This window comes from Meriones unguiculatus, chromosome 4, assembly GCF_030254825.1.
Source record: "Meriones unguiculatus strain TT.TT164.6M chromosome 4, Bangor_MerUng_6.1, whole genome shotgun sequence".
Taxonomy (NCBI): domain Eukaryota; kingdom Metazoa; phylum Chordata; class Mammalia; order Rodentia; family Muridae; genus Meriones; species Meriones unguiculatus.
In genome coordinates, this window is record NC_083352.1 from 63,327,070 (window position 1) to 63,596,017 (window position 268,948).

Consider the following 268,948-nt stretch of genomic DNA (forward strand, 5'->3'; position numbering starts at 1 on the left):
TCTCTGAACCAGCATGGCGGCTGGCCACGTGTAACTGAACTCAGCTGGAAGTCCTAAACAAATATGGCAGCAAACCTACAGCTTCACGTGCTCTCTATCCCTGAACCATCATGGCAGCTAGCCATGTGTTAGCACAGGCTGTGACTGACAATACCAAAAAAATCCATTAGGTGCTGTTGATGATACAGCAAACACTGTGGAGCATCCATAATCCCCCACAACCAAAAGTTTTAACATAGTGATCAAATAAGTTTTAGAACCAACTGCATAACAGAACAGTACAGAACACTTTTAAACTGTATGAAGTATTTTAGCCATACCAAACCTATCAGCCAGAATTTTTTCCCCTTAAAAGAGCATAAAAAAAAAACGTTTTGCAATGAAGAATCACCAGCCTTTTAAATGAATTATAACATATTTAAATACATTTTTTAAATTATATTAACTCTCTGGCTTTATATAATACATCCACTAACCTTTTGAAACATCCTATATACCTTCAGGTTCCTAGCTGTCTTTTTCTGGCTTAACCGACATTTTTGCTTTAGACAAGCTTTTTTTTTTTTTTAATATCTCTTGCTCACTCTTTTTTTTTCAGACAACAGGAAAACTCTCATTAATTTTTTTTTTCCCCAAGGGTTGGGAAACTGTTTTAAGTTCGTTGTTAGACTGCCCAAGAGTTATTGCTTAAAAAATCTGATAAACTGTAGATGTTTTATCCTCTTAAACATCTAAACAATTTTTAAAACTCGTCCCTGCAATATCAAAGCAAAGTATCTTTTTTAGGAGTGAATTTACAAAGCATAACCTTAATTTTAAAAGTCGAAACCAGATTTTAAGACCAAAATTTATCAGTGAAAACAACCCAATCTTCAGAACCAAATATCAACTTAGAATAAGATTTTCTTCTTATCCTAAAAGGAAATAAAATCATTTTGACTCAGAGATTTTGCAACCTTTGTTCTTTTCCTGAGCCACACCATGTGGCAATTTACATTATTGTTATTTAAACATATGCATTTATAGACCCTACAAACACATAGTCACATATACATGTTTTAAACAAGAATTTGAATTTAACCTTAAAACATACCCAATTATTTTTTTATCATATCAACCATTTAAGACCAGTTGAAAACAATCGTATAATGGCCATATATTTAAACAGACAGACTCAGCTGTAATTCTAAACATTACAGCAAGTACAGTTTTTTTTTAATTACTGTTTGATCTGTAAGTTGCAAGCCCCCTAGGTGGGAGGAGGGAAGAGAGGAGCAAGAGGGCGTGGTGAGCTCTTGCTGCTCACTTCCCTGCTAAGCTGGCATGAAGGCAAGGGGGAGGAGTTTTTCCTCACTCTCAGCAGCCAGAGCAGCTCCTATCATGGAGCAGCTACGGTGCCAATCCCCGCCTAGCCATGTCTAAGGACTTCCACCCAGCAAGCCCATGAGCCTTGCCTACTCCCTTGGCTCCCTTGTGAGCTCTACTGTAGCTTACCTCCCCCGCAGGTCCTGAACCTGCTTCCTGGCTGGGCCTCTCTCCTCCCCAGTGCTCTTTGGCTGTCCATCGCAACAAGGGGATGGCACATCAAGCCCATGCCCTGCTGGGTGTGCATTGTTATTCCACAGACACTCAAGTGCCTGCCCAAGCTCCAGCCCCAACTCCACACGTCTCCCCAGCCACCCGAAAGCATTCCCTCCTTGGCTTCCTCGGGAGGGAGAGCACACTGCTTGGTGTCCTGCCATGCAGCCATGTGCACTCCCGGGCCGAGAACTAGTTCTAATTTTAACTATCCTCTGTCCGAATTTTTATCAGTCCAAGTCTACAAAGAAACAGACACAGAAAAATACATACATACATGAGAAACACAGGATTTAAATTGCTGGGGGAGCAGAATCTCTCTGCTCCTCCCTGTTCACAGAAAGGGGCAAGCTGAGTGTCCTACAGGATGTCCCATGGACTTGGCATTAATGACATGTCTGTCTGCCTTAATGAAACCGTTCCAGGCAAGAGGCCTCAAACCACTCAGGGGACTCGAACCCCTTCTACAGATGCTCTCAAGCTAGACCATCTCCTTGTCAAAAGAATCAGAGAGGCAACAACAACAGAAACACAAAGAATCAGGCAAGTAATCAAACAAGGACACCCTTGTGAGTGGTACCACAGTGCTCTGATAGAACGGCTGCCTGGTGGCGGTCGTTCTCTACGAAAATCAGACGGGAGGAGGACCGTCTCAGATCCAACCTCCCAAACGGAAAGTGGGCATCCCCAGTTCCCAGTCAAGCCATATTCTGACACCGTCTGTCAATCGCAATGACTGATCAGATGACCAAAAAGGTCCAGATAGGCGCCTAAACTGAAACAGATTGGTACCACAGAAATCTAATTGAGAGGCTGCCTCATGGCAGCCATCTCTGACAAGAAACAGATTGGTAAGACAGAAACAGACTAACCTGTTCCGAGCTCGACCTCCGAGTTCAGTCTGATGAGGGTTGGGGAAGGGGCACGCCCTTTCCCGGCCAACGCACCAAAAATGTAAGACCTGGGGTCTCACAACAGCTCAGGAGTTCAATCACGCCCTTCCCAGAAACTCCCCCAGACCAAGACTCGTTGCAAAAGCAAGAGGTTTATTAACCATTGTACAACGGGGTCACCCTTGCTGGTCAGCAAAGAGTGGCACCGGGAGACAAAGGCCTTTAGGTTTTTAAAAGAAAAATTGCGGAAGATTTGAAGTTTTAGTTTTGGCAATTTAGGATTGGATGAGGAAGCTATAAAGTAAGATAATTGGTTAGTCTTAGGTGCTCAAGCTTGGCCAGTCCTGCCAAGTGTGGATGCAGCTGCACTTTAAGGTGGGGATGGTTAGCTCATCCTTGAAGATTAGGGCTGTGGGCTCTTGGCCGGAGGTCAAAAGCTAATCAGAAGAAGTCTAGGTTTGTTGCTAAGAAACGCTATCTCAAGGACAAGGGTCTGGTCCTTCTTTTGCTGAGTGAAGGTCATTGCTTGCTTGCCCTTTTTTTATATCTGTTCTCACAGATAGGGTCACATTCCTTCACTCTTTGGAAAGGTACTAAGAGGCTTTAGCTTAACCTGGACCTAAAACTCAAAACTATAGGCTTTAGAAGACATATAGGTTACAAAGTTAGTCTAATCCTTTCAAAAGCCTGCCAGCGCAGAGAGCGCTGACCTTCCTCCTCAGCCGACCGCCATTGACGCCATTGGCGTAGAGGTGCTCCCTACCCCGCAAGCCTCAAAGGCCCCGCAAGCCTCAAAGGCTCCGCAAGCCTCTGCGCCCTGGGCGTCTCTGTCTGTCCTCCTGACTTCCTCTCACTCGCTATGTGTTTTTGCCGTTTACTCCCTGTCAAGGTTGCTCTTGACCTATGGTTGATTTTATTTATTTCAAGCAGAAAGCTCTTGGATTAAAAGTGTGTGTGCTAGGGCTGAGCCACACCACAACTAGGAACAGGTTTTTCTAGCAAACAACACAATCTTGGGGTTCACAATGTGATCAAATACCCCGCAATATTTCCCCTTTTGTGTAAATAAAAAGGAAAGGTTTTAACTCAGACACAGTAAGGCTGTTCACGACAATGAAGCTGTTTCTGCCAAGCTTTCTGCAGGGCCCAGCTTGGTTGTATTTGGCAGTCCATAGGATTAAATATTTTTGAGTTCAGAGTTCTGTAAAATGTTCATGTCGGTCCCCTGTGAACTCAGCAAAGTCCTGAGCAGTTTGTAGTCCGAAGCTGATCTTTGGGCGGTGTTTGTCAGTTTAGTGGCGATCCTGGCTAGATAGACCACAGGCAACCCAAGGGTGTCCATTGTTTGCAGAAGCTGGTGGCAGAGGAGGCCTGGGGAGCTTTGCTTACTGGTTAGTGGTACGGCAGTCAGGTGGAACACCCAAACGCGTTAAATGCCGTATTCAGCAGATCTCTGAAAGGTTTGAGGTACACAAATGTTGTTGCTAGTTACCTGCTTCAGCCTCAAACCTGACAACATGGACAAGAAGCTAGCTGAAGGTATTTCCAGAATTAGTCAGTGCTCTGTGTGACTGCTATATGAAGACAGAAAGCTTTTTTTTCATTTTTTAAAAAGATTTATTGTTATGTATACAGTGTTCTGCCTGCATGCCAGAGGGGGCACCAAATCTCATCATAGATGGTTGTGAGCCCCAACATGGTTGCCGGGAATTGAACCCAGGCCCTCTGGAAGAAGCAGTCAATGCTCTTAACCTCGGAGCCATCTCTTCAGCCCCAGAAAGTTTATATGGATGCAATAATCTTATAGCTTTTGAGATGTTCATATACTAAAAGAGTTTTAAGGAGTTAATGAAAACCAAAAGATGATGAGATTAGAGGTAACGGAATAGACCCTTATTCTTGTTTTTCTCTGTCCCATAGTTCATGGCTCTCCTGAAATGAGACAGAGGTTTTGGTTTTCCCTGTAGCAAGCATGTGTGGACTTAGAGCAGGAAGGAGCCAGGCTGCAGCCCCGCAGCCCACGGGACGTTTTTAATGAACTGGGACCTCATAAAGATCATTTACAATTTAGGCCTGTAGAGGGCAGCAGAGACAAGCCTGAGGTGCGCCCTGCCATTTGGCCAATTTGGGACATTTTCTCCTGATCCGTCTTTTTGCTTCAGGTATTTCACTTGTCCAGTGGTCTCTGGATTCCCTAGTTAAATGATTTTACTTGCGGCTGGAGAGATGGCTCAGAGGTTAAGAGCCCTGTCTGCTCTTCCAAAGGACTCGGGTTCAATTCCCAGCACCCACATGGCAGCTCACAACTGTCTGTAATTCCAGTTCCAGGAGACCTGACATCTTCACACTAAATGCACATAAAATAAAAAATAAATTATAAAAGGACAAAAAAGTAATTTAAAAAGTTTTTTTTAATGCTTTTTTTCTCCTGGAAAAATGAGAGCAGCACCACGCCCCAACCCTACCTGGGGGTCCTTTTCTGGCAGGTTGTAGCTTTCCTAGGGAAAAATGTTTTGGGGCAACAGAAAAAGTATTATCTTTCAATTTAAATTAAAAAAATTCTTTTGAAAAATTGAAACTAAATATACCTTTGTATGTGTGGCTAAATACACTATCTTCCCCTCTCTATGTAATATATATATAATATATTTTTAGAAATATATATTATATACATATAATATATTTTTTAGAGATAAATTCAAGGTTTCCGTGTATTTATTTTTAGATCACAGAAGACGTCATTATGAATTTCAGCCTACCTTTTGCAAGCAGCTTTTATATGTAAGTATCTGTCATTTTTGTTCGCCTGCTCCTGCCTCCCAAGCGTTGAGCTTAACGGCGTGAACGGCGCCCTGGCCCTAGATTCCTTATGGATAGTTATTCTCATAGAGTTGTTCGGCTTTAATTTGATTCTTCACTTTCCCTTACTTTCAGCATGAGGGGTAAACTTCCAGGGTTTTCCAGTGTGTACTGTAATGGATGTTTTGGTGTCTCTGTAAACTCAGTTATGTTATGTAAATATGTTTTGTTTTAATCCCCAGTGTGGGATTTTGGTTGGACTTCAGTTTGTCCACAGCTGATAACGGTCTCATTTGGGGCGTGGCCTTTGCCAGATGGCAGGGTGCGGTCCGGAGAGGGGCGTGGTCAGGGGCGTGGCCTTTGCCCGCTGGTCCCCTGCGGTCCGGAGAGGGGCGCGGTCTCGAGCTCTGAGGCCCTGAGAGAGGTGTCGGTGTGGCCTCTGAGAGACGGGTGAGACAGGCGGTGTGGAGGTCTGGGGCAGACAGATGGAGAGAAACGCTCCAGGGCGCAGCGGCCTGGAGGAGACTGCTGGCTGCGTTGCTGTCCATGGAGATTGGTATATCCCCCCAAAGCCATTTACCCTACCAGCCTCCTCTCCGCACTAACCTTCTCTGTCCTGCCTAGGGTTGGGGTGTTGGTGGAAGGGAGGGAGGCGTAAATACCCCACAATAAAGGAGAGTTTTAAACACGAAAGCTACAGCGCAGTCCAGCATTCCTGTTGATTTATTCTGAATTTATTCTGGCAAATTTTCATACTCTAGTCTTAATTAAACATGATGCCAATTTGTCCACTATTTCATTATTTTCAGACGTTTTGTCTGTTTTGCCTGTTTGTGCTATATAAAATGTAATGTCTGTGCTAAGTTTTTGCTTTTCTAATTCATGCGTCCCATAACCAGATATCTTTGTCATTTATCTGCCAATTAATGGTTTTGCATTTTGACGACCATATAGTTATACCATGAATTGCATGCACCATGAATTGGAGAAGATAGAGATTTTCCTTTTGCTTTCCTAGTTTCCTGTTTCTTACAGCCAATAGTGCTGCTCTGATTCTGGTTCCTTCCTCAGGGTTGACCATCTATAGGCTGCCATTTTCCATTAGTTTTGGTTCCATCTGTGGTTGATGAATCATTAGTAATGTGTGCATTAGCCAAATGTTGTGACTATTCTGTTGGTCCCCGCAGTTCAATAGGTGCCCCCTTTTCAGGAGGAGCGAGCAGCCTAGGAATGAGGATTACAGGCAGCTGAGCTGTTTCTTCCGGAGGGAAGACACAGGCCCCTTTCCTCGGCACCCTGGTCCCTGAGGGATTCAGATGGGTAGCAGTTCCTCTGTAATACCGATCTTTAAGTAGCTAAGCCTGCAAAGGACACTGCCCCTGAACAGATCTGTCCATCACTGTAAGGGGCACCCTTTTGACCATAGGAAAGCGTTTGCAGTAGAAGCTAACAGGCAAATGTTTGTGGACTACTTTTTGCTTTATGATGAGTCCCCATTGCCAACTCACCAATAAATATGATACCCATATTATGGGTACCATTGGGTTTAGTGTTGGTCAGGGTTGCATGCATGGAGATGAAATGAGAAGGCTTTCTAGTGACCCTGGAGAGGGTTTTGTTGTTGTTTTTGTTTTTTTTTTTAGAGTAACATGTGCTTTTAATTGATTTCTGGTAAAAACTACACAGAGAGGAAGATCAATTATTAATTCTGGCCTTAATTTATCAGAGGCATACTATCAATAATAGAAAAAATTAATTTTCATAGGTCATGTGTGCGTCTGGCAACCAAATCTGGTCTTTTATGTTCCATATTTTTTTCTTTAGCTTTTCTACTTTTCCACATAGCTTTTGTGGTATTTTCCTTGGATGTCCCTTTCAGCTTATTTCATGAATCCCACTCGGCCTTGCCTTTGAGGTCCACTAGCCCAGGCTCTGGATTTATATCACTCATGGTGGCTTCTCTGAAGTGACAATTGATGAACAGCATTTCTTCCTTGCTTGGCTGAGTCCTGAGGCACTTCACCTCCTCAGTAGCTTTGTCAAATTCAGCCTGAGACACACTGGCCAGGTGACCTGGATCTCAAAAGCACAGGAGGAGGCTCAGAGCTGGCAGCAGTGAGGGCTGCAGTGGAAAGTTTTGTCTTTAAAAACTCAGTTATGTTACGCAAACATGTTTCTGTTTTGATCCCAGGTGCGGGGTATGGTACTGATTCAGCTTGTCCACAGCAGCAAACTGTGTGCCTCCTGCAGGCTCTGAGAGGGGTGCTTTGCAGCTGAGACAAGCAGAGGAAACTCTGTCTCAAAAATCCAAAAAGCAAACAAACAAAAAAAGAAGGTTCTATAAAATTGTAGTCCTTGACGAAAATAAAATTATTTTATGGTGATAATTGAAACAAAATTATAAAAGGTCTAAGTGTCCTTTGTCATTAAATTTTCCATTTTTTAACAAAGAACATATTTTCCTTTTTATTTTCCCCCAAACTCTTTCCTTTTTTGAAGACTTTACCTTTCATGCACATTTACAAAGTATCTTTACAGCGTGCCTGGGCACCCTTTCCGCCTTTCCGGCCTTCCACGCTGCTTTCAGACGGCTGCTCAAGTGCTTGCTGGGGCTGGCCTTGGGGTTCTTGTTTTTTGTTTTTTTTTTTTAATTCTTTATTAATTACACTTTATTCACTTTGTATTCCTCCTGTGGTTCCATCCCTCCTCCCATCCCAATCCTCCACCCTCTGCATGCATGCCCCTCCCCAAGTCCACTGATAGGGGAGGACTTCTTTTCCTTCCTTCTGATCTTAGTCAATTAGGTCTCATCAGGAGTGGCTGCAGTGTCTTCTTCTGTGGCCTGCTAATGCTGCTCCCCCCTCAGAGGGAGGTAATTAAAGATCAGGCCAATCAGTTCATGTCAAAGGCAGAACTGCCATGGGCTACTTAAAGAGGCTGTACCCTGAAGCCCTGGTTCCCCAAGCTCTCACCAAGTTGCTGACTTCAGCTACTCTGCTTTGTCTCAGCTGCAGGAAGCTCCTCCCTTTCGGCTGCCAGGGCTTTCCGGAGTCTGGAACTCTTGGCCTAATGCCTGAATCCATTGTCCTAATCTTGGATTTTCGTGCCCTCATGTTGGACACGGATTAAAACAGGACTTTCTTTGGACCACCAGCTCCCACAATGACACACAGACTTTTTATTAATTATGGAAGTTTAACCTTAGCTTCAGCTTGTCCCCAGCTTGCTCTTATCTTTCTTTTTTAAGATTTATTTATTTTATTATGTATACAATGTTCTGCCTGCATGTACACCTGAACGTCAGAAGAGGGCACCAGATTTCATTAAAGATGGTTGTGAGCCACCATGTGGTTGCTGGGAATTGAACTCAGGACCTCTAGGAAGAGTAAGCAGTGCTCTTGACCTCTGAGCCATCTCTCCAGCCCCCAACTTGCTCTTATCTTAAATTAACCCCTTTATATTAATCTATTTTCTGTCATATGGCTTGTTACCTCTCAGTCTTAGTCTTGGCACTTGTTTCTTCCTGTGTCCAGCAGACTCAGATTCCTTCTCAGAGTTCCTTTCTCTCCCGGAAGTTGTGCCTCTCTTTCCTGCCTTTGCTATAGGCTGTCGGCTCTTTATTAAACCTCAGAAAGTGTTGGAGGAAGTGTTTACAAATTATGCTGCCATAAGAGCAATACAAAGTCCGTCCCGGACTCAGCTCTCTGCTGTACAGAAATCAGCATCTGAATAATACAGATACAGTCCTTACATACTGCACAGAAGACGACCCCAGCATGCTCTGAGGCTATGTGGTTATTTGTAGGAACCCCAAAGGTCTTTGGGAAGTTTGTGGTGTCTGGGTGTGGTGAGCACAGCTCAGACCTCTGTTTGTGGCAGCATCCAGACACTTGTAGACTGGTCCTTGCCACTGCACCCAACAGTCCGAGGTTGGCTCCTGAGACCACAGGGAGGAGGGAGCCTTAATGTCAAAACCAAATCATGAGAGGCCAGAGAATGAAAAACTAGGTTTTGGGGTGCTGAGCTAAAAAGTTTAAAACCCGTCAGGCCAGTTGACCTTGCTGCTTCTGGGCAGATGCAGCCAGCTGCAGGGAAGGGCTGACCTTGCTGCTCATGAGAGGTTCTGCTGCCAGGAAACCGGTCTTGATGGCCCCCACCTCATAGCTTTGCTCCTGAAAATGGCACAGACTGAGCTCCTCACCCCAAAGCTCATAAACCCAAGGCTGGCCACCCCCCAACCCCCGCCACACAAGAGAGAGAACAAAGAAAGCTAGAACCGTTCATGGTCCTGGCATTTTCCCACAGCAAATCATTTTTGAAATGTAGCATCCCCTTTTCTGTTTTAACCACTAGAAGCTTGCCAGGCTGGAATCCCCTGCTTTGGGCACACTGGGAGGGGACTGGGCCCTATAAACCACCCACAATCCGGAACTCGGGGCTCTCAGCTGGATGCCAATGCCTTGGTGTCTGTGAGAGTCCCAGCTCAAGCTGTGAATAAAGATCCTCAAGTGTTTTTCTACAGACTCGACTCCTGGTGGTCTTTTTGGGGTCTTGCAAATTGGGCATAATAATCAGAGCTGCGGAAGCCTGGGGTGGGGGCCACTGCTCAAGGCACTGTGTCTGTCACCCAGTGTCAGGAGTCTTGGTTCATCCACAGAGCATCTTGGGCTGCTGTTTCTGGACCTGAACTCTGAGGCTCAGAATTCCGCTGTGCCCCAAACTCTCTCAGTTATGGAGCCTGAGCGTTCTCTCCAGCCCCAAGGGGGTCCTCTGCATGGACCGTGTCCCTGGGGGGTCAGGAAAGAGTCCTCATGAACTGGGTGTCCGACCCCACACAGCCCCACCACTTTTTCTTCCAGGTCAGGTTCTTTTCACAGGCAAACTCCGCCTCACGCCTCGAGTTTTGCCCGGTTTACAGCTGTGCCCTCTGAGAGGCCCACGCTGCTCCCAGCCCACACTGGCAGTTCCTCCTTCAGCTTCCTCCTCTGGCCACAGGGCCTTGGCTGTCTGCCTGCCAGCTGTTTACCGGTGATGTCTCCTCCCCTAGCAGGCTCCTCCAGCCCCTCTCCAGCAGCCTGCTACCCAACTTCCACTGAGCCTCTGGGGGACATTAGAAGCTTGGAAAATTGAGAACAGGTTTTGAGAATCCTTAGCAAACTCCTAACTGTGTGTTGAAACCCCAACCTTAATGCCTCCTCCTCTAGGATGCCTGTGGGATCCTCCCTCTTTCTGTCCTGTCTCCTTGGGGGTGGGGTGGGAACCTCCTGGTCAATGTCCAGCTCAGCCATTTCCCAGGACCACATGTCCCAAGTGCCTGCCCAGAGCTGAGGCATTTGGAGTGACTGCTCGTTGAGTGAACAGTCATGGAGCCCGGTCAAGGTCAGGAAGCTGTGTTGGGGAAGCTGCGGGCAGGCAAGGAGCTCGGGGTGAGGTCACTGGCTTCCAGCAAGAGAGAAGTGGGACAGGGTGGCCCCTCCTCCTCTCGTGAGAGCCCGAGGCCCACAGAGGACTGGACTCTGCTCTCCCCTCCATTCCTGCACCCCTGCCTCTTCCCCTAGGAGCTGGCTGCACATGTGGAGAACTCCAGGTTGGTGGCTTCAGAGGCTTGCTACACTGCAAAGGCCAGGAGGTGACAGCGGGAGGTGAGGCCCAGGGCAGCACACACACACAAACAGGCTGCTGCCTCCAGCCAACAGAGTAGGAGGGTCGCAGGAAAGGTTGCCAGGACTGGGCTGGGCCGTTTCCAGGACAACCATCACCTGCATATGGCTGTGCCTTGGCAAGCGGAAGTGCTGTGCTGCGGTGGGGGAGGCCTGGGAAAGTGTGGGTACCCCCTGGGAAGGTTTGGGATTTACCCATTTCACAGGCCAGAAGTTGGAGGCTTGGAGACCAGGAACACACAGGGAGAGGTGGCCAGCCGGGGGCCGTGAGCTTCCCTGTCAGAAGACTGGGAGCCGGTTGAAGGCGTTTTATTGGGTCTCACTTTGTAGACCAGTTTGGCCTTGAACTCACAGAGATCCACCTGCCTCTACCTGGCAAGTGCTGGCATTAAAGGTGTGTGCTGCCACATGTAGCCTGGCTTGAATTAGTAATGCATTTCTTTTTTTTAAATCTACAGTGTTCAACCCACGTGTCTCCACAGATTGCTAAGATGGGGGCCATGGGGGCAAGGTTGCTGAGGTCATGTTTCCCGCTGCTGCTGGCCCTGCTCCACAAGTCAGGGAGTCAGGATCTAACCTGCATGGTGTCCCCAAGCAATGTGGACTGGACCCAGACATTCAACGACACTTGCCTCAATTTCAGTGGCCTTGGCCTGTCCCTGCTAAGGAGCCAGCCCCTGAGAGCCAGCCAAGTGCAAGTCCTGGACCTGTCTAGGAACGGGCTGCAGACACTCCCGGGGGGCTTCTTTGCCAGCCTGGAGAAACTGAAAACCCTGATCGTCACCCACAACTGGCTGACCAGCGTGGACCAGTCGCTGGCCCTGCGCTGTGACCTGGAGCTCAGGGCAGACTGCAGCTGTGGGCTGGGGTCCTGGCATGACCTTCGCCAGAACAACTGCTCAGGGCAGCAGCAGCTGCTGTGTCTCCACCAGGACACTGGTGCTCCTGGGAACCTCTCCACCTTCCTTCAAGTCAACTGTCCCCCTAGCCTGGCCCCAGGGACCATCGCCGCCCTTGTTGTGGCAGGGACTATCTTTCTGGCCCTGGCTGTCTGTGGATCTGTGCTGGTCTGGAGAGTTCGGCGACACCGGAGAGCCAGTGGCCAGGGCCTCGGCAAAGCCCAGAATGCACAGGATGCCCCAGGACCAGTGACAGGCTTCCTGCCAAGGTACAGCAGCCGGCGACCTGGCCCCAAGGCCACGGACAGGCCACCAGCCACGTCCACGCTGGTCTATGAGAATGTCTTCATTGGCCAGCCAGAGGAGGACTGCTCCTGGTCGGCACCCAGGTGAGTGACCCCAGGCCTCTGTCCAGAGAGGGCAATTACTCGAATGGCCCTGTCACTGCAGCCCTCAGATGTCAGAGTCAGGGGGATTACTAGGAGTGTGAAGTCAGCGTGAGAATTCCAGCTGGGTCTTGTGTAGGCTGTGCTTAGTGAGGATTGCAGGCCTCGCCTCCCGTCCAGGGGTTGGGAGCTGTTAACCCTTCCTAGCTGTGGAGGAGGCAGGGCGGGGAAGTGGGGCTGAGAAGGGTCAGCAGTCCTGACTCAGGGCTGTCTGAGTCTCCATGCTCCGGGGACGTCGTAATCAGCGTGTCCCTGCAACTCAAGGGGTGCTCAGCCAGTTAAGACCGGATAAAGGCTGGCCCCCGTCTCCCAGCCCTGTAGGGTGGAGGCAGGTTTGAGGCCAGCAGCAGGGACCACTCGAGACTGTCTCAACAAACCGAGTGGGGTGGAGCCTCGGAGGCTGTGGGTTGCTGCGTGCAGGCCGTAAGAGGAAGGAAGACGGAAGGAAGAGGGAAGGGAGTGCTGGAAGCTGAGCCTGGGGATTTGGGTAAATCACTTGCCGAAAACGAGGGGTATGCAAATGAGATGTAAATGTTGAAAAGCAGAAGGGGCTGAGGAGGGGGGATGGGGAAGGCACTGCCGGGCTGAACCCTCTGCCAGGGCAGGGGAGGTGGTGTCACCCTGCCCAGCTGCTTCAGAGCACCCAGTTCCTCCCACTCATGCGGGGTGAACAGAACCCATCACACTGTTTTTTGCCCTCACAGGCGAATGATAATAATGAGAAACTGTTAAAAAGTGAACTCGGGTGGGCTGTGTCAGGGCTGGAGTGTTCACCTAGACCTGCCTGTCCCCCCTTGCACCATTCCAGACCAGACTGGGGAGAGGTGAGGCAGATGGAGGGGGCGGGCAGGACTAGCCTGGGCTACCTGAGACCCTGTCTCAAAACAAAAACAAGCAGGCTTGGTGACTCACACCTTTCATCCCAGCGTTGGGGAAGCGGAGGCGGGAACATGTCTGTGACACCCAGGCCAGCCCGGGATACACAGTGAGGCCCTGTCTCAGGAGGAAAGGAGACAGAGAGACAGAGAGACACACAGACAGATCGAAAACAGACAAACCCTACCGCTGTCTCAGCGCTGCATCTTCCTCCGCAGGAGCAGCCCTGCTGGGGACAGCGACTGCTACATGAATTACAGGGGTGCCGACCTGGACCCTCAGCCCCTCTACTGCAACCTGGAGTCCCTGGGGTAGGCCCCTCCATACCACGAGGAGTGTGGGTTCTGAGACGCTGAGCCTGGCCTGTGGAGACAGACACGGGACTCCAAGACTGTTCCCTGCGACTGCACGCTGCCAGCAAGGATCCAGAGAGGATCCCCAAAGGGGAAGGAGAGTCAGAAACTGAAACTTCCCTCAGTGTGCATACACGTGGTGCTCAATAAATGCCCTGGGACACGTGGGGCCGCTGGCTCTGAGTGTAGAACTGACCAAAGAGTCCAATCTCCTCCTGGATTCTCGAACTGTTCTGCTCTTGATGGGTAGGTGGAGGGGGTGGGCAGAAAGAGTTCAGGGCTAGCCTGGGCTACCTGAGACCCTGACTCAAAACAAAAGAAGGGGCCTGCCTGCCCCTCACATACCAGCCACTGAGACTCCCTGGGGGCCTCCCTGCTGTCCTCAGCCCCAGGGACCCCATCCTCTTCCTTCCCTCTGCCCTTCCCACTTTCCCCTTCCCTCTCCCTGTCCCCCAAGGATCCTGGATCCTGGGACTGAGGACCCAGCCTGTGTGGCTTTCCCTGCGTCTCCTCATGTCCCTTTTTCTTTCCCTCTGTCCTTCCCACCTGGGGTCACTGCTCACCAGACAGAGGTGCAAACAAATTAAAAACAACACAAGGGGACCAGAGACCACTTAGGGTCCTCAGGGCTGCCGTGCCGCTCCTGGTTGTCAACTAACTGACAGGGAGAGTGGAGGCGCCGGAGCGGTGAGCGGCTTCTGTCGTGCAGTGGGGGCATCTACCCCCAGACAGGGTTTCTGTGTGTAGCCTGGCTGCCCTGGCCTCAGAGTCTTCACTCAGACATGCCTTCGCCCCCTCCACCATCCAGACCAGACTGGGGGGTGGTGAGGAGGTGGAGGGTGAGATGGGTGGGTGCAGGGCAGGCAGAAAGAGTTCAGGGCTAGCCTGGGCTACCTGAGACCCTGACTCAAAACAGAAAGAAAGGGCCATGGTGGCTCGTGCCTTTAATCCCAGCACTGGGGAGGCAGAGGCAGGTGTGTGCCACCCACCCAGCCTGGAAGTTCCACCTCTAATCCGGGCCTTTGAGAGTGGAAGACACAGGCCTTTGATCCAGTTCCTAAGGCAGGAAGACAGGCCATTGATCTGAGCCTCACCTTCTTCTAGAAACCTCTGTATGGACGTGGAAGACAGAAGCTTTTGCTCTTTGCCTGTTTGCTCTCCCCTTGCTACCAAGTCCATTCTTTAGAGCTTACTTCTTCAAGACTCCACCATAGACTGAAGACACCTAGCCTTGCAGCCTAAGGTAACTACTGGATTCTTGGCCTTTCCATTCATAGCTAGACACTGTGGAGTTACCTGGACTGCGGCCTGTAGGTCATTCCAGTACCCCCCCATACCTTCTACAGAGTCCAGGATTCCCGAGCACTCCTCGGAGCTCACTGAATTCACCAAGTTATGACACCTCAAGCTGAACCCCAGCCTGCTCACAAGCACCCCTCACTCTGGACGTGAGGGTGGTTAGAGGAGAAATGAGAGCGAAGTCCGTCTTCAGGGGAAACCGAGGCTAGCACAGAGGCCATGCGGGCAGGGTGCAGACTGGCCTGCTCACACCCCCACAGGTGGCCAGTCCCTCCCACACCCCAGTCGAGAACCCCCCCAGGACAGCCTGATGGGTGTGTCCTCTGTTCCTCTTCCCAGGATCCCCGATTGCATGAGCTTAGGCAGGCTTCCTGGAGCCTCATTTTCAAGCCCTTAGCCTCAGTACCGCTGCAAGGTCAGTATTCTGACGCCGCTGGTCAAGACCGTTACAAGTAGCCAGTGACAGTCTGGGCTGCCGAGTCCTCTCTTCTGCCTCAGCCTGATTCCCTCTGGCTTGACCTTACACACCCACCCTCAGGTGGCTTCTTTGCCAGAAGCCACCTAAATCACCTCTCCCTGTCCTTTCAACTGAGAATGGCAGGGGAGGGAACACTTCCGCACAGCTCAGGGTGGACACAGGAGCGAGGGGTCTGGATTCAGTAATTCTGACACATACGTGTTTCTCCTAGAAGATAAAATGTGGGCAAAACTTCCACACAACTTATTATTTATTCTTTGCTCTTTCCATATGAAAGACCAGAGGCAGCATGCATATTTGTGAAAGTAATTGCTGGAGCCAGGAAGGGTGGCTTCCTGGCTCATCCTTGTCAGTGTCAGACTGATTTTGTGAAGTCATGAACTTGATGACCTTGGGCTGCATAATTTTGAAAAGGTGACATTCCCATAGGAGGGCCATAAGACAGGTGGAGTCAGACCCTGTGACAAATGACAGAGATAGTTACAGGAATGTCTTAAATCTTTAAAAGTTTTTTTTTTTTAATTACATTGTATTTGTGTAATTACCTTGTATTTGAGAGAGAGGGAGCTGTCGGAAGTCATTTCCATCATGAGATCATCTGAAGCCCCAAGAATTGAACTCAGGTCATCAGGTTTGGTTGCACCCTACTTTACCCTCTGAGCCCTCTCCAGAGCCTGAGAGGTCACAACTCTTCTCATCCATCCCTTCACCCACCCCTCCCTTCAGCTGCTACCTTGGGGAAACTGAGGCCAGGGAAGTGGGTATGGTGCCAAGGCCACCGAGACACCCCATAGAAACCAGGCTCATGTTTATTAGCAGAGTTTTAAATAAATACACAATCCATCCACCCAGCCCGACCCAATAAATTAATAATATTAATAAATACAAATATAAATAGCATCCTGGAAGGGGAGTGTAGGTGACGGCGGGCGGCGCTCATGCGCAGTGGCAGCTCCGGGCCACCAGGTCCTCGTAGGTCTGCAGTGACACGCCGCTGTCCGTCCTATGCATGAGGACCACCGGGGTGTAGCTGGAGGGGACGCAGCACGGGGCGGGCACCCGGTCGGGCTGCAGGCCGTGCAGGCGCGCTTTGATCTGCGCGTGCGTGCTGGCCGAGCGGTAGAGGTGGGGGCACTCGCCCACGCACATGCTCAGTTGCAGCTGGCGCGGGGACAGCACCCAGTCGCTCCAGCCCAGGTCCTCGAGTGTTGCCTGCACAGTCTGCAGGTGACAGCAGCGCCCGGGACCCAGCGGGCACGAGTCTCTCGGGCGCGCATGCGCGCTGCGGCGCCCCCTGCCGGCGGCCGCCCGGAAGTGCAGTTCCAGCCGCGCGTCTCCAGAGGGCAGCACGGCCGAGTCGGGAGGCGGCGCTAGGCGCAGGCGCAGCGCGCGGCCACGGGGTCCCCGGAGGCTGAGCGCGCGCTGCAGGGGCCCGGTGACGTCCCAGGGCCGGGACGACGGCGTCAGCAGGAGCAGGGCTCGGTGCACGCGGTAGGCTTCGGGGAGGCCGTGGGTCAGCGACGTCCGGTTGACGCGGAGCAGCAAGTGACCGTGGGACCCCAGTCGCACTGCAGAAGGAACCAGAAAGCCGGTCGGTGGCTCGCGCCGGTGCAGGTGTGCCCGTGTGCACAGGTGTCACACATAAGCAGCCTAAGTCTCTACAGAACCCTGTCTGCCCTGACACTCCCTATGTAGGCCAGGCTGGCCTTGAACTTAGATCCACCTGCCTCTGCCTTCCGAGCGCTGGGATAGAGGCGTGCGCCACCACTCTTGGTTTAACTGTCCTCCCAGAACTTGGGGAACGGAGGCAGGAGGATTGCCCTGAGTTTGAAATCAGCCTGGGCTGCAAAGTTCCTAACTAAAAAAAAAAAGAAAAAGGAAGGAAGGAAGAAAGGAAGAAAGAAAGAAAGAAAAGAAAAGAAAGGGAAAAAAAAGGTTGGGCACAGGTCTCACTACGTAGCCCCAGCTGGCCTTGAACTCATGGCAGTCCTCCTGCCTCTGGAGTAGTTGTGGTGGCAGAGGACGGCAGGTGCCTGGAGTGCTCGGCTCCCGCGGGCGGCGGGGGCGTGGCCCGATCTTCCTGGCTCCTCCCCAGCCGGGGGGCGGAGTCCTAGCGCCCACGCGCCAGCAGGGGACTGTCACCGGCTTCTGGGAACAGTCTTGACCAGCGATTGCGTCAGAATATTGATCCTGCAGCTTCTTTCCCTCTGGCCCTCGCCCCTGCCTCTCCCTCCAGGACCCCTCCCCGCCCCAGCCCGCCCCCCACTCCGTGCGCCTTCAGGAGCGACCCTGCCCTCCCTGGACGTCATCTGTCCCTCTCGGGCTGAGGACGGCTGCCCCTTCCCACTGTGGCTGAGCCCGCTGCACGAGGGGCTGCTGGCCGCCCCAGAGATGTGGCTTCCTACTGCAGGAGAAACTGAGGCCCGGAGGTTGGGCGAGCCTCGCGGACGTAACTGGTTAGGGGGGAGGTCGGGTCCCCGGGTGCCGCTCACCTTCTGGAGTGAGTACCCGGACCGCCTTGTCGGGGATGGATTCTGAGTTCGAGTCCTCCCGGCTCTGGTTGGCGTGCAGCAGCCTCAGCAGGTCCTGGAAGCGACCTCGGAGCTCGTGGACGTGCAGTTCAGGCTCCGGAAGGGGGCGTCGCGGCTCGGTCACTGCCAGGGCGCCCCCCGGTGACGAGCATGACAGCAGCAGCAGCAGCAGCAGGAACAGCAGGAACCTCAGCTGCGAGCCTTCCGGGAGCCGGGCCTGGGGCTCGGGCAGAGCCATGGCGCCGGGTCCCCCTGTGGCCGTGGCTGTGGCCGAGCCCTCTGCCGCCGCCTTTATACCCACCGGACTCTGTCCGCCCCGCCCCCGGGCGCCTGCCAGCTCGGGTGACCAGGCTAATCCGGGCGGGAACCCCAGGCCCCGGAGGCAGGGAGACGGCACCTCACCACCCCGGAGGGAAGCCGCCCCGTCCGGTGACCCGAGTGAGGCTGACCGCCCCACAGAGCACGTGATGGAGTCCAGGCTGAAGTTCAAGTGCCCTCTTCCTTCCCCGTGGGACCGGGCTCCCCTCACCCTCTTTCCCTCCCGTCTCTCCTCAGCCCATCAAAGGTAGAGATTAAACAAAGAGCCAAGAAAAAACTAGAAGAGGCAAGTTTGGGCAAGTCCCATGCACTCCGTGTCCCAGGGTAGACCTGGTGGCCTTGACCGAGTGCGCTGCAAAGGCAGGGGCAAGCCGGGGCACACTGCACCGCGGGGCCCCGTGGGACTCCTACTGACCCTTCAAAGCCTCGTGCCCCTGCCCGGGAGCCTTCGCCAGCCTGGCCTCCCCCCCGACGACGAGGTGCTCACACACTCTTCTTACGACGACAAACCCGAGGCGCGCCCGGCAGCCTGCGGCCTGAGCCTGGAGCGGCGTCCGTGTAAGGGCCGGGGCCGCGGGCCTCCTCTGGAGGGGTCGCCCAGGCGCCCCCTACACGCGCACGGGCTGCGGGAGGCCTCTGGGGGGCTGCAGACGGGGCTGGACGGGAGGCGCAAGCCAGGACTGACCCCCCCAGACCCCGAGCCTGAGGTCCCCGACCCCGCGGGGAGGGCCCGGCCTGTGGCCACCGTGGGGCCCAGGGCTCCGGGGCTATTTTCATCTGTTTTCCCTGAGGTGTCGGGGTCCGGGCCTGGGCGGGCTGCCGGCGTCTGCCCCCGTCTGTGAATCGGGGCTGTGCTCTCCACCTCCCCGAGACGCCGAGGGTCTGAAGAGAGCCGTCCCCGCGGCCTGAGGGTCCCCGGCGCGGATGGCCGCGTGGATGTGGGCGTGCCGTGGGAGGCCGCGCGGGGACCGCGCCTCGCCTTCCCCTCCCGCCGCCGGGCGGCCCGGCGCCCCCTGGCGGCCGCAGCAGGACATCCGCCGAGCAGCCGCCCGTCCACGCGGCGCCGGGCGGTGGTCCAGGCGGAGGCAGACCCTGGGGACAGTCCCTCGCTGCCCCACCCAACCCCGCAGGCCTAGGCCGCAGCCTCAGGAAGCCCAGGTTGCCCCTTGGGCTCACACAGCCCCTCAAAAAGGTGTCCTCAAGGCTTGGTGCTTAGGGTCTGGGTTCTCCAGGCCGCCACGCTGCTGTGTGCGCCAGCCACGCCTCGGGCTTCGTCCCCCGGGGCCACCACGGCTGTGTGACCTGAGTACACAGTAGGCGCTCAGTGGATTCACCTGTGCCCTTTGATGCCATTCGAACGCACAGCTGTTAGTAGATAGACACCCAGGCCCAGAGACTCAGGCCCCTGTCAGGGTGTCCTTGGCGGGAGTTAGTCCCCTTGTATCCGGGGTCTCAGGAGAGTTCCTTCTGTCCCATCACCCTCTTATTCTGTAACCCCACGCCCACAACCTCCTGCCTCAGTCTCCGGAGTGCCAAGATGGCAGGAGTGAGCCACCAAGCTCTTTTCCTTGCTGTATAGTATTCCACCCTCCCTGCAGAGTGGCATCCTGGCCCAGGAATGGGTATCTGTCTCTTTAAGGCCAGGATCAGCCAGCCATTTACTTTATTCACGGAAGGACCTCCGTGGGGTCCAAGTCTCCGTGGGGTCCCCCGTTCTCCGACAAGCATCATCACCCCCTAAGCAGAGATTTCTGCTTCAGGAAACCCTGGAATGTGGCATCGTGCCAACTTGGCTTTCCTTCACCCAGATCCTCCGCTGATGACCTCATAATCGGTCCCGGGACCGGGCAAAGGAGTGGGTGGCCTGGTGTGGCAGCCGGCCAGCCATGACCTCAGCGGCCTGGACCCTGACTTCCTCTCCAGGAGCAGCATTCCTGGGTCGGAGGCCAGAGGCGAGCTGCACGGCAGGGCCAGCCCCGCCCCGTCAACCCTGGGCAACGTGAGTCCTCTGGCCCTCCTGATGCCCGCAGATCAATTTGAAATGTCATGGGAGGCCACAGAGGACAGGGTGACCTGGGTCGTTGTGATGATGACCCCGGGGGTCAGAGTGGTCCTGGGCCCTCTCTCTCTGCCGGGAGCGGAGTAGATGAAGCTTCGGTGTCGCCGCAAGCCCGTTATTAAATTCTCAGCAGCGTTCAGGCACTCAGAACTCACAAGTTTGGGCAAACTTCATGTCTGCACCCTCTTCCTGTGTAACCTTACGGTCCTGAGCCGTGCCGCTCTGCTGCGTGTATTCACTGAGATTGCTTCATTGTTCTGAAGCGTGGGGGACAGAAATGCACTTTTATGCCATTCAGACATCTCCCCTGTCGGGTTCTAGAACGTTCTATCCCGAAGAAAGCACAGACACTCACATCATCTGCCCCCACCTGCCTGCCAGGCTCCTCCAAAGCTGTGCGCTGGTCCTTGGGGCTCTCCTGCCTGCTCTGGGCAGGCCCTCAGAGCCACAGCTCAGTGGTTCCTGTTGCGTTGCGTTGGGAGCGTCAAGGGGGAAACTGCTGTGTCATGGGGTGACGAGGGACCCTCTCCTGCCGCTACTGTGAAAGCACTCAGGCATGGAGAAGTGAACGGCACCAGGAAAACAGCCCCTGGGAAATGAGGCAGGAGGGCCTGGGCTCAGCCAGCGTCACAGAGCTACTTCAAGGCTACTTTTTAGGTAACTGAGGACACCCTGGCTCAAAATTTATTGAGGGCTGGGGCTCTCCTGGTCCAGGGCCTAAGCTCCAATAGAAGGGTGCTGGTAGCTCAGTTGGTAGAGTGCTTAGGTCTTGGTAGATGTTAGGTCTCAGGCTCCTAGAATCTGCCTAGATGGGCTTCTGGCCGGTAGATAAAAGCCAGCATTCCTCCGGGGACGTGTGAAAAGGGTCTTCTGTCCCCAGGAAGAGTCCACCTGAGCTCTGTGCAGACAGCCCTGGCCGTGCGCAGCAGAGTTTCGCTTCCTCTCCGCTCTGGGCGCTTCCGGACGCCACTGGGGATCTCCCCCCCCCCCGTTACCCACAATTCTTCCCTTAACAATGGAGCTGCCGTTCGGCAGGGCTTGGAGCTCAGCTGGTAGAGTTCTGTGAAGCAGGCGCAAGGCTATGGGTGTCATCCCCTAGAAGGCGAGGCAGGGGAGGAATCCACGGGGAGCCTTGGGCGTTAGTAAGTTGGAAGCCAGCCTGCCCTACACGGAATGGTGTCTCAAAGAGAGAGAGAGACCGAGGCCAGAAAGTAGCCGTGAGGGTGCCTGGGGGCCCATCCCAGGTTGTTAATTTTATTTGTGTGCATACAGGGGTTCCTGCGCGCGCGCGTCTGTGCGCCATGTGGGTGAAGGTACTTAGGCAGGACGGAGGCAACGGCTCCGCGGAGCTGGGACACCTGTGGGCACTGGGATTGGAACCCGGATCCTCTTGAGAGCAGCAGTTCCGGCAGAACAGCTCTGTTAAATGACAGGGGGAAGGTGTCACCAAGCCCGAGCCAATCCCAGCCGGCCTGTATGCTAATACAGCCCATGCCTCCACCAATCAAAGCACAGCTCTCACTCACCTGCTCTCCGGCACTGTCGCTCCTCCCCATATGGCCCTGAGGGGTCGGCAGGGCGTGGCAGGCGGCCTGATGAAAAGGGCGAGGGCACAGGACAGAGTGGTGGTGATGGTGAGGGACAGGCGGGCCAGAGTCCAGTTCCCAGCCCCTCAGGCGTTCTGTGGGCCTCGCGCATGCACTTGGTGCACAGACAGCAAAACACTCATGCACACAAAGCGACCCTGTCCAGCGTTAAAGAGATGGAGAGAGATGAAGACGCAGGAAACTCCTTCTTCCCTGGGAGTGCATTGGTGCTCAGGACACTGAGGCAGGAGCATGGCCAAGAGTTAAATGCTCCGCAGGCTGGCAGGCCTGGGAGGCACCGGCACGTAATACTCTTGTTTGGTTTTCTATTTATAGCTTCTGGCGTTCGGGGTGAATCTCTGTGGAAACATTAACTCATTGGGCAAAAGGAGCAGAGACGTGGTGACCAAACCGGACTCTGCAGCCTGGAAGCCTGTCTGTGAGCGCGGACACCAGTGGGTCTGTGCACATGGGCGCTAGTGGACATCGCAGCCTTGAAAACACACAAAGGCCAGAGGGCTCTTGGGGATACGCATGCGCACCTGGGCTCAGCCCCAGCCTGTATGGTGGAAGGAGAGAAGCGACCAGCGTCCTCTGACCTTAACATGAACGTCACACCATGTTTACCCCCAAATAAATATATAGATAAACTTTGTAAGTTGTAGGCCAGCTCAGTTGGCAGAGTGCTTGTACCTCAGCTGGCAGAGAGCTTATAGCTCAGCTAATGAAGAGCTTATAGCTCAGCTGATGAAGAGCTTGCAGCTCAGCTGATGAAGGGCTTGTAGCTCAGCTGATGAAGGGCTTGTAGCTCAGCTGATGAAGGGCTTGTAGCTCAGCTGATGAAGGGCTTGCATAAACTGGGTTAGTGGTACGTTCCTGTCACCCATCCCTGAAGAGCAGAGGTAGGATCACGGGTTCGTCCTCAGCAGACAGGCTAAAGCCTGGAGCAGCAGTGCAACTGTTGAGAGCATGCACTGCTCCTGCAGAGGACGCAAGTTCGATTCCCAACCCCAAGTTCAGCAGCTCACACCCCTGGTAACTCTGATGATTTGGGCATCTGGGGACACCTGCACTCATGTCTCATCTGCAGAAATCTACACAGACACACAACCAAATTCACTTAATAAAAATAAATAAGTAACAGCAAGCCCATCCACGCTCAGCAACGGCCCTTCTGTGGACAGTGCACTGGGGAATGGAGGAAGAAAATAAACGGTTCTCCTTGAAAGAATCAGATTAACTTTGGAACCTATATTTCTTTAATTGCCTTATAACTTATATTTTCAAGTTTTAGGCCCATGTTAATTAAAGCCTCTTGGTGCTTCTTCAGAGAGCCGAGGAATGTAAAAGTTCCTGACATTAGCCATCTGTGAGGGCAGAGATAAGGAAGAGAACAAGCAGAGATCTCTACTAAATGGAGAGAAAATCACTGGCAGGTGCCTGTGAGATGAGCTTTGTTTGGAAACTGGGTCAACTGGCCCCCATCCTTCTCCTGACCTTTGATCCAAAGCCTGTAACCCCCACTCCTCAGAACAGACACGGGATGAGTTAATCTCTCTCCCACCTTTAACTGTGGCTATATCTCATATGGCAGGAAATTCCAAACTGACTTGAAGATCAGATATTTACGACAGGACTGACCAGACCTAAGGGTGCCCAGAACCAACCAATTATTTTAAAAGTTAAATACCTCACCCAATCATGAATTGCCCAGAAGGCAACTCCTAGAATTCCCCGCGCCCTGTCTTTTAAAAACCTAAGGTCTTTGTCTCCTGGGGCCACTCCTTATGTGCCACTCCCCGTGTCACATGCGCTTTACGAAGTTTCGGTGTGGTCGCGCCTTGTCGTCATTGTGTGCTTTACTGTGCACCCAGAAGTGAGTTCACTATCACCAGGAAAGCTTTCACCAAACTGTGCTTAAACATACCTAAGCTCTCGGGATCAGACTCTCAAAGTTTGAGCCAGCACTGGCCACTGAGTCATGTAGAACCAGGCTGCCCCCAGCAAATAGTTACTGTGCTGGCTGTGTGGCTGCAGACTCTAAGTCAGCAAGGTGAAAGTGCCCACACACACCCAGAACGCTCCATCCGGTGCAGAGGAACACCTGCACTTCCCCAGGGCACACAGAACATTCTCCAGGGCCGAAGAGGCCATAAAACAAGTCCTGATAAATTTAAAAATAGCTAAACAGTTGGAAACCTGTCCCCCAGTTTCAACAGAATGAAGCTAGCGGCAGAGCGCTGGCATGCACCCAGCACCTGGACTGTTCGGGGGATGGAGGGGAGGCAGAAGGGGTGGATTCAAGGTCACCCTCAGCTACACATGGAGTGTGAAGGCAGCCTGGGCTATCGCCCAGAGACCCTGTCTCAAGAAAACGGGAGAGAGCAACGTTTCACAGCCCTGTACATCACAGGGGACACTGAGCACCTGTACATCACAGGGGACACTTTCACAGCCCTGTACATCACAGGGGACACTGAGCAATGGCGCTAAAGAAGCACAGGGTAGACTGGAAAGGACTTAGCCATGGATGAAAACAAACCCCGTCCAGCTGCAGCAGCACAATCCCTCACCCTTTGCAGAAGCAGAGGTAGGAGGATCTCTGTGAGTTGGAGGCCAGCCTGGCCTACAGAGGAAGTTCCAGGACTGCCAGGGCTACACAGAGAAACCCTGTTTAGAAAAACCAAACATCCAAACAACAACAAAAAGAAAAACCAGCAGCAACACACATGTAAGCCACCAAACACAGGTGTCACAGGTGTCACAGGGCAGAGCTGTGCCCTGTGTCAAGGAGACCTCAGGGCAGACATCAGGAAAGAGGTGGAGTCTGGGGCCTGACCTCCTGTCAGGTCGGAGACGCAGCAGAATAACCACACAGGCAGCATGAGGGAAACCCAAACGTTTTTCTTCTTTTCTTTATAAATGCTTCCAGAGAAGGAGAGAAGCCTGGCATGCCAGGCTCAGAAGGCTGAGGCAGGAGGACCAGGGCTTTAAGGCTATCCTCTTCTATGTAGTGATGGGGGCCAGCCTGAGCTACATCAGACCCTGTCTCAAAAGCAAAGAACAAAAAGCTGGATCAGTACTGAAGAGAAGGAGAACTTACAACACAGATTACAATTATAACCAGAATCACACGGATGCTGAGCTGGTACTACTGAGTCTGCAAGTAAGAAAGTGGAAAACACTAAGCTCATGAGGAGAAAATCAGGATGCCGCTGACACAGCCCTGGAAACACCCTTGTTACCTAATGGGACTCAAGGAAAAGGAAAAGGTTTCCCAAGAAACCTCTAACAAATAAAGAGCTGGGATCACAAATAAGATTCTAAAATGCCAGGCATAGCCTAGTGGCCACACCTCCAAATCCAGTACGGGGAGGCAGACACAGGAAGATCTCTGTAAGTTGGACATCAGCTTGATTTACATACAGAGTTTCAAGCCTTCCAGGGCCACACTGTGAGACCTTGTCTCAAAATAAGCAAAACTGTAACATCTCAAGATCTGTCTGCCAGGCTAGCCAGGGCCACATAGAGACACCTTGTCTCCAAAACAGTGAAACAGCAGAGCTTGGTGGTGCAGGCCTGTGGTCCCAGCACTCAGGAGGCAGAGGCAGGCCAGCCTGGTCTACAAACAGTCCAGGACAGCCAAAGCTACACAAAGAAACCCTGTCTAGAAAAACAAAAACAAGCAAAAAGACTGTAAAAATTGGTAAAGTGCCTGTGGATCAGTAGAGTGCTTATAGCTCCATGGTAAAGCGCTTGCCTAGCACTCCTGAGGCACTGCGTTCAAACCCCAGCACTGCGTGACTGAGTGCGGAACACCCACGGCTATCCACCAAGCGGAAGGGCTACCTGAACTAAACGAGAACCTGTTTCACAAAACAAAAATGTGGAATGTCAGAAAGTGTATTCACAGGAGCTGGAGAGATGGCTCATGACAGCTTCTGCCCTCAGGGGACCCAGCACCTGCTGATGGCCTCTGCGGGCACCTGTACTCACACAAACACAGAATTATAAACAGAATGAGTCTATCTCTAAAATCTCGAGATAAAGAATAAAGAAAGAACCGGAATTACTAATCAAGAATCTCTCCGGAAGAAAATAATCCCAAACAAGAGTTGTTTACTGTATTTTCGGAAGAATGTCCATTCTTCTTTTGAAATCTTTCCAGAAGGAGAAGTAGTGAATTCCAATGAAGTCACCATCGCCATTCTTTATTTCCTTTTATTTGAGACAGTGTTTCAGCATGTAGCCCAATCAGGTCCTCCTGCCTCAGCCTCCCAAGTGATCACAGGTGTGAGCAACTGATTGTTCTTATTCTCAAACTGGAAAAGATGCAGGGTGGCATGGAGCCATAACCATAGAAATGCAAAGCAGCTGCCCAGCTGCCTTCAGCACCTTCATCAGTCCCTATGACCTGGTATCGGTGGCCCTAGGAATCCAGGAGTGAGTCATCACTGAAAAACCAGTCACGATAATGCAGCCAGGAATAACTCAAAGAAGGGAAGCCAGGTCATCACCTTAACTGATGCAGAGAGGCAGGTCATAAAATCCAAAACTGTTTCCTGTTTAAAAAATACATTCATTTATAAGTGAGAATATACCCTGTGTGTCTTTCTGCTTCTGGGTCACCTCACTCAGGATGATCTTTTCTAGTTCCATCCATTTGCCTACAAATTTCATGATTTCCTTGTTTTTAATTGCTGAGTAGTATTCCATTGTGTAAACGTACCACAATTTCTGTATCCATTCCTCAGTTGTCTGGGTTGTTTCCAGATTCTGGCTATTACAAATAAAGCTGCTATGAACATAGTTGAGCAAATGCCTAGGAGACATATAGTCCTAAAGAAGCTAAACAACAAGGAGGAAGGTGCTTAATACTCATTCAGAAAGGCAAAGGGGATATACATCAGAAGTGGGAAAAGACAAGGAACCAACCACAGAGGGCCTCTGAAAGACTGGACTCAACAGGGTATTGAAGCAGATGCTGAGACTCATAGGCAAACTTTGGGCAGAGTGCAGGGAGACTGATGAAAGTAGGGGGAGATAGAAAGACCTGGAGGACAAGAGCTTCACAAGGAGAGCAACAGAGCCAAAAAAAATATTGGGCCTATGGGGGGCCTGCAGAGACCAGTATTCCAACCAAGGATCATGCAAGGATCCAACCAAGGATCCTAGAACTCCTGCACAGATGTAGCCCATGGCAGCTCAGTCTCCAAGTGGGTTCTCTAGTAAGGGGAACAGGGGCTTTCTCTGACATGAACTCAGTGGCCTGCTCTTTGATGGGAACTGGAGGAGCAGCCTTGCCAGGCCACAGAGGAAGATGATGCAGCCAGTCCTGATGAGACCTGATAGGCTAGGCTCATAGAAGGGGAAGAGGACCTCCTCTATCAGTGAACTAGGGGAGGGGCATAGGAGAAGAAGAGTGAGAGAGGAGACGAGGGAGGGGACCATAGCCGGCATACAAATAGAATAAATTGTAATAAATAAATAAATAAATAAATAAATAAATAAATATTTTTAAAAATACATTCATTTGTGAACAGAAAAAACCCTGTCCATAGCAGAAAGTGAGAGACCAAAGAATTAAAAATTAGTTTTTTGGTTTATTAAATTAAAGTTTAAAGCACAAGCCTGAACAAAGGCTAGACAGGTGGAGACATGTCCAGCCACCTGCAGGGAGGAACCAGCCTTACTGCATTCTTTTCCTGCTCACTGGAGATACAGTTGCTAGGAAACCGGCCCAGACTGCCCCCTCCCCCAGGACGGCCAAACAAGGGAAGCCAGACCATTAATGGTTTGGGGGCCTTCCTATAGCAAATCAATTCACTTGTCAGGCAGGAATTCCCCTGCTTTGGGCATGCTAGGAGGGACCAGAATCTTGAAATCAACCACCTAACCTGAGCACATGTCTCTTTGCTCTCAACAGCTTGACAGTGAGGGCATAGCCCAAGCTATAGCTTGTAATAAATCTGATGTGCCCGAATTGTGATACCCCAAAAGACCACCACCAGGAGTCAAGTCCATTGCAAACCAGATGAGGATCTTTTTATTACAAATTACGAGCTGCAGCTTGGGCTCACACCCCCCACCAACAAAAGGGGTGAGAGCTGAGAGCCCCATGCTCAAGTTAGTTGGGTGATTTAAAGATTCTGCTCCATCCCCGCGTGCCCAAAGCAGGGGCGATTACTGCCTGGCAAGCATCTATTGGTCAAAATGCTGCATTTTGAATTGATTGGCTATAGGAAGGTCCCCAGACCATTAATGATCTGGTGTCCCTCCCTAGGGACAGTTTCCTAGCAACTGTATCTCTAGTGAGTGGGGAAAGAATGCAGTAAAGCGAGTTCTTCCCCTCAGGGCATTGCTGGACAAGTCTCCACCGAGTTAGTTCTGGCCTTAAACATTAAAATAATAGCCACCGTTTTTTAATCTTTTGGTCTCTCAGATCCTCGTGTGTTTTGCAACTGACTGGATTCCTGCTGGTCTTTTGGAGTCTCACGAATTGGGCACAACAAAAGTACATTTATGTCACCTGGTGACGACCGGTTCTAATCTGCCAGCACCACGCAAATAAGGGAAATTGGATTGGGACTGGGACCATAGCTCACCTATCAGAGAACTTGTAGCTCAGTTGTTAGAGAGCCTGTAGAGGAGCACTAGAGCACTTAGGGCTCTGTCACTACAGGGCTCAGTAGTTAGAGCACGGGTCTGCATTAAGCCCTGGCTTCCACCTGCCGCACTGCAGAACCAGTCCCTGGCCACACCTGAAAGGTGGGAAGAGGAGGGTCAGGAGTTCAAGGTCATCCTCAGCAACAGAGCAAGTTTGTGGCCAGCACCCAGCATCGGACGGAATCGGATGCTGAGAGTCCCAGCCAAGCATTAGGTGGAACTCGGGGAGCCTTGTGGAAAAGTCGGGGGAAGGATAGAAGGACCTGAAGGAGACAAGAATACTGCAAGAAAACCAACAGAGTCAACTGAACTCGACCCATTGGGGCTTACAGAGATGGAAGCACCAACCAAAGAGCATGGACTTGACCTAGACCCTCTACACATGTATCACCGATGGGCCTTGATCTTCGTGTAGGTCCTCTAGTGAGTTGAGCGGGTGCTGTCGATGACGTAGACCCTGTTGCCTGCTTTGCCTGGCCATAGTCGAGGAGAATCACAGTCCTGATGGGGTGGGTTTCCCCCTTTCTGTGGACAAGGGCAGGGGGAATAGAGTGAAGAGGGTGGGAAGGAGGGACTGGGAGGAGAGGAGGGAGAGGGGCTACGATTGGGATGTAAAGTAAATATGTAAATTTTTTAAAAAATTTAAAAGATTTATTTGTATATTATGTAAACAATGCTCTGCCTGCATGTGTGCCAGCACACCAGAAGAGGGCACCAGATCTCACTATATGTGTAGTTGCTGGGAATTGAACTCAGGACCTTTGGAAGAACAGCCAGTGCTCTTAACCTCTGAGATATCTCCAGCCCTAAAAATAAAATTAGAAAAAGAAAGAAAAATAAACAGAAACAAACAACTAAACTGGGAAGGACTGGCCCAGTCTCCATCCATAGACTGTAGAAAACCCTGAAGACTCAACAGAAAACACGTATGGGTGCCATTCTTTTTTGGGGGGGGGCGGTGGTTCAAGACAGGGTTTCTCTGTGTTGTGTAGTCCCGGATGTCCTGGACTCACTTTGTAGACCAGGCTGGCTTCAAGCTCATAGAGATGTGCCCGCCTCGGCCTTCCTGAGTGCTGGTTACAAGCGTGCACCACCATGCCCAGCTCTGGTATTCTTTGATAATTTCTCTATTTTCATTTTATGTGCTTTGGTATTTTGCCTGCATGTACGTCTGTGTCGAATCTTAGAGTTACAGACAGTTGTAGCTGCCAAGTGGGTGCTGGGAATTGAATATGGATCCTCTGGAAAGCAGCCAGTGCTGTCAACCACTAAGCCATCTCTCCAGCCCCCCATCTTTGGAAGTTTTAAGTGACTATGATTCTGGTCACTATTTTCTTAGTCCCAGGAAATTCACTGTTTATCTGCGAAGACTTGTGTTCTGGAATCTTCCTGAGTATTCCTGCTGCTTTCCGTGGCTCCGTGGGCTTATTCCTGTGGGTGGGACTGAGTTCTCCAGCAGGGAGGGGGCTCAGGCTTACCCATTCGTCTCCTTCCCCCACCCAAGGGGGGTGTGACTCAGCAGGAACTTGGGAAAGTATCAGCTGAGCCCCTGCCCAGGAGGCCATGAGGGAGGCCTGTCAGCCGACCGCCACAGATCCCTGAGTGCCTCCTGCCAGAGCCCTCAGCAGAGCTATGCCCAACCCTGCCCAGAACCTGGTTCCCACACCCATCCCTGCACTGTCCGCACAAGCCTGATGTGCCCGCTAAATGTCAGACAGCCACTCAGCGGGAGGTGTGTGTTCAGCAGTTACCGGAGGACACCGAGGCCCACAGAAGGCAGACCCTTCACCTTCATCTTAACCAGCCGGGGCTCTCTGCTTTCGGTGCCCTCATGGTAAAGTAAGACTCTGCCAACCGGTGCTACAGGGTGGAGGCAGGAGAATCAGAAACTCAAGACCACCCTTAACCATATAGTGAATTCTAGGCTAGTCTGGGGGACGTGAGCCTTGTCGTAAACAGAAATAAGTAATCAGAAGATGGAGAGCTGGCTCCTCAGGCAGAGGATCCAGGGTCAGTTCCCAGCACCCCTGTGTGAAATGACAGGGCTCAGCTTAGCACCCCTGAGACCAGTCCTCAGCACAAAGGATGGACAGAGGGCAGCGATGAGAGACAAAGACAGGAGAAAGAGGGGGGAGAAGGGGAGGGAACAGGGGAGAGGGGCAAAGGACGGCCTCTGGATAGAGGAGACAGACCTGGCACACGGGGAAATGGCAATTTATAAAAGTTTATAAAAGTGGAAGGGGGAAGCCCATGTTAGGATGAGATGCTTAACTGGGCATGTGAACTAGGTGAGCCAAAAGGACTTTTGATTGCTGATGTCAGCCTCAGGGGGAGGAAGTGGTCAAATGAGAGATTAAACCTAAGCTTTAGGAATGTATTACAACCATTAAATAACTTGGCAGAGGGCAAGGGGGAGAAGGGCAAGGCCAGCCTTGCTCCCAGGATTTAACCGAATGGGAAAAAGAGCAGAGAGGCTCAGAGCACCTGAAGGCCTTCTTGAGTGGGCAAGATCACAGTGCCGGGCAGGCAGCCTTCCTCCAGCTATCCTCTGAGGTGGACAGATGCTGGGACAGCGAGTTCAGCTCCTGCCCTGGCTGCCCCAGGCCTCAGCCTTCTCCTTCTTGCAGATCCCTGGGGAGATTCTAATGTCTTGGGGTCCCTTGTTTAATATTCCGATAGGCAAGGGAGGGGCATGGGCGTCCTTTAGAACATCTGTATTTCTGTCCAGGTGTTATACTTTCCAGCGAAGTTCTTGGCCCGTGTCCACTGATTCCACAGCTGGGAATGTCACCAGACCCCCTGTAAACCCACCACCGGAACCGTCACACCTGGTGACCCCACCGAGTGGTCACTGAGTGTTAGTTTATGACTTCCTGTGACGATAAAAGTTTGCAGCGCGTGACAGTCAGGGTGACAGGAATCCGTGTTCCAGGCCAGGGTCACACGCCCTGGCTCGGCAAGCACCATTCCATCGCTTCCTTCTTGTCAAGGCCAGCTGTCATCTGACCAGAGAAACTGCAGGCAGGGTGGGCGCAGGGCAGGACCACGGGAGATGGGCAGCTGAGGCCTGGCTTCCACCCTGGAACCCCCAGACCCTTGGAACAAGGCCCCTGATGAGCCTGTGTGAGGCCAGGGTCCATCCCAGTCTATTCTTAAAGGAAATTACATTGGTTGCTTCACTCCTTTGATCCCAGACCTTGGAAAGCTGAGGCCGGAGAATGACCAGCCAGTTGTTGGAAGCCAGCACCAGCCACGCCTGTTTGAGCCTGGAATGAGTCCCCAGTAGGTGACATGGGACACACATGACAGGTTTCAACAACTTTATTGGCTTCTGGGTAAGAAGTGAGGGGTCTCCTCCCAGAGAGCAGGCTGGCAGATCTTTTCTTCCCGGGGTCCCAGACACCGGGTGGCGGCGCTCGGCAGGAACTCTGGGGTCAAAGACAAGGCACACTGTGCTACAGGAGTCTTGGAGGACCAAACGGCCCCCATCAAGAGGCTAAGACACTTGAGGTACCGAGGGGTCCCCTAAACTAGCCATAATCCTAATGCCAGGCAGGCCAAACAGGAAGCCCTTCCTAAGGTGTGGCTGGGCAGCCCTGACAGAGCCATACCAGGCCGTGGGGATGAAGCCTGGTGCCACTCAGCATGAGACTTCTTGTTTTTAAATTTATGTTTTGCCTGAATATATGTCTGTGTTAAGGTGTCAGATCCCATGGAACTGGAGTTACAGTTTTGAGCTGCCTTGTGAGTGCTGGGATTTGAACTCATGTCCTTTGGAAGAGCAGACAGTGCTCTTAACCAGTGAGCCATCTCTCCAGCCCCTAGCATGAAACTTCTTTAAAAAAAAAAGAAAAGAAAGAAAGAAAAAAGGGTGTCCCAGCAAAGAGGCTTCAAGGACTACAGAGTGAAACCACTAAAAAAAGAAAAAAAGAAAAAGTTACCCCCAAACCTAGCTCTCTGTGAGAGGCCCCAGACAAGGCATGTCCCAGCGCTCACACATACACACAGTGTCATGATTCCTTTTTGCAGGCGGACACACGTGTGCTTCCCACCGCAGCGGGGGAAGGGTTTAGGAAGCTATGCAGGGTCTCCACATGTCCCTGTCATGTTTCAAGATTTGTTTTACTTTTAATTCTGTATCTATGAGGGCGAAGTGTCTGGGGAAAGCAGGAGATGCCGGGTCCCCTGGGACAGGGGTCAGCATGTGGTGCTGCCTGCCCAACGAGGGAACACAGGAGCAGCTGCTGTCCACGCCAAGCTGCCTTTCCGGGGCCAGTCCCTCCTCTCCCTCTCTCCCCCTCTCTTTCTCCCCCTCTCCCTCCCTCTCCCCCTTTTTCTCCCTCCCTCTTCCCCTCTGTCCCTCCCTCTCCCCCTCTTCCTCCCACTTTCTCCCTCCCTCTCCCTCTTCCTCCCACTCTCTCTGTCCCTCTCTCTTCTCCTCTGTCTCTCTCCCTCAGCCACACAGGTGGGCAATTTTTTGTTTTCCAGGGGGCTTTGTATTCCTCACTTCAAGGCTCTCCTCCTGCTCATCCTCAAGTGCTGATGTTCCGGTAGAGACAGCAGGAGCAGGCTCTCTCCTTACTCCCCTTTGTTTTGTAGGCCTGTGACAGGCACATGTGCGACTGTGACTGTGCAGGGCAGAGGGCAGCTTTGGGGGGCACTGCTCTCTGTCCACCTCGTGGCTCTTGCAGATCAAGCCCAGCTTTTAGGTTTGGTAGCACTGTCTGCTGGGCCATTGCACCAGCCCAGTCCTCTTTCTTCCTCTCTTGGTTTTTGTTTTGTGTTAAGACAAAGTCTTGTATAGTCCGGCCTCTAACTCTCTATGTAGGGGAGGCTGGCCTTGAACTCCTGACTCTCCTGCCTCCAGTGCCTGGACAATGCCCAGCTAGATGTGATGCTTACAGCCTGGGAGTTCCAGCACAGAGCTGTGGCTGATGTTCCTGAAACCAGATAAGCACCAATGACAGGAATGCCTCCCAGGATCTGGCTTTGCAGAGCCGGACACCGAGTTGGTTCCATTCCCCTCGAGCTGCAGGCCCTGTCTCGCAGCCCAGACACTGTGCTGGGGGCGGGAGACATTTCACCAGACATGCTCCCCCGGCCTGTGTGCAGAGATGGCAGGCTGCAGGGGGCAAGCTGGGTCTGTATTTGGGCTGCCATCTGCACTCCCACAGGGCCCCGACAGGACTGTGCTTTCTCTCAGGGCTGAGATGGTGAATAAGGCTTTGTTTCTTCTGTTCTCAGAGGGACTTCTGGGCTCAGACACTCCAAGGGGTAGGGAGGTCAAAGAAGTCTAGACAGTGGGAGGGAAGGGGCAGGGTGGAGGCTCTTCCCTCGAACACAGCGAGGTCACCCTCAGGGCGAGGGCACAGGCAGCCTGTGCTCACAGCAGCTGGCCTGGCTTCCAGCCCAAACTTCTCACACAAAAGCACCTTGAATCTGCTTTTCCAGCCTTCCCTTGGCCTCAGGGGTCCACAGTTTTCTGAAGGTTTCCATGCCAGCCATGAGCAGAGTAGAACATGAGATTTATGTTTCAGGGATGCGGAGGCAGAAGTTTAGACCTCTATTACATAGTGAGCATGGAGCCAGGCTGGGCTACACAAGAGCCTGTCTCAAAATAAAATGAAGTCAAAAGATCTAGGTCCCACTGTGGGGATCCAGCCTCCGCTTCCCACGCCTAAGCTGACAGTGCAAATCAGACACTTTCTCAGGCTGGCTAAGACCCTAGACACCACCAGCACTGCCCCTATGTGTGCCCCTGGCTTCAAACCTATGCCAACGTTACTTCTCTTCATCCATCAGTCGCCTTTGGCCTGGCTTTCTGCTTGGCTATACGTTTCAGTAAGGGCCAGCCCTGCCCACCTCAGGCCCCACCCACCAGAGCCCCTCCCACAGGACCCTCCTACCTCTCCCAGGCCTGCCCACCCCATTCCCCTCTCCTAGGCCAGAAAGAGGGTGATGAGCAGCAGGGCCTTAAGGGTCAAATGTGGACAGTCTAGCCAACACCTGGCAACTATAGACCCCCCCCAACCAACCAAAAAACAAGGAGAAAAGGGAGAAAAATCAAAAGCTTTTGGGCCAGGGCAGAGGCTTATTTAATGGGTGCCTAAATAAACAAATAAGAGCCCAGCCTCCTGTCCCAGATCCCCTCAGCTCAGCAGCGGGAATTAGAAAATGCACACACACACACCGTGAAGAGGGCAGGTCCCGTCTCCGAACAGCAGGGCATGACGGTCCCAGCACAGGTGAAGTGAGGAAGGATGGAGCTGTGTTTTGCAGTGGCTGCGCCCTCCCCAGCCTTCCTACACACCCGACTCCCTTCCAGGGTCCTGCCTGAGATCTGAGGAATCTGCCTGGCGGCCACCTGAAGATAATTTGCCAGGCAATGACATCTGCGGCAGGGGGATTGCCACAGTTGGAAGGCCAGCCTGAGCTACAGAGTTCAGGTAGAGAGACCCTGCCTCAAAACACAAAGACCAAATAAAGACATGGGAACAGAAGCCAGGTACAGCGCTGCATCTCTGTCATGCCAGGGGAGGCTGAGGCAGGAGAATCAGGTCACCTGCCTGGTCTCCATGGCATAAAACCCCCTGCTCTGGGGGACTCTTACTCCTGAGCCTCCACAGGCAGAAGAACCATGCTCACGTTCAGCTGGGGGCGCTCCCCTCACGGGGGGGGGGGGGGGTGATAGCGCAGGGCAGGGGCTGCAGAGCCCTGTTTATGTAAACTGCTGGCCTAAACCCACAGTTGTTTTTGCAGGGACAGCAAGTCATCCCGCAGCACCCAGATCCGCAAGTGGCACCAGGGAAAGCCCAGACACAGATCAACAGGACGGTGGCAAGAGGAAACCACATTGGAACAGCCAACATTTGAGCTTAAAAGTAGCCGGGCCCAAGAGGAATGCCATCTGTCCTGTACTGGGCAGGCTGAGGTAGGAGGGTCAGGAGTTCAAAGTCAGCCTCAGTGACACAGTGCAGTGGAGGCTAGCCTGGGCTACATAAGACCCTGTCTCACAAACAACAAAAAGATCCAGGGATGAGAAGTCACCCAGAATCAAGATCCATCCAATTGCACCTGGGGACTTTGAGGCTTTCCTCTGTCCCTCCACAAAACAGAAGGCAGTGCCAAAATGTATGTGGCTTCCGGTGGCAGAGACTGCATTTTGTTTTGGATCAAGTCCAGGTCACATGTCAAAACCAGCCCCTGCTGACAGCCCCTCCCCTCTCAGCCTGGAAGTTCAAAGTCAGTAGGAGACAAAGGCTGGCTGGAGTCCCAGGCACACTTCCAAACAGCTTACAGAACGTCCCTGTGGCTGATGCAACGTGCAGAGACAGGCCTGGGCTGTAGCTGCTGGCCCCAGGTCCCCAAGGGACACTAGACGCTGCCTATGTCATGATGGAGAAAATGCACTGATGCTGGGTAATGGTTCACTGTGAGGGTCCCAGGTGGAGGATGGAGGACCAGGAGCTCAGATCCTTACAGAATAAATTCAAATGGCCAGCCTGGGCTACCTGAGACCCCATCTCAAAAAATGACAACAAACACTCTAAATTTTAGAGTCTAAAAAAAATCAAAAAGAAAACAAGAGAAGAAGGTCAGGGTCAGCTCCCCACAGGCACCAGAGGCCACTTTGGCCAGGCTCTTGGTGGCCATAACAGCCTGCTCTTCTGAGCACAAGGGACCCACTATGGAGACCCAAAGTATGATGGCATTTTTGGGGGGCAGGAGGCAAAAGAGGCCCCAGGAGAAAGAAAAGACACTTGTTGGCTAAGCCTGAAGTTTTAAAAATGGGAATATAAATTACTCTGTTCACTAATCTAGCACTGGAGAGGAGGGGAATGACATGGGGGATGGGCAGGAACAGAGATTAGAGACAGAGAGGAGAGAAAAGGCAGCCAACCCCGGTGGCTTTGCCGGGGACATCCAGGGTTGAGGACATGGATTAGAGCCAGACTTCTTTATGGTGCTTCTGAGACCCCAGCCACAGGGAAAGCTCCAACTCCCTGTTCACAGACCTGGAAAAGCAGAGTGTGCGGCCCGGCAGGCACGCAGGTCAGCAGTCCCCCGCCTGGCCTCAGGCACAGCAGCTGTGTCCCCAGACACAGGGTGCTATCCAGGCAGAGCGTCCATTCACCTGTGGTCCGCCAGGAGGAGGGACAGACGTGTATCAGGACTTCCCTGGGCCCGGCTGTGTCCCTTCTCCCGGCACCCAGGGGTGCTTGGCTGTCAGTGCTGGTGGTAACAGCCGATGTCCCCTTCCGCCTGCTCCAGGACACCTAGCATCTCCTCAATGATGGCCCGCAGTGCGCGGCCTAGCTGGTCGGCATTGTAGGGCTTGCCCAGCGGGGGCACATGGACAAAAGCTGAGCGGCCACGGCCCTGGTAGAGCGAGGTGTAGTAGGTAAAGTCACATAGGTACCTGAGAAGGGGAGGAAGGACAGACTGAGGTCACAGAACCAGTCCCAGGCCACGCCACCCTCTGCAGAGCCCTCCAAAGCCCTGTGCTAGGGGCACATTTAGGAGGTTGTGGGGAAGCCAGGGGTCAGAGGAATTTGGGGGACCTTGGTAGCCTTCTCTCCATTTTCTAAACACTTACTTTGCTGGGCATGATGTTGCACACCTTTATTCCCAGCATTCAGAAAGCAGAGGCAGGTGGATGTCTGAGTCTGAGGCCAGCCTGGTCTATGTAGAGAGTTCCAGGCCAGCCTGGGCTACACAGAGAAAGCCTGTCTAAAAACCTAAGGTAGAGAGTGACTGTTCAAACCCTACCCCCACCTCAGCTCACTGGCAGGGAACCCCGCTGCGTGCCTGGAAGCCCACCTGCCAGCATCCTGGGAGATGGTGACAGACACGTCCAGTCCCAGCGTGGTCACCCGTTTGCACACCGCATCCATGTCGATGATGGAGTCGATGCTCTCCGGGCCGTCCTCTACGCAGCACTGTGAGCCGGGGCAGAAGCGGCAGTTATCCAGGCCTTTGTAGCCCTTGTTGTGTCCACATTTCTCCAGTGTCACTGTGGTGGCCATGCCGGACACACCAACATGCACCACCAGCTGGGGACAGAGGGGTGGGGCTCAGCGGTGAGGGACACCCACCCACGCACACAGATGCAAACACAGTGAGTCCTTTTTGCTGTTGTCACAAAATGAGCTGCTATGTAGCTGCTGTAAAAGCCCAGGCCAGGCTGTTTCCCTCTCCAGCGCCAGCCTGTCTGCTTCCTGCCATGATGCTCACAGTCCCCAGGACACTGAGCATGGCCCCTAAGTCAGATATGGGCTTTATGAGTGGCCGTGGTGCCTCCTCCCAGTGCCTGAGCCGGGGGTGGGGAGCCCCAGCGCCCCTCACCTGTGGGCTGTGCTTCTCCCAGAGTGCGGGGATGAGCCGCTGAACCGTCTGGTACTCCACCGGGATCTGGTACACATGCAGGTCCACGCTGTCCCCAAGGCCCAGCTTCTCCAGCTCCTGAGGCAAAGGCGGGGGTGGGGGCATGAAGCGAGGCTGTAGAGACCTTCCTGCCTACAGATACCAGGCAGCTCAGCCTGGGGTGGGGGGTCAAGCCACTCACCCCAGCACTTGGGAGATGGAGGTGGGATCAGGAGTTCGAGGTCGTCTTCAGCTACACAGAAAACCTGAAGGCAGCCTGAGCTACGTGAGAACCTGCTCCCCCTCAAAAAAGGTATTAACTACACACAAACCAATGAGCACCAGTAGTGGCCAGAGTATTGGTAGATTTTCCTTGAAGCCACCTTGGGGCTGCCTGGGAAATGCCTTGCTGCTGGAGCACAGGTTCTCCAGAGACCAGGAAGCACAGGCTGGCCTGGAGAAGGATCCCTAATAACCCATTTCTGCAACAAACACAGTACCGGGGTGAGGAGGCTAAGCCAGGAATCACTGTCCTGTTGCTGAGGATCGCCTTAACACTTGAGAAGCTGAGGCAGAAGAATTACATTAAGGCCAGTCTGGGTCACACAGTGCCTGAGACCCTGCTTCGCATAAACAAGAAACAAAAGCCAAAAAGGTTTGGGCTTAAAGCTTAGCCGGTACAGCACTTGTGGCTCAGTGGGTAGAGTGATCAACTAGTTTGCGGGGAAGGCCTGGGTTCCATCCCCAGCACCACATAAACCAGGTGTGGGGTGCACACTTGTCATCCAAACACTTGGGAGGTGGAGGCAGGGAGGGCGGGAGCTCAAGGAGGCCCTGTCTCAACAAAACAGCATGATAAACTTAAACAAAAAATCTGAAGCAACTTAAACACCAACAGGAGGGGCTGAAGAGGTGGCTCAGAGGGTAAGAGCACTGTCTGCACTTGCAGCGGAGTCAATTCCCGGCACCCATGTGGGGGCTCACAGCCATCTGGAGCCCACTTCTGCCCCGCAGATGTGCATGCAGACAGAACACTGTATACACACGTAATAAATAGAATGTTTATTTGCTTATTGGTTGGCCGTTTGTTTTAGCGTAGGAGCGCTCTGCACACTGGGAGGGGCATCATATCATGTGACGGTTGGGAACCACCAGGTGGGTGCCGGAATTGAACTCAGGACCTCTAAAAGAGCAGCCAGTGTTCTTAACCGCAGAGCTACTTCCTCAGCTCCAAAGAAAATCTTTAAAAAAATAAATAAATAACCAACAGGACTATTTTCTTCAGACTGTGCTAGGGCGGGGAAAGTGTGCCACCTGCTGGGTGAGTAAGGAAGGGGCAAAGGGCAAGCTGTCTCCATGGCAACTGCATTTGATGGCCTTTTGAACTTCACTAGTTAACAAAGTAGGATGTGCACACACGCCCGTGCACGCACACATACACACATATACACACATATACACACATACACACACACACACACACACACACACACCCTTACCCTTGGAGCATTCAAGAGGCTGGGGCAGGAGGGCTGCTGTGAGTTTCAGGCAAACCTGGGCTACTGAGACACTATCTCAAAAATCAAAACAAAGGCTGCACAGAGGGCTCAGTGGTGAGAGCCGTGCCACTCTTCCAGAGGACGCGGCTTCAGCTCCTGCATCAGGCGGCTCGCCTGTCCCCAGCCCCAGGCCCTGGCTTCTGGGCCTCTGCACTCATAGATACGTGCTGTCCAACAGGTGTTCACACATGCATGATTAAAATAAACCTAATAAAAAACAAAAATCAAACAAAAGAAAAGGTACCCACAGTGTACCAGGCAGGAGTCCAAGGTCAGTCTGGGCTAAAGAGTGAGTGAGTTGGAAGCCAGCCTGAGCTACATGATACCCTGTCCAAAAAAGTCAGATGTGGCTGTGTACACATTTAACCTTAGCACTTGGGACACAGAGGCAGGAAGATTTCTGAATTTGAGGCCAATCTGGTCTACAGAGCAAGTTCTAGGGCAGACAGGGCTACACAGTGGGATTCTTTCTCTCTCTCTCAAAAAAAAAAGGCAACAAAACAAACTAATAAAATAGTAAAACTAGGCAGGGGTGGTGGCACACACCTTTAATCTCAGCACTCTGCGAGGCAGAGGCAGGCAGATCTCTGTGAGTTTGAGGCTACACAGAGAAACCCTGTCCTGAAAACACAAAAGAAGAAAAAAAAAAAACAACAACTAATAAGTAAAACAAATCACTCCATAACCTCTCACCCAGACCCTTTCTCAGTGTTTCCCATGAGCCCCGGCGATCCCACTCCTGTGTATTTTATTTGAATCAGGGTATAAATCTGTACTTAAGAAGAGCAGGAAATGAAGCCAGGGCCCAGGCATCAAGAGAGGAAGCCAGTACTATTCACCAGCATCACAACTCTTGAGGAATGTGCTCAGGGCACGACAAGGCCACCCACCCATGGGCACACATATCAAGCCACCATAGGTGACCGGCCTTCAGCACCGGGGACCACAGCACTTCAGGTTTTGAAGCTGGCAGCACCATCATGCCTGCAATGGAGTCTGAGAGAGTGACACTGTCTCAAAAGAAAAAAAAAAAGAGTTAAGTCTTATGTTAGCAAACAGTTGCGTTTGTTTCTGAACAGGATGTCACTATCTCTCATGCCATCTAGGCCTCCTAATCCTCCTGCCGTTGCCTCCCTGTGCTGGAAGAGCAGCTGTGAGCCATCAAAGCTAGTTACCTCAGCTTGAGAACAGCTGTGATGGCCCTGGGGTCCTCGGGAACCTGGCAGCGCTGCTATGGATGGCTGCCCCGGCCTACAGAGGCTCGTGCTGTTCCCACGGAACCCACATTGTTCCAGATGGAAGTCACTAAATGTGTGGCACAAGCCGAAGCAAGCTGGACGGACAGACACATACCAGGATATTAATGAAGGTGCACACCTGTCAGCACTTGTGAGGCTGAGGCAGAAGACCCAGGAATTCAAAGTTAGCCTTGGCTGATGGTGAGTTGGAGGCTAGCCTGGGCTACTTGAGACCTTGTCTCAAAAAACAAACAAAATGTCTGGTATGGTGGCACAGACCTTTAATCCCAGCACACAGGAGACAAGGCCAGGAGAAGCACTTGGTCAAGATCAACCTGGTCTACACAGCGAGTTCCAGAATAGCCAGGATTACACAGAGGAATCTGTCTCAAAAAAACCGACAAAAGAAACCCATGCACACCAAATCAACGGCTGGAGTCTGCCTGGGTAGGGCTCGCCCTCGGTTGGCAGACTCAGGTATGGACAGGATGAACGGCCTGGAACACGGGGCTCCACACGGGAAGCCCCAGGTGCAAGCAGGTGTCTACTGTCCGCCCCTGGGAAGGCCAGGAGCCTCCTGGACACACAGGCCCTTTAAGCTGCTTCCTATGGGGACTCTATGGCTGACAGGGACAGACAGGCAGAAGGAGGTGTCACCCTTCACCTGCCTCTGCCTTTCCCCTGCACAGCTGATTCCAGCCCTCCTGAAGAAGGGGGCCATGAGCCTCAAATCGCACTCCCTGCATCCTGGCTTGACACCCAACAGCCTGGAAAGCACCAGGCAGGAGCCTCAGCTGCAGCATTGTCCCTGGTCGCCTACCTGAAAAGCCCCCATTGCAAAAGCAGGCAGGACTGCATCTGACTGATTCCCTCGCCCCCTCCACAAAGCCCTCTTTGTTTGCTGGTACCCTTAGCAGGTCTGTCTAGACTTGTGGTGGCAGTAATTATCCCCGAATGTCACCATGTCTGTGGCCTGCTCAGGGACAGCCTACAGAAACCAGCCAGAGGCAGCCTGCCTGGCCCTTGACACCCCAGACCTGGGGGGAAATAAAGAAAGGCTGGGAGGGAGAGTGCCCTCTGTGATCCCAGCATTCGGGAAACTGAGGCAGGAGAAGCACCTTTAGTTTGAAGCCAGCCGAGACTATGGAGTAAGGTCCTGACTGGAAACTGATCAATCAGTTTGATCAACCGATCAAAGGAGGCAGGCACGATGGTGCACACCTGTCACCCCGAGCTGGGGAGGCGGAGGCAGGAGGATTGGGACCTCAAGGTCAGCCAGGATGAAACCCTGTCTCAAGCCTTAAAAAACAAAACAAAACAGCAACAAAACAGTAAGGTCTGGGGAGACAGCTCCAGGGCAGTGGAGCTTGTGGCCCAGCCTGGCAAGCCAGGACCCATCCTGAGGACCACTTCGTGGGAGGAGAGACGCCAGCGCAGCGAGCTGCCCTCTGATCTCCACATGCATGCGGTTCCACACAATGAAGAAATGCATAAAGAAGTGGAAAAGTTCAAGGAGTGAGATGAGGAACAGCCTGGATCTCTGTGCAGCACAAGTTCCCCCTTGGCGCCCCAAAGCTCCAAGGGAATTCCCAAAGATTGTTTAATTGATTTTTCCTTCCCATTTACATGCAGATGGTGTTGTCTGGGGCCCAGGAATCCAGACACTGGCTTTGTGTCCACTCGGCCCGTGAAGCCTCCCTTCTGTAACTTGCACAAAGCCAGACACACAAGTCTTCAGAGACACACTGGTTCTTTTTGTCTGGGGCTCCAGGGAGCGGGTGTGCAAGTAGGGGCCCCAGTCACACTCCCATCTGCAAGGTCCTGGGGACCCTGGGGTCCTCCGTCCGGCTTGCAGAGTGCAGGTGGGAAAGAAAAGGGGCCGTGGCAGTGAGGGAGGGTGACAGGCTGATGGGGGGGGATGAGAGGAGGGAACCCTTAAATCACAGGGCTAATGGGCTAAAATTAATCCGGGCCCGGCTGCCATCTCTCCAGCTGATTTATCGAAGAATCAAACGTCTGTCTCTCTCCACTCAATTGTTCCCTAGCCTGTCTGTCTCGATGTCCCATCTGGCCAGGAAACACAAGTTAGTAGGGTGGCTCCCTGGATGGGGCTCTTGCAGGCCCTCCCCGCCCCCACTGCAGGCTCCCAGCACAGAAGCTGAGGCCGAGGGCACTGCCTCCTTCCCAGGGCTGGGCCCTCGCCCAGCGTGCCCATCTGCTCCCCAGCCTCAGCAGGAGTAGTGGCTGGCCAGGACACCCCAAACTTCTCAAGTTAGTTTGTTTTGTTTTAGCCAGGGTCTCAGTGTGGAACCCTGGCTGGCCTGGAACTCTCTTTGTAGACCACACTGGCCTTGAACTCACAGACCTCCAGACTGCTGGGACTAAAGGTGTGCACCACAACAGCAAGCCAATGGTATGGTTCTAGTACTTAGAGCATGCTGAGGCAGGAGGATCATGAGCTTGAAGTTAGCCTGGGCTATACAATGAGATCTTAGCTTACAAAAATAGTCAAAAAATAAAAATAAATAAAAAGCACCCAAGAATCGATTTGCATCTGAGATGTTTGCTCTGTTTTTAAACACATGGAAAGACACTCAGCTCCAGGCTAGGCTCCCCCAGATCAGAATTACCTGCACAGCGATCCAGCTGGCATTCACAGTATGTTCCCCAAAAGGGCCGAACCCTGAAAACAGGAAAAGACGTTACTCTCTCTTCCCACCTCAGAGTTCTAGAACCTGGTCACCCCGACATATCCCCATCCTAGTTTCTCACCCATTCCTTCCAGGTGTGCTCCAGCTGCGGGCCAGCGGCCTCCACTTGCTGAGTGCTGGGATGACAGGCACTGGCTTCCTTGTCCCCCCTATGACCTGACACCTGGGAGCACCCGGGGAGACAGAGCCTCTCCAGTCACTGTGTTCTCCAGCCTCAGTGTCTGGGGCAGGCAGGGCTGTGGGCTGCCATCAGGTGCTACCCCTTGAGGGGTAGCTCTGGAGGCTTTGGGGTCTCTCCAGACAGAGCTACCTGGACACCCAGCTGTTTCTGGTCATTTCAACCTTCAGGCCCATGTCTGACCAAGACAGACTCCAGAGGCATTGTGTCATTTGGCTCGTCCCCTCTGATGACAGGGTTTCCAGGGCCTACCTGTCATGGGCAAAGACTGAGCAGTCAGAGGGAGCTAATGTGAGGAGGCCACACAGCGAGAGAGTGGAGAGGCTGGGATATCAAATCCTGCTTGAGTAAACTGGCCTCCCTCTCTAGCCACTGGGTTGAAAAAAAACATTGAGAAAACAAAAAAGAAAAACCCAAACCAGCCCACCTGGCTCCTAGCCCTGGATGATGGGACTGACTGCAGGTGTGAGAACCCAGAGCCGGGAGCTGTGTGGCCTCAGGCAGCGTCCAGAGGCTGACGCAAGAGAACTTTGAGTTTCAGGCCACTCCAGCCGCATGAGACCCTGCTTCAAAATAAACAAATAGAGCCAGAAAGATATATAGCTCAGTTTGTTTGTCACACAGGTCCTGAGTTCAGGTCTCCAGCACCACACTCAAGCACAGTGCAGCGGCCCAGGTTTGGGTCCCAGGACTGGGAAAGCAGACAGGCAGAGCCCAGGGCTCAGGGCCAGTCAACCTACTCTAACTGGCAGGCCTTAGAGCAGTGTGTCTCGGTCTTCCTAATGCTGCCACCCTTTATTTTCATTGCTACTCAGTAACTGTAATTTTGCTACTGTTATGAATCATAATGTAAAATAACTATTTACCCACGGTCTTAGGCAACCCCTGAGAAAGAGTTGAGAAGCACTGCCTGAATGTGTTCCAAATGAAAGTTTCTCCAAACTCAAGTAGATTAAAGCCTGAGAAATGACTCCAACGGTTGACCTGCCCCCCACTCCTCCACCCCCCCCAGTTTCACCTGCTGCCTGTGTTAAGAGGGCCGCCATACCTCAGGACAGCTGGTAGAGGCCACATCTTGGGGGCACCTCGTCACTGTGGCACATGCCACATTTGGAAACCCTGAATTTGTAGCCGGCCTGGGTCACAGGTGTTCCAGGTCGGTAGCGGACACAGCGATAGAATGAGACCAACCAACCAACCAGCCACACACAGGGGATTACAGCTGTCCCGCAGGGCGCGGCCTTCTCCATTTTCGGGGGGTTACAGCCCCAACCTCCCCGTTACAAAACACCTGTAGGAGTCTTCCTGGTCCGCTCGCTGCGGCCTCTCCAGGCAGAGGTTAAGCAGAGCGCCCTCCGCCAAGGCCTGCTGGAGTTGACTCCACCAAGTGGCTCAGACTGAGTCTCAGGAAATAAGAACAGTTGGCTTCGGGGGGTGTTGATGATAGTAGGAACTGGGTCCAAGAGTCCCTGGGTCATTCTGGAGTCAGGCTGATGTAGGCCCAACACCTGCCCCAAACTGGGTTGCAGGCCCCCCAACAATGCAGGGTGCCAAGAGTGGAGGCTGAGCGGATCGTGTGTCACCGGGACTTTTCCTGGCCGTAAACCCGCCTTTGTCCCCGGGGGCAGCGGGTGGGGACAGGCCAGAGCTCTGGAGGGGCAGAGAGGGGCTGCAGCGCGCGAGGGGACCTGTCTGCACCCCAGTCCCCGGGCACCCCTAACTCCGGGCCGCGGAATCCCGGACATTTCAGGTCGCCGGGGCTGAACGGTGTTGTCGCGGGCGGCGACAACTGCAAAACTGAAGCAACCGCAAGCGCCTTTCCCGCCGTCCCCGGCCCGGCCGCACCTACCGGTCACCACCACCGCCTTCCGCGGCTGCTCCATGGCGGGATGCGTTCCCTAGGACCGTGGCGGCGGGGACTAGCGGGGACACGGGCCTCCGAGCCCCGCCCGACCGTCCGGCCCCGCCCCCTAACGCTGGGCCTGCGCGGCCACGCCCTGGCCACGCCCCCGAGCAGCAGGGCCGGCTCCTGCGCTGCACGGCGGGTCCCGCGGAGCCCCACGCGCACCGCGATGTCCCGACCCCAGGCCTGGCCTCGCCATTCTCTGGCCACGCCCCTAAAAGGCACACCCCTCCACACACCGCCCCCGAGCTTTCCAAAGCCCCACCTCCAGGTCCTTCTTGGGATCCAGCCCGCCCCAGACACGCCCCCAAACATCGCCTCGCCCCAACCCACCGGGACCCAGGTCATGCACCCCAGCATGCCCTCCAGGGCAGCTTCGTCCTGAACCTTTCAAAGCCCCTCCCCCCCCGGTAGCTGCCCGCGTGCCACCTAGACCCCGCCTGGCCCTGCCTCAGGCCACGCCCTCCAGAACTTCTTTCTGACATCCAGTCCCCGCCCCGAGCTCCGCCCCGAGCCCCACCCCGAGCCTCGTCCATCCACACCCAGGCCTGAGCAATGACCTCCCTTCCCCACAAGCCCCTGAAATGCTGGGCATGGATACCAGGTCGGCCCCAGTCTACCAGCGACAGGGCAACTCGCTTTCCTGGAGCCATGCTCCGCCCAATGCTCGGCAGAGCCTGCCCAGCCCCGCTCGGCCCCAGTCTGGCCACGCCCACTCTCATCCAGGACCCTCCTCCTTGTTTTGAGTTATCTCAGACGCCCCAAGCCCCGCCTGCCACGCTTAAGAGGGCAGTGGGAGTGTAGCCCTGTCCACCGTTCCCAGCCTCTTTCCCTTCCTGGAAGAAGGAAGCATTGACTTCATAGAATGTAGCCCATTGCAAGCTCACACACAGGGCCACGCACTGAGCACCTCTGATTATTTCTCTATTATCATCCATTAAGCACCGACGGTGTACCTCAGAAAGGTCTGGATGTGGGGGTCAGGGACGCTTTCTGTTCACTCATCACAGTTTACAAACAAGGACACGTGGATGTGAGCTGTCCCGATTCCGGCCGGAGGGAGGCACAAGGGTCACTCCAGCAGAAGGCTGAGGGAGGGACCCACGAGAAAGGGAGACCCACCCAGGGCTTTGGCTCGCTGCCAAGGAGCCTAGGGCCGCAGGGGCTACTTCCTTACGTGGTTGCTGGCCGCCCCCCACCCGCCGCAGGGCTTCTGCTCAGGTGCACACCTGCACTGCCCAGATTGCCTCCTGCCAACCTGTCACCTTCTTTAAGGGAGACTCCTTTCCATCCCCCACCTGAACGTCTCTGGGCTCCTGTCTTTTTCTGGCTGTCACCTCCCGCAGCACCTCTCTGTCCGCCCACCCAGTCTCTCCCAGAACCCCTATTTTTCTAGTTTGTTTCTTCGATCTTATTCGTTACTATGGTGTGTGTCATTTCATGTGCTTTAGGGGCTGGCCTCACAGGCAGAGGCTTTGCTGAAGGGTAGCCTTTGACCCGTGCCCAGCACCTGGGCCATCCCCTGCCGACCTTGCATCTTCTGTTGTGATTTCTGCAAAACACCCAGAAAGAGAAAACAGAGCCCCTGGCCTTGTCCCAGAGGCAGGGTGGGGCCTCGGACTGAGCCACAGGCATCATGTTCCAAGCAGCTGTGACCCCCATGTTCCAGGACACTGGGAGTGGACCGGCTCCCCTGCACCCACCCTTTCCCTGACTGCCCAGTGGATAAACAGACAACGTGACCACTCCACAGTATGTTCTAAGGCCGAGGTTTCCATTGTCCAGAGCATGGAGAGGAAGCAGTAGGCTGGACACGGCCAGGGCTATCTGTGAGAGAGGAGAGCACAGCAGGACATGGAGAACACAGAATGAGAGAACAAGAGCAGAGAGAGAGAGACAGAGTCACAGAGACAGAGAGCATCAGAGGGAGACAGAGAGAATGGCTGAAATAGCAGGGTTATGAGGAGAATGAGCTGGGGGAGGGAGGCCTGTGATTTGGAAGGAGTGTAGGGTGGGGAAGAAGGTGAGAAGGGCTACCAGGCCTGTGGATGTGTGACAGTTACTCTGACACATGTACTTTGATATGCTGATAGGTTTAGCCATGGCTAGCCATATGACCCTTCTGCCAGAGAAAGAGAAATGGCTCCTTTTGGTAGATGGAAATAGTTTCCCAAATTCTCGAGAAATGCTGGTTTTTATCTCCCCACAAGAAATCCTTTAGAGTCCAGACTGAGGCCATTTCTGGGTATCTGGATAGCTCTTTGAGGTTTGGAGAAATCGTTTCTCTGGGACATGACCCTGGGGAGTCCTGTGTGCAAGCCCAGGCTGGAGGTCACACTCAACACAGCTATCTGGGCTCTGGCAGCCCTTCAGGGCGGTCAGATCCTGGCCAGCTCCCCAAGGGTCTGGGCCAACCTTACACCACGCAAAGCCGGGTTCATTCCAGAGGTTCCCTGAGGAACCTCCAGCCAGCTGCGGGGCAAAGCTCCCAAGAAGCCAGTCTGGGACATACTCAGTGGGAACATCTCCCCACAAGCCTTAGGACCTGAGTTTGAATCCCCAAACTGATGTAAGTAACCATGCTGTGCATGCCAGCACTGGGGGGTCGGGGGAACCAGAGGCTCCCTGGGCTCCCTGGGCAGTCCATCTAGACAGTTGGAATGCTCTGGGCTCAGGGACAGACTCAGCCTCAAAAACCAAGGTGGAAACCAAAAGAAGGTCCCATATTGACCGCCTCCATGTGCACACACACGAACTCCTCCACCAGGGAGAGCTTAAACACAGGGCTGAGGCGGGCCCAGGGCTCCTGCAGAGGGCCAGACAGTGTGGGGGAGGGGTTCCCCCAGTGGTGCATCTGTGAGCCATGAGGATTAAACTTGTAGGTTACAAAGAACAAACAAAAGATAAAAAGGAAGGAGAAAAGGAAAGCAGGAAGGGAAGAAAGAAGGAGGGAAGGAAGGAGAGAGGGAAGGAGGGAGGGAAAGAAGGACAGATTGAAGGAATGAATTCAGGGAAGTCTGGGCTGGGCACATCCAGCAGTCCCATGGGGACAAGGCTGGACAATTGGGGAAGAAGGCTGCTGCCCAGGATCCCACTGTGTGCCAAGGCCCTGGTCTTCAACAAGCCCAAGAAAAGACTGGGCTGTGGCTCAGAGGGAAGAGGGCTGGTGTCTGACAGCTTGTCTCAAAGCAGCAGCAATTAAAATAGTAACAATAATAAAATGATCAGTATTTAAAGATGGCCTCCAGCCCTAGCACTCAGGAGGCAGAGACAAAGGAATCTCTGACTCAAGGCCATCCTGGTTTTACATCGTGGGTTCTAGGAGTGCAGTGGAAGTTTTGTTTTTTTTAAATTTATGTTTATGTAAATATGTTTTTGTAAAGATGTTTTTGCTTTAATTTCAAGTGTGGGATATGTTACTGCCTTTGTTTATTCAAAGCTGAACAGCCTTGTGCAGCTCAGACAGGGATGTTGTCTTTGCCAGCTGCAGTTAGTGGAATTCTGAGGACTCTGAGAGGGTATAAATACAAAAGCCCAGGGTGAGGTGGGGGTTTGAGGAGACAAAGGAAGGAGGTAGAAGGCTGTCTGTTGGTCCTGTTGCATTTGCTGTTGCTGGACTGCTCGATATCCTGATGACTGAGATTGGTGTTTCCCAAAGAACCAGCCAGAACCAAGTCTATGTCCACTGTCCCTTCTAACCTTCTTTCTCTCCTACATGGGGGGAGGGAGGTAGAGGAACCCCAAATAAAACAGCTTAAAAAACTCACACCTACACAGGACAGCCAGGGAAGTGCTGGAAACAGATCAGGGAGACGGAGTGGGGAGCTGGGGCTCATGGGGTAGTTGCAGGGGCCTGTGTCCTCCTGTCTGCTTTTCACTTCTGTTTCCACCATGATGCCCTTGCTACAAAACCCTGCCACTGTAAAGTAAAATTGAGACAGGGTCTTATGTGCTCAGGATAGTGCTGATGTCCCAAAGTAGCTGAAGGTTCTGCGGCCCCTGCCTCTCCCCCAGCAGAGATGACGGCCATGGCCACAATGTTCTGTTTTGTTTTTTAAGTTTTTGCTTGTATTAGGTTTTTATTTTCTGCATGTGAGCCTGGTGCCTGTGGGTCATCAGAGGGGATCAAACCTCCTGGAACTGGAGTGACATCTGGTTGTGAGCCCCTGTGGGTGCTGGGAATCTAACTCAGGTCTCGGGAAGAGCAAGTGTTCTCCAGGACCCCCACTGGCCTGTGCTGGCCTGAGTTGGTGACATCCCTAGTGCCCAGCGGCCCCGGATGTTGAGCTCGGGACAGATTACCATTTCCAGTGTGGGGTTTGCTTCAAGATTTTCAGCTCCCTGTCCTGGTCTGGCATGCTGGCTGGTGTGTCCCCTTCTTGGAGACACTCATGGAGGCTCAGACCATGGAGAAGCAGCAGGTGAGGTTTTGTGAGAGTTGGGGACACCTGCATCTCACTTGGAAGGGACCAGGACCCCTGATAACCTCCTGGTCAATGTCCCCCTGATGAAAGCAGCAACTGTGTCCTCCTGCACAGGGCAGAACGATGTGTGCCATTCTGAGCCTTGGCCCTCAGTTGTAAAACCAGGTCACTTATGCCCAGGCCAGCACATTCCTCAAGACAGCACACTCCAAAAGACACTGGCTAGGGGAGGGGCAGCCAAGTGCAGACTTGTGTGTTTTCTTATGTTTTACTGAGACAGGATCTCATGTAGCCCAGGCTAGCCTCAAACTCATGTAGCTGAGGGTACCCTTGCAATGGTCTTCTTAAATGTGGGATAATAGGTGGGCATCATTGTTTTCAGGGTTTGGTTAGGGGATACCTCAAGGGCCAGGCCAAGTCTCTCCTGTTCTTTCCCCACAGTTGTACTTTGAGCCAGTTGACCTGTGAACTTCTGGCAGAGTCCACTGATCCCACAGGAATGCTGGCATCACAGCTGTGTGCCGTGTATCTGGCTTTTCACTTGTGTTCCAGGGTTTGAACTCAGGTCTCCAGACCTTCACTTTTATCCCCTGAACCATCTTTCTGCACCTCCTGCCTCAACTTCTCTCTCTAGAGAATGTCTGCAGATCTTTCTTTTTTAGTTTTTAGATTTATTTATTACATATACAGTTTTCTGTAGGTCTGTATGCCAGAAGAGGGCACCAGATCTCATCACAGACAGAAGTGAGCCACCATGTGGGCTGGGAATTGAACTCAGGACAGCCAGGCTCTTAACCTGTGAGCCATCTCTCCAGCCCCCGGGCAGAGCCCTTTAATTATAGGTAACTGGGAGACTGCGCACGTTCAGGCCCCTGAGGCGGAACAAGGCATTGGACCAGATCCCCTGGCACCGGAGTCAGCACAGGTGGTTGTGAGTGGGTGTGCGGAAGAGCAGTCTGTGCTCTTAACCCCGAGCCATCTCCCCAGCCTCAGGAAGGTTTGGGTTTTTGTGTGTGCAGGTGTTGGACAACCTGTTTTCAGTTCTCCGTTTTCTACATCTGAGTGTGGATTCCAGCCAGACCTCCATGACCTCACGCGCTGTAAGTTCCCTGTGAACAAGCAGAGGCTTTGAGACTGTTTGGCACCCTGGCTGGCATCAGCCTCCCCTGGAGGCCTGGAGCTACACCTCATCCTGCCATCATCTGGAACACTCTGTGAACACCCTGAAGAAACAGGACAAGTGCAGCCAGCAGCTGCGGTTCCCAGGCCTCAGCCAGGTCTTCCTGGGACAGAGTGTAAGAGATCTTTGCCCGCCACAAACCTTGGCAAGAGCTAAGGGCCCCTAATTCACTCCCTCCCTTCTGGGCATAAACCACATCTCCAAGTCTTGACAGCAAGTCACTGAGCCATCTTGCAGCCCCCACCTTTTGTTCATTTTACTTTGTTTTTGAGACAGCTTCTTTCTACATAGCCCTGGCTGGTCCAGAACTTGCTGTGTAGATCAGGCTAGCCTCACACTCACAGATCCACCTGGCTCTGCCTCTTGAGTGTTGGGATTAAAGACATGATCACACCCATCTACCCCTCCCTTCCTTTCCTTCTCTCTCTCCCTTTGTTTTAAGAAGTGCTTTTGTTGCAGGGTATTTGAGCCCATTGGGAACGAACCTTGAGATTGTGAACTATAAAAAATTTTTTGTTTGGTGAGGTTCATCTCTAACACACATCTTAAATCCTGGAACTTTATTGTAAACAGGTGATTATGGTGTGGCTCAGCCCTAGCACACACCTTTCTCTATACACGGCATTTAATAAAGTTAACCCTAGGTCAAGAGGCTGGAGCAGGAAACCAGTTGACAGACAGGGATTAAGTATAGGAGGGGCTTCGAGAAAGGGTATTTAAGACAACATGGAGAAGAAGAAAGCTTTTAGCTTTTGGCTTTCTCCTAGTCTGACAGCTGAGCTAGCAAGCTTTGGGCCTTGAGATTTTGGTTTTTTCCTTCGGGCTGAGCTGAGTAGGAAGGTTAGCTGGGTGCTTTCTTTGCCTCTCTGAGCTGGTCGGTTTTTACCCCAGCATCTGGTTCCTGAGTCTTTGTTGGTAAAATAGAACAATTGGACATTTTCTTTTCTTATCACGTGTTTTGCTATGCAAACCAGGCTAACCTCAAACTTAGAGCAATGCCCCTTCCTCTGCTCCTGAAGAGTAACCAGAGGAAAGGGGTAGCAGGAATGTGGCCCACAGACAAGGTCAGAATTGTCGCTTCCTTTGTTATGTTATGTTTGGCTCTGGTTATGTTGAGGCAGTTTTGCTATGTAGCAGAGGCTAGCCCCTACTTTATGGCAACAACTCTGCTTCTTTCCTGGGTGCTGTGTTCACTCCCAGGATGATGGCTTCCATCTGACACATTTCCATCCCATCCATCCCATCCTCTCCCCCTTCCCATCCATTTAGGCAAACGACAGTAGCTTCCCACTGGGCCCAGGAGGGCCCCAGCTACAGGTGTGTTGGCTGCATATACACACAGCCCCGGAGCAGGACTCAGTCTATGCGAGAAGACTGGCGAGCCCTGTCTGCCACGCTGCTGCCGCACAGTGGGCGCTTGCGGTTGCTAGCCCCGCCGTCTCCCTGAACCCCATCCCTGCTGGCACTCACAGCAGCCGCGCCGCATCGCGGTGTGTGTGCTGGGATGACAGGTGTCCTGGCGCTCCCTGGCTGTTAATATTTACCTGTTTGAGTGTTCTATCTGCATGCACACCTACATGCTAGCAGTAGGCATCAGCAGAGGACATCATCTGCCAGTATAGATGGCTGTGAGCCACCACAGGATTGGCAGGAATTGAACCCAGGACCTCTGGAAGAACAGACAGTTCTTAGCCACCGAGTCATCTCTCTGGCCCTGTGTCCTGGCAGTCTGTGTCAAGCTGACCCAAGCTACAGTCATCAGAGAGGAATGAGCCTCAGTGAGAAAAATGTGTCCATGGGATACAACTGTAAGGTATTTTCTCAATTAGTGATCATTGGGGGAGGGCCCAGCCCATAGTGGGTGGGGCCATCCCTGGGCTGGTGGTCCTGGGTTCTATAAGAAGCAGGCTGAGCAAGCCAGTAAGCAGCACTCCTCCATGGCCTCTGCAGCAGCTCCTGCCTCCAGGCCTTGCTTGAGTTCTTGTCCTTCCTTCAGTGATGAACAGCTGAATAAACCGTTTCCTCCCCAACTCACTTTTTGGTCATGGTGTTTGTTGCAGCAATAGAAACCCTGAGTATGACACCAGGTATGAGCCACTGTGCCCTGTTATTTGTTTTGGGGCCTAAGGAAGATGGCCCAGTGGGGTAACCGCATTTGTCACGTAAGCAAAAAGCCCAGAATGGTATCCCCATCTAAAAGCAAGACACAGCCGCACATGCTTCAGCTCTGGGGAGCAGGAGACAGTGAGGTGCCAGGAGTTCAGTGGCCAGCCAGCTTAGCCAGAAAGGCAAGCATCAGGTGAGATTAAGAGACCCTTCCTCAAAATGAAGATGGAGTAGTGTAGACCATGATGTCACTTCTGGCCTCTGGAGGCCCACACGTGGGCATATGTGCATACAAGACACCAAAACACTACAAAACAAAGCTGTTCTTTTAAATGTAAAAAAAAAAAAAAAAAAAAAAAAAAAAAGACATTTTTCTTTTTTTGTGTGTGTGTGGGGGGGTCCTCCATGTGGGTACCAGAGATTGAGCTCAGGTCATCAAGTCTTGGTAGCAAGCTCCTTTACCTGCTGAGCCATTTCGCAGGCCCAGTTCTGAGTTTGGAACCGTCTCTCTCTACTTGGAAGAACGGGCACCTGTGTGCCCAGGCCACACTTGGAGATTCAGCAGTGGCTGTGTAAGGCTGGAGGGCATGTTGTCTGAGCTGTAGGCACAGAGAGAAGCTAGGCGTGAGGTCATTTTTAGAGGCTGTCGCTAGGTTTCTGCCTGTCCATCACGCACACAGGACCCGGGTTTTTGCAAAGGACAGAGTGCAGGGAGCCGGGTTAGACGACTCTCCACGTTCAATAATGCAAGCTAACCCTGGGTATAGCCCTGCCTTGTTCTTCCCACCCTTCCTGTCTTTTCAACCCTCCTGCCTCAGGGACCCCTCCTAACGTAAACTTGTGGAAAACTCACTAGATCAGAACAGGCTCTTGGTAAGGCTGGGGGCATGGCTATGGGTAAGGTCCTAGGCTATATCTTCCCTGTTGAAGGAGGAAACCAAAACAAAACAGGAAAATAGAGGAATTATCTAACTAAAGTTGAAGTGACACAATTGTGCCAAATGGGGCATCCAAGCAGAGGTTTCAAGCTAGAAGGGGAGTATTGGAAATGGGCATGGAAGACTTCAGAGAAAAGTTTAGGAAAGGTACGAAGGGGTGGCCCAGCCTGCGATTTCCTCTGTAGCCTGCAGGCAGCTTTGCCCTGGTCCCTTTACCCACTCGACTTGTTCCTGAGCTTTCCTGAACAGCACCACAGGTTTCAAGGCTTCTGACTAGGAGGAGCGCGAGCTAGCCAATCCTCCTTGGGAAGGCTGGCATCCACCCAGTCTTGCTGTTGGGTGCAAAGACCCCATCATGGGGTACTCCTTCCCTGGTCTCAGATCCTCATCCCCATAGGAGACATCACAAATCTTTTGGCCCCATCTCACGCTGAATTCTGGGGTGCCACCCTAACCTCAGACATGAGCTCAGTGGGTCCCCTGTCACATTCCTCTTTGTTTTGTTTTGCTTATTGGTGACAGAGTCACATAGACAGGCTGTTCTTGAACTGAATGTGTAGCAGACAATGGCCTTGAACTCCTGATCCTCCTGCCTCCACCTCCTCAGTGCTGCGATGACAATCATCAGGCACCACGTGCTCCAGTTCTCCTCTTTAGTACTTACTGGTTTTTCTTTTCTTTTCTTTTTAGTGGTGCGGAGCCAGAGCTCGGGGCCTTCACCTCTTCCGCTGAGCTGCAGTCCTAGTGCACACATCTCACTTCACTGGCAGAGCCCTTGGTAATGGCACCAAGGGAGTCTCCCGGGTCAGAGGGTCTGATGGGCACAGGGGAACTCTCATCACTGACATTGTCGCCAAGGCCCTTTCAGCAGCTTGGTAAAATAGCTGCCTTAGCTGGGGCAGCTCAGGGTGAAGCTCCGATTCCATCTCCCGCAGCCAAAGAAAATAAGAATAAATAAAAGGACTGGGAAGAAGGCTCCATGGGGATAATGCATGAGAATCTGAGTTTGGATGTCAAGAAGACGCATTAAAACAAGCAGCGTGCTGGTCGTGGTGAGTTCGCGGCCGGCTAGCGCTGCATAAAGAAACCCTGTCTCAGGAGAAAATGATAACGACAAAGAAAAGCAAGGAGACGCTTAGTAGCCTACAGCCACCGTGCCAACACTAAGGAGCTGAGGCAGGCCTGCTGCGGGTTCATGATCAGCTAGCTTCGGGTGCCCAGTCTCAAAGCACCTCCTGTGGCCGGGAAGCGGCCGGGCCTGTCGTCGCGTTCACGGGCTCTATTTGACTTCGTAGCGATAAAGAGAACGAGGGCGAGGATGGAAGGCCAGGAGCGCAAAGGTGGGCACCGGGCGGGCTTACCCTGCCCCTTGCGATGGACAAGCATTAACCACCTTCGCCCACGGTGTGGCGCCGAAGCAGACCCAACGGTGTACGTCTGCGCAGGCGTTATTTCCCAGCATACCCCGGGAGTGGGCGCGCGGTGAGCCGCGGCCTTTTGCGTCGCTCCATTGCCGCGCTTTACGGCCGCCCCCTCGATCCCACGGTGTGAATACGGCGCACCCGGCCGACGTGCGCCAGTGGCACCGCCTTAGCCCACGTCGATTGGGTGACTGTCCTTTGCGCCCCCCGCTGATTGGCCAGAGTCTCTGCCAGTTCTTTTCAGGCTAGTGGCGCGGGCCCGGGCCGCCGGCGGGAGCGCGAGCGGTTGTGCAGCGGAGGAAGTGTCTCCGCAGGGAAGATGGTGAGGGCCGCAGGGCGGTGGGGCGCGCGCTTAGGGACTTTGGGCTGCTGAAAGAGGGGGTAACTGAGGCTGGAGGCGACCGGTGACTCTCCAGGCTCTTAGCCCTTTGCCATTGGGGATTTATCTCACGGACACTTTTTTTTTTTTTTTTTTTTTTTTGCGGCCGGAAGAGGGACAAAATCGCTTCCGGGTTTTATTACCGTCATTGATAGGAATGCTGCGTTTCCGGGAAGTGGGCGGGGCTGAGCGTCCACGTGGGCTCCTTAGCCAGCCTTGAACCTCTTATCTAGTGTCTGATCTCAGCTGCCTAAGCCTTTTGCTGAAAATCCAGTCCAGGAAGAGTGATGTTTCTCTCTCTGGGACACACAGCATGTCCTGCTCAGAGAAAAACGTGCTTTCTCCTGGTTCAGGCCCAGACCTCCGCAGTCCTGGAACTCCTAGACCTGAGTGACCACATAGTGGCGTGTAGGAGGGCAGGTCTCCTTGCTGGATTGGCTCAAGGTGGGAGAGCCAGACATGTCCATCTCCTCATTTCTACATGGTAGGATGGTTGGTTTTGTTAATTTGGTTCGGTTTTTTGAGACTGAACATAATGTAACCCAGTCTAGCTTCAAACTCATGATCCTCCTGTGTCAGCCTCTGGAGTACGGAGAGGACACGAATATACCTCCAAATCTGGTTCAGGACTGGAGGCAGGGCCTCACGTGGCCCAGGCTGGCTCTGAATTCCTTTTGGAGTGGAGGATGATACTGACCCTGCCATCACTACAGAGTGACTCCTGGTTTATGTGGTACAGGAAAAGGGCTCCCCACTGGGTGCACATCCAGGGCTGGACACCCACCAGACACCCATCACAGGCACTCCTGAACTCAGAGCCCTAGGCCTCGGTGCTCCACCCATCTCATCCACACACTTGACCATAGTGTCTGAAGGGTGGCCAAAAAGGAATTTCCTTTCCTGAAACTGGCTCCTTTGATGTGAGGTGCTGGGACTAGAGTCCAGAGCCTGTCACCGTGACACCTGCAGGTGCCCTGTTTGGAGGAGATATAGACCCCCCCATCCCCACACAAAGCTACCCCAGCCACCCTGTACACCCTGGCCCATTTTACTGTGTGAGGGTTTTTTGGGGGGGTCCTGGTGCTCATACTACAACCCAGGCCTTTACAGTCACAGCACTTACTCATTACTTCTCCACTAACCCCACTTCTTTCACTGCTGTCCTCCTACTCGGTGTAGACATACCCCTGACCACATGCTCCCAGTGGCTACCACAGCCTTTTTGGGTTGTCATCTGGGGGTGGCACCCTGTCGCCACAGCTCACTTTCCTTACCTTTGTGCTGGACAGGATGCACCTGTGTTGGGGCCCCCCAGTGGCAGTGTCCCCACCCCTGTGTGTTCATTAAGTGTTTACTGCCCCTCTGCCAGCAGAGCCACACCCACACTCATCTCCTGTCTAGCCGGGGAGACTGGTGCTAATCATCCCATAATTACAGAGCGGCCTCTGCTGCGGTGGGTGGAAACAGGCCGGCAGCCCAGGGTGGTCATTAGGGGCCTGGCCAGAGGAAGGACATGCTCAGCAGCATTGGCCAAGGAAAGTCTGGGAAAGGGCGCCATGGGCCATGGCGGGAGGGACAAAAGTTCAGCAGTAGGATGGGCCTCGCTGTGGCTTCCTGACAGCCAGCTCCAGGCCTGTGCTGTGAGAGCTGTGTGTGTGTGTGTGTGTGTCTTGTTTTGGAGTATTGGCCCCTGAGCCCATGCTGTTCCATGTTCTTTGAGGATTTAGCTGTTCTGTTTTTTCCTCTTTTATTGTAATGATTTCTTATTTTTATGTAGATTGCAATGTATGTCTGTGTGAAGGTGTAGGATTCCGTATATCTGGAGTGACAGTTGTGAGCTGCCATGTGGGAATTGAACCCAGGTTCTCTAGAAGATCAGCCAGTCTCTTAACCATTGAGCCATCTCTCCAATTTGTTTCTTTATGGAAACAGGGTCTCCTGTAGCTCAGGCTGCCCTCAACGTGGTAGCCCAGATTGCCCTCACACTCTAGCCAAGAATGATTGTGGCTCTGCCTCTCCAGAGCTTAGTCACAGACTACCATTGTGCAGCTCTTTTTAATTACTTGGGGTTCAGCCTGGATACCACTGTCACTAGCCATCAAGGCCACTCACCTGCCACCTATTTTCACAAAGCAATCCATGTCCCAACCTCCTGCCCTTCTAGGAAGCCTCTGCAGGAAGTGGGCTCCAGCCTTACTTCCTTTCACCACCGCCTCCTCAGCTCTTCTCTGAGGGCCATAGGCTGCAGGCTTGCCCATCCCCTCATGACCCAAAGTCACCATGCTGGACATGATGGCCCTCAGGAGTCTGGGCCTTTTTGTTTCCTGTGCATTGTTTTCCTGCATGTATGTGTGTGTGAGTTCATCAGGTTGCCTGGAACTGAAGTGAGCTGCCATGTGGGTGCTGGGAATTGAACCGTGGTCCTCCGGAAGAGCAGCCGGTGCTCTTAACCACTGAGCCAGCTCTCCAGTCTCTGTTTTGTTGTTTTGAGACAAGGTTTCACTCTATAACCCCTGCTAGCCCGGAACTCACAGAGATCTACCTGTCTTTGCCTCTCAGTGTTGGGGCTAAAGGTGTGCGCCTACACCCGGCTCTGTTTGTTTGTTTGTGGGAGTTTTGGAGACAGGTCTCATGTAGCCCAGGGTGGCCTCAGCTTCAGCTCACCTCAGCTGGGGTGACCGGTGTGCCATAGCACACCTGGTTTATGTTAGTTTTGCTGTTCCGTCACCGTGTCCTGCCCCAGCCCACAGCCCTTCCACCTGGGCCCCAGGTGATGCTCCAAGAGACCTTCTGGAAGCACAGGGACAGGCTTGAAGCGGCAGGATCCGGCAGTGTGCGGCCTGGGGATTCTGGCAGCTGAGGCCAGCCTGGCTTGAGTGACAAGACTCTGCCTCAGAAAGCTGACCAGATAAATAACTGACCAGGTTGCTACCTACAGACAGTAGTACCCCGCTCTGTGGTGCTAGGGGCCACCACCAGTAGGAAGGGCCTGCAAGGTCACTCGTGGCCTGAACGCAGGCATGTGCATTGTGGCTAGCCATGCTTGCATACTGTCCCTGCGTTGGGGGCTGCCCCTCATGCTGTGCTTGCCTTCCAGCTTCCTTTATCGCTGCTGAAGACAGCACAGAACCACCCCATGGTAAGTCCCCCACTCTGGCCACCTCTTCTTGTGTCCACGCCCTAGTCCTTCCAGTTCAAAGAAAAGCAACTCATGCTGGAAGGGCTGGCAAGATGCCTCGGTGGGTGGGAGTGCTTACTTCCAAGCCTGAGGGCCTTGGTTCAATCCCGAGGACCCACGTGGTGACGGAAGGAGGAAACTGACTCCCCAGAAGCTGTCCCTTATCCTCCAGGTTCACACCCTCCCTGTGCACAGGCAGAATAACAAGTGTAAAAAAAACTAAAATGGCCAAAAAAGCTTCAAAGAATGACTTCAGGGAGAAGCTGGGCACAGTGGTCCTCATGTAGCCTGGTCCCCTGGTCCCAGCCCCAGAGTCCCAGTGTCACCTGTCATCCAGCTGCCTGGGAGGCTTCACAGGGAGGGTTGCCACCGGTGGAAGGCCAGCATGGGCAGCTTGTGAGACTGTCTCAAACTTTCGAAAAGTAGCAGGAGTGTGACTGAGTGGCCAAGAGGTGTCCCAGCATGCTCCAGGCCTGTGTTCCTTCTTAGTACCACAAGATAGACACAGACTTAGGCAGCCGGAGCCTAACCTGTCTCTTTCCAGAGCATTCCTAGTGCCTTGAAGTAGAAATCATTCCCCTCAGCGCCTGTGCCGAGCCCCCACCCTCCCGCCTGGCCACCGCCCACCTGGCCTCTGTGCCTGCCTTTGCATCTTGTGAGCTTTTCTGAGTGAGGAACCAGTCTGTCTGTGTCGCTCAGCATTTTGGAGAGTTGTCCCTTTTCTTTGTGTAATATTCCTTCTGTAGATGACCAGACTGGGCTTGCCCATTGTCCCCTTACTGTCCTCCTGCCTCAGCCTCCAGAGAGCTGGGATCACGGGTGTGTGCCACCTACCCCGCTAGTGCGGGGCTTTAATTTGTGTCTGTGTTTCGTACATGGGGAACCTGCTCATCTTAACACTTGCACATGAGTGGGAACCCAGCACCTGAAGGCCATGTTGAGTTGCACAGAGGGTGTAGTTTCAGGATGAGAGGCCAGGTGTGTCAGGCACCGGCCGTGGTAGGTGGGGTCCGGCTGCTTGGCGGGCCTGACGGGGTCTCCCGTAGCTGGTGGAGCTGAAGAATGGGGAGACGTACAACGGGCACCTGGTGAGCTGCGACAATTGGATGAACATCAACCTGCGGGAGGTGATCTGCACGTCACGGGTGAGTGGCCGCCCTGGGAGGGCGCCCCACCGGCCGGGGGACCGTGCCGCCGTGACGCCTGCCTTCCACAGGACGGCGACAAGTTCTGGCGGATGCCCGAATGCTACATCCGAGGCAGCACCATCAAGTACCTTCGCATCCCTGATGAGATCATCGACATGGTTCGGGAGGAGGCTGCCAAAGGCCGTGGGCGAGGGGGACCGCAGCAGCAGAAGCAGCAGAAAGGCCGAGGCATGGGCGGCGCCGGCCGAGGTGGGGACCCCGGGGAGTGGGGGAGGGGCACCTGGGCATTGGCCTCTCTATATCCTGCAGTCCCCATGAGGAGCGTGGCTGTGTGGGCCCATGTGGGCAGATAGTGAGACAGAAATACAGGCATGGCCTTGCCCTGGGTCCAGTACAGCCGGAGCCTCCTGCAGACCCCTTGCACGGTGGCATAGGCCACAGGAGGGACATGCTCGTGTCTGCACAGAGATGCTGCTGTCTCAGCTCCTACCTCTTCTGTCCTCTGCAGGTGTTTTTGGTGGCCGGGGCCGGGGTGGCATCCCAGGTGCAGGCCGAGGCCAGGCCGAGAAGAAGCCAGGGCGGCAGGCAGGCAAGCAGTGAGCGGCCACAGCCTGAATGGAGCCCAGGACGATGGGCAAGGCCTCTGGTCCAGTGAAGTCCCTGGTTGGCCACTGACTCGGTTTCTGGAAGAGTCTGAGCTGCCCCTGAAGCCTTGTTTGTCCTTTGCAGGACTGGCTTCTGCCAGGCTTGTTTGAGTTTCACGTTGGAGCCGTAGGTGCAGCCCATGGCGGGCCTGCCTTCACTCCCCAGCCTGAGCCCTCACCTCTTGTGTTAGGAAAATAAAGGCAAGCACCATGGAAGGAGCCAGCCCTTCCTCTGCCACCCACTCAGCTGCCCTAAGCCCTTAGCATGGCTGTCTGTCTGTCTGAGTCTCCTGGTCCTGCTAGCCAAGGTGAGAGTGGAGCAAATCTCACACTGAGAAGGCTGAGGCAGGGGGATAGAAAGTCAAGGCTGGCAAGCTGCTTCCCCTGTAAAGCAAGCTGGGGCCACAGGGAGAGCAAACACACTACAGCTTAACACACCTTTTTCAAACATTTTTTCTCTGTGTGGGTATTTGCCTCTGTGTATGGACCACATGCGTGCCTGGAGACCAGAGGAGTCTCAGCCTGCAAACAGAGTTAGAGCCACTGGGGTGCTGGGAATGGAGCCCAGGACTCCGTGAGTGTTTGGCGAGTTGTACCAAGTGGACTCTCCTGGTTCCCACAGCTGCTCATCATTCCTCTGCACACGGTGAGAATGATGATAAAAACATTTTAGCATGAGCCTGGCCTACAGAGTGAGTTCCAGGCCAGCCAGGGCTACACAGAGAAAGCCTGTCTCAAAAAACAAAGACTTTAAGCCAGCTGCCTGCGAGTTTGTGCTGTCTTGTGTCTCAGCTGGTGCCAGGCTGCAGGCGGCCCTGGCATTGTGGCCTGGTCTTGGTGCAATCTTCTTGCAGCTAGGTCCCAGGGAACACCCTGCCTGGTCAGCACATAGAACACACTGCAACAGACTGGCCACCATATGGGGACCTACAACAGGTATAGGACTCCACCTCCAGTCCGAGGGCTCCACCCCACATCCCCTGTGCCCGAATTTCAGGGCTGTGAGCCTGGCGTGGTGTGGCAGTGGGGGGAGGATTGCTTTGAGTTTCAGACTATTGTTAGCTATAACTTAATGCCTCATAACACTAAACAAGAAAAAAATCTACGGTTTGGGGTTTTGTTTTTGAGACAAAGTCTCACTTGCAGTCCAGGCTGTCGTAGAACTCACTCTGTAGACCAGGAACACAGACCTCCTCCTGCCTCTGCCTCCTCTGGGAGTAAGGTGTATGCCATCACTGCCCGGCTATCTAGTGTTAATGACATCTGCTCCCTCACCCTGTGCTTGGGTCCTCTCCAGGTCCCTGAAGATCCAAACAAGGCACAGCCCTCTGTTCATCCCCATACCTGTCTCGCTATGTCCTCCTGCAACTCGGAGCATTCGCCTTGCTTACTGACTGGGTCACATACCCAGGCTTAGGTACATTGGCTTCTAGAACCTTCTCAGTGAGTGAGGTTTCTGTGTTCTTCCCAGTGAGTTCCAGGAACTCAGCCTCAGCCCCTCACTGAAGACAGGAAAGCAGAAGTCAGACCTAGTTCCCAAAGGCTGCCTTCCAGATGCTTCTGTGTGTGCCGGGGCTGCTGCACAGCTGCCCTCCCCCAGGATCCCGTTGCAGGGTGACTCACCCAGGTCTGAGGACTCCATGAGGGTGCCTTCCCATTGGGTGTATGTCCTCGCCGCCCTCCTGACTCCTCGCAGGCAGGCCTTACTAACATGCGTAAGAGGTCGTGGACCCGAGGACAGCTGGAAGTGGCTCCCACGTGTGGGCTCTGGCGTCCTTCCCCAGAGGAACCTGCCCAGAGAGCAGACACACTAACACTTGAGAAAGCAGGCCCTCGGAGGCAGCCAGGGAAGGGGTCAGTGAGATGGCCTGACAACCTGAGTTGGGTTTCCAGGATCCACATGGGGGATCCAGAGAATGGGTTACCACAGCTGTCCTCTGACCCCTGGTGCTGGGGTCAGCTGTAGAGTACTGACTAATGTGCACAACGCTCTGGATTTGATCCTTGGGGTATATGAAACAGTTAGGCCCTGTGGCCCGCCCACATGAGCGGGGTGGGGGGGGATCCTGAGCAAACAGGATGAGGTGCTGGGGTTTGTTCCATAGCTCCCCAGACACACAGCCCCTCAGTCACAGAGATGCACACCCCCATACACCGCGCCACACACACGGTCCAGTTAGGCAGCACGCTATACATGCGCCCTTAGTTACACACACCACACCATACAAACACCCTCAGTTACAGAGACCCAGCCTGGGCCTGCTCAGGCCCTGGTAATTCCAGTCCTCACATGAGGAGATGAAGGCTCCAGGGTGCGGACCTCCCTGTCCCTAGCACACTACAAGGCTCCTGAGACTGCCCACGAGGGAAGCGCCCTCGTTCACTGGGAACAGAGAGTGATGGGGGGGTGTCTCTGTAACAGTGCCTCCTGACACTGGAGGCAGTGGCATGTGGTGCACAGGCCAGCCTGGTCTACACAGTGAGACCCGTCCCAAGAAAAATGACAACAGACACACCCAGAGTGGGTGAGTGACACAGCTTTCCTCTCTCACCTAGAATTTGACCAGTGGCCTCAGGGCTCAGCTTCCTTAAGGTGCCAAGAACTAGCCAGGACCAGGAGAGTGAGGTCCTGGCTCTTGTTAGAACTTTCTTTCCTGTGGGCTCCTCTGCCTGTGTGGAACGGCCTGGGCTTTTCAGTGATAAACTTACAAACAAATTCCTCTCCCGGCCAGGGTGTGGCTCCCTCAGCCTGTGTGGGGCCTGTGGTTCCCTCAGCCCAGCAGCTGTGCGCAGACAGGCCTGGGGGCATGTGGGCAGGGCCGTGGACAGCTTCACCTCTACTGGGCCTCAGTTTCCTTGCTGCACCTGCAACTCAGTAAGTGATGTACTGATCACCCTAGGGCAGCCCAGAATGTAGTAGGTGATCAGTAAGTACATCCTGAGAGTGAACTGCTCCCCTGTGTCCCCTAGCATCAGCCTGATGTGCAGCAGGTGCTAAATAAATGTGTGGTGCACGTGAGCCACCAGCCTTGTGTACAGCAAGGACCTGGTAAATATGTGACATCGTTGTGACCATTTTGGCATGGAGCAGGTGCTCAGGCAATCTCCATGAGCAAAGGTCATCACCGCAGGGCCAGCCGGGTAAGCACTAAATAATAAATGCATGGAGCCATCTGATGGAATCTGATGGCATCTTTGGGAACCTTCACTCTGTCCGGACCTCAGTTTTCACAAACTGGAGTTGGTGAGGACAAACTGCGGCAATTTCCCTTTAGGCTGACCCTCTGTGGAGGCAGCAACAGGCCACTGTCCTCGAGTGGATCCTCCCCACTCAAAGCCACCAGGCAGTGACTCACGCCCTCTGTCCCATCCCGCCTGTGCTGGAACCAGGCTCCCAAGCAGCCACCCAGCCTGCTCCGGGAGGGGCCGTGGACATACTTCAGGCCTTCGTTCAGCGCCTAAAAATACCGAGGCCTGCAGCCTCGCCGCCGCCCTCGCCCCGCAGAGCTGGGCATCTCTTTTGGCCGCCGTCCGGGAGGGCCCCTTTCTGAGTCCCCTGACCTTGCTCATGGAGACCTCCCGGAGCTGAGGCAGGAGGCTCGGGGAGTGAGTCCCAGGCTGTCAGCCTCCGGGTCCAGCCTCAGGTCCCCTTACAATGGCCGCACCGTCCCCTGGCCTCCTCACCCCGGCGGGCACGGCCCAGGCGCCCCCGCCAGCCAGAGCAGCACGTGCGAAGGCTCGGGGCTGGCACACGCCCGCGGGGTGCGGGCTCAGCCGCCGCTCCGCAGGTGCCCTGTTGGGTCAGGCAGCGCCCTGCCCACCTGCTTGTCCCGGAGGGAGGGTGAGTCATCCCAGACTGCGCAGTTTAAGGAGCCAGCCTCCCTGACCCCGGCTTCCCAGCAGGCGCAGGGTTGGTTTCGTCTCGTTTCGCATTTACTAAGTAAATTCTACTTTTTAATATGCCTGTTTATGTGCACCGTGCGTGCGCGTGCAGAGCTCATGGGCCAGTCTCCCGATCACTCCGCAGGAGTAATTGGTTTTTCCTTACTTTCTTGGTTGCTTGGTTTCGATTCCTTCTTGCCTTCATTGTTGCCTTCCTTCCCTTCCTTCTTTCCTTTTTTTTTTTTTTTTTTTTTTTTTTTTTTTTTTTTTTATTCAAGACAGGGTTTCTTTGTGTAGCATTGGCTGCACTCGCTTTGTAGACCAGGCTGGCCTCGAACACATAGAGATCCACCTGCTTCTGCCTTCCGAGTGCTGGGATTGAAAGCATGTGCCACCACTACCTGGTCACTTTATTTTTTCAAATGTTACTTATTTTTCTGTCTATCCATGTATTTATTTAGTGAGCGTGTGTGTGTGTGTGTAGGTCAGAGGACAACTTGTTGGAGTCCCTTCTCTCCTGCACCATGTGGGTAGCAGGGGCTTGAACTCAGCTCTCTAGCTTGGTGGCATTCCGCCCTGTCAGCTGCCCTTTTATGTAAGGGCAGATGTAAACTGCTCTGCAGTTTGCGGAGTAGTTGCCTGGCCAGCCAGTAAGCCCCAGGGGTCCTTCCTGCGGTGACCCAGAATTTAAGGATGGAATTCAGGAAGGCCTCAAACTCACAGAGACAGCTCCTCCACCTCCTGAGTGCTGAGATCAAGTGGGCGTGGCTGCCACGCCCTACCCACCTCTTCCTGTGGGTTTCATCTGGAGATGAATCCCTGTGTGGCCCAGGGTGCTTGGCCTCAGCCTGACAGGTGCCATAGCCTGGACTTTATGCTCTGAAGTGAGAGAAGATACACAAAGAAAGCCAGGATGACAGCCCAGAGGCCAGCAGAAGGGTCCTTGGAGCAGCTGGAGATGCAAAGGCCCTAGCTGATATGCCTGCAAGTGGGTGGGCACTGGGGAAGAGTGAGGGCCACAGCTGCTGTGGCTCTGGGAACCTGAGGGGAGGGGGGGGACAGAGAAATGAGGAACAGGTGGGGTCTCAGCCAGTACCAGGTTGGAGTGACCACAACGTCACCCAGCACAGATCCCCATCCTGACAGTAGCTACATTAGTGTATAAGCCATGTTCTGTAAATGTGGGGTGGAGGGACAGACAGACAGGACAGGAAGCATAGAGTGGTGTGGAGGGGTTGATAAAAGGCTGGGCGGGTAGATGTGTGCACGCATCCTCCTGGATCCGAGTTGGTCAAGGTCATTAGAAGCCACAGCACATCTGTATCTTCCTGCCGTGACCAGTGTCTGTGGAGACCCTGTCCTTCGGCCTGTGTGTTCTCCCTGTCCCCACAGTGACCCTGGTCCCTGTCAGGGGCTGCGGGGTGGGTGCTGGGCAGGATGCTGAGTGCTGGCCCAGCAGAGGCGGGCAGCCGGGTACCAGATGCCTACCTGCCTCTGTCTGTGAGTCAGCATCACCATGGCAACTGGCTCTGCCGGATGCGCTCAGGGCTCAACATCGTCATTGCAGCCCAGCCACCGTCAGAGCTGCCTCCCTGGCAGGGGCACAGATATTTTTAGCACATTTCAGGCATCACTGGAGACAGGAAGTCTAACTTCCGAACACCGCGTGCCCTCAGTCTGCTGGAACAGGTGGCATGTGTCGGGGTGGGCACTCCCGCAGGGCTGGGTGGCCGTACCACAGGACAGCACAGCTGGTGTTCATGGGGTCACAGCCAGAGCTCAGGATAGAGAATGCACTAGTGGGGAAACTGAGTCAAGGAGTGAGTTTATGGGATGGCAAATAATCAACCTCACACCCCAGCTGATGAGGCTCTGGGACTCCAAGGGATTACTGCTCCCCTCATGCTCTTCACCCCACTCCAGGCAGGTCCCCTTACTGAAATCTGTGCCATTCCTCACATTCCAACCCCAGGACCTTTGCTCCAGAGCAACTTTCCTTGAGCCTCTGGAACCATCCATTCACCAACATCAAAGCTCCCTTCACATGATTCTCTGTGGTTTTCAGACTATTGGTCTCACCCAACCTATGGCCCCTCCTTAAAAAAAAACAAAACAAAACAAAACTATTTTTACTCCCAGGATGTAAGGCTGCTTGCCTGGGCTTCCCAGGCCTGGCTAGCCCCTGCCTTCCCTTGCTCCCTGGGAGCTTCCAGTCACTCAGCCGGGCTATGGGACACCCAGGCACGGGGTGAGAAGGGTCTCCCTGCATAGAATCTTGCAGCAGGCTCCTGCAGGATGTGTCCACCTCTGGAGGTGACCCATGAGAAGAGACATTACGTGCTGTGCAGATTGGGCAAGCAGGGTCCCCACATACCTGTCATATGTCTGTCCATCTTTTAAAGACAAGATGGGGAATGCAGAGATGACTTAGCAGTTTTGTTGTTGTGTTTTGTTTTTGGAGACAGGGTTTCTCTGTGTAGCCCTTGCTGTTCTAGAACTCACTTTGTAGACCAGGCTGGCCTCAAACTCACAGAGATCCACCTGCCTCTACCTCCCAGTGCTGGGATCACAGTTTAGTAGGTTTTGAGCACAGGCCATTCTTCCTAAGAACCTGAGTTTGACACCCAGCACAACTGTCTGTAACTCCAGTTCCAGGGGGTCTGACGCCTTCTTCTGACCTCCATGGTACCAGTCTCTTACACACACACACACACACACAATTTATATATATATATATATATATATATATATATATATATATTTTTTTTTTTAATTTACAAAAGGTCAAGGTCATAAATCAGTGGACTGAGATAGATTCAGGTTTTGGCAAGGGTTTACTTCTGCACAGAAGTGTTCAGAGTCCCTAGGAGCTAATGAACCAGCATAGACCCAAGGCCTCAAGCTTTCAACTGACTGAAAGTGGGCACAAAAGACCAAAGAAGGATCCAGGAGATGGCAGCCACCGAGTCAGGACTCCAGAGGCAGGAAGTGGGTTGCTCTGGCCAGTCAAGCACATGCAAGCCAGCCCTCGATGGAGCAGAGAGAATCCTCACAACCCCTCCCCCACTTTATTCACTTTTCTTGCTTAGCCACTGCTGCTTCTGGAAGGCTCTGGACTAGGCCTCTAACAGGTAAACCGAGTCATGGCTCCAGCTATGATTAAGTGTGCAGGAGGCATTCCTCCTTGCTGTGTGGAGCATTTGTCCATTGAGCTGAGTGGGCCGTGTTCCCCAGAATACTTGTTAGCCAGGGCTCTGAGCCCCTGGAGCCCCAGGAAACATGGTGTGTGGAGCTGCCATCCTCCCAGCCTGACACAGACGCCACCGTGCTCAGCTACAATCCTACCCAAGGCTAATGGGAGCCTCGGCCGTCCTTCCGGTGGGCTGTGTCCTACACTCGGTGGACTGCCCGCCACTGGCTACAAGGGCGTCTGCCCACACCGCAGTGTGCTGATGTCCTTACAGGGCGGCCAGCACCAAACTCTCCAACAGCAACACTGTTTGGTGTTGAGCTCTGTGTGAGTTTGGGACTCTCCCAGGATGCTCCAACGGTACCTACTAAATGTGGGGTCAGATGAGCCCCTTGGAGTTAAGGGCTCTGCCTTTCTGTGGGAGGGGCCTTGGGGAATGTCGACCTGTATTAATGTCACAGTGGAAGAGAAGGGAAGTGGAGGCCAGTGTCACTACAGTCCGCCACCAAGGCGTCCAGCAGGGGCTTCAGGGCCCCACCAGACAGCTGCTCACAAGACCACCGGTGGGGGCTTGGCCATTTCCTTGCAGGGTTTGGGGGTGGAGGACACTGAGGCTTTCTACCAGGAAATCCCTTATCCCTGTCAGGACAGGACTCACACATGCAATGGCACCAAGTTCTGAGGTTCCTTTTGGTGGCGATGGAATTTAGGGCCCTCGGGACTACCCTGGTCCTTCCTCGTCTTTGGTGAAATGGCTGGTGCGGGTGGAGCACTCAGCCCCCAGCCTTAAGAGGCAGGACTGGTGAGCCGGGCTGGCAGGAAAATGCCCCATCCAGGACACTGTCTGGCCGACAGGACAGGTCAGGCTCCACCCAGTGTTCCCTGGTATCTAACCCTCATGCTGGTAGTCAGCCATTACTGTCCCATGGCCAACTTGACAGCCTATGACACTGAGAGGCCTGTGGCCTCCTGTGGCCACCGACAGGCCTGGTGGCTGGCCTGGGAGGACAACGTGGCGTAGGATGGGTAGGATGGTGTTACTGGGCGGCACCCTGACCCCGACATTTGGGCCAGGACATCCACGGTGATGCCGGCACCACACGCATGCACACGTGGGAAGGCGCTTGGACTTATCCAGGGCTGGGCACTGCTGACCTGGAGTGGGGTTGGAGTATCAGGCCAGCAGCCTGCTTCCACTCTGGCCTTGGGCTCCTGCTGTTGGGCACGCTCCAGGGCAACCGAGGGGCCACTGTTTCAGTCTGAATCTCTCAGGGATCTCAGCTCTCCATAGTGGCTGCTTCCCGAGGCTCTAGAGGCGTCATTCTTCTTGAGGGATGGTGAGGGCCGTAAGTCTTCCTTCTGGCTTCTGAAAGTCAGGTCCACAGGAGCCTCGGGGCAGTCAGGCATGCACAGGTTATCCGAGACTCCATGGCTACCTAACGGGCACCAAGGACACAGTAAGAAGGGACAGGAGCCTAGTTACCCATGACCCATTGGTCAAGTCACCACAGAATGCTTTGCCCTGCTGTATGCCATGATGTCAACAGGCCTGTCCTGGGCAGTCATGCTGGTGGGCTCCTGGGGACAGCCTGCTGTGGTCTGCTACATAGCTCCCCACACGGGCAAAGGAGCACCAACCTCAGGAGCCTTATAGGGTCCCAGGGCTGGTCAGTAGCACCCAGAACCATTCAGACTCACCCCCGCTGTCCCAGATCTGGCAATTCCCTGACCTCAGTGTCAGTGAATATGTAGTCATTCTAATTTTATCTTGGAAGGAGGCAGCCCTTCTGGGGAGGTCTCGGCCAGACACCTCTCAGGGAGTGGCCCAGCCAATCTCCTCAGGCAGTAGCAGCAGAAATGCTCTTTCACGTGTCTCAGTCTTCGGCCTCGGTCCAGCCTCCTGCGCTCAGTTACTGATGGAGGAGCTCAGATGCAGCCTCTTACAGTCGCTGGTGAAGACGCCAGCAAAGCCGTCAGATGTCTCCCTGGGTCTTGCCAACCAAGGCTGGGTTAACCCCTCGCTGGTTCTAAGCTGAAGGGGTGTGAAAGCGGAGGCTCTCCACAGCCTCTCATAGAAGCCAGTCCTGCTCTGAGGGCCCCTGGACCTACTTCTCATGTTCAAGGCCTTTCCTCCTCTAGTGTTCCTCTTTGGGGCTAGGCATGGTGGTGTCCACCTTTAACCCCAGCACTCAGAAGGCAGAGGCAGGATTTCTGTGAGTTCCGGAAGCCAGGACTACAGAGTGAACCAAACAACCAACCAAAGAAAGAAATGAAGAAAGAAAGGAAGGAAGGAAGGAAGGAAGGAAGAAAGAAAGAAAGAAAGAAAGAAAGAAAGAAAGAAAGAAAGAAAGAAAGACAAGAAAACCTGAACAGCCATCACTGGGGCTCCAGCCAGGGTTCTTGGAGCTGGTTCAGGGCATAAACGTGGGCATCTACTGTCCCTGCCAGGCAGTGCCCCTGAGCCATTCCTATGTCCTTCAGTGTCCAGCTGTCAGGAGGGGCTGGTGACAGGCCGTGCAGGCTGGTGGGCCCTCACTGAGGTTCTCAGTGAAGGAGGGTCCTTTTCCCAGCTCAGGAGCTCAGCTGGCAGAAGACTGACATAGGAAAGTGTGCTGGGCCCCCGCCCCTGTCCCAGTAGGGCACCCGGCTTCCCACAGTGACATTTGCAGGGCACCTGGGCATGTGTAGGGAAGGGGTTTGGACCAGCCTCTGGGCCTCTGACAGGCTCCATAGGAGGGGTGTGGTCAGCGGCTGTGCACACAGGACGGGTGTGGGCAGTGTGAAGGGGGCACTGCAGGGGAATCTCCGCCCTTTCACTATGGTGTGGGGGTTTCCTGGTCTCTGTTTTGATATGGGTGTCTAGGGCCACTACAATTTTACAGCCACCATAGCCAAGAGAGGATCACATCTTGACAGTAGTCTATGTAGGGGGATCTGTTGAGGGGTCCTGGATCCCCAGGACTCTAAAGACTCCTAGCTAACTCTATCCAGAGCCTCCTTGTGGGCTACCTGAGAAAGGGGAGCCAATTTAACAATAGAACTTCCTGAGCATATGTTTAGAAAACTCTGGATTTTGTTGGTTTGACTTTTGAGACAGGGTTTCTCTGTGTAGCCGTGGCTGTCCTGGAACTCACTCTGTAGCCAGGCTGAACTTAAACTCAGAAATCTTCCTGCCTCTGTCTCCCTTAGCATTTGCTGGAGCTGTGTAAGCTCCAATGTCAGAACTCCTCCAGAGGGGCCCCTCTAGGCTGTAGGAGTCTCACCACGGACCCTTGGTCAAGCTAAGCTTTCTCATCACACCACTACTACATTCATCCATACCCCACCCCCACCCAGCGCCTCGAGCCTCAGTTTCAGGAGACTGCTCAGTGAGGTGGTCAGGCCTCTTGGGGGCAGGCTGTTCAGTGCCAACTGGGTTCTTCCCAGTCGCCCTTGGTGGGTCCCAGGCCTCTCTGGGAGCCTTGCTCATCAGAGCCAGTCCCCTACAGATCAATCAGGAAGGATACCTCTCCCAGCTCCGCAGGAGTCAGACCCCAGCGACAATGGAGGGAATCCCAGCCTCTGTGTCCCAGCCAGGGAAGACACTCTCAGGATTTTGAGAAGAGAGATGTCAAGAAGCAGTGTTTATTCACATCCAAGGAGATGGTGCCTTTCCCGTCCTAGGTTTCCCGTTGTCTCTCCTGGATGTCGCTGACACACTCCCATCTGGGGCTCTGTGCCACAGGGCTGTGATGGAGTCACATGCTGCCTTCCCCCTGCCCTGAGGCCCAGTGCACACCTTTTCTGGGCCCAGGGATGTGGCTGCTGCTGTCTCTCGGTGCACTAACTCATGCAGAAGCTATGGACAGGAGCTTGGTCCTTCCTGTCAGCCAGGCTCCTTCCCTGCCTGCCCTGATCTCACCACAGGGCACGTGGAAAACAGGAGCCCAGATCCCTCTGACCCTTCCGCTATCCCAAAGCCTGGGTTAGACCACAGGATTCGCAGGCCTGGGCCGATGCTTACTGGACCACCTACCCAACTCTTGCCAGCTGACTTGCACATCTGTTCTGCTTCCTGCCTTCGGTCCTAGACGATCCATACATACGGAGCCTGAGCTCAGCTCTGAGATTTCTCTTTGGTCCCATGAGATCTTTGTTTAATATTCTATACAGCCTAAACAATGGAGTTCAATTTTCTTTAACTGAAAAAATTAAACTGAAGGCTGGGTGACTCAGCATTTGGGAGACAGAGACAGGATCATCTCTTTGAGTTTGGGCCCAGCCTGGTCTACATAAAGAGAACCATGTCAGCCAGGTCTACACAGAGGGTCCCTGTCTCAAAAAAAGGCAAAAACAAAACAAAAAACCCCCACATCTTCTCTGGCCTGACACTTCAGGCCCCAGGCAGAGTGGCTGTCAGTCCGACCCCACAGGTTAATTTTCTAGTTTCTTCTGTTCAGCTTGGTACAGGCTAAGTGGACACATTCTGGCCAGCCCTGGTGTGTGCTTAGCCTTCTCAGGTCCCCTAATGCCTCGGCTTTATGAACTGCAGTGTGTGCTCTGATTGCAAAGGGCCCTTGTAAAGAACGGCTTTGGAGCTTTCCATGGTCAGAAGAGAGTGGCCCCGTGCAAGATCCACCCCCACATCCCCCTGCAGCACCCTTAAGCAGGGACATGGCTTGGACAGAGGCCTCCAGTTTTGTGGGCACCCTTTCTTTGGGGACCTTGTGTGGGAAATTCTCAGTGGTGCTTCCCTTATGTTCTGTCTGAGTTCAGCGAGCCCTGAACCATCTGGGGGTGTACTTCACAGAGGGGCTGTCCCCATGGGGGTGAGGACAGCAGGAGGGGCTGGGATCCGAGGTCGCTGTCAGGCAGGGTCTTCTGTGTTCTTGATGTCTGCTTCTGTTTTGTGGATTCTTTTAAGATTTTGTTTTGTTTTGGTTTGGTTTGGTTTTCAAGATAAGGTTTTTTTCTGTACAGCCCTGGCTGTCCTGGAATTCACTCTGTAGACCAGGCTGGCCTGGAACTCAAGAGATCCACCTGCCTCTGCCTCCCAAGTGCTGGGATTAATGGCATATGCCATCGTTGCTGGGCTTCTTTTAAAATTTCTTACTTTAATCGTGCGTGTGTGTGTGTGTGTGTGTGTGTGTGTGTGTGTGTGTGTGTGTGCGTGTGTGCAGAGCCTGCTGAGGTCATGGGCCTCAGACCCCCTGGACCAGGAGTTATATCTGGTTGTGACCCACCTTGTGGGTGCTATTGTTGGGATCAGTAAGCAGGCACTTCTATGGCCAGCTCCAAGGGACCTGATAGACCGGTTATTAGGCAGTTGTGAAGACACCTAGACCACCTGCTGACCACCTAAAACTACCTGCGCATGTCCCTGGGTCACCCTATAAGAGAACTGGAGCCCTCCCCTTTCTCTCTCTCTCTTCTTCCTCTTCTGCTCTCTGGCTCTGTCTCTCTCTCTCTCTCTGTCTCTCTCTCTCTCTCCCTCCCTCTCTCTGTAACCCCCTTCCCCTAATAAACCTCCCACGTGGAACCGATCTCATGGTGTGATTTGTGGACTTCACATTCGCACATTTCCTAACAGCTATGAGTCCTCTGCCAGAGCAGCAGGTGCCTTTATGGGCTGAGCCATGTTTGGCATTTTTGGTAACACCCGGCATGGCTTGTATTTTCTAGCTGTATGAAGGCAGAAAGTACAAGTCGCCTTGCTGGTCCTAAAGAGCTTCGGGAAAGCAGAAGGGTGCCTGTGGCTTCCTGCGCCTCTAAGGGCAGGCCCCAGGGGAGCCGCCACACTAGGCTGGCTGCACACTGCAGCTCTGTTCTTGTTGGGGTCCACAGCAGGCCAAGCAGCAGCGCTGCCTTGAGGGGCCTCGGGCATCTCCTGCTGGCTTAGAACCTAAGGCAGGGGCCCAGCTGCTCAAATTCCCCGAGGCAGCCCCATGACCTGTGAGGGATTGGCTGCTTTGAGGAAAGGCGGGAAAGGAGGACAAAGAAAGAGTGCAGGGAGGAGGGGACAGCGGGGGAGAGGAGGGGCAGAGGAGGGAGGGAGGAGGAGGAAGAGAGGGGAGCAGGCTGCAGTTGGCAGGGTCAGGAGTTCACATGCCAGACCCTTGTGGATCTGGGTCATACTAGCCCCTGTGGGCTGGGTTGACTGTACAGACCAGGGTCCTCTGGCCACTCACTGGTCCGCGTCCCAGTGCGGCTCTTCTGGCCACCGTTTCTCCTTAATGCCCTTCCCCCAGAGCTGGGTTCAATTAGCAGCGGCTGGGGCTGGGGAGATGTGGCCACAGAAGAGTCAGGGTCCTACAGCCTCCCTCTCTCCCCACTTTCCAGGCTGGGCTACTGCAAGGGAAACTGAGGCACAGGCTGCTCAGCTGCGGCCACACTTAGACCTGGGTAAGGATACATCTGCTCTCTGAACACACCAAAAGCTCCCCAAATAAACCCTAAGTCAGGTAGTGCCAGTCATGGCCCAGGACTGGGAGCCAGGAGCCCTGTGCCTCGTTTTCCCTGTGTGGGGTGTGGAGGTCTCACCTGACCTGTGTCACCATCCCCCTACCTTTCTGAATTTAATCACCTGCGCCTGCCCTGAGGCTAGCACATTCATTGGTCACTAAGTTCCTGGGGTCCCCATTCTGCTCACTGCTGGGCTCCCTCATGTTTGTTTTTTGAGACAGGCCTTTCTGTGTGGCCCTGGCTGTCCTGGAACTCCATCTCAGATCTCCCCCACCTCTGCCTTCAGAGTGCTGTGATTAAAAGAGTGAGCTACCATCTCCAACATGGTTTCAGTTCGTAGCCCAGCTTGGCCTTGATCGTACTCCTGGGCTCTGTTTTCAGAGTTCTGAGATGATAGGCCTGAGGTTTACCACAGAGCCTGCTTCTCTACCCCTCCTCCCGAGCCATACCGACTCAGGTCGGTCCTGTTGGGGGTGAGGGACTCGCCTCCCAGTTCTTCAAAGGCATGAGGCCTGTGTGTACAGCTGCCTCAGTTTCCTCCACTCACTGCCCTCTCAGACAACTTTCCATGCTGTGCTGATCACTCAACAGCACAGGAAGTCTGTCACAGGCCCGCAGGACCGTGGGCGGGGACAGTCTTTAGGTTTCACGCAGAGGCAGAGGTGGAAAGTCCGTCTTTCCGGTGGGGTCCTCAGCCACAGACCTTGCTCCCCAAAAGTAGGTCAGCACTTCCACAGGTGCTGTGCCCACTCCTTCCTCACACAGGGTCCATCACCACACTGGAGGCCTCACCCAGACAGTAGCTGAGTGCCTGCGGTGTGTAGCTCTGGATGGCTCAAGGCCTCCCCGTCTGGACCATCCTGGGTGAGGACCCAGCCTAGCCCTGGTGACCTGAGGGCAGCAACCCATGCCCTGCATCAGGGTCTGGAATGGTGGTGTTTCTAGTCCTGTTTATGGCAAAAGAACTGGCCTCATCCCTGCGACCCAAAGAGTACTACACAAAACAGAAAGGGAGGAAGCTTGAAAATGAGAGCCAGCAAAGCCGAGCACGCTTTAATCCCAGCGCCTGGGAGGCAGAGGCAGAGCTGGGGGCCAGCCTGGTCTACAGAGGGAGTCCCAGGATAGCCAGGACTAGACAGATTTTTTTTTTAAGGCTTACTACAGAACACTTTTTTTTTTTTCGTTTGTTGTCTTTTGAAACAGGAACTCGCATCGCCCAAGCTGGCCTCAAACTATCCAGCTGAGGCTGGCTCTTGATTCCTGTTGACAGGAGACCCCACGCTTGGCTTGGAAAGGGCTTCGGGAAGGCGTTGCTCCCTTCTGACTGGCAAGATGGCAGCAAGACTGAGCTCGCGCCTCAGGACACACATGATAAAAAGGCAGAAGCCACCAGCTGTCACAAGTTGTCCCTGACCCCCATGAATGGGCTGTGCCCAAACACTCACACATCCAATAGATGGATAAATGTAGTGTTTAAGAAAATCTGCTGTGAGAGAGCCTAGAGACAAGATGGCCTACTGCTCCCACACAGGCAAAGCCTTGTGAGAGGATAGGGTGGGCCAAACAGCAGAATCAAACAAGTGGACAGGCTTAATTCAGCCTAATTGGGGCCTGGGAACCCAGCAGGTGCACTTTAAAGCACGACTGTGCTGCCACAGGTTGGTGTGGAAGATTATCTCCCTGCGCGAGTCCTTTCTGGCTAACTCCTGACGGTCAGCAACAAACATTTGTGGGAGACACTGGGCTGGCGGGGAAGCTGAAGGTGCGCTCCATTTCCTCATTTTAGAAAGGTTTTATGAGGCTGGAGGGAGCTGGCGGCAACCCAGAAAACAGGACGTGGTCCCTCGCAGCGGCTGCGCCACCACCTGCGGTCGCGCCCGGCGCCGGCGGAAGCAGCAGCCGGGAGGGGCTGGAAGCAGCGGTCTTCCCGGTAACCCGACGCCCAGGAATGTGCCCCCCCTCCCGGCCCTGCCACCTGGGGACAGTGCCCGCAAGCTCAGCCCCAAGCACCGGGGGCAGTCCCCTGTCTCAGCCCCTCCCAGGGGCCCCTTCGGGTCTTCCCGGTTTATGAAGCCATGGATTGCTTTCTGCCTGAACATCCAGCAGACACGTCAAGTTTATCTTCGCCCTGCGGAAGGGCCCAAGAACCTGGGGACTTGAACCCAGGCCCTGGAGACTTCAGGTTCAGTGTCCAGCTGTGGCGCTCTGGGCTGGTCACTTCCTGCCCCAGACACTGCCCAAGGAAGACAGAAGTGAAAACAGTCCTGAGTGGGCGCTGTTACTGCCAGTGCCCAGACTCCAGCCAACCCAACGCCCGGAGACTTCCTGATCTCCTCCCCTTACTGAGGTTTTGAAGGTTGGGTAGAAAATTTTTCGAGAAGCTAAGGGCACTCCAAGACCGGCTGTTTAATTTTCTCCAAACAATAATCAAACAATGACTGATGGGGTGATGAGGTTGCTCTGCGGTGAAGGCGCTTGCCGCCAAGCTGAGGTGAGGGTCTGACTTCCTTCACAGGGTCCACACGGGAGAGAAGAGACTTGACAGCTATGGTTATTCTCGAGCCTCTCAGTAAGCTCTACCCCTACAGAAATGGAAAAGAAAAAAATTAGCCCAACCAGGCGGTAGTGACACACACTTTTAATTTCAGCACTCGGGAGGCAAAGGCAGGCAGATTTCTGAGTTCGAGGCCAGCCTGGTCTACAGAGTGAGTTGCAGGACAGCCAGGACTTACACAGAGAGAACCTGTCTCAAAAACCAAACAAACCAAAATAATCAGGTCTTACTATTTTATCATATTCTCCCTGTAACTACAGAATGTTCTCCGTTGGAATCCGAGTCCCAGAGGTCAAACTCGATTTGGTCTGTAAGCCTGCCTAGAGAAAGGTCTCCAACCAGCTCAAACGAGCGCTGTCTCCCTGTCTACAGAGCTCTAGACCATCCCCCAGCCGCCAAGGCCAAGGCCCAAGGTCAGGGCGGGGCCTCCCTCGCCTCCGCCAACTCTGCACCGGCCCCGGGGAGAGGCGGGCCTGGCGCCCCGGGCCTGCTGGCTGCCGGCCAGCGCAAGCTGCCTCAACCCTCTGCGGGGGCCCAGGCTGGGATCTGGCCCTCGCAGCCCAAACCCCTGGTGTGTGGTGCGGGGAGGAGTCCACTCCATCTTTCTGGATGATCCCTTGGCTACAAAAGGGAATAAAACCTGGGTGTGGAGCTCCCTGAGGCCACAAGTGTGCCAGGCTAGTGCGTGGGGGATGGGACCGGGCACCTCAGCAAAGGCTTTGAGGGGCTAAGGAGCTCTACCTGCAACCAGCTGTTTCCAGTGGTCCGCGAGTCAGATAGGGTTCATGGGAGGGTAGCAGGAGGCCTGCCTTGAGTGTGCTGGGACCTGTCCCTCCCACTGCTCCCACCACCTTTCCCAGCAGGCCAAACCCGGCCCATCAGGCCTGGCGGGCATGATGTACTAATTAAGGGGGTAATTACCAGCCCAGGATTCTTGCTCCCCAGCTCCACCCTGGGACCCACCTCAGGCCCAGGCAGTCAGGGGTAAGAACTTGAGCCACCATGGCTGTCCAGGGCTGTCCAGTTTGATGGAACTGCACCCAGTTCCATCAGAGGGGGAGTGCTCAGGTAAAACAGGTGTGAGGTACATACCTGTCTCCACTCAGGAGGTGGAGGCAGGAGGATCAGTTCTGAAATCTAGCCTGAGCTACAGGAGATTCTGTCTCAAAACAAAAAAACGCAAGTTCACCCCCAAAGTTCATGCCATTGCCACTAGTTGGCAGTCAGCCTGGGTTATACCTTTTGCATGGTGGCCTTTAACCCCAGCACTCAGCAGGTCCATATCTCTATAAATCCCAGGCCAGCCAGCCTGGCCTGTAAAAGGAGGCCCTCTCAAAACACAAAATAAAACTCAAACAACAAACCCAAGACCCAAATCTCATGCTGGGATGAGGTGACTCTGCCTGCCGTTCCAGCAGCTGTCAAGCTGAGGCAGAGGGATTTCCCTGAGTCCTTGGTCGGCTAGGGTACAGTGTGTCAGAACAGTGGGACTCAAGTACAGATCTGTACTTGATCACATTAAGTACATACATTAGCCGTCTAGGACCCAAGAGGCTGAGGTAGGATGGCTGGGAGGTCAGGGCGTCAGCCTGGGCCAGAGCCATCCCAAACCAGGGCCATGGGGTTGGCTCAGTGGCTAAAGGTGCCTGCAGCAAGCCGGACAACCTCGAATGCCATGCAGAGTCAGTCACACGGTGGAAGAGAACCAACTCCCAGCTCTCTTCAGACCTCCACAGACACACAAACGCTCAACACAAGACACTCATATGCAAATAGACAGAAATATACACAGACACACCCAGACTCACATTCAGACAGACACACACTAACACGTAAAACAAAGCCGGCAATTTCAGGCTGAGGTGAAGTGGATCAGTGTATTGGAACACTTGGGAAGCTGAGGCAGGGGATTGAAGTTGAGTTCATGGTTACCCGAGGCCACAGGATGAGTTCCCACCTTAAAACAACCCAAAACAAAGACTTAAAAAGCTCAGTTTTTAACCCCACAACAGCTGGAGCCCTGGCCGGCTGGGGTCCGCACAGCCCATCCTCAGCTACCCTTCGGAGAGGGCAGGAAGTCAGGTTTTAGGCTTCTGAGCCACCCTGTGAAACTGAAAGCAACGTCTGGGTACTGTCCCTGGGACCCTCCTCTGCCCTCCCCCACTCTGCCCGGCACCTGCCAACGAGGAGCCCCGTCGGAGCAGCCCTGGCAGACGCCCAGCAACAAGGGGCGTGGCCACGGATGGGCGTGTCGGGGCGGGCCTCCAACGAGGGCGTGGGCTTGGGAGGCCCGGCCCATCACGCCACAGAAATGGCTGAGAGGGACAGACACACGGATAAGAGCGGGTCTAGGATATACTGAGAAGAGAGCTAAACAGAGAAGTAGAAAGGGAAGAGCAAGAGAGAGGGAGGAGAGAGAGAGGAGAAGCGGACAGAGGAGGAAAGGGGGCAGAGAGAGGCGGACAAACAGATCGAGGCTGCCCCGCACTCCTTGGCGGGCGTGTGACCCGGCAAGGCCGCGTTCAGCCCCACCCCCATGACGTCAACCCACAGTGCAGCGCGTTGTTGTGCCATGTAGCGAGCGTCGCCCCTGGCAACAGCGGCCGCAGCCGCCACCAAGCGAGGGCGTCCAGACCCCGCCCTTTTATGCAAATCTATGACGTCACCTCGGACCAATGGGGAGCGGGGGCGGTGAGCTCATCGCGGGGGCCGAGGCTATAAGGGTGCGCGCGGGCGGCGCGGGACAGAGCGGCCGGCGGCGGAGCCGGGCAGTACGGGCAGCGGACTGGGGGGCGCACGGGCCCCCCCGGGGAGGCCGCGGCCACTCCCCCCGCCCCGGGCCCGAGCGCGGCGGGGGAGGCGGGGATGGAAACGCCCTTCTACGGCGAGGAGGCGCTGAGCGGCCTGGCTGCGGGTTCGTCGAGCGTCGCCGGCGCTTCTGGGCCCCCCGGCGGCGGAGGCTTCGCGCCCTCGGGCCGCGCGTTTCCCGGGGCGCCCCCGACGAGCAGCATGCTGAAGAAAGACGCGCTGACGCTCAGCCTGGCGGAGCAGGGAGCGGCGGGATTGAAGCCCGGCTCAGCCACTGCACCTTCCGCGCTGCGCCCCGACGGCGCCCCCGACGGGCTGCTGGCTTCGCCGGATCTTGGGCTGCTCAAACTCGCGTCGCCGGAGCTGGAAAGGCTGATCATCCAGTCCAACGGGCTGGTGACCACCACCCCGACCAGTACGCAGTTCCTCTACCCGAAGGTGGCGGCCAGCGAAGAGCAGGAGTTCGCCGAGGGTTTCGTCAAGGCGCTGGAGGACCTGCACAAGCAGAGCCAGCTGGGCGCGGCCACCGCGGCCACCTCAGGGGCCCCCGCGCCCCCCGCTCCCGGAGACCTGGCGGCCACCCCCGGGGCCACCGAGACCCCGGTCTACGCCAACCTGAGCAGCTTCGCGGGTGGCGCCGGGCCCCCCGGGGGCGCGGCCACCGTGGCCTTCGCCGCGGAGCCAGTGCCCTTCCCGCCGCCCCCGGGCGCGCTCGGGCCGCCGCCACCTCCTCATCCGCCGCGCCTGGCCGCGCTCAAGGACGAGCCGCAGACCGTGCCGGACGTGCCGAGCTTCGGCGATAGCCCTCCGCTGTCGCCCATCGACATGGACACGCAGGAACGCATCAAGGCGGAGCGCAAGAGGCTGCGCAACCGCATCGCCGCTTCCAAGTGCCGCAAGCGCAAGCTGGAGCGGATCTCGCGCCTGGAGGAGAAAGTCAAGACCCTCAAAAGCCAGAACACCGAGCTGGCGTCCACCGCCAGCCTCCTGCGCGAGCAGGTGGCGCAGCTCAAACAGAAAGTCCTCAGCCACGTCAACAGCGGCTGCCAGCTGCTGCCCCAGCACCAGGTCCCCGCGTACTGAGCCCGAGCGCGGGGCGCATGCGCGGACTCGCTGCGGTGGGGGGGCGCCCCGGACTCTTTTTGAGACTCGGCGCCCCCGGACTCGACAAGCCGGACCCCCCTTAACTCCGGGTGGGGACCCCGAGCGCACGACCCCCGCCCTCGCGCCGCCCCTGTTCCTTTAGCCCCGCGCGTGTTGCACAAGCCCGCCCCGGCAGCCCCTTTGTACGGCCGAGGAGGGACTTCAGGGGCGCGCAGCCTCACGCTCTGCCTTTCTTTTTCTTTTTTCTTTTTTCTTTTTTTTTTGCCTTTTGGAAGAGAGAACGGGAGTGTCCGATTCCGCCCTATTTATGTTTCTACTCGGGAACAAACGTTGGTTGCGTGTTGCGTGTGTGTTTCCTTGTGTTGGTTTTTTAAAGAAACGGGAAGAAGAAAAAACTCCTCCTCTTCCCCTCCCCCTCCTCTCGCTCTCCCGACACCATCCCTCTCTTTTTGTTTGGTTTTGTTTTGCTATGAGTCCACATTCCTGTTCCGTAATCCTTGGTTCGCCGGTTTTGTGTTTTCAGTAAAGTCTTCGTTACGCCAGCTTGGCTGTCCGCCTCCTTCTTACCCCGCCGGGGCCGGGGTGGGCGGGGCCTGGCCCGCTCCCATCCCCCTCCCTCTTCTGGCCCCTTCCATCCCCCACCCCCTTCCAGGCGGGGAGGGAACGCGGCGTGGGCGCGGACGGGGACTTCACATCTGCGCAGCGAGCGCCACCTAGGCGCACGCCGTCCGCTCTGGTCCAGGTAGCACCCGGACTCTGGGCTCCTGCCTAACCTGTGCGACTTTACGGCTGTGTCCTTTCTGGAAGAAGGGTGACGAAAGAGGGGAAAGGAGCGCACGCATGCGCACCCGGACCGCGGGGCCTCGGTCTTCCAGAGTTCAGTCTCCGTCAGGGCGTCATCCTTACAGAATGGTGCTGGCCTCAATAGATTTTATTTGCCTTTGTTGGTTTCAAAGGGTGCCTCAGGCCTAGAGCCTTCTCTCCAAGACCATGAAGAAAGAGGGGGCCTAGAGTCGTGTAGGTGAATAACTGACCGGCACTTCCCTAGCACCTGCTCTCCCATTTTGAGGAAACTTAATTTTCAGCGACTTGAGTCTGAATACCAATTTTTTTTTTTTTTTGAGACTGGATCACTCCATATAGCCCTGATTATTCTGGAACTTGCTACGTAGCGCAGGCTGGCTCACAGAGATCCCCCTGCCTCTGCCTCCCGAGTGCCTTGCCACCATGTCCACAGCCTTTGCTTGAGTGCTTTCAGTGATGGAGATGGACCCCGGGCCTTAGAGCAGGTTAGGCAGGGCCCTCAACTCAGCCCCAGCCCCAGCCTCTCCCCCAGCAGGGACATTGCCCCGGGTCTGCACGCCCCCCCCCCCCCCCACACCAGTGTATGCACTTTGCTGTCAGCCCTGGCCACTGTTGAGACCCTGGGTCTTGGAGTTAAGATTCTGCTTAGGGTGTCACCATGGGTGCTAAGGTCACATGGTAAGTCCCAGTGGGGGACGAGTGTCCAGAGAAGCCCTGCGAGGCACTGGGTAGCCACCCGTTGGCCACAGAAGTCTGTGCTTTCTCTCTTGGTGTCCTTGCTCCTGACTTGCCCACCACCCTGAAGGGAACTGTTTTTAAAGCTGGGTGGTTCCAGCATCATCCCAATATTTGGGAGAGGCAGGAGGCCCCTTCATCCTGGACCCTGTCTAGGAAAACAAAGGCCAGAAATGAAAAAGGAGCTTGAGCAGAAGTTTTTTTTGGGTGCTGGGATGACAAGCCAGTTTATGCAGTGAGAGGCTGGGGCAGGCCCTGTCCATGCGGACATCTCCTCAGTGGCAGGCTCTGAGTCCCAGCTTGGTACTGTTGTGTAGCTTCAGCAGCCGTGCTCTAATTCTGAGGGCTGTGAAATGGGCCTGGCCCAGGGGTGGCTGCTCTGTAACAGGTACTGGGGAAGAAGGAGCCAAGGCTGGGCAGAGCAGTAGGAATCTGAACTCCGACTTCTCCCTTGGCCTTTGAAATTCTGGGATGCAGGGCACCAGTGTCTGCACTGGTCTCCTACTTTGTGGTGTTGGATGGAATCTGGGTCTTTAAAGATTTCTGTTGTTTTTTTGAGATGAGGGGGTCTCACTAAATAGCCCAGGCTGGCTTTGAACTCAGTTCTGCCCGCCCCTGGGACGAAGGAAGCATGTCATCACGTGGCCCAATGAAGCTTTGTTGATGCTGGGAGTGTGTTTAGCTAACTGAAGAGCAAGGCTCTGCAATCCTGTGTGAGTCTCAAGCACTTGAAATGCAGAGGCAGAGCATCACGAGTTCCAGGCTAGCCTGGAACATTATACCAACAGCTACATAAGGAGCCTGTCTCAAAACATCAAGGACTCAGTGACAGAGCATGTGCCTAGGGTGCCCGGGCTCTGGGTTCTGTTCCTTGTAGTGAGGGGCTGCCTCTGCAGTTCAGGTACATCCAGGCTCCCAAGGAGCTCACCAGAAGTGCTCAGAACAGCTAATGGACAGGGGGCAGGAAAAGCTACAGGGTTGTGTGGTCAGAACAGCTAAAGGACAGAACAGCTGAAGGGCAGGGGGCAGGAAAAGCTACAGGGTCCTGTGGTCTCCTGCATAGAGGTCTTGCTCTGGCAGCCTCTTGGACAGGCTAAGTGGTTCTGGCTTGAGCATGCTGTGCACAGGCCAAAGTGTGTGTCAGCCTTGGCCAGAGCAGCTGTGACTCATGTTGGGAGCTAGCCCAGCCTGGGGGAGTGACCTGGAACACTGGCCTCACTCCACCCACCCCTCCCAGGACTGGGGCTCACAGTCCATGCTCCTTTTTTTTTCTTTTTCTACACAGAGTCTTCATATTGGCTCAGGTACTGTAGCATCCTCCTAGAAAGTCTGGCTGCTTGCCCATGTGGGCCATATGAGGCCCACCAGGGGTCTCGGGACATCGTGTGATCTCAGCAGATACCCCAGTTTGTGACAGACCTCCCTCCAGACACACTGAGGGGAGAGTTGGGGAGTCACCTCCCTACGCAGGGCCCTAATTTTCACTTTGGGTTACAACCATCATGACAGTCAGTCCTCTTGTCCTTTCAGGGGCTCCAGATCCATGTTCTAGAACCTTCTCCCTTACCCTCTGCTGGGATTGGTCAGAATTCATCTGTGAGTCATAAAGACTTAGATAGTAGGGTCCCAGGCAAGCCATCGGGACTGGTGGCTTCAGCTCTGCGGACAGGTGAGTGGGGGGTGGTGCCACTCTTGTCTGCCACCCAGCTTCTGCCAAGGGTGTCTGCGTCCTCTGGGCTCGGGTAGCTCAGAGACAGGATTTGGGGTCTCCAGGCCTTGGTGGTACTCTGTCGCACTGAGCCTGATTTTCCTTCTCCAGCACCAAGGTGAAGCGGCTCTTCCTAACTAACAGGGAGCACAAGGTCTCCGAGATGTGCTCACAACTGCCCCTAGCCTGCCTGCACCCCTCCATTTTCTCTCCCTGCACCACAATCCTAGTCCTCTCTCGCCTTCTTCTGCACTCTCACCAGGTCTTATATCCCCGATGGATTTTTTAAAGTAGGTTTTATGTAGCCTGAAACTATGTAGGCAGGGCTGACCATGAAGTCTGGGTCCTGCCGCCCCTGCCTCCTGTGGGCTGGCCTGACGTGTGCATCACCACATCCAGCTTTGTAGCCCAAGCAGTCCTGGAACTCACGACAATCCTCCCGTCTCAGATAACAACATGCCTGATTAAACAGGGTGCTAGAGATGGAGCCCTGAACCTCTCACATGCAGAGGCTCTGTACCACGAGCCACAGCTCCCTCACAGCCTGCTCCCCAGCTCCCCCTTCTGCGTCCCCTTCCCCGTGACATGAGCATCAACATCTGTGATGACAACTCCTGATTGTGAGCCTACTGATAGCCCCTCCCAGCACGTGTCTCACAGGTGTCCCCCCACAGGGGAATCTTCTGGGGTTTAATAAAGAGGACAGTTTGGGGTGCAGTGCACAGAATGGGTGCTCCATTGCTGGCCCCATGCTGGCTTGGTGTTGAAGCCAGGGGTGTCTTCAAGGCCTGGGGGACACGGTGACCATTCCAGGACTGAAGGCACCCCTGGGACCTGTCCTGAAGGTGGGGGCTGGTGGTCACCCTTGCTGCCTGGACTTGGTTCTGCTGTGGACCCTGTAGTGGCTGTGAACAGGTAACTGCTCTTTGACTTGGTTTCTTTTCGTTGGTTTTCTGTGGACAGAGTGCCACTGTGCAGCCCAGGCTGGCCTCAGACTCACAGAGACCTGCCTGCCACACACACCCAGTGTTGGTTATGTGTTCGCAGGATGAGATCAGGTGCTGGTGCAGCCAGCCTGGGGCCGAATTCTGTTCCCAAGCTGTTTGCCCTAATGGTCACTAAGAGGCCTTTGAAAAGCCCCTGCACAGCTGGTGTGGTGGTATACAGGGACCCAAGGGCTCTCACAGAGGATTTCTTGTTTCTGGCACCCACAGCAGGCGGCTCACAGCTCCAGGAGCCGTCTGCAGTCCTCCAGGGAGCCTGCACACAGTGTCGTCCAGTCAGTGCTTCTGTGCTGGGGGGACATGTCCAAAAGCAACTGGGGAAGAAAATGGTCTCCTCAGCGCACATGCTCGCATCACTTCCTGTTGAGGACAGGAGCTCAAGCAGGGCAGGTACCTGGGGCAAGAGCTGCTGCAGAGGCCGTGGAGGGTGATGCTTACCAGCCTGCTCCTCACGGCTTGCTCAGCCTGCTTTCTTTCTTTCTTTTTTTTTTCCCCTCTAGACAGGGTTTCTCTGTGTAGGCCTGGCTGTCCTGGAACTCACTCTGTCGACCAGGCTAGCCTCAACTCAGAGGTCCTCCTGCCTCTGCCTCCTGAGTGCTGGCATCACAGGCGTGCGCCACCACTGCCAGCCTAGAGCCTAGTCTCTTGGGGACGTTTCTCAGTCGAGGCCCCCTCCTCTCCGATGATTCTAGCTTGTGTCAAGCTGACATAACACTAGCCAGGACACACATATACATAACACTAAAAATAATTTCTAATGAAAGCAAATGATAAAACAGGCTGGAGAGATGGCTCGACAGTTAAAAGCACTGGCTACTGGTCCAGAGAAGCCCAGTTGGATTCCCAGCACTCACACGGGCACTCACAACCAACTCTAACTCCTGTCCTCTTCTGGCCTCCACAGCTACTACATCACACAGCCACACACCCCGGGAAAATACTCATACACATGAAATAACCTGAAAAAGCTAAAAACATAAAGGGTAGCATGATAAAGAGGGCTCCTTCCGCAGTCATGAAGAGCAGCTCAGACCACAGCACCCACAAAGCAACCTGCGTGACTGCACAGGCCTCTGACCACAGCGGCCACACACCCCGCACGTGTGTGCTTGCAGGCACACGTGTAAAACAGCCAGGCATGGTGGTGCGCACCTTAAGCCCAGCACTCAAGAGGCAGAGGCAGGAAGATCTCTGTGAGTTTGAGGCTAGCCTGGTCTACGGAGTGAGTTCTAGGCCAGCTAGGACTACAGAGAGAAACTCTGTCTCAAAGAAAAATGAATTAAACCCCTCCAATTGTGATTGTGAATTAGTTTGTCTGTTTAGTCCTGCCAGTTTTTGCTTTGTATGTTTTGTAGTTGTGCAAGAGCCCTGAGTGCTGTTAACCACTGAGCCACGCTAGCCTTGGCCTGCTGTTTGGAATTGAGATGTCTTAACTTTTGTGGGGAGAGGTGTGAGTGAAGAGGCAGAGGCCAGCTTGCAGAAGTTGGGCCTCCTCTCACTCTGTGGGTTCAGGAGTGACTTTGTGTCATCGGCCTTGGCTGCCACAACCCAACATATGCTCTTGGCTCTTGGGACCCTCCTAATGCTTGTTATGCACACACCGAGTCCAGGGCTAACCATGAAGCATGAAGTCCTTGAAGCATGAAGCATGGGCCCTTCCTGTGGGGTGTCCTCTGTCTTGCCCCCTCTGTCCTCCCAGCTCCATCCTCCCCGGCATGCGTCCACAGTCCCCTTCGGGTTGGCATTTCTAATTGAACCAGCCTAGAGTGCTGCTGTACACATTTCTTGGAATGAAGAACTGAAGACAGCCTCCTCTTACAGGCTGGCTTCTGAGATTACACCTTCTTCTGCTTCTTTTCCAACTCTATGACCTTCCAAGGTAAGGAGATGGCTGGGCCAGGGCTCTGGTGGGCCTGCCCTGAGGAGTGGTCTCTGCCACACAGTACATTATGCCAAGGTTACAGGTCCAAGGGCGCTGGGTGGCATCCCGCTCTCTGTACCTGCTGTCCTGCGGAGACCCACAGGCATCTCTTCACTCCTGTGCGGCAGTGAGCGCCACCAGCCACTCGAACACACCAACCTGCCCGTCTCTGCCCAGCCCCAGCCAACCTTCCAGGATGTGCCCAAGCACCCAAGCATCTGCCATCCGCTTACCCACCCACCCTGCTGCCCATCAGCCTGCCCGTCTATGCAGCCACCCTCCTGTCTGTCTGCCCGTCCCTTTGCCTGTTCCTCTCCCCTACCCACCAAACCTCATCCTATCGTCCCCCCCAGGCTTTGCTGCACCTCTCAGGAATGGCAGCAATGCAGCCAGCAGCTCAGCTCCAGCTCCTGAACCTCATGTCACCGAGTGGCCCGTGCCTCCTTCAGCCTCAGCCACTCCCTGTTCACCATGAGAAAGTGTGCAAGCCGTGTCCTCAGATCCTGAATGACCCCTGTCCACCCAAGGAGCCATCGGCCTCGCCGTCAGGGCACGTGCCTCGCCTGCGGGCTGTGGTGGAGAGCCAGGCCTTCAAGAACATCCTGGTGGACGAGATGGACATGATGGTCTCGCGGGCGGCCACTGTCATCCAAGCCAACTGGAAGGGCTACCGGCTGCGGCAGAAACTTATCTCCCAGATGACAGCGGCCAAGGCCATCCAGGAGGCCTGGCGAAGGTTCAGCACACGCAGACTGATGCGCTCCAATAGGCTGACCACGAGGAAAGCCAAGAGGGAGGAGGAGGGCGACATACCTTACCACCCGCCGCAGCAGGTGCGGTTCCACGCCCCCGGAGACCAGCCGCTAGCCATGGTGAGCAAGGAGACTCAGTTCCCATCCTCCGACAGCCTGGTCTCCTGCGCCACAGTGGCTCCAGCTCCCTGTGCCAGCGGCGTCCCCAGAGGTGGCCTCCAGCCTCAGCAGCCTGTGGCCGACAGACACACAGAGCCCAGGCATCAACCTGGCACGTTGACCAAGACCGCCCAGAGCTCCTACCTGACCAGACACCTGGAGGGGGACAGTGGGAAGAGCAGGCATGTGGCTGCCAAGACCATCAAAGGGGGGAACCCAGAGCCAGCAGCAGCGGGGAGATATGGCCAGGCTGCCCATGGACCCCTGAAGACCCACACCCACACGGAAGCAGACGTCCCGAAGGCTGCACTGCATACGTGTCCAGTCAGCAAGACCCTTACCAGGGTGTGCCCAGCGGCTGCCACCCCTAAGTCCCCATGCACGATGCCCACAGCACCGAAGAGTGTACCGCAGATGCGCTCTCCTTCCCCAGTGTCAGTCACGAAGATGCACTCGCCAGCCTGCCCTGCTTCCTCGATGGCCAGGCCCCTGGCTCATGTACGACCCAACTCTTCAATCTGTAGCACCACACCACAGGGGCGTTGTGTGGTCCCCATGGCCAGGACACAGCCCCCAGGGGCTGCTGTGACCTCCAAGCTCAGGGCCTCACCACGCTCAATAGCTCCTGTCAGTAAGGCCCCGCTACATGTTGGCCATGGGCTCCCAGTGGCAAAGACCTCACCCCAGAATCGTTCAGTGACCAGAAGCCAACCTCAGACATGTGCAATCCCTACTTCATCCAAACCTTCCTCCCAGACAAGCCCCCTGCTCAAGTCCTCACCACAGACGCGCCTGGCAGCTATGATAACCAGGACCCCAGCTCAGATACGTTCTGTGGCTGCCGTGCTCAGGACCCTGTGTCTGGTCCCTACGGGGGCTGCCTCAAGTCCCAGGGGCTCACCCCAGACTCCGGTGGCTGCTAGCATTCCCAATACCACATCCCAGGTCCAGCTCAACAGCCCGAAAGCCAAGGTCACCCTCAGCACCAAGCAGACCACTGCAGTTGTCAAGGTGGCTTCTCAGTCATACTTGGCTGAGGGCAAGGGCAGGTGTGGACCCCATGGACACCTAGACCACGTAGCTTCCAAGCCTCCAGCCAGGTCTCCACTGGATGTAGAAAAGATGAAACCTGTACCCCCAAAGGCCCCCAGGAGGGAAGCAGCTCCCAAGACTCACCCAGCTGTTGTGACCAGGGCTCTGTCTTGGACAAAAGTGACGGAGGACAGGAACAAGCCTCTGCTTCAGATCCAGGAGAAGGCAGAGATTGTAAGGTTGCAGTCTAAGGTGTACATGCCTGAGGAGGTGATTGTGACCCTCTCCCAGGCCCAGCTGGCTGTGCCCCTGACCAAGCTTTCCCACGCCCAGCCGGCCCCTGGCCATGCCCGATCCCCGCCGGCCCCACCCTTCTGTAAAGCGGTGTCCCAGTCTTGCATGCCATCTGGGCTGGCCACAGGTCCACCTGAGAGACAGCGTCCACACGTAGGCCCCTCTGCCACCCTGCCCTCACCATTGGCTGCACACCTGATGTCACTCACAACCCAGCTCCGACCTGCCGGCGAACAGGCCAGGTCTGTGCCCCGAGCTCATCTGGCCTCACCATATCCAGCCACGGCCTCCCTGCAGGCACGCTCCCCGGGGATGACCTTAGCTCCACCTGAAGGGTGCCTCAACACATGCCCACCTGCCTCTGCTCCCCAGCACTACATGGCCTCTTGCCCGATAAAGCCCTCACCTCAGCTGCGTCCACCCACTGAGCACTCGAAGACCATGAACAGCAAAACCACCAAGGCCGCGTGCCAGGTCTGTCCACCCACTAAGCTCAGCAAGGCTCCATCCCTGGCCCGGCTCATCACATGTCTGGCCAAGGGTCCACCCCAGGCCCATCTGCCCATGGGGCTGACAAAGGCCCAGCCTCAGGCCCAGCTGGCTACCGAAGCGGCCAAGTGCCTCTTGGCTGCCCACACCGCCACTGACCTCAGTAGCAAGACCCCGTTGCAGCCACTCCTGAGCAATTCCAAGGTGCCTGTTCAGTTCTGGCAACATATTGGGAACCTTAGCACTGGACCCTGCGCCAAGCCAGATGACAGGAATGTGGCCCAGCCCCAGCTCCATAGCCATGCACAAAACAAGGCCACCCAGAACCCATGTTCAGTGGCCATGGACACCCAAGGCATGCTGGTACCTCTGATGGCTCCTACCGGACACCCCACATGTAATGCAGACTGGGGTGACAGACGGGCACGAACCCCACCACCGCCCCCTCCACCCCCCCAGGCAGCGTCCTGCCATGATGACCTGGCGGCATCCATTGCGTCCCTGTGTGCAGACCTGGTGGCCATGCTGGATTCCCCTGAGGACCTGCGGGCGCTCCTGGCCAAGACGTTTTCTCAGGGGGAAGTAAGGACAGTGCTGAGCCAGGCTCTGTCCCGGGAGATCCTGGGACCTTCTGTGGTTAAGGCTCTGCCTCAAGGCATGCTGGGAATGGCATTGATGAAGGCACTGTCTTGGGGTGAACTGGGCATCTCCCTGTCCCGGGCCCTGTCTCGCGGTGAGCTTCGTCCAGAATTCAGCAAGGCCACACAGGGCAAGCTGGCCGAGGCCCTGTGCAAGGTCTTGACAGAGGACGAGAGGGCCACTCTTAGCCAGGCGCTGTGCCAGGGCGAGCTGGGTGCCGTCTTCACTCAGTCCTTGGCCCAGATGGCCCAGAGGACAGGTGCCTTCCTCCCCAAGGCCACCTCGAAAACAGTGGGGAGTCGGACGACCGCAGCGCCTGCCCCGGTGGAGATGGCCTGCAGTGGGAACATGTCCGTGGCATGGGGACCTGCGCCGGGCCCTGCGCGAGCACAGTGTGGCAAGGTCAGGCCACCGTGGGAGGCTTTGTCCTGGGGGCGTTCTGAGGGGGTCCTGCTGGGGGGAAGGACTGGGTCCTCCTTCTCCAGAGGGGTCACCAGCCCTTACGGGTGTCCCCTGCCTACACTGTCCCGGGAAGGCTCGGCCCTCTCTTCTCTGTACCTGAGGCTGCTGGATTTTGACTCCATGGCAGGTGGTGAGGGTCCCTATGTCCCCAGGCGGCCTTTCCAGCAGCCACCACCTGGTCCGTGGCAGCCCCTTGTCGCCAACGGTGCAGGCCCAAGCAGTAACCAGCCACCCGGGACCAGTGGCCCAGCCCCAAACTCCCGCCAGGCCCCTGTGGCCAGCAGGGTCTCCTACTCAGCGGTGTCCTACCGAGAGGGTGCTGTGGTGGCCAGCAGGCACTCAGGTGACATGGGTGTTGGGAAGTCCCCCATGTCCCAGCAGCCCTTCACCACCTGCCAGGGCAACGTGTGTCAGTGTCCAACTTTGGGGACACACAAGATGTCCCCTTGTGGCTACTGCTCTGACGAAGTCAGGAGTCACAGCCCACGGCCCAAGGAGACTCTTCGGCAGATCCTGTCACCAAGGGTCACCTTAGTGAGGGACAGGGTAGATGAGCGACACGGTAGCCAGTCATCACTGCTGGTGAACCCTAAGTCCCCCAAAGCCTCCAGCACGTCCCCCCCGAAGCTCGGTAGGCACCTCCAAGCCACCTTGACCCCACCCCGTTCCCGGAGGCCGGCCACAGGCCGCCACGTGTCCCTCCTGGATGAGCTGCTGGCCACGCTCCCGCAGCACCCACAGATCGTGTTAGCCAAAAGCTACCTGGGGGGCTCAGCAGGCCACTGCCAGAACAGCAGCGACTCACAGAGCTCCCTCAGCACCCGCTCAGCCACTTCCTCCACGTCATCCAGCTTGATGCTGTCGGAGGCTCTGGAGGGCTGCGGGGAGGGCAGCCTGCTGGCCTCCTGGCCAGTGTCCAAGGAGCCCAAGGAAGGGAGGCACAGGCCCCCGGGGCACCTGGACAGAGCGTGGCCAGCTGGTCTTCAGCACACAGACTCCAATTTCCAACCCCTGGAGCCTGGACCCCGCCTCTTGCACAGCACCAGTCTGACCCTGAATGTCCACTGGGACTCGGACAGCGAGTCTGACTATAGCACTGAGGCCCTGCCTGACGGGCTGTTCCAGGACGGAACTGCAGCCCACCGTAGGAGTCAGCTCTGTGCCAGAGACTTGAACCCAAGTGCTCGAGAGGCCCTGGAGGCCAAGAAGGGGTCTCCACGCCTAAGCCAACAGTTAGAGGCTGTGGGACTGTGTCCCAGCTCCAATCAGCATGCAGGGTTCAGTCCTGTGTGCCCAAGCCTGGCTCATCCGTCTGAAACCAATAGGGTGTTCCCAACTTTAGCCTACCCATCCACGGAAAACAGGATGTCTCCCGGCCTGACAGAACCACTGATGTGCTGTGGGTCACCTACAGAGTTTAGACAGCCATTTCTCTACTATGGTGGGTCTTCTACCCATACCCAGCAACATAGGGCTTTCATGGTACCCCCAAGCTTTACCCAGACATACCCTACCAGTGTCAGCAACCAGGCGTGGGCAGCTTCAAGCCACGTCCACCCATCTGCCGCTACCTGGGGAGGCACCCAGATGCCTGTGGGCAGTTGGCCACCACCTGGCCCCTCCTTTGTGTCTGCCCAGGGCTCAGGGTATCCAGACTCAGTCCAGACATCTGTAGCCATTGGGGTGTCTCCAGATTGTTTCCACCCATGTGCGTCCTGCAGTCCGCTTTCCCGTTTCGCCCAACCTTGTGTGGCCACAGTTGTAACCTCAAAGTATGCGCAGCCGCCCGTGCCCCACAGCATGTCTCCAAGCCTAACGCACCCCTTTGTGGTCGGCGTTATGTCCCCAGCCCTGGCTCACACCTCTATGGCCAACAGGGCTTCTTCAAGCATCCATCAGCCAACCCTGGCAGGCAGTGTGTCCCCTGGAGCACTCCAGATGCCTCTGTCCAACAGCGCTCCCCCCAGCCTGAGCGCGCCCTTCCTGGCTCCCAGGGAACGCTCTGATCTGCCCGGTGCATCCGTGGCCACCCCGGGAAGCATGAGCCTGCTGCCACCCACCGTGGTGTGTGGTGTGGGTCGCGGGATCAGCAAGCCAGCTGTGGGCCCACGGCAGCGCGAACAGGGCCACAGCCAGAGAGCTCAGAGCCAGACCCCTCCGCTCAACCTAGGAGGGTCGTACTCACGTGTGATGAGCACATTAAGCCAGCCATGCCTGGGACCCTGCCACAGCCCCGGGGACAACCTGCTGATAGGGGCTGCAAGCCAGTTCAGCTCCCAGGATTGCACCGTCCACCCCGAGATGACCCAGGCCAGCAAGGGGCCCTCAGATCTTGTGGCTCAGCCCATGTTATGTCAGTCTCCTGTGGCTCCTGAAAAGGATAGTGGCCTGGCTTTAGGGGCCAGTGTTTCATGTCAGGCTTGGTTCAGGGGGGTAGCCTCAGGGATGCCCCAAGGGCCTGTGGCCACAGGACTGTTCCTAAGTATGTGTCAGGGGGCCAGCCCACCCCCAGTGACTGCCTGGGCCTTGCCGGCAGATGTCCACTGGACTCAAGGGAAGGCTGCCATGGCCACAGGTGTTGGTCAGGGCCCATGCCTGGCTGCGATGCCCAGTATCCAGATTCCATCTGAGTTCTTCTCAAACCAGCTGGGTGCCAGCCTCTCCCAGACCTGTGCCCCTCTTCCTGTGACGTTAGACCCCCAGCTCCTCTCTGTGGCCGCCATGGTTCCACCCAGTTGCCGATACGCAGGCATGATCATTCCAGATGCACCAGTGGGTGCTGTGGCTGGAGGTTTGGCCCAAAGTTCTATAGATGGAAAGGTACCCTTAGCACTGGTCCCCAAGCCTGTGGTTGAAAGTGAGACACTCAGTCTTCCTCAAGGGTCTGTGATCAGGGGCGTAGGCAAGAGTGTTCCCCTGAGGTCCACCGGAGCTGTTGTGACCCAGAATCTACCTCCAGAATCAGTGGTTAGTGGGGAGGCTCAACACTCCTGCCAAGACCCTGTAGCTGGTGACGTGGCCCTCAGCCTCCCTCCAGGTTCCATGGCTAGTGGTGAGGCCCTCAGTTACCCTCAAGAGACTGACAAGGAAAAGCAGAGCCCAGCTGTAGAACCCTCACCACGTTCCCACTCTCCAGGCCACGGCCCAAGCTCTGTGACTGGAGCTTCCGGCGCACCCCTCCGTTCTGTGGCAGGTGGCGTGACCCCAGGGTCCATGCTGGTCGGCATCAGCCCCCGCCCCTACCAGGCACAGTCTTGGGAGGGCTCTCGAGTCCCCTTCTTGACATTCCATGTCACCAGCCTGGATGTGTCGCCAGCAGGGCAGAAAGCAGCTCAAGACCCGCAACACTCACCCACAGTGTTGTCAAGTGCCCCACAGGCAGACCCTGGGCTGACAAAGCCTGTGGGTGTTGATAAGGTGACCCTGCCAAAGCCGGGACAAGTAGATGGCACAGTGCCTGGTGTAGACTCCATCAAACCTGAGGGCGTTGAGGTCATTCCAAGGACAGGCCTGGGCGCCACGGGAGGTGAGGGTCCTGGATGTGAGCCCCTGGCAGCTGAACATATTCTCAAAGACCAACTGTTCTCAAAGGCCCAGTTAGTGGAGGAGGCTCCCAGCCAAGCCAGCAGTGTGCCCCCTGCCCCTGAACAAGCGCCAAGTTTAGATGGGCCCCCCATAGCCAAAAGTGTCACCCCTGTTCAGCCCTTTTCCTCGGAAGGCGACAGCAGTCCCCGCAGCCTCCGCCCTGCCCCCAGGACCCCCAGCCTGCAGGAGGTGCTGGAGGGTGACACTTCAAGCCAACCTCTGGCTGCCAGTGCCTCGGTGGCCCCACAGGCGAGTCCTGGCAGTGCTGGGACAAACGAGCCGCCTCTGGGGTCAGAGGCGAGGCCAGGAGACCCCTGGAGTCTCCAGAGCTCAGATGAGACCGACTCAGCACCCCCACCTAACAGGGCTTCCAGTGCCTGCCAGACGGGAGCACCTCAGACCCACACCGGGAGTAAGCACCAAGAGCCCCTCACTGCTAAAAAGCCCTCCAGGTCCACTCAAGGCAGCCTTGTCTCAGAACTTCTAGAAGGTCCCATAAACAGATTGCTCCCCTCTGGCCGTCCACAGAGGCAGCCCTCGGGGACACCCACCATCCATGTGGGGGACGGGAAGGGGTGTAAGGTACCCTCCGGAGTCCGGAAGGTGTGCCTGGGCTGTGAGCCATCGAATGCCTCCCTTCTTGATGAGGGACACACCGACCAGCCAACAACGGAGCTGTCCTCCACCCCTCCTGGGGGCCAGAGGACCCCTTTTATCACATCCCCCAGAGTTAGCTGTGACGGTGGTTCCCCGGTCCCTACCACGCCCTGTGGCCAAAATGTTGAGAATGTCACCAGCCCTGCCACTGCCTATGATGGGGGCTCCCGAATCCCCACTCCTCCTCACAGCCGCAAACATCGTGACACAGTCCCTAAACCTAATTTTGATGAGGGTTCCCAGAGAGCCCCCGCCACGTGCTATGGCCACAGCCTGCAGCAAGGGCCTGAGGTGAGCCTTGGTGGGAGTCCCCAGCTTCCCCAAACCACACCCCCCAACCGGGACCGCTGTGTTGCCGATCTCAGAGCTGTCTTTGACAGAACCTCCCCGGGGCCCACCACACCCCACGGCCACAGACCCTATCCTCCAACACACCCTAAAACTGGCCGTAATGAGATAACCCCACCCCCCACTGTACCCCAGGGCCCTGTGGATGCTGGCCTGGCTTCTAGCCAGTCATGGAATTCCAAAGTCCCCAACGTGTCGGTCAGAGCCACAGCACGTGCTGGGGCACCCCGAGGCACATGGCCTCCCAGCGGGGGCCACAGGCGGTGGGACCTCTCAGGTACAGCGCTGGACCGCAAGCCCTCGGCCGAGCTGCTGGTGTCGGTGCGGGCCATGGAGAAAGTGGTCGTCCAGGCCGTTGTCACCATCCAGGCGTGTGCCCGAGGCTACCTGGTGCGTCGCACTCTGAAGGTGTGGCATCAGTGGGCCACCACCATCCAAGCTACCTGGCGAGGCTACCGTGTGCGACGGAATTTGGCAAGGTTGCTCAGGGCCACCACCATCATCCAGGCAGCCTGGCGTGGCTACTATACCCGCAGGGTCCGGGCCCACCGGCTGCTGCTCCCCACCGCGTGGCCGGTGCTCCGCGGCCGAAGCGTGGGGCGCAGGGACACCAGGACCAGCTCAGAACACCGCTGCTTCCTGTCCTGCCAGCCTGACATCTGCAGCGTCTGCCAGGCCTTAGGGCCCCAGCTCCAGAGTCCGCCCAGCGTGGTGATGCTGGTGGGCTCTCAGCCACGCACCTGTCATGTGTGCGGCCACACACTGTCCACACGCGTGGTGCAGGGCTTCGGCCAGGGTGTCTCAGGCCAGCCTGGTGCTCAGTGGGCCTCTGTGTCCCGGCGGAGTCCCCAGCTCAGCCAGCAGCACAGAGCAGCCTGTGTTATCCAGGCAGCCTGGAAGGGCTACAGGACCCGCCGCCAGCTCCACCAGCAGCAGTCTGCGGCCAAGATGGTCCAGGCCACGTGGAGAGGACACTACACTCGCAGCTGCCTCACCACCGATGCTCTCTTGGGAACAGGAAGCCCGTGGAACAGCTCCAGGAGCACCTCCCGCCGTCCCTCAAGGGCCTACTCTTCGCACTGGCCTGGCGTCTAGGCCCCTGGCTTTGGGCAGAGACACCATGGTAGCCATACGGCCCCATGAGTCTTGTGAATAAAGCGTGCTACAGCCTGACTCTGGTCACATGTCTTGAGTTAGGGGCAGGACAAGGGGAACCAGCTCATGCCAGCCGCAAGGACTCCCAGTGCCTCCAGCACTGTGGTATCTGTAGCTAGCGTTGGGGGACTCTAACTCCTTTCCAGGGACACAGGTCACTAGCGAGGAATCCCGTGTGTCACATGGCTGATGACCTGACTTCTGAAATGTCATCTGGGGCCAGTGAGATGATGAGCTGGTTCAGTGCTTGCTGCTAAGCCTGTGTGATCACTGGGACCCTCGTGACGGGGAGAACCGACCCCAATTTGTCACCTGACCTCCCTGAGGGCACACACACGTGCGTACATAAGCATAAACATGTACAATACACGCACACACATGCACATATGCACATGTATAAACACATACACACAACATGTACATACATACATGGACATACGTATACATGCATACCCCCCAAATATAATTAAAGAAATGAAAACCTGTCATCTCAGCATGAGTGGCTGAGGCAGGAGACTATCCAGGAGTTTTCAGCCAGCCTGGGCTACACAGTGAGACTTTAGCTCAAAAATAAAGCTTAGCAGAGAGCCGCGTGAGGACACCTCCTGCCTGCAGGCACACCTCCTCCTGAAAATGCGTCTCGGTGGGTGAGGGGGGCACCGCGTGTCCCGAGGGAGGCAGCGTTAGAAGCCCGGCCCTGAGGGGGCGCTGCGGCCGGCGGAGGGAGGGCGGCGTGGGAACCCCGGAGCCGCGCGCCCTCCGCACCCGCCGCTCCCGCGGCCCGCCTGCAGGGGGCGCGCGCGGGCGGGGTCTGCGCCGGGCCGCGCACCTGCAGCCAGGGCGGACCGCGGGAATGGCGCGCTCCCGGCTGCTGCGCCTGGCGCTGGCGCTGCTGCTGCTGCTGGCGGGACCCAGAGACTCCTCGCTCACAAGTAGGTGGTGGGGGGCGAGCGTGTGGCTCCAAGGAACAGCGGGGGTAGGGACTCAGGGCTCAGACCCTTCCCTCCCAGACAGTGGGCTTGGGACCAACCCCTAGGGCCACCTCAGCTGGGACAGAGGCCAGTGGCTTCGCTGACGCTTCAGGGGCTTCTAGCGCAGCCCCGCCCCATTCAGGAAGTGGTGAGCACCCAGAAGGGCCAGGCATGGGTCGGGGGGCGCACTTTCTGGCCTTCAGACAGCTGAGCTCATCATGGATGGGGGCCTAATTCTGAAAGTCCTTCGTTCACCCAGGAAGCACACTGCCAAATCAACCCCACTCTCTGCTTTCTTTTCTTTTTTGCTTGTTTCTTTTTCTTTTTTCTTTTGTTTTTCGAGACAGGGTTTCTCTGTGTAGCCTCAGCTGTCCTGGACTCGCTCTATAGATGGGGCTGGCCTGGAAATCATAGATTCTCCGAGTGCTGGGATTAAAGGGGTGCATAACCTCCGTCCAGCTCTACTCTCCTTTATTTTTAACTTTCCAGTAAATCGTGAGGACCTGTTCAGTAGGATTAGTGTTTGCCACAGCCCCCTCTTTGAAAACTCGTTCTATCCATTCATTTAAAACCTTAATTTACTCCAGAGTTCTGGTTTGACTTGGGTTCTGCTATGGCACCTGAGTCAATGCCTCGTCCCCAGGAATTTTTCAGTTTGGATTCACATTCCTAGATTCCGTGGCTGCGGGCCCCTGGAGACTGAGAGGTGGGAGGTCAGCCCAGCTCCCCCTCCCAGCACTAAACGCTATTTCCTCATATCTGCTGTGTGGGGTGAGGCTAGGAAGAAGCAGAGCAATCACCCCTGGGCAGAAAGGACTTGGGTGGGGCGGGGCAGTTGACAAGCGACCTTGTGCCCTGTACACCTGGCTGGAGCCACCTGGATCTGGGAAGGAAGTCATAATAGGTGGACCAGAAACTCTTTCCACAGCCTCTGAACTTCTCTTGGGGGTGGGAAGTGAACCAGGGAGCGGGAGGGAGGGTGTGAGTCAGAGACCGGAATCCTGGGACTGGCAGAGGTGGGGCGTGGCTCAGCGGCAGAGGGTGTGGCTAGCTTTCGGGGCAGGATTCAAGCCCTAGTCTAGGTCAGGTCTTCGGGAGTCAGGTGTGGTTGCCTTAGGTGCTCAAAGCACTGGCAAGCCGAGCTCAGAGTGAGCATGCTCAGCCACGGGTAAGAAAGCAAGGCCTTGGCATGCTGAGCATTGGCAGCGATGGAACCAGGAGCCGCATCCTAGTCCAGGCTAGGCTCACAGGCTTCATAGACACTCCATCTTTTTTTTTTTTTTTCTTTCCAGGTGTTGCTTTTACACTATTCTGAGAGAGCTTAAGAGCTCAAACCAAAGTTCAGAGTTACTAGAGTCAGCCTTGTTATGCCTAGATTGTGAGACCCCCAGAACACGAGTCTGATGCAAACATACAAGGGCTTTATTCACACTTAAGCCTGGGCAGTCCATCGTCCCTGAGGGACCAGCTTCAAAAGAGCGGCCTCAAGTCTCAGGAGGGCAGAGTTTTTAAAGGGGGATTTCAAGCTTTGGCATTACAGGGTAGAGTAAAATTGGGGGGTGAGGTCAGCAATCAAAGGGATCTTTAGGCTGATTGTTCCGAGCCATCTGTACGGTAGCCTGCTGGGTGGAGGACCCATTAACACATTCTGTGGGGTCCAGGGCCACGTGTTTTTTCTCAGAACCAGAAGGTGGGGGCCAAGTCACTCTAAGGACAATGAACTTAAGATAGCATCTGAGAAACAAAATGGAGTTAGTCCCCAAACGGAGTTTTCTTCAATTTCTTCATTCCCCCTTTTTCTGGTAACCAGGGAGGCCAATTTGGGCTCCTCAGAGATCTGATAGCTGAGTATTGAGTTGTTGATATCAGGATCTCAAAACTGAATAGTTTCCGATCTTTGTTTTATATATTGTAATAGCTTCGTAAGAATGCAAGGCCCAAAGATTAGCAATAGCAGAATGAGGAGGGGTCCCGTTACCGTGGAAACCTATGCTGCTAACCAGGGGAAGCATTAAGCCATGATTGGAACCAACTTCGGGACTGTTCCCGTTCCCTTTTCTCTTTTCCAGGCCTTCTCGTACTTTAGCCGTAGGATCTTTAACTGTGCCTGAGTGATGCATGTAAAAACAGCATTCTTCCTTAGGGGCTGCACAAAGGCCCTCCCCTTGCTGTAGGAAAAAGAGGTCTAATCCTCTTCTATTTAGTAATATAACTTCAGGAGTCCTGCAAGCGGGAGACGCGGTCTCTGATCTACTGATGTCCTCTTCTCTAGACTCCCTAAGCTGGCTATGGTGTCGATCCTGGAGTACAGGATCCTGTTCCGGCCCCTGCAGCCCTCAGCCCCAGGATGACAGCCATCCTTGGGGAGAGGTGGCTCCTTCTTGGCTCTGACATGTAGGTCCATCAGGGCTGAGGAGGGGTGACAGGTTAGGCGGGAGACTAGCTGCGCCAAGATGCAGAACTGGCCAGGGACTGTCCCAGCTGGCCGTGGTGCATGCAGGGAGCCAGTCCTGTGAACAAGCCCACCAGGGATTGGCGGGAGGGATCAGAAACTTGGTCTTCTCAGAACCCGGGTTAGATTACAGAACTCTTTCCATACCTCAGCATCACCTATGCACATCCCCGTTCCCTGGCCTTCGAGGGATCGGAGTGTGAGTCTGGCTGAGGAGGGTTGATGCCATCTACATAGACTATGGTCATCAGAGGAAATATAGGTGCCCATGGTGGCAACACCATCATAACAGGGAGGGTTTGCCTTGTAGAATAACCAACAGGACTGGCTTAAATCAGGCCTAGACCCATTAATGGTATGTACCATTAAATCAGGCCTAGACCCGTTAATGGTATATACCATTAAATCAGGCCTAGACCGTTAATGGTATGTATGATTAAATCAGGCGTAGACCCGTTAATGGTATGTACCATGAGATCCCATAAGGGGTCAGTATTGGTGTCCTGAGTGGGCAAACAGTTAGGAGAAGGGGTCACGGGTTTCGCAGTGCCCTTAGCTGTAGGAGCTGGTTTAGGAGTGGCCATTGGATTTGTGGGAGCCTTGGGTAGAGAAGCTGGTTTGGGCACTAAGACTGGGTTTGGTCCCAATCCCTGAGGGGTGGTCAGGACTGGACTAACAGTTAGGAGAACCCTGATGATTCCTCCATCATCGTATCCGTATTGGTACACTCAGATACCAAAGGTTTTACCTTTTTCCCGATTGTAAGGTTTCCCTAGCTCAGTGACGGTCACCCTGGGTTGGCTACAAGGCTGTTTGTCTCCTTTGCTTGAATCGTTCCTACACAATCACAGTTTGGCCAAGATCCCTCTGGATAGCTCCTGAGGCCTCCAGCTGATGAAGCCAGGGGCCCTGAGTTTCACCTCTCCAACTAGCACAGAAATAGTCGCCACAGAGATGCTCACATTATGCTTCTGCCAAGGAGGGACATCATAAGTTGAAGGGCATCCATAGTAAGGAACTTTTCCTACCCTCTGCATTGGGGATAATCTGTAAGAGATCAAAGCTAAGCTCGGGAAACCAGGTTCCGTGGGGAACCACCTTTGAGACTCTAGTAATAACTGTTCCATAGTCACCCTTAAGCCTCCAGGTGTGGTTTACAGGGGTATGCGGGTTCTGGTCAGCAGTACATATGGTTAGAAGTCCTGAGAGGGCTAAGATCTGGAAAAGTTGAGCTTTAAAGGGCTTCTTCCATGGTGAACTGTCCATTCTGATGCTGTAGGATTCAGACAGTCCTTTTTGGTGGAGAACGGGTTAGCTGGTCTGGCGTGGTGTAATGTATCCAGGCAGCGATCCCATCCACCTTAAGAGCTGTTGGTGTGGTCAGCAGAATGACATAAGGTCCTTTCCATCTGGGCTCAAGTGTGCCTTGGCCAAACCTCCTCACGTAGACCCAATCTCCTAGTCTGAACTTACGTGGCTCTGGAACTGGGCCTGCTTCTCAAGGGCATGCACTTTAGGCCAAACTTATTTATGAGCTCATTGGGTTGCTCTAACTCTGAATAGTAAGTCTTCTAGTTCTGCATTAGCTGCCGACTGCAGGGTAGGCACAATGGGAGCTGGACCACCATGTATGATCTCAAAGGGGTGAGCCCAATCTGGTCGGGAGAATTCCCCACCTGATAGAAGGCAAAGGAAGAAGCATCACCCAGCCCCTGCCAGGCTCTAAGGTCACTTTAGTCAAGGTCTCTGTTAGCATTCAGTTTGTTCTCTCCACCTGTCCTGAGCTCTGGGGTCTGTAAGCGCAATGCCGTTTCCTGTGTGCCCCAGTGAGCCTTGCTATGTCCTGACTTACCTTGGACACGAATGCTGGTTCATTATTTGACCCTATCATGGGAGGAAATCCATACTTGGGTAAGGTATCCTCCAAAAGCTTCTTGGCTACTACCTTTGCGGTCTGTCTTGGTGAGAAACGCCTCTGTCCATCCAGAGAAGGTATCCACTTACTGGCAGATGTTTGTAGCTGTGTTTTCCTGGCTTGATTTCTGTAAAATCAATTTCCCAATAGGCCCCCAGTCTCTTTCCCCGTAGCTGAGAGCCTGGACATTTGGGATTACCAGAGGTGTTAGTTAGTTGGCAAGCTTTCCAATTTGTCGAAATCTCCTCAGGGTACTCTGTATGTTTTTGAAGGTCACTGTAGAGTGTCTGACCACGTCAGCCATCCTTCTGGTGTCCATGTGGGTGACTCTGAGAATTTTCTTCAGAATGGTCCTTGCTAAAGAGTTAGGTAATATTAGCTTACCTTTAGGCAGTCGCCACCAGCCCTACAAACATTGACTCATGGACAGACTCTTAGGCCATTTAATTTCCTCCTCAGTATAGACTGGTTGTTCCGGCAGGTTGGGTTGGGTGGCTTGGAGGGCCCTAGCTGTCTGATCATCCAAATTATTTCTTTTGGGTGTCGCGCGCAGCCTTTGCCGATAAGGATGACGCGGCAACAGAGGATTTGTCCAGCAGCAGTTTTATTGCGAAGCTCTTGAAAGTAGATGGAGAAGGACCCCAAACCCTGTGCGTGCTCTGCTTAAATAGCCAGCAGGGTGACTTGCTCGTCTGTGATTGGTGCTCTACACAAAACCCAATTAGCATGTGTTCTCCAATAGGGAGAACAACCAAACCTACATTAGCATAAAGTGGCGCATGCGTACATCGCAAGACAACGTTTGGCAAGAAGAACCAGGAAGCAGGAAACCGGCGCCATCTTGTAATGGCGGGAGCGGCTCCCGACATTTGGATACAGAGGAGGTTCCTTTCTGATGCCCTGTGTGGTGGGTGATAGCCAAGCTCTTAGGTAACCAGAGTGCTTGGAGCGGTTGCAGAATCTCCTCTTTATTCTTGACGGTTTTTCCCTCAGCAGTGAGCAGGCCCCATTCTTGGTAAATGGCACCATGTACATGGGCCGTGACAGAGCGTACCTGCTATCCGTGTAGCATTGACTGACAAATCTTTTCCCAAAATTAAGGCCTTGGTCAAGGCTACCAACTCAGCTTTCTGTGCAGAGGTTCCTGTGAGAGAGACTGGGAACGAATCCCCTCTGTTTCAGTAGTCACCGCTGCTCCGCTTTTCTCTGGCCCTCGTGGATCAGACTGCTTCCGTCCATGTACCAAGTGTGATGGGCCCGGTGAGGGGAGCATCCTCAGGCCTGGCCTGGTGCTGTACACTTTGGCCAATATCTCAGTGCGGTCACGTAGAGGGGGTCCAGGTCTGGGCCCGGCAGAAGGGTCGCTGGATTCAGGGAAGTCGGCCGCTGGAAACTGATCCTGCTGGGGCTGATCGGCAGGGTCTGGTAATGGGTCATCCTGGCATGCCTGAGCCGGAGTCATTTAGCACTCCTTCACTGGCATGTGGGGTGGTAACGATGAGGCGTTGCCCCAGGGTGCGCTTATCTACATCCTTGACCCATAAGGCAGTGGCTGTGAGGATGCACAGGCGAGGGGCGGCTGCTACCGGCACCAACGTTCTGCGTAGGTGTGCTATGGGCATTCCCAAGGCCCCGGCGTTGGCGTCAGAACTCCCTTGGCAATCCCTTTGCGCTCATCCATGAACAGGTGAAAGGGCTTAGTGATATCCGGCAACCCTGAGGCTGGTGCCGACAGCAGGGCCCGCTTCAACTTATCAAAAGCCTGTTGCTGTACCGAGGTCCAGTGAAAGCTCGAAGTCTCTTTTGTGACTTCATAAAGGTGCTTAGCTATTTCTGCAGTCTGCAAAATCCAGAGCCTGTAAAATCCCGCCGACCCTAGGAACTCTTTTATCTGGCGGCGACTGCTTGGGACTGGAATGCTGAGGACAGACTCTTTCTTGGCCTCGGAGGGCCAGCGCTGTTCCCCTTCTAGGATGTAGCTGAGGCAGGTCACCTCAGTTCTGCAGAGTTGCGCCTTTTTGGCTGAGGCCCGGTACCCTAGGTCTCCCAGGACTTGTAGGAACCTCTGGGTCCCTTCCAGACAGCTCACTTGGTCCTTGGCTGCCACCAAGAGGTCATCTACATACTGGAGAAGGATAACATCTGGGTTGTTAGCCTGGTACTCACCCAAGTCCTCATGCAGGACCTCGTCGAAGATGGTGGGAGAGTTCTTAAATCCTGGGGGTAGGCGTGTCCAAGTCAGCTGTCCGTTGATGCCTGCCTCTGGGTCATGCCATTCAAAAGCAAAGTATTCCTGGTGTTTGGGTGGCAGGGGGAGGCTGAAGAAGGCATCTAGGATGGTAGACCAGTCTCTCCCTGGTAAATGTACGGGTTAGGTACAGAGGGGTGAATGTCCGTCACCCACCAGTTGACGTCCCTCAAGTCTTGGATTGGCGGATAGTCATTTGAGTTAGGCTTTTTAACAGGCAGCAGGGGAGTATTCCAGGCAGACTGACAAGGCCTGAGAATCCCAAGGTTGAGTAATTTACAGATGTGAGGAGTTATTCCGCTCCTCGCCTCCAGGGACATTGGGTACTGACGTACCCAGGCAGGCTCTGCCCCTGCCTTGAGTCCCTCAAACACTGGTGGCCAGTGTATGGCAGTCCCCCTGTTCCGGCCCAAGCCTGAGAAAATCCCCACAACCAAAGGTCCAGATTTTCCTTATGAGCAAGGGGTTGCTCATACAATTTGTATTCAGATTTGGAGGCCGAGTTGACCATAAGGACTTGGATAGGCCTTCCCTTATCATCTAGTAGCTGGGCTCCTTCCAGACCAAAATGTATCTGGGCCCTCATTTAGGTTAATAGATCCCTCCCCCAAAGCGGGTAAGGGCGTCTGGGATGACCATGAATGAATGGGTCACCTCCCTATTCCCCAAGTCCACAGATCTTCGGGTAGTTCACGAGTATTGTTTGGTACCTGTGGCCCCTTGGACCCAAGATTTCTCTGAGGTGAGGCACCCATCAGCCTTTTGGAGTACTGAACGTTGAGCTCCTGTGTCCAGCAGAAAGTCAAGAGTTTCCCCTCACCTTAAGAGTTACCCTGGTGAGGGGGTCTGCGCCCCATCCCCTTCAGTCATCATCTTCTCCGGCAAACAGGACTGTGGGCATTCCTTTGCCCAAAGGCCCTCTCCTTTACAGTGTGCACATTGATTCTTACCTAATGACGTTGATGACATTCGGCGTCTTCCCTCTGGGCTCTTTCTGTCAGCAAGTTGTTGGAGTTGCCGCTTTGTTTGAGCTTGGCTCTCGTAGCCAGGAGCATTCCGCCTCTTCCCTGCCTTAATCTGCTTCTCCTCTGGGCTATCTCCATTATTGTAAACCTTCTCTGCCACCTCAGCTAGATCCCTCCGTGACTTTTCTCCCAGTCTTTCTAGTTTCTGTAACTCTTCTTAATATCTGGTACTGACCGGTTAATGAAGGCCAGGGCCACTGATGATTTCTAGTTGGAGTGCTCAGGATCATAAGGAGGATAGCGTCTGTAAGCCTCCATGATCCTCTCTAAGAATGCCACTGGACTTTCATTAGGCTCCTGCCAAATTAGTGGGCCGTATGGTGGCTGCTTCGAGGCCTGCCAGCAGAGCCTGGCAGTAACCCTGGAGACGCTCCTTAACCCACACCTCTGTTGTAGTTCCAATCGGGATGAGTCAGGGGAAAGGCTGCATCTACTGTGGCTGGATCCTGAGTGGGATCGCCGTATCCCCCAGAACATTTTCCTGGGCCTCCAAGAGGACGCATTCCCTCTCTTCTGTAGTGAAAAGAACCCACAAAAGCTTTTGACAATCATCCCAAGTGGGTTGGTGAATAAACAAGACAGTTTCTAAAAGGTTAATAAGTTGTTTCAGGTGGAGAAAAGAACATTTTGTGTCCTTGAGTTATATAGAGGTCCGTAGTAGCAAAGGGCCAGGAAGGTGAGGTTGATTCTGTGCTCATCTGCTGGCCCTGTTGCCCTAAGGGGAAGAACAGTGGAATCTGCCTCCTCCCCCCAACCTCAGGAGGCAGGTTGCTCCCGCTCCCGGTGCCCCGTGCAGGTCCCCCTCCCAGAATTGGTGCCTTTGGAGCGGGTGGCAGAGCCAGTGCTGGCGCCGGCTGTGCTTCATTGCCTGGCAACACAGGCGGATGGGGCCTGTGAGGCCGTGGAGAAAATGAGATCTTCTGCGGTGGCTTCCTGCAGGCCAGGACACAGGGAAGCGTGGAGCCTCTCGATCGCCCGTGACCAGTGTCGGCACGGTTCCTGTTGAAGAAGAACTGTTAGCAGGAGGAGAGACAAAAGGCTTAAGCCGAGGAGGTGGGTTAATAACAGTCAGGTCCTTCCAGACTAATATAAGGGACCTAATCTTTCTGAAGTACTTTGTTCTCTATTGCTAATAAGGTCAAAAGATGGAAGGTTCCTTTCGGCATCCATCTGACATTAAAAGTTGGCTGTTCTGAGCTGCAGTATGTGGTCATCCTTCCTCTCCTTGCATCTACTGAAAGGTTCTGAGCCCTGGCCCTAACTTCGCTGAAATGGGCCGAGACGAGCTCAAGGGGGTGAGGAGTGGTCTGTCCCATAGCATCTGTCACAGTCCAATACAAAGACTCGCAAACACAAGCAACAAAACAGAAAGACAAACAGGAACAAAGTAACCCTCCGAGAACACAGAGAGGAGACTGGTCAGTGGGACTCTTCATCCACCAAAAATCTCTCCAATTGGTGGGTGGGCTCTCAGCCACCCCAGAGACAAGGCGGGTGGGCTCTCCTCAACCCCTCCAACCTCGTCCACCAAAAACAGACAGTGGGCTCCCCTTCACCACCCCAGGGCCAAGGATGCCTCCTTGACCTCCACGGCTGTGACTCTTCCGTGCACCCACTCTTAGCCATGTCTTGCCATTTGTACAGATACCTTGAGGCTTTCCAGAACTGAAAGTAAGCACAAAACACAGAAACACTTACCGGCACAAAACACAACGCTGACAGAGACACTTACCAGCTGGTACAAGACCCTCAGGTCAAGATTCTGGAGGGCTGTGGATCTCTGTGGGACCTCCAAATGCTATGCCTAGATTGCGAGGCCTCCCACCCCGAGAGGCCAGCAGGAACACGAGGCCAATACAAACACACGAGGGCTTTATTAATGCTTAAGCTCGGGCCATCAATCATCCCTGAGGCAGCAGGTTAGGAAGATCAGCCTCGAGTCTCAGGAGGGCAGGGTTTTTAAAGGGAAAACCTGCAAGGGGGAATTCCAAGCCTTGGTGCTACAGGCAGGGTAAGATTGGGGGCTGGGGTTCAGCAATCAAGGTGACCTTTGGGCTGATTGTTCCAAGCCACCTAGCCAAACCACAAGGTATCTGTACGGTAGCCTGCTGGGTGGAGGACCCATTAACACATTCTGTGGGGTCGAGGGCCACGAGGTTTTTCTTGGAACCTGAAGGTGGGGGCCAAGTCACTCTAAGGACAGTGAACTTAAGATAGAGACTGAGAGTTAGCCCTGTTATCTCCAATTCCTTCAGCCCGTGACACAAACACAAGTCCAGAGCCAGCCTCTGATTCCACCACCTCAAGTCCAGAGCCAACCTCAAACTCCACCACCTCAAGTCCAGAGCCAGCCTCTGACTTCACCACCTCAAGTCCAGAGCCAGCCTCAAACTCCACCACCTCAAGTCCAGAGCCAGCCTCAAACTCCACCACCTCAAGTCCAGAGCCAACCTCAAACTCCACCACCTCAAGTCCAGAGCTAGCCTCTGACTCCACCACCTCAAGTCTGGAAACCACGCCCCCTCTAGACTCCAGTTCCACAGAACCAAAACCAGGTTCAGCCTCCCCAGAGCCAGCAACAGCCTCTCTCCCAAGCCCTGGCTCCCCCGGCTCCGAGATGACCACCGTGTCCCAGTCCACGAACTTGGCTTCGCAAGGGTCACCCACTGCACCCAACCCTGGCCAGGGTGAGTGTGGTAATAAGGATTGGGGAAGTTGGCTGGAACTTGACGGCAGTTCTGGAACCAGTCAGCAGGGGGCGACACAGACCTGGGAGCATGCGGCCAGGCTTCAACCCAAAGCCATCTAAAGCTAGTTACCCTATGACTGTCTGTGCCCTGATTCATTTGCTAGTTTTTGAAGGCTTCTGAGGACACAACCATATGCAAGAAAGACACTTTGCATTAGTTGTTGCTGTGTGTGGTGGTCCAGTGCTGTATCCCTAACACTAGGAGGAGGAGGTAGGAAGATTACCTCAAGTTTGAGACCAACCCAGGCTGCATGGTAGGCCCCTGTTTTTAAAAAAGGAAAACAAGCCTGGGTGGTTGTGGGGGCTCCTGCACTCAGGCAGAGGAGGCAGAGGCAGGAGGATCTCTGTGAGTTCCAGGCCAGCCTGGTCTACGCTGTGAGTTCCAGGCCTGGCTCAACAAAAAACTAAAAAGGAAGAAAGAAAGAAAGAAAGAAAGAAAGAAAGAAAGAAAGAAAGAAAGAAAGAAAGAAGGAAGGAAGGAAGGAAGGAAGGAAGGAAGGAAGGAAGGAAGGAAGGAAGGAAGGAAGGAAGGAAGGAAAGAAAGAATGAATGAAAGAAAAAGAGAGATAGAGAGAGAAAGAAAAATAAAGAAGGAAGGAAGGAAGGAAAGAAAACATAATCCACATGAAATTATATACTTGTTTATAAACAACATAGGCCCTAGAGTGCCTCAAGGGTTAGGAGCCCCAGCCTAGGACCCCCGCGAGGGCTGGGAGAGTGGCTCTGGCCAGGGCTGACCTCCTCTTCTCCCCAGATTCAGGCAGCCTGTGGATCGCTCCGTCACACAGGAACCCAGGTGTGGTGATCGCCGTGTGTCTGCTTGTGTCTGTCTTACTGATAGGCTGTGTGCTCACTGCCGTGAGGCACTACAGTCGAGACGTGCCGTCTTTTCATAATCTGGATACGGTCTCCATGGTGAGATGGGTGCAGGCTGGCGTGGGCATACCCCTGCAGCAGAGCCCCGTGGCGCCTAATGCTGACCTGCGCATATTCCCCTTCCAGGGCAGTGTGAGCCAGAGGCTGCCGTTCGCTGACCGCCTACAGTCCTGATCTCAGAGGCCCAGAGTCCTGCGGGCTGACACGGGGAAGAAGAGTGGCTGAAAAGTCCTCCCTGCACTGACCCGGGGAAGCCTGTGGCAGGAGGATAGCTGCCCAGGGGTTTCAGGCTAGTTTGGCCCACACAGCTAGTACCCAACTCAAAAATTAAGTCAGTCCGGGGTGATGGAACATGCCTGTCATCCCTGTACTTGAGAGGTAGAGACAGGAGAACCAAGTGTTCAAGTCCACCCTGAGCTACGTAGGGGGTTTGAGGTCAACCTTGGCTACATGAGAGCTTGTCTTCAAAAACTGGGGGCTGGAGAGATGGCTGAGCGATTAAGAGCACTGGCTGCTCTCCCAGAGGACCGGGTTCATCCCTGCACCCACATCGCAGCTCACAGCCATCTGAAATTCCAGTTCCAGGGGATCCAATGGCCTCTTTTGGCCTCTGCACTCACCATGCCCACAGGTAATACACAGATATACATGCAGGTAAAACACATTAAAAAATTAAAGATAGGGCTGGAGAGATGGCTCAGTGACTAAGAGCCCTGTCCTTCCAGAGGTCCAGAGTTCAATTCCCAGCAACCACATTGTGGCTCACAACCATCTACAATGAGATCTGGTGCACATATGCAGGCAAAGCATTGTATACATAATAAATACATCTCTTTAAAAAAAATTAAATGTAAACTAAAGTTCTCATTATTCACAGATGCTTCCCGAGTCATTCATGTGACCAACAGCTCCACATCTTCTGCCCGAGTGACTGTTGGCCCTGTGTCTGCTCTCATGGGGTGGCAGCTGGAGGAGGGGAAATCATTTCAGATGGGGCTACAGGGTCAGAGAGCTTGTGTGACCAAGTGGGCTATATGACCTAACCCTAAGGGAAGCCGCCTGGCGGAAGCCACAAACACATCACGGAAGTAGCCCGAACAGTGGCACAGTGCGAGCAAAGGGCTGTGGAGGGAGAGCGGTGAAGGGAGGAGGAGATCCAGGCGGCGGCATGGGGATGGAGTTCCCCAGCAAGCTGCAAAACTTTCTTGGGGCAGGAGGTGCCAAGTGACCTGTGCAAAGGTCAGGGGCAGGAGACGCTAGCTGCCTCAGCCCTCTCCATGCCCTGCTCCCCACCCCCTCCCGCAATGCTCGGCTCACGGCCGGGGACCCCTAGACAGCCAGCTTTCCTGCGATGCCTCTGGTGTCTCCAGCAGAGGGTGACACAGAACCTGCCCCTCAAAGTGTGTGTGTTCCTGTGCTGTGACCTTTGTCAGCAGATTGAAGTAACCCCCTCCAAGGCAGGTCACGCTTCAGTGACCAGTGGAGTAGGTGTGGGGTAGGCCTCCAGGCCTCTGCGGGGGTGGAGTGGTACGGTGAAACATTAACTTGCTTCACAGCCACAGAGCAGAGCGGCCTGGAGATCCCCTTGGCTCAGGCCGCAATCCTTCCAGCCTCAGCTCCTGGGTTCCCCACTTCTGACTGCAGCTCTAAGTTGTGGGTTTGACCAGAGATGGTCACTGACTGCCTAGAGCAGCACAGCATAGTGGAACAGCTTTCCTTGAAGTGCCTTGGTTGGTACCCCAAAATACTGAGGAAACGTCTCAGGCTCAGACTGTTTCAACCTCTGTGAGGCGGAAACACATTAACAATCAAACCTCCTGTCTGGCTACTCCCCCTCCCCCCTTGCTTCATTTAGTCACACACTTGGGCACTCACACCTCCTGCCCTGGTCACCCTGCTCTTGCCCCTCCTCCGATCCTGAGGGCGCACCTGGCTTTGATCTAGTCCGCTGCTCAGTTAAAGGGCTCTGCTGGGAACGGCCAGGGCTGTGTGTCCTCGGCTCCTCAGGAAGTCACAGAACACCGGTGGCTGGCATCCTCAAAGCAGCTTGGTGTGAGTGCTAGAAGTGTCAGCGTGGCGGGGTCCTACATGTGGGGAACTGGGGGCTCAGAAAGCCAACAAATGCCAGAGCCCTCCTGGAAGCTGAGTGGATTTCCAGGTGACCGTGTGCCAGAGGCCTGGTCCCTGGGGCTGGCCAGGGGAGGGAGAGGAGTGTGGGCCCTGCAGCCGTCTCTGCAGGCAGCTGTGGCTTCCCTGCCTTGCTGATGTGGCGCTGGATTTGGGGCAGGGGCCGGGGCTATCCTAGCAGTTGCCTGTCAGGCACTCAGTCTCACTGCCCCCTTCTAATCTAGAGAGCCTGCACCATGAAGAGGAGCGGCACTGCCCTGTCCTTCCTGCTGAGTGAGGTGAGCAGCATGCGGCAGGCCCGTGGGGGAGCCACGGCCTGAGGTCCCTGGTTAAAAGGGCTGGAACTGCCCCGAATGAGCTCACAGGGGAAACTCGGGTACAGCGAGGTTACCTGGGGTTCTGAGGGGCCACTGAGTCAAGCCCAAGACCAGAATGCAAGATAGTTTTCGTTCCTTTTAAAAATAATTTTTATTATTGTCTGGGTGTAGGGTTCGGCCTGAATGTATGTCTTCTGTGCTCCACTGTGTGCAGAGCCTGCTCAAGGCCAGGAGAGGGCATCAGAGCTCGGAAACGAGTTACAGATGGGGCTGTGCTTCTGGGAACAGAGTTTCGGTCCTCTGGAAGAGCCGCCAGTGCTCTAACCACTGAGCGAGCTATCTCTCCAGTTTTAGATTTATTTTGTGTCTGTGTGTGTGCATGCAATATTTTCTTTCAATGAGGCAGGGTCTCATGTAGCCCAGGCTAGCCTCTAACTTTCAATGTAACCAAACATGACCTTTACTTCCGGATGCCTGCTTTTCCACCCTCTGAGTGCTGCTGGGACCACAACCTGAAAGTCATGCCTGTTTTGTGTGGTGGTAGGGTGGAGCCCAGGCCTGGAGTCTGAAAGCTATGGCGGTCAGGAGGCAGATGCATGGAGGGCCGGAGGAGGGGGTGGCAATGGGGTGGGACCATGAGCCGGCGGCAGGATGGACTGCAGAGAAAGGAGAGAAGAGTGGGGCCTGTGTGAGAGGTGGGGACGGGCACACCCAGGCTGCAGCCAGCCTCTGAGGAAGAACTAGGAGGTGGTCAGGGGGCATAAGGCTTTCTGGGGACCTGGCCGCCCCAGCAAGGCTGACGGCTGGGCAGGTGCTGGCCAGTCTCTGGAGTTAGTTAAATCACCTATTAACTTTTGAGACAGCCTCTCACTGGCCTGGCTGGCCTTGAACTTGCTGTGTAGACCAGGCTGGCCTCAAGTTCACCAACACCCACCCGCTCTGCTTCCCTGAAAGATTAGAGAGACTCGTGCCACCATGCCCAGCTTTTTTCAAGGATGACATTTAGTTAGTGTGTGGTGGCGAGGTGCCATGTGTGAGCTGTGGAGGTCAGAGGACAATTTACCGGGGTGGCTCTCTCCTTTCTGTGTGGGTCCCAGGCATGGAAGTCAGGTCCTCGGGCCCTTGTTGGGCCCCTTTACCCACTGAGCCATCGCCACAGACCTCTGCTACCTTTATTTGATTAATTATACTTCACATATGTCCTTTATGTGTGCGTTCACATGCACATCTTATTGGTGTCTGCGGGTGTCTGGTCACAGTGCAGATCCAGAGCCCATGTTCTCCAGAACACTGCCACCCAAGGCCTTGTGCAGGCTTCGCCTGCTCATGTACCTCCTCGAAGATTTTTGGCGAATGAGTTCTCACTCATCTTAAGCACTGTTCAGTCTCGAGTCCTCACACTGACAGCCATCTCTCAGCCTCCAAACCACATCCCAAAGGTCTGCAGGTCTCTCTTGAGCCCTGCAAAACAGACGGCAACAAACTGTAAGCTAACAGTTATGGTGCCGATCACGCCCCTCCAAGGAGCATCGAAGGGGGTGTTGCTCAGGAGACAGAGGCAGGAGGATCTCTGAGTTCCAGGCCAGCCTGCTCTACAGAGCAAGATCCGGAACAGCCAACAGGGCTACACAGAGAAACCCTGTCTCAAGAGACCCAAAATAAAAATAAACCAATAAATAAAATAATATTTCTAAAATAAAGTACTGAACCTGAGTCCTGCCCCCTGAGTCAGGCCCTCTCCTAAGCTCCGCCCCAGACCCGCCCCTAAACTCCGTTCTTCAAGCCCCGCCCCAAGCTTTCCCCTGGCCCCGCCCCAGGCCCTCGGCTGAGAATGGGGAAGGCTGTCTGTCAAGGGTGGAAACAGGCCTCTGCGAAGCTCAGGAAAGACCTGAGAAGCCGCCCTCTGCACCTGCTGCACTGCTCCCCGGAAGGCGCCAATTTGTGCGGTCAGCACTGGACAGCTCCCCGAATTCGGTCCCGCCCACGGCCCATCCCAGGGCACTGTGTTCAAATCTCACAGCCTGTGATCACGAGTAAGGGACAGGTGGTAGTCCTAGCACCACAAAAGGAAAACAAAAAGTGTGGTTGACAAGATGGCTCAGCAGAGTTCAATCCCTGGGGCCCACAGGCTGGAAGGACAGCTGTCCTCGGACCTCTGCCTGTGGGCTGTGTGGCCTGTGTGTGCTCCTCCACGAACAAGTCGATTTAAAAATGCAACAAAACTATAAACCTTGCGGGGCCGCCATCGTCTCTACCCTGAGGGCTGGTGGGAATCTGTGAAGCTCAGGGTCCCCTGGTGGCATTCCTGCTTGCTCATGACTTCCTGCTGTCTCCCCAGCGAGTTCGGGAGCCAGCGGATTCTGGAGCGGCCCCTGCCAGCCCCCTAGGTGGGGGTGTGATCCGGAGACGTTTCTCGGGGACCCTGCTGCTGCCTCCACTGTCCAGCCGCCTCGGATCTTCTGGGGAGGCAGAGTCTGGTGCCCGTGTCGTTTTCACCATCGGATCTCGAGGGACAGAGAGAAGCCGGGGCTCAAGCAGGTGAGGACAGGGAGGAGGAGGGCCACGGGGACAGAATGTGAGTGCTGCTTGAGCTCGGCTGCGCTTGGAGTGTAGGTGGTAGGTAAACACCTACTGTGTGGCGGGAGAGGAGGCAGCCCTGCCGAGGCTGCCACGGAAGTCGGCAGCGTGAGGCAGGGGGGCCAGCGCTTAGCATGTGGACCAGAATAGGTCAGCGTTGGTCTGGACGGGCCCAGGGATGTAGGAGATGGACTACAGGCCTCAGCGCGTACAGTTGATGGGGTAACTTAACCACATTGGCTTTTTAAAAAAATAATTTTCATATTATTATTGTTATTGTGGCTTTTCAAGACAGGGTTTGTCTGTGTAGTCTTGGCTGTCCTGGACTCCCTCTGTAGATCAGGCTGGCCTCAAACTCACGAAGGTCCACCTGCCTCTGTCTCCCAAGTGCTTGGATTGAGGGTGTGTGCCACCATGCCCGGCTATACTGGCATTTTTAAAAGCTCTAAACTGGATGTGCATGATTGCTCAGGTCTGTATTATTAGCACTTAGGAGAGAGGCAGAAAACGGTGAGTTCCAGTCGGCCTGGCCCACAGAGAAAAAAAATCTGGGCTGTCAGGATGGCTTTGTGGATGAAGGAGCTTGCCGCCAGGCCTGACGGCCTGCCTGAGTCCAGTCCCAGGCCCCAGGTGGTGCAGGAAGAACCGACTCCCGTCCTTTGTCCTCTGAGTGACATAGGAACTATGCATGCACACGCGCCCTGCCCCATGCACACAATAAATAAATAAATGTCAGCTTTTTATTTAAAAACTTAAAACTCTAAGCCAAGCTTGGTGGCTCACGCCTTTAATCCCAGCACTTGGATTCCAGGCTCTAGGGACACACAGAAAATATCTGTCTAAAAACAAACAAACAAACAACGCCAAACAAGCAAAAACCTAAAACTCTGTCTTAGTCAGGGTTTCTGTTTCTGTGACAAAACTCCATGACCAAAAGCAAGTTGTCAGGAAAGGGTTCATTCAGATTGTGCTCTGCATCCATCAGTGAAGGAAGTCAGGCAGGAGCTCAAGCAGGGCAGGAACCTGGGGCAGGAGCTGCTGCAGAGGCCATGGAGGTGCTGCGTATGGGCTTGCTCCCCATGGCTTGCTCAGCCTGCTTTCTTAGAACCCAGCACCACCAGCCCGGGGGTGGCACCACCCACCAGAGGCTGGCCCTCGCCCACTGATCACTAATTCAGAAAATGCACTCCACGCTTGCCTGCAGCCTGATCCTAGGGAGTCTCTTACTGGACTGAAGCTTCCGTATTTCAAATAACTCCAGTTTGTGTGTCGAGCTGACACAGGCAGCACAGACCACTGCTGGGATATGGTTTGGCTGATAAAGCGATGTGTATTGTGTAGGAAGTCCCGAGTCCTGTCCCTAGCACCATAGAAACCAGATGTGGGGACACTTTGGGGGTGGAAGGAGGAGGATCAAGAGTTTAAGGTCTTCCTCACTTCAGGGCTTGTGGGTAAAACTGACAGTCAGGGCAAGATGGAAACAGACCCAGGAGGAAGCTCAGCAGAATCTGGGGGGCGGTGTCGGCGTGTGAATGGGCGCTCAGCTAGCATGGTGGACACCAACGAGGGTGGAAGTGTCAAGGTGGCTTTGATGGCTCTGTAGGTCACATGCAATAGCTGTCTGATCTTTGCAGTGAGCCCAAGAGGCAGAGGGACTGTGCTTAATCCTCCACTTTCCAAGGTAAAAGAGATGGGTTTGGGGCAACATCATTTAGCACCGTCAGCTTGGGATGCGGCGGACTGAGAGACAAAGTGGTGACTGAAGCCTTGAGGAGAGTTGGGGAGGTGGTATGTGCCTTCAGTCCCAGGACTGGAGAAGCAGAGGCAGGAGGAGGTCTGTGGGTTTGAGGCCAACCTCGTCTAGTCTATATAGTGAATTCCACGCTAGCCTGCGTTACAAAGGGAGACCCTCTGTTAGCTACTGCTCTGTTGCTGTGAAAGGGTGCCATGAACAGGGCAACTTGCAAAAGAAAGCATTTGCTGTGGGCCTTACAGTGCAGAGGGTGTGAAAGTCCATCATGGCAGGGTGCGCGGCAGGCACAGTGCTGAGCAGATGTCAGTCTGGTCCTCGAGCAGACAGATGGAGAAAGACTGGGATCCATCCCAGCGACACACCTCCAACAGAGCCACACCTCTTCATCCTTCCCAGGCAGTTCTCTCTGCTGGGGACCCAGCGTTCATGCCTGTCAGCGTTGGGGGGGGGGGGGCGTTTTTATCCAAACCACCACAGACCCTGTCTCAAGACCAAAATGAGGAGAGAGAGGAGAGAGAGAGTGGGGGAGCAGAGCTGTTCTCTGTCTTTCACCATGAGGGTCCCAGGGACCAAGCTCAGGGCTTCAGGCTTGGTGGCAAGGCCTGCACAGACTAAGCCTGGGACAGGGACCGTGCTGGGAAAGCTTCTAGAAGAGTTCCCGAGCCCTGCCCTCGCCAGTTCCCACCCAGCACGGCCCCCTCAGGGGACTCCACCAGGCCTGTGGCACGCACTGCCCTCCACTGCGCACGCAGCGCCGATGCTGTCCACACGCTTACGCTTCTGCTGATTAAGATGTCCTTGGAGCTCTCTGCCACTCTCCGGGGAATCCCCCGGGACGGGGGTGGCGAGTGGGAACCTGAGTTTTCTAGGGTGCGAAGGGAGGAGACAAGCTGGAGGTTTGGACAGGAATCGTGGTTGCAAGGTGGAGCCCGGGGTGCCTGGGGGCCGGTGATCTCATACGTTGCGCCAGGGGCTGAGGGAAGGCTCTAAAGAGCCGGGTGTGTGCAGTGGCTCTCGGAGCCCATGGGATGGGGGTGCTCTTCCAGGCCTCCGCACAGCAGGGACGCTAGAGAGAAGTGGCTGGCTCCCTGCTCTTCCTTGCCGTTAGGTACCTCTTGGAACCCCTTGGCCTACGACTTTGCGCGCACACGTCTGGGAGGGGATAGTCCCAGGTTCGCCGTCCTCTGGGACCCCTCCTCTGCCCGGCTAGGACTGGGCCTCTGGCTGTGCGGCAAGCCTGCCCTGTGTCACCAGGGGCCAGATCCTGATCTAGGCTTCTCCTCAGGTGCCGGAACGTCGGTGCCTGTGGGCCCAGCCTCAGGTCTGAGTCTTGCTACCTAACCCGCCTAGCTTCGGCACTGCGGAGAGGGGACCCCAGCCCCTCCCGGCGCCACCCGAGGTCTCCTTGCCCTTTTCTTGGCTTCGGGGGGCGACACATGGATACCCGGCTTGTCGGCCGCGCAGGGTCTCCCCGACCCCCGAAGCACCTGTGGAGGCAGCCACGGCGCCCCATCCGTATCCAGCGGTGCTTCCATTCGGACCCGGAGTGCAGCGAGCAGCCTGGGCTCCTGACGTCCCGGCGCTCCTGGCCCAGCTCCTTCCAAGGCTGGTAGGTGGCAGGGCGGGGCCTGGCTGAGAAGGCGGAGCCTGGGGCGGGGCCTGGCGGGAGCGGTGAGACACAAATGAGGAGGGGGCACTGTTCGCAAGGTGAGGGAAGCTGGCTAGCTACTTGAGGAAAGTGGGCGGAGCCTGAAGCCCGTGGCTGAGGCTTCTGTGGAGAGGGCGTAGTCGGGGGGGGGGGTGAGGCAGGTGTCACGCGAAGGAGCGACCTGTGGGACGTGGGAGAGAAGGCTCAGTGGTTAAGAGCACTGTCTGCTGGGCCAGAGGTTATGAATTCAATGAGATCTGGTGCCCTCTTCTGGCTTGTAGGTGTACATGCAGATAGAGCACTCATATACATAAAAACATTTAAAAAAACATAAATAAAAGAGGTAGGGTGGGCAGGGCCGGTGACTTACGCCTATAATCCCAGCACTTGGCGGAGATCGGAGGAGCGCTGTGAGTTATGAGTTCAAGGCCAGCTGGGTCTACAAAGCGAGGCCAACCTGGACGAGACGGAGCGGGGCGTAGGTGGGCGTGGTCTGCAGAGGCCGGTGGGAACATGGATGGAGAGGGGTAACATGGGTTGAGCATCATGATCTCTCAGGCGTTGGGACAGGGGCGGAGCCTGAGGTTGGCAGGCGGGGTCAGTGGTTAGGCTCTGAGATGAGCAGCTTACACGGGGCAGTGGAGTGTCCTGGCTCTGCAGCGGGGGCGGGGACGGCAGCCTGGAAGCGATGGTCTGTGAGGACTGGGTTTTCTTGGGGAGGGGTCTTGGTGAAGAGGCCTTGGTAGCAGGTGGCGTACGGATGTAAGGCACCTGCAGGCCGCAGTCTGAACAGCGTCCCCCTCAGGCTACAGCCTGATGCCAGTTTGTAGTCATCTGTGTCTCAGTTAGTCCTCACCCCATTTGCAAATCTCTCCTAGCATCTAAGTGGCCTAAGGAAGGACAGGGCCTCAGCCATGATGCTGGAAAGCAGTGTGCGCATGGCCTGCCACTTGCCCCAGCCCTGACGACCAAAGCCCAGGTCAGCTGTTGCACTTAAGGAGGTCAGGCGCGGTGGCTCAAGCGTTTAATCCCAGCACTCTGGAGACAGCGGCAAAGGTGGGGGATCTCAGTGAGCGGTGGCCAATCTAGGCTACACAGAGTTGTAGGGCAGCCTCGTCTACAGAGAGGGGAGATGGCTCAGCAGTGTGCTCTCTAGAGGATGTGAGCTCCTGGCAACCTGCTACCCACCCCGCAAATCTAACTTAAAAAGTATTAACAATATATTATGCAGGGCAGTGGTGGTGCACACCTCTGATCCCAGCACTCAGGAGGCAGAGGCAGGAGGATCTCGGAGTTTGAAGCCAGCCTGGTCTACAAAGTGAGTTTCAGGACAGGCAGGGCTACACAGAGAAACCCTGTCTCGAGGAGAAAAAAAAGAAAGAAAATTATAAAAAAGGAGGACATGGGGCTGGAGAGATGGCTCAGTGGTTAAGTGCTGACTGCTCTTTCAGAGGGCCTGAGTTCAATTCCCAGCAGCTCACAATTGTTTGTTCCAGTATCTGGCACTCACACGCAGACAGACCTGCAGGTGAAACATCAATGCAGGGAAAATAAAAATAAATTCTAGAGAAAAAAGGAGGACATGAGGCTGGGGCTGGTTGGTAGGTCATGCTCACAGCCCTGAGTGTCACCCACGAGTCAGGCCAGCACTGCGGAGCCAGAGGCAGGAGCCGCAGGTGCTCAGGGCCACCAGGAGCTGCTGGTTGGAGGCCAGCCTAGGCACGTGAAGCCATCTGAGAACAGGCGGGCTCCTGGCCTCTGACTGGAGCACGTGGGAGTGGGCAAGGGCAGAAGAGACCCCCCGGGTGAGGCAGGGTCCTGGGTGAGCCTGTCCTGGGAGGAGCCACAGGGGCCTTGGGTGGGTCTCAGGCAGCAAGCTCCCCAGCTGAAGAGCAGCCTAGGGGACCCTGAGCACATCAGTCCCCTCTCTCAGCCTTGAGGTACCCCATGGATCACCCATTGCCTCTAGAGAGCCTCAGCCCAGAGCACTGCATCTGCCTTCCCAGGTGACCCAAGCCCCACCCAGTGACTCATGATTTTCCATTTTCAAGAAAGAATAAACACATTTCCTTTGGGCCGCTCTGGTGGTGGGAGGGGAGGGCCACGTGGTTCATAAGCTTTGAGTGGCCGTGGGGGTGGGGGGGCCGGCTCCAGGAAGTCAAGCTCCTGGCTGGGGGACTGATGGTCTCTCTAGCTTGAGCCTCCTCACAGCAGGCTGTAGGTGGCATGGTGTAGGAAGATCAGGAGCTCTTGTTCAGAAAGCATTTATGAAGCACCTACTGTTTACCAGTGTGGGTTGAGAGCCTACAGGTGGAGTTGGCCCTGGGAAGTTCATGACTGAGTCCCAGGGTGAGAGTTAGGCTAGAAGCGGCAAGCTGGGTCCGGAGCATGATGTGAACCCAGCTGGGCAGACAGGCAGGTGTGCTCGGCGGGGGGAACAGGGGTCTCAGAGGCTTCTGAGTAGCCGGAGGGCAGGCAGGTGGGCCGGGAGGATCTCTGTAAGGGATCTGCAGTAAGGGTTAGGATCAAATGAGGCGGGCCTGGCCCTGCTCTAGTCTGACCCGTGGGCCTCAGGAGGCTGGAGCAGCCGGTGAGGCTCCGAGCACCTGGCGGAGGCAGGCTGCAGAGGCGTGGTTCAGGCTGAGGGCAGCTCTGCCCCTGCTCCTGCTCACCTCTGCAGCCTCCACTGTCTCTGCTCGTCTTCCCTGGGGACTTGGGTGAGTCATTTCTCTTCCCAGGACCTCATCAAAATGGACAGAACAGAGTTCAGTTTTCCTGATAAGAGGTCTCCTGATAAGAGGAGAGAGAATCCAAACAGAAAGAACTGAAGGCACTGGGTTGTCACGAGCACCAGAGCCTTCTGGGCACTCCCCGAAGTCACACAGCAATGTAGAGGCAGGTCAGGACAGGGCCGCCTGCAGCCCCCACTTCATTTCCATCCTTTACTAGCAGGGCTGTAGCTCAAGAGGGCCAGACCTTGAATGTTCAGTCAGCTCTGTGACCATTTCTCCATATTATAAGCCACAATAAAAAATGACTGTTGGAGCTATTAATGAAATACACATTTGACTGTGTGAATGAGATAGTCTTGGTACAGCCGCTGTGACAATGTCAGTGATAGGCTGGCTGTTGGGACTGCAGAGGGATGGAGAATTAGTTAATGACATGCAAGAGGCCCTGATATTGGAGTTCACTGGCCTGGGATCAGTTCAGCCAGCCATTCAGAGCTGTTTGTCGGGGAGACACAGCATCACTGCCGACCTCAGGCAAGGCCCGACCTCTCTGCTCCTGTCAGCATTTTGGCACTACACCAATAGCATGCTGTCTGTGCTTTTCTGTTTGCCATGGTTTTGAGGGTGGAGCTGAACCCCCCTGGGACCCAGTTTGTCTTTGGGGACCTGGGGTCATAGCGATCTTCCCTCAGGCCTGGAGGGATGTCAGGACTCCTTGGACCCTTGGCTGGGGGCCCCTCTCCTAGGGCAGATCCTGGCAGCCTCTACTCCCCGGGGAATAGCTATACTTAGGCTAGAAGGGGGGCCAAGACTAGAAGTGGGGCCTAGCGGCCACAGATGGTATTTTCATCTGGGGCTCAGTGAGGTTTTTCCCACCAGGTGTCAAGCTGGCAGCTAGTGCATTGTAGGGCCGTCACAGCTGAGCCTCCCCCACACAGGGAGAGACTGTGCGACCCTCCGAACCTCTGTGTTCTTGTGTGAGCAATGGACACAACTTCGTGCTAGCTGAACTCTATCTCTGCTGAGCTGAGCACCTTGTGTCCCCAGGGAGGCTGGAAACCAGGGGTCACTTTCTCAGGGCCACGCAGGGCAGGACTGCGCTGCCGCTATCCTCTGATGCCCCGTCTGTACATCTCAGCTCCAGGCACCGGGTCCTTTGCTGTGACCTGCTTGAGCCTCAGTTTTTGTCAGTTTTGTTGGATACGGGAGGGCACCCCAGCATTCCAGTGGAGCACCGGGCACCCTAGCATTCCAGTGGAGCACCTGGCATAGATTCTGTGAGGCCTCCCAGGCCCCTTTCCCGGACATCTGGAGCAGCCTGTGAGGACAGGCAGAAGGCTCTTGGGCGGATGTTTGTTGGGGAAGACACAGCCTCACTGTTGAGATGGTCCAGACATGGGGCCTGGGGAACGTCAGAGCGATCGGGTCACATGGGGACCTGGGGCTGTAGATGCGCTGCTACCGTGACTGGCACGGTTCCCCTGTTTCCCGCAGGCGACATAGTTTGTCATTCCAGGTCCAACCCTGAGAAGTCCTCACCCAGGAATGGACCTGAATGCCTGTGGGCGCTGCGGCCATTTCTGCGGGATCTCACTCCCTGTGAGGGGACATCCTTCTCTCCTCTCCCACACGGCTCTTTGAGACAGGGTCCGTCTCTCTCCGAAGTCCGGGTGCCCTTGAATTACAGGCAATCCTCCTGCCGCTGCCTCCCGAGCATGGAATGGCAGGTGTGTCCGACCATACCAGGACTCCTCTTACTCTGAGGCAAATTACCGCTCAGACACCCACACCAGCCCCTGAGCCAGGGCTTGGCGGTGTACACCTATCTTTCCAGCACTCAGTAGGCTGAGGCAGGAGGATTGCCACGAGTTCACAGTCAGCCTGGGCTCCAGAGCGAGCTCAAAGCCAACTTGAGCTACCTGAGACCCTGTCTTTAAACAACAACAACAACAACAAAAAGGCAAATGAGTATATAAGTAAAAACAGAGTTAGATCGCGGGTCTGCTGTGCCTCGGTTTCCCCCCCCCCCCCCCCCCCCCCGCGCCTGGGTGGGAGCCGCACAGCTCTGGGCGGGGCCTGGCCCTCCGCTCTGTCCTCGGCTCCGCCCCGAGCATCTAAAGGTCCCTGCTTCTTCCGTCTGGCCTCGGCCTGACCATGCAGAGCCCCGCGGCGCCTGGCTCCCCCCGGGGGTCCCCGCGGGGCTCCCCCGCGCTCTTCAGGAAGCTGTTGGTGAACCAGGGCATCCGCCTGCAGCGCCGCTTCACGGTGGCCCACCCGCTGTGGTGAGAGGCGGGGCCGGCGCAGGGGGCTGGGGGCCGCGGCAGCCGCCCCTCGCAGACCGTCCGTCCGTCCGTCTCTGCGTCTGTCCCCTCCGCTCACCGCCCCGCGCACGCCGAGGGGCCAGCCTGCTGTGCGCCGGTCCCGGTGCGGCCGCGCAGCCTGCACATCCGTCCCGACCCTGCGGGCCGAGGGCGCGCGGAGGCAGGCGCTGCTTGGCGGCCACGCGGGACGCTCAGCCGGGGGCTTGGGAGGCAGGGGTGGAGTTTCCAGGTTCCGTCCCTGGTTCGAATCCCGGCCTGTGCTAAGGACGAGCGCCCTCACGGGCAGAGCGTGGGCGCACTGTGACCACCCGCGCGTTCACGTTGTGGGGACCGCGCGGGGGCTGGGGGTAGCCCCCAAGGCTGGCGGTCCCGCGGCCACTGAGCGTCAGGTGGGAGGCACGGCGATCCTTGGGAGGCCGGTCCTGTTCTGGACGGCCTCATCAGGGCCGCAGCTCACCGCGGCCCCAGGGTGTGAAGGGAGCGCGCCGCCCAGATGCGAGCCTGAGGAAGGCCGCCAGGCCCTCAGCCGTTTGGACCTGAGCGCCGGTCCGAGGTCTAGCTTGGGCTCGGTGCCTCAGTTTACCGTCTGGCCCACGCGTCGTTCCCACAGCCAGGACACAAACCTCGCCCGGTGCTATTCGCGTCATGGAACGGCAGCCGGGCTCCGCCAACCCCGGCTAAGTTTAGAGCAGAAAGAAAGCAGCGTTCGCGACCCCAAGGAACCGTCAGCCAGCTTTTAACCCTCCGCACCCGAGGGCGGGCTTCGAACCCAGCACCGGGCAGTTGCTCCTGCCTCGGTTTTTCCAGTTGTTCCCAGGTGGGAGAAGGAAGGGGTCGCCACCCGAAGGTCTTGGGATGGCGAGTTTGTGGAGAGCACTAGGACTCCAGGGCGGTGCTGGGCCTGGGGACAGAAAGGCAAACAAACCCCGCCCACGTGACGTCACAAAATAGTGAGCCCCTGAGGGAATCTGGCGGAAGGGAACGAGCGCAGCCGAGCTCGCCCGAGTGAGGGGGACCGAGAATGCACGAACCCACCCGAACTCATCCCAGCCTCGTCGGAAACAACCAAATCAAACCGAGCGCACCCCACCCCACAGGCCCGAACCAGGGCAGGGCGCAACGGACGGCCGCGTGAGCGCACCTCGGGCCCGCGAGGGCCTCCAAGCCGAGAGCGTCCCGCCTTGCCCAAGGTCGCCGCCCCCCTCCCGCGCCCGCCGCCTGCCCTCACGCCGCCTCTTCTTAGAAACTTTATTTCGTTGTGCGAATGTGCTCGCGCAGGTGCCGGGAACCGGACCCTCTCCGCAGCGCCCCAAGGAGAGGCGCGAAGACCCGCCCCGGGGGCGTGGCTGTCGGCACAGGCGTGGCCGGGTCCTGCTGGTGGGCGTGGTCCGATCATGTGGGTGGGCGTGGTCCGGCCATGCGGTGGGCGGGCCCGGCGGGTGGGCGGGGCTGGATGGGCCGAGGCCGTCGTGGGTCGGCTGGGACTGCTTCGGTCGCCTGGGCCAGCTGCCCACGATTCCGCGGGACGCGCGGGAGGGGGCGGGCTCCACGGACACCCGACAGACAGACGGACACACAACCTCTGCTCTGAGGCAGCCTCTCTGTTCCTGCCTTCAGCTTCGACCTGGAAAATGGCCTCCGGAGCGGCAGGGCTCCCCTGGACCCTCAGCCGGGGCCCGGTCTCGGCCGCGCCCTCCAGGCCCCTGCCCAGCACGGCCAGCGGCGCGAGTCCTTCCTGTACCGCTCGGACAGCGACCACGAGTCTCCCAAGGCTGTGTCCCGGACTTCCTCGGCGGCCAGCGACCTGTGAGCCCCTTCCTCCTTTAGTGGGGTTTTGGAGTTGAAGCAGGAGTTTCCCAAAGCATTACTTTGTTAATGTACAGTTTGTAGCAGACACTTGGCCTTAGGCCAGGTTGGGGACAGAGTGGCCTATCCACCTGGGAACACTAAGGCCAATTAGTAGCAACTGAACAAATACTTTTATTCGAGCTCCCTAGTTTCTGTGATGAAAAGGGAAACATTTCTGTCCTGGCTGTGCTAAGACCCCTACTGTCCTTAGGACCCAGTTTCCCCGCTTTAGTTATGGATAACGTGGGGGATTGGTGGGAGAGGCTGGGGTTTGCTCGGGGAGAGCCAGAACCAGAAGGCCCGGAGCAGGCGGCTTGCCAAAGCCGGCAGATGTCCTTAGTGACGCCCTGTCCTGCAGACACGGAGAAGACATGATTGTCACGCCCTTCGCCCAGGTGGGTGTACCTCGCCTCCCCCGAGCACGCAGGGGGTCCTGGCCTCCTCCTACAGCTGAGCACCGCCTTTGCCACAGGTCCTGGCCAGTCTCAGGACGGTCCGCAGCAACGTGGCCGCCCTTACGCTTGGCCCGGGCAGCGCAGCCAGGTACAGAGGGGGCAGGGGCTGACAGCGTGGGGTGCGCGGGTGGGAGAGGAAGTAGGGGTACGGGAGGGAAGAGAGTGGGAGAGGAGGACCAGCCGGGTGGCGCCCTCATGGCCCTGTCCGCAGGCAGGCGCTCCTAGGGACCCCTCCGGGCAGCAGCCAGCCCGGCGCCCCCGCAGGTACGCACTCCCACTCCGAGGGCCTGTGCGGGAGCCCTCCCACCCTGCCCGTGGGCTGGAAACGGGCGGTCCCTGCCAGCCTGCCCTTGCGTTCACAGTTCCCCTCCTCCCGCCCACCGTACTGACTGGGGAGGGCCGCGGGCCTGCCTGGGGTCGCGCCCAGTAGCCCCGGGCTGGGGTGGAGGTGCGGGGCCGGGGCGGCGCAGACGGCCCCTGGGAGGTCGCCCCCTGACCCGCCCGGCCCCCAGAGGACGCCGGGCTGCGGCTGGCGCGGGAGACGCTGGAGGAGCTGGACTGGTGCCTGGAGCAGCTGGAGACGCTGCAGACGCGGCGCTCGGTGGGCGAGATGGCGTCCAGCAAGGTGCGCCCCGCGCCCGCGCCCTGCCCTCCGCGGCCTCCGCCGGCCCCCGCTCATCTCCTCCCGGCCCACAGTTCAGGCGCATGCTCAGTCGCGAGCTGACACACCTGTCGGAAAGCGGCCGCTCAGGAAACCAGGTGTCCGAGTACATCGCGCGAACCTTCCTCGGTGAGCACCCCGAGCCGCCCGCGGTCCCCCCGTGGGGACACCGAGGTCTTGCCCTGCACAGGCTGGAGGAGAGGGCATGACATATGAGGTTTTGAAGCAGCGGTAGGAGTTTGCCAGCTAAAACACGGGGAACACGTGTGCCCGTCACACAGCAAAGGCTGCGGATGGCGGGAGGGGACCCCGTGACAAACCGCGTAGGTAGAGCCTGAGTGACCGGCCCCTGCAGCCCAGCAGGCCGAGGTGGAGCCTCCGGGGCCGCCCAGGGAGGACGCCCCGCCCGAGTCCCGGATCACCGGGCTGCGCGCGCCCGGCCCCGCCGGCGTCCCCGCAGCCGCCGTGCCTCGCTTCGGGGTCCAGACAGACCAGGAGGGGCAGCTGGCCAAGGTGGGTCAGGGCCCCAAGCTGTGCTCGGGCGGGGGCGCGGGCGCCGCGAGCTGCAGCCCCGCGCTGCTGTCGCCGTAGGAGCTCGAGGACACCAACAAGTGGGGACTCGACGTGTTCAAAGTGGCCGAGCTGAGCGGGAACCGGCCCCTCACAGCCATCATATTCAGCGTCCTCCAGGTGCCCCCCGCCTTGGTTTGGGGTGTCCTGTCCCAGCGGGTCCCTGAGCCGTCTAGGGGCGCTCACAGGGCGGCAGCGCCAGGAGGACGGGCCGCTGGGGGGTGGCCGGGAGCGCGGGAGCGGGCCAGCCGGAGCCCCGGGGCCAGGCCTGACCGCGCCCGGGACGCGCCAGGAGCGGCACCTGCTCGAGACGTTCCGGATCCCCGCGGACACGCTGCTGAGGTTCCTGCTCACGCTGGAGGGGCACTACCACGCCGACGTGGCCTACCACAACAGCCTGCACGCGGCCGACGTGGCGCAGTCCGCGCACGTGCTGCTGGCCACACCCGCTCTGCAGGTGCCGCGCCCAACCTGGGGGGGGGGGCGCCCCTCCCTGACCCCTGCCCTGACCCCCGCCCTGACCCCCCGGCCCGGCGCAGGCGGTGTTCACGGACCTGGAGGTGCTGGCGGCTCTGTTTGCGTGCGCCATCCACGATGTGGACCACCCCGGGGTCTCCAACCAGTTCCTCATCAACACCCGTGAGTGCTGTGGCCGCAGGCCTCCCTGGCACGCCCGGGCGGCTCTCTGTAGAGGGGCTTTAGAGTTTGGGCACCCCGCAGGCCTAGGAGTGGCCAGGGGCGCCCTCCCGGCGGCCTCTGGGTGCCGTGGGGTCTCGAGGCCCCGCTCTCCCCGCAGACTCGGAGCTGGCGCTGATGTACAATGACATGTCGGTGCTGGAGAACCATCACCTGGCCGTGGGCTTCAAGCTCCTGCAGGCGGAGAACTGCGACATCTTCCGGAACCTCAGCGCCAAGCAGAGACTGAGTCTGCGCAGGATGGTCATCGACATGGTGACGCCACTAGAGGGCCTGCGAGGCCCTTCTTCTCTAAGCGGGGGATACTGAGGCACGGAGGGTCCCAGGGGTGCAGCCTGCGGCTTCCTGTCCCGCAGGTGCTGGCCACAGACATGTCCAAGCACATGAGCCTCCTGGCCGACCTCAAGACCATGGTGGAGACCAAGAAGGTGACGAGCCTTGGCGTCCTGCTCCTGGACAACTACTCGGACCGCATCCAGGTGCGCGGTGGCCCCAGCCTCGGTGTCCCGCTGCGGCTTCCCGAGGCAGTCTCGCTCTGTGGCCTAGGCTGCCGGGAAGCGGCCATCCCCCTGCCTCAGAGGCTCCCACCACACCGCTCCGGGCCAGGAGGACAGCCTGTGAACCCACGCCCGCAGGTCCTCCAGAGCCTGGTGCACTGCGCGGACCTCAGCAACCCCGCCAAGCCCCTGCCGCTCTACCGCCGGTGGACCGAGCGCATCATGGCGGAGCTCTTCCGCCAGGGCGACCGCGAGCGCGCCGCGGGCCTGGACGTCAGCCCCATGTGCGACAAGCACACGGCTTCGGTGGAGAAGTCCCAGGTGCGGGCGCGGCGGGCTGGGCCGGGCCTGGGCCCACTGTGGCGCGGGGCCTTAACTGTCCTTCTTTTCGTTTTTTGGGTTTTTCTGTTTTGTTTTGGTTATGAGACAGGGTTTCAAAAACAGAGTTCAGGCTGCTCTGGAACTGACTCTGTAGACCAGGCTGGCCTCATCCTCCCGGAGATCAGCCTCTCTCTGCTGCCCAAGTGCTGGGATTGAAGGCAAGGGGCGCCACCGTCGGAGTAGGCAGATTTTTGTTCTTGTTTTGAAGGTCTCGTTTTGTCACCTGGCTGGCCTTGAACCCCCTCCCCAGAGCAGCCTGTCTCCGTCTTCTGACTGTTAGGCCAGGAGGAGTTTTTTCCGAGAGGGTTTGAATAGGACTTGAGAAAGGAGCATCCAGGCAGCGGACACCTCCCGGCCAGCTGGGGCGCCGGGCGGATTCCAGGCTTCACTGAGACTCCTTTGCCCCACTCCCCCTCAGGTGGGATTCATCGACTACATCGCCCACCCGCTGTGGGAGACGTGGGCTGACCTGGTGCACCCCGACGCCCAGGAGCTGCTGTACACCTTGGAAGACAACAGGGAATGGTATCAGAGGAGGGTTCCCCGCAGCCCGGCGCTTGCCGTGGGCCCAGGCAGCCTCCAATCTGAGCTGACCCTGGAGGAGGAGCAGGAGGAGCAGGAGGAGCAGGAGCACTCAGCACCCAACAGGGACTCCTCAGAGTCAACCAGCACTTAACTCCTGTCCTCCAAGGCTAGCCCAGAGCCCAGGGTGTGCCCTGTCCTGGCATGGACTGTTAGGTCAGAGCCAGGCCCTCTGGGCACCTGTGAGCATTGGGGACTTCTCTTTCCACCAGTCAAAGTGGACAGCTGAGCTCAGGCTCGGGGTCCACTCTGACCACAGGCTTGGTTGGAATGGCACGGTAGGGGGAGGGGCGAGGTGGCTGGATTGGCACCTCCTGCTGCCTGCCTGTCCTCCTGAGGATGGACTCACCTTCCGCCTGCGAACAGCTATGGCACCGGGCTCTTTCTGTGTTTGTTTGTTTGGTTGTTTTCTTTTTGGTGCTGAAGATGAAAGCCTGGATTCCCACAGCACCTACCACACTCTGTATCCTGCCTTAAGAGAGCCTGTCCTGAGGCCCAGAGGGCCCCTTTTGTGGAGTGCAGATGGACCACCTGCTGAAGTTTGAAGATTCTTCTGCAGAGACGCCAGTGACCTCCTAGAAGACCCCTGCAGGCCCCAGTATCCCCACAGGCTGCCCACATGCTTTACAAAACAATACTGGTGGGGGACCAACGTGGTTTCCCAGAGAAAGGCAGTGCCAGACAGTTGTGCAGTAAAACCCTGACAAGATACGGCTCAAACCACCCCTAGACGGCAGCGGTGTGCTCTCCAGGGGGTCCCCAGACTCACTCAGGGGGGTGGGCGGGGAGTGAGGCCACAGGCTGGTCCAGGCTAAGCAGCACGGACAGAAGTGGAAAGGAAAGAGCGCCAGGCCTGGTGGTACAGACCTTTAATCTCAGCACACAGGAGGCAGAAGCAGGAGGATCTCTGAGTTCAAGGCCAGCCTGGTCTACAGAGCGAGTTCCAGGACAGTCAGAGCTACATGGAGACCCTGTCTGAAAAATCCAAAATGATCAATAAATAAGTAAATAAATAAATAAGAAAGAGGGGCTAGGGACGTGCTCTGGTGGAGCTTTCCCTGCAGTCCTCTGGGGAAGGGCTGGCGTGGGCTCTGGTCACACGTGCACAGCTTTGAGCTCACTTCTAGCATGGCAAAAACAGACTAACCCTTGCCATCCTCATTCACTTGTGGGGAGACTGAGACCTGAACTGTCTGGTGCCTTCTCACAGCTTCTGGGCAGAGTGGGTGCTGGCTCCTAGTGCTGCCAGGCAGCGTGCCTGCTTCCCTGCCCACAGGGTCTCAGGGTCTCAAGTCCTGAGGTGGGGCTTTCTGTGCAGCCGGGATGACACTAGTGTTTTTTCTTGCTTTCGCCTTCCAAGCGCTTGGCTGAGGTGACAGGCGTGCGTCATGTGCCTCTCCTCCCCTGTTCCCTCTGGGCCTGTAACCCTGCCTCCCACCACAGTCTCCAAAGAGCCAGGAGGCGCAGGGTGGCAGGCCACTTCCTCTGTAAATATTATGATTCCAGCTGTTCCTTCCCCGGAGCCACAAAAAGCCATCTGGGGTCACACACTGGAACGTTTCCTTCTTCCTTCCAGATGTTTTGAGTGGTGACTCTCAGAGATTTCCTGTTAAACACTGTGGGAAACTTTGGAAGTCATACACATTTATAAAGAAAATAAACCTTTCAGCCAGCAAGATGGCTCAACGGCACTTGTTGCTAAGCCTAGGACTCTCGTGGTAGCAGGGAAGACTGACTCCCCAGCTTGTCCTCTGACACCCCATACCCCACACAAATAAATGAGAATGATTTTAAAAAGATGTGGCAGATACTCGTGCTGTTTCCCTCAGTTCCTGCTCTTCTGTCTGTGGGTTTGTTTTCCTAGGCCCTTAACACACATTTAGGTTTTTTGAAATAGTCTCTGTGTGGCTCTGGCTGTCTTCCGTATGTAGACCAGGCTGGCTTCGAACTCAGAGATCTCCACGTGCTGCTGGGATTAAAAGTGACGAGCTGACACTTCTCTTGCCTCAGCCTTCCACGTACCCCTTGCCACCAACTGAGCTCCAAGCACTGTACTCACAGCCACAGCCCAGCGGTGGAGGCGGATGGCCCTTGCCTGACCATATCCCTTAGGCATGAACAGAACCCAGGTTAGGGGCGCACCAGGCTTCTCCTGCACTCTCTTCCCTCAAGCCCGGGTTCCACCAGAGTGGCCGGGAGCTGGTGGCATAAGACCGTGAGGGTCGCTTCTCTGTACCCCCATCCAGTGCGCGCTCCCTGGTGCGGGCGGGAGAGCGGAAAACTGGCGCCCGGGAACGGGCAGAGCTCGCGCAGCTCGCAGGCTTCTGGCGGGGGTGGCATCCAGGCGACAAGTTATTCTGGTCCCTCCTCGCCTCCGCAGCTGGTGAGGCGGTCTATAAACCAGGCCAGGCCGCTTCCCCGGCACTGCTTCCTGCGGGGATGCAGGCGCTGGGGTCCCACCCGGGGCGCCCCGGCAGGAACAAAGGACAGCCTGGGAGTCCCACCTTGGCTGGCAGATTTCCAGGCATGTGTTGTGCTGCAGCACGGAAGTCTGCATTTCTGCACCCAGCTTCCCGGGACACAGGGTCGCCTGGCCCCAGGGACCACACCGTGAAGGGCTTGCGGGGTCTGCTCTCAAACCTTCTCCCCCTCTTGGGTCTTTCGCTGCAGTTTTGGAAGACTTGGGGTCAGGACACTTCGGAGTCTTAAGTGCGCAGGAAGCAAGGGATTCTTTGGGTACTCGTCCAATCCTTTCTTTTCCCTTATTTCTTTGAGACAGGGTTTTATGTGGATCAAGCTGGTGTCGAGACGCCCCGTAGCTGGGGATGACCTTGCACTTCTGTTCCCCCTGCTTTCCTCCTCTTGCCGGAATGAGTGGGCAGGAGGCCGGGTTCTAATCCAGGGCTTCGTGCTGCTATGCAGGTCCCCCAGCAAACCAAGACAATATATATTCTCAGCACGTTAAAAAAGACAGTTCTTTCTCTCTCTTTTGGAAGAGGGTTTCTCTGCAGACCAGGTGGCCTCTAACTCAGAGACCTGCCCTCCCCTGGTCCTGAGCACGGCGATGAAGGGAGTGCCACCACCGGCTGACTTCCCTGATTGTTTCTAAGAGTCCTGCCTCGGGTGTGTGTGTGCATGCCCAGGGCCCAGAGCCAGCTCTCCAGCCTCCTTAGTCCAGCTGCTTTTGTTTTATTTTGTTGTTGTTTTTAATCCGGAGAGGGTCTTAGATAGCCCAGGTTGGCCCAGAACTCATTTTGTAGGCAAGGATGACCCCTTCCTAACATGTCAAGCATGAAGGTGAAAGAAATTTATAGTACTCCTTGCTTGGTAGTGCTCTCTTGACCCTATTCTTATTACAGCCCGGAAACCTGAGTGTAGGGCCGGTCCTCCACAGCTCTGCCCTAAGTCCCCTTGCTCCCTGTGTGTTTGTTTGTTTGTTTGTAACTCCTCCTCCTGTCTCTGTTTGTTTTTGAGACAAGGTTTGGCTGTAGCCCTGGCTGTCCTGGAACTCTCTGTATGGACCAGGCTGGCTTTGAATTCACAGAGGTCCGCCTCTATCTGCCTTCCAAGTGCTGGGATTAAAAACTATTTTTGCTGGGCGCAGTGGCGCAAGTCTGTAATCCTGGTGCTCTGGGAGGCAGAGGCAGGAGGATCTCTGTGAGTTCGAGGCCAGCCTGGTTTACAAAGCAAGTCTAGGACAGCCAACGCTACACAGAGAAACCGTTTCTCAACAAACAAAAAACAAACAAAAACACTTTCCATTAATGGGTCTTTTGAGCCCTAAAATGTAGTAAGTGGAGTGTAAGCCTGTCATCCCAACACTTGTGAGGTGCAGGCGGGAGAATCAGTAGTTCAAAATCAGCCTCTGATACTTGAGAAATTCGAGGCCAGCCTGCCACATGAGATCCTTTCTCAAAACAAAACCCAAGCTCCTGGTTGCTGTCCGGAACGGTATGGCACGTTCCTAAACCAGAGCTAGTTATTGCTACTGCAAGTTCTGAGCCTGGGCTGGTTCCTGGCCTCAGCCTCTTCCCACTTCAAAGACCTAGCAGCCCCGCTGGGCCGCACAGAGCGTATGCGAGTGCTAATTGGATGTAGAATCTGTCACACGAGAGCCCCAGCCAATGAAACCTTCCTGCTTCCCCAGGGCTCCACCAACCGTGCCTCTCCAGGACCCGCCCCTCCGGGCCGACGCAGGCCAATGGGGCTCCGCAGCTGCAGTGCGGCTCCGCCCTCTATCGTCACAGCCTCGTTTGCATAGAAAGTCCCGCCCCCAGATTTGCAGGACGTCAGCGAGGACTGCAGGGGCCCGAGCCTCCGCCGCCGCCGCCTGCAGCCCCGCAGCCGCTCCTGGGGCCCGGTCGCCAGCGCCGTCAGCAGCGTCGCCGCCGCCAGCGCTGTCTCAGCTCGGAACCGGCAAGGTGAGCGCAGCCCAGGGCCGCGCACCGCAGAGCCCGCTTGATTGACAGGCGCGGGGGCGGGGGGAGGGCGACTCCGGTGTAGAGGTAGTGGGATTCGCATTTGACGTTCCTCGTCCCGCACCCCACACCCTTCACCATTAACCCGGCTGCTGGGGCCCGGGCTCTGCGACAAAGGGGGAGGGGAAGGCCTGGCTTGCGGGAGGCTTGTGCGTGCTCGTTCTCGTGGGTGAACACGCGTGTGCGCGCCCGCTGGGCAGGGATAGGCTCGCGTGACCTGAGGACGCGCCCCATGCACGCTCGTGGAACCTTGTGCGTGCATGGTGCGCGTGCCGTGGGTCCGAGTTCAGGTGTGCGCTCACACGCGTGTGGAGCCATGCTCGTGCTAGGGGTGTCCTGGGCGATGGCCAGGTGCGCACGCGGACACTGGCTGCTGCAGTCGTGATGGGTGCAGGGAGCTGTGCGTTCGCATGGGCTTGCACACACCACGCGTGTTTGCGTGTTTCTCCTTCTCCCACTCTTTTGCGTCCAGGGCAGGGGCTTGGGTCTGCCCACCCTGGATGCCTTGGTGCATGTACATGCGCGCGCGCGAGGGATTTTGTGCACATGAACCTGTGTTTGTCACGTGACGCAGCTATGCCTGGGCCCAAGTTCTTCCAGGAGAGGAATAAGGATAGGGAAGAACTGGGGATCCGAGCGTGCTCGTGCTCCCTCGTGGGTCTCTAGGGTAATGAAGACGGATGAGAAGGTGGCGCTGGCCTCATCCTTCAGGATGCAAGGGGGTCTGGCTTGCCAGGGCGCTTCAGGGGTGTCCCCTTCACAGCCTCCTTGAAACCTTGGGCCTGTCAAGGTCACAGCCCTGTCTGTGCTGGGGGCCCATGTGACATTGGGGTCCTGGTAGAACGAGGGTGCTCCCCACCTGCCCATCCTGTGTGGTCCTGCTGCACCCCTCAGGCCCTCTGTGCCCCGCCCCTGCAGATGGCCTCAGCCACAGACTCGCGCTATGGGCAGAAGGAGTCCTCCGACCAGAACTTCGACTACATGTTCAAGATCCTGATCATTGGGAACAGCAGCGTGGGTAAAACCTCCTTCCTCTTCCGCTACGCAGACGACTCCTTCACACCAGCCTTTGTCAGCACCGTCGGCATAGACTTCAAGGTCAAAACCATCTACCGCAACGACAAGAGGATCAAGCTGCAGATATGGGTTTGTGGGGCCTGAGGGGAGTCTTCCAGCACCTGTTGTGTAAGGGGTGGGGCTCAGGCACCCCGATGTTCTCAAGGCCCACACTGTGTGAAAAGAAAGCTGGAGGCTGGGGATGCCCAAGCTCCGATCTTGCTTCCACCATCGCCAGGAAGACAGGCTTCCCATCAAGGGTTAATTATGAATACTTTGACTTTTTTTGGGGGGAGGGGAGTTTGAGACTGGATCTTTCTATATGGCCCTGGCTGTCCTGGAACTCTGTCCAGGCTGGGCTGGAACACCGAGATCCTGCAGAGGGTCTGTGGCTGTTAAACACTGCCTCTGTCGGCATTAAAGGTGTGTGCCGCAGCCACCCACCACACACCTTGAGTCCCCTGTTTTCTCGATAATCCTGTGAGTCCCCACTTCTGGCACAGGGTGTGGCACAGGGCATTTAGGCAGTGCCCAGTATATGTGCGTTGAGTAAATGGTTTTGCAGCGACCACCCAGACCGCTTCCCCTGGCCCTCTGTCCCTGAGCTTCAAAGGGGCTGCTTGGACAACCCTTGAACACACTGCCTCAGAGGGCTGCTGGGAGCTCCTGACACCCTGACTTTCCCCAGGACACAGCAGGGCAAGAGCGGTACCGCACCATCACTACAGCCTATTACCGGGGCGCCATGGGCTTCATCCTCATGTATGACATCACCAACGAGGAGTCCTTCAATGCAGTGCAGGACTGGTGAGCAGCCACTCGCTCAGGCAACGAGAGAGTCTCAGATCTTTGTGGCTCAGTCGGTGGGGTCCTCCTAGCTCAGTTGGGAGAGTGCCGGCCTGGCCCAGACAAAGCCTTGACTTCATCTCCGGCACATTCAAAACACAAAGAGCAGGAGTTGGGTGGGACAGGCTAGATGGGCTGTGTCTAAGGCTTGGGGCTGTGGAAGAAACGCAAAGTGACCAGCAAGCTAGACCAGGGCTTGTCTACCTTAGTATTTAAATGCTCTGTCCACCCAGGCACTGGTAGGTCAGGGCTGTGGTCCCAAGTACTCGGGAAGCAGAGCTAATTTGTGTGAGATGGCGCCTGGCCAAGCGCCTGCCTATGGTGAGAGCCTGGATTCCGGCCGCAGGGCTACCAACTAATTACTCAAGTCCCAGCACTCAGTGGACACAGACACCATCCCAGCATTTGCGAGGCTGAGGCAGGAGGGTGGATAGGCCTGAAGAAAGGGAGTTCTCTTTCAAGGGCTAGACCCAGGGACTTGGGGAGAGGTCTGGTCCTCCAACTTCCTCCTCAGCCTCTTGCTGTCTCCCGCAGGTCGACTCAGATTAAAACTTACTCATGGGACAATGCCCAGGTGCTCCTGGTGGGGAACAAGTGCGATATGGAGGATGAGCGAGTGGTGTCGTCAGAGCGCGGCCGGCAGCTGGCCGACCACCTGGGTGAGTACCGCACGGCGGCCCTCGTCAGGCTGACCAGGAGCCCTGACAGCCAGCAGCCACGCGGGCCCTGAGGAACTTAGAGCTGTCTGAACTAGAAGAGAAGGCTGGGTGCAGTGGGCACCACAGGCTGGGGTGGAAGGAGGGGCGGTATAGCCAGCCTCTCAGGGCACACCGAAGTCTGTGCAGTCAGTAGAGCACCATCGCCCTCTAGCGGAAATGTGGCCATGTGCTGAGCTGCCGAGAGGGCGTGTGACCCTGAGGGAGGGAGGCGCCGCCCTGGGCGTCTCAGGGAAAGGAACTGCGGAGCCGGGCAGGGTGGCGGGCGGAGGGGGTGTCTCCGCACGGGGAGTGACCCGCACAGCTCCTCCATCCACCCCCAGGCTTTGAGTTCTTCGAGGCCAGCGCCAAGGACAACATCAATGTCAAGCAGACCTTCGAGCGCCTGGTGGACGTGATCTGCGAGAAGATGTCGGAGTCGCTGGACACTGCCGACCCGGCGGTCACGGGCGCCAAGCAGGGCCCGCAGCTCAGCGACCAGCAGGCACCTCCTCACCAGGACTGCGCCTGCTGAGCCCCCACCCCGGCAGGGGCGCCTCTCCCACCCCTTCCCCCTATTTCTTATCATAGCTATTTATTTATTTATTGGGGAGGTGCCCACCCTCTACATGCCCCACCCGCTCTGCTGTGGTGTCGTGGTCACCGCTCCTTTTACCCCCCCAGTTTTGTTTTCGTAAACCACCCCATCCACGTTGTCAGATGTGAAGGGACCAGATGTCACTCTGCAGCAGGCTGGTGGGCCGATGGGAGGTGGTGGCACCTGCCAGCTCTGAGGCCAGAGACTGCCCGTGAGCCGCTGGGTGGGCAGGCTGGCGCCCTGCCCGGGGCTGCTGCCGGACGCTCTCTTCGGGGTAGATGGGATGTGGGGATCTATTCACTACCTTGGGTTACCCCCAACCTGTTCTGACGTCGTGTCAAACGTGCCCCCACTTCCCTAGAACTTACGAATACTACACAGTTCAATAAAGCAAACGGACCTTGCTGACCCCTGCCAGCCCCTGCAGCTGCCCCACATGGCAATCCTTGTGATAAAGAGAATTTAATGAAATTTCCACACCACTGCTCTGCCTCACATCACGATTTCTGAGGCCAAACCAGACACCATCCATTCCAAGGCCATGTGGCATGTCCTGGATTTGGCCCTGGGTCGTCCAGTAGATAGCACATTCCAGGTTGACAACTTCATGGTTCCAGTGAAAGCCTGGGGACTGACAGCGGCTGCTGGCAGCTGTTCCACACGGGGAAACTGAGTCTCCTCCGGGGCGGACTCGGGAGGGGCCAGCCTGGGTTTTGGATGCTTGGACCTGCTTTGGAACCTGCATGGAAGGGCGTCCGCCTCTCTCCTCATCTGCTCAGCTCGTGCAGCCCGGAGTTGGGAGCGGTTCGGGGGCCTGTGTGCAGCAGAGGGTCAGTCACCCAGGCACAGGCAGGAACCCGTGCTCCGCCCCCAGCCCCTCTTCCCCGGGGCTGAGCTCACCCAGTACTTGAGGTAGGACAGGTACGTGTCCCAGCCCAGTGTCAGCCCATTGATATAGGTGACTCGGAAATGTGAAGGGATGAAGAGGAAATTCACCAGCTGGGCCGCGGGCCACACACACCAGTCGGCCTGTGAGAAGGAGGGGCCGCTGTGAGGTGAGGTCGGGGCAGCCAGAAGGGCGGGGCTAAGTGAGTAGGTGGGGCCACAGAGAGGCCCGCATGGGCACGCCCACCTTGTAGAAGTCCCAGAACTTGGCCCTCAGCTCCTGGCAGCTCTCCTCCAGCGTCTGGCCCTCTAGGCTGCCAAGGCCTGCAAAGATAAGTGAACGTGGATGCCGAGTTGGTTGCAAGGCAGAGGTGGGGTGGGGAAGCGGGCTGTCGCTGAGTGACAGCGTCCTGGGCACAGCACGAGGGCAGGTCAGGGAACCTGAGCTACTTATAAAACCACGTCTACCTATGCTTTAGGAGGTCATGAGCCCATATTCCTTCCAGAACCTCAGGGACCATCTGGCCCGTGAATCCAGCCTCAGTCCCACCTACTATCCCCCAGGGTTCAGTCTCCTGCAGGTACTACTTCACTCTAGACTGCCTGCAGTCTCACACCCAGGCTACCCCAAGCCCCTCAGGCACCGTCCTTGCCACTATGACTTTCCCCACAGGCTCCTTAAGGGTCTGTCGCTAGTGTAGGGATACCCTCCAAAAGGGAACATAAAAACATAATACAATTGTAATCTCAGCCCATGGGGGCCGAGGCAGGATTGCCACAAGTCTGTGCTAGCCAGGGTTACACAGTCAGACCTTCCCTGTGTTAACAGTCAGCTTTAAATGTCAACTTGACTCAGCCTGGATGACCTGAGTCTCAGGGCCTGCATAGGAACGCGTCAGCCTGTGGCATTCTTGTATAGGCTGTCTAATTAGCTGATGTGAGGGAGAGCCAGGGTCCTCGGCAGGGTAAAGGCTGAGTTCAAATGAGCACCGTGCAGCTCTCTCTCTTGCTGTCTGTTACTAGCTATGTGAAGTTCCTGCCTTGATTCTCCATAGCTGTAGCTAAATTAAACCCTTTCTGCCCCAGGCTTTCAGTCAGATTTTAGAAAGGCAGGCGAGGTGGCCAGCATTAATCCCAGCACTGGAAAGGCAAAGGCAGGCACATCTCTTTGTGTGCACAGCCAGCCTGGTCTACATAGAGGTGTTCAGGCCAGCTGGAGCTATATGGCGAGGCCGTCTCAAAATGGTGAGCATGGAAGTGGGCTATTGCCCAGTTGGTAGCAAAGTCAGGGCAGCCTGGGTATATGGCACCTCCGAACAGAACAAAGCAAAGCCAGAAATAATGAAGTGTCCTGCTGGGCGCGGCAGCTCACACCTTTAGTTCCAGCAGCTGGGAGGCAGAGGCAGGAGGATCTCTGAGGCCAGCTCGGGCTACACTGTGAGACCCTGTTTTGAAAAAGAAAACATAAACAAAATTAAAAAGAAAAGACCCTGTCAGAATTCCTGAGCACCGTCCAGGCTCTGAAGGCCAAGTCTCAGCCGTTCCTTACCCAGAAAGTACCAAACGCCCAGTACTGGAGATGCCACCATCTGATCCACCAGGACCTTCTTCATCACGCTAGGGAGGCTTCGCAGGCCCGAGGCAGGGAGGAGGCGGTCCAGCCACAGGTACCAGAAGTGCAGGAAGGGGCCCATGCTGCAGCCCACCGCGAACATGCTGGCTGCGAACAGTGCGAGTCAGGCAGAGCCTCCGGATGGGGTGCCCGGTACCCAGGGTGACTGACAGGTGGCATGAAGTGGGTGCCTCCCCCCCACCCCGGTGACCGACAGGTCCCTCGGGTGACTGGCGGGTCCATCTGGTCCGCGAACCCGGCCCGCTGACCTGAGCGCCGCGCGCTGAATCTCTGCTCCGGCCGAGCACGCACCTCCCAGGCCTGTCGCGCGCCGTCACCCGCGGCCATGAGCGTGCCGCAGCCCAGCGTGTTGGTGACGAGCAGCGCGCGGCCCTGGAACAGAGGCCGGCCCGCGGCCAGCGCCTTCCGAGCCCAGTGCCAGCTGCCCGGAGCCATCGCCGCCGACAGGACACCCGGAAGCCACGGCCGCCTGCGCGCCGGGGGTCCCCACGTGCGCCAATCACAGGCCTCGCCGCAGAACCGCCCTGCTCGACACCGACCAATCATGGCCCAAGACCCCGCCTCTCGCGGGCAGGGACCAATCGCCCTCAAGCGCTCCACTTCCTCGTTCACGCCCGACACGAGATCCGGCCTCGCCTTCCCCGCCCGGTTTGTTTCCGGAAGACCAATGGCAAGCGCACCTGAGTCTCGCGGTGCCCGCCCCGGCCAATCCGCCAAGCTCGAGCCCTCGGCGGCTGGCCCCAGACCCACAACGCCCCGCGGGAGTGGGCGGGGCCAGGAGCGGCGCGCAGCTGCTGACCTTGGCGTGACCTTCCGGCGGCCGGCGAAGCCGCTTCGCCGCTCCGGGGCACCGGCTCTCGGGTAGCCCAGGCTGTGCTGCCGCGTTGGGCCTGAGCGGCGGAGCGCAGCGTGTGAGGGCTGCCCGCACCGCCGTATCACACGCCTGGGCTTGGAAGAATGAGGAGGAATTCATGCATTGATCTCCTCACAGCAACTTTGTGTCGCTGCAAAAACAAACATCCTCTCTTCCTCTTTTCTTTGTGTCACAGGCGTCCCTGTTCTCAGAGGTGCAGCCTGGGAGTCCAGCCCCTGATCTCCCCCCTGCCCTTTCCTGGAAAGGGCTAATTTCCTCCTACAGTAAACACATCCTGCTCTCCCTTGCACCATGATTTCTGTAGGTCCGGTGTGTACAGAGCAAGGGATGAATCTGTGAATTCGTGAGCTGGCTAAGGAACTCCTACTCACTCTTCAAAACCCAGTTCTAAAATGTGTGTCGTACAGACCTTTAACTCACACGCCCTCATTCCTCCCCCTGGTCCATCCCGACTTATTAAACTAGAGATAGGTTTGGGTCTGCGTTTTCTGGGCGGAGCCTTGGCATCTGAAGGATCTGGAGAGTCAGGCAGAATCTCCAGTCACCTTGCCGACCAGCCCCGGGGCGAGGCCGCCCGCTAGCCTACAACCCTTTCCTAGAGCTCACGCTGTGCTGCCCCAACCATAAATTATTGTGAATCGCCACTGCAGAGCTGGGATTTCGCTGCTGTTAGGAACTGTAATGTAGATATCTGATATTCAACCCCCAAAGGGTTCGAGACCTGCAGGTTGAGAACCGCTGGTGTGGACTTGAGGAGGCGAATGTGGCCGGGCAGCACACCGCGATCCCAGCACTCCAGAGGCAGGCGGACCTCTGTGAGTCTGAGCCAGCCTGATCTACAGAGAGAAGCCCTGTCTTGAAAAACAAGAACAAACACATACAAAGGAGAAAGTGGGCGGAAGGCCAGAGCTCATCTGCCTGCTTCCGGACCGTGCGTCCAAGGTGACCTCCGGCCCCTGCCCGAGTTTGCACACGGACGAGCCCTCACGGGCCCTTCCTTCTTAAGTTGCTTCTGCGTTTTGTCACACAATGAAAACATAACTCACAGAGACCGGCACTGGCTGGCTTTTCAGACAAGGCTTGAATTCCGGGGTCTTGAGCGTGTGTTGAGCATGAGCAGAGCCCCTGGGCTGCAGCTCCACATTAAATACAAAACAGAAACTCAAACTCCAGGAAAAGTAATCTAGATGATTTATCCAGTGAGTTTAAATTTAGCACCATGGAAAACAAGGCAAGATTCTTGATTATGAGGAGGGCTTTTGAGTCTGGGTTTTGTGGGGTGTGTACAGGTTTCTCGTGGTTGGATGGCATCTCTTGAAGGCTGAGCAGCTGGGCTTTTTCCTGGGGCAAGGACCTTCACTTATAGCAGACCTCCCTGGGGGGGTCGGCCACGGAGGAGCAGATGTCTGGCTTCTCCACTCCCTGGAAGGGGGGAAAAGGCTAGGAGTAATGATCACATTCACAGACACCCCCCCACACCCCTGCTGAACGTGATCGGTGTCCGTTTACCTGGTACAACTGACAGACAGAGCTCAGGAGCTGGCTGGTGTCCTTCAAAGGTTTCTGCAAACCGCAGGAGAAGCAGTTAAGCACAGCCGGTAGCACACAGGTGCCTGGCAGCTCAGCATGGGAGTGCGGAAGCTGCGGGGTCGCTGGCTGCTCCGCGCAGTCTCCTGGACTGTCCCCCTCATAGGGAGCCTCAGGACACAAAGACTGTTGTGTGAGTTAAGAGCTCAATATGGGGTGTCTTTGTTGTTTTGCTTTCTTTTTGTATTCTTTTCTCTGTTTGGGTTCCCCCCCTTTGGAGTCTTTTCTAATTAAAATATTAATTTTAGATTTATTTATCTTAGTTCATGTGTAAGGTGAGCCATGTTTATGCACTTCCCATGGAGGCCAGAAGAGGGCGTGGAGCCCCAGAACTGAAGTACAGGCTGTGAATCACGAGGTGGGTGCTGGAATCGAACCAAGATCATCTACAGAAGCAGCAGGCGTTTCTAAACACTTCCTGCTGGGAATATGCCACAGTGCTCAGCCTTTTACATGGGCCCAGGCAGCGCCGTCGGCCTGGCTGGGGTGCTCTTACCTCATTGACCAGGACCCAGGGCACGTACTGATGGGGCGGCTGCAGGGCGCCGGTGAGCTGGGCGTTGGCGTGCATGAGCTGTGTGCCCCGCTCCCCGGCGGCACACTCCAGGATGCTCTCTGTTGACACCTCGGGAGCGTACAGCTGCAGGCACTGCGAGCGGGGAGGACGGCGTAGCTCAGTCCCCCTGTTCTCTGTCAGTGCCTGCGGGCCCCGCAGGCCTCTCCCACCAACAGGCGGGGCACTCGCCGCGCCAGGGTGGAGGTTCCTGAAGCTGAGGCTAAAGGGTGCGCTCGCCTCCCTGTAGCGCTGGATCTGCAGCCTCTGCCCCCTGGTACCTCATTACCTCAGCGCCCTCGCACGCGCTCATCGCTCTGCTGGCAACACCCTTCCTGCTCTTTCCCTCCTTCACTCTCCTGCCCCACCAACGGAGCAGAGTCTGGAGTGCCCCACAGGCTCTGCAAGGCTGGGAGGCCTCGTGTCTGGAAAGCCGTGGGTGCGATTGGGAGTTATTTCCCACAATGCCCTGGGAAGCAGGAGCAGCTTGGCTTATCTCCTGTTAGCAGTGTCCTGTGTCCACACATACTGAAGATCCCAGGTTCTGCTCAGAGACCTGCGGTTTTCCAAGACAGACATGGAAGCTCCCAGGGTCAGGGCCCTGGCTCAGTGTCTTCCTTGCCTAGAAATCCCCAAGTGATGGGCTGGGGGCGTGGCCCAGGGTGGGGCCTTAGCCTAGAAATAACCCAGTGATGGGCTGGGGGCGTGGCTCAGGGTGGGGCCCTGGCTGCTCAGTCTCACTCCACAGCTTACCAGTCCCAGTTTCTTCTCCATGTCCTCCATCTCCTCCATACAGACGATGGTTACGAAAGCCACCTCCTTTTCTAGCTTGTCCAGCAGGCAGGCCTGGAGAGGCAGGCAGGGATGGTCAGGAGAGGGTGGCCCGCCCCGCTCTCCTCCACGGCCGGTCCGTACTCCAGCTCACCTCCACTTTGTTCAGTCTACACTCCAGCTCCCCGTGTTGGCATGTGAACTCCCACGTGCCGCTGACATTTCTCTCCTGTGAGGCACCAGTTGGTCTTGGTGAGCACAAGGGACAAGGCAGACGGTCCCCGGTGGCCTCCTGCCTTGTCTTCCCTACCTCCCAAGCACCTGTGCGTTCCCGTAGGGCACCAGGGTGACGTTGATGATTTCCATAACCATCAGCCAGGTCGGAAACAGATTTCGGACCAGGAAGTAGCGACAGGCTCCGCACAGGGACTCGTAATAGAGGCTGACATTGACGGGAGGTGCAGAGGGCAACGGGCGAGGCCCCAACAGGCACAGGTTGTGGGCCTGAAGAGAAGAGAGGTATCAGGTGAGGTGTGACCTGTTAGCTCAGGGTCTCCTGGGCTCGGTCGCCCCTGCAGAGGGCAGCCCACGCTAAACACTTATGGTTGGTTCCGCCTTGCAGCACTGGGAACCAGACCCAGGGGTTTCTTTGCGCATGCTCCTGAGCGGTCTTCCTGCTGCGCCACGCCCCGGGCCCTCTGTGGCTTTCTGGAGTCTAAATTGTGTTCCGCAATCACAGTTTATCTGTAAAACGGAACCTGGCAAGCTCTCAAACAGTAGGCGTTCGGTGAATGCACAGCCTTGACCACATTCAGTAAGCACTAGGCCATATATATTCCTAGCACTCCGGAGGCAGAGGCAGGGATTCGAGACCAGCTTCGTCTATTTAGTGAGTTCCAGGGCAGTCATAGCTACACAGTGAGACCCTGACCCCCCAAAAACCAAAGCCTCAGGAAAACAAGAAAGAAAGGGGAAAAAAAGAGGAAGCTATGCGTCTATCTAGCTGCTGCTGTCAACCCTGTCTGGAGGCACACCCTGAAGCCGAATGCTTGCTTGCTTGCTTGCTTGTGTTTTTTTTTTTTTTTTTTAATTTTGCGCCAATGCCTTTCACCTACTTGCCTCTATTTATTGTTTCTCTCCAGGGACCCAGGGGAACTTCCCCTGGTCTGACTAGACACATGGGTGCCTAAAGCACGCAGAGACTTGCGGTTCTCGGGAAGGGTGTTCCAGGTCTGAGCCAGGCGCTCGGCGTGCGGGGCATGCGTGTGCTCTGTCAGAAGCACAGCAGCCCTCCCTTCTTCGGCGGAACCCACACAATAAGCGAGCGACAAGAATTGCGTGCGGGTGGAAGCCGGCCAGTGGCTCAGCAAGTCTTGAGCAGAAGCCACCGGACCCCTCTCCAGCCCTCGGCTCTTGGCTTGGACCACAGGTGGCTGATAAATTCTGCTCAGGCGAGGCGGTCAGGAGATAGCTGCGAAGCGGCGTGGCCGAGGAGCTGGAGCGGGGTAGCGACCCTGGGCGTGACGGCGTCCCCGGGAAGCCTGGAGTTCCCCGGATGAGTTCCCGAAGTACTAATCTCTGTATCGTTCCAGGTTTAGGATAGGTGCTGCCGAAGCGAGCGCCGCGGAGGGCTAAGATGTCGCCTGCGCTGACGGACTGGCGGGCCCCTGACCCTAGGTTCCTACGCATCGTGACTCTTACCTTGCAGGCGGCTGAGCCCTCGGAGGATGCTTGCAGTGGGGACGCTCTGGCTGCTCTGGGAACCTCAAGTGGAATCAGCAACAGCAGAAGGGGCAGGAATGGCAGGAGCGGAGACCGGGCCATGGAGGAAAAGGCTGGCAGGATGGCTGTCCTAGCCTTGGCGGCGGGAGACTTTAAGCAAGCCGAGGCCCCGCCCCCCGAGACCACGCCCCTCCCAGGCTCCCTCCAAACTTGGGCTTCCTTTCTTGCAGGCTCCACCCCAGCCAGGTGTTGGGGCCCCAGATTACCAGGCCACAGGGGCCTGTCCAGCCTCCCGCCCTCCGCCTGTCCCATCAGGTGGAGCTTTTGGATCAGGGACTCGGGGGTTGGGGGGAGGACTCAGGACGCTGACTACTTTGAAGACAGGAGGCCCAGTCCTCATGTTCCTCCTGATAGCTCATCGGAGGTGGGGGACTGACACCCTCATTACTACCTTCTGTCCCCACCACCCCAGGCCAGGGCAGGTCCCCCACCTCTGCTGATTCAGGCTAGACCACAGCTCAGAGCCAGCTCGGCCAGGGTCACTTTCCACAGCAGTGAGGGGGCAGTGCCCTGACACTGGGGAGCCACTGGATGAGGGAGGGCGGGATGTGTCTGGACTTCAGCACTCTGCGTCTTTCCATCTGCTGCGGTTTCCCCTTCTACAAAATGGGGCACAAATGACAGTCTGCAGCTAGAGCTTCCAGGAAAGGGTCATCGCTGATTAGACTGGGCCCGGAGCCTCTTCACGGAGGCAGGATGAAAACCGAACACAGGTACCGAGGGGCAGTGTCAGGCCAGAGAGCAGCTGCAGCAGGAAAAACTCCAGCCTGTAACTGAAGCTCAGGCGGGGGCAGACCCTGGCTGCTTACAGGATGGTGATTCCAAGTTCCAGAGCTCAAGGGGACAGAACAGCTGCAGGCATCTGTTCTAACCCAGGCTTGGTCTTCCAGAACTCCAAGTGCTGAACTGAGACCACCTGAGCCAGGCCCAGCCCCTCACTGGGGGATTCTAGGCTCCACCCCTGAGCCAGGCCCAGCCTTGGTAACTTGTCTTTCTGCAGCCAACAAAAGCTAGAGATTCTTCCGCCTCAGCACCCCAGGCTGTGCTCTCTCCAGCCGGCCTTTCTCTTAGGTCACTCACAGGATGCTGCCAGGACTCAGGCTGGGAAGGCTGGGGTGGGAGCTCCCAGCGAGTGCTCCTGGGTGCCACCCTGATGTGTTCCCACCCCAAGGCAGGACTATTAGGCTTTAAGTTTTGCTAATGAGCACAGGCCTGGGGGCCTGGCAGAGGGCGCCCAGGGCCAGAGTGTGGCCTCGGCTCGCTGCTCAGGGAGACTAGGGACATGAGACACCCGTCTGCGTGGCGTGAGTTGTTGACAGCGCTCTTCCCGATGAGGAAGCTGGGTACTGCGTGGGTGTGATTTAAGAGCAGCCTGGAGCTGGGGCACCCAGAAAGGGGCTATTGGTGGTGTTGGGTCCCTAGGCAAAGGGTCTAGGGCAGGGCGGTGGGCTCCACACGCCGGAGTGTGCGGCTTACACCTTTGGTCCCAAAGACACTCAGCAGACAGGTACAAAGTTGACAGGTACAATGTTTCATATTTGTATCAATAAACGTACCGAAAAAACCTGGTGCCCTTAGCCCTGGGCAGGTGTGGGGTCCAGGCTCAGGGACACACCAGGGCCCTTGTCCCAAAGAGGTGATTGCACAGTTGGGAGAACATCGCAGGGCCTGGGCCAGAGTTCCAATTCTGCCTTAGGGGGGGAGGGGGCTTCTCGGCAGCTGCGGGGTAACCCCCATGGCTGGTTTCACTTCAACCTTAAGTGGGGAAGTTGGGGTCCGCGGGGCGGGTCCCGCCCGACCCCGAATGTGCAGGCCCGAGTTCCTGGAAACCACCCAGCGCAGTTCCTTCCTGACCCGGAGGCTATGGCTTAAAGACCCGGGGCGCCCGGGCTGGTGGCCCAGCAGCCTCTGTAAACATGGCAGGCACAGAGGGAGGTCGGCCTCCTGCGAGTGTTCACTGGGGGAGGGGGTTCGGAGCCGGGCACGGCCAGGGAGGCAGGCGAGGTGGGGGCGGCTCAGCGGGCGGTGGGTGGTGGGCCGGGCCCAGGGGCACGCACGGGGTGCGCGAGGGTGACGGTGAGCGCGTCGTTATGCTGCACGAGGGATGCGTGCTGGTAGTGCAGCACCAGCTCCTTCAGGGACCCGTAGAGGTTGTAGGGCTCCGCGAAGCCGAAGCCCGTGGCCGTGCGGTAGATAACGCAGTGCTTCGTGTCGCCATCCACCCTGCGGGGCCGGGAGGCAGCTCGGTGGGGAGGCCATGCCTGACTTCCACCCCTCCTCCCTGGCAGCCTCGGCAGGGCCCAGCACACGGTGGGTGCTCAGCCTTGCTCAGGAACGACCCGCACCCAGCCCAGCACTCACACCACGGAGCAGGCGTAACAGCCCCGCTGGCTGCTCTCCCGGATGAGGAAGGTCCCGTCCCGCTTGCCGCTCAGCATCTCCTCTGCCTGCGTGCGGTTGATCTTGCCCACGTACCACGTGCGCTCCTCGTGGTGGGGGAGGGCGTCCTCATCCTCCATCAGTGAATACTGGCTGCGGGGTGCGGCAGGGATGGGGACCTGGTCACTCACAGGCGCCAGTGCCTGGAGAGCTCTCGCTCATCCTCCACATCCCAAAGCAAGCGCTCCCTCCCCTCCCAGTCCTTGTCCCTGCAGCGAGCCACTCACTCCTCAGTCTCGTTCTTGATTCCCAGCCACTCGTTGATCTTCCTCTGTCGGGCACCTTTCTGGGTGAGCCACCTGACAGGGGAAGGGTGGTGAGCCTGTGCAGGGGCTACTGAGGCAAGCCCCCCCATTCCTGTGGGTTCCGAGTGCAGTGTCTCTGGCGGCCAGAAGGGGCCTTTCCAGCGCTGCAGCGGTGCACGCGGGCGCCCCCTGGTGCGAAGGAGCAGGAGTGCAGAAGTACTCACACAAGGTACTGGTCCCGGATCTTGCGCAGCTGCATGAGGTCGGGCTTGAGGCTGTTCATGCGCTTGTCAATCTCACGGTTGTCTGAGGCCTGCGCCCGCAGGTCCTGCTCCAGCTTCGTGCGGCTCTCATGGATTTCCGCAATCCGAGACTTGAGCCTCTCAGAGTTCAGCAGGATCCTAAGGGGAGGATCACGGTGAACTCCTACGCACCCTCCAAAGCCAGTTTCCACTCATCACAGACCCCCTTGGTGGAAGCCCTGCTGCTTTCCTTTCCCTCCTGCCCTGTGCCACGCACCTCTGCATCTCCTTCTCATTGCCCTCTCGCCGGAAGCGCTCCAAATACTCCTTGCTACACTTTTCCTGTGTCTGGCCCTGCTCCTCGAAGATCTTGATGGTCTCGTTGAAGGCCTCTATGGCTGTGCGCTTCATCTGGAGCTCCTGGGGAGAGGCCGAGCTCAGCAGGTCCTGCACCTTTCTAAAGCCCCTCAGTAGCAGCAAAGGGGGCTGCTCTGGCCGCTTCGCTGGGGCAACCTTCTTGTGCGGATGGGCAGGACCAACTCCGCTGCAGCCTACTGCCCTCTCCACACTCCTCCTTCCTTCACACCCTTTTCTGTGAACCCCAGAACCTGCACCCATGAGCAGCCCTGGAAGAATGGTGTCCAGCACTGAAGTGCTGGGTGGGGCCGGGCGAGGCAGGCCCCTCTGCACCCCAGTCCTCGTGTGCAGAGACTGGGTACCTGTGAGGTCCGGGTGTACTCCTCATAGAGCTGGTCGTACTCTCGGCTCTTGTCCTGGTACTGCTGGTGGTAGACCTTGAGCTGGGCACCCACAGCCTCGACGCTGTCCTCCTTCACCACCTGGTCCTGGAACCCAGGAGACACCATCAGTGGGTTCCCTCCTGAACCCAGACCCGGCCAAAGGCCACGCTGGGCCGTGTGCAGGACGCACCTGCTGGTACTTGGACACGGGGTAGAGGAGACGCGTGTCTAGCTTGGCGTTGTACTGGGCCAGTGACTCATGGCGGTAGTGGGAGATGAGCTCTACCACAGAGCAGAAGGTGAGGGGCTCTGAGAAGCCATAGTGGCCGTCCCGGTGGAAGACTTTGATCAGCTTGTTGTTCCCGCCTTTCCTGTGTGCCAGAGAGTGGGGTCAGCATCGTGGAGGGCCCCCAATCTGTGTCCCCCCACTTCTGGGCAGTCCTACCTGAGGGTGAGCGTGTACTCTCCCTGGATCTTGCTGGATGCATCTCGGACCAAGAAGGTGCCGTCAGGGGTGTCCCGGAGCCGCTCATTCACCTCTTCCCTGGGGACACAGGCGTGGAGCCACTCCCGAGTGCCGCCCCCCCACAGCCCACCTTCCGCTGCTGCCGCAGACCTACCTGGAGATGTCCCCCCAGTACCACTCGGCATCCTGAAGTGAAGGTGGGCTCCCACCATTGGCCACGGCGGTGGGGGCCGGCTTGGCCTTGGGTGGCTTTGGTGGCAGTGCTGGGGACAGAAAAGCACCAACTGGCACTCTGCTGCAACTGAACAGGGCTTGCGCCAAGGACCCGCCCGCCAGGGAGCGCTGGTCAGGGGCGAGGGCTGTCACCTGGGGGGGCGGCGTCCTGCTCGTCCACCTGCTCCTGCACCAGCCTCTCCAGGAGCAGCAGGGGCAAGTCCCGCGCAGGCTCGCTCCTAGGGGCAAGTGGGAAGGGTCAGGGCCTGGGAGTGACAGCTGCATCACTCCTCCGTCCCGCATGTGTGTGCGGAGTCTGGACGGCAGGTGCGGAGGACAACAGCTGGCAGTGTGGGAGGACAGGTGTGGCGCGCGTGTGCAAGAGGTGCTCCACATGCTCTCACCGTGAGAAACGATGAGGAAGCTCGGCGTGGGCGGGACCTGCAGGCCTGACTCCCCCGCCCCTCTGCTCGCAGCACCCTCACTCTAGCTCCCCCGCCCCCCTCTGGAGCCCTGGTACTTACCTCGCACACACCCAGCAGGGCTCCGCCCCACAGAAAGAGCCCCGCCCACACAGAGCCACACCCAGCCCGGCTCCCTTTGGCTCAGCACCAGGACTTTCTTGGTACAAATAGACTCTCCCTGGCCCCGCCTACCTAAAGACCCCAAGGCTTTGGGTCTCACGGGGCCCACCACCCTGAAACTACTTTTCCTCTTCCACATTTCCCAGGCCCCAGGCCACTGAGATGACCACGCCCACAAAACTCCACCGTCTCAACCCCGCCCACTCACCCATCAGCATCGAGCCCCGGGGGAGGCGGAGGCGTGCGCAGCAGCAGAGGCCCGAAGACACTGGCCAGTGCACGAACAGCTGTGCCCGGCGCAGGCGCTCTGCGGGCCACTCGGCCCAGGTGCTGCAGCAGGAACCGCAGCGTGAGCGCCTGGTGCAGTGGCAGCGTCGGCGGTTCCAGCACGGGCCCCACTGGACCCACAGCCTCTGCAGGCAGAGAGGAGGCCAGGGCCGGTCAGCCAGTCCGGTGACCACCCGGCCATCCACTCCCTGGTCCTCTGCCCACCCTGCTCCTGCCAGGCTTTACCCCGCAGCGCCCGGTATGCCTCTGTCGCGGCCTCAGGCGTCACCACGGCTGTAGGCAGAGCCAGCAGGAAGCCCCTGACAGCATCGTACAGGGAGGTGCGGTCCCACTGTTCCAAGTCACTCAGGGACCAGTCTGCAGGTGAAGGCCAGGCGTCACAGTCCAACCTGGTGAATGCGCCCTCCCATCCCCAGAGAAAGGACGAATCCCTGACCTGTCCGAGGTGCGGGCAGCTCCGGCTTACAGTAGCATTCACTGTCCAGCCCTGGGCAAAGAGTACCCACGTGACTGACTGATGGAAGGCACACGGGGCCCAGGACCCCTCCCACTGGGAACAAGGAAACCCACAGCATCCCGGCTCAGGCTCCTCCCACGCAGAGACCAGGAGGGCCCTGGGTGGACATGAACACCACCCCCAACAAGCCGAAAGCTAGGACCACAGTCAAGCTGGACCTCACCTGCTTGCTCGATGGCTTCTACCAGCTTCACCAGAATGGGGGGAGCAGGGTCAGGTGGGGAGAACTGCTCGGACAGGTCTGCCAGTGTGAGGCCTAGAAGGAGGGGTCAGGACATGAGCCCCATGCCCTCTAGGCCTGCTGGACTCAGCACAGCCACCCAGCTTGGAACCTGGGGCTGCAGGGAGGGCTGGGTTAGTGGAGATCATTTCTCAAGTTTTCCACAAGGAAGCTACAAGACCAGAAACCGGTCACAACGTGACCCACCAACAGAAGCTGAGTGCAAGGTGTGGGAGAGGACATCGATCCCTCCCGACTCAGAAGAGGAAGGCAGGAGGACGCTACGTCAGTCTGGGCCACACAGGACCTTCCTCGAAAACCAAGAGGTGGCATGAGTTTCTGCATTAGGCTGGAACTGGCAGAGGAAGAAGGGAGCCTGCTCCACTACTCCAAATGCCAGGCCTCTGACACCCATGTAGGCGCACGTGGCTTTGCAGTGATTTCGTGTGGCAGCCACTGAAACTTGACAGGTTTTAGCTTTAATGTGGCGGGCTCTGCAAACCTGGGAGCACGGCTCACCATCTGGGCTTTAAACTTCAAAGGGAAGAGTAAAATCGTTTCAGATTTTACTTTTGAGACAGGGTCGCAATATATAGACCAGGCTGGCCCAGAACTCACAAAGATCCTCCTGGCCTTGCTTCCCAGAGTGCTAGGCTTAAAGGTCTGGGCCACCCTGTCTCATGTTCTTTTGTTTGGCTCTGAAGCAGAATCCTACTATGCAGCCCTGGCTAGACTCCTGCTGCAGTTCTCTGGCCTAGGCCTCTCCAGTCTTGGGATGGCAGGCATCCCACACCTGGCTCCATACCCTCCCCCACCCCAGCCGAGCCGCCTCCAGGCCCAGGCCCCTCCCAGGAGGGCCTGGTTCCCCTGCAGGGCCTTTTGTGCACAGGTGTCCGCCTCAGCAAGGCTCTGCCTGCCCCTACCATCTGGGTTGGCTCTGGCCCTCGGCAGGGACGCCCTGGCACGCAGCAGAGGCAAGCCAGGGCCTGCGGGGCCTCTCGGAGTGGAGTTGGCCCAGCTGTATGGAAAATAAAAAAAAAAGAAACAAACCCCCCAGACCGGCAGGAGGGGAGAGGAGGTGGGCAGCACCCTGCCTGCAGGGGAGGGAGGGCGTAACAGCCAGAGACCCCAGTGCCAAATGGGCCCTCACCCCCGTAAGAGATACAGGGGAGTGTTGATGGAGTTGTCTGAGAGCTTCCAGGTGTGTCTTCAAGCCCTTTGCTAGGGGAAACTGAGGCTGCAGAAGGCAGCCCTGAAGGTTTGAGGGGGAGGTGGGGCATGTGGGGTGGCTGGACCTTGGCCAGGCTAGGGAGGGAGGCGGCTGTTACTGGGGCAGCCACAGGCTCTGGCTGTGAGCCCGGATGGGCTGGGGCCCTGCGGCTCTCAGGGCCAGGCCTGGGCTCTGGGGACGCCAGATGCATCGTGGCCCGAGCCAACCTCCCAGGCCTCAGCTGCACTGCAGATCCACCCCGGGTGAGGGGCTCCAGCCTGCACTGTTCAGATCCACCCCCGGGTGAGGGGCTCCAGCCTGCACTGTTTGCACTGCACGCTGGTTCTTGCCAAGAAGCCCTTGAACTCTCCATGAGCCTCCTGCCTCAGCCTTCCCAATGCTAGGATTACTGGCCTGTGCCACCACATGGCTGCCTGAGTGTCCTCAACAGGCTTGTGAGGTGCTCACCTCCCACTCTGCTGTACGCCTTCTCTAAGAACAGGGCTATCGGCTCAGAGAGCACTGGCCGCTGCTTGCAAGAGGTCTCCGCAAGCTTCCCAAGTTCCGCTCTTCAAGCCCTGCTAGCTGCTTTCTGACCATGCCTCAGGGCCTTTGCACTAGCTGTGCACACTGTCTGGAGGGCCTGCGCCCTCAGCTCCTCACCACACTTGTCACAGGGTGACACATTCTCACTTCCTGAACAAGAAGCCTGGCCAGAACCTGTCTACCTAGGGGTAGGCTCATTGACAGCAGTGTCCCAACACAAGCACTCCAGAAATAACCTCCCGGCCTTCCCAACACTTCACCAATTTGCTGGAGAGAGGAGAGCCCGAGGCCAGACCGAAGGTCTAAGGGCACGGGTTCCTTCCTCAGATGTCTCTCACCTGACTCTGAGGGCCCATCCACGGGCCTGGCAGGCACAGGACGGGGGCCTCGTGGGCGAGGGCCTGGTCGAGCCAGGGCCACGGGTCCTAGGAACTCCACATAGGTTCCCGGGAAGTCCCCTCGCTGCCGGGTGCGCTCGTTGAAGCCCGGCATCCAGCCCACGGTGTGTGGGCAGCGCTCTCCTCCGTCCACCACGCCCAGGGCCTGCAGGGCCACCCGGCTCACCACCAGGAGGTCTCCAGGGAGCAGCTCCAGGTCCTCAGGCCGCTCCCGGCGGAATGGGTACACAGCCCTGTACTGGAAGCCCTCAGCCCCTGCCATGGCTGGGCCTGGGGGTGTCTGGACAGTCACGTGGCTCCCGGGGGCTCCAGAGGCCCCATGGGCTAAGGCAGGCCTTGTGATAGGCTTGCAGATCTCTACTTCCGAAGTCACAGGCGACCTCAGGGGCCGCACATGCCTAGCTGGCCATTACCAAAAGCCACTTGTCACAGAGTCCACCATTCAGTCACCTGTGCGAGGATGTCTCTGGTGTTCTCTCAGATCATTCAGCTGGTATCCGCCATCAAATGGCTGGGCTTGGACAGGCGGATCACTCCGTCATGAGCCAAGCTGTGGGTATCCAAGCTGGCTGGCTCTTCAGAAAGTGCCTGACAGCAGATGAGGAGACCCAGACCACGGGCTGCTACCATGCTCAGCAGGGACACCAGCCTAGAGGACATGGACAGGCAGTGTGAGCCAGGCTGGAACTTCCCAGTGACCTTGGGGCTGGTCTCCACACAGTGCAGAGCACACTCGGAGCCTTCCTTCAGGGATGCTGGAGCTGAATGCGTCACTGCCCCCACCAGGGATGAGGCAACTCAGGTTCAGACCTCTCTGGAGGACCCCAGTGATAAAGAGGAAGCCAAGCACAGATGCACCCAGGTTCAAGATCAAGCAGAAACAAAGGCACTAACCACATGGCCAAATAGACTCAGGGGCAAGAATGGTGTCCTGGGGGCCAATGAGAGACCCCAAGAAGAGGTTGAGCCAGCTGGGCAATGGACATGGCCTTGCAAGAGCTGCGGCCTGGGAAAAAGAAGCCCTGTTCCCCTGCAGGGGACGGATGGATACACAGGGTCCAGGGGTGTCCCTGGCTTGCTAGGGCTTTCTGGTGATGCAAGCAAGAGAAGGGGTCAGGAACCAACCATGGGCACTTTAGTGCAACAGGAGGATGGGGACAAGAGCTGGCCACCACCAGGGCAGGATGCAGTGTGGTCACGCTCCCCAGCTGTCCTAGCCTGGGTCCCCATTCCAGCCTGTGGATCAGTCCTCTGTAGATCCTCCCGGGGGACTGAGGGTGACAGGTTCTTCCATGGGGTCAGTGCAGAGACAGACTGGTCCCTGCAAAGGCCTGACGGTGGAAGTCGCCTGCCTAGGATGCATAATGGTTTTCAGAAAGGAGACATCCAATAGGCACTTAGAGGAGGGTCTGGACTTCACCCCCAGATCTGGGGACAAGACGCAGGTGTCCTGTGGGGCACAGGGCTTCATACTACGGGGACCCAGAGTGACACTATCTGGCCTCTTGTGGCCTGCATGTTATAGGTAGGGAAACTGACGGTCAGAGAGGCCTCTACTAAGGCGGCCGCCCGTCCGCCCGCCCCCGCGTCTGCACACGCTGGGGGGGGTGCCTCGGAACCCCCCCCCATGCAAAAGGTGGGGCCCAGGGTGCACACATAGTCCGCCTGCTTACACACACGAGCGGCTAGACCCTCGTGCACCTCGAACACCCCCTCCCCGGACGCCGGAAGTGGTCAGACTCGGGGTCGTGCCCAGACGCTCCCCGCCCCAGTGCGGGAGGGGACCTCCCGGCCTTGGAGACCCCGTCTCCGACCGCAGGCTGCACCAGCCCAGGCTCGGCTCGAGCCGGGTTCCGCGCAGACCCCAGCTCCTCATGTCCCCGCTGCCGCCATCGACTCACCCAGTTGCGGCCGTCGTCGCTACCACCACTGCCGCCGCTGTCGCCGCAGCCGCGGGATCCCTGCGTCAGCCGCCGTCGCCGCGGCTCCAAGCCGCCCGGCCCGCCTCCAGGCGGAAATAGCCGAGCGCACTCGGGTCGGGAAGGCGGGCCTTCCACCGCTCCCCACGAGAGACGGAGCCCGAAGACCGAGGCACGCGGGTACGCTTCCGGAAACAGCCGAATGTACTCCCGCGGGAATGGTCGGCTGTGGTCTGCCACGAGATAGCCGAGGGTGGCCGGAAACAGCCGAACGCCGCCGATTCCAGAGCGCTCCCGGGGCTCCTGGGCTAGCAGGGTCGGAAGCGCGTTCCCTCCGCAGCTGGACTTGGCAGGACTCAGCGGGAGTCTGAGAAACCCGAGCCATTCCGGAAGCGGCCGGACGTGCTACAGCGAGTTTGTTTTTCACGAAGTTGTGAACCTGCACGGCCGCGCAGCGTGTCCGCAAAGAGCCGCTCTCAAATACGGACACTTCCGGCAGCTTCTGGACATGGCCGGGGCGCGTCCCGCTCCACCGAACCAACTAGGCGGCCACAAACTCAACGGAGGAGCCGCTTGCGAAAGGACTGGACGGAGGCGTTCCCATGGTAACCCTGGGCGTCCGGAAACAGCCGAAGCCCGGAACCTCGATTGTTTCCGGAAATAGCGACAGGCTCTGGCAGTTGGGGTCGTGGCTGAGGCGATTATGAGGCGAGGGCGGGGGGCTTCTGGTGTCTGTGGAACTTGCAGGCAAGTGGTGCACATACACATTAAATATCCTTGAAGGGAAAATATAGAAACACAGACTAATTGATGCATTAAATTTTACCTTTTTTTGAGACAGGGTCTCTCTGTATGATGGCATTAAAGGCAAGTGTTACCATGCCCAGCTTTTTTTTTTTTTTAACTTATTTTTGTGTGTAACTGTTTTCCTTGCATGTGCCTGTGCACCACGTGAGTACCTGGTGTCTGTAAGTTGCCATGTAGGTACTGGGAATTGAACCTGGTCCTCTGGAAGAACAGCCAGTGCTCGTACTTCTCAAGTCATCTTTTCAGCTGTTTTTTTGAGACTGGGCCTTGTTATGAGCCCAGGCTGGATTTGAACTCATGACCCACCTGCTTCAGCTACCCCAGTGTTAGGATTACAGGTGTACAGGCAATGCCTGTAAACACTTTTAGAGATAATATTCTGCTCCATTATCTGGTCTGGATCCCAGCCCGCTATGTAGCTGGAATGCAGCCTGGCTTGGATTAAGTGTTTAAACAAACTCATATACAGTCTACAAAACCCACCTCAGATGATACTGAGCCAACAGTTGTCTATCCCCTACCTTCTTCTCAGTCACTCACAAATGAACACACCAGGACTTGATGTCATCATGGGCTTTTATTGGATGCCAGCTCCAGGATGGGTGGAGGGCTAGTCATGCACAGCCTTGGCCTCTCCTCCAGCGGGCAGTGCTGGCCGAGAGGCAGGGGAGGTGCAGAGTGGGTTTGAGTGCCTGGAAATCCCCCTGTGGAGCGGGCAGGGCTGCATCACTGGCAGCATGGGAGATGCCTGCTGGGCCACACAGCATTGCGGGGACAATCTGGGCTCTCCCATGACCATGCTCACAGTAGGGCCCGGCAGAGCCTGTCCTGAGCCGTTGCAGGACAAGCCTCTGGGACCTCAGCTGCTCGGATCACACAAAAGCTGGCGGGAATCCAGGAGTGCTCAGTGCACCGCAAATGCAAGTCGCTGGGTTAGTCTTGTCAACACAGCAGCACAGGACAGAGTGGGGAGGACCTTCCCCAGGGTCACTCAGCACAGCCGGGGTCCTCCGACCAGCTCACTGTGCTGGGCCTCACAGTCATTGGCTTTGTGGTGCTGGGAAGGGAGATCACATCACAGCCCCAGCTCAATGTGCGGGGCCTCACACACACACAGACATTGGCTTTGTGGTGCTGGGGATTCTGACACAGCCATCACATGTGCAGAGAAGCCCCACTCAGTAGTGGACACCTCTGGAACCCTGACAGGGCCCTCTGGCGTGTCAGTTACCTCCTGCACCCCTCCTTCAAGTCCCCCCCCACTTCCCCTAAGCTGAAGCATGCAGAGGAGGGATGGTGTAAAGACAGAGGGGCAGCTGTTCAGAGCACAGCATGCCCCTGAGCCTCCATCCTCCTGCCTCAGCCACCCCAGTTTTGGGTTCACAAGCAGGCGTCAGTACACCCAGCTTCCAGGTCCTGTCCAAACTGAGTAGCTACCAGCTTTGGGGGCCTGCAGCTCAGGTTGGGATGGGAGAGACACAGACACAGACACACACACACACACAAACAAACACTTGGAAGGGACAGGAGACAAACTAGTTGCACTTTGCTTCGCCTTGGCCCAGAGAACAAGGTCTTCAGCCTGGACCCCAGGGGCAAGGCGGAGACAGAGCCTCCTCCACCAGGGCAGACAGCCCGGCTATTGCTTATAAAAAGTAATAAATTAGTGGGAGGGCTTGCTATTTACAAGTCTCTGGCAACGCCACCCCAGCCTTCCTGGGGGTGGGTCCCTCCAGCCCAGTGTCCCAGCCCGGTGGCCGCGCCCTATCCGGGTGTGCCCGGATGACAGCTCCTTGAGGAGCTGCAGCCGGGGTGTCGGTCAGTCTTTCGCGGCTGGGCCCGGGTTTCCGTGCACGGCCTCTGCCCCCTGCACAGCGATCTGGGGCACGGCGCGGGGCGGCTCCTCGTCGAAGCTGACCTCCTGCACGGCCTCCTGCTTTTTGAAGGAGTCCCGGCGCTCCGACAGATGCAGCCTCCTCATGACCACCAGCTCCGCCTCGGCGCCGCGGCCTCGCCGGGCCCCGTCGGCGTCCAGCCGCTCACTGGTGCCGAGGCCGAGCTTGTCGGCCGACTGGCCCCTGCGCAGCCTCGGCGAGCGCGCCGGTGTGGGGATGTGCCCCGGCAGGGGCGACGGCGAGCGTGGTGGGGGCGCGGGCACTGGCGGGCAAGCCAGGGGGGACGGGGGAATGCTGCTAGTGGACTTGCGGCGGCCGCTCTTGTGGCGGGGTGGGCCGAGCTTGGCCGCTAGGCCATGCAGTGAGCTGGGGCGGGTGTGGCCGGTGGCTGGAGAGGCCGGGCTGCTGGAGCTTGGGGACACACTGGGTGGGGAGGCTGTATCTGTGGGCAACAGGAACAGGTCAGTGACCCCTCCTGGAGGGGGGAGCTGGACTGACCAACTGGCAAGAGCCAATCCTCTTCACTGTTGCTATCTATCCACACGGGGGAGTGCCTAGATCTAGTGAACTCCTACCCATCCATCAAAGCCCAGCCTCATTTACCCCCTCCTCCCAGAAACCTTCTCTGCATCCTCTTTGCATAGTCGGACCCTTCCCCAGATGTGTATCTGGCCCTTAGATACTGGGGACATACAACACGAGGCCTATGCACTCAGCTCCAGCCCAGGCCCGGGCTCCCTACAGTTCCTATCATATACGCACATATGTTCCTATTCCTAGAGCTCCCAGAAGGCGAGGCCAGGCTGGCCTGAACTCTTTTCTTCCTTCTACCTTGTCTCTTAAGTGCTGCGATGAAGGGCACGGGCCGCCACTCCATCCGCTCCGCCTGAAAGCCCACCCACCTGTGGGGGCGTCGGACGCAGGACTGCGGCAGGATGTGGTGGGGCTGGGGGACAGGCTGTGAGTGGGTGACCCGGGGAGGCTCTCGCTGGAGGACAGGGAGTGCTGGAGGCCGGAGGAGAAGCTGCGGCTGGTATGGAGCACAGAAGACGGCTTGGAGATCCTCTTGATCAGAGACTTCCGCCTGGGGATGGGCATAGTGAGGGTGAGGGAGGCTGGGCGCGCCAGGGCTGGGGCCCCGCGGCCGCCCTGCTCACCGGTCCTGGGTCTCCCGCCGGCGGCTGCGCTTGCTCCTGCGGGCCATCCGTCCCTTGGCCACATTCCTGCGCGCGGGCCCCACTTTGATGGAGGTGTTCTCCAGGGCCGTGGTGCGCAGGGAGATCTTGTTACCGCTCTGCGGAAGGAAGCCAGTCACCTGAGGGCCTCCCGGAAGACAGGCCCCGCCCAGCGCCTGCCACTCAGGTCCCCGCAGCCCCGGCCCCAGGGCGGGGGCCAGAGCCGCTCAGGACGCGCAGGGAGCGCGCAGGCGGGCCGCGCCTCGCACCTTCAGCAGTAGTTCGACCACGTCCATGTGCACCAGGCCCAGGACCGACTCTCCGTTGATGTGGGTGATAAGGTCCCCGGCGCGCAGGCCCGCCTCCTGCGCAGGGCTGCCCTCCTCCACGCTCTGCCGGCAAAGCAGAGTTTCAGGCGGAAAACCCCAACGACGCTGCTCCCGTTTCCCATCTATGGCGCCCATGGGGAGGTTCCTGAGGGGAAACAGACTCACCCAGACCACGTGGTGCACCGCGTACACGTCACTGTCGCCCATGTAGACGCGAATGGCGCGCAGGCTGAAGCCATACTTCTTGCCGGAGCTGTGGATGACGATGGGGGGCCGCAGGTTGCCGCACATGGGTGATGGGTCCCGGCTAGGTGAGGAGTCTCGGGAGGAGGGGTTGGAGGACAGCGAGCGGGGCGACAGGGGGCTCATGAGGGGGCCCCCGCTGCCGTCGTCTGTGGAGGGCGGGAGGGACACTACACGTGGGTCTCTGTTCTCCCACGGGGAAGAGGTGGTGCACGGTCCCCACCCTGGAGCTCAGTGCACACGACCAGCTCTGGACCTCCCCATCCCCACGCCCGCGGCAAAACCACACATCACCTGCCGTGATGATAAGGGACAGGGCAGACACCGAGGCTGATTTGGGCACCCGGCCCCCACTGCCGCCAGGGGCGGCCCGGGGCTTCTCAGGGCCGGGGTCTCTTGGGCCTCCCAGGCGGCGCCCTCGGCCCGCATCCAGGGGTCGAGGAGTGGAGTGCCTGGCGCCGGTACTATTACTCCGAAGGCGGGCATGACTGAGGACAGCTGTGTCGGCTGAGGGACAAATGTGGCTCGTTACCTCCCGACCCCTTCCAGCCCCACCACAACTGCATGAAGAGGGGCAGGCGGGGGCGGCCTGTCTTGCCCTCTAAGTCTGGAAAACTCTCCCTGAGGCCTGCTTACCAGAAAGGTTGCAGGGCTTGGGTGTCACTGGAGTGGTCGGGGGTGCAGGGTCAGGCTCTCCCAGGATGAAGACGGGCTTTTCGGGGTCAGCAGGCCCTGAGCCTGGCCCCTCATCCTCCGAGGAGAAAGCGAATTTGGGCATGGTGTCCAAGCTGATGGCGCTGAGGAGAGACGGGCTGGGACCCCGCTCCGGCTGACAGGAAGATGGCTGACAGGAGGCAGATGTCCAGGACCTCAGCCTGTTTGAGGGAGGAACTCACGTCTCTCACCCATACTTGCGTGCAGAACTCTTATTCAACCCTAAAAACCCAGTGTCTAACTCCCACCCCCAGGCCAGCATTGTGGCTATTGAGTCTGGAACTTGAAGGATAACTGGAGTTTGCCACCTTGGTGTATTCTGGATAGAAGTGGACACAGGAGGCAAAGTCAGGTAGCTCAGCAGCTTAGAAGTACAGAGCCGTAAGGAGCAAGGCTGCCAAGGCCCTCCCACATTCAGTTCATTCTCTTCTCCTGGGTCACTTGCAAGCTGTCAACACCCCAACTGCCCCCCGACCTACCGGAGGTCAGCGCTCAGCCGGCGGCCACTGCGCCCCGCACTGCTCTGCTCCCACCCTTCCTCGTGGTCCTCGCTGAAGCTCCTTTCAGCAAAGGTGGGGGTGGGCTGGACAGCAAGGAACTCGGAACTGCTGTAAACCTGTGAGATGTTTTAATGGCACTAATAACCGAGGCACACACCCGTCACCTCAGCACCGCAGACTGTGACAGGAAGGGCTGCAGAGGAGTCCCTGTCTCAGAACACAAACTAAGGAAACACAGGCAGACAGACTCGGGGTGCTCTGCCACCCACCAGCCCACCTTGCTGAAGCGGTGGGAACAGGAGGAAAACTGGGGGATCTCCGTGGACGATTCCTCGTCATTTGTCTCATCTTCCTCTGAGCCCAAGTGGCGGTAACGCTCAGAGCGCGCTGCGGGAGGAAGGGAGAGAGAGGCAGGGTCAGTTAGGGACACCAGAGGCCCTGGGCTGCGCGGGGACAGGAGCCTGAGGGGAAATCTGCCAGGTGTCTGGGAACCAGCATTTTGCAGCAGATCCAAATCTCAGAGGGAGTCCCGACTGTGCCCACAAAAGCTGTGTGGCCACTGCCAGAAATTCATGCACCTCGAATGAGGTGTCTCAACGCCCAGCTCTGAGAGAAACAGACGGGGGGGGGGGGCGCTGCGCCCACAGGGTCCCCACTCACTGTCAAAGTAGCTGGTGTCGTCCTCGGCTTCAAGCTGGGGGACGAACTCCGCCTTGTGTCTCAGGAGTCCCGCCCAGTCCAGGGCCAGGAAGAAGGGGTGCTGCTTCACCTCATGGGTGCCCCCTGCACACAGGCAGGCAGAGGGCTGCACGACCCCACTCCGCAGTGCCCTCCCCACTTGATGAGGCGTGGGCAGGAAAACAGAGCGCACAGCCCCAGCTGCTCCAAGCCTCCTCCCCACGGCCTGGTCGGCCTCGTCGCCGGCCCGGAGCGAGCCCGCCCTGCCCCGCCCCCTGCTTACCGGTTCCCAGCCGGTCCATTGGGCTCTGGCGGAGAAGCCTCGTGATAAGGTCCTGGGCGTCGGGGGGAAGGGCCTCGTCTCCCTCTGGCCACATGATCTCATCTGAAGCGAGGGCGGCAGGGCGACCTTTCTAGCACCCTCCGCCAGGATGCTCCGGGCGCCCTTACCACTGGGGTCAGCCCACCTCCCCCTCTCAGACCCCGTGTAGACGCACCGCTGACCACCTGCCCGAAGAGCTCCTCAGGCGTGTCCCCGAAGAACGGCACGCAGCCCACGAGGAACTCATACAGGATGACGCCCATGGCCCACCAGTCCACTGGCTTCCCGTAGCCCTGGCGGAAGATCACCTCGGGCGCAATGTACTCGGGAGTCCCACACACCTACAGGGAAGGGACGGGAACGTGGGGCGTGCCCAGCCGGGGGCGGGCCCAGCCTGGGGGGCTTGGCGAGGGAGGAGGGGCTGCAGTCCGGCCCTTGGGTTGGGTCACACCTGCTTGTCCACAAACTCTCGGGCATCCTTCTCGATGTGACCTTCGTACAGGTTGGTGGCCATGCTCATGAGGCCGATCTTGGACAGGCCGAAATCCGTCAGCTTGATATGGCCGAGGGAGGTGATGAGGAGGCTGCGGGCGGGGCCAGGACGCTCAGGCCGGGCGCCTGTTTGTTTTGTAACCCACTCATGTCCGCAGGCATGCATGCGCTTTTAAAAAAATCTCTCTTCCTCAAACTCACTAGGTCGCTCAGGCTGGCCTTAACCTCCTTAACCGCCTCAGCCCCGTGAGCACCAGGATGTCATGTCCCGCTATGATCTTCTATTTCATGCCTCTTGAAGCTGTATCTACGCCCTAAGTCCCCCAGAGCTGGCTTTCTGATGCTGTTCATCCACACGGCCCCCCGTGCGCCACATCACGAAGGGTGTGAGTCCTGCGGGCGCACATGTGCGGCTACACACAAGTCAAGCATCGACCTAAACAGCTGGGGCCAGACAGGTCTGCGGAGCCGGGGCCAACAGCTGAGGAACCAGAGCCGTCTGCCTCAGAGGCATGTGCTAAACAAGCGAGTGGCTGTCTCCTCTGCATAGCCGGTTCCCAGTGCGCGCATCTGCTCGCCTTCCTGTCAGCACGCCCCTGCCAGGCCCGCCCCCAGCCCCGCCAGGCCACCGTGTCCCAGCCCCACGCTCACTTGTCAGGCTTGAGGTCCCGGTGCACGATGCCGTAGTTGTGCAGATACTCCAGGGCCAGCACCGTCTCTGCGAAGTACATGCGCGCCATGTCCACGGGCAGCGGGCCCATGTTCTTCAGGAGCGTGGCACAGTCGCCACCTACAGAGGGAACTGGGTCAGGCCTGGGTCCCCGAGGCTGCGGAGCTCAGGGAGCAGGGTAGCGCTCTGAGATGGCGGCCTCACACAGCTGGTGCCTACTAAGTGCAGGAACTTTCCTTGTCCAGCCGCCTTCTCACCGCTAAAGCTCCCTCCCGCCTGGCGGCCACCCCGGGCCCTCGGGCCATCCTCTCCGACCGCCTGGCTGTGTCAGGGGCGGGGTGGGTGTGGGGCACCGCAGCTGTGGCCCGCACCTTCCACGTACTCCATGACCATGCAGAGGTGGCGCCGGGTCTCGAAGGAACAGAACATGCCGACCACGAAGGGGTTCTCCGCGAACGTGAGGATGTCGCGCTCCACGAAGACCTGCTGGATCTGGTTGCGCAGGATCAGGTTCTGCTTGTTGATCTTCTTGATGGCGAAGCGCTGCCGCGTGTCCCGGTGGCGCACCAGGTACACGGCCCTGTGCACGGGTGGGCGCCGTCACGCCGAGCGGCCTTCGGCGCAGGCCCCCGCACCCAGCGGGACCCGGGACTCACCCATAGGCTCCGTTGCTGATGAGCTTGATGGTTTCAAAGTCGCTCTCGCAGGGCTTCCTCCGGGACGGACCACCCAGGGCCTGGCTCTGTACAGAGACACGGCTCAGGGTTCCTCCTCAACAAAAGCGGTCCTCAAGACTGAGCTGACTGATTACTTCTTACTGACTCTTCCTCTCTGTCCAAACTTGTCAAGCCAGTGTGCAAGTTTCCTAGGATTTTTTGTTTCATTGTTTTTTTGAGGAAAGCCTGTTTCCCGGCAAACTCCTATATATCCTTCAAGACCCACCTGTTCAGTGCCCTCTCTAGCCCAGCCCAGACTCGGGACACCTCAATGACGGGGTAGCCCCAATGCAGTCACACCCCTCAAGTCACACTTGCTTACTAAGCATCTATGTCAGCTATCTACAACCCAGGACCACCTCAGCTTGTAACTCACCACAGGGGATCCGGGAGCTGGGGGCTGGCCTTCCTCAAGGTCATTCAGGGGCTGGATCTCTGTCAGAGGAGGGAAGATGCTTCTTTTGTGACAGGAATCACTCTCTAGCAAGAACCATAGAATCTTCTGGAAAAGCAATAGCTCGGGCCTTTGCTCTCCAGAGGTTTTGCCCCAGGGTCTGACTGGCAGATAGCAGCGCTTAGTGAGTATCTGGGCATTACCCTATGGTGGCAGGGGTCAGCGTCTTGGACTAGCAGAATGAGGCTGGGACCGGGAGGCTGCGGGAGCACTGGGTTCGAACCCTGTTCCAGGTCCCCCTCACCTTCCAGCGGGTCCTTGGCGAGGCCCAGCTGGCGGATGATGTAGCGGGGCAGGTCGGTCTTCACACCCTGGTCCTCGCGGGCCTGACCCTCTGCAGCCTCCAGCAGATGGTAGAATTCTTCCGGGTCGAACTCCTGTGTGGAGAGGCTGTGAGCCACCCCGAGCTCTCACCCGGGTCCCCAGACCCCCAGGACCCCCGGCCTGCGGCTCACCAGGCACTCCAGCAGCCGCGCTGGCCTCGAGATGATGATGAGCAGCTTGCGGACCAGCTGCACGATGAAGCCCACCTCCGCGCTGTCAGACCGCTCGTGAGCCTGAGGGCGGGTGCACCTGATGAGGCCCGCCCACGGCGGCCCCGCCCCCACCCCAGAGGGCGCCGCTAGGGCTCCGCAGACCCCACCCCAAGGGCGTGCCCCGCCGGCACCCCGCCCCCACGCACATCCTGCAGCAGCCGCTCCAGCTTGTCCTGCATCTCCAGGAAATAGTGGGAGGTGACCAGAGCCTCGCCAGACTTGGCCAGGCAGTCTCGCGCCAGCTCCACGATCTGGTGGTGGATGAAGCCCAGGACACCGTCGGCCAGCGCCAAGCGGTCACCAGGGGCAAATGCCGTCAGGAAGTCCTGCAGCCGGCCCTCCATCTGCGCAGTGGCCTGTGGGAGGGCAGAGGTGAGCGGCTCAGGACCCGGGGGAGGGGAAGGAGGGGGGCATATTAGGGGGAGAAGGGGGGCCTCTGGCAATGACAGAAGTGGGCCAAGCTCTGACAGTAGGCGGGTCAGCCGGAGGCGGGCTATGGCCAGACAGGCAGAGGAGGTGACTGACAGGCACAGAGGTGGGTTGCAATGACGGACACTAGTGGGTTATCAGGGCCGAGTGGCCTGGGCCAAGGGCGTGGTTCTGGTGAGTGACAGGGCCTGGGGCCTAGCAGTGGAGCAGGCAGGCAGAGGGGGCTGCGGGGCAGGGAGGGCTGCCGCACACCTTGGGGAAGCGCTCCCGGTACACGTGGTTCATCATCACAATCTCATTGTCGAAGGTTCCCGATGTGCGTCCAGGGCTAAAAGGGTGGCAGAGGAGGGTGAGGGACGCAGAGGAGGCCCTGGTGGGGTGGAGAGGGCCCAGCCCGAGTCTACCTGAGGCTGCGCGAGCGCGGGCGCAGGCGCGGAGAACGGCCCCCGTCCTCGTCCACCACGCTCTCTGAACTGCGGAAGTGTTTGGACAGGAAGCGCAGCTCGTCTGCCGTGGGCTGGAAGGGAAGCTGGTGTAGACGCTCCCGGGACGATGAGCTTGACTGGGGCAAGGACGAAGATCCGGGTCACAGCCTGGACCCGGTACCCCGGTATCCCCCAGGCCTGCCGAGGCCCACTGCAAGCCCTCATGGCCTAGAGGAGGGACCCCGCATGCCAGGACAGGGCATGTGTCCGCCCGTCCATCCCCCAGCCACCTGGCCAGGGCAGCTGTCAGTACCGACACTGTGGAGCTGGGAGTGTTGGTTCCATAGCCGGAGGATGGGAGAGAAGCAAGCGACCATCTTCTGCCATCAGCCCTGGAGAGGGACAGGGACAGACGGAAGGACAGCTTGGCCCTGTGCTGGCAGGGATTTACAGCTATGTTGGCAGATTCCCACTTTCTGTTTCAAGGACCTCCAGCCAGCCAGGTCCACTGCCTCCACGAAGCCCTCCCTGAGGCAATGCCACCCACGTTTTGGCCTGTCAGTTGTTACTTCTGAGGGATCCCAGCCCCCAAACAATGCAAGGACACTTCAAGGGGCAGGCTTCAGACCCCTGTCCCTAGGCACAGCCTCAGCCCTCAGCACAGGATGCTCGATACTTGGTGAAATTGAAGGCCAGGGACACACCATGTCAGTTCTTGGTTAGTGAACAAGGAGGCTGTTAGTGAGTTAGTGATTTCTGAGCCGCTGCAGCCCCCTCTTCCTTCACAGGACTCTTAATTACCTGTCAGCATGAGAGAGGTGGCTGTGTAGTGCCATGTGTTTGCCAGGGCAGAAGCCACAGGGAGTGACCACCACCAAACAGCCAGGATGGAAGGGGCCGAGGGAGGGGAAAAACAGTCAGTGAGGGGCAGGTCTGGCCCTGTGAGGCACACCGTCCCTGGCGGGGCCAGGATGCTCACCTCCGGGCAAAGGGGAAATTGATGGCTGCTGCAGCAGAGAAGTTCCGAGGACTGTCCAAGGGGCTGTTACCTGCTGAGGGGAGGTGGGAAGCCGTCAGGGTGGAGCTGGGTCCCAGCCACCCGCCCGGATCTCCCCCACTCACCAGTCGGGACTGATAGTGGTGACAGAGGCCTGGACAGAGTGGGGGAGGGCGTTCCCACGACTAGGCTCTTGCGGTTGCCGCTTCTGCAGCTGTGGAAGGACAACAGGATTAGACGGCAAGCTGAGGGCCCAGACGGCGGTACGCAGCTGGGGTGCGCTCAGGCTGGCTGCAAATTGAGCCAGACCAACCACAGTTTTTTCTCGGTAGGTCCTTTTAAGGGTCATGGGCAGGAGCTTCTGAGAGCCACTGGGAGTCACCCCTAGGCAAACACCCCTATTTTTGTTGTTATTGTTGTTTTTTGAGACAGGGCTTCTCTGTGTAGCCCTAGCTGTCCTGGAACTTGCTCTGTACACCAGGTTGGCCCTGAACTCATGAACTCAGAGATCTGCCTGCCTCTGCCTCCCAAATGCTGGGATTAAAGGTGTGGGTGAACACGCCTGGCTCAAACATGGCTTATTTTTGAGACAGGCTGGCCTTGGGAAAGAGACAGAGGATGCCTCTCAATGCCTGATGCCCTGGGATGATGCATGGGTCACAATGTTCAAACTTCCTTTCCTATCCTCATTACCAATGTATAACACAGTGCGAGAGAACCTGGCCAGCCTCGAGGGGACACCGGCACGTGACCAGGAAGGGCACAGTGACGGGATTCCTAGCCTTCTTCCTCCCCAGCCCCTAGCCCTGCATCTTACACATGACTCCTGCCAGGCACACCTGAAGCCAAGTGGAGAACACAGGAGATGCCCCAGAGCCTGTGGCAGTGGGAGGCCAGCTTCTCTCTACCTCTCTGTCACTGTAAGCTGCTGTCCCCACCTTCCCAAGATCCTGCCAAAGAGAAAATGCCTCCAGGTATGCTGTCACACTTCATGAATCCCAAGTTCTCTGTGAGCTGAAGGCCAGCCTGGGCTACATATGAACAGCAAAAAGCTAACTTGATGCAGCCAAAGAGCACAGAGTGAGCATGGTGATTATCAGGCCACCTGCCCTGACCCCCAGCCCAGGTCTCTGGCCCCTTCTGCCCACCAGGCCTTGAGCTCCGCCTCCACCTTGGCAGCATTGAAACCACTGGGTTCCTGCCCTCCTCCCAAGCCCTACAGTCACCCAGCAACAGCGGCTCTGACAGACGACAGGAACGGCCCACACAGCCCTCCGCCAACGCAGCTCTGCAGAAGTGTCAGGGAGGGAGCCACAGGCGGGGCCCAAAGGAGGCACAGAGGGTTTGGGGTGATGGAGGGGCACAGCTTACAGGCTGAGACAGGAGGCGTCGCAGGCAGCAAAGGGCACGGGCAAGAGGGTGGCAGGGAGCCAGGCCCAGCTATCTCCTGCTGTGGGAGCCTCTGTTTCCCCATCAGGACACCCAGAAGGTGCAGAAAACCATCACGCCTCGTGAGGCTGGCCTTGGGGGACCTATGATCTCAGAGCCTGGCTGCAGGTGGCCACCAGAGTCAGCTAAGCCACAGGTGTGGACTCAGTACCAACCAGCCCTGAGCCAGGGGACCCACCAGGGAAACCGGGGCTACCAAGAGTGGGTGGAACTGGTCCCTAGGCTGAGCTGTGGGTGCAGTAGCGGAACCCAGAGGTCCCTGCAGGACTTCCTGCTGCTCCCTTCCCCCCCCCCACACACACATGACACACGCTGGCAGCCACATCCTCTCCCTGTCCCGGCCGCCCCAGTCCTGCAAGTGTGACCAATGAGATTGCATGGTTCCTCTTCCCATGTTTCCAGGCAAGGCCTTAAAAACAACCAAGTTGGACCTCTGAGAGAGCCAGGGATCGTCCAGCTTGAGCCCACATTAAATGCCAACTGCTTTCACAGCTCTGTGCACACCCACTCTAAAAGGTGGGTATGCCATGTGGAAAACGGGCACCATCGAGGCTTTGGACTCAGAACTCAGGAGGGTCCTTGCAACCCAGACTCTGCCTATCTAGGCAAACATAAACATAGAGAAACCCAAGCACAAAGATGTTGGATCACACAGCATGGTAAAAGCTACACTCCAATTTGAACCTGGGTCGACGGTTGGGGATCCACCTCTCTGTGCCTCACAGAGGACCCGGGCTGAGGAAAGGCCAGGCATGCCTTGGCTGCAGACCTGCCACCCACTCGTCAGCCTGGGCCGCGAGTATTTGCATCTGCGCCAACATTTCCGCTGTGTGCTCAGCATAGACCGCTTCATTCTTCCCAAATTCCTCGCTTTGCGCGCCCGAGTCCCGGGTTCGAATCCCGGGCGTCCCGGCTCGACCCTGCGTCCGAAGCTGTCCCTACCTTTTGGAACGCTGTAGCAGCGCACCCTTGGCCAGGCGGCTGCGGTGTCCGGGGGCCGCCACCGCGGTCCAGTAGCTGGGGTCCGACATGCTGCCGCCCTCCGCCGGCCGGGGCCTCGGCCGGATCCGCCAGATTGGGCCTGAGCCCGGTGGAGCGGCCGAGTAGCCGCGGGCTACAAGGAGCGCGCGCGGCGGCAAGGAGGAGGCACTGCAGGGGGCCCCGCCCAACGGAGGGGCGGGGCCTGAGGGGGCGTGGTGTCGCCATGGAGGAAGGCGGCTGGGCGGGGCGTTACCAGGGTCCTTCACTAAGAAGCCTTTGTTGCTACGGCTCTGCCGGAAGCGCTGGGATGGAGCACAGTTAGAACTCGTGTGTCTGTGCCCAACGTTGTCAGGGCCTTGAGGGACGGCGCGGGGCATTGCTAGGGCCCGGAGCCACGGAGCGGGGCGTAATGGACGTTGCTAGGGCTCTGGGGCGAATGTGGGTGTTGCTATGCACCTCAGCAGCACTTGGCTAAAGCTTTGCTAGGGTTCTGAGCAAGGAGGCTGGAGTCACCTGGCCGCTGCTAGGGCTCTGGCGGTGAAGGCGGGGCGTCGCTAGAACCACATCAGTTGGGGTGGGGCGTTGCTAGGGCTTATACCAGCAGCGGCAGGGTGTTGCTAGGGCCGGCGCGGCAGGGTGGGGTTTCGGCGACACCCGAGCAGGCTGCGGCGGGTCTGTCCCCTGTGCCCAGGGTGTCAACCCGGCCTGGCGCTGCCCCTTCCCTTCCATTCTGTATAATGCTTGCAGTGAGCGCGGCGTGGTAGCTACACGCAGATGCTGCGTGCATGCCCGCGAAAGCCATTACCAAAAGTGAAAAGCGCACACACTAGATACCAAAGGAACAAGTCCTTCCCTCCCAAGTACTAGGTGGCGAGTGGGGGCCATCTGACAGCGCCAGGATCCCTGGGCAATAGGCACATCGGATTCCAGCCTTACTCAGATCTGAAGCCCAGACCCCGTGTCTGAGACAAGCATATAGCCGAGGAGGCTGAGGCACAGGCGCCCAGGGTGTCCCCAGTCCATCCCTCTCCTCAAGTCACCCCTAGACTGCCACATTTCCTCCAGTGCCTCTGCCACATCGCCCACCCTGCTGGCTGGAGCAAACCCATATTCAGTTATTCATTGACTTGATAAACATTTATTGAACATGTATAGTTTTCCTGACTCTGGGGTGACCCTGGGGTGGGTGGGCTTTGATCTGAGATTGGAGATGAAGAATAAACCGGAAACAAACGAAGAATTTCAAAGAAACAGGAGGCGTAGCTTAGCTGGCAGAGTGCTTGCCTGTCATGGAGGAATCCCTCCCTTCCAAAGCCAGCCCTCACCGCACTTGGAGTTGATGGCACACGCTTGTCAGCACAGGCTGGAGAAGATGGTGCTCAGAGCCAACCACACAGGCTGCATCAGGATTGGGCTTACTGAGAGCAATGCTTCTTCTGCAAAGCAAAGACCATTTACAAGTTGAAATGGAGGTTAAGCCTCCAGTGAGGAGCTCATGGCTTCCAGGAACAAAAGCTGAGGACCACCTTGTGGTAGGCCCTGCTGCAAGTGAGTGGGCTACCGTTTGTGTGTTTTGAATCCCCAGGACAGGCCCTGCAGCAGCCAAGTGTGACAGAGAGGATTCCACTGGCCACTTGTGACTCCAAGTGTCAGGTCTGAGTCCCATACAACATCTCAAAGCCTCCTGACTCTGGGGACCCGAATGGCGAGAAAGCCCGGGCTTTATACACCTCCCCTCAGGAAGAGCCACCCACTGGTCCTCAGACCTGGGCACACTCCTCCACACACCCACTGCCCTGGTAGACCACTTAGCCCATTTCCCACCCTGAAGAACTGGCTACGCTAACTACCCGAGTGCCTGCCTGGTGAGGCTGAGAACACAGGACTCCCTCCTCCCACGCTCTCTTGCAGTGCTAGATGGCCCTCTTGGGGCAGGGCTCACCACCTGTGACCGGCTCGGGGACTTGGCCTTGTCTCTCCGCTGCTGCTGCTGCTTAAACAGCAAAGCCCTCACTATGTCTCGGTCTCATCAACCCATCCTGTGGCCGCTGCCCACACCAAAGGGCTTGACCACCTTTCCCCACACCCTGAATGCCCCAGGTGAATCTACATCTCATATTCCAAGGCCCTGGGGTAGTCTGTGTCCTATAGACACAGGTGGCCTTTGACCCTGACAGACAACAGAGCCCCTCTACCTGCTTCCCATTCACCTATACCAGAGCATCAGATAAACACCTGCTGCACACCCTGCCCTGCCCATACAGTGTGAGCAGAAAGATTCAGGCCAAGCCCTTGAGGCTCTCTCAAACTCCTGAAGTCACTAATTACACAGAAAGATGGGAGCTCAGTCAGACTGTGCACTCCTTCCACCAACACTAGGGAGGCGGAGACAGGAGGATCACCGAAAGTTTGAGGCCCACGTTGGCCTACAACCTAAGCTGTACAAAAAAAATGTTATTTCAAGAACTCAGGGACCAGAGCCAGACCTGGTGGCACAATCCTTTAAGCCCAGCACTCGGAAGGCAGAGGCAAGCGGGTCTACAGGGGCCAACCTGGTCTACAGAGTGAGCTCCAGGACAGCCAGGGCTACACAGAGAACCCTGTCACAAACAAACAACAAACAAGAAAGAAAGAAATAAAACATGGCAAGCACAGCTCTGCTAGGGCCCAGTTGTGAGGCTGGGTGTGCAGATGGAGAACACGTGGATTAGCTTCAATTCGGCAGATGTGATGAAGGCCTTCAACCAAGAAAAGAAGGGAGCGGACCTCTGAGGAGAGCTGTGGAAGCAAGGCCAACAGCCCTGGGCAGGACCTGCCCGCACTCTGGAGGATCCGCTAAATAAGGGGACGGACGAGGAGAGGGCCGGAGGGTCGCACAAGATCTGAGACCTCGGGTTATGGAACACAAGAGGACCTGGGTCAGGAGGGCTCTTGCATACTGAGGTATAAAAGGTTTGCACCCTGTTCCAGGACAGCGGCGTGAACCGGGGGCCTTGTGGCTGTCGGCAGAGGGGCTCTGCTGCCCTCTGGTGGTGACTGCCTGATAGCCTGGGCTCCCGGCCCCAGCAGAGCCTCCATTTCTTCCAGGTATAACCTGTTCCGTCACTTGCAACCCCAGCCCGCCCCAGCCCGTGGAACCTCCCTCTCGATTGCCCTCCTGCGGGTTGGAACCAAGGACCCAGAGACCCGTCGGACCTCACACTGTCTCCCCGAGCCCCTGGGCTTCCTCCACCGACTTTCAGGAAGTGTGGTGATAGAGGTCCCCACCTCCCCTGGGCAACCAGCTTACCTCCAGATGTTTTCCTAGTCCCCACAAGACCGAACTGCCCTCAGAAGGAGGCTAAATGACCCCATCCTGCCTCAGGACTTTTGCACAGACATAGGCCTAGCTGCTAACCTTCGCCTAGCCCTGCCCATGGCTGCAAACAGCCTTCCAAAGGGTCAGCATTTAAACACATCTCATTATTCATTCATTGGTTCCCTGGCCACCTCCTCCAGCCAACTGAAAGCTCTCTGAGGGAGATGCCATTGTGGATCACCCCTGTGGACTTCCACCTGGCACACTGGTAGACGCCTAGCATTTGCCCATTGGAATTCAGTGTGAACTCCACAGTATTATGTGTCTTCTCCATTCAGAATCTACGGAATGTCCCGAGCAGCTGATTCATACTAAGGTATGAATGGTTCGCATGTAAGTCAAGACTCTTGACTTTCACAGGGATAAGCCTCCCTCACCAGAGGGAGCCCTGGAGGGTGGTGCTGAGTTGCAGTAGGGTGTGGTGGCCCATCTGGACTCCCAGACTTGGGGATTCACAGCAGGCCTGTCGTTGGGCCTCACTGTCCTCACAGGAACATGATCAGGGCAGAGCTGGCCCTCGGTGAGTTGGCTATTCTCGGTCTGATGCGGCCCCGTTGGGCTTGTGTGTGAGCAGAGGGAGTAGTTTCCGGCGGGTCCCTGAGGCCACCGCCTGGCAGGACCCTGGGAATCCAGCACCTGTCTTGGGAAGTCCTTGGGCTCAAGTTCTGGCCTCGCCTTTGACACCTGTACAGCGCCAGCCTGCAGCTGGGTGCTCCCGCGGGGTGCGGAGCCAGAGATGGGGTGACACTGAGGCCTGAGGCGGCCAAGGGGTGTGAAAGGCCCAGGAGGAGGGCGCGCGTGCGGGGCGGCGCCACTCACCTCCAGGGCTGCAGGCCCAGCGACGGGCTGCAAGGGCTGCACGGGCTGCCGGGGCTCAGCAGGCACGGGCTCTGGCTGCTCGGCGACAGACTGCAAGACAGAGGCGGCCGGTGACTCCGCGGCGACCCGGCGCGACCCTCGCGGGCTCCCGGGGACCGCACCGCGGCGCTCGGGCCTCGGTACTCACTCGAGCGTCAGCGCGGGGATCAGTAATTTCTCCCTGCGGGATTTCATGGCGGCGCCGCGGGAACCGACGCCGGGTGACACCGGGCGCGAGCAGCTGGGACTACGGATAGAGACGCGCGCACCGGCGGCTGGCGGGGGCGGGGCGGGGCGGGGCCACGGGCCACGGGGCGGGGCGGCAGGTGGGCTGAGGGGCGGGAGTAAATAATGAGGCGGGTCCACAGGGCGCGGGCGGGGCTATGGTGTGGGCAGGGCTACGGGAGGGGGCTATGGTGGCGCGGCCAGGCTTCCGCCGTGTAGGCAAGGCTATAGAATGCAGGGCGAAGCCAGGGAGGTTAGGGCAAGTCTGAGGAAGAAAGGCGGATTATAGGGAGGGCGGGGCCTACTATTGCTTAGAGGGATGCGGTTTCCGGCTGTGGGGCGGGGCCTCACAGAGCGCAACATAAACAGGGAGCAAGGAAGCGATTTGCAAGACTCTGCGCCGGCGGGGTGGGGGCGGGGCCTCCGCCGGGGCGGGGCCTAGCTGGAGGCGGGACCACTAAAGAACTCTGATGGTGGGCGGAGCCAGAGGCGGAGCCTTGCGCCCAGCTACTGGGCGCGTGCGCACTAGGGCGGAGGGACCTGCGCGCGCTATCGGGGGCTGCATTGTGGCCCTCTTTGGCTGGTTTCTAGGACTCTCAGCCCGCTTATCCACGTGTCAGAAGTGAAGGGGACCTAAGCCCTGCGGACCGGGAGCTGCCACCCGCGATCGCATCCTCCGGTCGCCGCGCCCCACAGACCTGCCCCTTGACAAACCACGGTCACACACTACGCCGGTGGCGGGGCTGGCAGCTCCCCGGGGACTCCGGCCCTCACTTTACCCTCGAGGTCGGTGCACTACGCTCCTGCCGCCCCCGGTTCTCACAGCGCACTCTGACCAAAGTCCGGCTCCGCCCCAGCCCCGCTGTAATGCGCATGACTTGAGAGCCGCTGAGACTCAGTTGTCCGTGTCTCTACCTCACCTAGCTGCCCCTCTCGCCAATGCCAAGGCGGTCCCACCCTTGCATCGTTGCCCATGTCGGTCTGGAATGCTATTGTCCCCACACTGACCGTCCTGTCCGCCTTCCCCCACCTCCCCCCCCACCCCGCTTGTCCTCTCCAAGATCAAACCTCACCTCCTGCAAATGACACCCAGCGCCTCTCAGGTTCTTTCTGCTTAATTTCCCCCGAGCACATTTCACGCTTTGTGCCGCCGTTGAAGAACCCGGACGCCAGAGGGGCTGAACTCTCTCACTACCCTGTTTCTCCAAAAGGGAGGGCCCAACACATCGTAGGTGCTCAAAAATTCTGGAGATTCTCAGGCTCCAGCTGAGGCCCGAGGAGCCTGCAAAGACGGGGCGTCCAAGGCTGTTTGCTCCCAGGACGCGAGCCCCTCCCCCAGGCGTTGTTTATCCATCTGTAAACCCCGGACGCGCAGGACTACGTGTACTTTGAGCTTCGGAGCTCCCCGGATGGTACCAGCCCCGAGGATTCTGTTGGTGGGCGCCGAAAGGAAGAGAGTCCTTGTCACGCAAGCCCATTCCAATGTACTGGGTTAGAAGTTGATATTTAGTAAACCCCCCACCTTTATGCTGAGGGTCGAATCTATCTATCTATCTATCTATCTATCTATCTATCTATCTATCTATTTCATGAAAGGCGTCTCTCCTCCGCATGCCTGGAGATCTCAGAGCCTTTACGCAGTGAGCCTTTGACCTTCGAGTCTTTGAGCAAGCCTTCTATAGTAGAGTTACACCCCCAGCTACTGCCTCTGGGGGTGGGGTGCGGGGTCTCACGTAGCCCAGGCTGGTTTTAAACTGTCAGTCTTCCTATCTCAGCCTCCTGGATGCTGCTAGGATCAGAGTCCTGAGCCACAGGACCATCAAGTATACTTTGGCTGGATCCCAAGGTGGACAGTGTTCTTTAAGAAACAAAAAGGGAGGGAGATGCTGGAGAGAGGGTCAATGGTTCAAGTGGTTGCTGTGCAGGATGAGGACCTGTCAGGGTCCCTAGTGCCTATGTAAATGCCAGGCAGCGCTAGTGGCCCACCTGTAATCCCAGCCGTGGGGGGAGTCGGGATTTCCGGAGCAAGCTGCAGAGCTCTGGGTTTGATTGAGACCATGCCTCAAAGAATCGAGTAGAAGACCACTTTTTGTTTTTGTTTTGTTTGATTTGTTTTCTGAGAGTGCTCATGCGCGCACACAGGAAATGGCAAAAGAAACGGCAGTGCTGTATTAATCACTGAATAAATTACTCACCCGCGCCCCCGTCTCGGAAGACTCAGCTCCTTCTGAAATGAGACAGAGAAAGTGGGGTCAGCCGGGCACAGTGGTGCACACCTTTAATCTCAGCACTTCGGGAGGTCTAGGCAGCTGGATCTCTGGGAATTCAAGACCAGCCTGGTTTACAAAGCAAGTCCAGGACAGCCAAGGCTACACAAAGAAACTGTCTTGAAAAACAAGAACAAAACTACAAAAAAGTGGGATCAACACAGGAAGTTTCCCACCAACTAAATACACCTCAAAATCAGGCTCTCATAGCCCACCTCAGTCAAGGCCTCTTTCCCGTTCACCCCACCCGCATGGTCCTCACACCGAACTGGACTTTCATGCTCTTCAGCTGCTTAGTCCTTGCTCTCATCTGGGGCATTCCCAGCTGGCTCCCAGGCTGAAGCGCCTGACCCTGCCAGCATGTGTGTGTGTGTGTGTGTGTGTGTGTGTAAATATATATATTTGGGGCCAGTAAGATGGCTCAGTGGGCAAGGGTGCTTGCCGCCAAACCTGAGTTTGATCCTCAGGACCTGCATTGTGGGAGTTGGGAACTGACCCTTGCAAGTTGCCCTTTGACCTCCACAATTGTTTGTGTGTGCTCAAACATGAGATAAGTAAATACGTGTAATGAAATCGATAAAATAAAAGAAGAAGAAATGAAGGCAGGGTCAGAGGATCACATCTGTCCTCCAGGTGCTATCAGACCAAGGCAGGAATATCTTGGTTCCAGCCTGGGCTACAGAGAAAGACTTGTCTCAAATAGTAATGATAATATACACAATTAAGTACATAATTCTGTGCCAGGTCTAGTAGCACACCTGTGTCCTCAGTACCCCAATCTAATTCCCCAGGCCACCAGAGCTGATGAAGGTGTGGGTTCTGCTCAGAGGTGGGGACATTATTAGATTTACCCTTTAAGAAATCAAAATAATTGGTCTGCACAAACTCTGCTGACTCCACTATGCACAAGGCAGAAATGCCAGCCAACGGCTCCACTGGGACCCCAGGGTGCATCCTGAACATGTGGTTTTGTTCATGCGTGTGCATGCGTGTGTGTGCGTGCGTGTGTGTGTGTGTGTGTGTGTGTGTGTGTGTGCATGCTTGTGTCGTGGCTTTTGTGACAACTTGCATCTCTTTCAGTGTGGACCTCACAGAAAGAGACAGGCGTAAGCTCTGTGGCAGCTGGCCTGACCGGCTGAGCCATGTAGCTGGCTGGCTTTCTTTTTGTGACAAGCTCTCTCTGTGTAGTTCAGGGTAGTTTGGAACTCATGGTGATTCTCCTGCCTCCACTTGCACAACCCCCTGCTTCAGGGAGATTTTTTGTTCTTCTGTGCAGGCCTTGCAATTGCTTTGGAAATGCCCTGCTCGGTTTTCCCACCTGAGAGGTGGTTTAACTTCAGGAAGGCTGTGCTGATAGTAAGGGGACATTACTGTTCGCTGTGGTGGTTCCTGTTCTGTTCAGCCCCAGTGGCCTAAGCAAAAACTGTCCCTGTCATGTCTCCTTTACTGGGCCTCTCTTGTACACACGGGGAAACTGAGGCACAGGCAGAGTGGGAGAGCACTACCCAGATGGCCCCAGCCCAACAGACACGCTCTTTGGGGCGGCCCCTTTGGGGACTATTTTTACAATGGTGGGCTCCAGACTACCCACATTGCTAGGCGGGTGTTTGCCATAGCAACCAGTGACGTGTCCCCACAGCCAATAGGAGGGGGTGGAAACTGCCAGGCACTGGCCCTCTGGGCGGCGAGGGGGTAGGAGAGGGGAAGGGATGGGCCTCTGCTGTGCTCAGGTCCCTCAGAGGCTCCTCTCGCCTGGTCCACTCATGGGGTGGGAAAGGGTGAGGTGTCTTACACCAGCTGCCCCCACTGCCAAGCCAGAAACAGAATCTGAACTCGAGGGTCCAGCCTGGAATCCCCAGTCCTGGCCATTTTCTTCGAATCTGGCAGTGCTGCTGTGCGCGTAGGCCAACCAGCCTAACCTCTCTGTCCCAATTAACTGGTTTAGCCAACAGCGGGCTACATGGGGGCCCAGCGCCTGCGAGGATGGAAGTTTAGTCGCGCCCCCAAGACACAAAAGGACTTCAGGCGGAGGGGGGGCAGGCCCGGAAAGCTCCCCGGAAGGGGCCCACGATGTCCCCGCGCCATCTGCTTTCGCAGCCCCCTCCACAGCTGCTCCTGCGGCAGCTCCCACACGGACACCCCGCTCCTGGCTGTTATTGCTGTTCCTGGGGCCTCTCTCTGCAGACTGAGGACCTGGAACTCGCCATCCGCCTGCCTCAGCCTCCCAGGTGCTGGCATCACAGGCGCCTCCTTAGCCCTCTGGGACTTCTGTATCGTGTTGTTGTTGAGGCAGTCTCTCTTGTAGCACAGGGTAGCCTGAAACTCCTCACCCTCCTTCTTTACTTCCTGAATGCTAGGTTGGCTTGTACTGCACTTGCTTTATGTGGTAACTGGCCAAGGGCGTCGTGCATGTTAAGCAAGCACGCTACCAACTAAGATACAACTACCCAACTACTGAGTCACAAGCACCGTACCCACTGAGTCACAAGCACCGTACCCACTGAGCCTCAAGCACTGCACCCACTGAGCCTCAAGCACTGCACACACTGAGCCTAAAGCACTGCACCCACTGAGCCTCAAGCACTGCACACACTGAGCCTCAAGCACTGCACACACTGAGCCTCAAGCACTGCACCCACAAGCATTCTAACACCTGATGCACTCTACGAACTGAGCCACAGCAGGTGGATCTCTGTGAGTTCCAGGCCAGCCTGGTCTACAAAGTCAGTCCATGATAGCCAAGGCTACACAGAGAAACCTGTCTCAAAAAAACAAAACAAATAAGAAGTTGAGATTAGGGGTTTCTCATGGATTAGCACCCCAGGATTCAGCCTCAGCCTACAGATCACCCAGTTTGGAGGAAGCAGGCCTGGTGGTGGGCCACTCTGGAGGGTTCTAACCCTGAACCAGGGTCAACGCCATGCAGGGCCTGGCTGGGCGCCTACTTCCTAACTGAGGAGACTGAGGTTCTGACAGCAGCCAACACTGAGGAGCAGCCAGGGCCTGGGTCACTCAGAGTGACGTACCTAAGGAGGATTTGGCTTTAGTTTTTGAATCACAGTCTCACTCTGCAGCCCCAGGAGGCCTCAGAACTCAGGCAATCCTCCTGCCTCAGCTTCCCAACTCCTGCAACACTAGACTTGCACCATTGCCTTTACAAAGATCCAATTCGAGGGCTTCCTAAAGAAGGTGGCTAAATAGACTGGGGAGGGGTGGGGAACACCCCAAATGGACCATTCTGTGCCGCGGGAGAGCACTGCCTGCATTGAGCTACCCCAAAGCTTGAGGCGGGCTAGTCTGATGTACACAATGACTGGATCTGAAGTTGGTGGCCCTCACCTGGTGCATACAGTCTGGGGCTCTCTGCCCAGTGCACCAGCAGCCAGGTCTGTTGGCACTCTAGAGGAGACAGGAGGGTAGTCGTTTAAAGCCAGCCTCAACTGCAGAGACTCCGCCTCCAACACTTATGAATGGAGGCTTTTACTGCCAGCCTCAGCCTGTAAGAACTCTGGCTGTCATAGGAACTCATCACGGGAGTCGGAGATGGCTCAAAAGGTTTGGCCGACCTAAGGGGAAATGAGGGCCTGAACTTCTGAGCACAGTCTGTGCCATCCTGAGCTAGCCCGGAGCTGCTTATATAGCCCAGACTGGAACTTGCAGTTACCAGTGTGAACCAGGCCAGGCTGGGGCTAGAATAGGGTTATTTTTTGTTTGTTTGTTTGCTTTTTTTTTTTTTTTTTTTGAGACAGGGTTTCTCTGTGTAGCCTTGGCTGTCTTGGACTCACTTTGTAGATCAGGCTGGCCTCGAACTCAGAGATCTGCCTGCCTCTGTCTCCCAGAGTGCTGGGATTACAGGCATGGGCCAGTGGGCCGGGCTAGAATAAGATTGTTAATGTCATCCTACTCTGGCCTTTAATCCAGTGTCTCTGGCTAGCAGATCAGATCGTCCCCTGCCCCAGCACCCCCAGCACCTGCCCTGGCTCCCCATTGCCTTGGTACCAAAGTTAAGCTTTCTTTCTTTTCTTTTCTTCTTTCTTTCTTTCTTTCTTTCTTTCTTTCTTTCCTTCTTTCTTTCTTTCTCTCTCTCTCTGTCTCTCTCTCTCTTTCTTTTTCTTTTTTTTCTGAAACAGGACTCCTCTCTAATTCCTGTTAACTTGCTCTGTAGACCAGGCTAGCCTCAAACTCACAAAGATCCACCTGCCTCTGCCTACTGAGTGCTGGGATCAAAGGCGTGCACCGCCACTCCTGGCTACAGGGTCTGATGATCTTGCACACCCCTCCACTCCCTGCAGCTAAACCACCGCCGCCTGATCCTGAGAACCGCTATCCTTCTCCGAGCCTCAGTTTCCCCCTGTGTAACATCGGGCCTGTTGTCTGGAACTGTTTACCCACCGCGTGGAACAAGTCCCGCTGTTGACGTCAGCCGCGCCCCCGTTCGCTCACCCGGAGGCGGTGTCTCTATTTTAAGAGGCCGAGGGCGGGCTCGCAACTAACTGGGGCCCGAGCGACACCCACCACGCGCCAGCCCCACCCCAACTCCCGCCTTCCCGCCTGGGTCTCCGCTCTGCGTCTCCCTCGGGGGAGGGGGACCCGCCCCACTACACCCCCCTCGAAGCAGCTTTACTTAATCTTCACTTCCCCAAACTCCGCTGCCCTGTGGCGGCCTCCCGGTCACCCTGCACGGTCCGCGCCACCTGCACCAGCCTCGGGTCGAAGGCAGCTGCAGCTTCGCACACAGCAGGCGCTCAATAGATGCTCACAGGAGATCAGTAGGGGGCCGGTGGCTGTGCGGATCCCCACCGCAAACCTGCTGGACGCTGCTGGACAGCAGGTGCTCAGAGGGCGCAAACGGACGCTCCCCGGCCCTCCCCACTCCCTGCCTCAGGAGGATGGGGAAACTGAGACCGAGAGAAGCAGGGCATCGCCTCCCAGAGTCTCCTAACCAAGAGCGCCCTGGACTCGCACTCTGATCACCCCACACCCACGTTCCCGCTTCCCAGAGGCGAAAACGCGGTAAATAGGGAAACTGAGGCTCCGAGAGGCCACCACACTCACACAGCCTGCAGGTCCTTCGTTGTCACAGAGGTCTGTGACCCTGAAGAGAGAGAATCCCAGCCAGACAGATTCGGGGTGGTGGCTTCCCTGGCCAAGAGCCTGGGTCTCCCCATCTGTGGAAGGGACCGGAGGCAGGGGACTGGCCACTAGTGGCGACCCTGGCCGGCGGCTGGGCTCTGTCCAGCTCGGCGGCTGCGCACACTGGAACTCGGCGCCCTTCGGCCGGTGTGCTGCGGGGACCCTCGAGTTCCTCCTCCACGCGCCAGGGGCTCAGCCTCAATTTCCCTATCTGTCTAACGAAGATCTCCTCTCTTCCCACAGTGCGCAAAGAGCTCTGGGCAGCAGGTAAACGCTCCCCCGCCCTCCTCATTCCCTGCCTCAGTTTCCCGGCGGGAACGCCCTGTCCGCGCTCCCGCCCCGCACCCGGCCTCACCTGGAGCCCGCGGCGCCGCAGGAGGCTCGGCTCGTCCATCTCTGAGTGTCCCCCGGCCGGCCCCGCCCCGCCCCCCAGGCCGCGGGCCCGCCCCCGAGCGCTATTGGTCCTCCCGGTCAGCTGACGCCTGGGGCCCCGCCCCTCCGGCCTCCAGCGTTTCGCAACTTTGGGAGCCGAGGCTCGTAGAGGTTCGGCGGGAGCCGAGGCCACACAGCCGGGCGTCGGGCGCGGCGCTCCCCTTGACACAAAACTGAAGCAACTGTCCCAGACTCCCTATTTAAAGAAAAACTTGGGTGTTTAAAACGTCTGTATTAATTTTAGGGTATTTTTTGGACAGGGTCTCATTAGCCCAGGCTGGCTTGAGATCCCATTGGTGGCTGCGGACGACTCTGAACGTCTGAGCCTCCTGCCCCCACCTTCCAAGTGCTGAGGTGCCGCCACAGCCGAACTTGCCAGGTGCTGGGCTCGAACCCCAGGCTCCGTGCATGGCAGGCCTGTGTGCTGGCAGCTCTACATCATGTTTCCTGCATTGCTGGGCATGGAACGCCGCCCCGCACATTCAGCCCCTCCGCTGGGACCCCTCCCGCTGGGACCCCTCCGCTGGGACCCCAGCTCCGTGCATGGCAGGCCTGTGTGCTGGCAGCTCTACATCATGTTTCCTGCATTGCTGGGCATGGAACGCCGCCCCGCACATTCAGCCCCTCCGCTGGGACCCCTCCCGCTGGGACCCCTCCGCTGGGACCCCTCCGCTGGGACCCCTCCCCAGCCCAGCTACCCGGAATTTTAAAAGTTGTGTTGCCGGCCGTGCTGGCGCTCGCCTTTCGGCGCAGGGGAGGAGGCGGCAGCGGGGTCTTCTTAGGTCGTTCTTGCTTAGAGAGAGTGGCAGGCAAGCCTGGGCTATGAGACCTCGCCGGTGCATTCCATCACCTCCACCAAACCCTGAGACACCCCCATTCGCACCAGCGGGCTCTCCCGACGCCTGCTCCAACCCCCGCCAGTCCCTACTTGGCTGTGCTGGCCGTTTGCTGAGGGCGGCGTCTCTGGGTCTGCTAGCCGCCACTGGCTTCATGCTTTTCAAGCTCCTTGTCTCGCTCGCTGTTACGGGTGCCTTCCTTTTCATGGCTGAGTAGTATTCAGCACTGTGGCCCGCGCTGGCTTGTCCACGCGCGGCCGCTGGCCACTCTGTTGTGTAGGTGTCCTGGGGTAGCTGCGATGAATGCTCCCGAACAAGGAATGTCTTTTTTTTTTTTTTTTTTTTTTTTGGCGTGTGTTCTCCTTTCCTCGGATGTATACTTGCTGGGGGACTTTCTGTGGCTATGTGGTAGCTGTGTTCTCCAGGGTGAGGAAGTGCTGGCTGGTTTTCCAAAGCGCCAGACAAATGTCAACTCAGTGACTAAGTCCACGAAGCAGGCTGGAAACGCCATTCAAAGTACCAGCAGCGTTGGCTCCAGGCTGAACGGCAAGTGTGGCTGCGGTGCCATAGCCCCGAGGACCAGGGCGCAGGGCCTCTCATGAGCAACTCTCCTGCCGTAGGGCCAAGCAGCAATATCAGGCATTCAAGGCCAGCTCGAGGTACACAAAACCCTGTCTCAACCAGCTAGAAATAAAGACATAAATGCTTTAGAAAACTGTAGCTGAGCGATTCTCTGAACGGTTGTTTGTTTGTTTGTTTGTTTTGTTTTTCTGGGCTGGAGAGACAGTTCAGTGGTTTAGAACGCTGGCTGCTCTTGCAGAGGACCCGGGTCCCAGCACCCACAGGGCGGCTCAAAGCTATCTGTAACTCCAGTGCCAGAGGATCCGGCGCCCTCTGCTGGCAGACACCAGGCACACGTGTGGTGCGTAGACACACACCAGGCAAACACCACCCCCTGAACAAAGAAAACCTTTACAAAGGTTCTTACTCGGTGAAGAACCAGGCTTACTCCTCACAAACTCCTATCATCCTTTAACACCCTCTTTGAGTGCTCCTTGCAGGCTTCAGGGTCTCCTGAGCACAGGAAGGGAAGGTCGCTCCCTTCACTGGCAGAGGCTGCAGAGGCTGCAGAGGCTGCAGAGGCTGCAGAGGCTGCAGAGGCTGCAGAGGCTGCAGAGGCTGCAGAGGCTGCAGAGGCTGCAGAGGCTGCAGAGGCTGCAGAGGCTGCAGAGGCTGCAGAGGCTGCAGAGGCTGCAGAGGCCGAGGCCACGAGGACATTTGCTGGTTTCTTCTGATGTAGTTTCCCGGCCCCTTGTGACCCGCTCCTTCCTGCTCCCGCCCCCGTGTGTGTAACGCTTCTGAAAGTGGGGCGCCCTGGGTGCCCAGCTACACTGAGCCTCCATGGGCAGCGGGGGCGCCAGGGGGCCGCGAGGCAGACACACCCAGGAGCCCACACTGTAACTCCAGTGTGCCTGGGCTCTCCTAGTCCCTTCCCAGCCTGGCACCTGAAGAGCCGTGACAGGGCTGCAGCCCTGGGCGAGCCACAGGAAGTCCTGACCGTAGGTGCCTGGCTGCCGCCCACCCAGCCCTGCCCTCCTTCACACGCAGCTTGCTGGGGGAAACTGAGGCAGATATGTGTGTTTCTGTGAAGGCAACATTGGCAGGGATGGGGATAGCTTTAAAAGAACCAACTCTATCCCCAGTGGGGCCATTTGACTCCATCTCCTTGCTCCAGCTGGGCCCTCTGGACCCAGTTTCCCTACCTAGGACGTGGGGCAAGCCATGGTGGTGTTTCTGAGATCAAGGGCTGTCTTAAGACCATCAGAAGGGTCAAGCCCATGCTCTAGTCTCCTAGGGCTGTCCCTCCCTCCCTCACTGGCCTAGAACTCACTGCAATCCTCCTGCTTCAGCCTCCCAGGTGAGTGCTGGGATGACAGGTTTGGGAACTGCATCTGGCTTTCCCTTGTTTCTGTTCCATTTCCCTGACTCTGTCCCTTCCCCTCCCCCCAGGCCCCCTCTCCCTGACAGCACCATGGGAGCCAGGCTGTATGGGTCACTGGTCAGAGTGTTTCAGGACAGAGACACAGGCTCATTGTCCCAGAGCCGCTGACATCACAGCCCTCAGGATGCTTGACCCTGAGCCAGGCCCGGCAGCTGTCCTGGGGTCATGGCTCAAGCTCCAAGGGGCCCCTTCCAAAGCACCATGAACTCACCCATATGGGCCTCAGTTTACCCTTATGCCTAGACCACCAAAGATTATTATCTGTGTTGCTTGTGTGAGCCCTGGAACTCAGAAGCCTTTTCATTTAAGACAGGGTTTCTCAGTGTAGCCCTGGCTGTCCTGGACTCACTCTGTAGACCAGGCTGGTCTGAAACTCACAGAGATCCTCCTGATTAAAGGTGCGTGCCACAGCACCTCACTCTGAAAACATCTTTTAGAGAGAAACCATATCATTTAAAACTATTTCTTTTTTCCTCTTTCTCTCTTTTGAGAGTCTATATAACACAGGCTGCCCACACATTCATGGCCATCCCCCTGTCTCATCCTCACAGATAGTGGACCACAGACTTTAAAAAGCAACCTGCAGGCTGGGGTTCAGCTTCTAGAGCCTCCGCTCCTGCAGGAAGCCCTGGGCTCCACCCCGACACCCTGTAAATTAGGAGTTGGGGTGCACACCTGTCATGTCAGCAACCTCATAAATCAGGAGTGCTTCCTGTGGTCGCAGCACTGGGGAGGAGAAGGCCACCTGCACTACACGAGGCTCTGCCTCAAAAAAAAAATTTTTTTTCCCCAGGCTTTCTTACCCCAAGGTGGGTTAGTGATGCCGTGCCCCCCCACCCCTGCCCCAGGGCTGACTTCCTGCGTTTCTCTTTCACTTTGACTGGCCCTGGGACGCAGTGAGTTTTTCTTTCTTTTCTCCCACTCTTTCCATTTTCTTTCTCTTCTCAGTCAGCGTGTTCGGAGCTGGGGACAGGGTGGCTGGGCCCCTTCAGCCGTGTAGACGATCCTGGTGCCCCAAGGCTCCTCATGGACCTGATGGGGCTGCCAGGGGTCAGCAGGCAAGTCTTCGTCCTCCTCCTGCTTTGCCGACTGGGCGGTGAGTCCCCACCTGTCCCCACTCCACCTCTCCTGAGTACGGACAGGTCCATGGCGGGCTGCGGCTACAGGTCCTCGGGGGTCTCTGGGACTGTCTTGCTGTTTGTCAAGTGGGTCTTTTTGGCCATGACTGTGGCATCTCACTTAACTCCTGGCTTGATTTTCTCCTCTGCAGAGGAGGCTGACCCATTCCTCCCAACTCCCATTTTCTTAAAAAAGAAAAGCTCAAGGGTGGCAGAGATTGCTTGTTCTGCTCACAGTTCACAGTAGACACTCACACACGGATCTGCTCAGGCAGATCCAGACCAGGCTGGAAAGAAATGTGAACGTAAAGGGGCCGAGAGAGCTAGCTGGTGGTGGCAGAGAGGGGAAGCATGGCTTCAGGCAACAGGTCTGGGGTCACCAGAGAGAACAGAAAGGAAGAGGACCTTGCCTGTCACCTCAGCATACAGCAGGCCAATGTCTCTGAGAGTCCTGATATGCTCTCAGTTAGGGTAACTCCTTGACTGGGGTGTTCTACCTCTCATGCAGGGTGATTCTGGGGAGACCCTGGTGCCTAGAGTGCCACAGTGGATCTGCCCACAGGACGTCCCCATCTCCTGGGGGACTGTCCCTAGCCTGACTGCCAGCAGCCATGCACTCAATGGGCTCCAACACCCCCCTCCCACCAGCAGCATGGGGCATTCTAGGACATCCTGCACTGGGCTCTGCTTCCATACCTGTCTGCTACTGTTGGCCCTCACAGAGGGACTCACAGAGCCACCTGGGGGAGCTTAGAATCTGGGGTAGGGAGAGGGGTGCCGGCCGAGAGAGGATGGGCAGACGATGGGTGGGTTGGTCGGGGATGGGTACCTGAGCGGGCGTGGTGGGGTGTGGATGGATGGGCGGGTGAGGTTTCTGCATGCAGACATGTCAATGGCGAACAGACACAGACCCCCCGTGCCCACCCAGTGCACACATCCACTGTGCTGTGATACTACTGTCGTTTTCTCTTGTACTTTCAGACTCCTGCAGAGAGGGCAGCTGCTGCTTTGAGAAGCTGTCGTCATACCCAGAAGGAGCCTCAGGTCAGCTGTGGCCCCTCCTAGGTGAGAGCCGCCCGAGGCTCTGCTCACCTCGCCCTACACCCCCCCACATGCTTCCCTCCCCCTCCTGCCTTGGCAGCCTGCACAGGGGGCCCTGCCTGCCCCTCAGTCACCTTGTGAGCATGCGTCTCCTGCGCCCTCCTCCTTTGCAGCCTGGTCTCAGGGTTTAAGGGCCAGTTATTGAGATGGGCCAGTGTTTGGCACTGTCACTGTCTATACATTCACAGCCTGTCCCTAAGGGGAACATTTATATTTATTAACAAACTTCACAAAAGGAACTCCAAAAAACAGACTCCCAAAATCCACTGTTTAAAAAAAAAAAAAAAGACAAGAATGCAATTGTAAAACTACTCACCCTGTTACCCCAGGCCTTGGAAGGCTGAGGCAGGGAGATCAGGAGCTCATCGTCATCCTTGACTAAAATAAGGTTAAGGTGAGCCTGGGATACAGGAAAACAAAACACTGCAAGGAACAAGAGTGCAGTTCCCTGAGAAGTTAGGAAGCTGAGGGTTCTCAGTGTTCACAAAGAAGTCTGCCTGACCAGGGAGATGAGGCCCTCCTCATTCAGCCTGGCATGTGCAAAGGCCCAGATGTGGAATTTGGCCTTGTACCTTCAAGGTCCAGGAAGGGTGCTGGCAGGGCAGAGGAGGGCAGGCTCTGGGGTGAGAAGGACAAAGGGACACAGAAACAGCACCACGGAGCTCTACTTCTCCCACAGGCTCCTCAGGACCCAGGAACTTGAGTTGCTATGGGGTTTCTGGAGACAAGTACGAGTGTTCCTGGCAGTATGATGGCCCCGAGGACAGCGTCACCCACTTCCTGAGGTGCTGGTGAGGACCTGTTCCCAATGCTTCTACAGCCCAGATGTGTATATGAGCTCATGTTGAACAGGACCCTGAAGCTCTCTGAATGTCATATAGGATGGTGAGGGTGACACCCACGAGGGGTGACAGAGAACACATTTTCCTTGTTTTGTTTTTTGCTTTATTTTTTATTTTTATTTTTTGATCTTTTGAGACAGGGTCTTAATATGCAGCCCAAGCTGGCCTGGAACTCACAGAGATCCTCCTGCCTCTGCCTCCTGAGTGCTGGGATTAAAGGCCTGAGCCTCCGCCTACTGGCTGTGACCCTAGTTCTTTATTTGTTAGAGGTGCTGGGATTAAACTCAGTTTCTAGTCTTTACTTCATTCTCAAACTGATCTCCCCACCCCTCCGAGGACTCATCACTAATGCTCTCCCAGCTACAGCTTCAGCCCAAGGCGCTGCTGTTACTTCGATGTGGGCCCAAAAAGGACTGTGGAGTTCTCGGAACAGGCTGGGGTCCCTGTGCTGTCGGATGTCACGTGCTGGGTGGAGTCCAGGCTCAGGAACCAGACCATGAAGTCTCCGGAGATAACCCTGATCCTGTCCACCTGGAGTGAGCTCTCTGTCTTCCCTGTCCCTCTGTCACCTCAGATGCTCCCAGGCCGGTGCTGCGCTGGACACTGCTATGTGACAAAGCAGACTTATCACACAGGATCCACTGTCTGGGCTCTTAGTTTCTCCCGGCTTCAGCCTGATGCTCAGAGCTGCACAGTCCCTCAGCCCCTCCTGGGAGCTGTGCCTTCATGACTCAGCACGCCTTTGAGTGCTGTCCGCAATGTGTGCTTGAGGATGTGGGTTGTGGGCAGAGTCAGGGACAGATGTGGGCAGGTACCGAGGGAGTGAGGGGCCGCCCACTGCTCTACTGAGGCAGGAAATTAACCAGGGCAGAGTAAAGTTCATTTATCAGTGGGAAACACTCCAGCAAGATGGTTGTTTTTGAGGGATGAACACAGCTGCGGATGAGACCCAGGATTTTCCTAATACTCTACTCTGAGCTCCAAGCCCCTCACTGGGGAATTCTAGGCAGGGTCTTCACCCCTGAGCCACACTCCAGCCCCTTAATATTTTTAAAAATCATTGGATAAGGGACAGGGGACAGTAGGTAGATATGAGCTAGCATACAATAAGTCCTAAGGTTTCATCCCCAGCACTGCATAAATCAGTTGTGGGAGTGCATGCATGTCCTGACCCCTCTCTGGAGGTAGGAGGATCAGGAGTTCAAGGCCAGCCTCAGTTACAAGAGACTCTGTCTGAAGAAACAAACACAAATGCAGAGACAAATCTCCTCACCAACTCTGGGTTCAGGATGCCGCCCTCGGTCGTGCCTCTGCCTTTCACTCTTGCCAGGGTGGCACTGGGCAAACTTCCTAGACATTTGTACTCAAGCCACAGGCACATGTGTCATTTCCTCCTCCCACAACAGCCAAGTTCAACCCCCCGATGAGAGACATCGAAGTGTCCCGATCAGGTGGGCAGTTCCGCCTGGACTGGAGTGTTTCCGACGAGGCTGGTGCTGAGGTGCAGTTCAGGCACCGGATGGCCACCACGAATTGGACGTTGGTGAGTTTGTTTTCCAGGTCACCATAGCAACATCAATGTCCCCCAGTCAGGTCCCCCTGAGCTGGCAGCTCTGTCTTGCTGCTTCCTCCATTGTCCTCAAATTTGATGGTGACCTTCCTGCTCAAACACACATCCTCCCCCTCCCCCTTCCCTTCCCTCCTAGTGACTCCCATCCTGGCCCTGGGCATCTTGTCAGCATCTCGCTTCTTTGACAAGCCCTGGGCTGCCTTTCTCTGCTGTGTCCTTGCAGCCCAGCCTCCTAGCTTCTGGACTCAGCCAGTCAACCCCCACCCCCACCTTGCCCTCTGCCCCCCTTCACAGACCACCTGTTACCCTCAGATCCACTCTCTCCTTCCTCCCCTCCCTCACCCATTCACTTCTCAGCCACTGAAGTCCCATGGTCTCTCTATGATTCTACCCTGGCCTCAATTTCCCCTCAGATAAATAGGCAATGAATCAGAGGAGCTTGGCCTGGCAGCACCCACCTCACTCCAGCACTTGGGAGGTGCAGGAGGAAGAGAGACTTTGGGGAGAGCTGAGAAAGGAGGGAGGCTCTTGGGGTGAGGAGGGAAGGAGGTCCTGGGGAATGAGGAGAGAAGGAGGCTCTGGGGGTGAGGAGGGAAGGAGGTCCTGGGGAGTGAGGAGAGAAGGAGGCTCTGGGGGTGAGGAGGGAAGGAGGTCCTGGGGAGTGAGGAGAGAAGGAGGCTCTGGGAGTGAGGAGGGAAGGAGGTCCTGGGGAGTGAGGAGAGAAGGAGGCTCTGGGAGTGAGGAGGGAAGGAGGTCCTGGGGAGTGAGGAGAGAAGGAGGCTCTGGGGGTGAGGAGGGAAGGAGGTTCTGAGGGTGAGGAGGGTGGGAGGCTCTGGGGGTTAAGGAGGGAGGGAGAGTTGAAGGGTACAGCAAGGAGGGAGGGGGGCTTTGGGGATACTGGGGGGGGGAGCTCTCAGGCTAGGACTTGGCTCTAACCTGAAGTCCAGGCACAGAGGGCCAGGAAGTATAAACCACTCATACACACCTCTTTCTCTTTTAGGGTGACTGTGGACCTCAGGATGCTTCTGGCTTGGATGTGATTGTGAACCTTCCCGGCAGCAGCTCTGGTAAGCATTAATGAAGCGCCTACTGTAGTCAGTGTAGGTTTCCTCCTATTCTGCAAGGGCAGAGTGAGGTATGGAAGGGCTAAGGTCACAGTCGAGGTTGGGGGCAGAGCCGCAGCCTCAAAGGAGCAGTAGCGGGCAGGGAGGGGCCAGGGGGAGCCAGGGCTCACAAAGTGCTGGTCAGGCGACCTAGGCCTAGACCTGGCAGCCCTGGTGCACTGATGCTGTGACCCATGTCCTGCCTCTGCCCAGAATCCTGCCTCTGCCCTTCAGAGAACATGGCACAAGAGTTCCAGATCCGCAGGCGGCGGCTCTCCTCAGGGGCTCCTGGAGGTCCCTGGAGTAACTGGAGCAAATCTGTGTGTGTTCCACCTGGTAAGAGGGACCTGGGTTACAAGCTCTTGGAAAGGGTAAACAGAGTCATCTGTGGCGTGCACCCTGGTCACCCAAACACTGGGAAACCTGAGGCAGGGGGATTGTGGTTTTGAGGTCAGCCTTAGCTCCATAGCCAGGCCCTGTCTCAAGAGATTAAAAGATGTGGCAGCCTGGGGGTTAGACAGCAGCCTGGGGGTTAGACGGCAGCCTGGGGTTAGACAGACGGCAGCCTGGGGGTTAGATGGCAGCCTGGGGATTAGACAGACGGCAGCCTGGGGTTAGACAGACAGCAGCCTGGGGTTAGACAGACGGCAGCCGGGGGGTTAGACAGACGGCAGCCGGGGGGTTAGACGGCAGCCTGGGGGTTAGACAGACGGCAGCCTGGGGTTAGACAGACAGCAGCCTGGGGTTAGACAGACGGCAGCCTGGGGGTTAGACGGCAGCCTGGGGTTAGACAGACGGCAGCCTGGGGGTTAGACGGCAGCCTGGGGGTTAGACAGACGGCAGCCTGGGGTTAGACAGACAGCAGCCTGGGGTTAGACAGACGGCAGCCGGGGGGTTAGACGGCAGCCTGGGGGTTAGACGGCAGCCTGGGAGTTAGACAGACGGCAGCCGGGGGGTTAGACGGCAGCCTGGGGGTTAGACAGCAGCCTGGGGTTAGACAGCAGCCTGGGGGTTAGACAGACAGCAGCCGGGGGTTAGACAGACGGCAGCCTGGGGGTTAGACAGACGGCAGCCGGGGGGTTAGACAGACGGCAGCCTGGGGGTTAGACAGCAGCCTGGGGTTAGACAGACGGCAGCCTGGGGGTTAGACAGCAGCCTGGGGTTAGACAGACGGCAGCCTGGGGTTAGACAGCAGCCTGGGGGTTAGACAGACGGCAGCCTGGGGGTTAGAGGGCAGCCTGGGGGTTAGACGGCAGCCTGGGGTTAGACGGCAGCCTGGGGGTTAGATATAAGGCTGCCTTCTCTAGCTGCAGGCTGAAGGCGCTTCATGGTGCATGGACACTGGGGGGAGGGGGTGGGCATGGCTCCAGTCGCCTTCCAGTTTTCTGCAGAGGGCTGCGGGGCAGGAGGGACTTGCCTGGACCACTCAGTCCTCCCATCGGGGCTCTGCTCCTCTTTCAGAGCCTCTTCCCCAGCCCAAAGTTAAGTTCCTGGAGGAGCCTCTGGGCCACGGTAGAAGGCAGCTAAAGACCGTGCAGGAGCAGGTGACTGCTTTGTGGGTGGCGTGGGCAGGAGGTGGGACAGGAGGAGAGAGACCCAATGAGAGGCTGGGTGGCAGAGACACAGGCCGTGGGGTGGCTCTGAGGGTTGGCTGGGCCCCGAGCACACCTGTCATGCAGCACGGGGGAGGCGGACGCAGATGAGGAGCTTAAGGTCATCCCCGGCCAGCCTGGGCTACACGAGGCCTTGTCTCTGCCGGTAACGGGAGCTGAGTCGTGAGAGAAGGGGAGGGCGATGTCCCCGGCGTCCAGGGCTCTCCGGGCTGTGTGCATTCTGGGTTCCCATGCCTGTGTCCTGCTCTGCAGCGGCCGAAGCCCGCCATTCCCGACGGCTGCCGGGGGCTGAGGCCCGGGGCAGGGGTCAAGTACATGGTGAGGGTACAGATGCTGTCCTGCGCGTGCCAGAGCAAGAACTCGTGGAACGTGTCCCTGGGCGAGAAGCTGGACCTCTCCGGGGCCGCCTACGAGCTGGCCGTGTTCGCCAAGACCCGCTTCGGCAACAGCCGACCGCAGGCGCCGTGGCGTCTTCCCGCCCAGGAGCTCACAGGTGCTGGGGACACCGGGGCGAGAGGGGCCAGGCGCGGGCGAGGGAGGTGGGGCGCTGCTCCCTCCCAGGAGAATGAGATTCAGGGCATATGCAACACGCCGTTACCACCCGGCTCTTGGGTGGTGGAGGCAGGCGGATCTCTGAGTTCGAGGCCAGCCTGGTCTACTGAGTGAGTCCAGGACAGCCAGGGCTACACAGAGAAACCCTGTTTCGAAAAAGAAAAAGAAAACAACAAAAGGCCGGAGTCCCACTCCGTAGCCAGCTGGTGCCTGTAAAGCATTCAGTATCAGCCTGGCATACAGTTGGTGCTCAGTCCATGCTAGCTGATCTCAGGCTGAGCCTGTGTTTACGGTTGGCACTGACAGGCTGTTGTCCCCCCATGTGACACTCATGCTCCTTCCAGAGCCGAGAAGCCTGAATGTCAGCGTGGAAGGCAACGTGACCTCCATACAGTGGGCGGCCGAGGCCCCGGGCACGAGCTACTGCGTCGAGTGGCAGCCGCGGGGCGCGGACAGGACGCGCACGCGCTGTGCCCTGATTGCGCCGGGAGACAGGCGCTCGGCCCAGACGGGTGCGTCACCGCGGCCGCCGGGGCCTCTAGGGACCCGCGCCGAGCCCTCCCCGGTTCCGGGGCACGCAGCGCGCGGTAGTCTCCCGCAGGAGGGTGGATCAAACGAGCCGGTGGCGCCTTCCAGGGCTGGTGCGAATTAGTGAGGCTGGAGCCAGGAGGAGCCGGGGGTCTCGCTCCAAGGCGGCCTTCTCTGGGTTTGGGCTGCAGGTCTGGGGGAGGGGGAGCGACACAGACCTGGGGATCTCAGAGAACCCCAGCCGAGGCTGCGACACGGAGCACAGACTAGTCCCGTGTTGTCAAGGCGGGGGTAGTGGGCTGAGGGAGCCAGGGAAAAGCGCATAAGGGCTTTGAAGCACGAGTAGGAGTTTCCTAGGCGGCCCCAGAAGGCAGTACAGCCCGTTCCAAGACTGACAGTTTGTCATTGGCTGCGCTGGTCCCGGCAGTGACGCACAGCTGGAGCTCCCAGCCCACCCGGGACCAGGAGGAGTGTCACCGCGTCACGGTCTTCGCCTCCAAGAACCCCCGGAACCCAAAGCAGTGGTCCACGGTCCTGTCCAGTTACTACTTTGTGGGTAACGGTGAGCATTTCCGATCTGTGGGTTGTCTCACTTGGCGACCTTCGAGTGTCAGGGCCTGGCTGCAGAATGGAAGCTCGTGGGCGGAGCCAGGGCCGTGGGCGGAGCCAAGCGGGCCAGAAGCTATCGCTATTGGTGGAGTCATGTCAGTGGGTGTGGCCAAGACTATCCGCAGGACCCTATGCGGGTGGAGTTAGGGTGGTGGAGTTAGGGTGGTGGACTCCATCAGGACGGCAGGCGGGGCTGGAGTCATTGTGGTGGGCGGAGAGGGGAGGGGCGGGGCCAGGGCGGTGGGTGTGGCCGTGGTGGAGGGGACCAGTGGGGGCGGGGCCTCTTTGGTGGGCTGGGGGCTGATAGGGGTTTTGCGCAGCCTCAGTGGTCGGGACTCCGAGCCACGTGTCGGTGAGGAACAACAGCGGGGACTCCGTGTCCGTGGAGTGGACGCCATCGCGGCTGAGCGCCTGCCCCGGAGTCCTGGCGCGCTACGTCGTGCGCTGCGAGGCTGAGGACGGCTCTTGGGTGTCAGGTGCGGGGGTGGGTGGGGCGAGCGCCGTTGCTGTGTTCCTGCGACAGAACACGGTGACCACGGCGGCCTGCCAGGGTTCCGCGCGGTGCTCCCATCCCGGCCTCCACCCCAGTCCCACCTAAAGCCAACAGGGGCCAAGTATTTACACATAGGAGCCCACGGCGGCCGTTGTCACTCAGAGCGCTGCATCCTGTTTAACACGTTTTAGCCACTTACTTATTGACTCATTTATTGTGTGTAACTGGTGTCTGCGGAGTACGCGTGGAGGACAGCGTGAGGGTCGAACTGGCAGTGAAGGCCTCACAGAGGGCTCAACCAGCCCGCCAGGCCTTTTGTTTGTTTCCTAGACAGGGTCTCTGCAGGCCTGGCTGTCCTTGAACTCCCTCTGGAGGCCAGACTGGCCTCCAGTTTATAGCAATCTTCCTGCCTCCGCCTCCTCGGACCCGCACTGAGCCACAACCCCGGCCTCCTTCACTCTTTGCTACCTTTAAAACCTCCCTTCATTGGCTGATGATTCGATGTGCCTGCGCACCATGTGTGCCGGATGGAGTCTGTTGGGGGGGGGGCGCAGACAGTCCTGGGCTCCCCTGCGGTGCTGGGAACTGAGCCCGGGTCCTCTGGAAGAGCAGCGTGTGCCCCTGAGCTCCCTCATGGCGAGGGTGGCCCCCACATGGCTGCTCAGTGTCAGGCTCGGCCTACGGGTCATGAGGGGATCCCTAACCTACCTGCCTTCCTCCAACAGAGTGGTCCGTGCTACCCACGAAGACCCAAGAGACGCTTCAGGGGCTGCGCAGCGGCGTGGTGTACAGGATACAGGTGCGAGCCGACACTGTGCGACTCCTAGGGGCCTGGAGCCGTCCCCAGCGGTACAGCTACGGTGAGCGGGGAGAGCAGGGACCCTGGTTACCCAGCATGCACTTGGCACCTGTTCCCCTAATGGCCCCCAGAGCCCCTCACTGGCTGACTTCGTCTGTGGCCTCCGGGAAAACCACGAGTAGGAATTACTCTCTTGTGGCCTGCCTCGCCTGTAAGATTTGATTCTTCAGCCCCAGTTGTCAAACTCGCATTCATCCTTCAGAGCCCAGCTGTAAAGTTCCCTCCTCCATAAAGCCTTCCCTACCGGTCTCGGATCCACAGTGACAGAGTAACTAACTGCCCCCTGCCCTCTCTTGGCTCCTTGGGTTGCTGTATGTGGGTCCAGATGTGTCTTCTCCAGTCAGGGAAGGAAGGAGCGAGGTGCACAGCCCTCAACCGGAATTGTCCCTTCCCCAGAGGTGCGGATTTCTCCTTTACACATCATTTTCGCGTCTCTGGGGAGCTTCGCAAGCGTCCTCCTCCTGGGCGGTCTTGGGTACATCGTCTTAAACAAGTAAGTTTCACCTTTCCCTCCCGACGACTGTCGGCGAGGCATGGGTCTGTGCTGGTGGCCGAGGACAGCGGGCACAGCGCCCGGAACCGGATTGCAGTGGTGGGCAGCGATGGGCTGAGCATGAGTGTGGGAGTCTCCTCCCGTCCACATCACTCCACACTGCACAGCGGGCACGAGAGAGACTAGAACCGCCAGCTCTGATCTGCGGTCCTTTGCTCCCCAGGGCCGCCTGGCATTTGTGCCCACCCTTGCCCACACCCTGTGCCAGCACGGCAGTGGAGCTCCCTGGCAGCCAGGGCAAGCAGGTAGGCATTCCTTCTCGGCTTCCGACTTTGTTTAGTTCGTGCCTCGGCGCAGCTTCCCCAAGCTGAAGGGCGGCTGGAAAGCCAGGCCGACCGGCGAATCTTCTGGAAGCCCTCACGGGAGCAGAAATTAATGTGGCCTCAACGGACGGCCAAACTAGGCCGGGCGGCGGGCTTCAGGCATGGCTGGATCCAGGGACGCGCAATCCATTTGCGTGCTGCAGCTCTCCAGGGCTCTTTCCCTGGGAACTGCTCCCTGCCCGGCTGAAAGTCAGAGCTAGGGGGCGGTCCTCCTCACCCGCCCCGACACAGGCGGGCCACACCGTAGCCGGGCCCGCCCACCCAGCCCCTCACTCGGCCCCGCCCTCCCGGCCCCGCCCACTCGGCCCCGGCCCCGCCCACACCCTGGCTCAGTGGCTTCTTTCCAGGCTTGGCAGTGGCGCAGCCCTGAGGACTTTCCGGAGGTGTTGTGCCCGCGAGAGACACTGGTGGTGGAGATGCCCGCGGACGAAGGGGACGAGACAGAGTCTCCCCAGGCCGCCTCAGAGCCTACCCTGGACGCAACGCGGCCCCTGGAGGCCGGCTGCCTGAGCAGGGAGGACGGTCCCTGTGGCGGCCTGGCCCACGTGACACTCCCGCTGCTCCTGGGAGACGTGACCCGGGGAGCCCCCGATCTTTGGTGGACCCGGAAGACTGAGGAGACGGGACTGCTTGCCTGCCCCTGGGGACCACAGGCCTGACTATCGCCCCGGCGGCCTGCTCCCTCCTGAACCGCAACGGCTGTCCACGATGGCTGTCCTGTTTTACAGATGTGACCCGGAGGCACAGGGAGAGCGAAGGGCAGGACGCTAACAGAGGCGGCCCCCACCCTCGCCCCTGTAACACCCCTACTGCCCCTCCCATCTATTCCCGCCAGGCCCCGTGAGGAGAACCCAGAGACTGCCAAGAAGGGGAAGCTGCTTCATGCAGCCATGCTTGCTATCGCCAGGGCAAGTCTGGGCCCTAACACGGGTCTGCTTAGGGGTGTCCTTCCAGCCTGAGGGGATACAGAACCAGGCTCAGACCGACTCTAGGGCCCCGGGCTGGTGTCCTTCCCCAGATGTGCTAGGAAGGGCGTCCTTACGTCGATGGCTCAAAGTGTGGGCTTCAGCAGCGGAAGAGAGCGGTCTCCACATCTATCGGAAGGTTACACACCCAGACTCAGTTTCCCTATTAGAGCCTTGCGCACTTGATACATGAGCCTTCCCAGTGACTGGCAGCTGAAGCTGGCATCACCCTGCACAGCCGTCATCCCACACCCTGGAGGCAGCCGCAGGAAGACGAACCTGACTGCATAGCAAGGGGGCAGCCTGGGCTACAGGAGACCCTGTCTAGAGGGCACTGTGATGGACTCAGAACTCCGAGATCAGACCTGGGTAGAGGGACAGCTGAGGCCTGGAGGTCCTCGGGTGGTCTCAGCTCCCTTCCCACGAGGCTGCCCGCAAGTGCACCCCTGGGTTCCCTCTGTCCGTAGGCTCAGCAGCCGCCTCAGTGAACGCCCGTCCGTGACTTCTCGCCGTGACCGCCAGGGGGCAGCAGCGGCGCGTGTCGCCTCCGCGCCCTTCCCCCCCCCCCCACAGGCAATTTAAAATGGACTTTCCCAGTTTGACTCCCCCGAGGTGCGAGGACCAGAAACCCAGCCTTTTATGACTAGAGTATCCGCGGCTCCGGGCCAGGCCTCCGGACCTAGGACCTCAGTTTGCCCACGGAAGCTTCTGGCTGGGGAAGGAGCTTTGGTCTTGGGGTCCAGCCGCACATTGGTCACACAGATGGTTTGGTTACTATAGCCCAGGCTGGACCAAACTCCCAGCCATCTTGCCTCATTTCTCCAGGGCTGCGCTGTGTTGGGGTCCGCCGGGGAAGGGAGGCGGAGGCAGAGGACGCTGCGGCGCCTGGGAGGATTTGCCACGGCGTCGGCCCGGGGGTCCCCTCACCCCGCCGCGCAGGAGGCCGCTTTCCGTCCCCTTCCCACAGGCCGTGTGTCCTGGCGCCAGCGCTCTCGCTCCGGCTTCTGCTGGCCACAGGAGGGCGGTTCGACTGGGGGGTGGGGCCGAGTGACAGCCTAGGATCCGGGTGAGGGGCTGGCGCGCCTGGGATTCGCCCCTCGCCAGTGCAAGACAAACAGGGGTCCTCACTGTGTCCAGCCGCGTCCTGCGAGCTCCGCCTGCCCGGCCTGCCCGGGTGGGGCGGCCCCAGGCTGCTGCAGGCAAACCCCGGCTCCGCCACCATCACACCACCCGCACTGTGATGAGGTGGGAGGGCAGAGGGGTCCGGGGGGGAGGCTATGCGGTGACTGCGGCAGCCAGGTCCGCCCAGAACAGCCAGCGCGAGGGCCTGAGGAGGCCCTCCCGCCGCAGCCTGCTGCGCCCGACGGTTGCTGTGGGCCCACACGCTCAGCCGCTGCCCTCCCTCAGCCCCCGTTAGCTTCTGTCAGCGGCCAGGTGTGGAGCGTATCAGAAGCAGGGACCTGAGCTGCCTCAGTCTCCCTCCCCAGACACCTCCTGGCCGTATGTCTCCAGTGGCCTTCTGTCTGTGGCCTCCAGCCGGGATGGGTGGATCGTCACACGGCCAGCGCGGGGATCCGCACAGAGCGGCCGGGCACTCCTCTGCCTTCCTCTCTTCCCTTCAGTTTGCCCATTGAAAGCGCGCAATTCAGTGACATTCGCACATTCAGTTGGCGTGCACACCAAATTCCGGACCATCCCATATCTGTCCCCTGTCCCCCTGCCCGCGCTGTCACACCCTGAACCTGACCGCAGAGTCTGTGCTGGCTACTGCCAGCGCAATGCATTTTTGAACTTTCTCAATATGTGTCGGTGTCTCTCTCTTTCATAGCTGAGTACTGTTCCATTGCGTGCCGAGAACATGTTTCGTTTCTCTGCTCATGTGCTGATGGGGACTCGGTGGCTCTGTGTCCTGGCCGCTGTGGGCCCTGCCGCTCCCGCCTGCTGTTCTCTCCTTCGCCTCCTTTCAGCTGCCCTTTCCTTTTGCCTTTTCCTAGGCGGTCACTGTGCCCCTCCAAGCCACGCCCACCTCTCGCTGGGGCTCCTAGGCTTGTCATTGTGCCCCTTACTGGGTGTAGGCAGGGGCTGGGGTGAGAGACTAGAACCGCCAGCTCTGATCTGCGGTCCTTTGCCAGCCCGGGGATCCGCACAGAGCGCCTCCATCCCTCAGCCTGGAGCTTCTATCGCTCTGCCCTTGGAGCTTCTCAGGGTTGGCAGCCACGCAGGGCTTCAGGAAATGTCACTTAGCCCTTCAGCCTCTAAGAGACACTGTCCCCAGCACCTTGCGCGGTGGCACAGGCACATAAACAAAACAGGGTGTTGGTGAGAAGCCGGCTGGCCTGGTCCTTGCCTAGATTTCCATGGGGGTCACTGCATAGCCCTGCCCTGTCTGATCTCTGTACACTGTTCCAGCTCAAGCTGACCCAGCACCGGACCCTTCCTGTGAAAGCAAAGCAGCGGCTCCCTCCTCACCCTCAATCCTGTCACAGACACTTTCCAGCAGGGGCCTGGAGGAGGAGGCCATACAGTCAGTCGACAAATATCTCAAAGAGCGGGCTCAGGTCAGGTTATGGATTCTCTCAGCCGTTTGTTTTGTGGTTTTGGTTTTGGGGAAGGGTCTCTCTGTGTAGTCCTGGCTGTCCTGGAACTCCCTTTGTGGAGCAGGCTGGCCTGGAACTCAGAGATTCACCTGACTGCCTTCCGGGTGCTGGGAGTGAAGGCTGTGCCACCACCGGCTGGTGCCTTCACTTTCCACACTGTCCACGCTCGGAACTCTGGTTCCTTCTCCGCTGACAGTCCCTGCTCACACGGGCCTGTCTGCTTCTGCCCCAACACCCTGTGGATGGACCTGGCCGGTGGCCTGAGTCACACGTGGCTGAGCCTGTCGTGTCCCCCACCCAGCTCTTCATGTCAAGGCTGTCATCCCTTCCACCCTCTGCACTCCCAAACAACTCAGCCATGCTCCTGCCTCGGGACTTTTTTAGGAGTCTTGCTTCTGCCTGGGCCCTTTAACCCCTGTGACTTCCTGTCTCCTTGGCCCCCTCCTGGGTCTAATTCCAATGTCCTTGCTCACAGCCCCCATATGCAGTCTGAAGCCCGTTCATGGCTGAACCTTCAGCTGCCACACACCGTGGGCTGTGAGTGGTGTGCACCTGAAGACCTGCCGCGGGCGGTGACCCTGGTGCCACTGCTCCCGGAGGTGGGGGACAGCAAGAGGCGGGGCCGAGGGGTCAGGCCCTCCCTGAGAGCAGCTGGCCCCACCAGGGTTTGGAGGCCCTGGGGCATTGATTGCTTCCTCCCCAAGGACAGGAGGACTTGTGTGGGCTTCAGAAAGTTAACAGGTGGGGAAACTGAGGCACAGAGCTGCACCATGACTGCTAATCAGTCCGCCTGCCACTCCTCTGCTCAGCCGGCCCAGGCCCAGGGACTTCCTCGTGGGCAGATACCACGGCAGCTGCTTTCACAAGTGGCTGGAGGTTGGTATCGGTTTGCATATGGCACACTGGATCACACCGCCTGGGGTGACCGGGGGATGTTGGCTCTGCCACTGTGTATGGGAGGAAACAGGGCACCAGTCCATGGCACAGAGACAGGGGCAGATGAGGAACAGGGTGGGAGGGGCCTGGGCCCAAGCATGAGCCCTCACCTCAGACACTCAGCTGGGCACCCGGTGGCAGCTCCTCTCCTACCCCAGCCAGCCAGTGGCTGGCGCTTGGCAGGTCCTCACTGGTCTGTGGAGTGGCCTGTGCCCCTGGCTCTGGGTCATTTCTGTGGGGGCCTGGGGACACCGCAGGTGTGGGCTGGGCTTTCTGAGCCTTCAGACACTCCCACCCTCCAGCCTGGGTGACTCTGAACACGAGGAGCGCTGACTGGGAACTTTGGCCAGTCACAGGCAGGAAGCAGCGAGACGGGTGCTCCCCTCCAGATGCTCTGGGCTGCTTTCCTGCTGCGCCCCTCAGTGCCAGCGCTGGGGCTCCTGTGTGCCAGGAGTCCCAGCAGCTGTGTGCGGCTTCGCCATTCCGCTTTCCACTTTCCTCAAGGCGCCCTGTGAGGAACAAAAGGTCCTATGACTTTATTAAAGGGAGGGCCTCGGCTTCTTCCTCTCTGCCCCAACCTTCCTCACTGCATTTTCACTGTACGAGGGGCAGAGGGCAGAGGGCAGAGGGCAGCTTGCAGGACTTGGTTCTGCTTCCACCGTTGGGTTCTGGGCATCAGACTCAGCCGGTCAGGCTCGGGAGCACCTCTGCCCTCTGGGCCTTCCCTCAGCGCCCTGAGTCCCTCGCTGAATGCTGATGTCTCTGACCCTCCGGCGTCCTCCCTCCCTGGTGCTGGTGCCGATGGCCCCTCTCTGCCGAGACAGCCCCACCTTAGGCAGGCTTCCTGCCGCTGTGGGTCTGGATTCCACGTTGGTCTATGTGCCCCTCCCTGTGGCAATCTTTCTGACGTAACCACGGGCTGTGAAGTTGCTCCCAGGCTCTGGTAGGACCAGTCTCACCACCTCACTTTTCTCCAGAACTGCTGGGCCCTGCGCCACCCTCTGCTCAGTGGGGGCTTTTTGTTGTTGCTGAGACAGGTCTCCCTGTGTAGGCCAGGCTGGCCTGAAACTCAGCATTTAGCCAAGGCTGACCTTGAACATCCCAACTGTTTGCATGCAGACCCCACCAGTCTTTGCTGTTGAGATGGGGTCTACTCTTTAGATGTCTGTCTGGTATGGAACTCACAGCCATTCTTCTGCCTCAGTCTCCTATATGTCAGTGATAGGCCTATGCCTTCATGCCGGGTACAAAATGGAAGTTTCCCTGGTTTGATGATGGCTTTCTCTGGTGGTGTAAATCCCAAGTCCCAGGTTGGCAATATGGCTGAGCAGGTAAAGGTGCTTGCCGCTAAACCTGAGGGCCCGAGTTCAAAGCCTGTGACCCACATGGTGGAAGAAGAGAATGGACTCTAGCAAGCTGACCTCAGCTCATGTATCCTGCCGCTTCACTGCCATGAAGTAAGTAAATAAAATAAAATGTAGTTTTTTATTATTATTTTATTATTTTTATTTTATTATTTCATTATTATTTATTTTTTAAACGCTTTTTAACATTTTAATTAAGCCAAGACCCTTCTTCCTTCTGTTTTTCTCATTTATGATCTACCGGAAAGCTCCAGGTCCCTTGGCAGCAGAGCACTCACGCCTCCAGGCGGAGCAGGGCTGTGGGTTCCCTCCCGAGACGTGGCCTTGCAGGTCCAGCGACCGTGCGGCAGGAGCAGGACCCGTGGCACCCCTGCTGTCTCGGGGACAGACCTCGGCATCTCCGGGGCGGTCCAGCTCCAGGAACCTCAGGGTCATTTTGATCCCTTCAGAGTCACGGAAAATTCCAGACAGGTCCTGAAGCCAGGAACTCGCTCTGATCCTCAGAGACCGGGCGCTGAACCACGTCCTCCCGCCTGCAGCCGCCAGGGGGTCACGTGACCGCGGGGCCGCAGTTCCGCCGCCGCCGCACCCCTCAGGCTGCACCCCCAGGGCCGGAGTTCAGGGGAGGTGGAGGCGGGAGGACCCCGCTCCGTGCTGGACTGCTCAGCCCCGGCCTCTGTGGGATACCCGGCTTCAAAACCGACCCTGTGGACAGTTGAGGGATGCAGCCCCTGCCCAGCCTCCGGTGCTCTCCTGCATGGCAGGAAAATATGCTCAATCTGGCTCCAGGCCTATTTGTCACAGCCTGAAGCTTAACACGGTGTCTGCACTTGGGTCTGAACACTTGGGAGGCAGAGGCAGGAGGATTGTCATGAATTGGAGGACAACCGGGCTACATAGTAAGACTCTGTTACAGTAACAATAATGATCATTACTTAATACCATTAATTATTACTGTGATCCCAGCACTTTGGAGGCGGAGGCAGGTGGATCTCTGTGTTTGAGGCTAGCCTGGGCTACATGCGACCCTGTCTCGAAAAACAAAAAGTAACAAAAACCTAAACAAACATAAGAGAAAGCCCCCGGTGCTGCTGGTCTTGCTCCCTGATGCCCTCCCCCAGCCCCACACAGGCCCTGGCAAACCCCGGCACTCTTGGTCTCCACCCTCATCTGGTTGTTGGAGGCCCTGCGTGCTCCTGTAGGCTGGGCTCTCTGGTGAAGAAGAGCCGAGATCCAGACCTCCAGCTCATGAAGCTCTCCTCTCCCTCCCTCCCCCTCTCCCTCCCTCCCCCTCTCCCTCCCTCCCCCTCTCCCTCCCTCCCTCCCTCCCCCTCTCCCTCCCTCCCTCCCTCCCTCTCTCTTTCCCTTTAGCTCTACGGATGGGGCCAGCTCTCAGCCACCAGGTACCACTGAGGCTGGCATACAACCCCTCAAAGCCACCTTTCCTCTGAGACCCCAGGACCTCTGCACGTGCTTCCTGGACACTGTCACCTCTGGAAGTAGCTGGCTGGGGTGTGTCCCTTTGGCGGGACTTGCCTAAGCTGTGTGTGTTTCTGCTGCTTCCTGAATGTTCCTGAACTTATTTACTTTGTGCATGGGGTGGGGGCACATGCTGTGGTGCCCGTGAGCACGGTGGCACAAGCAGCCACCAGACAGGCTGGATTGGCCAGGGCCCGTCAGCTCCCTTGCTTGTCCTCGGCCACCTGGACTAGCGGGTCTGGCCGTCTGGCAGCCAACATGGCCGGGTTGTGCCAGCAGCAGGCTGGGTTTCACCGTGACACCGACACTGTGACCCAGTGTCTGGACACTTGCTGCTGTCACTAGATACTTAGTAAACAGTGTCCCCAGGGGCTCTTCCTGGGTCAGCATGATGGTGAATGAGCTGAATTCCAATGCTTGGTTTCTCCCAGGCAGACCCCGAAGTTCCTACATTGGCCCAAAAGCCCAGCACTCTGAAGGTTGAGGCAGGAGAATAACCGTGAGCTCCAGGCAAGAATAAATAAAGCAAAATGAATAAACAAAACAGCTAATTATGTGGAGGCTGGTGTGGCCAGTGAGTGGGCTACAGGAACCAGCCGGGGGACGGGAGGCACTTGAGAACTATGCTCCAATCTTCCTGTCTCTGCTGGTCTCCTGAGAGGCCTCAGCCTTGGCCAGGATTGGGGGGGGGGGCAGTGACCCATACAAAACACAAACATCCTCAGCCTGTGCTGGTCAGAACCAGGCTAAAAGGAAGAGAGGGAGCCAGGCTCAGTAGAGGGGTTTTGGAGGGTGAATAGATGTTTGTCAGCAAGAATGAGGCATCCTGGGACTGTGATAGGTAGCTAGACTCCAATGATATCAAGGGCAAAAATACTTCTGACTGGAACTGTCCCCACTTAATGTGGTCAAGATGAAGGCCCTGGAAAGGGGCATGTCCAAACTGGAGCTGGGGTCTCCTGTCTCACCAGGAGCCATAGTTGCCACATGGCCACAGGGACACGCACACACCACAGGGTCACTGGTAACACCCCTACCCAAAGCCAACCTGCAAGCAAACGCTCAGGAAGCCCCACTGCCTGCCCCACTGCCTTTTGTTTGCCCACACAGGGAAGGGCTTGGCATGGGACAGGACCCTGGCACACCACAGGCAGCACTGGACCCCCAGCTTCCCACCCCTCCTCACAGACTGCAGTGTCCCATGCTGACCGGAGTGGCCCGCTACTTGTTCAGGGAAGACAAAGGTCCAGAGCTAACCCCTGCCTGATCTGCTCTCCTTCCTGGGCCAGGGGTTCACACCTGGGGAAGTGCCAGGACTTCCTGCCTGGGGCTCCATTCCTGCGGCCTCCTGGGGCTATCTCCCTCCACTGCTAAGCGCTATCCCCAGCCAGGACTGTCTGCTAAGTGACTGCATAAGCTGTTCTCCGTGGCTGGACACCCTTTCCCTGTAAACTCCTCTTCATCCATGCAAACCCCAACTCCAGTGTCCTCTCTTTCCAGGACCCTCTAGACCCAGCTCCTTCCCGTGGCTCCACCCTGACTGGTGTGGCCGGGATCCTGTCACTCCTGGTCCCTGTCCAGGTGTACCTGAGACTCCGCCTACCATCCTGTCACAGGGGCACCCGGGCTTCCAGGCCTTGATTACCTCTGCTGAGGCCCCAGTCTGATTGGTCCGGTCAGTTCCCTACGAGCCAATCCCATGACTCTGCCTGACCAGATGGTCTGTGATCACATGAAGCCTGGAAATGGGGTGGGGCTGGCTGGGAGGGGCAGACCCCACAGGGGTGCGCAGGGTTTGGGGTCCCGTTCTGCCCACCCTCCCTGTGAGGAGCCCTGGGCAGTTTCCCTGAATATGACATTCCCCCCATCCCCCCACCACCCGTGGCCGCGGCTGTCACCATCCGCCCCAGGCCAGTCACCACTTCCGCATCAGCCTTTTGGGGACTTTCCTCAACCGCACAAACAAAACCCAGGGATCACGGCCTTGGCTCAATGAGCAGAGCTCGGCCTAGCGTGGGCAGAGGCCTGCCCAACCCAGGAACACATTATCTATGAACCCCTGTCATGACAGGTGGAAGGAGGCTTGGGGGGAGGAGGAGGAGTTCAAGGCCAGCCTGGGCTACACGAGATTGTCTCAAAAAACAAACAATAAAAAGAGGGCCAGGTGGAGGAGCAGGAGCTGCTGGCCAGGCAGGTGCAAAGGTCCTGGGGTTGGGGCTCTGCCTCCTCAGGAAGACCGAGCCAGGGCCAGGAGGGGACTGAGGAGGTGGGACAGGTTGTTCCGTAACCCCGCCCACAGAACAGCAACCCCTTGCCCAGCACCCCAGGGCATCCTGCCCTGGACAGAATGTGCCCTGGAGCGGCATGGAGACAGTGAGGGCGGCCACGACTGTGGGTAGATTCCTGAGCAGCCACTCCAGCGGGCCAGTGGCCAAGTGTCTGTGCCCTGCGTGCTGTCACCCAGGGCTCAGAGTCACTAAGCCAACAGGGTCAGGCCCAGCGAGGCAGAGTTTGACACTGAGCCCTTATTGGTCAGATTCAAGGGGGTCGTGGGAGCAGATGCAGGGAGGTGACCCCACCCTAACAGAGTCCTGTGGCTGCAGCAGAGGCAGAAGGGGCCTGAAGCAGTGCCCTTCCCCCCAGGGACCACTGAGCCAGCTCCTTCCTGCTTGCTGCTCACCTGACCCTGGAAACCGGCAAGCAGGCTGTGGGCTCGGGTGTCAGGTGGCCAGCTGCCTGGCCCCAGGGAACTGCCCTGGGACAAACTGTGCTCACCCAGAAGGGGGACCTCACACCCCCTGGCGGGGACTTCTGGTCCTGGGTTGCAGGTTTGGGTTTCCGGGACAGTGGTGAGGATGGCTCCCTAACTGCCCTAGACACCCCAGCCTCCTGAGGCATTGTGGGTCTCTAGAGGAGGAGGATCTGTATGACCCCAGGGTCTAACCTCCCCTTGGGGCTCTGGCCCCCAATGCCACCCCAGACCGTCAGCTAATGTCTACTTTTTTGTTATTTTGTTTTGGTTTCCCCATGTGGCACTGTCTGGTCTGGAACTCTCAGAGATCCACCTGCCTCTGCTTCCCAGTGATGAAATTAAATAATAATTAAGGGAATCTAATTTTTATCAATATTATTATTGCTACTATCTCACTATGTAGCCCAGGTTGGCCCTGAACTCATGGCAATCCTCCTGCCTCAACCTCCGTATTTATGGCAGTGTGTTGACAACCATTTGTGCTGTGTTTGGGGGTAGTGGTGATCACGTGCAGAGCCAGGAAAATTATTCAGAAACCTTAAAACAGTAGACCATGCCTAGAGGGGGTCAGAGGTTAAGACTTGGGTTCAGTCCCCAACATCCACGTGGGCTCATAGCCATCTGTCACTCCTGCTCCAGGGACCCCTTTCTGGCCTCCGTGGGCCCTGCATGCATGTGGCACAGAGACATGCAGCAAAATACAAAAAAACAAGACAAATCTTAAACAAGTAGCAGACAAAGCTGGTGAGCAGGGGCAGCAGGGTGACCGCCAGGACCCGGTCAGAGCCGAACTGGCCCCCAGCTGCCAAGGTGGATGAGCCAGCAGCTCAGTCTCTTCCTCCTACTTTATTTATTTACTTATTTATTAATGTACAAAAGGTGATCTGATTGATTCTTCAGAGCCGTGGAAATGGCAAGTCCCTGGCGGGTGGCGACGTGGGGCCTTGTTCAGTTGCCCGCAGTCACCTGTCCTTCTTTCCACACGTGATCTGCCAGGGCACATGTGTCCTTGTCTGGATCCTGACCCCTGAGCGAGGTCTGAGCTTCTAAATGCCCACAGCTCTGGGCTCAGCCACCAGCCCTCAAAAGCTGGAACCCCTGGACCCTCAGGTCACACAGAGCCCACTGGCTTTCCCTGTACATGTCTGCCCCTGGGCCCTCTGTCCTGCTGACCTACCAGTGGGCCTCATCTAAGCCTCCCAACCTGGGATGAAGGCCATGGGCGCTGTTGGTTCTGTCCTTTTCCTCTCTGCTTGTCTACTCACTGAACTCCTGTTCAAACGTCAAAGCCTCAGCTGAGCTGACCTTTGGAAGCCTTCTGCTTCCCCTCTGGACTCCTAGCTGGTCTGGTTCCATGAGACTGGACGGGTCCATCCCAGCAGCCTCACTGTGGGTCAGATGCAGAAAACTGAAAGCCCGAGAGAATGGCCAGTCCTCTGAAGCCATGTGCTGCCTCTCAGCCCCGTGTGACGTCGGAAGACACTCATCTAACCCTGTGTTCCCAGAGCAGGACTGCAGTGGCCGAAGACTCCTCAACCCGGTACCGAGGTGTGGATCCTTGGATCAGCAGGTCATGCAGCGTGGCCTCACAGCCTCTGAAGAGGGGTTAGGGTCCTCCTGACAGACAGTTGCAGTGAGCCACATCACTGGCCCTGCCAGCCCCAATGCCCACATTAGCTGAGGGAACAGGCAGTCAGGGGACCCGAGGAGGGTGTGAGGCCTGAACACATGAAGGAGCTCATTTTCTATTTGACACAGGCAGGCTGGGATCCTGGATCCTCCTGCCGCAGCCTCCCAGTGGCCAGGCCCACAGGCCTGTGCCACCACACCCTGCTTGCTATCAGCTCATCACCCATGAAGGCTGGAGAGGGTGCAGGCACCTACCTCAGAGTACAGCGGAGGTGGGCGGTAGCGGAACTCCTGGAGACAGGCCAAGTAGGCCCCTTCCATGGCCACGCAGGGGTCATGCAGGAGGGGAAAGGACCCCTGTGCCTCAGCTGCCATCTGGTTCTCGCCCACCACCTCGGAGTATTCAGGGGGCGCTAGGAAGGAGAGAGGTGAGTGAGGCTGGAGCTGGCCTTCTGGGGAACACGGCTCTCTCTCCCTGGACAGCTTCACTGTGGCCCAAGTCAACTTCCAGTTTGCGGCAAGCCTCCTGCCTCAGCTGGGCTCTTGGCCTCTGGTTCTCCGAGCCAGGGTCTCGGTGTAGGACAGTTGCTCTCTGGGCCTTGGCTGGCATTAGAGGTATCTTTCCACACCGTGTTAACTTGGCTTTTAAGTTAGGCTCTCCTGCAGCCCAGGCTGGCTTCTAAGTTATTAAGTACTGAAACTGGCTGGAACTGACCCCTTAGCTCTCGGTGTTCAGGGATGATGGGTGTCTGCTTGCATAGAGACCCCTAGACAAAGGGGCGGCTTGGCTCCGCCCACCTAGGTCCTTCCACAGCTGGCGGGGCTCACCCTCTGGCTGCTCCATCAGGCTGCACAGGCCGAAGTCTTGCAGAAAGCTGGCTCGGCTGCCCACGCTGGCTGAGCGGCTGCCTAAGGGGTGCAGGGGGACCGTGCCGATGACCAGCGGCAGCTCCAGCAGCAGCTTGGAAGAGCCTGGGATGTCCACGCAGACCTAAGGGGAACAGCAGCAAGGTGGATAGCCGCCCTACACGGCATCGTCCACCTTGGCCGGACAACAGGGTATGGGGAGCCCAGAGTACCTTGAGCGAGTAGTCCACACTGAGCACACGGCAGTGCAAGATGGACGGGCCCACAGGCGGAATACGCAGGGCACGACCTGGCCACAGCCCGCGGTGCCCGGGACCCACGGGCTCTCCGTCCACGCTGGCCACCACGGCACGCTTCTGCTTGCGGGCACCTCGGGCCGTGAAGGTCTGTGTCTGCACTAAGGCAGCACGGGGCTGCACAGCTCGGGTGGAGCCATTGTCAACCTCCATGAAGATGGGGATGACCTCGCCTGCAGCAGGAAGCAGCCTGCCTCAGTTTCCCACCACGGACTCTCCCCCCACCCCCCATGTGCGGCCCTGCTCTACCTGGTGTGTAGCCCTTGCGGTCGATCTTGGCTGACAGGGACACCAGGCCGCGGGTGCAGTACCAGGACCGCGCCACCTTCTCCTGAGCTCCAGCCTGGGGTTCCTGAGGGGACACCAAGAGTCACTTTGGGCAACTCGGCTTTTGGAGCTTATGTGCCATAGTCTTGGGGAAGGGCTGAGGCAGAGGGACTGGTGCTGCTTCTGGCCTGCCACCGCCACAGAATGTGAACCTGTCTCGAGAAAGTTGAAGTAAAAGTGAAAAGCAAGACTAGGTGCGGAGGCTCACGCCTTTAACCCCCGCAGGCAGATCTCTGTGGGTTTCTGAGGCCAGCCTGGTCTACTGGTTTCAGGCCAGCCAGAGCTACATACATATCTTTCTAAAATTAAAAAAGAGAGACTGAGAAACAAACCCCCAAACCAGTAAGACAAAGAAACGCAAGCCCCATTGTGCTGATTTTCCAAAGGGAACACGGAAGGCTGGGAGAGGGCAAGGCCCCTGCCCAGAGGCACACCGCGGGTAGTTGCCCTCAGAATCTGCACCCAGCTCCAGAGGGTTCTGCACTCACCACTAACTTCTGGCTCCCTGTTTGAGGCCACCTGTGGCCCCCAAGTCTGAGATTGCACCCCACCCCGCCCCTCACGGGCAGCCACTTGCCAGCAGGGCAGGCGTGTTAATGTCCACGGGTTCAATGACAGTGAACACCTTCCGGGCATGGCGCGCGGGGATCCAGGGCCGGTGCAGAGTGGCTTTGATGGAGTAGCGGACGCTGCCGTGTTTTCCCTCGAAGGATGTCACCAGGGAGCTGGGGTGGCGAGAGTGGGGCTCAGGGGAGGACACAGGCAAGCAAGTGGGGCTTCGCGAGAAGTTGGGAGTGAGGAGACGCGGACGCCCAGCCGGAGGCAGGCGACAGCAGGGCTTACATGGGCAGCTGGAAGCTGAAGGGGAACTCGTGGCGTCCGGCGGGCAGTGCGGCAGCGTCCCCCGAGTCTAGGGAGAGACGGGGCTCAGCGGGGGGTAGGCCTGGGTCGCGCTGCGGGAGCCCCGCGGGGGTCCCAGCCTACCTGCCGCGAGCAGCGTGGCGCGCTGGTCCACGACCTCCACGCGCTCGCTGTAACTCTGCGTGTAAGCCGTGCTGGAGCCCGCGCTCCGCGACTCCGTCCAGTGCGCGCGAGCGCGGCCCCGAGCGCGCAGCCTGAGCGCGCCCACGCGCGCCGCGCCCGCCAGCTCCAGCCGCACCCGGCCCGCCACGGCCTGGCCTCCGTGGAACACGGGCTCGGTGCCCGCGCGCGCCCCGTCCAGCTCTACCACGAACGCCTTCACCTTATCGAACAGCATCGTGCTGACGGTCGTGAACCCAAAAGCAGGCTGACTTGGTGCTCGAACCCGCGACAAAGAAGGGCGAGCGGCTGCGAGGGCAGCGGGCCCGAGCTATGCACGCGCAGAGGCCGAGCAGCTCCACTACGGCCGTTCCGTAGCCCGGCCGCGCGGTTCTTATACCGCGGGGTGTGGGCGGTGCCTGAGGAGAAGGCCGCGCCTACCGGAAGAGGCTCTGTCAAAACGCCAATAGGGGCGGGGCCTGAGCGAGAAAGCTGCGCTTCCGAAAGGCTAATAGCGCGGAGAAGGAACGGCCTGAGAAAGCCACGCCTCCCGGAAGAGATTTCACCAATAGCACGACGAGGAGGAGAGGCCTGGAAAAACCTGCCTCTGAGGAGAGATCTAGACCAAAGGCTTCTCGAAGGCGTGGCCTGCGAGGAAGCCGCACCCCCTGTAGGGCGCTATGCTAATTAGAGGTGAGGGGTGTGGTCCGAGGGGAAATGGCAGCAGCGCGGGAGGCGTGGCTGGGGAAAGCCTCGCCTACCGGAAAGAACTCCACCAATAGTAAGGCGGGGCGGGGCCTCGCGAGACTCGCCACAAAATAACTCTAAAGTCGCCAGGCGGGTTTCTGAAACTGCTGATCCGCCACTTCAGGTCTTAGGGGTGCAGAGCCAAATAAGGAAACTGAGGCCCAGAACGGGGGACCAGGGCTGGGTCACCCAGCGTGACAACCGTCTCTGATTTTTCTGTTTTGTTTTTTGAGGTTGGTTCTCGCGTAGCCCAGCCTTGCCTGGGACTGGAGATAGTCCTCCTGCCTCAACCTCCTGGAGTGCTTGGATGACAGGCATTAGTTAGGAAACAGGGCTCTTATTTATTTTGGTTGTTTTGAGACAGGGTTTCACCGTGTACCCTTGGCTGGTCTAGAACTTACTTATGTAGACCAGGCTGGCCTGGAACTCAGAGATGAGGCTGCCTGTGCCTCCCGAGTGCTGGGATTAAAGCTCAAATCTGGTTTTGAACCCACAACCTTTATTTTCTTTTGAGACCGTGTTCCAGCCATCCCAGCGAGGCCTCCAATTCACTGTGTACTCGAGCCTGACTTTGAACTCGCCATCCTCCTGCCCTAGTCTTCCAGAGCTAACCTGATGGGCGTTTGCCACCATGCCGGGTTGTTTCTTGTGTTTTGAGACAGGGTCTCACACTGTAGCCCAGGCTGGCCTGGAACTCGCGGCGATGGAACGCCCCTCTCAGGCGCTGGATTGGCAGGCGCGGCCTCTGGGCGTCATCGTCGGCTCGCTGCCTCCGCAGAGCTGTCTGGGGCCTCCCGACGACGGGCCCGTTGTTTCCGGCGGTGCAATTGGTGGGAGCAGGAAAGGATTGGTGTTTTCCCGTGTTGAGCACCCCTGTTTAGCGGGGACCCCAGCAAGGGACAGCGAAGACGAGCCTCAGTTTCCACTTCCATAGGGCTGAGACACCAGCCTCCCAGACAGAGGGGGACGACCAAGCATGGCCGGCGAACCCTGCAGCCGCCCTGGCCTTTCGCGACCAGGGCTGCAGTGTGCCTGAGGGCCGGGTCCCGGTTTCCCCTGAGCGGCTGCGGAGGGTCCGGCCCGGCGTCTGTGGGACGCGGGCGGCCCCTGGCGGACATGCACCGCGGCTCGCTCGGCCCTCTCTCCTGAGAGGCTGCTGCCCCGAGAGCAGGCGGCGGCCGGGCGGGAAGAGCGGGAACGGAGCGCTCCGCCCTGTGCGAGCCCACACGAGCCTCCCGGACCTCTCAGCGCGGCGGAGGCAGATGTGGCCCCTTTTGCTCCGCCCATTTCACGGCGAACATAGCCTGCTTTAGCTGAGGGACCGAGGGGCGGCGAGTCAGAGGCCACCTCTGTCCCCAGCCACACACAGGGCTCTGGCGCGGGGTCCTCACAGGCGATGCCCCCTCTCCAGTCCCTGCGGATTTCCATCCTACACAAACACCATCAGGCACGCCCCACACCCCATGAAAGACCAGAGTAGCAGACACGGCAGAGTAAACTGAGGCACCGTTCTGGGTGCACAGATAAGAAGATCCTTTGAGAATTGGGATCCCCACCCCTGGAGGTCCTGAGTGGGAGACTCCCTAGCCCAGCCAGGGTTCCACAGACCCTGCATGGGGGCCAGAAGCGCTCACTTTAATTGGGGTGTCCCGCTGTGTCCCTCTATGTCCAGACTGTCATAGGCCTGGAAGGGGGGCACAGTTCAAGCCGGAGGACTTCGCCTAAGATGGATGCGTGTCTCTCTGGGAAATCCCACCTCTGGGAGGCCTTACTTTTTTTGTGACTGTCTACTGTAGCCCAGGCTACCCTCAAACGATGAGCTGCTGATCCTCTTCCCTCAGGCTCACTGGTGTTGAGTGACAGCCGTGTTCAGCCCCACCTACCACTTGTTTCTCACCAAGTAACTCTGGGCTGGCCTTCAACTGCTGGCCATCCTCCTGCCTCAGCTTCCCGAGTGTCTACTGCGAAGGGTGCTCCATTTCTACCAGCTTACCTGGCAGCAGGCAGGTCTCAGCTGCGTGGAGCCGCTGGGCACGGTTGGTGCTCAGGCGTGCCCCTCAAGCAGCCCTGGCCCAGCAGCCGCTGCCCCTACCCCACGGGCAGCCTCCCGCAGCTCCAGCATGAAGCTGCGGACGGAGCCCAGCTTCATGGCCCACGCAGCCGAGTCCCTGTACCACCGAGTTTCTGCTCCAGGGCTGTGCTTACTCAGACCGGGGCAGGGACAAAGCAGGCGACCTGGGGACCCACAGCTGCGTTTTATACTCTCAAAAGGCCCACCCTGCCTCGCAACACACAGCACAGATCCTGTGCAGACCTTGAAACATACAGAGTCTGAAGGACAATGTTGTCCTCCACACTGTCACCACCGAGGAGTCCCAGGTCACCTCCAGCCCTGTTTATTTCTGTCTCCCAAGCTGCCCAACCTCACTGTGTAGCTAAAGAACTCAGCAACATCCTCGCCTTTGCCTTCCAAGTGTTGGGATTAAAGGCATGTGCCTCTGCAGCCTGCTTCTTCTGGTCCTGTTTGGATCCCAGTCACGCTCCCTGTGGCCAGGGGCTAAACTGGGCTCAGAGGGGACAGGATGAGGCCATGTTTCGCAGGCCCTCATGGGCAGGCTCAAGAGGGAGGGAGTGTTTATTGAGCACCTACCATGTGTGTAGGTGTTGAGTTAGGCCACCTCCCTGAGACTAGCCCGGCCACGCCCCACAGCAGCAGGGGACCAGAACCAGGCAAGTGCCCACCGCCCTCCTCACAAGTTCTTGTTGTGGCCCCAAGCTGGGCCTCTGGGAACCCTGCCACTGTCCACTGTCCTCCAAGACTAGGTGGCTGATGGCCTTATCAGGGCAGCCAGGACCAAGGCTCCAGAGTTGGTCCTGACCGGCCCCTATCCCGGCCAGGCAACCCAAAGTCTAGCGGGACCTCCACCACTCTGCTGCTCTGTGGCCCTGGCTTCTCACCCCTCCACATCTGCTCCCAGACCCTCCCATGTGCCCTCATGGTGACCTCAGGACCAGCAGAAAGGAGAATCTAGCCACTGTTTGGGAAACCTGTTCGCCTCACACCCTTGCTGTGGCTGCAGACAAGTGGCCCCACCTCTCTGAGCCTGCCTTCCCTGTATCTTACTCTGGTCTGAAAGATCCCGAGGAAAAGTCATTGTATCGGTCCCTGTGCCCAACAGGGACTCACCTAACCCTATGCAGTGACCTCCCACCCTGTCCCCATCCACTCAGGAATCCTCAGGCTGGGGCACCCACCTCCTCTGCGATGCTCAAGCGCCCCTGCCATGGAAACAGAAAGCAGAAAGTGGGTCGGTGACTCCTGGTTTACTTAGAAACGGTGAGGGCCCCTGCTGTTAGCCCTTGCCCTGAGGGCTTGGGACAGCCAAGGGGTACTGATCCCACGGTCCAGCCTCAGGAGAATGAGTTCAGTCCTCTTGGCTCAACTCCACCCAGCCGTGTAAATCCAGAGGTCTGGCAGTCCAGAACATGGAGGAGCTAGCCGTGGCCACATGATGGCCAAGATTGAGCAGTCTGGTGACCAGCAGGCCATCACCTGCAGTCTGACCCCACGGTGGGCAGCCAGTGGCCTCCTGGGATCTGGGTGGCTGGGGCCAGGTGCCCAGGCCCGGGCCAGGGCGGTGGCAGAGGGCATATGGCTTGTGCGATGAGACCAGGCAGGGCCTGCAGGGAGGCACCCAGGGCGTCCAGGCGGCTCTCCAGGGCAGCCAGGCGTGCCTCCAACTCCTCCTGCTGGGCCTGCAGCTCTGACACCACCTCATACGCAACGCTCTGTGCCTGCAGAGACAGAGAGACGGAGCGAGGGACTAAGGACAGAGGGCTAAGGGCAGTAAGGGCCTCTGTTCTCAAAAAACAGCTGGCCAGGTATGTGACCAGCAGGGGGCGCCAGGGTGCGAGGCGCTGAACAAATAACCCAAATACTGGGCTAGAGGATGGTGTCATGCTCCTCCTATGGGGACCCACACTTTTGCCCAGGCTATCCCTTACCTGTCCCTACTTGTTGAGAAAGCAGGGTGTGACATTTGGAGACATCCATAACTGTAGCAAGCCTTGAGATGGCTCAGAGGCCTCTCTGGTATTTTATTTTATTTATTTTTTTAAAGATTTATTTATTATGTATATAGTGTCCCACCTGAATGCATGCATGCTGGCCAGAAGAGGGCCAGATCTCATTACAGATGGTTGGGAGCCACCATGTGGTTGCTGGGAATTGAACTCAGGATCTTTGGAAGAGCAGCCAGTGCTAACCTCTGAGCCATCTCTCCAGCACTGGTATTTTCTTTTTATGTATTTATTAAGCTGTGGCACCACCACGTAACTGTGTCTTGCCTGGAATGCTCTATATAGACCAGGCTGGTCTCAAATTCATCAGTCTCTGCCTCCACAGTGCTGGGATTACAGCTGTGTGCCTCCAGACCTAGCTTGGCTGTATAAAATGCTATTTTAATGTATTCACATGTATTTTTGAGACATAGTCTTCAGGCCATCCTACACAGCCATGTGAGTACTGGAATGATGTGAAATGAACCACTATGATCTTTGGCTAACATCCCTTGACTCTACAAACTGAGATAGGGGGATCAGGAGTTCTAAGTTGTCCTTGGCTACACAGTGAATTCCAGGCCAGACTGGGCTACATGACACAGTCTCAAAAACAATGTACCATCTTCAGAGAATATTACTGGGTAGAATGGACTGGTGGAGCCAGTGCCTAGAATCCTCCAGTGAGGGCCTGGGGGCCGTGGCTCAGGGGTGGAGCCCCTGCCTGAAATCCTCCAGTGAGGGGCTGTGGTGTGGTTCAGGGTGCGGCCCTGCCTGAAATCCTCCAGTGAGGGGCTGTGGTGTGGCTCAGGGTGCGGCCCTGCCTGGGGTCCTCCAGTGAGGGGCTGTGGTGTGGCTCAGGGTGCGGCCCTGCCTGGGGTCCTCCAGTGAGGGGCTGTGGTGTGGCTCAGGGTGCGGCCCTGCCTAGGGTCCTGTGTATGTATTCAAGGCTGGGTCTCTGCAGCCTAGGCTATTTTTCACCTCCCATGTCAGCCTCTGGAGAAGCTAGAAGCTCATTTGTGGTTCCGGATTATTCATCAGGAATGTAAACTGAAGAGCCAAGTTACTGATTTGGGTTTCCAGCCTCCTCTGACTGCACGTGATCCGTGTTCCTGGGCCTCGGGCCCTCCCCTCCTGCCCTGCACAATGCTCACCTTGGCCCCCTCCCCTCCTGCCCTGCACAATGCTCACCTTGGCCCCCTCCCCTCCTGCCCTGCACAATGCTCACCTTGGCCCCCTCCCCTCCTGCCCTGCACAATGCTCACCTTGGCCCCCTCCCCTCCTGCCCTGCACAATGCTCACCTTGGCCCCCTCCCCTCCTGCCCTGCACAATGCTCACCTTGGCCCCCTCCCCTCCTGCCCTGCACAATGCTCACCTTGGCCAGGTCAGCCAGTGTGTTGGCCTGATCATTCACCTTCCCTTGTTCAATCTTCACACTCCGGAGCCTGGGAGGGGAGGGATGGACAGTGGCGGGTCAGGCTCCAGAAGGCCACAGGGCTGAGGGTAGGACACAATCTGGCCCAGATCAGCCCATTCCCAAGAACCTGGCCGCAGGCCCACCCATAGGACAGACATTCTCTGCCCACTAGAGACACACCTGTGGCATGCCCCTCACATGAGCACTATGTACCCCCGGACTTCCAGTCACCCCAGACTTACTTCTGAGCCCTGGCAGGAACCGGCAGAGCAGAGGAAAAGAAAGACAGAAAGAAAAAGTACAGTGCAATTTTAATCTCATGTAGCAATGTGCTGAAGTGCCCACTAGCACCCATCACCAGGTGCCCCCCATCATCCCCCAGCACTTTGCAGGGGCCCATGCTCTGCTGGAAATCGCTGCCGCTATGGGCAGGGATCTGGGCTCATAAGGTGAGAGACCAGCCCCTGAGGCCACCTGTGTCCCAGCACCCAGGGCCTTCCAGGCAGTCGTGGCCGGCTGCCCGTCACTGCCTTTGGACCCATAGCCAGCGAGTGGGTGGCAGGTGCAGGTACTTTTCTTCCATGGGGGGCTTGCTTAGAAAAACAGCCTGACGTGAGCACCGGGGCTGGCAAGGGCAGTGCCTGCCACGGGGTCAGCGAGCGGCCAGGACTTGAACCTGATTAAACGTGGTGCCCCTGACCCCGGGAGGGCTGTTGCCCACAGAGGGGCTGCCGGGGTGGGTTCCTGCAGCTCCTCCCCCTCCCAGACTGTGGCCTGCTTCCTAAGTTCCAGCACTCTAGCCTTGCCATGCTCTGAGGGTCACAGCACCACAGGCAAAAAATAAAAAAAGACAGCATGGCAGACAGACATGTGTCACACACCCAGCATTGGGAGCCCCGCAAGGACTGAGGGCGGCCGCCTCGCACACCAAGGACGGCCAGGACTGGACAGATTCAGACCCCTCCACTCCCACCCCACAGATGTGCCCCAGACTATTTCTTTTTCAGTTTTATTTATTTGGTTCCTGGAGGCACTAGTTCCATTGTGGGGGCTCTTTACTCCCCCCCCGCTTGCGATGCCTCCCCCACCTCCCTGCCTCTGCCTGGGCTCTGCACCCTCCTTCATACAGCTAACCCTGGGACTCCTGCTTGTGCCTCTTGGCCTCTCTAGGTCACAATCCAAAATTGTTTAACCTCAGTGAGAGCTGGAGGGTCTAGGGAGGGGCGATGGAGGGGCCTACATCAGCCCGCCATCTGCGGCTCCCTGGGAGCCCGGTGCGCAGGAGAGGGGCTGCGAAGGCGCTGGACTTACTGATGGATGGCCTGAAGGAACTTACGCTGGTGTTTCCGCACCCGGCCCTTGTCTGGCTTCTTCACCAGCCTGGTGTGTTTGTAGATGAGCCATGTCTCCCTGAGAACGTTTGCAGCGGCGTTTTTGACCTAGGGATCAAAAAAGAACAGTTCCTTAGGGTCATTATCAGACGACCTGAAACTTCTGCCACTTTCTAGAAACCTCTGGAAATCCAAGAGCTACCTGTCTAGGAGTCACTGCTCTGTGAGCCTACAGTGTGTCTGCACAGCCAGAGCTATGCAACCTGGGTACAGAACAGTCAAATACGGAAAATGAAAATTTTCCAAATAGGGCTGGATGCGGGGTGCTCGCCTGTAATCCTAGTGCTCAGGGAGGCAGAGGCAAGTGGATCTTTGTGAGTTCAAGCGCAAAGCAAGTCCAGGACAGTCATTTCTGTTTCTACAAACAAAAATCTTGTCTTGAAAAACCCAAAAAGAACAAAGAAACAAAAAAGAAAAAATTTGCAACTTTGCACATACATGTTTCTATTACAGCAGTGGTTCTCAACAAGTGGGTGCGACCTCTTTGGGGGTCAAAGGACCTTTCCCCAGAGTCATCTAAGACCATCGGAAAATACAGACATTTAAGTTACTATTCATAACAGTAGCAAAATTACAGTTAACAAACACAAATTTATAGTTGGGGTCCCACAACATGAGGAACTACATGAAAGAGTGGGAAACGGAAAGTCGAGGAGCACTGTTTTACAGGGTTTCTGTATGGAACCCAGACTAGCTGCAAACTCACTAGGTGGCTGAGGCTGGCCTTGATCTCCTGCCTCTGGCTTGAGTGCCAGGTATGCAAACACTGCTGACTGAGCCATTCATTCATTTTATGCACGGGGAAACTGAAGCACAGAAAGGGCAGTGTGCAAACGCCAAAGAGTTGGGTGCAGTGGCGCACACCTGTAATCCCAGCACTCTGCAGGCAGAGGCAGGCGGATTTCTGTGAGTTAGAGGCCAGCCTGGTCTACAAAGCCCAGGACAGCCAAGGCTACACAGAGAAACCCTGTCTCAAAAACAAACAACAAAACAAAACCAACCAACCAAGTAAACAAACAAAAATCGCAACCAAACAAAACGCTGAAGTGTTTGTGGTGTGCACTTAGCGGCTAGGTCCAGAGCTGGGAGCGCTGGGTGGTCTGCCCCTCTGCGAGCTGTGGGCACGTGGACACTGGGCTGAGCCTGTGCTGCTGTGGGGACCCCGCAGGCTGGCATGGGGCCTCACCCGCTTGGTGAGCTGTGTGTCCATCATGAAGTTGTGCACGTGTTTCTCCGCCTTGGTGAGCTCCAACTTCCTGGCCACAACGGCCACCACAAGTGCGGTGCAGCCTGCTCCCTGTGAGGGGACACAGGTCAGAGCCCAGCACGAGGCACTCCTCTTCCAGGCAGCCCTCCCCATACCCTGGCCCCGCTGCCACAGTGGGAGAGAGGGAGGGGACTTTGCTACAGCCTAACAGGATGCCTCCAACACCCAAAGGTGCCAGCAGGTTGGGGAAGGAGTTGGCAGGTGCTGAGCCCAGGCACAGCGGGCACAGAGTGCAGATGAGCCTGTCTTGCTTCTGGTCAGGATAAGGGCCTTTAAGGACGTAGAAGCCTCTTTTTGAGAAAAGCCATATTGACAAGATCAAAGCAACTTGCTGGAAGATTCTGGAGGGAATGCTACAGTCAGGACAAATAGCCTGTGCATGGGGCATGGGGGTGGGCTGTCATCCACGCAGAGGCACAAAGGAATGCGAGCAGCTGTGGGCCGCCCAGGACTGCCCCCAAAAAGCCAGGCTGGGAAGCCTCAGATTCAAGGAGAAAATGATGGCTCCTGGAAATGAGAAAGCCAAAAGTGTGACTGTGCACAGAAAGGGGCATTGGGTGACAGGAGAGGGCGGAGAGGAGGAAGCAAAAGCCAGGCAGGTGCAGTGCCAATGGTCCCAGCAATTCAGTAGGCAGAAGCAGAATTGCTGGAGTTCAGGGGTTTGAGGACTGCCTGGATCATAGTTAGATTGTCAAACTAATAACTAACTAACTAAATAAATGGATGGGGGCATGGCTCAAGGGTGGGGCTCCTGCTAGAATCCTCCAGTGAGGGCCTGGGGCTTGGCTCAAGCTTAGAATTTGCTGGAAGGACTCATAATTCTAAAGCTGTGTCCATTAAGGAACTATCACTAACCACAGAAATTTCTGGAAGGGACCTGGACCATTAGGGAGTGTAGTTTTGTATTCCCTCCAGGCCTTTCTGTGCTGGAAGGCTTCACCCTGGGGCTCCGGGAGAGTGGCCCAGGGCCCCACCTTATTGCTCTCTTTCTCCTAGGTGGAACTTGGCCAGATAACTTAGCCAAGATGCCATGAAGTCTTTTAGGGAGAAAGGTATGTGTAGGCTGGGCCTGGCCAGAGCAGACTGAGGTCTGTGTGATGGAAACGTTTCCTTTAGTTTCATACTATTTTGAGATAACATTTCATATGGTAGCCTAAACTGGCCTGGAAGCTATCTCCGGTCTCAGCTTCCTAAATTCTGGGATGATAGGCGTGTGCTACCATGCCTGACTGCTGATCCTAGTGCCTCTACAGTAATGGTGGTCTGGCTTCCAGAACGGGCAGTGGCTTAGAAGCTGTGGCCCGGCCTGTGGTGGCAGCAGCATGTCTTTACCCAGCACCTGGAGGCAGGGGCAGGAGAATCTCTGACTTTAGGGCCAGCCAAGGCGACATAGTGACATCCCTGTCTCAAACAACCAAACAAAAGATGAGAAAACGGTTGCTTAAAGCAGGGGAAAAGGAATTTGCTGTCCCAAGTGGACCACACCTACCAAGGCTGAGAGAGAACAGAGGCTTTTTCTGCCAGGCTTCTTGAGTCACTACAGACCTTTAGAGGTGCAGAGCTACTCAGGCTCCCTGCAATCAGATGTGGGGTCAGCTGGGGCCTCTAGGCGTGGGTGTTGTCTCACTGGACAACACTTGCAACATTAGAACAAGCCAACGGGTGGGGTCCCAGTCTGCAGGCAGTGCAGCAGCTTGCACACTCACCATAATGCCAGTGAGCAAACACACGCCCTTCCCACAGTAGGTGTGCGGCACCATGTCCCCATAGCCGATGGACAAGAAGGTGATGGAGATGAGCCACATGGCCCCCAGGAAGTTGCTGGTCACTTCCTGCTTGTCATGGTACCTGGGGTTGGATATAGACAGGGTTGGTCATTCCACGCTGCCCTCATCGCCTTTGCTCATCACGACCCTAGGGATGGGGACAGGACTTTTCCAAGAATGTGGAGGGCCTGGGGGGGGTGATGAAGGCCCTGGTGCAGGCTGGGATGGGGGTACCATGCCCTCCCCCCATGTTTCTTCAGCATCTCCCCTAACACCCATGCTATAACCCCTATGACAGTACCAAGGATGGCACAAAGGCAGAGCCACATAGGTAAGACAAGCATGGAGGGTAGACACTAGGAAGAACTTCCCATACCATGGCCAGCGAGGCCTGAGGAAATAGGGCTGGGGGAAACAGAAGGCCAGCGGTGGCTGTGATGTAAGGAGAGTGGAGGGGTGCTAAAGAGGCACAGAGGGACATGCTGTCCCTAGCCTGAGGCCTTGGGAGAGGAGAGGGCACTGGATAGCAGAGCTGGATTTTGGTTTCTGCAGGACAGGCAGCCTGAGGCCTCACTTCCTAGAGCTGTGGGGTCTGGGCACCCCGGTCGGGGCCGGGACTGATGGGGAGTCCCGGGTAATGGGGAGGGCTCTTACCCATAATCTCTAACTTTCCAGAAATGTTTCTGTACTTAGTTTTGATTTTTTTTTTTTTTTTTTGAGGCTGGGCATCACGTACCCCAGACTAGAATCAAGCTTGCTGTGTAGTCAAGGATACTCACCCTGCCTCCATCTCCCTAGTGCTGGGGTGACAGGCGTCATCCCCATGCCAGAATGCATGGGTACTTTGGGGTGACCCAGGTGCAGGGATGGGTACATGCGGGCACAGGGCTGTGGGGTCGCAGCAAGGCAAGGTGGCAAATAGCAGTGGCCTGATATTTAAGACAGGCTGGATGATCCCTCTACTGGGCTCCTAGCTCAGAAGGGTAGTGCAAGGAGGGCCCTGAGGTCCCTGCTCTGACCAGTGGGTTGGGCTACAAGAGTAGCAGTGGGCACACGAGGTCCCTGAGGGTCAGCCTGGCCCCTAGGGGACAGAAAGATGAGAAAAAGGGTCTCCCATCACGACCTTTCAGGACTAGGCACAGGGCAGATGGACCTCATAGTCACTAAGACATTCCTGTGCCAATGAGGCCCAGCTGGACCTGTCTCCCATCAGTCAGTCCGGGGACCCCATGCAAGTCCCATGATCCTTAAGGACCTTAGACTCCCGCTCTGGGGTATCGGGGGAAGGGGGGATGACAACATTCCCTCCCTCACTCCACACCCCCAGGCAGGCCATGGGTGACCTGACACTCCTGGTTCCCAGAGCTGATAAAAATTCTGGACTCTGGATTTCCCTTCCTCCCAGCCAGGCCCATCCTGGTGGCCAGCTCCCCTCCCTCACAGCTAATCTTAAATTCTTGGCTGGTGGGACAGCAGGAGTAGGAAGCTGGGTGGCTGGGTCACGAGGGTGGGGGGCAGAGGGGCTGGAGGCAGCTCTGCTGAGCGTGGACTCACTTGCTGGCCCTAGGGTCCGGAAGGCCAGAGAGAGGGAGGGAAAGCAAGCATTAAACTTGAGTCTGTACTCAGTGGCCCCAGCCCCGAGCTCTACCCCAGCTTCCCAGAAATAAGAGAGCGGGCTATCAGTGGAGGGGCCAGGCTGGAGGGCAGCTCTGAGCCTGTGACCCCTTCTTCTGGGCTAATGTCAGAGGCCGGTGTGGGAGGCCTGGAGAAGGCTAAGGACTGAGCGATGGGCTTCCTGAGAGACAATGGAGACTGAGGACAGGGGCAGGGATGGCCCAGCGCCCACCCAGAGAGGTCGAGGCCCATCCTGCAGGCGCCTGCAGGGTCATGGGAGGGCTGTCTGGCAGTGAACGGAGGGAGGTGGGGACCTGGGTCTGGGCTCCTGGCCAGTCACCTCTCGCACACACGCACTGTCCAGGCAGCGACTATCCAGGAGGAGATGCTGAAGACCAAGAGGACAGTGCCGGGGCAGATGGTCATGAGCGTCTTGGTGACGAAGCGCGTGTTGAAGGTAACGCGGTTGAGGGCCCCAATGCTGCGGCTGGACGCGTCGGTGAAGATGCGGCTGTGCAGGAGCATCACGCGAGCCAGCAGGTAGAGGCGCAGGAACATGGGGATGGACAGAAGCACGTCCAGGTCTGCCTCGGCGGCTGACGGAGCCAGTGAGAAGGCCAGCCGTGCCGTCCACGTGAAGCGGTAGTGGCCGGGCACTGGGTGGATGGCACACACGGCCAGCTCCAGCGAGATCAGGGACATGCGCTCCCATGTCATGGCGATGCGCCAGTCATCCGCACCATTGTCCACCAGGAACAGCTGTGGGTGGAGGGGTGGGTCCCTGAGCACAGTCAGTCCACGTGTGAACCCTGCCCGGGCCTCAGCCCACCTGGCTCGGGATTTTGGACAAGGATTATTTTTGTTTGTGCATTTTTGAGAGAGGATCTCATGCAGCCCAGGCTGGCCCTGACTCCTATGTAGTCAAGGATGACCCTGAAGTCCTGCTCCCAGAGACCTATGGTCTGACCCTGTCTCATGATGCAGCGGCGATGGCAGTCCCTCGGCAGCCTTCCTGCCATCAGGATGGGAGCCGTCTCACTCTCTGCAAGGTGACCCCTCCTCCACGGCCCATGTGCCAACCAGTGACCTCATCACTGTTAGCTCTCAGTCTGACCCCCAGCCCTGCAGCCCAGAATATGTTCGTCTTAGCAACATTTCCATTCTGGAACTTCTCAGCAATGCAGAGCCATACCTGTGGCTTTGGGCCTCCCTCAGCCTCCATCCCTCGACTTTGGGTCAGAACACTGTGGTCAGAGCAACTGCCCCCACCCAGTATCAAGGGGCTGACTGGAAGTGAAATCAGGTTTTAGCTGGGCGCCAGCTTTTATCCTGCCCCAGGAGATGGTGACAAGATCAGTAGTTTCCAGCCTGTACTACTTGAGACCCTGTCTCAAACACAAACATACACACACGGGAGCCTGGAAAGCAGACAAGGGGTCGGGACATTGGGAGGGTTGGAGTGGACATTATCTCAGAGGCTCTGCCCAGTTTTGGTTACACCTCAGCAGTGGTAAGTACCAACCTGGATCTCACGGGCGTGGTAGAGGACAACAAGGCCAAGCAAGATGACAGTGGACAGGCTGATGAGGCATTTCAGGGCAAAAGAGTACAGTGACTCCTGCACACAGAGAGGGGGCGCTGTAGGTTGCTGGCATTGCCACCCAGACACCAGCTGAGCGAGGACAGTCGCTGCCCAAGCAGGGTCTGTCCCTGTGGCTCCCCTACTCCAGCTCCTTGGACTCACATGCAGGTAATCTGGCTACGTGTGGCCAGAAAATGTCCCTGTGTCACACACCCCTGCGGCTCTTGGCGACTCTGTGCTGCATGCAGCCCCCTCCCTCGTCCCTCGCCCTTGCTCCCGAGGCCCAGTTGAGGCCCCAAACTCAGGCTGATCAGACACACCTTTGTGTATACACCCCAGGACAGCTCTGTTTCTGTCACCATGACGACAATCCCAAACATGCCAAAGATGAGTGCATAGTCACTGAGCCGTTTACGCTTCTCAAAGAGGGCCCTTCGGTGGCCCAGGCGGTGGCTGACTGTGGAAGGCTTCCCAGAGCCGGGCCTGGCCTCCTCTTCCTCTTCTTCTTCCTGTTCCTGGGGGTGGCCCCTGGAGCCACCCGGTGACAGCCGGGCAGGCTGACCCTTGGCCACCATCTGCAGGCCTGGGCCTTGGGCAGGCTGCAGGGGATGGTCTGCCTCGGGGTCCACAGGCTCCCAGCCCAGGAATCCAGGCCCACTGCCCAGAGGCCACCCCACACTGCCATTGTGGCTGCGGCTACTCATGGCCTCCTGTCTCCCTGGGCTGGTCTTGTGGCAGGCCTGTGGGAGCCCGGCATGGCTCAGCAGCGGGGCTCCCAAACAGACCTGTGGAAACAGAAAAGAGTGAACCTCAACCATGGCCATTCCAGAACATACCAAGGCTCCGGAGAATCCTGAAGGCATTGCTTGTGTGGAAAGGGGTTCTCCAGCTGCAAGCCAGCACCATCTCTGATGTCATGGACACGGGCATGCCCTGAAACTATGCCCATGAGTGCCCCCTTCCCCTCAAATTGCTGTAGTGGAAGGTGCTGAGATGATCTATGTGTCCGCAGGGCCCGCTGCACACCATGCTCCCGCTGCATGGATGAAGAGGCAATTTTGAGCTGTGACTCAGCTCCCCACACACGTGCTAAGCACAGCCTGGGAGCTTCCATGTTCGCTCCCCTGAGACAGTGTCCTCCTAGGCAAGCTGCACTGGCACAGGGAAGCCACCTCGGGGGCCAGTCCTAGATTCAGCTCCAGTTCAAAGGATTGTTTGTGGTCCAGGCACCAAGGGAAGTCCTGTTCCCATCTTAGAATGCTGACGGGTTGGCAGTCGGCTGCATTCTCAGCCGGCACTGTGTTAGAGTGGGGACTAATGAACGCCCCCAGGAAATGGCACGGGCTGGCCCACAGCTGTGAGAGGGAACCAGCCCGGCCCTGACCCTAAGGGCCTGTGAGCCAGGGACACCCGGCTGGTGACTAACCAATGCCTCTCTTCCCCTGGCCTGGGATACCAGCTCAGCCCACTTTCTCTGGTCCTGATTTTATATATTTATTTTAGAGGCAGGTTCTCAATCTATAGCCCTTGTTGGCCTTGAGCTTATGTCACACACCACACACTGGGTCACACACACTCACAGCTGGGATGACAGCTGTGAGTCACCGTGCCAGGTGTGGTAATACATACCGATCATTAAGTGAGTGGGGAGGCTGAGGCAGGACATGGTGAATTTCAAGACCAGCCTGTACTACAGAGTTTGAGGCCAACTGGGCTACATGAGACCCTGCCTCAAAATAAAATAATAAAATAAAATAAAACAGGATCAATAATAGGTGTCCCTTGGTGCGAGTCTCCAGGAGGGACTCGCCTGCCCACACCCCTTCACAGGACCACAGTGAGAACAGCCCATGAACCTCACAGGACACTAGACCCTGTGCGGTGGTCATGCCAGCAGCCAGAGGGCAGATGAGGCGGAGGAAGGCCCGGGACTTCTCAACAAACTCACTGGCTCCCTAAGGTGACTGGCTCTGCTTGCCCATTCCCCAGCGGCCGCCAGGGAGCTTGCCTGGCCGCCCAGGCTCTATCTCTGAGTACCGTGACCCCGGCTCAGGGTGGCCGGCGAGCGCGCGCTCGTGTCACCGGCTGTGCTACCTCCACCCTGGTGCTCGGACTTTGAGAACTCAGCGTCTCCCACTCGCAACCTGCCCTCACCGGGGCAGACGCGCACCCACTCTTCTGTGTCCCTGACCCTGACCCTGTGACGACACCATCCCCAGCCGTATGGCCCAGGAACTCGCAATTACCGGCCTCCCGCTTCCTCACGCCAGTACCTGCGGGCGACGGCGGGGACCTGGGACCCGCGTGCCAGCGCGTCCCCGCCGCGGCCGGTCAGGGAGGGGGGCAGCACCGCCCCGGAGGAGCGACGTCTCGGATTGGCTGATCGCGCTAGGCCCCGCCCCTATGACCCCCGCAGGCCCCGCCCATACTTAAAGCTCCTTCCTGGGTGCTCAGCAAGGATGGGAGCCTGTGAGATAGATGGACGGTCTTGCGTGCGCGGCCAGCTGTTGCAGAGTCCTGCAGCTGAGGACCTCATCTCTGGGGACAGACAAACCACAGGAATCCCTCAGTCCTGACCCGCAGCTGCCTTGCGGGCAGGAAGAGCTCCAGGGAGGTGGAGTCATCAGGGCTGGGAGCCCCCCACGTGCTGTCCCCCCCAGCACGCAAGCCAGCCCTATAGGGCTCGCTCATGCAAGTTTTTGTTTTGACTCGGGGTCTCATGTAGCTAGGTTGAGCTCAAACTCACTGTAAAGCGCAGGTGGCCCTAGAACTTACCAGGTAGCCCTTGAACTGGGTTGTGAGGGAAGATGACCTTGAACCTGTTCCTTCTCTTTCCACCTCCCGAGCATTGGGACAGGCTTGGGCCACTCCTCCCAGCTCATACAAAGTTTTTATGGTCTTGTAATTCTGTCTGTCTGTTTGTTTGTTTCTTGTTATTTTTTGTTTTTTTGACAGGATCCCACTCTGTAGCCAAGGCTGATCTCCGGCTCATTCACTGAAATCCTCCTGCCTCAGCCTTCTCCCTGGGGGTGCTGGAGTGACAGGTGTCTCCTAAGACACCTGGGGGCCCTATTCTTCCCCCCCTTTCCCCAAAGTCTTACCATCACTGAAAAGTTGGGGTGACTGTCCAGATGTGTGTGCAGCCCTGGGTCCTCCCAGGTGTAGCCCCCCCCAGGTCCTATCTGCTTCCTTCCGGGCCTGCTGTCTCTGTGCACCTCAGAGCAGGGAAAGTGGCCCGGGACCCCACGACAGCACTGAGCCCCAGCTGAGCCCCCGACACAGTGACAGTCCAGGCTAGAACTCACTATGTAGCTGAGGATGACCTTGAACTGTTCCTCCCGTCTCAACCTCTTGGGTCCTTGCCAGGGAAGCCCTCTACCAACTAAGCTTTAAGCACTGAGCCACCTGACACACTCATCGGGCAACTGCCCCCATCCCTCTTCCACAGCTCCCAGGGATGGTGGACACACCCTTCCTGTCACCCAGATTGGGCTGCTCACTGACCTAGAGAAAACTTCCTCGGGGGTCTCTGTCTCACCACATACCCCTTGGTGCCCATGGCCACAATCAGTCCAACAAAGGAATTTACAGCCTCCACAACCACTTCTGCTCGGAGATACACCCCTTTCCCTCCTCGGGGCCACCTTGCCTTGACGGAGCCCCTCAAGGAGGTATCCTAGCAACCAGCTGGGATGGGCCTAGGCCTGCAGGAACCTCAGCTCTGGGGACCTATGATGCTGGTAGCAGGGAATGAACAAACTCAAATGCAAACTGGCTGGCTGCACCTTCATCCTAGGCACAGGCTCAGGGGACATGGGGACAGGAAGGGAGTGGAGGAGCCACAGGTGCTCCTGAGATAGCTGAGATAGCGCTGGACTCCTGGAAACAGCCTTGCAAACCTGTCTTCTGGAGACTGCTGGACAGAAGGCCTGAGGGCTGAGCCACCAGCCCTGGGCAGTGACTGCAGGACCCTGGGGAATCCTTTTGGAGCTGGAGGCACCCAGAAAGTGGGGCTGAAGCAATGGTGGCCTGGTCACACACTCTCCTCTTCTCTCCACTGCTCCCAGGAAGCCACTGCTCAAACTCTGACATCAGCCAGGCATGGTGGCATGTGTCATTCCCGTACTTGGGAGGTACAGACCAGAGGACCAGAAGGTATGACCCAGCCTTTCCTACATATATAGCAAGCCAGCCTGGGCTACAGCCCTGTCTCAAAGTGAACAACAAACAGAAAACTCAAGAGGGAGTTGGTCACAGCTGCGTGTGCAAAGGCCCTGGGGCAGGAGAGAAGGAAGTCACGGGACAAGTTGAGGTGCACATCTTGGGGATTAGCTTCTGGGCTACCTGGGGTTCAGAGGTCTTGGACTCACCCATCCTGTATGCAGAGCTTATATTCTCAGGGGTAACAGAGGCCCCCAATAAGACAGACCTCAAGTGGGAGAGACAGCCCCAGTCCTGGATCTCCAGGAAGTTGGCCTCCCAGTAAGAAACAAGGTGTCACCATCAGGCTCCTGGAGACCCAAGCCATTCACCTTCCGCCAGCAGTGCCTCTCTTTGTCCCCAGCCTTCACCATGTGATCTCTTTGCCCTCTGCTGAGAGGGCAGAACGGGGCACCGTGTCCAGCCATGGCTGCTGTTCTTACTGCACGGTGGCTGTTGCCCAGGCCTTTGCCCTTAAGCTTCGGGAGTTTTTTGCTCTTGTTGTTATAAGTTTTAAATTTTTGATATTTTGTTTTCCCCTTTTAATTTTTTTTTTTCTTTTCTTGTTTTAAGGCAGGGTCTCATGTAGCCCAGGTTACACTCAAAATCATGATGTAGCCAAAGATATCCTTGAACTTTAGCTCTTCCTGGTTCCGTATTCCACATGCTGAGTTTTTGCAGTGCTGAGGTGGAAGCCAGGGTTTGGTGTGAGCAAATGCTCTACCGAGTGCGCAGTAGCCCCCAGCAATTTCAAAATACTTAGTTGAGAGGAAAGATGCAGCTGCAACTCCATTTCCAGGTGGTCCAACCCCCCGCTTCTGGCTTCCAAGGTCAGCGGTGCACATGGTGTAGAGACATGCAACACGAGCACTCATGCACGCAGCAGAAGGAGACGCGTCCTCCGCGTTTTTACATGTAGGGCTAGCTGGATGGCTCCGGAAGAGTAGCCGCTGCTGCCGCAGAGGCCCGGGCCCCAGTACCACATCATGAGCTCACCGCCCGCACTCAGATGCAGCCACACACACTGATGCCCTCACAGACACCGCTTTTCACAAAATCAAAATTAGGGTATGGTGGTGGCCCATGCCTTTAATCCCAGCACTCGGGAGGCAGAGGCAGAGGCAGAGGCAGGTGGATCTCTGAGTTCAAGGCCAGCCTGGTCTACAAGTGAGTTTCGGGACAGCCAGGACTACACAGAGAAACCCTGTCTCAAAAAAAATCAAAATCTTTATTAAAATTTTTAATTAAATCTAAGTCTCCACGTGTTTTTCGCCTATAGCAACAGGGTTTCAAGTCACCCTGGTCTCAAACTCACCACGGGTCAGTGCTGGCTGAGCATTCTCTGTCCACCGGGGACTTGAGGCCAGCAGGACAGCCTGGCGTCCTGGCTTCATTTATTTATTGTTCATTTATTTATCATCTGGTGTGTGTCTGTGTTATGTGTGTGTGTACCTGTGTCTGTGTGTGGTGACCCAGAGCAGACCAGAGGGTGCCAAGTGTCTGTGGATTACTCTTGGATTTATTCTGTGTTCTGCCTGCATGCACACCTGCACACCGGAAGAGGGCACTAGATCTCATAGACGGCTTGAGCCACCGTGTGGTTGCTGGGAACTAAACTCAGGACCTCTGGAAGAGCAGCCAGCGCTCTTAACCTCTGAGCCGGCTCTCCAGATTTATTAATCTCTGGATTTATTCTCTTGAGATAGGGCCTATCACGGAACCTGGAGCTGGGCTGGCAGTCATCCAGCCCTGCCATCCCCCTGCCTCCACTTTGTAGAACGTTGAGGTTACAGTCCTGGCCACACTCTGCTCTTCCTGTGTGAGCTGCGGATCTCCACTCAGGTCCTCAGGCTTGTACAGGGTATGGCTGAGCTGCCCTCCCTCACCTGAGACACTGCCCTGTCCTTCCCAACCACAGATCAAAGCTGTTGTCCCTAGACTTCTGAGCCACAGCAGGGCCTGCTGTTTCACTGTTTCATTGCTGTTTCATTTATTTTTTATTTTTTTTTGAGACAAAGTATTGCTCTGTAGCCCAGGCTGCACCCCCCCTCCCCAAATCCTCCTGACTCCACCTTGCAAGTCCTGGGAAGAAAGCCCCAAACCCAAGCCTGGCAGTCATCAACCCAGAGGTGAGCAGGGCTGGGTACTCACCCTGGGCTGCAAGGGGCTCTGGAGACCAGCCTGAGGCCTGAGTTCTTTAGTCCCTCAAAGTTGCCCTCGGCAGGGACAGCTCTGCTGTGGCTCTTTCCTTCCAGGCACCTGTAAGGATCAGACATGGAGAGCAGCAGGCTTTGCTTTGCTTTTGGTTTCTGAGACAGGGTCTTTGTGTAGCCCTGGCTGTCCTGGAATGCCTCTCTAGACCAGGCTGGCCTCGAGCTCACTGAGCAGCCCCTACCTCTGCCTCCCTGGTGCTGGAATTAACGGCCACCCAGTGAAGGTCTATGGACCGCAGTGTTCTTTAAGGTTAGTGGCTTTAGCGACTGAGCCCAGCATTTGAGGCAGGAGGATCTCAGGGTACAGAGCAGCCTGAGCTTCTCAGCAAGAGATTGTCTTTTAAAAGCCAAGGAAACAAACAAACAAACAAACCAAACAAACAAGTTGGACAAGGTGGCCCCTGCTTTCAGTCCCAGTGCTTGGGAGGCAGAGGAAGGCCGACCTGGATTCAAAGCCGGCCAGCGCTGTGGAGGGACACTTTCTCCCAAAATACAATGAGGTGCTTCATTTGATAATGCCCCTCAAGCTACCCAGGCCACCCACACCTCAGTCCTGCACACTGCTGTTCCTCTGCCCTCGCTGCTGTGAACTTGAACCTGACACTGCTTTCCCAGGACGTGGGCAAGGGGCAGTGTGTGTGGTGGTAGGGGGGCTCTGGTTTCGGTTTCTTGGCCATCAGTGGCTGTGGAGGGCAGGGCTGCCAAGGTCACTCTGCCTGCCTCCACCAGACACCTGCCCCTTGGGCAGCCTTGGTGAGAGACAAGATCTGGGGACTGGGCCTGGCTCTGCCGTGGTCCTGAGGTGAGTCCTGAGGACCCTAGGTCGATCTCTCTAGTTCCTGGGCTTCGGGTTGAGGGCTGTCACACCCCACGTTTCAGGATGAATTGAAAAGCACAGATAGGACCCCACCCCCGAAAAGCTGGGTTCGGGACTGAGTGCTCTGGCCCCTGCCTTCTTATGTGACCTTGGGTGAGTACCCCCCACTCTGGACCTCCCAGGTACCCAACACAGGGGGTGGCCACAGAGAAAGCCACAGAGAGGGGAGGCCTGAAGGTCTGGGAGATCAGCTCTGAGGCTCCTACCCGCCGCCACTGGGGAGGGGGAATCCCCGCTAAACGTGGTGACCAATGCCCCAATGTCCGAGGACGAGGCCCTGGGGGTCGCGAGGAGGAATGCCACCCTGGGTCAGCAGCCTCACCTGGAGCGGAGCCCCTTTCTCCCAGGGACGCGGGGTTCGTTCGGGACAGCTCGGTTTGTCTGAGGAAAATGAAGGGCCACCCCGTGGTTCCCGCAGGTCTCCCAAGCATCGGTGACTTGGGGAAGCCCAGCACGGAGACAACCCCACCTCATTGCCCTGTCATCCCGCTCCCCCCTCTCCTGTCCGTACACTCACCGGCAGTCTCCGGTCGCAGCTGGGGAGCCCTTTCGTCCCGGCCGAGAGTGAAACCAAGTGAAAAAGCATCCGGCAAGGGCGTGGGAACCGAGGTGCGCGCGCCGCCGCAGCGCGGCCCCCCGCCCGCGGCCCGCTGGGGAGGGTCGGGGGACCCTTCGCGGCTCCCAGCGCGCTCCCGCCGAGCTGAGCCCCGAGACGCTCCAAGGGATGGGGCGGCCCTCGGTGGCCGCTGGCTTTACGAGAGCAGTTTGTAGATGGGGAAACTGAGGCTGCGGCAGGGACGGGAATCCCGGCTCCTCACTCCAGGCAGGCGCAGCAGCGGTCGCTTGCCCCTCGGGACTGCGTTCTAGCAGAAGCTGAGCCACGGGCAGCGGAGGGTCGAGGGGGGCTATGCCCAGAGGCTCCTGCAGCTGGTGACGTGGCCCAGGCTGGAAGGTCCCAGTCAGGAGTGTGTGTGTGTGTGTGTGTGTGTGTGTGTGAGGGGGTGGTCTAAGTGACCAGAGAGGCAGGAGGAGAAAACTTCTCTGTCCCCGCGTCTGGCTGCCAGGCGCCGCCCACGCAGTCGGGGTCCCCCCTGCGCCCCTAACGGCGGATGTCGGGGTGGCCGCAGCGTGAAGGTCAAACCACTCAGCCAGAACAACGAGCCTCCTGGGGTCCTGAGTGCTAAGGCGGCTGGCAAACGGAGCCCGGGACTGGGGAGAGGCAGAGACCTTTCTGGGGATCTTGGACAGACCAAACCTCAGTTTCCCCAACCCACCTCGGGGGGGGGTGGCGCTCCAAAACTGAGGTCTGGGCCACTGGCGTTATCCGGCTTTGTCCTCTCCGTGTCGCCCCCCACCCAGCCACCCTCGCAGCCCCTCCTTCCTAGCCCCACCCCTGAGCACCCACCCACCGTCTGCCACGGTCTGAGGCAGGGGGATTTCCTCCTGGGAGCCCAGAAGCCTCTAAGAACCTCCATCATTTTTCGTTGTTGTTATTGTTTTATTTTTTCCTTCCTTTTTCTTCCAAATGTTCTAAAAATAGCCGCCCCTCCCCCGCCAGTCCCCCAGCCCCGCAGCTGGTCGTGCGCGGCGCCGCGCTCCCGGGGCCGGGGATTCCTCGGACGCACCGGGCTGGGATGTGCGGGGACGCGCGCGGCTTCCCCTCCCAGCGCGGAGCCGCGGGCGGGCGGGCGGGGAAAGACAACACAGAACGGGGACTTCGGGGTCTGCAGGACGAGCTCGAGGGAGAGCGGCAGATGCGTGGCGCCACCAGGCACCTCCCAACGCGCTGCGTCCCGATGGAGAGTCGGGAGGCTGTGGGGACAAAGGACTCACAGCTTTGTGAAAACCCTGATCCTCACATCGCCCCGAGTGGAGTCCCCGAGGCGCAGTTCGCGGCCGCCTGCAATTCCTGCCTCGTGAAACACCTTGATAGCCTGGAGACCGGTCACACTCCTGTCCCTCTCCTTCTCTTAGCGAGCGAGGAGAGAGAGCCCCACTGTCTTCCCCAGACCCCTGGGTGACCCTGGCCAACCCCAGCGTTCCATGGAACCGGTCCAGCTTCGGGGCCAGCACCCCCCCACACTTCCACAGCCTGAAGGTGACTGTCCGCTACCGGCACCCCTGCTGGCCACCTCGCTCTGGTTTCAGGTCCCCCAGGACTTCCGTTCCTGATAATCCCATCCTCCTCCCCCAGGGGAAAGAGGAGCCAAAGGCCACTTAAGGGGGAACAGGAGGAGGAAGCTGCATCTGGGGCGACTCTGCCGCAAATAAAGGTGCTGGGGATGCGGGCCGTGCAGCAACACCTGGTAAGGGCCTTTGTCGGCAACACAGAAGTCCTCCTTGCCTTCTGCAGGGCGTCCCGAAACTTCAGTAACACAGTGGGGCCGCTGGGAGGCCCGAGGTCCCGAAGACCGAGGACAGCTTGTGTGCAGGCTGTCAGCTCGGACCAGACCTTCCTCGCGGATCACTCTTCCCACAAAGGCGGAGGGGTGGAAGCTTTGTGCTGAGGACAAAGGCCCGCGGAAAGGCGAGTGCGCCCTCACGAGGGTCCCTGCGGCCCGCGACAGGACACCGCCCCTCTGCGCAGTACCTCGCGCCCACAGAGGGGCGCAGCCAGGGCCCCAGGGGACACAAAGAGAGCAGCCCCGGGCCAGGTATCGAGTTGAGGGGCACGGAGCTCGGTGGGGGCGCCATGCCTTCGCACATTCATGTACTCTGGGCTGGAGTTCGAGGCCCAGGGACGGGGAGAGGCCGGGGACCTGGGAAAGTGGAGGAGGTAGGCGGAGAGGCTGGGGGAGGAATTTGTGGAGATGGCTGAGGATGAGAAGGCTCAAGGGGGAGGGGAGAGTATGAGTAGTGGGGAGACTCGGGGGAGAGTTCGGGGTGGGGAGATGAGGAGGCAGATTATAGCTGCAGGCTCTGCGCCGCGCGATCTATTTTTAATTTTTAGACAAGGGCTCACGGAACCCACGTTGGCCTGACACTCCTAATTCTCCTGCGCCCACTAAGTGCTGGGACGACAGGTGTGGCCACTGCGTGGGAACGTCCGGCTGTGTTCCAGCGCGCGGGTCCTTTTGTCCCCGTAGCCTCCGCGGCGTCCCTGCGCCGAGAGGAACCCCGGCCCGGCGGCGCATGCGCACACTCGCCCGGCTTCCCCAGCGCCCTCCGTCGCAGCCCCCACACGGTTGCCATGGCAACCGCGAGGGCGTAAACGCGGGGAAGACCCCGTCGGCAGCCCGCCCCCGCCGCCCCCCGGAGCGCCACTCTGGTTCGAGCCGGTTTCCCCGGACCGCGTGGGCGCCGGGGCGGTGGAGGATTCCCCTAGTCCCCTGGGAGGGGCAGCGGCTGGCGCATGCGCGGGGCATGTGTGCCCCCCCCCAGCCCCAAAGCACACACACTCGCACGCGCAGGGAAAGCCCAGGTGCGAGGGTGAGCGGAGCAAAGCGCTCCTCGCATGCGCTGCGCGTGACTGCTAGGACCGCCTGGTCTCCTTGGCAACTGCGCGGAACTCCCCTGTCGCCACCGTCTCCCCGAGCCAGGGATTTCCCCGCTGCTAATGCGCAGGCGCCGCCCGGAATTCCGGGAGATGGGGCTTTTCTGCAGAACAAAGGCTGTCGCCAGGTCGTTCCGTGCCTGTCTGGTTCGTTTTTATTTTGACCCAGTGTCTTTGTATGTGGTCAGTCTGGCTTTGCACTTACAGCAATGCTCCTGCCTCAGGCTCCACATTGCTGGGCTGACTGCTCTTGTCCTTTGTGTCCTCACTCTGCAGGGACTGAGAGTGGCTCCCCGTTCTCTGCAGCTCGGCCCTGCCCCTCCTGCTGGCTGCCCCTCCTGCTGGCAGGACGGTCCTGAACCCGCCTGTGGGAGGGTCCTGGGACACCTTCTAAAGGGTGTGTGTGCCCTTCTTAGTGACGCCCTCTATGGTGCCCACAGTTCCCTGTCATTAGTGGAAGAGACTTAAAAAAAGCAGTAATTCCTGGAAGCCGGTGTGGAGGGACATCCCGGGCCCAGCCGAAGGGAGGCAGAATCAGTTGTAACTTTGGCTACATCAGATTATCTCAAACTAAAATTTTTAGTTTTCAACATTTATATGTAGAGTGTTTTGTCTGGACACACGTCTGTAAGTACGTATGTGCGTGCACCACGTGTGTATCTCGTACCTTCGGAGAGACCAAAGAGGTCACTGGAGCCCCGGTCCCGGAGTTGGAGTTGTGAAGTGCTCAGGACTACTGAGGCAACTCTCTAGCTCCCTGAATTCTTTTCTTTCCTTCCTTTTTTTTTTTTTTTAGGTCTTTGTAGCCCAGGTTAGCCTTGAACTCCTGTCAAGCCTCCTGAGAAAATGGACCAGGATAACCTGCCGATGATCTTGGCAGAAGCCCAGGTGGGATGCAAACACCTTTTGTTTTTTCTTCCTGTGTAACCCTGGCTATCCTGGACTCACTTTGTAGACCAGGCTGGTCTCAAACTCACAGAGATCCACCTGCCTCTGCTGCAAGAATGCTGGGATTAAAGCTGTGCATTGGACTGGAGAGCTCATCATGTAAACCGATTGTCGGCTCTTCCAGAGGTCCTGAGTTCAACTCCCAGTAACCAACCATAGCTCCCAACCATCTCTGAGATCCGGTGCCCTCTCCTGGCCTGCAGGTGTCCATGCAGACAGAGCACTCATTCATGAAAAGGAGCGCACTGCGCCCAGCAGCTCCTTTTATGGGACTGGTTTTGGCCATGGCACCTGGCGCTGCAGGCATGATGCCTGTCCCTTCCCTTGTCCCAGCTGCACTGTCACTGTAATGGGTGGAACTGCACATTCAGGGAACCCCAGGCTGTGCATGGCACTCCCATCCCCTCACTAAAGCTCCCAGCTCTCCAGAAATGTCAGGAACCTCTAGTCTGTTCTAGGGGTTGCTTCCTAGTGGATTGCAGGCTTTGTTCGGGTTGTTTGGAAGCCTTTCTCTCCACTAGGCCACAAGGTCGCCGCAGAGCGGAGGGTGGCCTTGAACTCCTGAGGGCTGGGATGGCAGCTATGACCCCAGGATTGTTCTGCTCTCCAGCTGTGGGCCTAGAGGCCAGAGCCCACACATACTGGCCAAGTGCTGTCACTCAGTTATGTATCTGACCCATCTTGCCACATTCATTGCCACAGCCATATCCTGGCAGCACTGTGCCTCCACTTTGCCCGAGGCCTTGGCATCAATTGTTCTCTCTTGATCAGCGACAGAACTTATGAGACTTACACTTAACCAAGCCCCCTTCATCCTAGCCCTGGCCCTTGGGAGGGGGGAACAGCGGCATCCTTCTTGGTACAAGAACCTGGGAGAACACAGGTCTTGAGGATGACATAGTTGCTGTGTAGGCAGAATCTGAGAAAAAAATAGGAGCTGAGAAGGGTCCAAGCGGCAAGTGAAGGCTCTGTGCATGCTGGGTGTCTGTTGTCAGACCTGATAAATTCCTCCCCATGACCGGTCATCTTAATATCCTGTGACCGTGGGGCCAGGGCGTGCCGTCTGCACTGGCCACGGCGTACAGGACTCTCACCCAGCTCCCTCAGGCTCTTCCGGATTGAGGCAGCTAGAGAAGCAGTTCTGAGTGCAAATCCTACACTCTTCCCCCTCTCGGCAAGGGCTTTCACCAGCCAACCCCAGCCAGCCCAGCACACTCATGCTCCCTGTGTGTCACCTGGGAGAAACCTACCGTGGGAACAGGCTCAGGGTGAGTACAGACGGCAGCTTCCCTGCTGCTCCGTGACCAGAAGCCTCGGCCACCCACCCCCCCTTGCACTGTTGTCCAGGGTGGCCGGCAAGTCTGGGCCAGTAGATCCGACATGGTCACCACAGATCCTCTCCCTTTTCCCGCGGTCCCCACAGACACAGACCGCAGCACCCTCGCCACAGCCTTTATTGGGCGGGTGCTCAGCCGGGCTCCACGGGGCACACAGGGGCTGGGATGTCGCTCAGAGCGGGGCCCCTCAGGGTTGTTGAGGGTAACTTATGGCGCAGCCGGGAGGGCCCCACGCCCGGATCTCTATGGATCCCCTGGGCAGGCCTGGCTGGAGGGGGATGAGCTGACTCAGATAAGCTGGACTCTGGCGGGGTCTGTCATTTGGGCGCGTTGAATGGCAGAACCCGCTGGTTCATGGGGTTGTCTGGCGAGCGCATCCACTCCTTCTTCAGCAGCTGCTTCAGCTGCGACAGCCGCATGTTGGGGTTCTCCTGCTTCAACCGTGGCAGCTGCACCTCTTCGAATGCAGTGAAGGCCGCACGCATGCGGCGCTCCGGGTGCCGGTCTGCGTCCTCTGCCACACTACAGGCCCTTAAGTCAGGACCCAGGCCTGTGCTCCGCCCCCAAAGCGCGGCACTCCTCAGGCCCCGCCCACCCCTCCCACTCGGGGCCCCGCCCACCTGAGCACCGCTATGGCGTCTTCTACAGTGCGCGCCTCCACGCTGCCCTCCTCCTGTAGGCGCCGGTTCAGGTTCTCCTCCAGCGGCAGCTCCAGGTGGCTCTTGGCCTTCTCGACTGCGGGGAGAGGGGCAGGATGTAAGCGCCCGGCGGCGGGCGAAGTCCTCGGGGGTCCACCGTCCCGGGCCCGTGCGCACCAGGCTCCTGGCGCTGCTCCTGGCGCTGCTCTCGGCGCAGGGAGTCCTCAATCTGCGCGCGGGTGACCTTGGCGGGCGCCACACGCGGGGCCTTGCCGCCCTTGAGTCGTGAGTCCTCCTCCTCCAGCAGGCGCTGCGTCTCCTTCTTGCGCTCCAGCTGCTCCAGGCGTCGCTTCTCCTTCTCCTCCTGCAGCAGCAACAGGGGCACCATGGGCGGCTCTGCAGTCACATCCTGTCTGAGGCCCCAGGGTGGGACCCAAGAGGGCACTGCGCCCTCCTTCCCGACCTCTCAGGGCACCCTAGTGTGTAAAGACGCGGGCAGCTAAAGTTTTCACAATGGCACTCCGCATCCACCGCCCCAAACGCACAGAAAGGGGCAGAAAGGCTTGTCTGCACTCAAAAGTCAAAGGTATCTGAGGGCAGGTACGACAGCCGGCCTTAGCTTCTCCATTAGTCCAAAACAGCATCTTCTTGAGGACCCTCTGCCCCAGCCCTGTCCCGCCACAGGCCTCGCAGCCTGCTCTCCCGAGACTGCTCCTCAGGCTCTGAACATCCCACTCCTAGTCTTTCAGGGCCCCTTACGTCCCGAGGGAGGGCAGAGGGCCTGGGCAGGGTCTTGTGCCAGCTGAGCCCGTTCCCAAAAGAAGGACAATTTCTGGAAAGTCCCAAGAGCCTAGGACCAAGTGGTCATCGGTTTGGAGTGACATACACACATTCTGAGCATGGTAACCCTGGAGTGCCATGAGCTGCGGGGGAAGCTGCAGCAGGAGGCTCAGCTGGTCAGCCTGGGTCACAGCCGAGCCACAAACCCTGAAGGCAAAGAAGGCTGGCACCAGGCATCTCAGCAGCCAGCAGGGCAAGGCCCAAGGGGACTGTGGTGTGGTGTGGTGTGTGTGTGTCGCCATCTAGTGGGATGATCTGTCAGCACCAGCCCCAAACCACTCCAGTAACCCAGTAGGCCCAGGAGTCAAAGAATGAGGACACAACTAAGGCTAGGGACAAACATAGAGCCCCTTCAGCTGGCCACTGCACCGCAGCCCTCCGTGGCTACCTGGAGCCCCAGGACACTGCCCCACCCACCTTGCGCTGTTCCTTCCGCATCACGTGTTTGTCCTCATCCTTCCAGTAAGCATCTTCCAGCTCCTTCTGTTTCTTGGCATCAGCCGCTGCCTTGGCTTCAGCCCTCCGTGCTCGGGCAGCTGCCGACTTGCTGTTCTCGCCCTGGAACTTCTTGGGCATCCCTCAGCAGGCTGCAGGGAGGAAAGCAGGCCAGAGAGGGGCTGCACTGTGGCCAGGGCCCAGCCCTCTCTACAACTTACAGAACACATACAGAAGCCATTTTTTAAAGATAGGGTCTCACTATGTAGCCCAGGTTGGCCTAATAACACAATCCTGTGTGACCCTGGGCAGCCACTGGGATAGAAAGGGAAACAGTCCCACCAGTCAGCGTCTCTTCTCACATTAGAAAACCGAACCCTACCCACAAAACTAGAGCCACGCCCACAGCCCTCACTGGGAGATTCTAGGCTAAGACCCCACCCCTGAGCCACGGCCCCAGCCCCTCACTGGGAGATTCTAGGCAGGGGCTCTTCTGTTGAGTCTCTTCTGATCCCTTTGTAATAATTTTTTAGAGCTACGATTACAGTGTTATACAGAGACTACCACTGCCTAATCCAGAAAATGCCATTCCTATCAGCCGTCACTCCTGCCCCCTGCCCTAGCCCAACTGACTTCCCCTGACTTTGTCCCTGGAGGCATTTTCAGTCAACAGGTTATTCACCATGGGGCCTTCTGTGTCCAGCTGCTGTCACTCAGCACTGCGGGTTGTGTTAAGGCCTCAGTCTTTTCTGTGCTGGATAATACTCCACAGCAGCGCATGCCGCACGGAGCATCCACTGATGTCCTTATTTGTCTGTCACAAGTCACAGTCTAGAGGAATCCTGCATGGCTCCCGCCGCCAGCCATCTGGGTGTCCTGGTTTAGACTGCTGAGGTCCTGCACCCTGGCTCAGAAGCTGTGCCTATGAGCCTCACACTGGATCCACAAGGTGCGGGTGCACACACAGGCACCTCGGGGACCGACTCAACTGTAAGGCCCCAGAACCTTAACTGTGGGGTGGTCAGGCCCTCAGGTGAGGGAGGGGCCATGCTTCAGGGATTTCGGGAGCAACCCTCTTCCTGTCGGGTGTGGTGGGGTGTGCCTGAGATCCAAACCCTTAGGAGGATGAGGTATGGGGGCTGCCAGTTTCAGGCCATCTTAGCTACACAATGAGACCATATCAGAAAGCAAGAACACCAAAAATATCCTCACATAAAACGCACCTGCCCAAGGCCTGCAGCACGCTGGACCACTTCCCCACTGCCTTCCCAGCATCTCCAGCTTAGTGACCCCAAGTAAGGGTGACAGTCCTAAGTGGTCCGGGACCACCAGGATATCACCCCCATCAGGTCCTCTCTCTCTGTAAGACCCCTCTCTGGCCCTCCAAGAAACCCCATGCATCTGCAGTCACGTATCCTACTAAGAGAGCTTCCCAGTAGACAGGGGTCCATGAGGCTTCAGAGGGTGAATGACAGAGAAGTGGCAGGGCTGAGGATGCACTTATGTGGCTTTCAAAGCCCCATTCAGCAGCTGAGTGTGGGTGCCATGTGGGCAGGGACCTGAAAGCTGGCTGCCTTGTTGAAGCCATTCCATTCCCAGCAGCATGAAGGGCACCACCCACCTGTAGCCCTGGCTGGCAGGGGTGGGGTGGGGGGAATGGGATACAGACACAAGGCCAGTTCATGTTGAGATGGAGGGCTGTGACCGCTTTGTAGTATTGTCCTACCTCACTGCCTCAGACGGACCATCAGTCAGGGACAGAGCAGTGTGGACCAGGGCAGCTTGGGTCCCAGCGCTTGCTCTGTCCCTGTGGCCAAGGCACTCCTGTGTGCCTCAGTTTCCTCACAGGGGTACAGTGCCATGGGGCAGGCGCCAGAGCTCCAGCACAAGCCATCCCAGCTGGACCCCAAACCATCCTTGAATCCCAAGCTCCTTCCTGGGTCAGCAGCAAAGCTCCCCAGGGCTCCCAGAAGCACCCGCAGAAGTGAGGCCACTTGGGGAAACTGAGGCGCCCGACTTAATTCCCTGTTATCCATGACCCAAGTCTCCTAATCTCATGGCAGCCACACCTGCTTCCGTTTGAGCCTTCAAACCCTCCCATCAGCCCGGGGCCTCAGGACCTTCACACCTGGTCTGGAACTTTCCATTCTCCTGACTCAGCAGCGCTTCACGCTCCTCTTCTAACCCAGTGAACGCCTACTGAACCTTCAGAGCAGCCTGGGCACAGTCCCAGCAGACAGGCGGACACCCCTGAGTTCTAGGCCAGTCTAGGCTACACAGTAAGAACCTGACTAAGAAGCAAAGCAGCTCAGGTGTGTTCCCGGCACGAACAGGCCGTAGCCGCTGCCTTCCCCAGACCGGAAAGTTCTCTTCCAAGCGTGTCTTGGGGTGTGTGTTTGGGGGTGGGGGAGGTGGAGGGGCATCTGGGGCTATTTTTCTCCAGACAGAGCCCGTTTCTCGCTAGGCTGGTCAGGACCCACAATCCTCCTGCCTGTATTTATTCAACAAATGAACTACTTCATTCATTTAACAAATCGTGGTCGCCAGACGGCTGGGAGCATCAAGGAGGTGCGTGCATTGACGGCAAAGGGCCTCGCCAGGCACCTCATCAAGTCCGCACCAGCACCTCGGCTTCCCGACCTACGAACGACAACCAGCCGGAAAGACGTTCCTAGGTTGGGCACCACGGGCGCACGCCTCTATTCTACCAGCACTTTGCAAAGCCGAAGCAGGAGGACCACACCGAGGTCCAGGCAGCCTACGCTACAAAGTGAGCCGAGAGCTCCAAAAATCCTCTTCCAGAAGTGCCCCACGGTTTCCCAAGACGGCCAGGTTGCACGGCAGGAGGAAAGTTGCGAAAAACACCACCGCCACCTCCTCCTCCACCACCACCTCCTCCACCTCCACTACCTCCTCCTCCTTCACCACCTCCTCCTCCTGGAAGCCCTCCTGGCTCGACCTCGGCCCGGAAGCGGGCTCCCCGCGCGCTGCTGCGCCTGCGCGCCGGGGGCTCCCACCGCCGGGCACCCCGTCTCCGGTTCCGCCCTCGGCCGGCAGGACTGCGGTGCCGAGCCGCGCCCGCACGGCGTGCCCGCAGCCCGGCTCCGCCCGTGCCGCGGCCGCTCCTACCTCTTCCCCCGGCACCAGCCCGGTCGTCTGTCGATGACGTCCCGCGCCTGCGCACTCACCTGTAGGTGCGCGCCGTCATGACGTTCTGGGGTGCCGCCATCCTGGTAGAGGCTGTACCAACTGGCTTTTCTCTCAGCCGAGACACTCAGCCAGTGTTGTCAGCACGTCTTCCTTTTCTCAATAAAAATATTTCTTAAAATGTCGTGCTATGTGCGCATTTTAGGCACTGATGAACAAAAACGGAAGACAAAGACTTTAATCTAAGTAGTGACCTTACCAAGCTGGCTGCTGCCCGAAGAAAAGATGGCGGCGCCGGCCTCAAATCGGCCTGGGGACGGCGCTGTCTGGCCACCAGGGGGCGTCTGTGGCCCAGGCGGCGTGCGTGCCTGGCTGCTCCTGGGCTCTGCAGTGACAATGGCACCCCAGCGTTGGGCAAAAAATAGACTAGCCTTCTTCGTCCTGTCCGGGCCGGGAAACTGAGGCTCAGAAGTAGAAACTGTCTGTTTTTCTCTTTCTTTCTTTCTTTCTTTCTTTCTTTCTTTCTTTCTTTCTTCCTTCCTTCCTTCCTTCCTTCCTTCTCTCTCTCTTTCTTTCTTGTTGTTTGAGACAGGGTTCCCTGTGTAGCCTTGGCTGTCCTGGACTCACTTTGTAGACCAGGCTGGCTTCAAACTCACACACATCCTCCTGCTTCTGCCTCCCAGAATGCTGGGATTACAAGCGCGTGCCAGCACGCCCGGCAGGTGTAGATCTTGAATTAGACTAAAGTGAAGCCGGCAGAGCTGGGCATGGCATCCTTCCTCCCTGCACGGTGGGGTCAGGAGCAGGACTGCAAGCCTAGGCTAAAGTGACACTGTCTCAGAATAAATGAGGAGAAGTGACTTGCTAAGTCGCAGCTCCGGGGTGTCTGCCCTTACTGCCGAGGCGGCCCATCACGGTTACCAGCTCTGCTTTTTCTTTACTAGTCCCTCCACCCAGTCGGTCCGTCATATCTGGCTAATGAAGCCACAGGAGGATGGAGCCCAGCGAGGAAAGCATAGCTTCCAGGGAGGTCCCTCCGGGCGGGCTGGGTCATTCCGCCAAGGGCGCCTTTGGCAGCCGGCTGCGGGGACCCGAGGCCGCGGGGCCTTCCCCTTCTCTAACGCCTGCCTCGGCTCCCATTGCCCGCAGGTCTCCCGCCACCGCCTCCACGCGCCAGGCCCTGGCCTCCCGGCCGCCCTTCCGTCTCCTTCCCCAAATCGCCAGATCGATCCCGCCCAATTCTGCTCCCCGAGGCCTGTGATGTCGGGACAGGGGACCTGCGGGCTCTGCGGTGCTGTTTGGCTGCCGGGAAGAGGGGAGGCCCCAGGGCAGCCGGGGCCAGGCCGGCCCTTCCTGCACCCACCGCGGAGCGGGCCACAGCTCCCCCCTGGCTCCCGAACTGAGGACTCCGGGTCGCTCACGGAATTTGACTCAGATACAAACCGGTTGTTCAGCGTCTACGTGGAAGAGCGGAAGAGCGCTTCGTGAGGAGCCGATGTGACTGTGGACGAGCGCGACCAGGAGACCGAGGCCCACCGGGGCGCAGGTGAGGATTTGCGGGCCAGAGCCGCGCTTCAATAAAAGACATTAAAGTTTTTAAAGTTCCATTTTACTTGCGGTGTGTGAGGGTGTGCGCATGTGTGCGCACTTGTGTCTGGTGCATTAGTGTATGCGTGTGTGAGTGTACAGGTATTTGCATGTGGTGTGTGTGTATCGCCTCAGCCTAGTGCAGGCTGGAGGACACCTGAGTTGTCTTCACCCTTCTGATGGGCTATGACAAAGGCTGTGCACGGGCCGCCCTCCTTAGAAATGCAGTTCCAGGAGGTGCTGAGAAATTGCAGTTTTCCAGTCTAGGACGGTGGTGCACATCTTTAATCCCAGCACTTGGAGAGGCAGAGTAAGGTGGTTCTCTTGTGAGTTCGAGGCCAACCTGATCTACAAAGGGAGTATAGGACAGCCAAGAAACCCTATCTCAAAAAAACAAAACAAACAAAAAACAACAACAAAAGAAAAAGTAAAAATATTGCAGGTTTCTAGCCAGGGAGGACAATGCCTTGAGCATGGGACACTGTTGGGATACTTTAACCAGTTCCCTGATGAAGGGTTCCTCTCCCACCTGAGGTTCCCATGATTCATACCCCATCCTGATTCAGGTATGGGGACCCGGAGACTGGACTGTACCCTCCTCAGAGACTCTGGCCTAAATTCTGTTCTATGCTATTCTATTTGATTTTACTGAGAGGATCTGTGTGCCTCAGCTGGCCCAGAACTCAGAGGATCCACCTGCCTCTGGCCCACCAGGGTGTACCCCCACACCTGGCTTTGTTTGTTTGTTTATTGAAACAGAGTATAATGGGGCTCAGGTTGGACTAGAACTCACTCTGCAGCCCTGAATGACCCTGTAGCCTCTGTGTCCCAGGGACTGGGATGGCAGGCACGCCCCTTTATGACAGACTGGGCTCACACTCTAAATTCCAGCACTTGGAAGGCAGAGGCAGGAAGCTTTCTGTGAGTTCCAGGACAGCCAGGACTGCTCGGACAAACCTTGTCTCAAAAAACAAAAACATGCAAACAAGCAAAAAAAAAAAAAAGAAAAAAAGAAGAAAGAAGGTAGGTTGGGAAGATGGCTCAGAGGTTGAGAGCACTGACTGCTCTTCCAGAGGTCCTGAGAGGTTCTGAGTTCAATTCCCAGCAACCGCATGGTGGCTCCCAACCATCTATAATGAGATCTGGTGTCCTCTTCTGGTGTGCAGGTGTATATGCTGGCAGAACACTACATAAGGAAATGAATCTTAAAAACAAAGAGAGAAATGAAGTGTAGTTCGGGGTGTCTGTTGCTGTGAGAGGGAAGATGGCTCAGTGGGAATCGGCTCTGCCTCCATGTCCTGGCAACAACCTGAGCTGCCCCAATCCAGGTGGTGGCAGTTATGAAGGACAGACTCAGCTATCAACAGGTAGTTTAGTTTGTGTACCACTAAGGTCAGCAGTGATGTCAGAGACCCAGAGGACAGCCCTCCTGCCGGACCCAGGCCGTCTCACACTACTTCTGTTGGCATGGATACATCATAAGAGAGTCACAGAGAAAATTCGCTGAATAGTAGATGGTGTGGTAATATTTGGTAGCACTGAGAAGGCTGAGGGAGGAGAATTATCAAGCTGAGACCAACCTGGGCTATAGTAAGACATATACCAAAAAAAACGAGTTCAGGGCTGGAGAGATGGCTCAGAGGTTAGAGCACTGGCTGCTCTTCCACAGGTCCTGAGTTCAATTCCCAGCAACCACATGGCAAAATGAGATCTGATGTACATGCAGGCAGAATACTGCATCCATAATAAATAAATCTTAAAAAAAAAGTGGGTTCTGGGACTAAGTTGGTAGAATGCTTATAGCTCAGGGGGTAAAGTGCTTGTAGCTCAGTTGTTAGAGTGCTTGAGCCATAGCTGGACATTTTGACACCTACCTCTTACCCCAGGACACAGGAGTCTAAGGAAGAAGGACCAGAAATTTCAAATACCCTTGACTTTGAGGCCAGTGTGGGCAAGAGGAGACCCTGAGTCATTAAAAAAAAAAAAAAAAAAAAAAAAAGAAAGAAAAAAGAGGAAGGAAGCAAGCAAGCAAGCTAGCTGAGTACCTGGTGGTGCATAACTTTAATCATAGCATTTGGGAGGCAAAGACAGGAGGATCTCTGTGAGTTCTAGGCCAGTCAGAGGTATAGAGAGAGACTTTGTTTAAACAAAAACAAAAACAAAGGAAAGGAAAGGGGGAAAGAAAAGAACCTTGAAAAGTGCTATGTCTGTTTCCTCAAGTGACGGGCAGGAAGGCTCACTCTTGAGACACAGCACCTTAGGTACCTTAAGAGAAATGCAAACGTTTGTTCCTGATAATTCATTGCCTGTGTTTGTTATTAAACCTATTCATTTTATCTAAATGGTAAAGTTCACATATGACATTGGTTTGGTTCAATGATAAATTTGCCTTTTGTTTGGAGACAGAAACTCAAGTAGCCAGGCTGACCTGCTCTTGTTGATGTTGAGGGCAGATCTCTCTGTGTCCAACAGACTGGCCTCAAACTGAAGGATTCCTGCCTCAGCCTCCCGAGTGTTGAGAGCAGTGCCTAGCATACCCCAATGATGTTGGGGATGGACCCGGTGCTTCCTAGATGCTAGGCAAGCAGCCTACCGCCTGAGCTACCAGCATCCCATGCACTGAGCCCCTGGCACTCTATCAACTGAGCTGCTGCCCCAGGCACTAGTACTTTCTATGAAGTAGATTTCTCTGTGAAGATTAGGTTGTCCTCAAACCCTGATGCTTCAGCCACCAACATGGGGGCTGGCAGGATGGGGCTTGTTCCCAGCTCAAAATCAGTCAGGGACCAGCACCTCAAAAGCTAGGAGTAGAAAGCGTTCCATGTCCCCATTTTAAGCTGTCTTCTCCTCTGATACAGCACCTTAGGAAACACCTTGACGAACTTTCTATATGCTCCTCCCAAAAGGTACATTTTTCACACACTTGTTTGCGAAATTCGTCTACTCAGAATCAGGCCTTAATCTTCTGCACATGAAATACTTCTGAGGTCACGCCACCTCAGTCAGCAAGCTCAGCCATCCACAGCCAGAGCAAACTGGGTTATCTTTGACACACACTCAGTGGGGCCCAGAGGCACTGAGGAGAGGTGGGAGTGAGCTCAGGGTGGAGCCCCTGCCGAGAATGCCCCAGTGAGGGGTTGGGGGTGTGCCTCAGTGGTGGAGCCCCTGCCGAGAATGCCCCAGTGAGGGGCTGGGGGTGTATGCTGTATGTTTAGTTCTGTCTCAAGCAGTGGATATAGAAGAAAACAAAGCTAATGTGTCAGGGGAGAATGGTGTCAGTTCAGCTTTTAGCTGAATCCCAAATCCAAGTCTCTGGTCACACAGAGACTCCTTGTGGCTTGGTCACCAAGCCAAAATCACTATACCAGAGGAACCTCTTTCTTTCGTTCTTTCTTTCTCTCTCTCTCTTTCTTTCTTTCGTTCTTCCTATCTGTCTTTCTTTTCTTTCTTTAGAAAAAGAGAGAACTCTTTTTCTCTCCCCTTCCTTCCTTCCTTCCTTCCTTCCTTCCTTCCTTCCTTCCTTCCTTCCTTCTTTCCTTTCTTTCTTTCTTCCTTTCTTTCTCTCTGTTGGAATTTCAGGTAAAGCATACCTGACTGTGTGAGTCACTGTGATTTGGGTTTTTCCTCATTTGTTGAGAGGCAGGGTCTCTCACTACAGCCCATGCTGGCCTGGAACTTGCAGCAATCCTCCTGCCTTCACTTGCACATTGTGATTTATTTTTGTTGGTGTTCTTTTGTGTCTCTCAGTGATTTGTTCGTTCATTCTGTGTGCACGTATGCAACCCTGAGGATAGTGCTGGATGCCTTCCCTGCTCTCTGTCTGCTCTCACTGGCCTGGGTGGCCAGTGAGTTCCAGTTCTCTTGTCTCTGTGTCCCAGTGCTGAGATGACAGTGACATGCCTGGTGTGTTTTCTTTTTTAAATTCTGTGTGTGTGACTGCTCTGCCTGGTTGTCTGTCTGTGCACCACGTGCATTCAGTGCCCACAGAGATGGAAAGAGGGCATTGGGTCCCCTCAACTGGAGTTATGGACAGTTGTAAGCTACTGGGTGCTTGGGAGTTAATCCCGGGTCCCCTGAAAGAGCATCCAGGGCTCTTAGCCACTGAGCCATGTCTTCAGCTCTTGTGTCTGGTTTATTTGATCAATGTCATCTAAAATGAGACTTCAGTCTACACTCTCTGCCCTTAGTTTCCCACCTCTATTAAGCCCCGGAATATCCCACTGCCAAACTGTCTCAGTCACTCGGCTCCTGCCCTGTCCTGTCCTGGACTTTTCAAGGCAACGGCGCCTCTCCCTGAGGGGACTTCTGTGCCTGCTCGGTCACCTGTCTAGGAGGATCTTGTGCGTCCATTTCCTCCCAGAGCCTGGGAATCCCTGCTGGTTCCTGGCCCCACCACAGGCTGGTCCCTCCTTGGGATCCACAGTGGATCCAGATTCTCATCTGCCCCTGGGGCCTGTGCAGCTGCAGCCCCGCCTGGGCCCTCTCCCCTCAATGTCCTGGCTGTGACTCACCTGCAGGCATCTTGTCTCAAAACAAATGTTTGAGAAAGGACCAAATCCAGCAACCGCCCGGAGCCTGATGGGAGGTGGGCCGGGCGGGCATGAAGCCCAGCATGTGACGAGGCCCCTGGGGACACAAAGCAGAGAGGCCAAGGCCTGTTTGCTTTCTGGGGTTGACCCCTCTCCTCCTCTCCAGCCACAATCTGCTGCACACGGGCTGTGTGCACTGATATGGGGACAATCTGCAGACTCTTTGCCCACATCAAACATAAGCCAGCAGCTGCCATGTGGGGTCTGCTCCTGGGACAGGCACAGCTCCAGGGGGAAACTGAAAACCAGCCCCACACTCTTCCTTCCTTCTTCCTCCCAAACCCCATGTTTCTTCAAGACAGCATCTCACTATGTAGCCCTGGCTGTCCTGGAACTCAGTATGTAGACCAGGCTGGCCTTGAACTGTCAGAGAGCCTCCTGCCTCTGCCTCCCAAGTGCTGGAATTAAAGGCATTTACCACCTTGTCCAGCTCAATAAATATAAATCTTGTGCATCTTTGACTTTTTTCTTTTTAAAAATATAACATTCGTTATTTTAGATTGTGTGCACGTATGTATGCCTGGTCCCCGGAGATGGAGACGTCAGAAGTGGCATTGGGCTCCCTGGAGCGGTGAGGCACTCGCTGTGGGTGCTGGGAACCGAACCTGGATCCTCTGCGCTCTCAGGTCCCAAGCCATCTCTCCAGAACATCTCAGGATTCTTGTCCTTTGGGCAGATTCTCATGCGTTCAGGATGGTGTTGTGTGAGCTGCCTCCCAGGCTGTCCCTGATTGAATAAAGTAGCTTCTGAAACTATAGAGTTGTTTTTTGTTTTTTTTTAATTTTCAAATTTCTGAGTGAGTTCATTGACAATCTCATACTTTTGTACAGTGTTGTGTATGCTGTGTGGTATTGTTTGCCCTCTTCACACAACCTTGTTCCCCTCTCTCAGTCCTTTCCACCCCTAGATTTTTCACAACAAATAATGGTGTAACCTACCCAGCACTTCAAGATATAATACACTTTAGCTTCATGAGAACTTGTTCAAAACACTTCAAAGATTCTCTTGAAAAGATGACTCAGAGGTTACGTTTGCTTGCTGCTCTTCCTGGGAATGAGGTTTTGCTTTCCCATACCAGTAATCACCCATAACTCCAGCTTCTGGTGATCTGTGGTCTCTGGGAAGACTTGCACAGACACACACTCATATACATAATTAAAAGAAAATTTAAAAAGCCCTTTATAATTCAAAATAAGCAAGACTGTGGTGGTGCACACCTTTAGTCCCAGTACTAGGGAGGCAGTGGCTGGCAGATCTCTGAGTTCAAGGCCAACCTCATCTACAGAGTGAGTTCCAGGACGTCCAGGGCCACACAAAGAAACCCTGTCTTGAAAAACCAATAATAATAACAAATAAAATTTACAGGCACAAAAATGAAGTCCCTCCAGAGGTTGGTAAACCCACGGACTTACCGCCCACAGTGTGAAAAGGCGAAATCAGGTGGCAGAGGAGTCCCACGAGTGGTCCACTGCAGTGGGGTTCGTTTCTTCCCTCTTGAACAGTTCGGAGCTAACTGTGAGTCTGTGTGGTGCGCTGCGCGGAGGCAGCAGCTGCCGACTGCCTAGACAGCAGGTCCTCCATTCTCCTTGCTTCACGATTAAGTCTGTTAGACATGCTGGGCCAACATGGCAGAGAGCTATTGGACGACTGTCCAGGCAGCGACCTGTCCTTTGTATTTTTATTTATCTTGGAAGCCACTTGCCTCCACTTCCTGCTTATTCAGGTGATAATTTTGTTACTTTCCAAGTCTCTGATGGGGTTGAAGACTGAATAGTTATAGTTGTACAATTAAGCTTAGTTGTTTAGGAGTTAAGAAGATTTTTTTTTTTTTTTTTTTTGTCTAGATAGGTATTTTTAGGTTGATAGAGATAGATTTAGGTTCAGGACTTTAGGCTCACCAAGATAGGATAGATGTTGCTTTCTTCACGGTTGGCAAATACAGGTAAGTCAATGTAACTTTTATATACGGTTTTCCTGATTGTTTCATAATTGTTCTTACTGAAGGTAGTTTATCACACACAAACACACAAACACACTCTCACACATACACAGCCTTTTATTTTTTATTGGACTAAAAGGCAGAATGTAGAGGAATATCTTGTGTGTTCTATGGATGTAGCAGCTGTCAATAAAAAACTGACTGGCCAATTAGCTGACTGGACAGAGAAAGAGGAAGGGAGAAAGAGGCAGAGAGAAAGAGAAAGAGAGGTGGAAGGTGGGATTTCCTGAGAGAAACAGGAATTTTGGAGAAGGAGGAAGGCTTTTTGCCAGGAGACAGAGGGAGACAGACATGCCTCCATCCCGGGAGGCTAGCTGGCCACGTGGCTGGTGAGGAAAGTGGACAGGTTACCATAGATGAGCTAGTTGAGAGTCTGCCCAGTCTAAAAAGGTTAAAAGGTCTTGGCGTTATTTCATGGTCTGAAGGTCTTTCTTCGCCAGGAGACATAAGCTGCCGGCCATCAACATTAGACCTTCTTACACTTTGTCCTTTTATTTTTGTTGCAGAAGAAATGATGGGATTGTTCTTGAGGTTTGTTAAAAGTTTCAAAGCCCCAGGTTCACCACCCATGTTGGAAGAAACCAAGAAGACATTAACCCAATGAAGAAACAGGCAGCACTTTGCATCCATCACTAGCTTGGGGCTGGGGGGGGCGTCGACAGCCGCGGAACTCCAGGCAGACATTTCACAAGCCCCATTGTAGCCAGCCCAGCTCCGCGGGCAGCCCCCAGGCTCCACAGCAGCCCCTGAGGTCAGCACCTGCTAACCTCCCCAGATCCCGTCTCCATCCCAAGTGTCCACACTGAGCTTGCACACCGCCCACAGCTCCCTGCTGCCCTCCGCACGGGTTCTTTTCCCATTTCTGTTTTGTTTGTTGTGTTTGAGGTAGACTCAGGCTGTGGCTAGTCTGGAGCTGAAAGTGGGCAGGACTCAGATCATTCACAAAGGAGGGTGGGTGAATGGGATGACAGCCAGGAACCATCAACCCTTCTGGCAATACCAGCTACTCACACATGACGGGCAGGTGCTCTATGCTGAGCCAAGTTCTGCTCCAATATGCAAGATTTTTAGAAAAGCACAACTCAGGATCTGATCTGGCTTTGTGTTGCCAGAGCAACTGCTGAGGAACTGGCCAGGTCTCAGTAAAAACAATATGGAGAACCAGAGCGGTGCAGCCAGTGGGCGGGTTACACAGCAACTTCACTGGGTTTTGTTTCAGTAGGGGTGTGCTGGGCTAAGCTTGAGGAGCCCTAGTTCAGGAGGAGGACCCCAGTTCTCCCTCCACTGTAGGCAGGTTTGAATTCTGAATTTGTTTGTGGTTGCTGTTTGGGACTCAGACCATCTCAGGTCGCCCAGGCTGGCTCGGTACACACCATGAAGCCAAGGCTGACACTTGGAGCTTCAGCTCCTTCCACTGTCGTGCTAGGATGACTGACTGGAGTGTCCCACCCGGCAGGTTTCTGCATTGTCCCTGGAGCCAGCCAAGCCTGAAGCTGACTCAGCCAAAGGAACTTAACTGCCTCCTGCCGGGCGCAGGCTGGGCTCCATTTCTCCTGGTTCCTGACAGGGCCTCTGCTGCCCCAGAGCCATCAGGAATGTCCGCAGGCTCTTGGCCTGAGCTGCAGATGCCAAAATCAGCAGGGGAGATGGACTCAGCCCTGTAGGGGAGGCCCCACCTGGCCCTTTGGGACAGTCAGCAGGAGTGGGGGTGGGACATGGAGGGAAGGAGAGGGAGGCCTGGGCTCTATGCTCTGTCCAGGAGGGCAGCAACCAGGTCTTGGAGAGGGTCTGGAGTGAGAGTCTTGGGTGAGTCAGCAGGAGGAGCTTCTAAAATTCCTGCTCAAAGCACCACAGGACAAAGCTGCCGAGAACAGAACAGCCAGGGGTCTGTGCGTGCAAAAATGCTAAAAAAAATATTGGGAGATTGAAGTCAGCTGTGCTGTGAAGGACACCATCTGGGGGAGGGTGTGTGGCCTGCAGCGTTTCCATTCCCAGGACCAGAGGCCTGGACCATTCACACTCAAACACAGAGGAAGGCAAATTCCCGAAGAGCAGCCTCTGTGCTGAGGAGCCCGATAACATCCAGCAGCCTTTGTGCTAAAGGAGGAATGCGGTGGGGAGTAGGGGATGGGGGAGACTGGGCTGTGGAGCCAGGGAGTGGATATGGCTACCGGCCTCCTGCCGCTGACTGCAGGAGAGGCAGGCCGAAACTGGGTGAGACAGGGATGGTGGCTGGTGCTGCTGTAGAGGTGTTTGCTATGGAGATATGGAAAAAGAAGAGGCCAGACTGAAACAGAAACAGGACAGGCGAGAGGGTTTCGTAGGTGGAGGAACCTGCTGCCAAGCTGAGAGCGTGGGTTTGATCCTGCAGAGAACCAACTTCTGCAAGCTGTTCTCTGGCCTCCCTGTGCTGCATCGGTGTGATTGCATGCACACACACAAAAGACACACATTGATCCCAGCACTTGGGAGGCAGAAGCAGGTGGATCTCTGAGTTCAAGGCCAGCCTGGTCTACAGAGTGAGTTCCAGGACAGCCAGAGCCACAGAAAAACCTTGTCTTGGAAAACCAATAAACCTTTAAATATAAGTTAAGTAAGTGTGGGAAGTGGTGGGGTCCAGGAGGGGAGAGGATGTAGGAGGCTCAGGACCTTCTTGCTTGACAAACTGAACGCTGGGCAGGTGGAGGCAGGAGGATCAGGTATTCAAGGTCATCCTAGCCTGAGTTGTAGAGCTCATGGGAGGCCAGCCTATCTAACATTACTTCATCCTGCTCCCCAGATCAAACATGCTGTAGCCATAGGAGCCAGCCAGGTCATGGCCACCCAAGAAATCAATTTCCCAGGAAAAAAGGCAGTGGGGGTGTTCGGGCGTGGCTTCCAGGACCACGCAGACGTAGGGCCCCACACATCCTTCTGTCTGAGCTGAGCAGCGGGCGCTCAGACTGGTCTTTCCCATGCTGGGAACAGAGGCTCTGGCACATACAAAAGCCCAGGTCATGACAGCCATCCACTCAGGTGTTTGCTGTCCTGTGGTTTTGAGACAGGACAACATGCCATAGCCCAGATGAGTCTGGAACTCGGAGCACCCTCCTGCCTCAACTGTCTGACGTCTGGATCACAGGTGTGTGCCACCACAGCTGGCTTGCTCCAGCAGAATCCTCAGCTTACAGTGTAAATGCATCTACCTGTGGAATTTTCCTACACTATTTGTCTGGCAACCATCACTCCAACCGAAGGCCATATATATTCACTAAAAGAATTTTTTTTCAAAAATATGTTACATCCATGGGTTCATGGAACACACAGATATGGAACTGGATACTGACATCAACTGATTATGTCACACACCATTGAACACACACATGTGAACACCCACAGCAATTTTATTTGTTGTTCACAAAAGCTGGAAACAATCTAGTGATCCACCCACTGCGAATGGATGGCACATTGTGGTATGTCCTTATAATGGAATACTACTTGGCAACAAAAAAGACTGAAATATTGATATACACAAAAGCAGGGGGTGACAGCTAGACAGCAGCCAGACTACCTTGTCAAAAAATAAAAACGGGTGTCTAGGTGACTAGTTCAGTGATCGAGTGGTTGCTTAGCAGGTACGAAGCCCAGGTGTAAAGGGTGGAGAGGGCAGGAGGTGGTGCTTATGGGACCTCCTGGAAACTGTAACAAGTTAGCAGAGGTTAGGTGGCTGATCCCAAGAAGAAACATGTTCTCTGACATTCTGCAAACCTTCAGTACAAACTCAAGGAATCTTGTGAGGGCTCTGAGAATCTGTCCCTTGGCACTTCCCGGAAGCTCTAGCAATCCTTGGGGCTCGGTGTCCTGTAGACACATTTCTCCCTTTGCCTTTCTTTCCCCAGTGTCTATGTCCCCTTCCACTGTTTAAAAACATAAACTTTGTGTTGGTGGGCCTGGAACTCTGGGCCTACTGTGTCCTGGGCAAGCCCTTTACTGCGGAGCCCCCCTGCCAGCGCAGATTACCTATACTTGTTTTGGGACAGGGTTTTCCGTAGCCTAGGCTGGCCTCAGATACACTATGTAGCTGGGGAGAACCTTGAACTCCTGACCCTCCTCCCTCTACCTCCCCGGTGCTGGGGTGATAGCCTTCGGTTTCTCTGCCTGTGAAATGGGAAAACCCCACAGCCTGGAGAAGCTGGGCATTCTCAGCCGCCAACCACAGCTCTACAGGGTACCGAAGGTTTCAGAAGTTTTTCTTTGTGGCTGGAGAACCAACCCTCTTGGTTTGTGTGTGAATGGGACACAGGGACTACCGGGGTGGGGCCTGTGTCAGCCAAGCTTCTGAACAGGCTCTGGAATGGTCACTCAGAGAGGAGGCTGCTGGCCCTTGGCCTCCAATTGGCCCTTTGGGGCCCTGCCCTCAGAGGTTGGTCTCAAGAGCTTGCGCTGGGAACAGTGGGTGGGCCTCGTCCCCTGGCGGGAGGCCAAGGGGCTTCTTGGTCGCAGCAGGAATGTCTTCCGGACCCTGGGAGAAAGCGGAGGACATCACACACCCGTCCCAGATGGGGTCCCTGAGGACTAGATCAGCTACGTGCAAGGTGGCCCAGGCCCCTCCATCAGCATCAGTTGCTGCCCAGGCTAGCCTTGTAGCTGAGGCTAGGCTCATTCTCCTGATCCACCTTCCAGGTACTCTACCAAGCCCCAGCCCCAGTTCTGTTCTATGTTTTTGATACTGGGCCTCTCTCTGTATCCCATAGTAGCCTCAAACTTGCAGTGATCCTCCTGCCTCAGTGCTGGGATCACCACTGTGACCACACCCACGTTCATTTTATTTTTATGTCAAGGGTGTGGGTGTTTTGCTAGCAAGTCCTTGTGCACGCCTGATGCCCTGACACCCAGGCACTAGAGTGACAGGCGATTGTGGGCATCCTGTGGTGCCTGAATGGACCTCGGTGGGCCCGCTGTGTCACTTACGGTTACTTGAAACAGGCTTCCATGGGTCCAGGCAAGCCTCAGGCCTGCTATAAGCTCAGGTGGCCTTGAACTCCTAGCCTGGCATTGCACATTCCTGTTTTTGGTATCACCTGCTGGAAAGCCTCTTCTTTCTTCGTGTCGCTTTCTTGACCTGAGGTGACTGCCTTTCCCACTTTCAGGTCACAGGCTCTGCAGTCCCTAGCCTCGGCTCCAGCCTAGCTCTCCCTCTCCCCACTTCTTATGTAATTCTGAGTTAAGTAATATTATCTTAAGAATATTCTTCCTAAGTGTCTCTTTTGAGGGGAAACCAGTTTCCCCAGCCACAGGCAGGAAATAATTGTTTAAAAAAACAGATATGATAAAAATAGACAGTGCTCATGTGTGCTGGCCCCTGGGAAAGGGATAGCTTTAACCACAGAGTGGAATCTGCCCAGCCCCTGAGGCCACACCCACCAGGTCCCCATGCCTTGGCCCCAGTGGCCAATACTGGATCTGACCTTCATTAAACTGTCCTCCAGGGTGACGGTGTCAGTGTCTTCCTTCGGGGCCACAGATGCTGTCTGCCGAGCGAGGTCCCACCACAGCAGTCCAGGGCCCAGGGAGCTGCGCTTGGTGGGGCCTAAGAGGCAGGGAGGGTGGGGACTTAGGGTGGGTCTTTGCCAGCCCTTATGCCAGCCATGGCTGCCCACTCAGTCTGATTGAGTTGCTTTACCCACTGTGTAAGGGGTCAAGTTGGTTTTAGTGTTAGGTTATTTTTCTCTTTTGAGACAGTCTCCAGCTACATCTCATTTGCTCTGGTACTCATGGCAATCCTCCTGCCTCTGCCTCCTGAGTGTTGGCATAAGAGGTGGGTGCCATTGGCTCAGCTGGCTAGGAGTGTCCACCATTCCAACCACTTACTGTTTCAACACTAGTGTCTCAAAGTTCAGCAAAAGCCTGAGGGCATCAAGTCACTAAATCAGAGGAGGAAGGTGGCTGCCGCTTTGGGTTGGTCATCAAAGGGCTAGGGCTCAGTGGAAGGTGTGTTCTGTGCATCCCCAGAACAAAAAAAAGCAGGTATGGTGGAGCAAGCGCTTAGGAGCAGGTGGGAGAGGAGGCTGCTAAGTTCAAGGTCTGCCTCAGCTACATGAGGAGTGGGAGGCCAGCCTGGGCTAAATCAGAGCCTGTCTCAAAAGGAAATGCGCGACTAAGAGAAGAAAGCACGTGGGGTGGGGGTGCACACATGTCATCGAAGCACTCAGAAAGCCTAGGCAGGAAGATTGTCACGAGTCAGAGGGCCAGCCTGTAACACAGAGTGAGACCCTATCTCAAACCCAAGCACAAAAGATTTTTGGCAACACAAACAGGCACCTCCCCAAGCTGAGATTTGTTTCAGGACCGCGGACAGCGCCCCGCATTCCCTCGCTGTAGTGAGGGCTCTCTGGAAGGAACCTGCCTCAGTTCCCGCATCTGCAAAATAGAACTGGCCTTGCGGTTCCTCGAGGATGCCTCGAGGATGACGCAAATGTGCCAGCTCTCAGCCCGAGAAGAGCCTCTTCTAGCTCTCCCTTTGGGGAGCCGGAGGTGGAGGCAGGAGGATGAAAGGCTGGGCCCAAGGGAGGCTGCTGCACTTACCGGTTAGGTAGCTGATGATAACGCCACAAAGCACAGTGGTCAGCGTGCCCAGAGCCCCGTAATAGAGATAGGATATGGCATAGAAGGTGTCGGCAAGGGTAGGGCGGCCTGCGTGCATCCCAGAGCTGGGGTGGGAGAGGAGGGTGTGACATTCTTCCCCCGTCTGTCCAGCAGCCCACCGGGCCCTGCTTCAGCCATCCGTCAGATACGGTGACCTGGCAGTAGCCAGGTCTCACCGATTTCTGCTACAGCCTACCACCCTTCATGGCTGCCCATTGATCTTGCAATTAAATGAAACTGAATACTTAGAAAGAAATCTTGTCACAACCTCCACGGCTGTCCATGAGGAAGTAAGCTCCTAGGAGCACAGAAATGTCAACAGGACCTGACCAAGCCTCAGAAGGTTTCAGATGGGCACGGAGCTTGCTTTAGCATTTTCTATTCTTTCTCTGTATTTTCCTAGAAGTAACCCAGGACCTCTCCCATGCTAGGAAAGTATTCAACCACTGAGCTACATGCCAGCTCAGGCCTGTTTTTGAGACAAGGTTGTCACAGACTCCTGCGTGCTGGGAGAGAAGCCTGCACACACACTCGGCCTTGTGCATGAAGGTTCACTGAAATTCTGTTCACCACAGCCCAACCCAGACACCACCCACATATCCATCAACTGAGGAGCAGTTACCACACATGGAAATGGTATATCCATTCAAAGGAATATTACTCAGCCATGAACGAGAAGGAAGCAAAGGCATGTGCTCCAATCACAGACAATCACTGATGAACTTTCAAAACAAGGTGAGACACAAAAGCCCACATAGTCTAGTTTTGGCTCACAGGGGAGCCCAGTACAGCACAGGCAAACCAACAGGCTTAAAACATGGTCCTCAACGAAAAAGAAAGAAAGAAAAGAAAAAACAAAGAATGAAAGGGCACACTGGGATCCAGGACCTCTTTGGCTACATACAGAGTTTTGGGGCCAGCCTGGGCTACATGAGTCTATCTCAAAGTACTAGAATACAAAAAATAAAAGCAAAAGTAAGTCAGTTCCTCTGCCTTTGGCCTCTGCCCTTCTGCTAGGTGCCACTCACTTCCCTGTGGCCTCTGAACTGGAATGTGGCTGGATGGCCTTTGCGCAGATGGGATTTTTGTCCCCAGCAATGCTCCCCTTCCCCCTGCTGGCCTCGCTCCCAGTCCCTTCCAGATAACAACCTGACATCACACCCTGGACCCCGACACCTGGTTGCTCACCTGGGGCCCCCGCTGGAGGCATTGGTGGCTCCGGATGGGCCAAGGAGGAGGGAGGCGTTGGTGCACCCGGCGGCCGAGGTAGGCAGCACCCCCATGGTCTGCTCTCCAGGTGGGTACATTGTGGCCCCCACGGCCACCCACAGGGATATAGCCAAGCCTGCTGCCAGCCCAGAGAGGACGCCCTGGGGGCAGAATCACCATGAGGGAAGGGGTTCCTTTACCAAGCTTCCTACAGACCACGCCCACCGCCTTCCCCACTCACAGGCGTGTTACAGGCTGGGAGCAGCATCCCCAGCGTGAAGGCTCCTAGCAGAGGCCCACTGATGACGCCCATCACGGTGAAGGAGCCCTGCCAGGCAGGTGGAGAAGGGCTAGGCTTAGCCACCACCTCTCAGGACTCAGTTTACTCTATGGAATCCCACTGCAGGTCAGAGACTGCTCTGCCCAGTTTCCTCAGTCCTGTTTCTCACCCGAGGCTGATAGACAGTGATGGTCTCATATGTGCCTTAGACCTCTTTATGTAGGTAGGGCTTGCTTTGAAGCCCTCTTCTGCCTGTCTCAGTGCCAAGCCTCCCCTCCCCCCAGTGTTCCCAGTGGACTGAGCATCTCCCTGAGGTTCAGCTGGTGTTGGGGGTACAAGGCGGGCGGAGTTGGGGGTTCTCACCTGGAGGACACCGCCTCCCAGCAGCGAGGACAGAGCAGCCACAGAGAGGCAGGCTGAGCCGTAGATGAATGCTGTGGTGGAGGGGTGGCACAGTCAGTGTGGGATACCATCATGGCCCCGAACACCAGCCCCCCAAACTCACATAGCCCTTTAGAGATGTAAACCAGCTTCCGAGGTGCCAGGCCAGGCATCCTTGGCTTGACGAGGTCTTCCACGGTGACGGCTGCCATGGCGTTGATACTGGTGGATGCAGTGCTGTGGGAGGAAAGCAGAAGCACCTCAGGACACAGGACATATCAGACAGCTGGGCAGCCCCTCTGCCTGGGGCCATCTCCCATAAACGATGGATGGACCCAGAACATGACATGCTCCCAGGGGATGATGGCCAGTCAGGAAGGGCAGAGCTCCTGAGGGCCAAGCCACAGCTGCGGGGTGAACGGGGCACCCACCTGAGGGTTCCACTGTAGGCACAGGCCAGAAAGAGCCCGGGGACTCCCGGCAGGTCCTCAAAGATGTCCAACACGAGCAGCGGCATGTACTGCAGGACAAGGACAGTGGTTTCTGGTTTTGGTTTTGGTGTATTGGGTGGGCCAGCCTTGGCTACATAGTCAGTCACAGGTCAGCTTGAGCTACATGAGACTTTGTCTCAACAACCCCTTACTCCTGTTAGTGACTGTTAGTTGAGATGTTCATCTTGCCTGCTCACACATTCACTATGGCCCCCACAAATCACCTCCCTGCCTCCCCCACCCTGTCCTCAAGATGTCTTCCAAAGCTACTCATTCTAGGAGAAATGATTTTCCAGCCCCACCCAGTGGAGGGGAAAGGGAGAGAGTTTGATGTGAGTGAACTCGCCTGGTCTGGGGCTGAGATGCGGCCTGTGAGGAGGGGGTCGCACTGTTTGTAGTACACGAACATGACAACGCCACAGCAAGCCGCGCTGGCCACAATCAGGAAGAGACCCAGCTGGTTGACAAGCAGGGCCCTAGGGGATACGGTGGCCTTAGGAGCGGGGAGGAAGGGGGCAGCCTGTCCCACGAGACTCCGCGTGGGCCCCTCACCTGCATACTCACAACTTGGCCTTCCTCTCCGTGCGGCAGGCCACATAGCGCTGGACCTGGGCTTGGTTCACACCGTACATGGAGAGCCACACCAGTGTGCCACCCACCACAAAAGTCCAGAAGGTGTAGCGGCTCCGAGGGTCGGGGTCAAAGCTGGGGAGGGAGTGAGGCAGCTGCCAACCTCGTGAGGGTGTCATGTCACCCTCCCCAGATCACCCATGCCTGTTCTAGGTCCTAAGCGGACATCTGCGGAGAGTTTTGAAGTGTAAGTAGGAGTTTCTATGTTGAGTTTTGCTCCCCTCTGACACCTGTGCATGGGGGTGGGGTACTCAGAAGCTATCATTCCATCATCATAGTACTGGGAGGCTGAGGGACAGTTGTGGGGCTAGCCTGGCCTGCAGAGTGAGGCCCCATCTCTCACTCCATCATGTTGATCCGGGAGTGGTTCTGAGCGAGCCTGAGCACGTTCCAGGGGCCCCCCATGAGCATGGTGCCTCGGGCCAGGATCACCCAGAAGCCAAGGAGCATCACCACGACCTGGAACACGTCTGTCCAGACCACGGCCTTCATACCGCCCTGTGTGGGAGAGGCAGCACAGTCACAGGCCTGCCTGGGGCGAGCAGCGCGGGAGAGGCAGAGACGCCCGCTCACTCTGCGATGCTTCCTGTGTCACAGGGAGCCACAGTCCCCTTCCTGAGCTTCCCCATCTGTAAAATAAGGTTAGTGTACTGTCCCACTGTTGGCTGGAGGATTAAGCAAGATGACGGGTGAAAAGGATATAATGGCCCCAACATAACAGCAAATATTTCAATACCTGTTGTTAGCAGTGTCCGTGTGTGTGTGTGTGTGTGTGTGTGTGTGTGTGTGTGTGTGTGTTTAGGACTATGTAGCCCAGGATGGCCTAGAACCTTCCAGCCTCCAGCCTAGGCCTCCCCAGGGCCGCTGTGAGTGGAGCCTGGTGGCTATGCCTGTTTTCACAAACTGTGATTTCTCCCTGCCTTTTCCTGCCATTCACAGAGAGCTGAGCCTCCAGCTCCAGGAGCAGCAACCAGAACATGCCAGCCCCCCAGGTGGCACAGCCAATCTTGGAACCCGGAGAAGAGCAGGCCAGAGTCTTAGCCGGCTCCAGCTGAAACCAGTTAACTGCTGGGCAGGAGCCAGGAAAGGCAGCGGCTCAGATCACGGGAAGGCAAAGCCCAGGAGGGATGCCGGATCCAGCCGCACCTGAACTAGTGCGCCTGTCAGTCCTTCCTTATGTGGGAGAGGCCGTGGGGGCCAGATGGGCAGGGCTAGCTCGGGATTTAGGCAGCTGGATGGTGCTTCCTGCCTGGGCTCTCCACGTGTCAGCGGCCACTCACTCACCACGGTCGTGTACACGGTGCAGATGATCCCCGTGGACAGGAGTGAGGCCCAGATGTCTAACCCGGTCACTGCAAAACACACCTTCTGTTAGGCCTCTCTTATCCTGCCTGCTCACGTGGGGTCCAGCCTGGGCTACTAGGCTCCCAACCCTCTCCCGCCAGCCAGTCAGACCTTGGTTGAGGATGAGCGCCGGAGCGTAGATCACGATGCCAGTGTACAGCATCTAAGGGTAGGGAGGGCCCGTGAGAGCAGGGGGCGGGGCCAGCAGGAAGAGGGCGGGTTCAGGCAGGGAAGCAGGGAAGCCAGGTTACAAGAGGGCGATTCTTAGGTGGGATAGTGGTGGAGCTGGGCAGAAGGGTGCCCTAGGCAGAAGGGTGGACCCATGGGCGAGAGCTCACGCTGGGCAGGGGCGGGGCCAGACAGGATAGGGGCGTGGCGTGAGGGCAGGAGGGGCGGGCTGTGACCGGGGCTGGCGAGGGCGTGGCGGGGCGGCCCCCGGCTCACCGTGGCCACCAGGTACTGCAGCGTCCCGCAGAGCCGCACCGCTCGGCTGAAGCGCAGCTCTAGGTACTGCAGAGGGAGCCAAGGGCTGGAGGTCAAGCGGCCGCTCGGCCCCTCTCATTGTTCCTACTCTCTCCTGGGCGCCCAGCTCTGCGCGACACAGAGTGGCGGGCTCTCTGAGTAGGACAAGCCGACTTGCAACTCGCAGCAATCCTCCGGCCAGCGCTTCGCTAGTGCTGAGCTGTCAGACCTGGGCCTTCAAATTGTCACCACCCTTGTTGGGCGATAGCAAGATGCCCAGTTGCGCCTTAAGATTTGAAACTGGGGTCTCTCCAGTGGGTCCAGCTTGCCTGGAGTGCACGACAATCCTCCTGCCTCAGCCTCGCTAGCGCTGAGGTTGCCACCCCGTTTTCACTACAGCTGTTGGACGGTTGGGAAACCCTGGGGGCCCTGCGCCTCGCTGCAGGCGTTTGAGCCGGACAGGCGCGGGTGGGCAGCCAGTCCCGGGCGCGCGGGGCCGGGTCTCGGCGGAGGCCACCGCCCCGAGGCTGCTCCGAGCGGTGGGACCCGGACTCGCTCTTCCTCCTTCCTGGCCCCGCCCGGTGCCCGCGGCATCTTCCCGGAACCGTCCCGCGGGCCCGGGCCCCTACCTGGTAGGTGCTGGTGAGGCCCAGGCGGTAGAAGATCGGCAGGAAGAGAAAGGCGGTGAGCAGCGAGTTGAGCAGCTGGCCCGCGCACATCCACAGGAACTTGAGGCCGTAGCGCGACGCCTCGGCGGGGACCCCGAGCACTTGCACGGCCGACATGAAGCTGGCGGCCAGCGACAGCCCCACGGGCACGGCCGCCAGCCGCCGGCCACCGGTGAAGAAGTCCTCGGCGCTGCGCTGGCCGCCGCGAGCCAGGCCGACCCACAGCCCGATGCCCGTGGACACCAGCAGCATGGTCGCGAACACGCCGTAGTCCCAGGCGCCGAAGGTGGCCCGCGCCCTGGCCGCGCGCTCCATGGGACGGCGCTGGCACGGGATGCGGGACGTGGGGAGCAGCGTGGAGGGTCCCCTCGCTCTGCGCGCCGCGGATTTATTGGGCTCCGGGGTGAAGGCGGCTCCGCCCCCGCCGGGAGGAGGGCGCGACCCGCACCCTTTCCGTCCTGGCAAGCGGGGCTGCGGGGCGCGGGCGGCCTCTCGCTCCGGACGCTCGCTCCCACACCCAGCCCTCGTGTAGGGTGGTGGACGCACGGGGAGGGCGAGGCTGCGCTCCCACGGCTTCGGTGCGGAGCGACCCTCCGTTAGTGGGGTCCGCCTCTCTCCAGGGTAGGGTCGGGAACTGCCAGCTTCGCCCTCTGGCTAACCTGGTGGGGGTCACTCGGGTCCTTCTAGCTTCTCCCTTCTGTGTAGGACTCAGTTTCCCCACCTGTACAATGGGAGTCCGGCCGTGCTGTGTGCGTGCGTGTTCGAGGCTGAACCTCATGCAGCCCAGGCTGGCATGGAGTCCTGACCTTGCCTGGGCCGCGAAACACGAGCATGCACACCTGGCCTCGCTCTCCTGCTTTCTCTTTCCTTCCTTCCCACAGGCCGGTCTGGAAGCTGTGGCAATCCTCCTGCTTCAGCTTCCCTAGTGATGGGATGACAAGTGTGGACCACCCGGCCTGCAAGCTCATTCGCTCGTTTTTTGGGCGCCTATTTCTCCCTTCAGGACAGAAGCTTGCTAGCAGTGGCTTTCAAGAGGCCCAGGACTGACGCGGGCCCGGAGCGATGCAAGCTGTCACCGTGGGACCCTTCCCTGTTGAACTGGCCGGCTGGTGTGTCTGGGGTCGATTCCCTCACTACATGTTTTGGGTGGCCTGAGGCGAGAGCCCTCTGCTGGTGTCACGGGGAATCCGAGGCAAAGCGCACATCAAAGGGCCGCTGAAGGCGTTCCCCAAACCTTGGTGACTGTCTCGCGGGCACTGAAGACTTTGACCCCATGGCTTTCAGGTTTTTGAAATGCTTCAGAATGGGTAGAGCTAAGGCGAGATGGAAAGGGCATGAGGCAGTTCATTTCGGAGGCGACCTGGAGTAGGGAAGGAAGGGGGAACAGGAGAGGGGAAGCCTCCCAGGACTGCTGGCTCTGCAGGCAGGCCCAGCGGGGAGCAGCACTGCCGTGTGCCCAGTGCTCTGGCATCAGGCCCTTCTGGCTGCTTGTGTGCTCAGGGAAAGCGCTTATGCTCCCTGCCTCACCCCAAAACTTGGAGACAGGGTTTATCTGTATAACAGACTCCTGGCAGTTCTGGAACTCACTCTGTAGACCAGGTTAGCCTCAAACTCAAAGCTCTGCCTGCTTCTGCCTCCGGAGTTGCTAAGATGAAAGGTGTGTGCAAAAAGCCTGCCAAAAGGTTGTCAGAGGTTCTGGAGGCAGGGTCAGGTGAACATTCATTAGGTCTGGCCAAGGCAAGCCGCCTAAGACGAACTTAGGTGAGGGGTTAGCTGCACATGAATGCAGGAGCCAGCAGAGGCCAGGGGCACTGGATGGCCCAGGGCAGTCACACGGATATGGGCCTAATACAAGTAGGGGGCCTTCTTCAGGAGTGCACAGCAGCAGCTCTAGCCGCTGCACTGCATGCCTCTTACATTGCTCATTTCTGCTAGGCAGGGCCAGTCATCAGTAGTGGGGCAAAGGCAAAAGGCTGCAGCTAAAGCCTTTCATCTTTCGTTGCTGGAGAGATGGCTCAGTGACCCAAGTACAGTGCCTGTGGGCCAGACTCCCCCCCCCCCCCCCCGGCTTCAGTTGTCATTAGCCTTTCTTCAGGAGACAACAGTCTTGGGGTCACTCGGCTGCCAGCAGGTAGCCCAGACACTGGTGTGGCTGGCACTAATAGACCCCTTCAAAACCCAGCACCTAGGTGGTCAAGGGTCACATCCAACCCAAAGGAACCCTGTGCTCCATCCAGCTAGTCTTAACACCAGCACCCTCCTTGGGAAAGAGTGACTCTGGTCCCCATCCCCCCATTCACCCCCCCCCCCCCCCGCTGTGGCCGGGCTGGCCTCACTCCATCTCAGCAGAGGCTTAGGGCTCAACCAGGTCCCAGGGTGTGATTATGCCTGGAATTCTCAGGCCTGAGCCAGCACCCTGGAGACGGCAGAAACAGACCCACCATGTCAAAGTCAGACACAAGGCTCAACACACAGAATCTGCAGCAGGGAGGGAGGACCTGGGGCGCACAGCAATACAAAGAGGCAGCCACCTGGGACCTCCTCAGGGACAGAATCAAACAAGCAAGGGAGGACTCAAGACTTTTATTGCTCGGGTCTCTGGGTCTAGAAGAAGGTGTTGGGCCTCTTGGTGGTGAAGCGCGGCCTGTGCTGGCGCCGCAGCACGCGGTGGGGCAGCGGGAACTTTATCTTGGAGTCCTGTGTGGAGAAGGGACAGATGACTAGGGATCACCCAGGCGCAACCACCCCCCGCAGCCCTGCGTCAGACCCACTTGGGGCCACTCACGTGGAACTGCTTGACAGCCGGCCGGCGACACTTGCCCGCTGCGATCTCTTCCACCTTCATGATCTGGATGGAGTGAGCGCGGGCGCGGTGCCGGGCACCCATGTCACGGTCTGTGGAAAGAGAAGGAAATCAGCCCTATCCTCCTGAGGGTCCTCACAATTGTAGAACCTCCTGATTCACTTTGGGGGGCACTGCACAGCCCCCCAAAGGCGACGAAGCCTCTTTGCTGTGCGCACCACTGCTTAAACGGCCACTACAGGCAGTGGCAGCTCTTGGGTTGGGTGCCAGGCTGGCAGGGGGCCGGAGACTCACAGCACTGGGTGACGGCACCGGCGGTGGTCAGGTCCCGGTACTCCCGGTACATGTTGTGTGTGCCGCTGCGGGAGTCGTATCGCAGCCAAATGCCGAAGTTCTTCACCCGCAGCGGGGACTTCTCAAACACCTGTGGGTAATAGGGGTGGCTGTGAGGCATGCTGCCCTGGCTCTGACGGTGCCCAAAGACTGTCCCCCTGTGGAGGCCCAGGACACACCTGCCCGCAGTACACAATTTCCCCGGATGATTTCTTCATCTTCTTCAGCTGCGACACAAAGTACCAGAACCGGGACTTGGCCACCACATGGTTGGGCGCAAAGATGCGCATTCGGTACAGGGGTGGCGTGTGGCACTTCGGCGTGGGCAGGCAGCGCCCCACCACTTTATACTCCCGAAGCTGAAAGACATGTCACCGGTGGAGGCTGCTGGGTTATGGAGACAGACGCGGCCTGGTACCCATTACTCACTCCACAGGCAGGGTGCCCAAGCTGCCCCTCGGGCACCCTGCTTTTCCTGGATACATAGTGTGCCCAGTTCCTAAGCTGGACTCCACCCTGTTTCACCTTCCAAGAGTCCAGTGGCAGCCACTTCAGAATAATCCTGCCGTGCTGTGGAGCTGCCTCAGTTTCCCCAGCTCCAGCGTCTAGCTCACACGCAGGTGGATGGGCACTCTGTCATCCCTGAAAACTCTAAGCTAGCAGTGGTTGCGCAGGCCTTGAATCCCAGAGCAGGAGAACCTTGAATTGAAGCTAGCCTGTTCCGCAGTTCCAGGGCAGACAGCACCACACAGAGATGTCTGGGGGGGAGGGGGGGTGGAGTCGGATGCCTTTCCACCAGGAGCTGGGATGGCCCCTCTCCTGTACGACTCACAAGCAGACAGAAAGGCCACTGTCTGGAGAGCAATCCTGCTGTGTGAGACCCCACACCTTAGTTTACAATTTGCTTTTTGTTCTTCCCAAGTATGAGGCAGCCCATCATGTCTTTCAATTTGGAACTAGATAAAGATGGCTCACGTGACAGGCCTGCCTCTACCTCACCACTGCGACATCAAGTATGGGGAAGCAGGCTCGCTGAACTCAAGAGCTGGGCGCAGGAGCATAAACGCGCGCTTGTCAAACGTTCTAACCACAAAGGAACAGCTCGGCCTACCCGAGTGCCGCAGACTAGCTTTACATTTGAAGATGGGCTCTCATCCTCCTCAACTCTCCAGACCTGCTGCGAAACTCAGCAGCCATAGCCTGTATTTCTTCAACACTACTAGAACTCGCGATAAGCATCCTGCGTCAGCTTGCTAGGGCGCCTAGCACAGCGAGTGCCACTGTAACACCAATGCTCTCCGCTTCTCGGACGAGAGGCTCTTGGAGGTCCCTCTCTCAACTACTAGCCGGCCGGGGTGCCCCGATCTACCCGGCTCCGCCCGCGTCTGCTCAGCACGAGGCGGCCGCCATGTTGGCGGCGAGGAGGCCGTGCGCGCGGAGAGCCGCCCGCGACCGAGGAGCGCGGCCCGGGGCCGCCCCCAGCGCCATCCCGAGTCACACGGGCACCCCGCGTGGCCACGCCGCCACGCGTGACCCCAGCAGCACCGCTGGGGTCCTTACCGTGCCCGACGCCTTCATGGCAGTCCGTCCAACTCCGCCGCCACTCACAAAAGGAAGTGCTGCTTTTCGCGCAGGCTCTCACCATACAGTCGGTGGCGGAAGTCCCGCCCTCCAGGCGCCGAGCGCTCATTGGACGCAGAGCCTAGCGCTCTGAGAGCTTAGGTTCTTTATTGGCTACAGATCGGTGCGATCGGCCCCGCCTCTTCCCGGGGTGACTACAAGTCCCAGGAGGGGGTGGGACACGCTTTTGCGCATTTCTCCGCGTCGGGTCCCAGCGTCTGCGCACTCGGAGTGTAGCGTAACGGCGGCTTCCAGTGCGGCTCCACCGTTCTTTCCTTTGTCTTCGTTTATTTCTCTTTCTACACCATCCCTTTGCGTATCCCATCTAGCCCCCATCTCCGACCTAGTCATCATTTTTTAGAAATTGTTTCGTTCTTAAACCCGGGTGTGGGTGTTTGCCTGCGGATGCCGGAAGAGGGCGTCTGGGGCTGGAGTTAAAGGTGTGAGCCGTGAGGCGCTTGCCGGGTCTCGAACCCGAGTTGGTGCTCTTAGTTGCCGCGTTTTCTCTCCAGCCTCATCTATCTTTTTATCTGTCATCAATTTATTTTGTTGTTTGTTGAGACAGGATTTGTGTTCCCCAGACCAACCTGTAACTCACTGTAATTCTCCTGCCTCAAGTTCCTGATGGTAGTGATACGGGAGTGTGCCAGCCGCCGACCCACGTAGCTGATCTCTTCGTAGAATTGTACCGCTCTGCCTCCTTGCCCTTTCCCTGGCCAGCTTCCCGTCCGGTAGGGAAACGGGCGACAATGTCCGTGGTCTTCGCTAGAGGGCGTGCGCGTTCCTTGGGCTCAGCTGCAGGGCTGACTATCTGGGCTGCGTGCTGTCTCCCGTCGAGCTTGAGTGTATACAGGTGTGGGGCCTCAGTTTTCCCAACCACTCCCCGGTCCATAGGATAGTTGTAAGGTTTAGAAATTGGGCGTGGTGGTGCATGCCTGAGGTCTTAGGTCTTAAAATGGGAAACGCAGGCAGGAGTCTCACGACAGAGGGCCTTGGCTACATAGCAAGTCTCCTCCCTCCCTCCCCCTCCCTCACACCCCGAAATAAACAGCACATGATCATGTGTGCAGTGGGCAGGCTACGACGCAATGTCTCCCTTTGCTGGACCACACTTGCACACATACTGCGTTCTGTAGGCTGCTGAAGGGGGTAGACACATTTCGTAAGATGCAGGGCAGGTCCTGGGGTGCGTGCTGTACCTTGAGATGCCGGGGAGGGTCATGAAGGTGGTATCCAGGCCCAGTCTTAGTTGTTTTTTTTTTTTAATTTATTTATTTTTCTGTACATTTGGTGTTTGGCATACATGCATGTCTGTGTGAGACAGTCGGATCCACTGGCATTTGAGTTACAGACAATTGTGAGCTGCCGTGTGGCTGCTGGAAATTGAACCACGGTCCTCTGGAAGAGCAGCCAGTGCTCTTAACCGCTGAGCCATCTCTCCAGAACGAACCCTCGCCTTAGTCTTGAGCTGGGCCTTGGTGGGAATTGCCAGTCTGGAAGGCGGCGCGCTCGAGCGCAGCTGCTGATGGGGAATGTGACAGGTGTTGGAATCCCACCCGTTGTTTTGCAGATGCTCACTTGGGCCTCTGCTGAGTGCAATAGGTCCAGCCTGAGCAGCTGCTCCAACTGGCTTCACTCTTGGGGGCTGTGAAACACCCCAGCAGGGCCACCTGTTGCAGGACCTCAGGTTTCTGTCGCACACCCTTGTCACCGTAGGCTTTCAGCATTCTGGACTTTGAGGCCCACTGACTGGACTGTCCCCTCACCTCTGTCCTTCTGCGGTACACCCTGGGAGCCGAGGCTGCTCTTTTTGGTCCCTCAGTCACCAGGCACAGTTGTCGCTTTTTATTCATTCCAGTCTTTGTGCCTTTCAGAACTGGCAGGATTTCAGACTCCAAAATGCCTTCAGGCTTATTGTGTGGTACTCAGAATTTCCCGTGCCTGCAGCCATAGCCCTGAGGAGGGAACTCAGGGCCTCATGTGAAGGAGTGGGTTTTATGGAAAGAAGGTGAAGTCCATGCTAGGGTGAGTTAAGTCCTGACTGGACATATTAGGACCTTAGTTTTTTGGTAGTTGGACCTTGGAGTTTTAGTCAGGCATAAGGAAGTACCCAAAGGAGGGACTGGATCTTGGTGGCTAGCTTTAGGAATGGAATCTAAGGCTTTAGAAGAGGAAGGAAGGCAAGAGGCCAACACCTGCTAGCACCATGTTTGCAACGCTTGGGCCTAGTAGAGAGCTCTTCATTCCCACCTTTCTGTTTTATTATTGGATCGATCACTGGGTATTGGGTAAGTGAGTGTCATTTTTATGGCTACTTGTGGGGCCAGTGAGGAAAAGAGGTATGGAGACTGAGAGGCTCAAGAGTAAAGTATAAAGTTCAATAAGTTTTGGGTTGCAGTGCTGGAAGGAGCAGGGCAGCGTTCCTGTGGACTTCAGGTATTTTCTCAGCATCACCAGGAACCTGGAAAGGTGGCCAAGTCTGGGAAGGGCTGCCGAATTTGCTGGCCAGGCTTTGTGGACCATCTGGGTCTAGCCTCCTTGGAGCTCTCTATAATGCAGATTCCAAGGCAACACTCAGAGCTGGGCAGCTGCTGCAGGAGCTGCAGGTGATTTGAAATTGACCAAGGACAGAAGGAAAAGTTAAGAAGTTGGGGGAAATTTTAGTCTTGGGTATACATTTTAAACTTCCAGGCCCATGGTCTCCAACCCCTAACACTACACAAGAGAGAAAAAAGGATAGAGGGAAAGAGCTCCCTGAATAAAGTCAGGGGTCAGAAAGGGGTCGATGTTATCGTTAGACTACTTCCTGCTGATTAGGGACATTGAGTTCCTTAGGCCAAGTTTGATCTTTGCCATCAGGATGCTAATTTCTTCTTGTTGTTTCTTCTTTGTGTACAACTACTTAACAAACCGCAACCAACCCAGCTGAACTACCAACCCACCAAACCAACCTCTCAGGGCCCTAGCATTTATACACACTCTGAAAAGCCCCCAGATTTCCAAATATAAGTCAGTTGCAGAAACTATGTGCAGCTGACAAAAAGCACACTTGTACTAGAGCAGGCGTTAGATCACAGTCAGCTGCTGTGGAACAGCCCCGCATTCCACATCTGTGATTAAAATGAAGACATATTCTTAGAATATTGCTGGTTTGTTTTGTTTTGTTTTGTCTTTGTCTTTTTTCAAGACAGGGTTTCTCTGTGTTGCTCTGGCTGTCCTGGACTCATCTGTAGACCAGTCTAGCCTTGAACTCAGATATCTGCCTGCCTCTGCCTCCTGAGTGCTGGGATTAAAGTTGTGTACCACCATCACCTGGCTATTGCTGTATTTAAAGAAACCAAAATTCTAAAATTGCAGCTACAGGAAAAGGGGGAAAGACACTCTTAGAAACAGGCAGGTGGGAAACTTGGCTGTTGGTTGACGACAGTTCTTATCTGGAGTCCATTTGACTCTCGAGACATGGATTCCAGTTGACGCCCTGAAGCCTACAAGAATTTTCTTATATACTTATTTTTATTTTATGTGAATTGTTGTTCTGCTAATACAAAGCTTTTTGGGATGCCAGAGAGTGAGAGTGTGTCCAAATGGAGGTGGGGAAAAGAGGGAGGAAGAGGTGAAGGACTGTTATTTGAGTAGAAGGCAAAAGCTACGTCGATTTTGGAAAGGATATCTCTTAGTGAGGGAATAGAGTATGAGGGAATGAGAAAGGAGTGGGGAAAAGGGAAGCCTCAGAAGGAGCAAGTTAGGGGACGGGGTTGGAGGGGTCTGGAAGACTGGACAAGTATTCCAACTATGGGTAATGGAGAGCAGTGAGCAG

General features: G+C 56.9%; 19 protein-coding genes, 2 long non-coding RNA genes, 1 other non-coding gene and 1 pseudogene across 79 annotated transcripts; 10 read left to right on the forward strand and 13 right to left on the reverse strand.

The window, feature by feature from the left end:
• Positions 1-7,069: 7,069 nt before the first annotated feature.
• On the reverse strand, positions 7,070-7,783 carry LOC110549206 (acyl-CoA-binding protein-like; annotated as a pseudogene).
• Positions 7,784-10,316: 2,533 nt separating this feature from the next.
• Positions 10,317-13,704, forward strand: Lrrc25 (leucine rich repeat containing 25). Of its 3 annotated transcripts, none has more exons than XM_060381985.1 (3): positions 10,317-10,857; positions 11,413-12,218; positions 13,370-13,704. In XM_060381985.1, the coding sequence occupies exons 2-3, from the start codon at positions 11,422-11,424 to the stop codon at positions 13,464-13,466; spliced, it is 894 nt and encodes a 297-aa protein (XP_060237968.1). In that variant the 5' UTR covers positions 10,317-10,857; positions 11,413-11,421; the 3' UTR covers positions 13,467-13,704. The 3 variants fall into 3 exon arrangements, with proteins under 3 accessions (XP_060237968.1, XP_021493702.1, XP_021493701.1); XM_021638027.2 differs by having other exon boundaries at positions 10,320-10,912; positions 11,389-12,218; XM_021638026.2 differs by having other exon boundaries at positions 10,324-10,857; positions 11,389-12,218.
• Positions 13,705-16,072: 2,368 nt separating this feature from the next.
• Positions 16,073-18,225, reverse strand: Gdf15 (growth differentiation factor 15). Its single transcript, XM_021638035.2, has 2 exons — positions 17,774-18,225; positions 16,073-16,849 (listed from the first exon to the last, which is right to left on the reverse strand). The coding sequence occupies exons 1-2, from the start codon at positions 18,048-18,050 to the stop codon at positions 16,218-16,220; spliced, it is 909 nt and encodes a 302-aa protein (XP_021493710.1). The 5' UTR covers positions 18,051-18,225; the 3' UTR covers positions 16,073-16,217.
• Positions 18,226-18,350: 125 nt separating this feature from the next.
• Positions 18,351-23,023, forward strand: LOC132653648 (uncharacterized). 2 transcript variants are annotated; one of them, XR_009591417.1, is made up of 3 exons: positions 18,351-18,688; positions 19,939-20,846; positions 22,112-23,023. It is a non-coding gene; the product is annotated as an uncharacterized LOC132653648 (long non-coding RNA). The 2 variants fall into 2 exon arrangements; XR_009591416.1 differs by lacking the exon at positions 18,351-18,688 and having other exon boundaries at positions 19,152-20,129.
• Positions 23,024-34,512: 11,489 nt separating this feature from the next.
• Positions 34,513-45,509, reverse strand: Pgpep1 (pyroglutamyl-peptidase I). Of its 4 annotated transcripts, none has more exons than XM_021638034.2 (5): positions 45,340-45,509; positions 43,232-43,284; positions 37,787-37,903; positions 37,262-37,380; positions 34,513-36,860 (listed from the first exon to the last, which is right to left on the reverse strand). In XM_021638034.2, the coding sequence occupies exons 1-5, from the start codon at positions 45,371-45,373 to the stop codon at positions 36,668-36,670; spliced, it is 516 nt and encodes a 171-aa protein (XP_021493709.1). In that variant the 5' UTR covers positions 45,374-45,509; the 3' UTR covers positions 34,513-36,667. The 4 variants fall into 4 exon arrangements, with proteins under 4 accessions (XP_021493709.1, XP_021493707.1, XP_021493708.1 ...); XM_021638032.2 differs by having other exon boundaries at positions 37,262-37,494; positions 45,340-45,484; XM_021638033.2 differs by lacking the exon at positions 45,340-45,509 and adding an exon at positions 43,374-45,254 and having other exon boundaries at positions 37,262-37,494.
• A 10,127-nt stretch (positions 45,510-55,636) lies between these two features.
• On the forward strand, positions 55,637-61,067 carry Lsm4 (LSM4 homolog, U6 small nuclear RNA and mRNA degradation associated). The gene is made up of 5 exons (XM_021638042.2): positions 55,637-55,784; positions 58,939-58,980; positions 60,066-60,164; positions 60,236-60,416; positions 60,676-61,067. Exons 1-5 carry the CDS (start codon positions 55,782-55,784, stop codon positions 60,765-60,767), a joined length of 417 nt encoding a protein of 138 aa, XP_021493717.1. The 5' UTR covers positions 55,637-55,781; the 3' UTR covers positions 60,768-61,067.
• An 18,108-nt stretch (positions 61,068-79,175) lies between these two features.
• On the forward strand, positions 79,176-81,332 carry Jund (JunD proto-oncogene, AP-1 transcription factor subunit). Its single transcript, XM_021638024.2, has one exon. The coding sequence runs from the start codon at positions 79,744-79,746 to the stop codon at positions 80,767-80,769; it is 1,026 nt and encodes a 341-aa protein (XP_021493699.1). The 5' UTR covers positions 79,176-79,743; the 3' UTR covers positions 80,770-81,332.
• Positions 81,333-87,336: 6,004 nt separating this feature from the next.
• Iqcn (IQ motif containing N) lies at positions 87,337-96,474 on the forward strand. The gene is made up of 3 exons (XM_060381959.1): positions 87,337-89,751; positions 89,791-90,729; positions 95,515-96,474. Exons 1-3 carry the CDS (start codon positions 87,337-87,339, stop codon positions 96,472-96,474), a joined length of 4,314 nt encoding a protein of 1,437 aa, XP_060237942.1.
• Positions 96,475-97,361: 887 nt separating this feature from the next.
• Cist1 (colon, intestine and stomach enriched 1) lies at positions 97,362-109,644 on the forward strand. The gene is made up of 5 exons (XM_021638030.2): positions 97,362-97,466; positions 106,085-106,198; positions 107,401-107,832; positions 108,649-108,809; positions 108,897-109,644. The coding sequence occupies exons 1-5, from the start codon at positions 97,388-97,390 to the stop codon at positions 108,942-108,944; spliced, it is 834 nt and encodes a 277-aa protein (XP_021493705.1). The 5' UTR covers positions 97,362-97,387; the 3' UTR covers positions 108,945-109,644.
• Positions 109,645-110,672: 1,028 nt separating this feature from the next.
• On the forward strand, positions 110,673-129,732 carry Pde4c (phosphodiesterase 4C). Of its 13 annotated transcripts, XM_021638012.2 has the most exons (17): positions 110,673-110,822; positions 111,122-111,175; positions 113,553-113,752; positions 123,863-124,051; positions 124,452-124,488; positions 124,566-124,636; positions 124,760-124,812; positions 125,061-125,173; positions 125,245-125,338; positions 125,565-125,722; positions 125,801-125,899; positions 126,072-126,236; positions 126,319-126,418; positions 126,576-126,730; positions 126,832-126,954; positions 127,111-127,293; positions 127,772-129,732. In XM_021638012.2, the coding sequence occupies exons 2-17, from the start codon at positions 111,134-111,136 to the stop codon at positions 128,027-128,029; spliced, it is 2,040 nt and encodes a 679-aa protein (XP_021493687.1). In that variant the 5' UTR covers positions 110,673-110,822; positions 111,122-111,133; the 3' UTR covers positions 128,030-129,732. The 13 variants fall into 13 exon arrangements, with proteins under 13 accessions (XP_021493687.1, XP_060237944.1, XP_060237950.1 ...); XM_060381961.1 differs by having other exon boundaries at positions 124,452-124,636; positions 124,764-124,812; positions 126,072-126,232; XM_060381967.1 differs by lacking the exon at positions 124,760-124,812 and having other exon boundaries at positions 126,072-126,232.
• Positions 129,733-132,201: 2,469 nt separating this feature from the next.
• Positions 132,202-136,016, forward strand: Rab3a (RAB3A, member RAS oncogene family). Its single transcript, XM_021638031.2, has 5 exons — positions 132,202-132,356; positions 133,332-133,559; positions 134,158-134,276; positions 134,850-134,974; positions 135,355-136,016. Exons 2-5 carry the CDS (start codon positions 133,332-133,334, stop codon positions 135,543-135,545), a joined length of 663 nt encoding a protein of 220 aa, XP_021493706.1. The 5' UTR covers positions 132,202-132,356; the 3' UTR covers positions 135,546-136,016.
• Positions 136,017-136,051: 35 nt separating this feature from the next.
• Mpv17l2 (MPV17 mitochondrial inner membrane protein like 2) lies at positions 136,052-138,687 on the reverse strand. Its single transcript, XM_021638036.2, has 5 exons — positions 138,375-138,687; positions 138,043-138,213; positions 136,741-136,817; positions 136,509-136,637; positions 136,052-136,422 (listed from the first exon to the last, which is right to left on the reverse strand). The coding sequence occupies exons 1-5, from the start codon at positions 138,670-138,672 to the stop codon at positions 136,384-136,386; spliced, it is 714 nt and encodes a 237-aa protein (XP_021493711.2). The 5' UTR covers positions 138,673-138,687; the 3' UTR covers positions 136,052-136,383.
• A 1,481-nt stretch (positions 138,688-140,168) lies between these two features.
• On the reverse strand, positions 140,169-143,778 carry Ifi30 (IFI30 lysosomal thiol reductase). Its single transcript, XM_021638025.2, has 7 exons — positions 143,613-143,778; positions 142,233-142,415; positions 142,066-142,140; positions 141,894-141,986; positions 141,084-141,236; positions 140,510-140,563; positions 140,169-140,422 (listed from the first exon to the last, which is right to left on the reverse strand). Exons 1-7 carry the CDS (start codon positions 143,733-143,735, stop codon positions 140,357-140,359), a joined length of 747 nt encoding a protein of 248 aa, XP_021493700.1. The 5' UTR covers positions 143,736-143,778; the 3' UTR covers positions 140,169-140,356.
• Positions 143,779-145,203: 1,425 nt separating this feature from the next.
• Positions 145,204-153,841, reverse strand: Pik3r2 (phosphoinositide-3-kinase regulatory subunit 2). The gene is made up of 16 exons (XM_021638008.2): positions 153,703-153,841; positions 151,742-152,450; positions 149,591-149,683; positions 149,347-149,397; positions 149,136-149,267; positions 148,831-149,035; positions 148,192-148,277; positions 147,980-148,088; positions 147,805-147,903; positions 147,550-147,730; positions 147,339-147,464; positions 146,897-147,039; positions 146,602-146,778; positions 146,360-146,431; positions 146,055-146,225; positions 145,204-145,916 (listed from the first exon to the last, which is right to left on the reverse strand). The coding sequence occupies exons 2-16, from the start codon at positions 152,061-152,063 to the stop codon at positions 145,709-145,711; spliced, it is 2,175 nt and encodes a 724-aa protein (XP_021493683.1). The 5' UTR covers positions 152,064-152,450; positions 153,703-153,841; the 3' UTR covers positions 145,204-145,708.
• A 1,244-nt stretch (positions 153,842-155,085) lies between these two features.
• Positions 155,086-179,805, reverse strand: Mast3 (microtubule associated serine/threonine kinase 3). 33 transcript variants are annotated; one of them, XM_060381937.1, is made up of 30 exons: positions 179,729-179,805; positions 174,169-174,200; positions 171,710-171,799; positions 168,858-168,968; positions 165,228-165,316; positions 165,085-165,154; positions 164,907-164,927; positions 164,419-164,497; positions 164,085-164,242; positions 163,933-164,008; positions 163,398-163,607; positions 163,171-163,272; positions 162,960-163,092; positions 162,638-162,741; positions 162,202-162,287; positions 161,917-162,125; positions 161,527-161,665; positions 160,835-160,967; positions 160,559-160,724; positions 160,345-160,446; positions 160,044-160,166; positions 159,661-159,770; positions 159,363-159,499; positions 158,806-159,044; positions 158,464-158,676; positions 158,092-158,318; positions 157,867-157,989; positions 157,580-157,716; positions 157,325-157,506; positions 155,086-156,864 (listed from the first exon to the last, which is right to left on the reverse strand). In XM_060381937.1, exons 1-30 carry the CDS (start codon positions 179,765-179,767, stop codon positions 156,347-156,349), a joined length of 4,158 nt encoding a protein of 1,385 aa, XP_060237920.1. In that variant the 5' UTR covers positions 179,768-179,805; the 3' UTR covers positions 155,086-156,346. The 33 variants fall into 33 exon arrangements, with proteins under 33 accessions (XP_060237920.1, XP_060237919.1, XP_060237924.1 ...); XM_060381936.1 differs by having other exon boundaries at positions 165,085-165,157; XM_060381941.1 differs by lacking the exon at positions 168,858-168,968.
• On the forward strand, positions 178,310-180,949 carry LOC132653647 (uncharacterized). Its single transcript, XR_009591415.1, has 3 exons — positions 178,310-179,253; positions 179,617-179,640; positions 180,066-180,949. It is a non-coding gene; the product is annotated as an uncharacterized LOC132653647 (long non-coding RNA).
• A 2,586-nt stretch (positions 180,950-183,535) lies between these two features.
• On the forward strand, positions 183,536-196,668 carry Il12rb1 (interleukin 12 receptor subunit beta 1). Of its 5 annotated transcripts, none has more exons than XR_009591418.1 (16): positions 183,536-183,739; positions 184,743-184,826; positions 185,542-185,653; positions 186,065-186,240; positions 187,111-187,247; positions 188,275-188,341; positions 188,591-188,713; positions 189,839-189,921; positions 190,243-190,483; positions 190,887-191,054; positions 191,498-191,632; positions 192,000-192,155; positions 192,898-193,032; positions 193,357-193,524; positions 193,748-193,829; positions 194,255-194,311. XR_009591418.1 is itself a non-coding variant. In XM_060381988.1 (16 exons), the coding sequence occupies exons 1-16, from the start codon at positions 183,670-183,672 to the stop codon at positions 194,564-194,566; spliced, it is 2,178 nt and encodes a 725-aa protein (XP_060237971.1). In that variant the 5' UTR covers positions 183,536-183,669; the 3' UTR covers positions 194,567-196,668. The 5 variants fall into 5 exon arrangements, 4 of the variants coding, with proteins under 4 accessions (XP_060237971.1, XP_060237972.1, XP_060237973.1 ...); XM_060381988.1 differs by having other exon boundaries at positions 193,428-193,524; positions 194,255-196,668; XM_060381989.1 differs by having other exon boundaries at positions 186,071-186,240; positions 193,428-193,524; positions 194,255-196,668.
• Positions 196,669-204,555: 7,887 nt separating this feature from the next.
• On the reverse strand, positions 204,556-208,519 carry Arrdc2 (arrestin domain containing 2). The gene is made up of 8 exons (XM_021638139.2): positions 208,104-208,519; positions 207,963-208,029; positions 207,697-207,844; positions 207,042-207,144; positions 206,709-206,965; positions 206,458-206,620; positions 205,885-206,042; positions 204,556-205,617 (listed from the first exon to the last, which is right to left on the reverse strand). The coding sequence occupies exons 1-8, from the start codon at positions 208,375-208,377 to the stop codon at positions 205,564-205,566; spliced, it is 1,224 nt and encodes a 407-aa protein (XP_021493814.1). The 5' UTR covers positions 208,378-208,519; the 3' UTR covers positions 204,556-205,563.
• Positions 208,520-212,191: 3,672 nt separating this feature from the next.
• Kcnn1 (potassium calcium-activated channel subfamily N member 1) lies at positions 212,192-224,367 on the reverse strand. Of its 2 annotated transcripts, XM_021637993.2 has the most exons (9): positions 222,304-222,785; positions 221,924-222,019; positions 220,742-221,160; positions 218,728-218,869; positions 216,941-217,051; positions 215,675-215,802; positions 214,606-214,614; positions 214,322-214,391; positions 212,192-212,681 (listed from the first exon to the last, which is right to left on the reverse strand). In XM_021637993.2, exons 1-9 carry the CDS (start codon positions 222,685-222,687, stop codon positions 212,436-212,438), a joined length of 1,605 nt encoding a protein of 534 aa, XP_021493668.2. In that variant the 5' UTR covers positions 222,688-222,785; the 3' UTR covers positions 212,192-212,435. The 2 variants fall into 2 exon arrangements, with proteins under 2 accessions (XP_021493668.2, XP_060237975.1); XM_060381992.1 differs by lacking the exons at positions 212,192-212,681; positions 214,322-214,391; positions 214,606-214,614 and adding an exon at positions 224,257-224,367 and having other exon boundaries at positions 215,457-215,802; positions 222,304-222,768.
• A 10,785-nt stretch (positions 224,368-235,152) lies between these two features.
• Positions 235,153-240,156, reverse strand: Ccdc124 (coiled-coil domain containing 124). 3 transcript variants are annotated; one of them, XM_021638165.2, is made up of 5 exons: positions 240,094-240,156; positions 236,947-237,116; positions 235,867-236,053; positions 235,672-235,786; positions 235,153-235,573 (listed from the first exon to the last, which is right to left on the reverse strand). In XM_021638165.2, the coding sequence occupies exons 2-5, from the start codon at positions 237,103-237,105 to the stop codon at positions 235,369-235,371; spliced, it is 666 nt and encodes a 221-aa protein (XP_021493840.1). In that variant the 5' UTR covers positions 237,106-237,116; positions 240,094-240,156; the 3' UTR covers positions 235,153-235,368. The 3 variants fall into 3 exon arrangements, with proteins under 3 accessions (XP_021493840.1, XP_021493841.1, XP_060237976.1); XM_021638166.2 differs by lacking the exon at positions 240,094-240,156 and adding an exon at positions 239,875-240,014; XM_060381993.1 differs by lacking the exon at positions 240,094-240,156 and adding an exon at positions 238,691-238,824.
• Positions 240,157-251,662: 11,506 nt separating this feature from the next.
• On the reverse strand, positions 251,663-260,741 carry Slc5a5 (solute carrier family 5 member 5). Its single transcript, XM_021638137.2, has 15 exons — positions 260,337-260,741; positions 259,690-259,755; positions 259,357-259,408; positions 259,186-259,253; positions 258,245-258,399; positions 257,836-257,976; positions 257,618-257,747; positions 257,212-257,300; positions 256,905-257,017; positions 256,763-256,833; positions 256,361-256,447; positions 256,099-256,280; positions 254,851-254,975; positions 253,734-253,855; positions 251,663-252,787 (listed from the first exon to the last, which is right to left on the reverse strand). Exons 1-15 carry the CDS (start codon positions 260,688-260,690, stop codon positions 252,683-252,685), a joined length of 1,860 nt encoding a protein of 619 aa, XP_021493812.1. The 5' UTR covers positions 260,691-260,741; the 3' UTR covers positions 251,663-252,682.
• A 2,201-nt stretch (positions 260,742-262,942) lies between these two features.
• On the reverse strand, positions 262,943-265,176 carry Rpl18a (ribosomal protein L18a). The gene is made up of 5 exons (XM_021637991.2): positions 265,072-265,176; positions 263,691-263,870; positions 263,473-263,602; positions 263,161-263,270; positions 262,943-263,072 (listed from the first exon to the last, which is right to left on the reverse strand). Exons 1-5 carry the CDS (start codon positions 265,087-265,089, stop codon positions 262,980-262,982), a joined length of 531 nt encoding a protein of 176 aa, XP_021493666.1. The 5' UTR covers positions 265,090-265,176; the 3' UTR covers positions 262,943-262,979.
• LOC132653832 (small nucleolar RNA SNORA68) lies at positions 263,318-263,448 on the reverse strand. The gene has a single exon (XR_009591674.1). It is a non-coding gene; the product is annotated as a small nucleolar RNA SNORA68 (small nucleolar RNA).
• Positions 265,177-268,948: the final 3,772 nt, after the last annotated feature.

Coding starts and splice junctions, on each gene's coding strand:
- Lrrc25 (XM_060381985.1), top strand. CDS start 11,422: ATGGGGGCCATGGGGGCAAGGTTGCTGAGGTCATGTTTCCCGCTGCTG. Junction 12,219..13,369: donor TGCTCCTGGTCGGCACCCAG/GTGAGTGACCCC, acceptor CTTCCTCCGCAG/GAGCAGCCCTGCTGGGGACA.
- Gdf15 (XM_021638035.2), bottom strand. CDS start 18,050: ATGGCTCTGCCCGAGCCCCAGGCCCGGCTCCCGGAAGGCTCGCAGCTG. Junction 16,850..17,773: donor CCGGGTACTCACTCCAGAAG/GTGAGCGGCACC, acceptor TTCCTTCTGCAG/TGCGACTGGGGTCCCACGGT.
- Pgpep1 (XM_021638032.2), bottom strand. CDS start 45,373: ATGGAGCAGCCGCGGAAGGCGGTGGTGGTGACCG. Junction 37,904..43,231: donor CCAGCTGGATCGCTGTGCAG/GTAATTCTGATC, acceptor CCTTTGCCTCAG/GAGCTGGAGAAGCTGGGCCT. Junction 37,495..37,786: donor GGGAGAAGCACAGCCCACAG/GTGAGGGGCGCT, acceptor CTCTGTCCCCAG/CTGGTGGTGCATGTTGGTGT.
- Lsm4 (XM_021638042.2), top strand. Junction 58,981..60,065: donor CAGCACAGAACCACCCCATG/GTAAGTCCCCCA, acceptor GGTCTCCCGTAG/CTGGTGGAGCTGAAGAATGG. Junction 60,165..60,235: donor AGGTGATCTGCACGTCACGG/GTGAGTGGCCGC, acceptor TGCCTTCCACAG/GACGGCGACAAGTTCTGGCG.
- Jund (XM_021638024.2), top strand. CDS start 79,744: ATGGAAACGCCCTTCTACGGCGAGGAGGCGCTGAGCGGCCTGGCTGCG.
- Iqcn (XM_060381959.1), top strand. CDS start 87,337: ATGGCAGCAATGCAGCCAGCAGCTCAGCTCCAGCTCCTGAACCTCATG. Junction 89,752..89,790: donor TGGCCAAGGGTCCACCCCAG/GCCCATCTGCCC, acceptor GCCCAGCCTCAG/GCCCAGCTGGCTACCGAAGC. Junction 90,730..95,514: donor CGCGAGCACAGTGTGGCAAG/GTCAGGCCACCG, acceptor ACTGTACCCCAG/GGCCCTGTGGATGCTGGCCT.
- Cist1 (XM_021638030.2), top strand. CDS start 97,388: ATGGCGCGCTCCCGGCTGCTGCGCCTGGCGCTGGCGCTGCTGCTGCTG. Junction 97,467..106,084: donor CAGAGACTCCTCGCTCACAA/GTAGGTGGTGGG, acceptor GGCTTCCTGCAG/GCCAGGACACAGGGAAGCGT. Junction 108,810..108,896: donor ATCTGGATACGGTCTCCATG/GTGAGATGGGTG, acceptor TTCCCCTTCCAG/GGCAGTGTGAGCCAGAGGCT.
- Pde4c (XM_060381961.1), top strand. CDS start 111,134: ATGAAGAGGAGCGGCACTGCCCTGTCCTTCCTGCTGAGTGAG. Junction 113,753..123,862: donor AGAAGCCGGGGCTCAAGCAG/GTGAGGACAGGG, acceptor TCCTGCCTTCAG/CTTCGACCTGGAAAATGGCC. Junction 124,813..125,060: donor CCAGCCCGGCGCCCCCGCAG/GTACGCACTCCC, acceptor CCCGGCCCCCAG/AGGACGCCGGGCTGCGGCTG.
- Rab3a (XM_021638031.2), top strand. CDS start 133,332: ATGGCCTCAGCCACAGACTCGCGCTATGGGCAGAAGGAGTCCTCCGAC. Junction 134,277..134,849: donor TTCAATGCAGTGCAGGACTG/GTGAGCAGCCAC, acceptor TGTCTCCCGCAG/GTCGACTCAGATTAAAACTT. Junction 134,975..135,354: donor GCAGCTGGCCGACCACCTGG/GTGAGTACCGCA, acceptor ATCCACCCCCAG/GCTTTGAGTTCTTCGAGGCC.
- Mpv17l2 (XM_021638036.2), bottom strand. CDS start 138,672: ATGATTGGTCGGTGTCGAGCAGGGCGGTTCTGCGGCGAGGCCTGTGAT. Junction 136,818..138,042: donor GGGCGTTTGGTACTTTCTGG/GTAAGGAACGGC, acceptor TTATCTTTGCAG/GCCTTGGCAGCCTAGAGGGC. Junction 136,423..136,508: donor TGTCCTACCTCAAGTACTGG/GTGAGCTCAGCC, acceptor TGCTGCACACAG/GCCCCCGAACCGCTCCCAAC.
- Ifi30 (XM_021638025.2), bottom strand. CDS start 143,735: ATGGCCCGGTCTCCGCTCCTGCCATTCCTGCCCCTTCTGCTGTTGCTG. Junction 142,141..142,232: donor TGCCCTACGGGAACGCACAG/GTGCTTGGGAGG, acceptor GGTGCCTCACAG/GAGAGAAATGTCAGCGGCAC. Junction 140,564..141,083: donor CCTGGGTCCTGGTCAATGAG/GTAAGAGCACCC, acceptor TGCGGTTTGCAG/AAACCTTTGAAGGACACCAG.
- Pik3r2 (XM_021638008.2), bottom strand. CDS start 152,063: ATGGCAGGGGCTGAGGGCTTCCAGTACAGGGCTGTGTACCCATTCCGC. Junction 149,268..149,346: donor GCTGCCCGCACCTCGGACAG/GTCAGGGATTCG, acceptor CTTCACCTGCAG/ACTGGTCCCTGAGTGACTTG. Junction 146,432..146,601: donor ATCCGGGACCAGTACCTTGT/GTGAGTACTTCT, acceptor TTCCCCTGTCAG/GTGGCTCACCCAGAAAGGTG.
- Mast3 (XM_060381936.1), bottom strand. CDS start 179,767: ATGGACGAGCCGAGCCTCCTGCGGCGCCGCGGGCTCCAG. Junction 174,201..179,728: donor TGCGGCGCCGCGGGCTCCAG/GTGAGGCCGGGT, acceptor GTCTCATTTCAG/AAGGAGCTGAGTCTTCCGAG. Junction 168,969..171,709: donor CTGGGCCTGCAGCCCTGGAG/GTGAGTGGCGCC, acceptor TTTGCTTTGCAG/AAGAAGCATTGCTCTCAGTA.
- Il12rb1 (XM_060381988.1), top strand. CDS start 183,670: ATGGACCTGATGGGGCTGCCAGGGGTCAGCAGGCAAGTCTTCGTCCTC. Junction 183,740..184,742: donor CCTGCTTTGCCGACTGGGCG/GTGAGTCCCCAC, acceptor TTGTACTTTCAG/ACTCCTGCAGAGAGGGCAGC. Junction 191,055..191,497: donor CAGGCGCTCGGCCCAGACGG/GTGCGTCACCGC, acceptor TGGTCCCGGCAG/TGACGCACAGCTGGAGCTCC.
- Arrdc2 (XM_021638139.2), bottom strand. CDS start 208,377: ATGCTGTTCGATAAGGTGAAGGCGTTCGTGGTAGAGCTGGACGGGGCG. Junction 208,030..208,103: donor CGCCACGCTGCTCGCGGCAG/GTAGGCTGGGAC, acceptor GTCTCTCCCTAG/ACTCGGGGGACGCTGCCGCA. Junction 206,043..206,457: donor CCTGATGGAGCAGCCAGAGG/GTGAGCCCCGCC, acceptor TCTCCTTCCTAG/CGCCCCCTGAATACTCCGAG.
- Kcnn1 (XM_021637993.2), bottom strand. CDS start 222,687: ATGAGTAGCCGCAGCCACAATGGCAGTGTGGGGTGGCCTCTGGGCAGT. Junction 222,020..222,303: donor CCTGGGGTGTATACACAAAG/GTGTGTCTGATC, acceptor CTCTGTGTGCAG/GAGTCACTGTACTCTTTTGC. Junction 212,682..214,321: donor CACTGGCTGACCTGGCCAAG/GTGAGCATTGTG, acceptor CTGTCTCTGCAG/GCACAGAGCGTTGCGTATGA.
- Ccdc124 (XM_021638165.2), bottom strand. CDS start 237,105: ATGCCCAAGAAGTTCCAGGGCGAGAACAGCAAGTCGGCAGCTGCCCGA. Junction 236,054..236,946: donor TGCGGAAGGAACAGCGCAAG/GTGGGTGGGGCA, acceptor TTGCTGCTGCAG/GAGGAGAAGGAGAAGCGACG. Junction 235,574..235,671: donor GACGCCATAGCGGTGCTCAG/GTGGGCGGGGCC, acceptor AAGGGCCTGTAG/TGTGGCAGAGGACGCAGACC.
- Slc5a5 (XM_021638137.2), bottom strand. CDS start 260,690: ATGGAGCGCGCGGCCAGGGCGCGGGCCACCTTCGGCGCCTGGGACTAC. Junction 259,409..259,689: donor TGCAGTACCTGGTGGCCACG/GTGAGCCGGGGG, acceptor CCCTACCCTTAG/ATGCTGTACACTGGCATCGT. Junction 257,301..257,617: donor GCATCTCAGCCCCAGACCAG/GCGAGTTCACTC, acceptor CTTGTCCTGCAG/TACATGCCGCTGCTCGTGTT.
- Rpl18a (XM_021637991.2), bottom strand. Junction 263,271..263,472: donor CGGTGCCGTCACCCAGTGCT/GTGAGTCTCCGG, acceptor CTCTTTCCACAG/ACCGTGACATGGGTGCCCGG. Junction 263,073..263,160: donor CGGCTGTCAAGCAGTTCCAC/GTGAGTGGCCCC, acceptor TTCTCCACACAG/GACTCCAAGATAAAGTTCCC.